The sequence below is a fragment of the Mobula hypostoma genome, chromosome 5 (genome assembly GCF_963921235.1).
Source record: "Mobula hypostoma chromosome 5, sMobHyp1.1, whole genome shotgun sequence".
Lineage (NCBI taxonomy): Eukaryota > Metazoa > Chordata > Chondrichthyes > Myliobatiformes > Myliobatidae > Mobula > Mobula hypostoma.
Genome location: NC_086101.1, coordinates 95744520 through 96032877, shown reverse-complemented (window position 1 = coordinate 96032877; position 288358 = coordinate 95744520). Strand labels below are relative to the sequence as shown.

Sequence of the window (288358 nt, the reverse complement as noted above, 5' to 3'; positions counted from 1 at the left end):
AAATCACATATATGCATTTTGATAATAAACTTACTTTGAGCTTTGAACTTTGAACCAGCATTCACCACTAATCTGAACTGATTCTATAAATTATAGACTCACTCTCAAAGACTCTTTATAACTCATGTTCTCAAATTATTCTTTTGTACATTGGTTGGTAATAAGTCTTTATAGGTATAGTTTTATTTCATAAATGTTCTATTGTACTTCTTTTTCCCCTGTAAATGCCTACAAGAAAATAAATCTCAAGGTAGTATAAGGTAACATATACAGTATATAAGTGGAAAATTAAATTTACTTTGAACTGTGGGCATCTTGATAGCACATTATAGACAATTAAGTAGTTTTAAAACCTATCCAGCTGTCAAGAAGCTAGCAGTCATCCTATATGCAGTAAGCTTGTACAGCCAGCAATGTGGCAATAGCTAATAATCAGCTTTTATAGCAATATTGATTGAAGGAATTTAGACAGAGCTTCTCTACTCTTCTGAATTAATTCCATGAGATCTTATATCTGGCTGGCTGAGAAAGCAGACAAACCCTCGAGTCGTTCCGCAGCTCACCAGCATCTCCAATTCCTCAGGAAGCTATAGAAATTTGGCATGTCCCTTTCGACCAGCACAAAATTTTCTCAAAGAACCCTGGAAAGCATCCTATATGAATGCATCAAGGCTTTCCATGGCAACTGCTCTGTCCAGGATTAGCAGTGTGGTTAGTGTGACGCTATTACAGCTTGGGGGCGTCGGAGTTTGGAGATCAGTTCCAATGTTAGCTGTAAGGAATCTGTATGTCCTCCCCTTGGAATATGTGGGTTTTCTCCGAGTGCTCCAGTCACCTACCACAGTCTAAAGATATACCAGATGGAAGATCAATTGGTCATTGTAACTTGTCCTGTGATTACTCTAGGGTTGGATCAGAGGTTGCAGAGTCTGTGTGGCTCAAAGGCCTGGGAATGCCTATTCTGTGCTGTCTCACTAATTAAGTAATAGGTAAGAAAGTGTGGAGAATATGGACACAGCTCAGCCCATCACAGAGACCAGCCGTCCCTCCAAGGACTACGCTTCTCACTGTCTCACCCACCCTGGGTATTCTCCCCTCTTCCCCTCGGACAGAAAGCATGTACCACCAGGCCCAAGCACAGCTTCCCTCCTGCTGGTATTTGTCTGTTGAATGGTCCCCTAATATGATAAGATGAGCTCCTGACCAATGTTCCTCAAATTTGTAATGAACAGTGAGTGCAAAAACCTTGTGCTCTGCAATTCTTTTGTCTAGTGACAACATATGCGCACTGAATTTTTAAGTGGAAGTAAACCTGAAGCTATTCAAAGGATAATAAGCCATTCTGCTTCAAATGAACTAGCAGTTCTTTTGCACTTCACGTACTTTGGTTCTTTGGAATTCGACGTAGTGAATCAATAATTTCTTCAATAAAACAGTATAAGTAAGCCAATTCTATCATCTGCAGACAAATCGTTGCGAACTCCACATTGTCAACACCATCCACATCAGAAAACGGAAAAAGAAATGTGGTTGTGTATGATTGTGAAATATACTTAACATGCCAACAAGGTAGAGGGTGACAACCTTTAGTGTGCAGTTTAAATCCCTCTGTGTGCTAGAAACAAAAGACGTGCACGTACTCACCTTCGGAGGAGCATCACTCTGGACCTCACATGTCTTATTTTGGCCTTGCACCATATTATCTAGTTTGACTGCTCTTTCTCTGTAACTGTAACACTTTATTCTGCATTGCTATCATTTTCCCTTGCAGTACTTCAGTGCACTGTTGTAACGAAATTTGTCACTGGATTTTATTTTTTCACTGAACTTGTGACAATAATAAACAATAATTTACCATTTTGGTTCTACCGTTGCCAGCCCAGTACTCACACAGTGACGCATGAATTTGGCGGGCTTCACCTGGTACACAATTACAATGAAGCAGGGGTTACAAGAGGAAAAACTCGTCTCTCAGAGGATGGTGCGAGTGTGGAATGAGATGCCAGTAGAAGCAATGAATACGGGTTCAATTGCAATGTTTAAGAGAAGTTTGGATAGGTACACAGATGAGAGGGGTTTGGAGGGATATTGTCTGAGTGAAAGTAGATGGGACTGGGCAGAAAATCAGGTCAGCATGAACTAAATGGGCTGAAGGGTCTGTTTCTGTGCTGTAGAATTCTGTGACTATGGCTCTAAGAGACTGCAGGTGTTGCAATCTGAAGCTACAGACAAACTGCTGGAAGAACTCAGTGGGTCAGACAGCAGCTGTGGTTGCAAAGGAATGGTCGACATTTTAGATCAAGTCCTGATGTAGGGCCTTGGCTGAAAATGTTGAACATCTTTTTGCTTCAACAGATGTGACGATAAAGCAGGGGTTGAAGTACAGCCCAGGAACCAGAACATAGAACAGTGCAGCGTAGTACAGGCCCTTGGGCCCACAATGTTGTACTGACTTTTATTCTACTCCAGGACCAATCTCACCCTTCTCTCCCACATAGCCCTCCAGTTTTCTTTACCAACTACCTTGGAAAGCACTTTTAATCTAACTCAACTGGGACTACTTCTGATTTTCAGACGTGTTATGTTTCAGTTTCAATGCTTATAAAAAACAGCCCATTTTGTCAATGTCTCATTCGTGCTTCAATCTTAAATCAGACCTTCAACAAGATGTCGTGTTATCCGACACTAAAAAGCAAAACAACCGAACAGAAAGATGAATGTAGCCTTTAAATATGGGTCACATGAACCCAATGCAAAGCACCTGAACAAACATCCAAATGGATGATGGTGTGAGGAGGAAGTTTATGTTTCCCTGCCCATTTCTGTTCTGCTGTCTGTACTCATAAGATTAATCTGACACTCACTGAGTATAGTTAGAGTTTATTTTATTTTCAAATTTGACACCTGCTTTTGAGACTGCCAGCGTGATTAGCTTCATTTTTCCTTGATTTCATGTTTACATAGACGTGTGGGTTGTCGGTTAATTGGTCACATGGGTGTAACTGGGCGGTACAGGCTCGTTGGGCCGGAAAGGCCTGGTACCCTGCTCTATCTCTAAATTCAGCTTAAATAAATGGGAAACATCAAATAGAGTTGGTGGAGGTTTTCCTCATTGTGTTCCTTTTTTCCCTCGTGACTTTGATTGGAAACTTTTCCAAATTCAGCAGTAGGGCTGCAGTGAAAAGATTGCTGGCAATCTGGATTGGGAAGCATGCCTTATGAGGATAGGCTGAGTGAACTTGGTCTTTTCTTCTTGGAGCAGCGGAGGATGAGAGGTGACCTGACAGAGGTGCACAAGATGATGTGAGGCGTTGATCGTGTGGTTAGCCAGAGGTTTTTTCCCAGGGCTGAGATGGCTAACATGAGGCTTTTAAGGTGCTTGGAAGTAGGTACGGAGGAGGATGTCAGGGGTAAGTTTTTCACACACGGAGTGATGGGTGTGTGGAATGCACTGCCGGCGATGGAGATGGAAGCGGATACAATAGGGTCTTTTATGAGACTCTTAGATAAGTACGTAGAGCTTAGAAAAATAGAGGACTATGCGGTAGGGAAATTCTAGGCAGCTTTTAGAGTAGGTTACATGGTCAGCATAACATTGTGGTCTGAAGGGCCTGTAATATGCCGCAGATTTTCTATGTTTTATGTTCTAATCCTCAGTAAAGACGTTCAATCTCTCTCTCGCTCTCTCTCTCGATTGACCTTGTCTCACTAGGATACTGAGGCAGCAGTTTGCTTGCTGAACCACTGCATTGTACGCACTGATGTGATGAAACGATCTGTATGGGTGGAATGTGAAAGGAAGTTTTCCACTGTACTAGTGAAAGTTGTGCAGACTTGGAGAGGGTGTAGCTCTTGCTTTCTTTTGTCTCGTGACATTCTGTGCACATCTGTACTCACATCATTCATGCAGCCGAATGCATCCAATCAAGCTGCATCACTGCATGGTATGGAAAATGCACTGCAGTGGACAAGAAGGGTCTACGATGGATAGTCAAAACTGCCCAGTGCATCACCAGACCAGCCTTACCCACCATCAAGGACATATATACATAAACATGGTGGAAAATGGCCAGCAACATCGTAAAGGATCCCATGCACCCTGCTCGTGGACTGGTGGCCCACTCCCATCAGGGAGGACGCTACGAAGCATCTACGTCTGGACCATCGTTCTCACAAGCAGTTATTAAACAGTAAGGCTGATCAATACCTCCACCCACTAACACACCCCTCCACACCCCCCAACCACCAGAATTTTATCATTTCCTGTCAGAGTCACCTTACGTACAAACACCCCTGTTCCTGGCATCTCTTTATGGACATATAATCTATCTGTGTACATATCATCTGTATATATATTTATTGTTTTTTTTATTATTATTGTGTTCTGTTGTGCTGCATTTGGATCCAGAATAACAATTATTTTGTTCTCCGTTACACTTGTGTACTGGAAATGACGTTAAGTAACCCTGCACCATGAATCTTGAAACTTGATTCCTGACTGCGGCTTGGCTGTGACTTACATGGACCAGACAGCAACAACCTCCCCCAATTACACAGCTGGAGCACAAGTTCCAAGGGGGTCAAAAATGGCAATGCACCTTCGCACTCTCTCAACGTATCTGGTATGGTAAAGTAGAACCAATAAATTATTGGATACACTATGTCATATTCAGAGTCCCCATAACTGTACCAGAATCAGAATCAGGTTAATTATCACTGATTTATATAACATGAACTTAGTGAGTAACACCCTGGAAAAGGTTTCACTGCTAACATAATGGGCTCTCTGTAGAAGCAGTGTTTGGCTTACGGCTAGGGATAACGGGTGCCTTGGAATGTGAGCCATCCAATGAAGGGAGTGTGTTTTCGTGCTGTGCGCCTGACAGCGGGGTGATCTGGGTCTTTTGTTTGGCGGGAGATGAAGAGAGAACACGCCGGATAGGAGAGGTCGTAGGAGTGGACCTGGAGTGGGGCCAGGACTTGACAAAGCCCTGGGAAATCAATGGAGGATTGGTAAAGGGGAAACCATGAGCTCCAACTTGTGCACGTTAGACTGTTTCATTAAAATGGGCCCTTTTCTTTTTTTTTGCTTTTTCTTTACTAACCCTTTGGTCAATTTAAGAATTATAAAGCTAAATCGTTTAATCATATGTGGTGTACTGTCTGTTATTTTGTGGTACTGATTTGTAACAGGGTAACAAATTACACAAACGGGGTTTCGGGTGAGCTTACACCTCAATCTCACCCATTTGGCGGGGCCAAAGATTGTCTTCCCTAGACTTATGCAGCCCACAGAACCTGAGAGTTACATGTATTTTGTGGTAGCAGTACAATAGAGAAATATAAATTTAATATAAATTACAAAAATAAGTAAATAGTACAAAAAAGAAATGTTATGGTAATGTTCAGAAATCTGATGGTAGAGGGGAAAAATCTACTTTTGAGTGCAGGTATTCAAAGTTCAAAGTCAATATATTATCAAACTATGTATATGTCATCATATACTACCCAGAGATTCGTTTTCTTGTGGGCATATTCACAGTAGATACAAAGAAACACAAGAGAATCAAGGAAAATCTATACACAAAGATGGATAACCAATGTTCAAAAAACAACATATTGTGCAAATACAAAAAGAAAAACAAATAGTAATAAATGATATTCAGAATGTGAGTTGTCGAGTCGTGAATTGAGGATCCTGTACTTCCTCCCCGATGGTAATATTGAGAAGAGTGTGTGTTCTAGATGATGAAAGTTCTTATTGATAAATGCTGGCGTCTTGAAGCACCATCTCTTGAAGAAGTCCTTGATATCACTGTTCATTCAGTAGCCATTTCCATAGTCACTGCTCTTTAGTATACAGTGGACAAAGTTACTGCAAGCTGATCAATGACAGAATAGGGAATTTGCTTCTTCATGCATTTATTTACTTTGGCTGAGAGAAAGAGGGGACTCTTTGTTCATGAATGGAGGGGCACTGGGTTCCCATGATTTCGGTTAATAATCCTGTGCACTTATTGAATCTGACTTCACAGGATAAATGAGGGGCCCTTGTTCATGTTATTGGCTGATTTCCAAAGCCAACTAACCCACACTCCAGAGCTGGTGGGTACACCAATGACTCCAACACAATCCCTGCTGCTGTGTTGCTGTAAATCACATTTATTGGCTGAACTCAGTGGATAAATTCTTACTGTTCTCACAAAAATATCCTGCATCAGTTTAACTGAGAATGCAGTTTGCACTTCTGAGCTTTGGGTTATAGATTTTCAACTCTACATTTAATGGCCACTTTATTCAGTACCACTTGTACCTAATAAAGTAGCCACTGAGTTTATGTTTGTCATCTTCTGTTGCTATGACCCATCCATTTCAAGATTCGACAGGTTGTGCATTGAGAAATGCTCTTCTGCACACCAGTGTTGTAACACATGCCTATTTGAATTACAGTCGCCTTCCTGTCATCTAGAACCAGTCTGGCCACTATCCTCTGAACTCTCTCATTAACAAGGCAATTTTTGCAATCTGTTCAAGGTTTTACATTTGGCTCCACTTTAGGTTCCTCTCTTCCTTTTGATTGGAAACGCCTTAAACAGGTGTCTAACCCGATAGTTAAATATACCTTGCGTATTTGGTTTCAATTCAGAAAATTTTTTGATCTTAATCAATTTGGGTTAGCGATTCCTATTTTAGGTAACATATTTTTTCCTCCCTCTTTTACGGATCGTGCTTTTCAAATTTGGAAGACTAAGGGTATTTCACGGTTTTTGGATTTATTTTTAGATGGTTCCCTTATGTCTTTTGAACAATTATCTAATAAATATAATTTATCAAGAATACATTTTTTTAGATATTTACAAGTTAGAAATTTTCTAAGTACTATACTTTCTTCCTTTCCAATGCTCCCTCCTACATACAGTTTAGATACTATAATCAACCTTAATCCATGTCAGAAAGGTGCATCGGCTATGATTTATAATATTATTATGAAACTTAGGAAAGCTCCATTTGATAAGATTAGGGTAGATTGGGAACAGGAATTGGGGTTTACCATTTCTGTGGATGACTGGGGGCAGATTTTACAATTAGTTAATACTTCCTCTATCTGTGCTAAACATTCCCTAATTCAATTTAAAGTTGTTTATAGAGCACATATGTCCAAAGATAAGTTAGCGCGCTTTTATTCTCATATTAATCCTTTTTGTGATAGATGTCCGGGGCAGATAGCCTCTTTAACTCATATGTTTTGGTCTTGCCCTACTTTGGAAACTTTTTGGAGAGACATTTTTAATATTATCTCGAAGGTACTGAATATAGATATCTCTCCTCACCCTATTACTGCTATCTTTGGACTACCTAAAATTTCCAGTAATCTCTCCCCTTCAGCCCGTAGAATGATTGCATTTCTTACTTTAATGGTGAAAAGATGTATCTTACAACATTGGAAAGAGCTTAATGCTCCAACTACCTTTTTTTGGTTTTCTCAGACGATATTATGCTTGAACTTGGAGAAAATTAGAAGCAATCTTTATGACTCCTCATTTAAATTTGAACAGACTTGGAGATCTTTTATTCAATATTTTCATTTAATGTAATATATACCCTTCTTGTTTTTTTCACTGTTTTTAATGGAGGTCGGGATTGAGGACGTGATTTTAAGTTCAACTCTGTTTGGTTTCAAGTTAGCCCATTGCTTTGCGTTGCTTTTAGTTAGTTGCACGGTGGTTTTTTTTTGGGGGGGGGTTCGTTTTCTCTATTGATATATATATAAAATTAGTATACTATTATGTTACCTTGGTATGTTATGTTTAAATTACATTGTTTGTAGTATTTTTTTTGTATTAATATCTTCTGTAATTTTATTATATTCTAACAATGTATTAGTGTCTATATGGCTTACCTTTTTGTATACTTACTTAATAAAAAGATTTAAAAACATAGAAACATAGAAACATAGAAAATAGGTGCAGGAGTAGGCCATTCGGCCCTTCGAGCCTGCACCGCCATTTATTATGATCATGGCTGATCATCCAACTCAGAACCCAGCCTTCCCTCCATACCCCCTGACCCCTGTAGCCACAAGGGCCATATCTAACTCCCTCTTAAACATAGCCAATGAACTGGCCTCAACAGTTTGCTGTGGCAGAGAATTCCACAGATTCACCACTCTCTGTGTGAAGAAGTTTTTCCTAATCTCGGTCCTAAAAGGCTTCTCCTCTATCCTCAAACTGTGACCCCTCGTTCTGGACCTCCCCAACATCGGGAACAATCTTCCCGCATCTAGCCTGTCCAATCCCTTTAGGATCTTATACGTTTCAATCAGATCCCCCCTCAATCTTCTAAATTCCAACGAGTACAAGCCCAGTTCATCCAGTCTTTCTTCATATGAAAGAAACAAGGCAATTTCACTCACATAACAACAGGAATTCTGCAGATGCTGGAAATTCAAGCAACATACATCAAAGTTGCTGGTGAACGCAGCAGGCCAGGCAGCATCTATAGGAAGAGGTGCAGTCGACATTTCAGGCCGAGACCCTTCGTCAGGACTAACTGAAGGAAGAGTGAGTAAGGGATTTGAAAGTGGGAGGGGGAGGGGGAGATCCAAAATGATAGGAGAAGACAGGAGGGGGAGGGATAGAGCCGAGAGCTGGACAGGTGATAGGCAAAAGGGGATACGAGAGGATCATGGGACAGGAGGTCCGGGAAGAAAGACAAGGAGGGGGGAGTGTGACCCAGAGGATGGGCAAGAGGTATATTCAGAGGGACAGAGGGAGAAAAAGGAGAGTGAGAGAAAGAATGTGCGCATAAAAATGAGTAACAGATGGGGTACGAGGGGGAGGTGGGGCCTTAGCGGAAGTTAGAGAAGTCGATGTTCATGCCATCAGGTTGGAGGCTACCCAGACGGAATATAAGGTGTTGTTCCTCCAACCTGAGGCACAGCGACAACTCGCGGATACCTCCTCTTATTTACCCCTCGATCGTGACCCCACTAAGGAGCACCAGGCCATTGTCTCCCACACCATCACCGACTTTATCCGCTCAGGGGATCTCCCATCCACTGCTACCAACCTTATAGTCCCCGCACCCCGTACTTCCCGTTTCTACCTCCTACCCAAGATCCACAAACCTGCCTGTCCTGGCCGACCTATTGTCTCAGCTTGCTCCTGCCCCACCGAACTCATTTCTGCATACCTCGACACTGTTTTATCACCCCTTGTTCAATCCCTTCCGACCTATGTTCGGGACACTTCTCATGCTCTTAAACTTTTCGATGATTTTAAGTTCCCTGGCCCCCACCGCTTTATTTTCACCATGGATGTCCAGTCCTTATATATTTCCATCCCCCATCAGGAAGGTCTCAAAGCTCTATGCTTCTTTTTGGATTCCAGACCTAATCAGTTCCCCTCTACCACCACTCTGCTCCGTCTAGCGGAATTAGTCCTTACTCTCAATAATTTCTCCTTTGGCTCCTCCCATTTCCTCCAAACTAAAGATGTAGCTATGGGCACCCGTATGGGTCCCAGCTAGGCCTGCCTTTTTGTTGGGTTTGTGGAACAATCTATGTTCCGTGCCTATTCTGGTATCTGTCCCCCACTTTTCCTTCGCTACATCGACGACTGCATTGGCGCTGCTTCCTGCACGCATGCAGAACTCGTTGACTTTATTAACATTGCCTCCAACTTTCACCCTGCCCTCAAGTTTACCTGGTCCATTTCCGACACCTCCCTCCCCTTTCTAGATCTTTCTGTCTCTGTCTCTGGAGACAGCTTATCCACTGATGTCTACTATAAGCCTACTGACTCTCACAGCTATCTGGACTATTCCTCTTCTCACCCTGTCTCTTGCAAAAACGCCATCCCCTTCTCGCAATTCCTCCGCCTCTGCCGCATCTGCTCTCAGGATGAGGCTTTTCATTCTAGGACGAGGGAGATGTCTTCTTTTTTTAAAGAAAGGGGCTTCCCTTCCTCCACTATCAACTCTGCTCTTAAACGTATCTCCCCCATTTCACGTACATCTGCTCTCACCCCATCCTCCCACCACCCCACTAGGAATAGGGCTCCCCTGGTCCTCACCTACCACCCCACCAGCCTCCGGGTCCAACATATTATTCTCCGTAACTTCCGCCACCTCCAACGGGATCCCACCACTAAGCACATCTTTCCCTCCTCCCCCTCTCTGCATTCCGCAGGGATCGCTCCCTACACAACTCCCTTGTCCATTCGTCCCCCCCAACCCTCCCCACTGATCTCCCTCCTGGCACTTATCCGTGTAAGCGGAACAAGTGCTACACATGCCCTTACACTTCCTCCCTTACCACCATTCAGGGCCCCAAACAGTCCTTCCAGGTGAGGCATCACTTCACCTGTGAGTCGACTGGGGTGATATACTGCGTCCGGTGCTCCCGATGTGGCCTTTTATATATTGGTGAGACCCGACGCAGACTAGGAGACCGCTTTGCTGAACATCTACGCTCTGTCCGCCAGAGAAAGCAGGATCTCCCAGTGGCCACACATTTTAATTCCACATCCCATTCCCATTCTGACATGTCTATCCACGGCCTCCTCTACTGTAAAGATGAAGCCACACTCAGGTTGGAGGAACAACACCTTATATTCCGTCTGGGTAGCCTCCAACCTGATGGCATGAACATCGACTTCTCTAACTTCCGCTAAGGCCCCACCTCCCCCTCGTACCCCATCTGTTACTCATTTTTATGCGCACATTCTTTCTCTCACTCTCCTTTTTCTCCCTCTGTCCCTCTGAATATACCTCTTGCCCATCCTCTGGGTCACACTCCCCCCTCCTTGTCTTTCTTCCCGGACCTCCTGTCCCATGATCCTCTCGTATCCCCTTTTGCCTATCACCTGTCCAGCTCTTGGCTCTATCCCTCCCCCTCCTGTCTTCTCCTATCATTTTGCATCTCCCCCTCCCCCTCCAACTTTCAAATCCCTTACTCACTCTTCCTTCAGTTAGTCCTGACGAAGGGTCTCGGCCTGAAACGTCGACTGCACCTCTTCCTATAGATGCTGCTTGGCCTGCTGCGTTCACCAGCAACTTTGATGTATGTTGTTCACTCACATAACTGCAGCTCACTAGATGTTTTTTGTTTGTTGCACCACCCTCAGTAAACTCTAGAGACGCCTGTGTATGGAAATCCCAGGAGATCAGCAGTTTCTGAGATACTCAACTATCCCATCTGGCACCAACAATCAGTCCACAGTCAAAGCCACTTAGGTTACATTTCTTCCACATTGTGATGTTTGGTCTTAACCAAAACTGAACCTCTTGACCATGTGTGCATGCCTTTATGAATTGAGTTGCTGCCACACGATTGGCTGATTATATATTTGCATTAACAAGCAGGTATACAGGTGTACCTAATAAAGTGGCCACTGAATGTAGATTTTCAACTCTAGATTGTTCATTTGTTTGCTTTCATGTGACTTCCCCTTCCTTTCCAGTCTTGATGAAGGGTCTTGGCCCGAAATGATGACTTTTTCCTCTCCGTAAATGCTGCCGGACTGGCTGAGCTCCTCCAGCATTTGAGTACATTGCTTTGTGTGAGATGTAACTTGGTGTTGTCCAATGGCCAAACGTACTGAAAAATGGTGCAGCCACTGTAAGGCCTCAGTGGGATGACAGGGAGGGCCTGGATTGGGTAAAGAAGCCCCACAAGTATTGCAGCAACATACTACCCTGGGAGTCCACATGAGTAACAACAGTCATATTGGTTTGAAGACATGCAAGAGAGCACAACTTAACACATTCAATATTAATGTATGAATGAAAAGGCATTGCACAGTTTATTCTTGTATAAAGAATAAATTTTATCCGAAAAATACCAGTGACTGAATGTGGACTGTTTCTTATGTTCTCACGGCCAGAATTCAGTCTTGCAGCCATAATAAACTTATGCTCATTTATAATACGACTGTTATGTCCTAACCCATAATTCTGCCATGGATGGTCGCAAGCCCGGCTGAGAAAAGAGGAGGTTTGGGCATAGGGCTAGCAACCCCATCCCGTAAAATCCCAGAGCTATGAAAGCAAGAACAGAAACTCAAAATACCTCTTCCCCAAGAGAGGAAGGATCTCTGCCACCAAGAAGATGGGTTATACCCAGACACAACTTGGAAGGGTGGCACAGGACAGATGACTCTGACGAGTTATTGTCAGTAGCCTACGCTCCAGAAGGGTTGATGGGTTTAAGTAAGTAATGTCCAAGCTTGTGCCAAGTCTCATCCACTCACTCAATGTTCATCAATGTTCTGCAGAAAGCACTCTGTCCAGATACGTTGATGGCTTGGTATGACAAGTACTCTGCATGTGATCACAAGAAGCTGCAGAATTGTAGACACAGCTCAACACGTCATGGGAACCAGCCTCTCTCCCATGGAATCTGTTTATTCTTGTCACTGCTTAAGTAAAGCAGCAAGCATAATCAAAGACCCCACCCAACCCTGACATTCTCTCTTTCCCCCACCCCCATCAAGCAAAAGATACAAAAGCCTGAAAGCACATCCCACCAGGCTCTAGACAGCTGTTATCATACACTTCAACAGATCTCTTGTGCGATAAAATGGTCTCTTGGCTGTACAAACAATCTCAAAATGAACTTGATTTTATCATTTAATTGCACTGCATCTTTTTAGTAGCTTCTACACTTTACTCTGCATTGTTTTGGTTTTACCTTGTTCTCCCACAAGGCACTGTATCATGATTTGATCTGTACAAAGAGTGTGCAAGACAAGTTTTTCACTGTATCGTGGTACATTTAAGCATAATAAATCAATACCAATATCGATATTTCTCTGCTCATTTACCTTCAGAGGCTCTCAGACAAGCAGTAACTTGGTCTTCATGTTCTTTCAACATCCTCTCTCCTCACTGGAAGAGCTGCCCCCTCACAAAGTCATGGCTCTGGCTTCAATCCTGAACTCAGACACTGTAGTATGGAAGTTCAAATCAAGTTGAGCTAATGTTCTGACTAGAGTTTTGTGGAGCTGCAGCATTACCTTGCAGATCTCCAACTCAATCCCTTGAGTACTGAAGGCCAACACACTATATACCTTCTTAGCCAGCATATCACCTAGTATGGCAATTTTGAGGGCTCTATGGATGTGGACCCCAAGATCTATCTATTACTCCATACTGATAAGAGTCCTGACATTAATGTTCAAGTTTGAAATTCCAAAAGTGTAATACTTCTCACATTTCCAGATTGAACTCTATCTGCCACTTTCCAACCTAACTTTGCATCCTATCAATGCCTCATAACCTTCGATATCCTTCTACCCTATCCACAACACCACCAGCCTTTGTAGAATCTGCAGACTTATGAACCTATACTTCCACTTACTCATGGCATTCATTTATAAAAATCACAAAGAGTAGTGGTCTGAGAACAGATCCCTGCGGAACACCACTGACCACCGATCTCCAGGCAGAATACACCCCATCTCCGAGAGTGCTGGAGGAACTCAGAAAGTCAGGCAGCATCTTAGGATGGAAATACACAATCAATGTTCCAAGGTGTCTCGGCTCAAAGCATTATCTGTTTATTCCCCTCCATAGGTGCTTCCTGATTTGCCAAGCTCCTCTAGCTCAAGATTTCCAGCATCTGCAGAATCCCTTGTGCAGCTGGGAGGGAAATGGGCAGCCAATGGTTTTGGTCAAGACCCTTCATCTGGACTGAAGTACAGAGGGAAAATAGCCAGTATAAAGAGGTGAAGGGAAGAAATGAAGTAAGAGCTGGCAAGCCTTTGTGTCCAGGCAAGGAGAGGAGATAGGCAGATGGAGATGAGAAGAGTGGTAAAAGCTGGGAGATGATAGGAGGCCATAAAAGGCTGAAGGTAATCGTATCAGTTAGGAGAGGAAGATGGAGTATGGAATCAAGTGAGGGAGGTGGGATGGAGGAGGGAGAACAGTCAGGAACTGTGGAAGAGAGGAACCAGTGGGAGGAGTGTGTAGGTGATAGGCTGATTTTTATCCCTCTCGAAGCTCAAAGTTCAAAGTAAAATGTTTGAAAGGTTTCAAAGCGATCTCCACATTCTTCCAAAGTCCAGCAGTTAGAGGCCCAGAACCATGCTCCTCATACAATAACACCTTCATTCCCAGGATCATTACTGTAAACTGAACCCACTCCAATGCTAGCACATGCTTTCTTAAAAAAGAGGCCCAAAACTGCTCACAATATTCCATTTTAGCTATTACCAATGCCTTATGAAGCATCACAATTGTATGCAATTTTTAAAGATAGGACACAATTAGAAAAAAAATCTGTTAGTGCAGCGTGATCAAAGTGGTTATAGTGTTGCTGAATTGCAGACTTTAGGGCTGTTCCACTTGGTTCAAGATCTTTCAAACAACAGTTAGCAGCTGGGTTTATGGGTCTGCGAGCTTCAAGGATCTGCTAACATGTACCCCAAGATTTTGTTAGCATTTTCCTTTGTGCTAACACTTATCATAGATTCGCTCAGCTTGTTTGTGCTTCCCAAGTACATTTGTAAGAAAATAATAACCTCACAATTCTGTCTGAGTTCCTTTTGCCACAAAATGGATCATACTTTGTGAAGTGCTTAGAGACACAGCCTAAAGCTGCAATAAGACATTAAATTAATACAGCTCTCTATTGTGTTTTTGACAACCCAAGTGAACTCAAGCACTAATCTTTAACTAGCAGTGTTACTCTTGCTGGTTACTGCGAGAAAGGAGTAAAGCTTGTAAAATGAGTGTGAACTAAAGATAGCATCATTACACAGATAAGCAAGGACAGCTGGTTGGCCAAATAAAATGAGGCATGTACAGACTGATAATGAACAAATGTAGAAGAGAAAATGGACATAGCTCAAAGATGGAAAGGAATCATGATCACGAGTGATTACAGGGCTGCAAACTAAAGACAAAGTCAAAGTAGAAGTAAATAATATCCTGAGATTCATTGTCTCACAGGTATTCATAATGAAACAAAGAAACATAACAAAATCAACGAAAGCTGCAAAGACTGACAAACAATCAATGTGTCAAAGAAGACAAACTGTGCAAATTCAAAAAAAATGATGAGAGATAGAAAAAGATAGGAGTGATAGAGAGATAGATAATGCTGAGAACATGAATTGTAGAGTCCTCAAAAGTTAATCCATAAGTGTGGAATCAGTTCAATGTTGAGGTGAATGAAGTTATCCATACAGGTTCAAGAGCTTGATGATTGAAGGGTAATAACTGTCCCTGAACCTGATGGTGTGGGACCTGAGGCTCCTGTGCTTCCTTACTGATGACTGCAGTGAGAGGAGAGCTTGGTCTTGATAGTGGAGAATTCCGCTCATTAACTGCATGAATGAACAAAATTATGAACCTGAGGATAAGGTTGCTTTATTGGAGGGAAACGAGAGATTGTTGTGTTCTATGTTTGACTGAGACATTACTTACTCCCAGCATGCCAAATATGGTGATCAGATCCGAAGGCTTCTTGATTCACAGGATGGACCAAACTGCTGATTCAGAAAAGGCAAAAGGTGGAGCTATGTGTTTCGTGATAAACTCTCAATGGTGCTCTGGTGTGGCAGTTTTGTCGAGCTCAAGTTCCCCAGACCTTGAACACATAATGATTAGATGCCATCCGTTCTATTTACCTAGGGAGTTCTCATCCATGATCCTCACCATAATTTACATGCCACCAGTGGCCGACCATAATCAAGCACTTGAGACACTGCGTGATGTCACCTCCATACAAGAAACAATCCACCCCATACATTTCAAATCATAGTCAGCAACTTTAGTCAGGTTTGTTTAAAGAAATCCCTACCCAATTTAGCAGAAGTGGTTGCAGAGGCAAAGGAATAGCTATCATAAGTCCCTACCATTGAGCACATCTACACGGACAGAAAAGAAGCATCCATCATCAGGAGCCCCACCACCAAAGCCATGCTCTCTTCTTGCTGCTGCCATCAGGAAGAAAGTATAAGAGCCTCTGGACTCACATCACCAAGTTCAGGAACAGTTATTATAACCTCAACCATCAAGCTGTTGAATCAATGAGGATAATGAACTCAACTTCACTTGCCCAATCACTGAAATGTTCCCACAACTTATGGACTCACTTTCAAGGAGTCTTCATCTCATGTTCTTGATATTTATTTGTTACTTATTTATTATTATTATTTCTTTCTTTTTATACTTGCAGTTTGTTGTCATTTGCACATTGGGTTGAATGCTGAATTTAGGGTGATCTTTCATGGATTCTATTATGGTAATTATTCTGTTATAGACTTATTGACTTTGCCCACAGGAAAATAAATCTCAGTATTTCTATGGTGACATATATGACAACAACAGCAAAATAGCCCCTTTCTCTCCGTTCCAACAACCCACCCAGTCACAGACTCAGATAATTCTGTCTTTGACCTATGGGCTTGTACCACAAGATTCACTAAGCTCCGGATTTCAGCCTTTTTCTTTTCCCTCTGAACTTTGCCAAACTCTGGGTTTTATGTGTGGTGATCTTCCCATTGAATTGGAGTCATAGAAGTACAGGAAATACAGTGATTATGTCAGAGATTATTATCACAAAACATTCTTTGGGAATTATGTGGATAGGAATACAAACTAGAACCAGTCTTTAAAAATAACTTGTCATATGTACACTTAGTTGCCACTTCATTAGGAATACCTGCTCGTTAATGCAGAAATCTAATCAGCCAATCATGTGGCAGCAACTCAATGCATAAAAGCATGCAGACATGGTCAAGAAGTTCAGTTGTTGTTCAGACTGGATACCAGAATGGGGAAGAAATGTGGTCTAATTTACTCTGACCGTGGAATGGTTGTTGGTGCCAGATGGGGTGGTTTGAATGTATCAGAAAATGCTGACCTCTTGGGCTTTTCATGGACAATAGTCTCTGAAGTTTACAGAGAATAGCGTGAGAAGTGATCAGCATTTCCATAGGTGAAAGTGCTTGTTAATGAGAGAGGTCAGTGGAGAATGTCCAGACTGGTTTAAGCTGACAAGAAGGTGACAGTAACTCAAATAACAATGTGTTACAACAACGATGTGCAGAAAAGCATCTCCAAATGCACAAAATGTTGAACCTTGAAGTGGATGAATTACAGCAATAGAAGACCTTGAAATTAGGTAACTCCTGTTCTTAATGAAGTGACCACTGAGCATACATATAAAGGCACTGCAAGCACTAACCAGTTTTGAAGTTAAAAGGACAGTTTTGTAAACAGACAGCACAGTGTACAGACACAGCCTGGTGACCAACATGAAGCTGGCTGCTCAAGCCATATTGTTTGCAAACTGGCTTTTGACTGTGTGATGTTCTCACTTGTATCAAGCAAACCAGAGACAACTGGAACACGAGGAATTCTGCAGATGCTGGAAATTCAAGCAACACACATCAAAGTTGCTGATGAACGCAGCAGGCCAGGCAGCATCTCTAGGAAGAGGTACAGTCGACGTTTCGGGCCGAGGCCCTTCGTCAGAACTAAATGAAGGAAAAGTTAGTAAGAGATTTGAAAGTTGGAGGGGGAGGGGGAGATCCAAAATGATAGGAGAAGACAGGAGGGGAGGGATGGAGCCAAGAGCTGGACAGGTGATTGGCATAAGGGATATGAGAGGATCGTGGGACAGGAGGCACAGGGAGAAGGAAAAGGGGGGGGGGATCCCCAGAGGATGGGCAAGGGGTATAGTCAGAGAGACAGAGGGAGAAAAAGGAGAGAGAGAGAAAATGTGAGTACCTGGGATCCTCAGAAGGTCCAAATTGAGAGGCTTGAACCCCTCCCACTTTCAAATCTCTTACTAGCTCTTCCTTCAGTTAGTCCTGACAAAGGGTCTCGGCCCGAAACATCAACTGTACCTCTTCCTAGAGATGCTGCCCGGCCTGCTGCGCTCACCAGCAACTTCGATGTGTGTTGCTTGAATTTCCAGCATCTGCAGAATTCCTCAAGTTTGTGTTTTTATATTCACTACTGCGAAGCCTCTTCCGGTGATGCCTACACTGAAGAAGTTTCAATCTTCTCTTTGACGGGAGTTCAGTGAAACCATCTCTCACTGCTCCCCATCTGCAATTTCTTCAGCACTTCAACTTTTCGACCACATTTTGACTCAGACTCGCTATCATAGCCATATATCCTTTCTTGGAACATGCCCCTGTCGTCAACTTACTCCAGTTGGCTTTAGGATTTGTTTTCGAGCCTCTCAATTTGGACCTTCTCAGGATTCCAGGGTCTCACATTTTTTTTCTCTCTCTCCTTTTTCTCCCTCTGTCCTTCTGACTATACCCCTTGCCCATCCTCTGGGTCCCCCCCTCCCCCTTTTCCTTCTCCCTAGGCCGCCTGTCCCATGATCCTCTCATATCCCTTTTGCCAATCAACTGTCCAGCTCTTGGCTCCATCCCTCCCCCTCCCCCTCCCACTTTCAAATCTCTTACTAGCTCTTCCTTCAGTTAGTCCCTGATGAAGGGCCTCGGCCCGAAACGTCAACTGAACCTCTCCCTAGTGATGCTGCCTGGCCTGCTGCGTTCACCAGCAACTTTGATGTGTGCTGCAGAGACAACTGGGGTGCGTTAATTGGTCTACATCAAACCAGGCATCAGACATCAACAGTGCAGTTACTTTGTATATTGTAATAGAGACCAAGGAAAGCTCCAGACCAGACTTATTTTGTCACATACCACATCAAACATGATCATGGCCATATTTGTTTTTGAATCAGTAATTGAGAGATTTGTATGCATAGAGAGTCTGCCCTACAACATCATCTGTGATCTCTGTCCTCCATCAAAAATACTTAGATCATCCACATGAGCTATTTTGTCCGAGCAAAGGTGTTTTTATAGTGCACTTTTAAAATGTTGTTTATATTGTAATACATGCTGATATTTATGGATTGATGCTTATTTTATTCCATTTTATACTTTAAACTCTGCTTATTTTTATATAATTCTTTATTCTTATAATTGCTGAAAATTGCTGTTTTTTGTTGCATGTCACACCAACACACCAGAGCAAATTCCTAGTACATGTAAACAGATATGGTAAATAAAGTTAATCCTTGAGCAGAGTGTCTTGACAGTTACATTATACTCCGTTGTAAATATTTAATTCAATGGATTCATTTGTCAAAATCAAAGTATTGTAGTAAACAATGCCATTGTAGTGACTGAAATTGTATTCAATCACCTGCTGTTAAAAGTACATAAACTCTGTATTTTTGTGTATGGAGGAATACTATTCAGTGTTCTAAAGAGAATGATTGAATGTCAGTCCTCACTGTAAAATGGTCAACAAACAGAATCAGATGGTCTATTTGTTTGCACTACCAATAAAATATATTTCATAGTGTATTTTAATTCATATCAAGACCTGTTCGTCCATCACACCTGCAGCGAATGGCATAAATTGGGTCATATTAAGCAGAGTCTCAGGTTTGCTTTTTCTTTAAAATCCTCCATGACTCAGCCAGTTTAGCCAATTTTAGCAAGGACAATTTTAAAAGCTTCTATGAGACATTTGGTCCATCTAATGAGGAATGAATCCTGTTGAGAGTTCAGAGCTTGCCGACATTGTTTTGCCGAGTTTGACTTGGCGTAGTAAAATGGGGTAACAATAGCCAGGTGCACAACCACCATCACCAGTACGTTGTTATTGAGCTACGGGTGGCACGGAAATGTTTACTGCAGTTACTTTACAGCACGAGTGATCACTGAAAGGAGTTTGTAAGTTCTCCCCGAGAGCAGGTGGCTTTTCTCTGGGTGCTCTGGTTTCCTTCCACATTCCAAAGATGTGCATTTTTTGAAAGTTAGAATTTAAAATAGAATTTATTTAGAGATTCAGTGTGGAATAGGCCCTTCCAGCCCTTCGAGCTACACTGCCCTACAACTCCCGACAATGAAAATCAATTAACCTGCCTGGAACGTCTTTGGAACGTGTGAGAAAACTGGAGAACTGGAGAAAACGCAGGCAGTCCACAGAGAGGAAGTACACAGACTCCTTACAGAGGACGCTGGGAATGAACTCCAAACTCTGACTCTCCCAGCTGTAACAACATTGCGCTGACCACTATGCTACCGTGTAGCAAGTTGTGGGCATACTATGTTGGCGGTGGAAGCGTGGAAACACTTGAAAGCTGCTCCCAGCACGATCCTCTCCGATTTGATTTGACACAATCGACAAATTTTTCCATATATTTCAATATACATTGATTATATACGGACCTTTTACAGACACATGCTGGAATTGAACCCTGATTTTACAGCTAGCTGCTGTAAAGCATTGCAGTAACCGCTGTGGTACCATGCCAAGATCCTTCATTTTGAGGATAAATTCTAACAGAGATTATAATTCTATGAAGTATTTTCAAACTATTAGAATAATTCCTACAAACTAGAAAAACAAGTTGGCCTGCTCAGAAAAATTGCTCTGTGCAGAGAACCTACCTGGCTGTCAGCCTAAAACATTGGTTGCTCATTTCCCTCCATAGATCCTGCTAGACCAGTTGAGTTCCTCCAGCATCTTGTATGTGTTTCTCATTTCCACCATCTGCAGAAGCTCTTGTGTCTTAGTTAACATGGACAGTTCAAGTGGATGGACCAGCTCTTTACTTCACCCTTCCTCATCTCCTGGTTTCACCTGTCGACTGCCACCTTGTACTTCTTCCTGCACTGTCCCCACCTTCTTAGTCAGACTCCTTCCCTCTTCCTGATCAGTCCCGATGAGGGGTCCCAGCTCAAAACGTTGACTGTTTACTCTTTTGCAAAGATGCTGCCTGGCCTGTTGAGTTCCTCCAACATTTTGTGTGTGTTACTTAACTGATACTCATTCCACTTGACCTGATCAATACTGTTATGAAACATCTGTTGATGACAGTAAGCATTGTTAGGAGTTACAGAGATAAAGACATAGAATCCTTTTTCAACCCAAGAAATGTCTATGCCCAGAGCTATCTTTCTGTGATGGACAGCTAGTTCATCTCATTGCTTTTTTTTAATTTGTAAGAATTCCTCTTACATTTTAAAAATCCAGTTTAGAATTACAATATCTGTTCAAATTTATTCCTCAAAGCAAAATGTGCTTCATTTAAAATAAACAGACTGTTTAATCTGCTTTGTCAGCTGGAGGTATCTTGCCTTGGCTGGGAGGGAGCACCTGTCACTCATTGTGATTATGAACAGCTAAATCCAAAGTAGTGAGGTAAGTTATAGGTTGATGCAGTAAAATCTCCGTAAAGTGAGGGTGCTAGTAGACATGACACATTCGTGCAGTGGTTAGCTCAATTGCTTTACAGTGCCAGCCATCAGCAATCAGGAGTCAATTTATGCTGCTGTCTGAGAGGATTCTGTACATTCTCCCTGTTACCCATGGGTTTCCTCCGGTTTCTTCCCATATTCCAAAGACATACGATTAGAGTCAGAGAGTTGTGGGTGTGTGATGTTGATGCTGGAGGCATGAGAACAATTTCGAGCTGCACCCAGCACAATCCTCGCTGATCTGATTTGCCGCAAATGATGCCTTTCATTGCGTGTTTTAATGTGTCAATATACATGTGACAAATAACACGAATCTAATCTTATCTTACTTTAGACACTTACAACCCATAAAACTTAAGGTCTAAATTTAAATTTGGGACCTTAGGATGGTTGTACTCAATTTCTTCACATATTATACAAAGGCTTGGAATACATTTCCTAAATCATGATAGGGAATTTAAATTTAACTGATTTAGTTGGAATATAGAATGCAATGCTATTTGCAGTAATAGACAAATATCAGAAATTTCATCATACTTATTTAGGAGTCTGAGAAGATTTGGTATGTCACCAAAGACTCCTGCAAATTTCTACAGATGTACCATGGAGAGCATTCTGACTGGTGGCATCACCGTCTGGTATGGAGGGGCCACTGCACAGGATCGGAAAAAGCTGCAGAGGCTTGTAAACTCAGCCAGCTCCATCACAGGCACTAGCCTCCCACCATCAAGAACATATTCAAAAGGTGGTGAAGCTTCAAAATGGTGGCATCCATCATTAAGTGCCCACACCACTCAGATATACCCTCTTCTCATTGCTACCATCAGAGAGCAGGTACAGGAGCCTGAAGACACACACACTCAATGTTTGAGGAGCAGATTCTTCCCCTCCACCATCAGACATCTACACTAACTTACTACTTTAGCTTTTCGCATTACTTATTTAATTATATATCCTGTATATAATAATTATGTATAATTAATATTTTGTGGCGACCCACTTTCCTGCGCACTCGAACCGGCTCACAAAACAGCGTGCGCCGGCAGAGAGGCCGGCCCCAAAAAGGGCACCAGGCCATCTTCACCAGCAGGGGGAAAACCCGCGCACAGGAAGGGTCTACAAATATGCATTCCCCACAGCAGTCCCACCCAGGGAGGGCGGGAATGGGAAGGCTTTAAAGGAGGCCGCAAAGTTTGAATAAATCTCTTTTATCGCAACTACAACTCACCGACTACGTGTCGTTATTCTAGCACTGTGTGTAGAACACCGCTACATTTGGTGACCCTGACAGCCCAAAAGATATTTGGACCAGAGATGACCAACGCCGCATCTGTTCATGCAGTTTTGTTAAAACTGCCAAGCTTCTGGACGCTGTGACCTTGCCTATGGTTCAAACAAGCAGAAACTCAATTCCACTTTCGGCAGATAACCTCGGATTTCACTCATTACTACTACGTGCTGAGCTCCCTCGACCAGGAGACAGCTGCACAAGTTAAGGAGTTTATACAGTCACCCCCGGAGGACAGCAAATACACAGCATTCAAAGCCCTGCTCATAAGGACTTTTGGACTCTCATTGCGTGAGCGAGCTGCCCGCTTACTGCACCTGGATGGTTTGGGAGACAGGCCGCCGTCAGCATTAATGAACAAAATGCTGGCCCTGGCTGAAGGACACAAACCCTGCCTCATGTTTGAGCAGGCGTTCTGAGAGCAACTGCCCGAGGACGTATGCCTGCTGCTGTCTGAAGCAGATTTCAGCGATCCCCGGAAGGTGGCGGCCCGGGTAGATGTGCTGTGGAATGCCAGGGAGGAGAGGGGAGGTTTTCACAGTGGACCGACTCAAACTGGCCCATGTAGACTTGGCGCAGCCGGTCCAGGCTCAGGCACCGCAGCGTAGAGGCAGACCTCCCAAGCAGAGGCCGGTCTAGACTGTGGACATTGGGGGGTGTATCGCCGGTTCTGGGGGGGGGGGGTTATGTGGTGACCCACTTTCCAGCGCACTCGAACCAGCTCACAAAACGGCATGCGTCGGCAGAGAGGCCAGCCCCAAAAAGGGCGCCAGGCCATCTTCACCAGCGGAGGGAAAAACCTGCGCATGGGAAGGGTCTGCGAATGTGCATTCCCCACAGCAGTCCCGCCTGGGGAGGGTGGGAACGGAAAGACTTTAAAGGAGGCCGCGAAGTTTGAATAAACCTCTTTTTTCGCAACTATAACTCACTGACTACATGTCGTTATTCTAGCGCTGTGTGTAGCACACCGCTACAATATATTATATTTTTCTTATTGTAATCTATAGTGTTTTTATGTATTGCAGTGTACTGCTGCTGCCACAAAACAACTTTCACGACATATGCCAAGTGACATTAAACCTGATTCTGACCCTCTTTCATTAACCTCGTGTGAAGAAATCCAGCTTTCTTTACCTCCAACACAAGAGATTATATAGAAGCTGAAAATCCAGAGCAACAAATTCAAAATGCTGGAAGAACACAGCAGGTCAGGCAGCATCCATGGAAATGAACAAACAATCAACGTTTTGGGCCAAGACACTTCATTGGGATTTACCCGGTTTTTTACTCATTCACACTGTTCAGTCTATAGAAATAGAGTCAGGGCACACTAGACCACAGACACAGGCCCTTCAGCCCCTCTAGTGCATGCCAAACTATAAATCTGCCTAGTGCCATCGACCTGCACCCAGAACATATCCCTCCATACCCCTCCCATCCATGTACTTATCCAAATTTCTCTTAAATTTTCAAATAGAGGAATGTACATGGTTTGAGATCAACACCCATACAGTCACCCTCTGAAATGAACCAGAAAGTTTTTCCATTCAAGGACAAGTGAGGCTGGGTAAAAAAAGAAATAGGCTTTGCACATGACATCCATGATCCTTTTCATAATAAAAATGCTGTTGTCACAAACCCCTTTCACCCTATTCTAATTTCACAATGATCTACACTGCAAAATTAAAGTGGTTAAATGCAAATTTAATGGTGACCAAGCGTAGCTAAAGAAGCCATTATGCATTAATAGCTTAATGTTGTTCACCCTGAGGCCAAAATGTAGCTGGAAGATGTTTTAAACCAAAAAGTAAAGGAAGTAATAATCCCTCCCTGCAGCAATTGTCCTTTATAAATGATTTACCATTTCATTCAATAATAGAGTCTCCCTGAGCTTTGCTACACTTTAGGTTTTTAATGTGCGTTTATTTCATCTGTATTATTTAAGGTCAGCATTGCATGCAGCACTAGGCAAACATCACTGCTTATCTATTTCTTTGCTTTCCAGATTTTACATTTAGTCTTGTAAGTCATAAAATCAGCCTTCTGCTGAAGACACTGCTTGTAACTATGCCTGGCCTGCTGAGTTTCTCCAGCATTTTATGGGTGTTGACTTCGTTAGTTAAGTTCCTCATTCCATAGGTGAAAGGTCAAGGGTTCTCACTGCAGTGAACTGTGCAGAAAATTATAGTTTGAAGCTGCTTCGGGAGAGCTGAGAGTGCTTGCCACGGCTGGTAGGTGTAATGTTAAATCAAGAGCCTGTATATATCTTGGGTAGGGGTGCAGGGAGGTTCCATTCATTCATTCAAACATTTATTTATCCAGCTATCTACTGTATCTGTCTATTTATTTAACTGTACAGCACAGATTAGGCCCTTCAAACCATTGCTATCAAGCAACTGTTGACAACCTCTTGATTTAACAATAACCTAATCAAGGGACAATTTACAATGTCCAATTAGCCCACCAGCTGGTGTGTCTTTGGACTGTGGGAGGAAACCAGAGCACCTGGAGAAAACCTGTGAACTCCACAGGGAGCACATACAGAGATTCCTTACATAGAAGGCTGGGATTGATCTCTGAGCTACGAATTCCCACACCCTGAGCTACAGCAGCATTGTGCCAACCGCTGCACTACCATGGCGGCCTTTAAAGTCCTCATAGTATCACAGAATACTTTAGCATAGAAATGGGCCCTTTGGCCCAACTAGTTCATGCCAAATTGATCGTCTGTCTAGTTCCAAGTACCTACATGCTGACCACAGCCCTCCAATCCCTTCAGTTCCATGTACCCGTCTGAATTTTTATTTGTTCAACTCTGAATGCCTGTAAGAAAATGAATCTAAAGTTAGTATTGGTGACATATACTTAACTTGATAATAAATTTAATTTGAATTTTGAAGTTTGAAATGAAATCACCAGTGATCCTTGCCACCCAGGCCATGCTCTTTTCTCACTGCTGCCATCAGGTAGACAGTAGAAGAACCTCAGAAATCGAACCACCAGGTTCAAGAACAGTTACTATCCCTCAACCATCAGGCTTTTGAACAAAAGAGGATAATTACACTCATTCTATTTATGGTGTTCCCACAACAGATGATCTCACTTCAAGGAGTCTTTATGTTGTTATTTAATGCTCTCATTAATTATTGCTATTTATTTATATTTACATTTGCACAGTTTATTGTTCATTTATCCTGTTTGCAGTTACTGTTCTATAGATTTGCCAAGTCTGCCCGCAGGAAAAAGAACCTCAAGGTTGTATGTGGTGACATGTATGTACTATGGCAATAAATTTTACTTTGAACTTTAAACTTTGAAATTACGTCTATGATTTCTGCTGGCAGCTTATTTCCCCTTCAGATTCACCTTAAATATTTCACATTTCATCCTAAACCTATAACCGCCACTTCTAGTCTGAGGGGGGATAGCCTGAATGCATTCACCCTTTCTATATCCCTCTGAAATTTGTACACTTCTGTACGAGAGAGGTGGGTGCCTGTAATACACTGCCTGGGACGGTGGCAGAGGCAGAAACATTAGGGCCTTTTAAGAGCCATTTAATTAAAATAAAGGCAGCCGTTAGTCTTGTGAGACCATGGATCTGCGCCTGGAAAGTCTTCACTCTCCAGGGCATAGGCCTGGGTAAGGTTGTATGGAAGACCAGCAGTTGCCCATGCTGCAAATCTCCCCTCTCCACGACACCAATGTTGTCCAAGGGAAGGGCATTAGGACCCATACAGCTTAGCACCAGTGTCATTGCAGAGAAATGTGTGATTAAGTGCCTTGCTCAAGAACACAACACGATCCCTCGGCTGAAGCTCGAACTCACGACCTTCAGGTCGCTAGTCCAATGCCATAACCACTTGGCCACGTGTCCACCATTTAGATAGGCACGTAAACTTGTGGAAGATGATAGGATATAGACATTGTGCAGGCAGAAACGATTAGTTTGCCATTTGATTGCTAATTTAACTGGTTCGGCACAACACTGTTGGCCAAAGGGTCCGTTCCTGTACTGTTTTATGCTCTAAGACCTATCACTCAATCAATATCACTACTATGAATTCGCTTATCATTCAGCATTCTTGGTTACAAATTAACTGTTTTAATTCCTATGTTAAATTTATTAAAGTCAAAGTTGAGTTTATTATCATATGAACAAGTACATGACTGAACAGGTGCAAGGGAAACTTTACTTATAACAACAACACAGGGACATAACATCAGAGACACCACATTCACAAAATGGAAGTCTATTACTGTTCCAAGTAATCAGACTATTGCTGTAAAGAGGTAGCAATTAGGGTTGTGCAAGTTGGTTCAAGAGCCAACTGACTGAAGGAAATGATATGTTCTTGAATCTGGTGGTGTGGGACTTCAGGCTTTTGAACTTCCTGGCCCAGATGTTGGGGATCTTTGAGGCAGTGCTTCGTGTATACATTTTCAATGGTGAGGGAAGAGGTGGTGTATTGAGCTGAGTCTATGACTCCCTGCAGCTTCTTACATTTCTGCGTATTCTAATTGTGATACCAGACTCAAGTTCAAAGTTCAAATTAAGCTTATTATCAAAGTATATATGTGTGTGTGTGTGTCTCCATATACAACTGTGAGATTCACTTTCTTGTGATCATTCACAGTAAGTACAAGAAACTCAACAGAATCAATGAAGACTGCACCCAACAGGATGGACAAGCAACCTATATGCAAAAGACAACAAACTGTGCTTATAGAAACAAAACCAAAAATAAATTAATAAATATTGAGAACATGAGATGAAGAGTACTTGACAGTGAGTCCAGAAGTTGTGGGAACAGTTCAGTGATGGGGTAAGTGAAGCTGAGTGAAGTTATCCCCTGATGGTTGAGGGGCAATAATTGTTCCTGAGCCTGGTGGTGTGGGTCCGGAGGCTCCAGTACCTTCGTCCTGATGGCAGCAGCCAGAACAGAGCACAACCTGATGGTTGAGGGGCAATAATTGTTCCTGAGCCTGGTGGTGTGGGTCCGGAGGCTCCAGTACCTTCGTCCTGATGGCAGCAGCCAGAACAGAGCACAACCTGAATGGTGACGGTCGCTGATGTTGGATGCTGCTTTTCTGCTGCAGTGCTCCATCTCAATAGTATGGATAGCTTTACCTGTGATGGATCGGGCTGTATCCAATACGTTTTGTAGGCATGATGTCACCCAGTCAGAATATTTTCAAGAGAACATCTGTAGAGGTTTGTTAGGATGTATGATGATTTGCTGAACATCCCTTAACCTTGTAAGAAAGTAAAGACACTGGTGCATCTTCCTTGTGATTGCATCTGTGTGCTGGTCTCAGGACAGGTATTTAAAACTGCTCTCTCTCTCTCCACTGTCAATCCACCAATGTAAACTAGTCCATGTTCATCCTCCTTCCCCTTCACAGTGTCAAAAATCAGCTCTTTAGTTCTACTGATATTCTTAACGTTAACTGAGTGCACTTTCAATATTCCATTCTGTTATGAAGGACTGAATATGGCCAAATGGTAGAGCCACTCCCTTGCTGGGCTCAATACATATGTTCAGCCTTCACCTTGGGATCTTCTGTGTACAATTCCCACTGTAACTGCTTAGGTTTCCTTTAGGTCCTCTAGTTTCCTTCCAAGGACATGTGGGTTAATATGCCAATTGGTGGCTTTAAGTAAACTCAAAAGTTGTGAGCGACAGAACCTGGAGGGGGTTGTTGATGATGATGATGATGATGAGAGAATTAAGAAAGGGATTAGAACATACAAAAATGACGTATTTAGCAAATTAGCCATTCAGCCCATTGAGTCAAAGGTGGATAGGTCCCTAGGGTCTGATGAGATATACTCCAGTAATTGAGAGAGGCATGTGAAGAGATCGCTGGGGCCTTGACCAACATCTTTCTGCCTTCTCTAGCCGCAGGTGAGGTCCTGGAGGACTGGTGAGTAATTAATGTTGTTCCATTGTTCAACAAGAGAACCCGGGATAATGCTGGAAACTACGGACTAGTGAGTATCACATCAGTGGTAGTGAAGTTACTGAGAGCATTGTTAGGGATAGGATTTATGAGCTTTTGGAAAACTATGGGCTACTTAGGGAGAACTCACATGGCTTTGTGTGGGGCAAATCAAGTCTTACTAACTTAATTGAATTTTTTGATGAGGTAATGAGAGTGAATGAGGAAATAGAGTTTTCATGTTGTTTACATGGTTTTTAGCAAAGCAGTTGACAAGGTCTCCCATGTGAGGCCCACTCACAATATTAAGATGCATGAGATCGATGGTGAGTTGGCTGTTGGATTCAGAACTGGCTTGCCCACAAGAAGACAGGGTAGTGGTTGAATGAACTGACTTTAGTTGGAGCTCTGTGACTACTGGTCTGCTTCAGGGATCTGTACTGAGACCCCTGCTCTCTGTGATGTATTTAAATAACCTGGATGAAAATGCGGATGGGTGGGTTAGCAAGTTTGTAGAGGATACGAAGATTGGTGATGTTGTGGATAGGGTAGATGATTGGCAAGGAATACAGAGAGATATAGATCATTTGCAAATATAGGTGGAGAAATGGCAAATGGAGTTTAACAGAGCCAAATGTGAAATACTGCACCTTGATAGAAAATAGAAAATAGGTGCAGGAGTAGGCCATTCGGCCCTTCGAGCCTGCACCGCCATTAATTATGATCATGGCTGATCATCCAACTCAGAACCCCGCCCCAGCCTTCCCTCCATACCCCCTGACCCCCGTAGCCACAAGGGCCATATCTAACTCCCTCTTAAATATAGCCAATAAACTGGCCTCAACTGTTTCCTGTGGCAGAGAATTCCACAGATTCACCACTCTCTGTGTGAAGAAGTTTTTCCTAATCTCGGTCCTAAAAGGCTTCCCCTCTATCCTCAAACTGTGGCCCCTCGTTCTGGACTTCCCCAACATCGGGAACAATCTTCCTGCATCTAGCCTGTCCAATCCCTTTAGGATCTTATACGTTTCAATCAGATCCCCCCTCAATCTTCTAAATTCCAACGAGTACAAGCCCAGTTCATCCAGTCTTTCTTCATATGAAAATCCTGCCATCCCAGGAATCAATCTGGTGAACCTTCTTTGTACTCCCTCTATGGCAAAGATGTCTTTCCTCAGATTAGGGGACCAAAACTGCACACAATACTCCAGGTGTGGTCTCACCAAGGCCTTGTACAACTGCAGTAGTACCTCCCTGCTCCTGTACTCGAATCCTCTCGCTATAAGTGCCAGCATACCATTCGCCTTTTTCACCGCCTGCTGTACCTGCATGCCCACTTTCAATGACTGGTGTATAATGACACCCAGGTCTCGTTGCACCTCCCCTTTTCCTAATCGGCCACCATTCAGATAATAATCTGTTTTCCTATTTTTGCCACCAAAGTGGATAACTTCACATTTATCCACATTAAATTGCATCTGCCATGAATTTGCCCACTCACCTAACCTATCCAAGTCACCCTGCATCCTCTTAGCATCCTCCTCACAGCTAACACTGCCACCCAGCTTCATGTCATCCGCAAACTTGGAGATGCTGCATTTAATTCCCTCATCCAAGTCATTAATATATATTGTAAACAACTGGGGTCCCAGCACTGAGCCTTGCGGTACCCCACTAGTCACCGCCTGCCATTCTGAAAAGGTCCCGTTTATTCCCACTCTTTGCTTCCTGTCTGCTAACCAATTCTCCACCCACACCAATACCTTACCCCCAATACCGTGTGCTTTAAGTTTGCACACTAATCTCCTGTGTGGGACCTTGTCAAAAGCCTTTTGAAAATCGAAATATACCACATCCACTGGTTCTCCCCTGTCCACTCTACTAGTTACATCCTCAAAAAATTCTATGAGATTCGTCAGACATGATTTTCCTTTCACAAATCCATGCTGACTTTGTCCGATCATTTCACCGCTTTCCAAATGTGCTGTTATCACATCCTTGATAACTGACTCCAGCAGTTTCCCCACCACCGACGTTAGGCTAACCGGTCTATAACTCCCCGGTTTCTCTCTCCCTCCTTTTTTAAAAAGTGGGGTTACATTAGCCACCCTCCAATCCTCAGGAACTAGTCCAGAACCTAACGAGTTTTGAAAAATTATCACTAATGCATCCACTATTTCTTGGGCTACTTCCTTAAGCACTCTCGGATGCAGACCATCTGGCCCTGGGGATTTATCTGCCTTCAATCCCTTCAATTTACCTAACACCACTTCCCTACTAACTTGTATTTCACTCAGTTCCTCCATCTCACTGGACCCTCTGTCCCTTACTATTTCTGGAAGATTATTTATGTCCTCCTTAGTGAAGACAGGACCAAAGTAATTATTCAATTGGTCTGCCATGTCCTTGCTCCCCATAATCAATTCACCTGTTTCTGTCTGCAGGGGACCTACATTTGTCTTTACCAGTCTTTTCCTTTTTACATATCTATAAAAGCTTTTACAGTCCGTTTTTATGTTACCTGCCAGTTTTCTCTCATAATCTTTTTTCCCCTTCCTAATTAAGCCCTTTGTCCTCCTCTACTGAACTCTGAATTTCTCCCAGTCCTCAGGTGAGCCACTTTCTCTGGCTAATTTGTATGCTTCTTCTTTGGAATTGATACTATCCCTAATTTCTCTTGTCAGCCACGGGTGCACTACCTTCCTTGATTTATTCTTTTGCCAAACTGGGATGAACAATTGTTGTAGTTCATCCATGCAACCTTTAAATAGGTCAGACATAAAGAAACAATACAGTAATAAGGACAAGAAAGTTCTTGTCCTTATTAGTGTACAGTGTTGATGAGCAGGGGGATCTTGGGGTTCAAGTTCATAGCACCCTGAAAGTTCATAGCAACCTATACAGGTTGAAAGGGTGGTTAAGGAGGCATATGGCATATGTGCCTTTATTAGTCAAGGCACTGATTCAAAAGTCAGGAAGTTATGTTGCAGCTTTATAAAACTCCAGTCAGGCTGCACTTGGAGTATTGCATACAGTTCTTGTTGCCCTGTTACAGGATGGATATTGAGGCTTTGGAGAGGGCACAGAAGAGGTTTGCCAGCATGCTGCCTGGAATTGAGGGAATGTGCCATAACCAGAGGTTGGACAACTTTGGTTGCTTGGTCCGGAGTGGCAGAGGCCAAGGGAAGATCTGACAGAGGTCAATAAAATTATGACAGGCATAGATGGTGTAGACGGACAGTACCTTTCTCCCAGGGTTGAAAGACCTTAAGCCAGAGGGCATGCATTTAAGGTGGAAGGGGTGAGGGAGGGTTAGTTCGAAGAAGATGTGAAGGGCAAATGTTTTACATAGAAAGCGGTGGGTGACTGGAACGCACTGCCTGGGGTGGTGGTAGAGGCAGATACATCAGGGACTTAAGAGATATTTACATAAGCACACGAACAGGAGGATAATGGGAGGATATGGGCATTGCTTAGGCATCGGGGATTAGTTTAGTTGGCAATTTGATTACTAATTTATTTGATTTGGTACAACATTGTTGGCCAAAGGGCCTGTTCCTGGGCTGTACTGCTCTATATTCTACGTTCTATGTTCTAAAACTGCTCATAATACCTTATAAAGCCTCAGCATTACATCCTTGTTTTTATATTTGTCCTATCAAAATGAATGCTAACATTACACTCAATACACGCAAAAAGCTGGAGGAACTTAGCAGGCCTGGCAGCATCTATGGAAAAAAGTACAGTCAATGTACTGGAGGAAAAAACTGAGGAGTAGATTTAAAAGCTGGAGGGAGGGGAAAGAGAAACATCAGGCGATAGGTGAAACCTGGAGGGGGAGAGATGAAGTAAAGAGCTGGGAAGTTGATTGATGAAAGAGACAGAAGACCATGGAAGAAAGAAAATGGGGGGAGGAGCACCAGAGGGAGGTGATGGATGGGCGAGGAGATAAGGTGAGAGAGGGAAAAGGGGATGGGGAATGGTGGACGAAGGGGAGTGGGGGACATTACTGGAAGGTTGAGAAATCAATGTTCATGCCATCAGGTTGGGGCTATCCAAACAGATAATAAGGTGCTTTTCCTCCAACCTAAGTGTGGCCTCATCATGATAGTGGAGGAGGCCACGGATAGACATATCAGAATGGGAATGGGAAGTGGAAGTAAAATGGTTGACCACTGGAGATTCTGTGGAGTGTAGATGCTTCGTGAAGCAGTCTCCCAATCTACGTTAGGTCTCACCATATACAGGAGGCCACGCCAGGAGCACCAAACACAGTAAATGACTCCAAAAGACTCACAGGTAAAGTGTCGTGTCACCTGGAAAGATTGTTTAGGGTGTTGAATGGTAGTGAGGGAGGAGGTGTAGGGAAAGGTACTTGCAAGGATAAGTGCCAGGAGGGAGATCAGTGGGGAGGGATGAATGGACAAGGGAGTCCGGTAGGGAGCCATCCCTACGGAAAGCAGAGAGCGGAGGGAAGGGAAAGATGTGCTTAGTGGTGAGATCCTGTTGGAGGTGGCAGAGGTTTCGGGGAATTATGCGCTGGACATGGAGGCTGGTGGGGTGGTAGGTGAGGACAAGAGCAGACAAGTGAAGTGGAAGAGATGCGGTTGAGGGCAGCTTTGGTGGTGGGGGTAAGGAAGCCCCTTTCTTTGAAAAAGGAGGACATCTCCTGGTTCTAGAATGAAAAGCCTCATCCTGAGGCCAGGTGCGGTGTAGACGGAGGAACTGAGAGAAGGGGTGGCGTTTTTACAAGTAATAGGGTGGGACATGTTATAGTCCAGGTAGCTGTGGGTTTGTAATAGACATCGGTGGATAAGCTGTCTCCAGAAATAGAGAAAGTGTGATCAAGGAAAGGAAGGGAGGTGACAGAAATGGACCAGGTGAATTTAAGGGCAGGGTGGAACATTGTATCTGTCCCTTTACTACCAACACAACCTACAAGTTAACCTTTCAGGAATCCTACACGGGGACTCACAACTCTCTTTTCACCTCCAAGTTCTGAATTCACCCTCCATTTTGAAAATAGTCTATGCCCTTATTTCTTCCACCAAAATGCATAACCGTGCATTTCCCTCCATTGTATTCCATCTGCCAGATCTTTGCTCATTCTCCTAATCTGTCGAAGTCTTCTGCAGCCCCCCTGATTCCTCAACACCAACAGCCCCCATTCCTACCTTTTGTATCATCCACAAGCATGGCCACTAAGTGCTAAATGCTATCATCTAGATTATTAACATATAGTGCGGAGAGTAGTAGACCCAATACTGATCCATGTGGAACATCACTAGTCATCAACAGTCAGTTATATAATATTAATGTAAGTGGCTGCTCACGATCATTCCGGACTCAGTGGGCCAAAGAATCTGTTCCTGCGTTGTATCTCTCTGTGACTTTGTGCCACAAAATCAATAAAAACTTTGCAAAAAATGCAAGCCCTTCTGTTATCTTACTCGCATCCATCTCTGCTACCACAGCAACAGATTGGAAATTGATAAATTCTTTATTAGTAAGACCGTCAAAGGTTACAGGGAGAAGGCAGAAAAATATTGTTGACAGGTATAATAAATCAACATTGATCAAATGCAGAGCAAACCCAATGAACCAGATCACCTAATTCCGTTCCTATGTCTTATGCCTTTATGGTCAATTGATCTGAGATTTCCATAATGAGCAAGTTCAGTTCACTCATCACTAGATCAGGAATCAGGCACTGAGCACTCAACTTGCTTCACAGGAGCAAGGTGACAAAGGGATGAAGGGATGGGTGCTTGAGCCTGGCAAAGTATCTGTCTCTCATTCTCTCAGTAAGGTATTGGGAGAAAGCAAGTAATTTGAATGAACAAGTATAATTTATCTGTAAAATAAACTTAAATTGCTAAAAAAAAGTGTTTGCCTCCCACCAAACAGGCAAGCAGCATCTCCAATAAGACCAAAATATATTGGAGCAAAATTTGGCAATTTGGCCCAATAAGTCTGTTCCACCATTCAATCATAGTTGATCTATGTATTTTCCCTCTCAACACCATTTCCCAGCCTTCACCTCATAACCTTCAACATTCTTATTAATCAAGAACCTACCAAACTTGGCTGTAAATATTCCCAAGCAGAGACTTTGGAGTTTTCTACCTTAAAGGTTGTGGCAAGATATTGTTATATATAGGCAATAGCTAGTCACATGATAATTCTTAAAATTGCAGCAACCAGTATTATAAATGTCACAGATGTTACAGTCTCATTGAATAAACAGCTCAAGGCTGAATTGCATAGAAGGCTAGGGCATTGTGATAAATCAGCTGGTTAATTTTAGAATTGCTGTTCTAGTACAGAGTATGGTCCTTTAACCCTACAGTTCCATATCTGCACTGGTAAAGCAATATGGAATGGAAAGATGCCCCTTTAGAACAGAGGTGTGGAGGAATTTTTTTTTAGCCATATGGTGGTGAAACTATGGAATCGATTGTCAGGGATGGCTGTGGTGGCCATGTCATTCAGTATATTTAAAGTAGAGGTTGAAATATTTTAATATATATTTAAATTTAATAGGTTCTTGATTAGTTAAGGTATCAATGGTTACATGGAGAAGATAATAGAACAGGGCTGAGAGGGAGAAGATAAAAGAACAGGTTGAGAGGGAAAATAAATCAGCCGTGATCGATTGGCAGAGCAGAATCAATAGACCTAATGGCCTAATTCTGCTCCGATGTCTTATGGTCTTATGGTCTCTTTCCCAATTGTTCTCTAAATTATTTTCCATTATGTCCATTTCAAAAATCATGACTGATTCTGTTCCAAGCAGATGGGAGTTTTGGATGTTCACCACTTCATTGTTATTCATTCATTTCATTTGTAGCATGTAAGATTGGTGTTGCAAACAGGATTACATATTTTATTTGTTTCATGGATTCCACACTTCACCACAAAATGTAGTGCATCATGTGTTGCCCTTGTCCACTCATCCTTCCTTACTGATCTTCCTTCTGACACTTTTCCCCTCATCACAATTCAGAGTCCCAAACAGTCCTTCCAATTGAGGTGACACTTCAGCTGCGAGTTGCTCAGAGTCATCTACTGTATCCTGTTCTCCCAGCGCAGCCTCCTGTACATGGGTAAGACCTGGCGTAGATTGGGGGACTACTTCGTCGAGCATAATGATGAGGCCAGACTCAGATTGGAAGAGCAACACCTCACATCTGTCAGGGTAGCCTCCAACCTGATGGTATGGACATCAATTTCTCTCACCTCCAGTAATTTCTCCCCCTCTCTTCTACACTCTTTTTCCTTTCCCAATTCTGATTACCTCCTCACTTGCCCATCACATCCCTCTGATTTCCCTCCTCTTACCTTTCTTCTATTCTTCACTGTCCTCTGCAATTAGATTCCTTCTTTTTCAGTTCTTAGCCTCTTCCACCTATCGCTTCCCAGCTTCTTACTATATCTCTCTCATCCATCCACCCACCTTCCTGCCTCACGTGGTCTCACCTATTACCTGCCAGCTTTTACTCCCTCCGCCTCCCTCAACCTTCTTATTCTTGCTTTCCAGTCTGAAGAAGGGTCTCGGCCCAGAACATGGATTGTTTATTCCACTCCATAGATGCCGCCTGACCTGCTGAGTTCCTCCATTATTCTATGGCTGTTGCTCAAGACTTCTAGCATCTAAAGAATCTTCTGTGTTTGAGTGTTGCTCTGTGGCACTGTTCCTGTTTTTTGTCGAGAAAACCATCAGTCCCTTGGCCCTGCTCAACCAGTGGGAGAATCTAATCTTAGGGAAGATAATTGCAGTTTGAAAGTGAAATAAGCAGGAAAAAAAACCTTATTCCAAGTTCTTCAGTGGCAGAGGCAGAACTCCCTCCACAAGAACATGTCACTTTTCTCAAGAAGCAGCCAGACATCTTCAGAGCGAAAAGGAACAGAAATGTATCTAGAAAGGGTAGGTGGTCACTGTAATGTCATAGTCTGCTTTCTGCATTCCCTTTCACTCCAATAATGTACTTATGTACAGTATCTACTGGGGTGGCATGGGCACAAGATACAAAAGCCTGAAAGCACATACCACCTGTCTCAAGGACAGCCTCTACCCTACTGTAATAAGAATATTAAATGGCTCTGTGGTACCATCGATGGTTTCTTAACCTCACAATCTACCTCATTGTAATCTTACACTTAACTTTCTCTGGAGCTGTTATATTTTATGCTGTATTCTGTTATGGTTTTACCTTGTCCCACCTCAGTGATCTGTGTATTGAATGATCTGCATGAACGGTATACAAGACAAGAATTTATTGTACCTCAGCACATGTGACAATAATAAACCAATTCCAACTCCAAATGAAAGCTTGTCACTTTATCTTGATATACATGACAATAATAAACCAATTCTAATTCCAGACTTATGAGGGGTGATTTATAAGTTCGTGGCCTAAGGAAGAAGGAGTCAATTTTAGAAAACCTACAACATTTATTTTTCAACATAGTCTCCTCCTACACGTACACACTGAGTCCAGCGGTCGTGGAGCATACGGATCTTGGACCTCCAGAAAGTGACCATGGCAGCGGTGATTGATAAGTTAGTGGCCTCTGGTAGAAGCAGATGAGTTATACAGCTCTTGTTACATGCAGATGCAGTTCAACTCTTTGCGTGATTATGCAGAAAGTTTGAAGTTAATAATGCATCTCCTTCTACCTTAGGCAACAAACTTATCAATCACCCCGATAAGTTATTATCTTCAAACTTTCTGCATAATCACTCAAAGAGTTGACCTGCATGTAACGGGAGCTGTATAACTCATCTCCTTCTACCCTAGGCCACGAACTTATCAATCACCCCTGCCGTGGACACTTTCTGGAAGTCTAGGATCCGTATGCTCCACGACCGCTGGACTAAGGTTGTAAATGTAGGAGGGGACTATGTTGAAAAATAAATGTGCTAGGTTTTCTAAAATTGACTCTTTCTACCTTAGGCTACGAACTTATCAATCACCCCTCGTATGACGGATATGAAGATCTTTACTATCTATTTTTTGGGGCACATTATCTTGCTTCTGTGCTGCAAATTCTGAGAACTTCTTAATACAAAAAGAACTTTGTTATTATTGTTGGAATGTTGTATGCTCAAGTACCAGTCAAAAATCTGAGTGTGATGACCTACGCAGATCTAGATGATTGCTATATTTTTGGAAGGGCTATCACTCAGATATTAAATTGTGATCACGTCTTCTGTCTCAAATGAACATAATGGACTTAGCCCTAACCGTAACTCTAATGTATGACAATATTTTGAAGAAGGGCAGTGGAGTTCCTTATTTCTCAACTATTCTACAAAAGTTGTGGATATGGCCCAGTCCATCACAGGGAAAGCCCTCCCCACCATTGAGCGTATCTACATGGAGAAAAGCAGCATCCACTATCAAGCACCCTGACTCTTCTCGCTGCTGCCGTCAGCAAAGAGGTATGGAAGCTTCCAGACCCACACCACCAGGTCCTGGAACAGTTATTACTCTTCAACCATCAGGCTCTTAAACCAGAGGGGATAATTTCACACAACTTCACTCACTCGATCACTGAACTACTCCCACAAGCTTTGGACTCACTTTCAAGGTCTCTTCATCTCATGTTCTCAATATTTATTGTTTTCTTTCTTTCTTTCTTTCTTTTTTATTTATTTATTTATTTATTTATTTTAAAATTATTATTTATTTTTTCTCTTTCCTTTTGTTTTTGCAGTTTTTTGTCTTTTGACAACTGGTTGTTTCTCCATTCTGTTGGGTGCATTGATTCTATTGTTTGTTTCTTGTATTTACTATTAATGCCCACAAGAAAATGAATTTCAGGGTTGTATATAGTGACATATATGAACTTTGATAATAAACTTACTTTGAACTATCCATCAACAACATTAGTAAACACATTGGATGCAAACTGAGTTCCGTGCTTAGAGTGGACATGGAGAGGATGTTTCCTACAATGGTGGAGTCTAGGACCAGAGGACACAGCCTCAGACTACAAAGACATCCCATAAGAACAGAGATGAGGAGAGTATCTTTAGCCAGATGTGATGAATCTGTAGAATTCATTGCCTCTGAAGGGTGTGAAGCCAAGTCACTGGGTATCTTTAAAGTGGAATGGTGGAGTAAACTTAATGGCTGAATGACCTAATTCTACTCCGAAATGTTATGGTCTTACGGTCTTCCTTAGGGTTATTTCAACCGATGAAATAGTCGGGATAAGCTCCCACTGCCTATCAAATCCTCCCAAGGATGTGTCTCAACAACACCTCTGAAAATCAAGTCCAGCTCCTGGCCTTCACATGTGGCTGAGCTACTAAACTCAGCAGAACTATTTCTACTGACAAGAAAAGGGAAAAAGGCGGGTTATTGGCTTCTTAAAACCAGTAGCTTTGAGCACACAGGGCTCAGCAGTTGTGATTGGCAGCTCATCCAGGAGAAGGAAAACTGATTTCAAACCTCTGCTACCTTGTGGCTACACCCACTCAGGGGGGAGGCTTCAGGAGTAAACCCCAGGGAAAAATCTGGAGCCCAACTCCCTAAAGCACTCCTACTTGAGTTCAACACTGACTGGAAACTTCTGTGTTGCTGCTGGTGTCAAACTGTATCGGTGTCTGTCGCTCCTTTGAATTCATCAGCTGTGTGGAGAGAGCGAGCCTGCTGCATCGGCAACAACTTGCTCTCCACATTTTACTGCTCTGGTTTGCTTATCAGGTAGAGAGCGACAATGTGATACCCATGGTCGACGCCCCATATAATATTCTTAAAGTACTGATTACTCTTCAAATAGTATTTTATTTGTCTGATAACTTGAAACTTTCTAAAAGGAAAGTCATTCTTCAAAAATACATCTTTATTGTCTTTATCTGTCCTTATCTTTCTTTCACATTTTCTGAGCATTTTATTCACAGCATGCAAAAGAAAGCTGTATATTTACCTTACTAGGTAATCTTACTGAACTGTTAGCTGCCTAACCTAGGCCCTCCCTTAGATTATGTGCATTTGTTCTGTAGAATTCCATATGACCAATCCAGATGTAAATCAATTAAGTGCAGATCAATTTTCAAAGGATTAGATTAATGCTTTTGGCACCATCTCTGGCCACAAAAACCATCTGCCCTATTAATATAATTGTAAAACAAAGTCTCAAATGTGCTGTAGAGCTCCATGGATGGCTGGGAACAATTTTCTCTTGATCTTTCTAATTATGGCTCATCTAATGTGATTAGAAGTAGCAAAAAGGTCAGAGATGTTGGAATTTGTCACAGAGACCCCTACTATGTTTGGTTTCTGTTGTACTTAATTCACAGCTTGAGATCTGCAAACTATTGGTGTCACTAGTGCAAAAAAGAATGCACAAGATGACTTAATTTGTGTGATTTGTAGCCACTTTATTTTCATGCATTGGAAGTCTTCTAAAAAATACGTCAGTCTTTTTCTGAGACAGTCATTGTGTTCACTTTCACGGATAATTAAATCCCATGTTCATAAAATCACAAGATCAGCACATATCAAAAGGCTCATTCATTCCCATTCTCTCCAAATACTAACCCTTCACACTCCCTTTTATGGCACAGGTTTGCCAGCTGCATTTGGTCCTACCGTTGTAGGTTTCACCAGCTGACCGCAGATTGCTATCCACCCGTTCAAGTGACAGCTTCCCCAGTTTTCCAATATATTTAAATTAAGTGAATGAAAAGATTAAAAGAAAAATTACCGGAAGTATAACTAACATGGTCAATTCCTATTTAATTCCCTTCTCTATCAAGTAGATTAAATTTTCATCTCTAAGACTCCAGGTCTCTCCTGAAGTAACCCTATTACTAGGTCTTTCTGAAGTTGATATCAAGGACTAGTCCCAATAAAACTTTGTGTAAATCTATACCAGTTATTCATACATTTGGAACTAACATGCTGCAATTGAACTTTTATCCATAATCATGTATAGGTAATCAATAAATATTGATGGCTCTGCATTCTCATAACATTCCCTTAGAGCATAAGAGGAGACCCTTTGGTCTATCTAGTCCATGTTGGCTCTCGAAGAAATCCCAGCTTCTTCCTTTTGTTTATATACTCTAACTTGGAGGTAGTAGATTTACCTCCTGGTAAATCTCTTTTCCTAAGCCTCCACATCATTCCTGAAATGAGCGACCAAAGATGCACACAGTACTCCAAGTGCAGCCTAATCAAATCTTTATATCGTTGCAAAGTGACTTCTTTATGTTTATACTCAAAACTCTAAACAGTGAAGGCAAGTATGCCGTGTAACTTTTTCAGAGTTTAGAGGTAGAGACATAACATTGTAACAGGACTTTCCTGTCCAACAAGCCACACCATCCAATAACACCCACATGAACGGTTAACCTGTATGCCGTTGAATATTGGAAAGAAACAGGATCACCTGGAGGAAATCCACGTGACCATGGAGATACTGGCACTGTAATAGTGGAACGTTATCACCCACAAACTCCTTTTCCATTGTCTATTTGCATGGCCTTTTCCAAAATACATTCCTAATTGAAAACATACATTCAGTGGCCACTTTATTAGGTACACCTGTGCATCTGCTTGTTAATGCAAATATCTAATCAACCAATTATGTGGTTGATAAAAACATGCAGACCTGGTCAAGATATTCAGTTCATCTGTTTGGATTCTACTGCTGCCTTACAGTCTATAAAAGGGAGTAAATCAAAAGCTTGTCCTGACATAGTTATTGAGATTCTCTTAGTGTTGTTTAGAGTAGGGAAGATGGGTTGTGCAGTTAGATTTTCATGGATACTTTGGCATGCTGGGGTGGAGGGAAAAGAAGTTGTGGATGGCATTGCAAAGTCTTCCTTACAGAGCAGGCAAATAGAAATTAGAGTTCCCCTGGGCAGAGGAGAATTGAGAAGTACAATTTTAAAAAGCTGTAGTGAAGAAGGGGTAGGAGGATTGGAAAAATGAATTAAGGGACAGGTATTATTTTTCTAGTCACCTACTAGTTAAAAAGGTTTCAGACTGTTACCTTTTAAGTTGTAGAGATATGGTGAAATTTACAAGACTGAGGTTGGGGCATTGTGGGCTAAACTATTATTTAAAGATAATAGGAAAGCATCCTACTGGATTATGTGACTCTGGTAGTCTAGAGACAATCCAGCATATTTTGCAGAGCTGTAATCGATACAAAATTGACAGAAACATGCTGTTCAAGAGGCTATCTGGCTTAAATTTATTTTGCTTTTCCATTCAATCTTTGTTTGGCCATCAAGAGAATCAACATCTGATTGAAGAGTATTATTCAGTTCATACGTGAGACTAGGTTGTTTTCGAGAATTTGAGTTCCTTGAAGTTCTATAATTAATTATACATCCTGTGGAGGGCTGTACTACATCTAGATGTGCCTAAATAGCTGGAAATAGAAGAAAAAGAAGATATTCAGTTGTTGTTCAGACCAAACATCAGAATGGGGGAAAAAAATGTTTGCTTCAGTATTCACTACGGAAAAGAAACTTGGCTGGTGTAGGGATGACTTACAGTGGTCTGAAAAGCTTGACTATATAGACATTAAAAAATAGGATGTGCTGCAGCTTTTGGAAAGTTGGATAAGTCACCGGGACAAGATGAGATATACCCAGGCTACAGTGGGAAGTGAGGGAGGAGATTGCTGAGCCTCTGGCAATGATCTTTGCATCATCAATGGGGATGGGAGAGGTTCTAAATGATTGGAGGGTTGCCGATGTTGTTCCCTTATTCAAGAAGGAGTAGAGATAGCCTAAGAAATTATAGACCAGTGTGTCTTACTTCAGTGGTTGGTAAGTTGATGGAAAAGATCCTGAGAGGCAGAATTTATGAACATTTGGAGAGGCATAATATGATTAGGAACAGTCAGCATAAGTTTTGCCAAAGGTGGTCGTGCCTTATGAGCCTAATTGAATTTTTTGAGGATGTGACTAAACACGGTGATGAAGGTAGAGCAGTAGTTGTAGTGCACAAGGATTTCAGCAAGGCATTTGATAACATACCTCATGCAAGGCTTATTGAGAAAGTAAGGAGGCATGGGATCTAAAGGGACATTGCTTTGTGGATCCAAAACTGGCTTGCCCACAGAAGATAGTGGTTGTAGACGGGTCATATTCTGCATGGTGGTCTGTGGCCAGTGGTGTGCTTCAGGATCTGTTCTAGGACCCTTACTCCGTGATTTTATAAATGACATAGATGAGGAAGTGGAGGGACGGGTTAGTAAATTTGCTGATGACACAAAGGTGGGGGGGGGGTAGTGGTTGTGGCTAGTGTGGAGGGCTGTCAGCGGGACATTGATAGGATGCAAAACTGGGCTGAGAAGTGGCAGATAGGATTCAACCCAGTTATGTCTGAGCTCGTCCATTTTGGTAGGTCAAATATGATGGCAGAATGTCGTATTAATGGTAAGACTCTTGGCAGTGTGGAGGATCAAAGAGTTCTTGGGGTACAGAGTCCATAGGACACTCAAAGCTGCTGCACTGGTTGACTGTGTGTTTAAGAAGGCATATGGTGCATTGGCCTTCATCAACAGTGGAATTGAGTTCAAGAGCTGAGAGGTTATGTTACAGCTATATAGGACCCTGGTCAGACCCCACTTGGAGTGCTGTGCTCAGTTCTGGTCAGCTCACTACAGGAAGGATGTGGAAACTATAGAAAGGGTGCAGAGGAGATTTACAAGGATGTTGCCTGGATTGGGGAGCGTGCCTAATGAGAATAGGTTGAATGAACTCAGCCTTTTCTCCTTGGAGCACCAGAGGATGAAATGTGACCTGACAGGTATACAAGATGATGAGAGGCATTGATCTTGTGGATAGTCAAAGGCTTTTTCCCAGGGCTAAAGTGGCTAACATGAGAGGGCACAGTTTTAAGGTGCTTGGAAGTAGGGACAGGAGAGATGTCAGAGGTAAGTTTTTTTTTTATGCAGAGAGTGGTGAGTGCATGAAAAGTGCTGCTGGTGGCGGTGGTGGTGGAGGTGGATACAATAGGGTCTTTTAAGAGACTCCTGGATAGGTACATGGAGCTTGGAAAAATAGAGGGCTATGGGTAACCCCAGGTAATTTCTAAAGTAAGTACATGTTCAGCACAGCTTTGTGGGCCGAAGGCTGCTGCAGATTTTCTACGTTTCTAAATGTGATCTAATTGACTGACTGGAATAGCTTTTGGTGCGAGACAGGCTGGTTTGAGTATCTCAGAAATTGTTGATTTCCTGGGATTTTCACACACAACAATCTCTAGAGTTTACAGAGAATGGTGTGAAAAACAAAAATCATGCAGTGATCGACAGTTCTGTGGGTGAAAATGCCTTAATGAGAGGTCAGAGGAGAATGGTCAGATTGGTTCAAGCTGACAGGAAGGTGACAGTAACTCAATTAACTACATGTTGCGACAGTGGTGTGCAGAAGAGCATCTCTGAAGGCACATGTCAAACCTTGAAGTGGATGGTCTCTTGCTACAGAAGATGAAGAACATGTACTCGGGTCATCTTATGTACCCAATAATACATAAAGCACTTAGAACACATAGAACTTTACAGCACAGCACAGTACAGATCCTTCAGCCCATAATGTTGTGCTGACCTTTTAACCTACCCTAACATCAATTTAACCTTTCCCTCCTACATAGCCTTCTATTTTTCTATCATCCATGTGCCTATCTAGAAGTTTCTTAAATGCTTTTAACATATTTGCCTCTACCATCACTCTTAGCAGGGCATTCCGTGCACTCACTGATCCCTGTGCAAAAAAAATTTGACCCTGATATTTCCTGCAATCTCAACAAAACTATGCCCTCGTGTAAGTCATTTCCACTCAAAGAAATGTCTCTTACTAGCCACTTGATCTATGGCTTGTACACATTGTCTTACAATGGGAAAAGAGGCCATTACAAAAGAAATCAAACCTATTCAGGCTCTTAAAGAAACCACATTAATCTTATTCCCCCCACAGCTTTTTCACTGCAACCTCTTCTGTCTCACATGCCGATTAACTCCAATCAAACTCTACTTCACAGTGACACAAGTGAAAATACAGGTATGTAGTTGTCAATTAATCTGCCATCCAGCATGTCTTAGGGATGTGGGAAGAAACTAGAATCTGAAGGACTGACTTGTATTCACAAGAAGAACATCCAGTCTCCATCAGAGTCCAGCACAAAACCCTGGTTACTGGAGGTATGAGACAGCAGTATTACTTGCTGTGATGGTGTGCTGTCCGGGAATACTTATGCCCAGAGTTATTTCCCATCATAACATCTAAAAAGAATGGGAACATGAGAAGGTCTTGAGGCTTTTTCACAATTCAATGAGATCATGATACTTTTGATGTTGATATCAAGCTCTGTTTAATGATGTCATAACCCCCATTTCCTGAAGTTTGAAAGTTGGCCTTCACTGTACCTCTCAGCATTCAGTAATTTCTTGTGTGGGGTATTGCAGAGTTTCAACCCTCTGCGAGAAGAATTTCCTCATTACCTTATGGTGAGGTGTCTGAGTCCTGAACTTCATTCTGCAACTCCCCCACAACTATCAGGAAAATAATTGATTCTGTCAAGTCTCTCTTGTATACACTTAAAGGTCATCTTTAATTCTCCTAAAGTCCAGAAAGTATGGGCATTTGAGTAAAGGAAGCTCATGCTAACAGAATTAAGAATTTACTGATAAAAATTTAAGATAGAGAAGAAAATGTCTTGTGCATCTTGCCCTGGAGGAACATTGTTTCATTTTGAATTGAATTGACTTTATTTCTTGCATCCTTCACATACATGAGGAGTAAAAATCTTTATGTTACATCTCCATCTAAATGTGCAATCATAGTAAATAGAACAGACAATATAACATAGCTCTTGACGTGAGTTGGCAACAGCACATGATGAACGTCGAGCTCTATAATGACCTACCGATGCTCACCACTAAAATTGAGGCGAGAAGACTGCAACTAGCATGGCACTGTCTACGCCACCCCGAGCTACCTACCAGCCTGGTCATCATATGGGAGCCCAAGCACGGGAGGATGAACCCTGGGCGCCCTCCCAAGACTACGGGCAACACGCTCCTAGAAGACAGCGGCACGGCTAATGTAGATGAACTGAACACACTGATGAGGGAGAGGGAGAAGTGGAGAGTCTATCATCATGCCCTACGCCTGCCCCCTAGACCTGAGTCGACGTAGTAGTAATGTAACATAGAAATACACTTAAATCAGCATGAGTTAATCACTCTGATGGCCTGGTGGAAGAAGCTGTCTCAGAGCCTGCTGGTCCTGGCTTTTATGCTGCTGTACTGTTTCCCAGAAGGGAGCAGCTGGAATAGATTGTGGTTGGGGTGACTTTGATCCTTCAGCCCCTTCTTACAACACCTGTTTTTGTAAATATCCTGAATCATGGGAAGATCACATCTACAGATGTGCTGGGCTGTCCACACCACTCTCTGCAGAGTCCTGCAATTAAGGGGGGTACAGTTCCCATACCAGGCAGTGATGCAGCCAATCAGGATGCTCTCAACTGTGCCCCTGTAGGAAGTTTGTGGAATTTGGGAGCCCACACCAAATTTCCTCAACCATCTGAGACGAAAGAGGAGCTGTTGTGCTTTTTTCACCACACAGCATTTGGCGGTATACATCTATATAGTTGAATGACAATAAACTTGAACTTGAACTTGAAAATTCACTCTCATCCAGATTCTGTGAGAAAAAGAAATAAATGCCTTAATGTAAAAGTTATGTGTTTTTTTTTTCAGTTCATGTTTCTTGATGCATGAACAGGTGACCCAGATTCCTGTAAAGGAAAATTGAAATATCAGCTTTTTTGAGGAACTTAACCCCTCTCCGCCAAAACGCAGGTGCAATCTGCATTAATGAGGCGAGGACATACACCAGAAAGGTTGAAGTCACCTCTATATGACTCATTTACATAAATGTTCCTCTAAAGCAACCCCATCATTTCTTGAATCTATCTGGCTAAGTTAATGTTGATTTTAATGTTATATGCAGAAATACATGTATGCACAGAAGCAATGGAAACTTTTAGCATGATGATACAAGCCTGAAAGCATGTATCACCATGCTAAAAGACAGCGTCTTTCCCTCTGTTGGAAGACAGTTAAGTGGTTCTCAAGTATGATAACATAGACTCTTCAACTCCACAATCTACCTCACTGTGACCTTGCACCTAACTGAATACTTGCACTGCACTTTCTCTTTACTGTAACTCTGTTATTTTACTTTGTACTACTTCAATACACTGTTGTAATGAATTGATCTGTATGGATGGTATGCAAGGCAAACTTTTCAACTACCGCAGTACATGTGACAATCAAAAAATAATTTACCAATTTGTATAGCATCTTTTATGTAACATTCACAAATAAAACATAAATTAAACAAATCATACAAAATTTATACAAGTGAGAACATAATTAAAACAAAAAAAAACAAGTCTGTTGTAATGCAAAGTGGTTAAACAGATGCAGTCACTAGGATTACGCTGATTGGTTGAAGAACCGAATAGTTGAAGGAAAGTATCCATTCTTGAAGCTGGTCCTGTAGGACTTCAGGCTTTTGTACTTTCCACCCAATGATAACTGCAAAAGGTGACATAGCCAGGATGGTGGAATCTTTGATGATGGATGTTGCCTTCTTAAGGCAGTATCTCCTGTAGATACTTCCAATGGGGGCAAGGAATGTTACAGTGATGTGTTGGACTAAAGTAATTACTTTCAGCAGCTTCATATGTTCTGTGCCTTTGAGTTATGCAGCAGACCATATAAAGCAGGAGGAGCCCATTCAGTTCATTAAGTCTATGCGGCTTCTTTGAATAAAAAAAACTAAACACTCAAAAAAAAATTCCATCCTGCCCTTTCATGTGACCCATTTCTGACACTTCTTTCCCCTTTCTCAATTTCTCTGTCTCCATCTCTGGCTAAAAACTATCTAATGACATCTTTTATAAACCCACCAATTCCCATGGTTATCTTGACAATACCTATTCCCACCATTTCCTATTACAATATTATTCCCTTTTCTCAGTTCCTTCACCTCTGCCAGATCTATTGCCAGGATAAGGCTTTCCTTTCCAGCACATCAGTCTCTCATTGCTACAGTCAGAAGTTTCCACCTGCTTCAAAAGGGCAACAATTATTTCAGCGCCGAAGAAGAGCAGTGTGAGCTGCCTTAAAGACTATTGTCCAGTAGCACTCACATCTATGGTGACAAAATGCTTTGAGAGGATAGTTATGGCTAGGATTAACTCTTGTCTCTACAAGGACCTGGACCCATTGTAATTTTCCTCTTGCCACAAGTCATCTACAGCATATGCAATCTCATTGGCTCTTCACACAGCCTTGGATCAGCTGAACAATACAAATATTTATGTCAGAATGCAACGTATTGTCCATAGCTCAGTATTTAACACACACATTCCTACATTTATGATCGAAAAGCTCCAGAACCTGGACCTCTGTACCTCCCTCTGCAACTGGATCATCAATTTCCTAACCAGAAGACCACAGTCTATGCGGATCAGAAATAACATCTCCACCTCGCTGATGCTCAACACCGGTGCACCACAGGGATGTGTGCTTAGCCCACTGCTCTGCCCTTTTTACACCCATGACTGTGTGGCTAAGTATGGCTCAATTGCCATCTAAATATTTGCTGATGATACAATCATTGTTGGCAGAATGTCAGATGGTGCTGAGAGGGTGTACAGGAGAGAGATAAATCAGCTAGTTGAGTGGTGTCGCAGCAACAACCTTGCACTCAATGTCAGTAAGTCCAAAGAACTGATTGTGGACTTCAGGAAGGGTAAGACAAGGGAACATATGCCATTCCTCATAGTAGGATCAGGAGTGGAGGGAGTGAGCAACTTTAAGTTCCTGTTTGTCAATATCTCTGAGGATCTAACCTGGAACCAATATATTGATGCAGTTACGAAGAAGGCAAAACGGAGTTTGAAGAGTTTTGGTATGTCACCAAAGGCACTCACAGGTTTCTGCAGTTGTACCATAGAGAGAATTCTAACAGGCTGCATCACTGTTGGGTATGGGGGGAGAGGGGAGCAGTGAGGGCTACACTGCAGGATGAGTTGTAACTTAGCTCCACCATGAGCACTGTCGTCCATGGTATCCAGGACATCTTCACGGAGTGATGACTCAAAAAGGTGGCTTCCATTGTTACGGTTCCACATCTCCCAGGTCATGCATTGTTCCTATTGCTACCATCAAGTAGGAGATACAGAAGCCTGAAGGCACACACTCAGTGATTCAGGAACAGTTTCTTCCCCTCTGCCATCCAATTTCTGAATGGACACTGAATCCATGAACACTACCTCTCCTTTTTTATTTCTATGTTTGCACTACTTGTTTAATCTAACTATTTTATATATATAGTTACTGCAATTCACAGATTTTTCTCTTATTATATATTGCATTGCACTACTGCTGCAAAGACAACAAATTTCGCAACATATGCGGGTAATATTAAATCCCATTCTGATTCTGATGCCCCCCTCCTTCAAAGAACCACATTTCCCTTCCTCCACCATTGATACTATCCTTACCTGCATCTCAACAAACATCTGCACTTACCCCTTCTTCACACCACCTTAACAGTAGTTCCTCTGGTCTTCACCCACTACTCCAAGAGCCTCTGCATGCAACACGTCATGCTCTGCAACTTTCACCATCCTCAATGGGACTTTACCACTAAACATGTTCACTTAACCCCCGCTCTCTGCTTTCCACAGGAATTGCCCCGTCCACGATTCTCTTTCCATTTGTCCCTCCCCATTAATCTCCCTCCAGGCACATATCTCTGCAAGCGACAGAAATGCTACAGCTGCCCATTCACCTCCTTCCTCACCTCCATTCATGGCCATAAACAGCCTTTCCTTGTGAGGCAACACTTCACCTGTGAATATTGGGGTCATCTATTGTATCCAAGTGTTCTGATGTAGCTTCCTCAGCATTGGTGAGACCTGACATAAATTGGGGTCCACATTGTCGAGCAGCTCCACTCCATCTGCCAAAAGCAGAATTTCCCAATGGCCAACCATTTTAATTCCTATCCCCATTCCCATTCCGACATGTCGGTCCATAGCCTTCTCTACTGCCCCGATGAGGCCACCCTGGGAGAAGCAAAGCTGCATATTCTGTCCATGTAGCCTCCAACTTGATGGCATAAACAACAATTTCTCCTTTCAGTAAATCTTTGTTCTTCCTTTTTTTCTTTTCTCCACCTTCTCTCTTCTTCTTACCTCTCTTACCTCTTCTTTTCACCTGCCTATCACCATTCCCTGGTGCCCCTCCTTCTTCCCTTTCTCCCATGGTCCACTCTCCACTCCAATCAGATTCCTTCTTCTCCAACTGCCTGGCTTCATCTATCACCTTCTAGTTTGCCCTCCTTCTCTTCCCCCCACCTTTTTATTCTGGCATCTTCCCCCTTCCTTTCCAGTCCTGATAAAGATCTTGGCTAGAAAAGTCAACCGTTTATTTATTTTCATAGATGTTGCCTAATCTGCTGCATGCCTCCAGCATTTTGTGCGTGTTTTGCCAAGTGGCCAGTGCTGAGCACAGCACCCACCCGGTTGACCATGCCTGCCATATGACCCTCCAAGTCCCTCCCCTCCATCTACCTATCAGATACCTCTTAAATGTTGCATTTATCCTTTGAGAGGAGTTCTGTATCTTCCTTGCAAAGTGCATTTGGAACTTTTTCTGTGTTCTACTTATATATGCCTTCTGTACAATTTCTTTGGGTGCAAGCACACCAATCCTGAGACACAGGCAAGGTCATTTGATTCCAAACAATTGATTTATTGATATTGTAGAATGTTTCTCTTGTGCTTTCCACTCACTCACCTCTCCCTTTACCCTCTCCCTGCCCCCTTCCCTCTTTCAGTCCATGATAGAGACACATATCAGAATCAGGTTTATCATCACTCAATATGTCATGATTTTTTTTGGGTGGGCAGCAGTACAGTACAATACATAAAAATTACTACAGTACTGTGCAGAAGTCTTAGACACCCTAGCTATACATATGTGCCAAGGACTTTTACTTTATTGTCGCCGAACAATTGATACTAGAACGTACAATCATCACAGCGATATTTGATTCTGCGCTTCACGCTCTCTGGATTACAAATTGATAGGAAATACTAAAAATTTAGATTATAAATCATAAATAGAAAAGGGAAAGGAAGGTAGTGCAAAAAAAACGAGAGGCAGGTCCAGATATTCGGAGGGTACAGCCCAGATCCGGGTCAGGATCCATTCAGCAGTCTTATCACAGTTGGAAAGAAGCTGTTCCCAAATCTGGCTGTATGAGTCTTCTCCCCGAGGGAAGAGGGATGAAAAGTGTGTTGGCTAGGTGGGTTGTGTCCTTGATTATCCTGGCAGCACTGCTCCGACAGCGTGCAGTGTAAAGTGAGTCCAAGGACGGAAGATTGATTTGTGTGATGTGCTGTGCTGTGTTCACAATCTTCTGCAGTTTCTTCTGGTCTTGGACAGGACAACTTCCATACCAGGTTGTGATGCACCCTAGAAGAATGCTTTCTACGGTGCATCTATAAAAATTAGTGAGGGTTTTAGGGGACAGGCCAAATTTCTTTAGTTTTCTCAGGAAGTAAAGGCGCTGGTGGGCCTTCTTGGCAGTGGACTCTGCTTGGTTGGACCAAGTCAGGTCATTTGTGATATTGATCCTGAGGAACTTAAAGCTTTTGATCTGTTCCACTTGCGCACCACCGATGTAAATTGGGTCGTGCAGTCTGCTACTCCTTCTGAAGTCAACAACCAATTCCTTCATCTTGTTGACGTTGAGGGATAGGTTATTGTCTTCGCACCATGCCACCAGGTTCTTAATTTCCTCTCTGTACTCAAACTCATCATTACCTGAGATACGGCCTACAGTTGTTGTGTCATCAGCAAACTTATACTTCATACTTTATTGTCACCAAACAATTGATACTAGAACGTACAATCATCACAGTGATATTTGATTCTGCGCTTCCCGCTCCCTGAATTACAAATCGATAGTAAATATTAAAAATTTAAATTATAAATCACAAATCGAAAATAGAAAAATGGGAAGTAAGGTAGTGCAAAAAAAACCAAGAGGCAGGTCCGGATATTTGGAGGGTACGGCCCAGATCCGGGTCAGGATCCGTTCAGCAGTCTTATCACAGTTGGAAAGAAGCTGTTCCCAAATCTGGCTGTCCGAGTCTTCTAGCTCCTGAGCCTTCTCCTGGAGGGAAGAGGGATGAAAAGTGTGTTGGCTGGGTGGGTCGAGTCCTTGATTACCCTGGCAGCACTTCTTCAATAGCGTGCGGTGTAAAGTGAGTCCAAGGATGGAAGACTGGTTTGTGTGACATGCTGCGCCGTGTTCACGATCGTCTGCAGCTTCTTCCGGTCTTGGACAGGACAATTTCCATAGTAGGTTGTGATGCACCCTAGAAGAATGCTTTCTACAGTGCATCTATAAAAATTATATTGAGTTATATATAATGGGTGACTTCAATCTACATACAGCAGTTATAATGGGTGACTTCAATCTACATACAGCAGTTATAATAGGTGACTTCTACATACAGCAGTTATAACGGGTGACTTCAATCTACATGTAGATTGGGTGAACCAAATTGGTAAAGGTGCTGAGGAAGAGGATTTCTTGGAATGCATGCGGGATGGTTTTTTGAACCAACATGTCGAGGAACCAACTAGAAAGCAGGCTATTCTGGACTGGGATTTGAGCAATTAGGAAGGGTTAATTAGCGATCTTGTCGTGAGAGGCCCCTTGGGTAAGAGTGACCATAATATGGTGGAATTCTTCATTAAGATGGAGAGTGACATAGTTAATTCAGAAACAAAGGTTCTGAACTTAAAGAGGGGTAACTTTGAAGGTATGAGACGTGAATTAGCTAAGATAGACTGGCAAATGACACTTAAAGGATTGACGGTGGATATGCAATGGCAAGCATTTAAAGGTTGCATGGATGAACTACAACAATTGTTCATCCCAGTTTGGCAAAAGAATAAATCAAGGAAGGTAGTGCACCCGTGGCTGACAAGAGAAATTAGGGATAGTATCTATTCCAAAGAAGAAGCATACAAATTGGCCAGAGAAAGTGGCTCACCTGAGGACTGGGAGAAATTCAGAGTTCAGCAGAGGAGGACAAAGGGCTTAATTAGGAAGGGGAAAAAAGATTATGAGAGAAAACTGGCAGGGAACATAAAAACGGACTGTAAAAGCTTTTATAGATATGTAAAAAGGAAAAGACTGGTAAAGACAAATGTAGGTCCCCTGCAGACAGAAACAGGTGAATTGATTATGGGGAGCAAGGACATGGCAGACCAATTGAATAATTACTTTGGTCCTGTCTTCACTAAGGAGGACATAAATAATCTTCCGGAAATAGTAGGGGACAGAGGGTCCAGTGAGATGGAGGAACTGAGTGAAATACAAGTTAGTAGGGAAGTGGTGTTAGGTAAATTGAAGGGATTGAAGGCAGATAAATCTCCAGGGCCAGATGGTCTGCATCCTAGAGTGCTTAAGGAAGTAGCCCAAGAAATAGTGGATGCATTAGTGATAATTTTTCAAAACTCTTTAGATTCTGGACTAGTTCCTGAGGATTGGAGGGTGGCTAATGTAACCCCACTTTTTAAAAAAGGAGGGAGAGAGAAATTGGGGAATTATAGACCGGTTAGCCTAACGTCGGTGGTGGGGAAACTGCTGGAGTCAGTTATCAAGGATGTGATAACAGCACATTTGGAAAGCGGTGAAATGATCGGACAAAGTCAGCATGGATTTGTGAAAGGAAAATCATGTCTGACGAATCTCACAGAATTTTTGAGGATGTAACTAGTAGAGTGGATAGGGGAGAACCAGTGGATGTGGTATATTTGGATTGTCAAAAGGCTTTTGACAAGGTCCCACACAGGAGATTAGTGTGCAAACTTAAAGCACACGGTATTGGGGGTAAGGTATTGTTGTGGGTGGAGAATTGGTTAGCAGACAGGAAGCAAAGAGTGGGAATAAACGGGACCTTTCCAGAATGGCAGGCGGTGACTAGTGGGGTACCGCAAGGCTCAGTGCTGGGACCCCAGTTGTTTACAATATATATTAATGACTTGGATGAGGGAATTGAATGCAGCATCTCCAAGTTTGCAGATGACACGAAGCTGGGTGGCAGTGTTAGCTGTGAGGAGGATGCTAAGAGGATGCAGGGTGACTTGGATATGTTGGGTGAGTCGGCAAATTCATTGCAGATGCAATTTAATGTGGGTAAATGTGAAGTTATCCACTTTGGTGGCAAAAATAGGAAAACAGATTATTATCTGAATGGTGGCCGATTAGGAAAAGGGGAGGTGCAATGAGACCTGGGTGTCATTATACACCAGTCATTGAAAGTGGGCATGCAGGTACAGCAGGCGGTGAAAAAGGCGAATGGTATGCTGGCATTTATAGTGAGAGGATTCGAGTACAGGAGCAGGGAGATACTACTGCAGTTCTACAAGGCCTTGGTGAGACCACACCTGGAGTATTGTGTGCAGTTTTGGTCACCTAATCTGAGGAAAGACATCCTTGCCATAGAGGGAGTACAAAGAAGGTTCACCAGATTGATTCCTGGGATGGCAGGACTTTCATATGAAGAAAGACTGGATGAACTGGGCTTGTACTCGTTGGAATTTAGAAGATTGAGGGGGGATCTGATTGAAACGTATAAAATCCTAAAGGGATTGGACAGGCTAGATGCAGGAAGATTGTTCCCGATGTTGGGGAAGTCCAGAACGAGGGGCCACAGTTTGAGGATAGAGGGGAAGCCTTTTAGGACCAAGATTAGGAGAAACTTCTTCACACAGAGAGTGGTGAATCTGTGGAATTCTCTGCCACAGGAAACAGTTGAGGCCAGTTCATTGGCTATATTTAAGAGGGAGTTAGATATGGCCCTTGTGGCTACGGGAGTCAGGGGGTATGGAGGGAAGGCTGAGGCAGGGTTCTGAGTTGGATGATCAGCCATGATCATAATAAATGGTCGTGCAGGCTTGAAGGGCCGAATGGCCTACTCCTGCACCTATTTTCTATGTTTCTATGTTTCTATATATAAAATATAATATAAAAATTATATATTGAGTTCGATGGAAACTTGGCTACACAATCATGTACAGTACTGTGGAAATTAATTTATCAGATTAGACTTCCTCCTATTTGAGACAGAAAGCCTGCTTTGTAAGTAAATGTATTATGTTTTCATCCAACTTTGTCATGCAGTGTACATTAGGGAAGGAAGAACTAACACACGTTAAGAGAGGGTTTCTAATGATGAACAAGCAGAGCAGTTAAATAATTGGATATCCCCGGGCCAAGTTCGATTTCCTCCCATTAATGAGGACTGATGCGCTGTTGGTCATGCTAACAATCAGAGAGTTCAGATGTCACTAAGTATCTGGTGTCTCACATCTGTTTTACTTTCAGGAAACTTTTTAATGAAACAATCAAAAGATTTTTTTGAAAATGGTGAGTTTCCAGTCATGAGGGGCTTTGCAAGAAAGAATAGTGTATAAATACTTGGGTCTTCACTATTTAAAAATATCCACAGGGGTCTTAGTTCTTTTGACTCGCACAGGAATTGTAATAGAGTTGAGTTGAGTAAGATGCAAAGCATGGCTATTATTGGAGTCTTCTACAAACTCTAAAGGGTTTTATTGGATCTCCATGGAAAAGATATTTAGACAAGTGGTTGGAATCTAGAACCAGAAGTAATTGCTATAATTTGGTCACAAATATATCCAGTAGAGAATACAGAAAATCTTCCTTCCCTAGTAAATGAGTGGAATGGTGAACTGATGAAGGGTCCCCGTCCGAAACGTCGACTGTACCTCTTCCTATAGATGCTGCCTGGCCTGCTGCGTTCACCAGGATTTTTTATGTGTGTTGCTAGAATGGTGAACTTGCTGTTGTGGATCATTCTGGTGTTGTGATATTATAAATACTATAATGATGGATTAACTAAAGTGAGAACCAGTCTTTGGGAAATAAAACCTGTGCACATTGGTTTAAGGGTCGGCAAAACATTGTGGGCTGAAGGGTCTGTACTGTGCTGTACTATTCTATGTTCTATGTTCTAATTTAACGGGACATTCTGATACTGTCTTATTGAAAATACTTAGGGAAAGACAATATATGCCTGTTCCTGCCATTAGCACATTGTTAAAATGTATCCCTGCCACTTGACAGCTCAGGACAGTTTTGTTACATATTCATTAACCGATCTTTCAATACTGTAACAAAAGGTATACTGTTTCAGCAGTTTGTGCTCACAGAGGCTAATTTAAACAGACACCAAAGGGGTTCTGTCATTTGGGATGTAGTGCCATTGTAAATATGTAATTCTGTAAATCTACCTGACTATATCCCAAATATTAATGTCAGGTGATTATAACAACTGCAACTGGAGTTAGACATTGTTATCTTTGCTTTGACGAAGTATAAAGCGTCATGTTATCATATAAAACAGTGGGATTATCTTGGATTCTCCTCTCCCCCGAAGGTTCACGCTGTGAATATAAACCCACTCCACGATCCCTCCCTTCCTGCACAGCTCATAACTATCCAGTTTTCTTACATCCATGTGTCTTTTTAAGAGACTTTAAAATTTTCTATTGCATTAACCTCTACCACCCAGGCAGTCATTTCCAGGCATCCACCACTGTCTGTGTAAAAAAAAAATTACCTCTGACATCTCCCTTAAACTTCCCTTGACTTACTTTTCAAATTTTTAATTAATTATTATTTTTTAACTTTGGAGATACAGCATGGAAATAGGCTCTTCGGACTTAATAAGTTCACACTTCCCAATTACACCTACGTAACCAATTAACCTACTGAATGGAGCACCCAGAAGAAACCGACATGGTCACGGAGAAATTATAAATTTATTACAGACAGCGGTGGGAATTGAACCCCTGTTGCTGGCACTGTCAAACAACGCACAAACTGCTTCCCTACCATGCTGCTTTCTTAAATGTGTGTCCTCTGATGCTGGGGAAAAGGTGCTGGCTGTCCACTCTCGCTATGCTACTCATTATCTTATACACCTCTGTCAAGTCACCTTTCATCCTCTTTTGCCCCAAAGAGCTCATTCAATTTTTCCTCATTAGACATGTTCTCTAATCCAGACAGTATTCTGGTAAATTTCCTCTGCACCCTCTCTAAAGCTTCCATATTCTTCATGTTTTTATGAGATCTTTCCTAAATTGAGCTGAGGAGATTAGTGAGATGAAGTGGGGCCATGTTTGCATGGAAACATAGAAAAAGAGAAAACCTACAGCACAATACAGGCTCTTTGGCTCACAATGCTGTACCCAACATGTCCTCACTTTAGAAATTACCTAGGGTTACCCACAGCCCTCTATTTTTCTAAACTCCGTGTACCTATCCAGAAGTCTCTTAAAAGACCTTGAACAATGGCATGGGCCAGTTGACCAAATGGCTTATTTCTAAGCATATTAATTAAAAATCTCCATCAGCACTATTGATCTACAAGTTTGGACTTAACAGAAGAGAGTCTGTAGATGCTGGAAATCATGAGCAACACAATCAAAAGGCTGGAGGAACTCAGGATATCAGGCAGTATAAAAGGAGGAAAACAAATAATTAACATTTTAGGCCGTGACCCTTCATCTGGACAACAGATCTGGATTGAAGTGGCTTCAGAAGATAACTAATTATCAAAGTCCAAAGGTTCAAAATACAATTTATTATCAAAGTATTTATACATTATACAACCTTGAGATTTGTCTCCTAACAGGCACCACGAAACAAAGAAATCCAAAATCAAACTCCATTTATATGAAGAAAGATTGTCTAACACCAATGAGCAGAAAGTAAAAAAACACATCATGTCTATCAGAAAATAAAAGAATAAAATAACCCATAAAAAAAGACTGTTGAACACCCAAAGTGCAATGAAAAAAAGACATCATGCAAACAGTAATTGCAAGCAAATACATTTGTAGTATTTCTGAACTGAAGTCAGCAAGAAAGTCCCATAGTTCTGCGAGAGCTGAATAAACACCATGGAGCACCAATCTTAATCACCTGTACCTTGCCTTGTGACCCACATCCTGACCTTTCTGACACCTTGACCTTTTTAATCTGGCCCAGCTCCATCTAAACATTGGGTTCTGCTGCTTTGAGCAACAACCTAAACTGTCCTGTACCTCGCCTCGGGCCTTGACATCCTGATATTTTCAATCTGGCCTGGTTCTTAACTCTCCGTCTGAATAACAGGTTCTGCCATTTGGATACGCTGGACTTCACCGCTTCGATTCGGCCTGGAAACCTCATCCGCACATCATACTGGGTCGTGTCTGGGGCCTGGACCCCACATCTTTGACTCGGCATATGCCCAATCTCTCGTGCTCTTCCATGCTCTCGGTGACGGGCCTGCCACCTTGCCTTGCCTCAGTTCTGCCATATCAAATTGCCTTCAAATCCAAAGGGAAGCTATAGACTATTACTGGCGATAATCATTTGCCAGAAGAAGTGTGGTTAACAAAGTATTTAGTTGCTATCCATGTTTCATTAGCCACAGGCTGGAAGTCACTGAGATTCACCAGTGCTATCTTAACCAAAGTAATGTACAATTATATATTTATAACCACAAAGGGGAAAATGTGTTTTTTCTGTAATGCCGTGAACATTTCTCACAATGCTACGATAAAATTATAGACCTAAATGTTTGAGAGTTCCCTTCATTGGAGTATCAGGACGTCATTGACCATTTCATTTGCCGATATTCAGATCGAGACTTTAGTTCAGAGCTCAGATACAAGTGACCAAATCATGCACAGTTTCAGCATCTTTGAAAATTAAGTCCAGATGGTCAGCACCCAGACGTTTCACCAAGAATGTAAAGGCATCCAGCACCGAGCTTGGCTGGTGGGTGAATGCAGCAAAACTGGCAATACTTCCATGGTGTAGAGGCTGATTAGGAATGCAACTCAGGGGTGACAGAGTTGGATTTTGGGGAGTGAAAGAGAAATGACAAGGTGGTGAAGAGAAATGACAAAGGAAATCAGTAGGTGATTGACCTCCTCCCCAGTTAGGCCTTGCTACAGCGGAACCACTTGTCTCTGCGTTGGATCCTGGGAAATTCTCTCAGGTTGCTCCAAAACATAGAAACATAGAAAATAGGGGCAGGAGTAGGCCATTCGGCCCTTCGAGCCTGCACCGCCATTCAGTATGATCATGGTTGATCATCCAACTCAGAACCCTGTACCTGCCTTCTCTCCATACCCCCTGATCTCTTTAGCCACAGGGGCCATATCTAACTCCCTCTTAAATATAGCCAATGAACTGGCCTCAACTGTTTCTGTGGCAGAGAATTCCACAGGTTCACCACTCTCTGTGTGAAGAAGTTTTTCCTCATCTTGGTCCTGAAAGGCTTCCCCTTTATCTTTAAGCTGTGACCCTTCGTTCTGGACTTCCCCAACACCGGGAACAATCTTCCTGCATCTAGCCTGTCCAATCCCTTTAGGATTTTATACGTTTCAATAAGATCCCCCCTCAATCTTCTAAATTCCAGTGAGTATAAGCTTAGTCAATACAGTCTTTCATCATATGAAAGTCCTGCCGTCCCAGGAGTCAATCTGGTGAACCTTCTTTGTACTCCCGCTATGGCAAGAATGTCCTTCCTCAGATTAGGGGACCAAAACTGCACACAATACTCCAGGTGTGGTCTCACCAAGGCCTTGTACAACTGCAGTAGTACCTCCCTGCTCCTATACTCGAATCCTCTCGCTATAAATGCCAGCATACCATTCGCCTTTTTCACCGCCTGCTGTACCTGCATGCCCACTTTCAATGACTGGTGTATAATGACACCCAGGTCTCATTGCACCTCCCCTTTTCCTAATCGGCCACCATTCAGATAATAATCTGTTTTCCTATTTTTGCCACCAAAGTGGATAACTTCACATTTATCCACATTAAATTGCATCTGCCATGAATTTGCCCACTGACCTAACCTATCCAAGTCACCCTGCATCCTCTTAGCATCCTCCTCACAGCTAACACTGCCACCCAACTTCGTGTCATCTGCAAACTTGGAGATGCTGCATTTAATTCCATCATCTAAGTCATTAATATATATTGTAAACAACTGGGGTCCCAGCACTGAGCCTTGCGGTACCCCACTAGTCACTGCCTGCCATTCTGAAAAGGTCCCGTTTATTCCCACTCTTTGCTTCCTGTCTGCCAACCAATTCTCTATCTACATCAATACCATACCCCCAATATCGTGTGCTTTAAGTTTTCACACTAATCTCCTGTGTGGGACCTTGCCAAAAGCCTTTTGAAAATCCAAATATATCACATCCACTGGTTCTCCCCTATCCACTCTATTAGTTACATCCTCAAAAAATTCTATGAGATTCTTCAGACATGATTTTCCTTTCACAAATCCATGCTGACTTTGTCCGATGATTTCACTGCTTTCCAAATGTGCTGTTATCACATCTTTGATAACTGACTCGAGCATTTTCCCCACCACCGATGTTAGGCCGGTCTATAATTCCCCGATTTCTCTCTCCCTCCTTTTTTAAATAGTGGTGTTACATTAGCCACCCTCCAATCCTCAGGAACTAGTCCAGATTCTAAGGAGTTTTGAAAAATTATCACTAATGCATCCACTATTTCTTGGGCTACTTCCTTAAGCACTCTGGGATGCAGACCAGTGAAAGGAAAGGCAGACCTCTGACACTGGGAAAGGAGCAGTGAGGACAAAATCACATCGACCCATGCTTAAATGGTGCCCACCAACACATAAAATGATGCAGGAACTCAGCAGGACAAGTAGTATCTATGGAAAGCAATAACAGTCAACATTTTGACCCAAGACCCTTCATCCAAACTGTTTTTTCTCCTCTATAGATGTTGCCTGACCTGCTGGGTTCCTCCAGCATTTTGTGTGTGTTACTCTGGATTTCCAGCATCTACAGAATCTCTTGTTTTTATGAATGATGCAGAAATCATGCTTAGGTACATGAGTGATGTCTAGGAGTGCCTGGTTAAATTTTCAAAGAGATTGGACCTGATGTGAAAATGGCCATTATTGACTTTCAGTCCAGAAAATATTGATATTCAATTAATTGATTTTTTTTCCTTCTATGCAATCATTTATTAAGTCAGTAAGTCAGTTTTATTCAAAGGAATTTAGCCTTGTTCCTTCTCAGCAACAAATACACAACCTCACAAAGAAACAATGAGAACAAAGATAAAGGCATAAAGCATCCTCAAACCTAATTTTACAAAATTATATGCATAGATGAGCCTGTAAATCCTGACACTGGCCACACTAAAACATCGATCTATATACCATAGGAGCTTGTAGACAATAATTCACCTTTAATCTCGAAAACATCCTGAGGAACTTTGGACAAACATAATCAAATGAAAAATAAAAGAAAACCTTCAGATGATACCTGAAAATCTGGCCAAAATCTTACTTCTTTCAGAAAATTGAACGTCGGAGAGAGTAAAAGAGAGGGTGGCATAGAGAAAGGGGAAGTGGCAGGGGGAAGGAGGGAAGTGAGAAGCTGTAGGAAAAGGAGAGGGAGATTAAATTGCAAAATGGATTTTAAAGAAAAAGTAAGTTACATTTGTTTTATTTTTTATTTGATCATTTTATTCAGGTTGAAGTAACAGTCATTCTGGTGAAGGAGAGGCAGGAAATTCCAGGCTTCAGACCCCAGAATGATGAAGGAAGGATGAGATCTTTTCTGTCTATGATGCTGTGTATCTTACACTCAGAGAGGAGCCAGGTGTGGGACAGGAACTGTCTAAACAGCTGGTATTCTCAGTGAAAGACTGCACTCTGGAACTATTGAAGAGATGAGTGAGCAGCCAATGGAAAGAGGCTGGTGGATCTTCGTATTTCGCCAGTTAGTGGAGCTTCCTGCCCACCACACTGGCCTATTAGTTTGTTATTGACAAAAATAATCCTGACAGTTGACAAGCACAGTTGAATAAAAACTCCATCTTTTGTTCTGGGGACTCAGAGTGATGGGAACCAGGACGATAGAGCTGAGGATGAGCCAGCAGGTTTACAAGTAGGTGATGGGTGTAACATGAATGTAAGGAAGGACAAGCCAATGACTGGGTACAAATGCAGACAAAGCAAAGAGTTAAATTGTACTGCAGAGCCAAAACCCAAAAGGACAAAGAATACAGGACTGAAGGTGCTGCATTTAAATGCAACTAGCATGTGGAATAAGGTGGACAAACTCATGGTGTAGTTAGAGATTGGTCGGCATCACTGAGTCGTGGCTGAAAGAAGGCCATTGTTGGCAGTTTAACAATAAAGGATATACTTTGTATCGAAAGGACAGGCAGGAAGGCATAGGCAGTGGTGTGGCTCTGTTGGTAAGAGATGAAATTACATCTTTAGAGAGAGGTGGCATATGGTCGGAGAATGCTGAACCTTTGTGGATGGGGTTAAGAAATTGCGAGGGTAAAAAAAATTATGAGAATCATATATAGGCCAAGGTGTGGGGTTGAGATTGCAAAGGGAGCTGGAAAAGGCATGTAATAGTGATCATAACACAATTGTAATGGGGGACTTAAATATGCAAGGGAATTGGGGAAATCAGGTTGGTGTCACACTGCAAGGGAGGGAATTTGTTGAATGCCTATGAGCTGGCTTTTTGGAGCAGCTTGTGCTTGAGCCTACTTGATTGGGTGTTGTGTAATAGTCCTGAACATATTAGGGAGCTTAATGTAAAGGAACCCTTAGGAGACAGTGATCATAGTATGATTGAATTCATACTGCAGTTTGAGAGAGAGAAGCGTAAGTCACATGTATCAGTATCACAATGGAATAAAGGGAATTACAGAGTCATGAGAGAGGTGCTTGCCCAGGAGGATTGGAAGAGGATACCGGCGGGAATAACTGCAGAGCAAAGATGACTGTTGTTTCTGAGAATAGTTCACAGCGACCCCTTTGCTTGCATCTTCGGAAACAGCTCTATTTAAATCTTTGATATCTTTTTTTTTCCTCTTCAGGGTTCTTTTGAAGACCCTGACCTGGAATTATACTCTTTGCGAGAATGGTACCCGCTTTCAGGGCCTCATGACCAGCCGCTTTTTGATAACCCAATGACATGGGCTGGAAGACTAGTGTGCCTTCAGGGTGCCAGACTTTCGTGGCTCTGGATTTGGGCTCATTCAAGGCCAGTGCCTCTATCTGAGGTGTCGTGGGAGAACACGGAACATTAGGAGCAGCGGGTTAGCTGCCATGGGCTGTGTGTCCAGAGACCTGTGTCCTGGGGCCGACTCTCTGGGGGCAGAGCTCAGAACAAGTGATACAACATACTTTTAACATCATAAATCTGCGAGTTGTTTGCTATGTCTCCCCTCTCACTGTGAAATGGGGACATCCCTTGTTCCCTTATTACTGGGGGAGAGAGAGAAAGAGCCTATGGTATGTCGAATTATCGGGTGAATGAGAAGTCTTTAAGGTACTGCAAGTCTGTGTCTTTAATGATGCTTTGCTGCACACTCGAGTACTCAGTAGAGGGCGCCGATGTTTTTCTGCCAGTGGTAGGGTCATTGCCTTGCTGCTGCTTGTGTGTGGGAGGGGGAGCTGGGGGAGGAGGCTTTGGGGTTCTAGTGTTTAACTGTCATCCATTCTTTGGGGCACCCCTCTGTTTTCATGGATGTTTGTTAAGAAAAAGAATTTCAGGATGTATATTGTATACATTTCTCTGACATTAAATGTACCTATCGAACCTGGTGAACAAGGCGCGGGTTAGTTAAGTCCCACAGAGAAAGAAGTTCTCAAATGGGAAGGGTAGGCAACTGTGGCTGACAAGGAAAGCTATGAACTGCATAAAAGCCAAGGAAAGGCTATATAAGGTATCAAAAGTGAGTGGGAAGTTGGATGATTTGGGAAGCTTTTAAAATCCAATAAAAGACAACTTAAAAAAAGCTATAAGAAGGGAAAAGATGAAATATGAGGGCAGACTAGCCAATAATATAAAGCAAGACACCAAAAGTTTAGTCAGTTCTATAAAGAGTAGAAGGGAGGTGAGAGTTGATATTGGAACACTGGAAAGTGTTGCTGGTGCGGTAATGATGGGGTGTAAAGAATTGGCAGATGAACTTAATGGATACTTTGTATCTGTCTTCATTGTGGAAGACACAAGCAGTGTGCCAGAGGTCCATGAGTGTCAGGGAGCAGGAGTGAGTGCCATTGCTATTACAAAGGAAAAAGTGCTAGGCAAACTCAAAGGTCGTAAGGTGGATACGTCACTTGGACCAGATAGACTAAATCCCAGAGTCCTGAGAGAGGTTGTTGAAGAGATAACGGATGCATCTTTCAAGAATCACTTGACTCTGGCATGGTCCCGGAGGACTGGAAGATTGCAAATGTCACTCCACTTTTTAAGAAGGGAGGAAGGCAAAAGAAAGGAAATCATAGGCCAGTTAACCTAACCTCTGTGGTTGGGAAAGTGTTGAAGTCTATTATTAATGATAAGGTTTCAAGGCACTTGGAAACTAATGATAAAATAAGTCAAAGTGGGCATGGTTTCTGTATAGGGAAATCTTGCCTGACAAATCTGTTAGTGTTTTTTGAGGAAGTAACAATCAGGGTGGACAAAGGAGAGGCAGTGGATGTCATTTACTTGGATTTTCAGAAGCAATTTTATAAGGTGCCACTCATTGAGGTCGCTTAACAAGATAAAATCCTGTGATGTTACAGGATAGATACTGGCATGGATGGAGTAATGGCTGACAGGCAGGAGGCAGTGAGTGGGACTAAAAGGGGCCTTTACTGGTTGGCTGCTGGAGACTAGCGGTGTTCCTCAGCACTCAGTATTGGGACCACTACCTTTCACATTTCACAGGTTGAGTCTGTGGTAAGGAAGGCAAATACAATATGGGCATCTATTTCAAGGGGAATAAAATATAGAAGCAAGGTGATAATACTGAGGCTTTATTAGACACTAATCAGGTCACACTTGGGGTATTGTCAACAGTTTTGATCCCCATATCTCAGAAAGGATGTGTTATCAATGGAGAGATTCCAGAGGAGGTTCACGACAATGATCCCGGGAATGAAGCGGTTAATATACTAGGAGGGTATGGCAGTTTGGGCCTGCACTCACTGGAATTTAGATCTCGTTGAAATCTACCGAAACCTACCAAGGGGTGGATGTGGAGAGGATGTTTCCTATGCTGGGGGTATCCAGAACTAGAGGGCACAGCCTCAAAATTGAGGGGCAACCCTTTAGAACAGCTGTAAGGAGGATTTTTTTTGCCAGAGAGTGGTAAATCTGTGGAATTGTCTGCCATAGACTATGGTGTAGGCTAAGTCTATGGGTATATTTAAAGCGGAAGTTGATAGTTTCTTGATTGGTCGGGGCACCAAAGGATATGGGGAGAAGACAGGTGTATGGGCTTGAGTGGGATCTGGGACCAGCCATGATGGAATGGCGGAACATACTCAATGGACTGAATGGCCTAATTCTGCTCCTATGTCTTATGGAATTATAGAGTCATAGAGCACAGAAACAGACTCCTCGGCATAACCTTCACTAAGATTTCCATCGAAGCTATTTACATTTGCCTACATTTGGCCTATATCCTTCTGAATCCTTTTTATCTCCATACATATCTAAGTGCATTTTAATATTCTTAACATACCTGTCTCAACCACCTCCTCTGACAGCTCTTTCCACACATGTACCACTCTCTGGTTTAAAAAAAACTTCAGGTTCATATTAAATCTTGTCGATCTCACTTTAAATCAATATTCTCTCATTCTTGATTCCTCAACCTTGGGAAAAAGGCTGTGCTCATTTACACTATCCATAAACAACTTGATATTATACATATCTATAAGGTCATCCCTCATTCTCTTACTGTCCACCAAAAAGATGTACCAACCTGCTCAACCTCTCTCCATAATTCAGTCCCTCAAGTCATGGCAAAATCATCACCTCAGCACTGAAGCGTTTCCATAACCCATACACTCACTTTCAAGGACTCTACAACTCATGTTCTCAGTATTATTTACTTACTTTTTTTTCATAATTTGCACGATTTGTCTTCTTTTGCACATTAGTTGTTTGCCAGGTTTTGTTTATGTATAGTTTTTGATAAATTCTATTGTATTTATTTATTTTCTTGTAAAACCTGCAGGAAAAATTATTCTTAAGGGAGTATGTGGTGACATATATAGTTCAATAATAAATTTACTTTGAACTTTGAACATGACTGAACAAAAATAATGAAAGCCTATCAATAATCTTTACACAAAACTTACGTTACTTTAGTCTGGGTTCAAAACCAGTCGTTATATTTTGATGAAGGGTCTCGGATCGAAATGTCGACTATTTCTTAATTTCCATAGATGCTGCCTGACCTGCTGATTTCTTCCAGCATTTTGTGTGTGTTGTATTTTGAAACTGTGTTTTATTTTGGTTTAAAATAATAGGAGGAAAGGCACAATTCCAGATGAAATTTACATGGGGTAAGGGGTGGGAAGTTCAAGGGGGATATTAGAGGAAGGTTTTTTACTCAGAGAGTGGTTGGTGCGTGGAATGCACTGCCTGAGTCAGTGGTGGAGGCAGATACATTAGTGAATTTTAAGAGACTACTAGACAGGTATATGGAGGAATTTAAGGTGGGGGCTTATATGGGAGGCAGGGTTTGAGGGTCGGCACCACATTGTGGGCCGAAGGGCCTGTACTGTGCTGTACTATTTCTATGTTCTATGATATTAACTGTAACTCTACAATGAAGCAGTACAGTGGATGAACTGAATTGTTTTTGTGAGCCAAAGGGATGGGAGGTAGTTGTATTTAAGTGCATAAATCTATGTAAGGCTGGATCGCATTGAAACTACAGGAATCTCTCATCAAACTGGCTTCTTGTTACAGAGATCAGAAAGCAGCTGCTTCAAATTTGCGTGGGAGGGGTTTGTGTCAATAACTGGTCCCAGTATTCAAAACTCACAGCAAATAGTGCAACAGGAACTCTCAAGTGCCAGAGTTCAGGCCCTCCCAGTTTTAGACCTCAGAGAAGCCTGCAGTCAGGTTCAAAGGCAGTTCTCTCCGTGCCTCACCCTCAGCTGACAGCACGAGAAGTCGGCAGCCGAAGGCAGGGAGATTTACTCTCTTTTCTTGTCACAGCGGAAGAATTAAAGCTTCTGGCCGGTTAAGAGGAGGTGAGTTTCTGTGTGGGATCTTTTGCTTCAGAACAAGTTTGTTTCATTTACTTTTTAAGACTCTTCTTGACTTTATGAAGTACTTTCCGTCTCAATAAATTTCTAGCAGTTGTGAGTAATATTTTTAGTCTAATGTGTGCATGCTGAAAAATGATATCAGCATTACCTGTTTAATTAATAACAGAGGAAAGAGAGTGTAATTTAAGTAAATTTCCCGAGGGTAATGGGTGTACTATACACAGCTGAGCTGCGTGGCTGTAGAGCGCTTTACTTTAAATTCGCAACAGTGTTGTTATCAAGGTATTTAATGTTCACTGGGACCTTCAGGGGTTTTCCCAGTCATAATGTATTTAATTCCTTGAACTCACAGCAATTTATGATTCTTTTTGAGATTTCTTCCTCTAGCGTGCTAGTTGCAAGCACTTCAGTTCAGTGCATGACCCCATGTGTTGCCAGCCGGCTGTTAATTGAGAAGTTTCTCACTCCAACAGTACATTCTGTTTTCCGACTGCACTGTCTTTCCTGTCTGGCCAGTGCTATGATGAACAGTTGTTTAAAAGCACAGCTGTGCAGGGAAACAAAACCATCTGTGCTTCAACCCCTAAAATAACACTCACTTGAGGAGGCCCTTCTTCCCATTGCATCTGAGCCAGTTCTTCTGTGGAGCAGTCCTGTTCATCACGTTTCAATCAGTACTTTCACCATACCACTGTGTTCTGGGCTGGGAAATTCTGTACCTTCCATAGCTAGATGCAAAAGGTTAACTTTGCTCCCTGTGCATGCCCTGTGGCAGTGCGTAGCAAACATTTAGGCCCTGACAGCTTTAGATGAAGTAAAGTTGGGGAAGACAGAAATTTATCTTGCGTTGAAGCTGAGAAACAGCTTTAGATTATAAAACCATAAGACATAGGAGCAGAATTAGGCCATTTGGCCCAACAAGTCTGCTCCACCATTTGATCTTTGCTGATTTATTATTCCCCAACCCCATTCTCCTGTCTCCTGCCTATAACCTTTGACACCCTTAGTAATCAAGAAACTATCAACTTCCACTTTAAGTATACTCAATGACTTGGCCTCCACAGCTGTTCATGGGAATGAATTCCACACCACCCTCTATCTAAAGAAATTCCTCCTCATCTCTGTTCTAAATGGACTTCCTTTTATTCTGAGGCTGTCCGCTTGTCCAAGACTCCCCCACTATACGAAATGTGCTTTCCATGTCCACTCTATGTGGCCCTTTCAATATTTAATAGGTTTCGATGAATCAGAATCAGGTTTATTATCACCGGCACACAATGTGAAATTTGTTAACTTAGCAGCAGTTCAATGCAATACATAATCTAACAGAGGGGAAAAAAGAAGTAATAATAATAAATATCAATAAAAAAGTAAATCAATTGCATATATTGAATAGATTAAAATGTGCAAAACAAAAATACTGTATATTTTTAAAAACAATGGTGAGGTAGTGTCCAAGGATTCAATGTCTATTTAGGAATTGGATGGCAAAGGGGAAGAAGCTGTTCCTGAATCGCTGAGTGTGTGCTTTCAGGCTTCTGTATCACCTACCTGATGGTAACAATGAGAAAAGGGCATGCCCTGGGTGTTGGAGGTCCTTAATAATGGGCATTGCCTTTCTGAGACACCGCTCCCTGAAGATGCCCTGGGTACATTGTAGGCTAGTGCCCAAGATGGAGCTGACTGGATTTACAACCTTCTGCAGCTTCTTTCAGTCCTGTGCAGTAGCCCCTCCATACCAGACAGTGATGCAGCCTGTCAGAATGCTCTCCACGGTACAACTATAGAAGTTTTTGAGTGTATTTGTTGACAAGCCAAATCTCTTCAAACTTCAAATAAAGTATAGCCGCTGTCTTGCTTTCTTTATAACTACACTGATATGTTGAGACCACGTTAAATCTCAGAGATCTTGACATCCAGGAACTTGAAACTGCTCACTTTCTCCATTTCTGGTCCTTCTATGAGGGTTGGTATGTGTTCCTTCGTCTTACCCTTCCTGAAGTCCACAATCAGCTCTTTCGTCTTACTGACATTGAGTGCCAGGTTGTTGCTGCGGCACTATTCCACTAGTTGGCATATCTCACTCCTGTACACCCTCTCATCACCACTGAGATTCTACCAACAATGGTTGTGTCTTCAGCAAATTAATAGATGTAGTGTGCAAATAGCTCTTAACCCATTCAATATCAAGCACCCATCATACTAAACCCTCACTCATTTAGTTTTATTCCTGCACATTCTCTTCAGCTTCACCCAAATTCTTTCCTTTCACCTATTCACTAGTGATAATTTACAGTGGACCATTACCCGAACAACACAGACAATAAGAAATCTGCAGATGCTGGAAATTCAAGCAACACACACAAAAAATGCTGGTGAATGCAGCAGGCCAGGCAGCATCTATAGGAAGAGGTACAATCGACGTTTTGGGCTGGGACCCTTCGTCAGGACTAACTGAAAGAAGAGATGGTAAGAGGCCCTCCCACTTTCAAATCTCTTACTATCTCTTCTTTCAGTTAGTCCTGTCAAAGTGTCCCGGCCCTAAACATCGACTGTACCTCTTCCTATAGATGCTGCCTGGCCTGCTGTGTTCACCAGCATTTATTGTATCTTACCCGAACAACACACATGTTTTATATTACTTTTATATTTGTGTGCTGTAGCACTTTTTATTTGCAGTTATTTTGTAAATAACACTTCTTTGCATTTCTGGTCAGATGCTAACTGCATTTCATTGGCTTTGTATCTGTACTCGGCACAATGACAATAAAGTTGAATCTAATCTAACGTTTGAGAGGAAATCAGAGCATCTGGGAAAAATCAAACGATTACTGAGAACTTTTCACAAACAGATTGAGGTCAAAATTGATCCAGGCTTGCTGGAGCTGTAAGCCAACTCTGCTAATCGCACTACCTTCCTGTCTCTGACATTGAGATATTTAGTTCACTACTACTACTACTACGTCAACTCAGGCCTAGGGGGCCGGTGTCGGGCAGTTTAGTTCAGGATCGGGTTTACTATCACTGAAATTTGTTGATTCATAAGGGCATCAAAGGTTACAGGTAGAAGGCAGAAGAGTGTGGTTGAGAGGGATAACAAATCAGCCATGACACCTTGACAGAGCAGACTTGATGAGCCGAAGGGCCTAATTCTGCTCCTGTGTTTTGTGGTCTTTTGGTTTTGCAGCAGCAGTATAGAGCAAGATAAATACAGTTACCATAAATTAAAACGAAAATAATAATGCAAAGGAGAAATAGTGAGATAATGTTCACAGACCATTCAGAAATCTGATGGTAGATGTCTAAAATGGTGAATGTGTGTTTTCATTCTCCTGCACCTCCTCCCTATAGGTAATAATGAGAAGAGGACATGTCCCAGATAATGAGGGTCCTGAGTGATGGATGCCTACTTTTTGAGGCAGCACATTCTGAAGATGTCTTTGGTGGGGAGTGTTGTGCCTGTGATTGAGCTTGCTGAGTCAACAATACTCTGCAGCCTCTTTCAATCCTGAGTCGTAGAGCCTCCATACCAGGCTGTGATACTTTGTACCGTACATATGTAGAATGTTGATTGAGTCCTTGGTGACGTACGGAATCTCTTCAAACTCTGGATGAAATGTAGCCACTGGCGTATCACGCCAGGTGTAGGATAGACCTTCTCTTGAAGCTCCTCACCCTTTCCACTGCTGACCCCTCAAAGAATGCAGTTTGCCTTCCTTTGCACATTGGTTGTTTGTCATTTGTCACTGTAGTTTTTCATTGATTATATTGAATTTCTATATTCTACTGTGAATTCCTACAAGGAAATTAATCTCAAGGTAGTATATGGTGACATATCAGTTTGTACTTTGATAATAAATTTACTTTGAACTTAGAAAATGATTTATGAGAATGTTCTTGGGTGACAAGAGTCTTGGTTATAGAGAGAGGTTGGACTGCCTAGGACATTATTCCTTGGGACATAGACTGAGGTGTGTTTTATAGAGGTGTTTTTTAAAAAAAATCATCAAAGGCTCAGCAAGGGTGAAGGCAGACTCTCTTTCCCAGTGAAAGGGAATCAAGCTATTGGGCATGGGTTAAGGGGAGGTGCAGAAGATTTAAATAGGTCCTGAGCAGCAACTACACAGGAAGGTGTGGATATGGAATGAGCTGCCAGAGAAAGTGGTTGAGACAGATACAGTAACAATATTTAATAGACACTTGGGCAGATACATGGATAGGAAAGATATATACATGGAAATAGACCAAACACAGGCACATGGGCCTAGTTTAGATGGGTGTCTTGGTTGGCATGGGCAAGGTGGGTCAAAGAGCCTCTTTCTTTGCTGTATTACTCTATGACTGAATTAAATATAAATGATAAATTAAACATCTATATTATTGATAAATATAAATGTATTACTGATAAATAGATTACTAATAACCCCATAAGCATCAAAATAGACACCATCTATAAACCCCTAAAAGCCAAAGAAACATGAGTCAATTGAATTCAAAGGTCAATGGAGGGAGTAGCCAATCAGGACCGAGGCATGCAAATGTAGGCTTGAACACCAACAACTGCACACTGATGTCATCACTGGTGATGAATCGTCTGCAAGCTAATTGCCAAGCTTGGTGATCACTACAACATCCAAACCCTCAACCCTAATTACCAATATTCACCACCATCCTCAACTCTGACTGTGGCTACATTATTCTGTGAACAAGTTTAGTTTCTGGAGTCTATGCTGCTATAGTCTCTTGTTGCTCCTGCAATAATTCACCCCAAAACATTCCTCTGTTTACTTTTGAATGAAACTGCCCTGAAATGATTGCAACACCTCAGCTGAGGCTGAGCTTTTGTATAAACTGTATATACACTCAGTGGCTGCTTTATTAAGTATACACATACTCAAGCTCTTTAATACAAATATCTAATCATGTGGCAGGAACTCAATGCAGACATGATCAAGAGGTTGTCATTGTTCAGACCAAACATCAGAATGGGGATGAAATGTATTCTAAGTGATTTTGACCTTGGATAATTGTTGGCGCCAGACAGGGTGGTTTGAGTATCTCAGAAACTGCTGATATCCTGGGATTTTCATGCACTCCAGAGTTTACAGAATATGGTCAAACACAAAACATCCTGCGAGTGGCAGTTCTGTAGGTGAAACACCTTGTTAATGAGAGAGGTCGAAGGAGAATGGCCGGACTGGTTAAAGCTGCCAGGAACTCCAGTAACCACATGTTACAAAAGTGGTGTGCAGAAGAGCATCTCTGAATGCACAACATGGTGAACCTTGAAGTGGATGGGGTGCATCAGCAGAAGACCAGAACGGGTTTCATTCCTGTACCTAATAAAGTGGCCACTAAGCATGTAAGGAATTGAATACACTGTCTTGTATATATTCCAAATAAGCAGTACCACACTTTTTCCACAATCCATTCTACCCAGACAGCTTTGAGCACATTTGTCTCAATATGGGAGGTAATTAGACAAAAAGTCCCGTTTATTGTAGAAAGTTGCTTGTGAATTTTTCTTGTATGGTGTAGGAATGTTATTGTTTTATGCCATGGTAGTTTATATTTGGTGTTCAGGAACTTGGATGTAAGTATAGATAAATCTTTGAGAGTGGCATTGTGTATTGACAGATGTTAGCAAAGTGTGTGGAAGTACAGCTTCATAAATTGAGGCACTGAGTACAAAAGGGGGAAACATATTGCCAAATCTTCGATTTTGAAAGGAAAACTTGGTTACGGCACATTTGGATTATTGCATAACTTGTTATTATTGGTTTATTATTGTCAATATACTACGATGCAGTGAAAAGCCTGTCTTGCATACTGCTCACACAGATCAAAATCATTAATTGGTGCATTGAACTAGAATAAGTTAAACTATAACAATGTAGAATCCATGGTGATTAGTAGAGCACTGAAGTGTGCGGTAGAACAAAGGGGTCTCGGAATACTGATCCGTAATTCCTTGCAAGTGGTGTCACAGGTAGGTGTGGTCATAAAGAGCACTTTTGGCACATGGGTCTTTATAAAGTATCGAGTTCAGGACTTGGGATGCTATATTGAAGTTGTATAAAATATTCCTGAGGTCTAATTTGGTATATTGTGTGCAGTTCTGGTCACCTACTTGCAGGAAAGATACAAGATTGAAAGAACAGAGGAAATTTACAAGGATATTGCCAGGAATTGAGGACCTGTGTTATAGGGAGAGGTTGAATAGGTTAGGACTTTATTTCCTGGTGGTTAAGTCAAATGAGGGGATATTTGATAGTTGTATAAAACAGAGGAAATAGATGAGGTAAATTCATTCAGGTTTTTCCACTGAGGTTGGGTGAGACTAGAACTTGACAACGTAGGTTAAGGGTGAAAGGTAAAATGTAAGAGGAACATGAGGGGGAAGTTCTTCACTCGGATGGAGGTAAGAGTGTGGAACGAGCTGCCAGTGGAAGTGGCAGATGGAGGTTCGATTTCAACATTTAAGAGACATTTGGATAGGTAGATGGATGAGAGGGGTATGGGAGTCTTTGGTCCAGGTGCAGATCGATGGCACTGGGCTGGACAATAGTTTGGCATGGACTAGATGGGCCAAAGGTCCTGGCCCTGTGCTGCAGTGGTCAATGACTTTAATAGTGTGTAAAAGCTGCTGAAAAGTCCCGTCCAGGTAAACAACAATGTGCAAAATTATAATGGGGTAGATTGTGAGGCCAAGAGTCCACCTTATCATACCAGAGTCTGATAACTGAGATAGAAGCTGTCCTTTGAGCTTGGTGGTACGTGCTTTCAGGCTTTTGTATCTTCTGCCCCATGTGAGTGGGGGGGGGGAAAGAGAGAATGTCTGGGGTGGGTGTGGTGTTTGATTATAGAAACATAGAAACATAGAAAATAGGTGCAGGAGTAGGCCATTCGGCCCTTCGAGCCTGCACCACCATTTATTATGATCATGGCTGATCATCCAACTCAGAACCCCGCCCCAGCCTTCCCTCCATACCCCCTGACCCCCGTAGCCACAAGGGACATATCTAACTCCCTCTTAAATATAGCCAATGAACTGGCCTCAACAGTTTCCTGTGGAAGAGAATTCCACAGATTCACCACTCTCTGTGTGAAGAAGTTTTTCCTAATCTTGGTCCTAAAAGGCTTCCCCTCTATCCTCAAACTGTGGCCCCTCGTTCTGGACTTCCCCAACATCGGGAACAATCTTCCTGCATCTAGCCTGTCCAATCCCTTTAGGATCTTGTACATTTCAATCAGATCCCCCCTCAATCTTCTAAATTCCAACGAGTACAAGCCCAGTTCATCCAGTCTTTCTTCATATGAAAGACCTGCCATCCCAGGAATCAATCTGGTGAACCTTCTTTGTACTCCCTCTATGGCAAAGATGTCTTTCCTCAGATTAGGGGACCAAAACTGCACACAATACTCCAGGTGTGGTCTCACCAAGGCCTTGTACAACTGCAGTAGTACCTCCCTGCTCCTGTACTCAAATCCTCTCGCTATAAATGCCAGCATACCATTCGCCTTTTTTACCGCCTGCTGTACCTGCATGCCCACTTTCAATGACTGGTGTATAATGACACCCAGGTCTCGTTGCACCTCCCCTTTTCCTAATCGGCCACCATTCAGATAATAATCTGTTTTCCTATTTTTGCCACCAAAGTGGATAACTTCACGTTTATCCACATTAAATTGCATCTGCCATGAATTTGCCCACACACCCAACCTATCCAAGTCACCCTGCATCCTCTTAGCATCCTCCTCACTGCTAACACTGCCACCCAGCTTCGTGTCATCCGCAAACTTGGAGATGCTGCATTTAATTCCCTCATCCAAGTCATTAATATATATTGTAAACAACTGGAGTCCCAGCACTGAGCCTTGCGGTACCCCACTAGTCACCGCCTGCCAGTCTGAAAAGGTCCCATTTATTCCCACTCTTTGCTTCCTGTCTGCTAACCAATTCTCCACCCACACCAATACCTTACCCCCAATACCGTGTGCTTTAAGTTTGCACACTAATCTCCTGTGTGGGACCTTGTCAAAAGCCTTTTGAAAATCCAAATATACCACATCCACTGGTTCTCCCCTATCCACTCTACTAGTTACATCCTCAAAAAATTCTATGAGATTCGTCAGACATGATTTTCCTTTCACAAATCCATGCTGACTTTGTCCGATCATTTCACCACTTTCCAAATGTGCTGTTATCACATCCTTGATAACTGACTCCAGCAGTTTCCCCACCACCGATGTTAGGCTAACCGGTCTATAATTCCCCGGTTTCTCTCTCCCTCCTTTTTTAAAAAGTGGGGTTACATTAGCCACCCTCCAATCCTCAGGAACTAGTCCAGAATCTAACAAGTTTTGAAAAATTATCACTAATGCATCCACTATTTCTTGGGCTACTTCCTTAAGCACTCTAGGATGCAGACCATCTGGCCCTGGGGATTTATCTGCCTTCAATCCCTTCAATTTACCTAACACCACTTCCCTACTAACATGTATTTCACTCAGTTCCTCCATCTCACGGGACCCTCTGTCCCTTACTATTTCTGGAAGATTATTTATGTCCTCCTTAGTGAAGACAGAACCAAAGTAATTATTCAATTGGTCTGCCATGTCCTTGCTCCCCATAATCAATTCACCTGTTTCTGTCTGCAGGGGACCTACATTTGTCTTTACCAGTCTTTTCCTTTTTACATATCTATAAAAGCTTTTACAGTCCGTTTTTATGTTACCTGCCAGTTTTCTCTCATAATCTTTTTTCCCCTTCCTAATTAAGCCCTTTGTCCTCCTCTGCTGAACACTGAATTTCTCCCAGTCCTCCGGTGAGCCACTTTCTCTGGCTAATTTGTATGCTTCTTCTTTGGAATTGATACTATCCCTAATTTCTCTTGTCAGCCACGGGTGCACTACCTTCCTTGATTTATTCTTTTGCCAAACTGGGATGAACAATTGTTGTAGTTCATCCATGCAACCTTTAAATGCTTGCCATTGCATATGCACCGTCAATCCTTTAAGTGTCATTTGCCAGTCTATCTTAGTTAATTCATGTCTCATACCTTCAAAGTTACCCCTCTTTAAGTTCAGAACCTTTGTTTCTGAATTAACTATGTCACTCTCCATCTTAATGAAGAATTCCACCATATTATGGTCACTCTTGCCCAAGGGGCCTCTCACGACAAGATCGCTAATTCACCCTTCCTCATTGCTCAAAACCCAGTCCAGAATAGCCTGCTTTCTAGTTGGTTCCTTGACATGTTGGTTCAAAAAACCATCCCGCATACATTCCAAGAAATCCTCTTCCTCAGCACCTTTACCAATTTGGTTCACCCAGTCTACATGTAGATTGAAGTCACCCATTATAACTGCTGTTCCTTTATTGCACACATTTCTAATTTCCTGTTTAATACCATCTCCGACCTCACTACTACTGTTAGGTGGCCTGTACACAACTCCCACCAGCGTCTTCTGCCCCTTAGTGTTACGCAGCTCTACCCATATCGATTCCACATCTTCCCGGCTTATGTCCTTCCTTTCTGTTGCGTTAATCTCTTCTTTAACCAGCAATGCCACCCCACCTCCCCTTCCTTCATGTCTATCCCTCCTGAATATTGAATATCCCTGAACGTTGAGTTCCCATCCCTGGTCACCCTGGAGCCATTTCTCTGTGATCCCAACTATATCATAATCATTAATAACAATCTGCACTTTCAATTCATCCACCTTATTACGAATGCTCCTTGCATTGACACATAAAGCCTTCAGGCGCTCTTTTACAACTCTCTTAGCCCTTATACAATTATGTTGAAAAGTGGCCCTTTTTAATGCTTGCCTTGGATTTGTCGGCCTGCCACTTTTACTTTTCTCCTTTGTACTTTTTGCCTCTACCCTCACTTTACACCCCTCTGTCTCTCTGCACTGGTTCCCATCCCTCTGTTGTGAACTAACCTTCTCACGCCTAGCCTCTTTAATTTGATTCCCACCCCCCAACCATTCTAGTTTAAAGTCACCTCAGTAGCCCCCGCTAATCTCCCTGCCAGGATATTGGTCCCCCTAGGATTCAAGTGTAACCCGTCCTTTTTGTACAGGTCACGCCTGCGCCAAAAGAGGTCCCAACGCCAAAAGAGGTCCCAATGCTGGCTGCTTTACTGGGGCAACAAAATATTCACAGTCCATTAAGGGGAGGATGCTTCTTGTGATGTGCTGAACTGTGTCCTTAACTCTGCACCTTTGTGTAATCAGCTGCCATGCCAAGCTGTTATGCATGCAGACAGAATATTTTCTATAGTTAATAATGTTCTGGTCATTGCATTTTTGGAAGGATGTGAATATCTTCAGAAGGGTGCAGAATAGATTTACCACAATAGTTCCAAGGACAATGAGGGGAGGATCTCAGTGAAACCCATTGAATATTGAAAGGCCAAATAGAGTGGATGTGGAGAGCATATTTCCTATAGTGGGGAGATGAGGACCACAGGGCACACCCTCAGAATATAAAGACATCCCTTTAGAACAGAGATGAGGAGGAATGTCTTTAGATAGTGGTTAATCTGTGGACTTTGTCTTGGCCTCCACAGCTGTCCATGGTAATGTCTATATTTTAAGAAAGGAGGAAGGCAGCAGAAAGGAAAATATAGACCAGTTAGCCTGACCTTAGTGGTTGGGAAGATGTTGGAATCAGTTGTTGAGGATGAGGTTATGGAGTGCTTGGTGACACCGGGCAAGATGGTCAGCATGATTTCCTCCAGGGAAACTCTTGCCAGATGAACCTGTTGGAATTCTTTGAAGAGATTACGAGTAGGATAGATAAAGGGGATGCAGTGGATGTTGTATATTTGAACTTTCAGAAGGCCTTTGACAAGGTGCCATGCGTGAGGCTGCTTACCAAGTTAAGAGCCTATGGTATTACAGGAAAGTTACTGGCATGATTAGAGCATTGGCTGATTGGTAGGAGGAGAATGTTGGAATTAAAAGATCCTTTTCTGGTTGGCCACCAGTGACTAGTGGTCCACAGCAGTCGGTGTTGGGACTGCTTCCTTTTAAGCTGTATATCAATGACTTAGAAGATGAAATGGATGGTTTTGTCAAGTTGGCAGATGATATTAACATGGGTGGAGGGGCAGTAAGTGTTGAGGAAACAGGCAGATTGCAGAAGGACTTGGACAGATTAGGAGAATGAGTAAGGAAGTAGCAAATGAAATACAAGATTGGAAAATGCATGGTCATGCACATTGGTAGTAGAAATAAATATGTAGACTATTTTCTAAAGGGAGAGAAAATGCTAAAATCTGGGATGCAAAGGGACTTGGAAGTCCTTGTGCAGAACACCCTAAAAATTAACTTGCAGGTTGAGTCGGTAGTGTGGAAGGCAAATGTCATGTTAGCATTCACTTCAAGAGGTCTGGAATACAAGAGCAGGAATGTAATGCTGAGGTTTATAAGGCACTGGTGAGGCCTCACCTTGAGTATTGTGAACAGTTTTGGGCTCCTCATCTAAGGAAAGATGTGCTGGCATTGGACAGTGTTCAGAGGAGGTTCACAAGGATGATTCTGGGAATGAAAGGGTTATCGTATGAGGAAAGTTTGATAGCTCTGGATCTGTACTCATTGGAATTTATAAGGAAGGGGGATCTCATTGAAACCTTTCAAATGTTGAAAGGCCTGTACAGAGTAGATGTGGAAAGGATGTTTCCCATGGTGGGAGAGTCTAGGGCAAAAGGGCACAACCTCAGGATAGAGTGACATCCTATAAAACGGATGCGGGGAAATTTCTTTAGTCAGAGGGTGGTGAATTTGTTGCCACAGGCAGCTGTGGAAGCCAGGTTGTTGGGTGTATCTAAGGCAGGGCTTGATAGGTTCTTGATTGGACACAGCATCAAAGGTTACGGGGTGAAGGCCGGTGAGTAGAGCCGCGGAGGGGAGAAAATGGATCAGCCATGATTGTATGACAGAGCAGACTTGATGGGCTAAATGGCCTAATTCTGCTCCTATGTTTTATGGCCTTGTGGTTACAGGAATATGGCAAGATAATGGAGTTAGGTGGGCTAACAAATCACCCATGACCCTGGGAATGGCAGAGCAGACTTGAGGGGCCGAATTACCTAATTCTGCTCCCATGTCTTATGGTCTTACAAAAATGTAAGGACGACCTATCACTAACTATATTTGCTTTCAACTATCACCTCCCAGCTTCGTATTTCACATCCCCTTCACCCCACCCACCCATCTTGCCCCTCACCTTGTCTCACCTGTGATCTGCAGCTTGCTCTCCTTCACCTCCCTCACCAGCTCATTTCAGCTTCTACCCCTTTCCTGCCCTGCCCTGATGAGGGGTCGCTGCCTGAAACTTCAACTGTTTATTCCGCTCTATAAATGCTGCTTGGCTTGTTGAGTTCCTCAGCATTTTGTGTTGGACAGGATGGTCTAGGGACACTGGAAGCTTGTTAAGATGGAGGTTTGTGAGTAACTGTTGAGTTCTGAGAAAGACAGGAATGCACCAGCTTCCTTTCAGCTCCCTCCTTAGGTGAAGTTGAAGAATAGGCCATAGATCTGAATACATTTTTAGACATGTTTACACAGTAATTAATCCATGGCATCTACCAAAGGAGCTATTGATTGAAGCAGTCACCAAGGCAGCTTTGAATATCAATGATTCAAGAAAAAGGGTATTCAGTAAATTTAAATCAAATACAGGATCAAATTTAACTACTTCAGGAGACTTCATTTAAAAAATGTCAATCTCAAATCTTGACCTCCCTTTGAGATTTGAAACTGGCATTTTATTCAAAAAAACCTCAAATTAATTCTGAAAGAATTTGATCCTTGTTGTTCCATTTTGTATTTATTGTTTCAATTGGTAGTTCCTAGTTCAATGGCTGCATCTTCTTCTTCTTAAGCTCATCAATCCTACAGGGGCATAGGTTGCTGAGAGCATCTCGCCAGAACTCTCTGTCCTAGGCCAATAGATTGATTGGCTTTGTGGCTTCTGCTTTCAAAACACAACTTAATAAGTCTTCCAGTTGACGATCCTTCCTCTCCCAGGAACCGGGTCTTTGGAGCTTCTGTAACCCTGGGTTTTTATGGGATGGAGTATCTAGCCCCATGCCCAACCCTCATTTCACAGCCAGGCTTGGAACCATCCACGGCGGAGTTTTAATGTTTGCATGAACAAGTAATACTTGGTCTGTAGCTAAAGAGATGTATAGTTGCTTGCTTTGCACACACAGCTCTCTGATCCCACACGGAGTATTCTGTACCAATTTGTCTTCCAAAAGGAGCATCACCCCAATGAGCCACATGAGTGGCTATGGCACTATGCATTTTTTTAAAGAAAAGCATTAACATTGCTGAATGCTTTAACCAAATGACATTAATAAAGTAAAAGACTTTGCTCCCTGTTTATTCTTTTGCTATGAATAAAGTTTATTTTTGGGGGAGAAAAGATTTTCAGTGCATTAAGTATACTGTTTTGGATACTGTTGGTTGGGATGACCTACCAGGGACAACTTGTAGTGGTCGTGTCTCTGGCAGCGAGACTGGACCCTCAGCTCAGAAAGGAAGGAGGGAAAAGAAGAGAGCAGTAGTAATAAGGGATTTGATAGTTAGGGGGACAGATAAGAGGTTCTGTGGGAGAGATCGAGAATCCCGGATGGTCTGTTGCCTCCCTGGTGCCAGGGTCCATGATATCTCGGATCGAGTTCTCAGTATTCTCAGGAGGGAGGGTGAGCAGTCAGATGTCGTGGTCCATGTAGGGACCAATGACATAGATAGGAAGGAGGAGGAGGTCCTGCAAAGAGAGTTTAGGGAGTTAGGTGCAAAGTTGAAGGACAGGCCTCCAGGGTTGCAATCTCAGGATTGCTACTCGTGCCACGTGCTTGTGAGGCTAGAAATAGGAAGATAATGCAGCTAAATATAGAAACATAGAAACATAGGTAATAGGTGCAGGAGTAGGCCATTCGGCCCTTCGAGCCTGCACCGCCATTTATTATGATCATGGCTGATCATCCAACTCAGAACCCAGCCTTCCCTTCATACCCCCTGACCCCTGTAGCCACAAGGGCCATATCTAACTCCCTCTTAAACATAGCCAATGAACTGGCCTCAACAGTTTGCTGTGGCAGAGAATTCCACAGATTCACCACTCTCTGTGTGAAGAAGTTTTTCCTCATCTCGGTCCTAAAAGGCTTCCCCTCTATCCTCAAACTGTGACCCCTCGTTCTGGACCTCCCCAACATCGGGAACATTCTTCCCGCATCTAGCCTGTCCAATCCCTTTAGGATCTTATACATTTCAATCAGATCCCCCCTCAATCTTCTAAATTCCAACGAGTACAAGCCCAGTTCATCCAGTCTTTCTTCATATGAAAGACCTGCCATCCCAGGAATCAATCTGGTGAACCTTCTTTGTACTCCCTCTATGGCAAAGATGTCTTTCCTCAGATTAGGGGACCAAAACTGCACACAATACTCCAGGTGTGGTCTCACCAAGGCCTTGTACAACTGCAGTAGTACCTCCCTGCTCCTGTACTCGAATCCTCTCGCTATAAATGCCAGCATACCATTCGCATTTTTCACCGCCTGCTGTACCTGCATGCCCACTTTCAATGACTGGTGTATAATGACACCCAGGTCTCGTTGCACCTCCCCTTTTCCTAATCGGTCACCATTCAGATAATAATCTGTTTTCCTATTTTTGCCACCAAAGTGGATAACTTCACATTTATCCACATTAAATTGCATCTGCCATGAGTTTGCCCACTCACCCAACCTATCCAAGTCACCCTGCATCCTCTTAGCATCCTCCTCACTGTTAACACTGCCGCCCAGCTTCGTGTCATCCGCAAACTTGGAGATGCTGCATTTAATTCCCTCATCCAAGTCATTAATATATATTGTGAACAACTGGGGTCCCAGCACTGAGCCTTGCGGTACCCCACTAGTCACCGCCTGCCATTCTGAAAAGGTCCCGTTTATTCCCACTCTTTGCTTCCTGTCTGCTAACCAATTCTCCACCCACACCAACACCTTACCCCCAATACTGTGTGCTTTAAGTTTGCACACTAATCTCCTGTGTGGGACCTTCTCAAAAGCCTTTTGAAAATCCAAATATACCACATCCACTGGTTCTCCCCTATCCACTCTACTAGTTACATCCTCAAAAAATTCTATGAGATTCGTCAGACATGATTTTCCTTTCACAAATCCATGCTGACTTTGTCCGATCATTTCACCGCTTTCCAAATGTGCTGTTATCACATCCTTGATAACTGACTCCAGCAGTTTCCCCACCACCGACGTTAGGCTAACCGGCCTATAATTCCCCGGTTTCTCTCTCCCTCCTTTTTTAAAAAGTGGGATTACATTAGCCACCCTCCAATCCTCAGGAACTAGTCCAGAATCTAACGAGTTTTGAAAAATTATCACTAATGCATCCACTATTTCTTGGGCTACTTCCTTAAGCACTCTGGGATGCAGACCATCTGGCCCTGGGGATTTATCTGCCTTCAATCCCTTCAATTTACCTAACACCACTTCCCTACTAACATGTATTTCACTCAGTTCCTCCATCTCACTGGACCCTCTGTCCCTTACTATTTCTGGAAGATTATTTATGTCCTCCCTAGTGAAGACAGAACCAAAGTAATTATTCAATTGGTCTGCCATGTCCTTGCTCCCCATAATCAATTCACCTGTTTCTGTCTGCAGGGGACCTACATTTGTCTTTATCAGTTTTTTCCTTTTTACATATCTATAAAAGCTTTTACAGTCCATTTTTATGTTCCCTGCCAGTTTTCTCTCATAATCTTTTTTCCCCTTCCTAATTAAGCCCTTTGTCCTCCTCTGCTGAACTCTGAATTTCTCCCAGTCCTCAGGTGAGCCACTTTCTCTGGCTAATTTGTATGCTACTTCTTTGGAATTGATACTATCCCTAATTTCTCTTGTCAGCCATGGGTGCACTACCTTCCTTGATTTATTCTTTTGCCAAGCTGGGATGAACAATTGTTGTAGTTCATCCATGCAACCTTTAAATGCTTGCCATTGCATATCCACCGTCAATCCTTTAAGTGTCATTTGCCAGTCTATCTTAGCTAATTCACGTCTCATACCTTCAAAGTTACCCCTCTTTAAGTTCAGAACCTTTGTTTCTGAATTAACTATGTCACTCTCCATCTTAATGAAGAATTCCACCATATTATGGTCACTCTTACCCAAGGGGCCTCTCACGACAAGATCGCTAATTAACCCTTCCTCATTGCTCAAAACCCAGTCCAGAATAGCCTGCTCTCTAGTTGGTTCCTCGATATGTTGGTTCAAAAAACCATCCCGCATACATTCCAAGAAATCCTCTTCCTCAGCACCTTTACCAATTTGGTTCACCCAGTCTACATGTAGATTGAAGTCACCCATTATAACTGCTGTTCCTTTATTGCACACATTTCTAATTTCCTGTTTAATACCATCTCCAACCTCACTACTACTGTTAGATGGCCTGTACACAACTCACGCCTAGCCTCTTTAATTTGATTCCCACCCCCCAACCATTCTAGTTTAAAGTCACCTCAGTAGCCCCCGCTAATCTCCCTGCCAGGATATTGGTCCCCCTAGGATTCAAGTGTAACCCGTCCTTTTTGTACAGGTCACGCCTGCACCAAAAGAGGTCCCAATGATCCAAAAACTTGAATCCCTGCCCCCTGCTCCAATCCCTCAGCCACGCATTTATCCTCCACCTCATCGCATTCCTACTCTCACTGTCGCGTGGCACAGGCAGTAATCTCGAGATTACTACCTTTGCGGTCCTTTTTCTCAACTCCCTTCCTAGCCCCCTATATTCTTCTTTCAGGACCTCATCCCTTTTCCTACCTATGTCATTGGTACCTATATGTACCACGACCTCTGGCTCCTCACCCTCCCACTTCAGGATATCTTGGACACGATCAGAAATATCCCGGACCCTGGCACCAGGGAGGCAAACTACCATCCGGGTCTCTGGACTGCGTCCACAGAATCGCCTATCTGACCCCCTTACTATCGAGTCCCCTATCACAACTGCCCTCCTCTTCCTTGCCCTACCCTTCTGAGCTACGGGGCCAGACTCTGTGCCGGAGGCACGGCCACTGTCGCTTCCCCAGGGTAAGCTGTCCCCCCCAACAGTACTCAAACAGGAGTACCTGTTGTTAAGGGGCACAGCCACTGGGGTACTCCCCATCACCTGATTTTTCCCCTTCCCCCTCCTAACCGTGACACACTTGTCTGCCTCCCATGGCCCCGGCGTGACCACCTGCCTTCCACTCCTCTCTATCACCTCCTCGCTCTCCCTGACCAGACGAAGGTCATCGAGCTGCAGCTCCAGTTCCGTAACGCGGTCTCTTAGGAGCTGCATCTCGATGCACTTGGTGCAGATGTAGACGTCCGGGAGGCTTGGAGACTCCAGGGCCTCCCACATCCGACACCGAGAACAGCAAACTGCCCTCACAGTCATAATGCCCCTCTCCTCAAATAGCAACAGAAAATGAATGTCAAACCTTCCTCGCCTCGCCCGCTTCCGCCTAAGCTCGTTGAGCCGAAGCCCTTAAGTCTTCACTCTGCTCCCGGCTCATAAATGTGGCTACAGAGATGGTGCAGGAGGGAGGGCTTCATGTTTCTGGACAATTGGGCTTTGTTCCAGGGAAGGTGGGACCTGTTCCGACAGGACAGTTTGCACTTGAACTGGAGGGGGACTAACATCCTTGCAGGTAGGTTTGCTAGTGCTTCCCCTGGGGGTTTAAACTAGATTTTCAGGGGGAGAGGAACCAGAGCTGATAGTGAGGTGGAGGAGGATAAAGGTCATGCAGGGACTGCATGTATAGACAGAAATCAAAGGCTTGTATGTGATAGAAATGTTCTCAGGTGCATCTATTTCAATGGAAGGAGTATTGTAGCTAAGGCAGATGAGTTTGGGGCGTGAATTGACACATGGGATTACGACATTATTGCTATTAGTGAGACTTGGCTGCAGGAGGGGTAGGACTGGCAGCTTAATGTTCCGGGGTTCTGTTGTTTCACACATGATACGGGGGAGGGATGAAAGGGGGAGGAGTGGCATTACTAGTCAGGGAAAATATCACAGCTGTGTGTAGACCGGACAGCCCAGAGGGCTTGTCTACAGAGGCCATATGGGTGGAGCTGAGGAATGGAAAGGGTGTGACCACACTAATAAGGTTGTATTATAAACTGCCCAATAGGCAGAGAGAATTGGAGGAGCAAATCTGTATGTGTGTGTGTGTATATATAGATATAGATATATATATATATATATAGATAGGCGGGGAGGAGGGAGAGAAAAGACCGATGTAAGAAACAGAAAGTTGTAATAGTAGGGGATTTTAACTTTCCACATATTGACTGGGACTCCCACACTGTGAAAGGGTTAGATGGCTTGGAGTTTGTCAAATGTGTTCAGGAAAGTTTTCTAAATCAATATATAGAGGTACCTACGAGAGAGGATGCAATACTTGATCTCCTATTAGGGAACCAGACAGGACAGGTGACAGAAGTATGTGTAGGCGAACATTTTGGGTCCAGTGACCATAATGTCATTAGTTTCAAGTTAATTATGGATAAGGATAGGTCTGGTCCTCGAGTTGAGATTCTAAATTGGAGAAGGACCAATTTTGTGAAAATGATAAAGGATCTAGGAAGAGTGGATTGGGAAAAGTTGTTTTCTGGCAAGGATGTGTTCAGTAAGTGGAAGGCCTTCAAAGGTGAAATTTTGAGAGTGCAGAGTTTGCATGTTCCTGCCAGGATGAAAGGCAAAGTTAACAGACATAGGGAACCTTGGTTTTCAAGGGATATTGGCAATCTGGTTAAGAAAAAGAAAGGTGTATAGCAGGTATAGGCAACAAAGAACAAATGAGGTACTTGAAGAGTATAGAAAATGCAAGAAAATACTAAAGAAGGAAATCAGGAAGGCTAAAAGAAGACATGAGGTTGGTTTGGCAGATAATCTGAAGGTAAACCCAAAGGGTTTCTACAAGTATATTAAGAGTAAAAGGAAAGTAAGGGACAAAGTTGGTCCCCTAGAAGATCAGAGTGGTCATTTATGTGTGGAGCCTCAGGAGATGGGGGAGATCTTAAATAGTTTTTTGCATTAGTATTTACTCAGGAAACTGGCATAGTGTATATGGAAGGAAGGGAAACAAGTCGTAGTACCATGGAACATATAGAGATTAAAGAGGAGGAGGTGCTTACTGCCTTACAGTGAATAAAGGTAGAGAAATCCCCCGGACCTGACATGATATTTCCTCGGACCTTAAGAGAGACTAGTGCAGAAATTGCAGGGGCCCTGGCAGAAATATTTAAAATGTCCTTGGGCACGGGTGCGGTGCCGGAGGATTGGAGGGTAGCTCATGTTGTTCCGTTGTTTAAAAAAGGCTCCAAAAGTCAACCAGGTAATTACAGGCCGCTGAGCCTGACATCAGTAGTTGGTAAATTATTAGAAGGTAGTCTGAGAGATTGGATATACAAGTAATTGGACAGCCAAGGGTTGATTAAGGATAATCTGCATGGCTTTGTGTGTAGTAGACCATGTTTAACGAATCTTGTAGAGTTTCTCAAGGAGGTTACCAAGAAAGTAGATGAAGGAAAGGCTGTGGATGTTGTCTACATGGACTTTAGTAAGGCCTTTGACAAGGTCCCACATGGGAGGTTATTTCAGAAGGTTCAGACACTAGGTATCCATGGAGAGGTTGTAAACTGGATTTGAAATTGGCTGTGTGGGAGAAGATAGAGTGGTAGTGGATGGTTGCTTATCAGACTGGAGGCCTGTGACTAGTGGTGTGCCTCAGGGATCTGTTCTGGGACCATTGTTTGTTGTCTATATCAATGATCTGGATGATAATGTGGTAAATTGGATCTGCAAGTTTGCTGATGACACTGATTGGAGGTGTTGTGGTCAGAGAGGAAGGCTTTCAAAGCTTGCAGAGGGATCTGGACCAACTGGGAAAAATGGGCCAGAAAATGGCAGATGAAATTTAATGCAGACAAGTGAGAGGTGTTGCATTTTGGAAGGACAAATCAAGGTAGGACATACACAGTAAATGGTAGGGCACTGAGGAGCGCGGAGGAACAAAGGGATCTGGGAGTTCAGATACATAATTCCCTGAAAGTGGCATCACAGGTAGACAGGGTTGTAAAGAAGGCTTTTGGCATCCCGGCATTCAAAAATCAAAGTATTGAGTATAGGAGTTGGGATGTTATCGTGAGGTTGTATAAGATATTGCTGAGGCCAAATTTGGAGTATTGTGTGCAGTTCTGGTTACCTAACTATAGGAAGGATATCAGTAAGATTGAAAGAGTGCAGAGAAGATTTACTAGGATGTTGCCGGGTCTTCAGGAGTTGAGTTACAGGGAAAGATTGAACAGGTTAGGACTTTATTCCTTGGAGTGTAGAAGAATGAGGGTGGATTTGATAGAGGTTTACAAAATTGAGGGGTATAGACAGTAAGTGCAAGTAGGCTCTTTCCACAGATTAGGAGAGGTAAATATGAGAGGATATGGCTTTGGGGTGAAAGGGGAAAGGTTTAGGGGAACATTAGGGAGCTGCCATCTGATGTGCTAAATGTGGGCTCACTCTTAAGTTTTAAGAATAAATTAGATACGTGGACGGGAGAGGTCTAGAGGGTTATGGACTGGGTGCAGGTCAATGGGACTAGCTGAATAAAGTTTCGGCACAGACTAGAAGGGTCGAATGGCCTGCTTTCTGTGATGTAGTGATCTATGGTTCCATCACCTGCAATCAAACGCTTGGAGTACTTTGACAAAATATAGGATGTTATTTTTCACATAAGAAGATTGTTCTGCCTCTTTTTTTGTTCACTCTTTGTTTCTGAATGCTGGGACTCTACGTAATCCAGTCATGTAGCAACCATGCTGTTGTACCTGAAAGACGTGCTCGTTCTGAATTCTTATATTCTGAAGCTGTGGCTCAGCTTTAGCCTATCGCCAAAGGACTTTTATTTCAGTACTTTGTTTGCTTTGGGTCAGAGACTGTGGAAATCCATATTTTAATGCTGATCCATCTTCGGGATTCCAATTCAATGTATTTTGACAATAAATTCACTGCTGATCTGCAAACATTACAAGGTGCTGAGATGATTAACATTGTTTGACAGTGAAATGTATTGTGGGTTCTCATTTGTAATTGAGGTTTACACAATCTCACTATTACTGGTAGGTGACCAATAGGTAATAATACTGATTGATTTCTTGCATTCAAGAACAAACATAATGCCTTTACAGTGGTGCAGGGAAGTTGGTGAACCCTGTAGAATTTTCTCCATTTCTGCATAAATATGACCTAAATTGTAATCAGATCTTCATGCAAGTCCTAAAACTAGATAAAGGGAATCCAATTAAATGAATAACACAGGAAAAACATTGTTTTATTCATTGGAAAAAAATGATCCAATATTACATGTACTTGTTAGAAAAAGTATGTTAACCTCTAGGGTAATGCCTTTTACAAAAGCTATTTGGAGTCAGGTGTTCCAGTCAATGAGATTAGATTGGAGGTGTGGGTTGTAGAGGTGCCCTGCTCTATGAAAAAGACACACAAAGTCAGGTTACTGACAGACCCTGCTCTTCTGAAGAAATATCTGTTTATGTGCACCATGCCTTGGTCAAAACAAATTTCAGAGGACCTTAGAAGAAGAAATACAGAGATGCATGAAGCTGAAAAAAGCTAAAAAAGCATTTTTAAAGACCTCAGTGTTCATCAGTCCACAGTAAGAGAAATTATCTACAAATGGAGGAAATGCATACTATTGCTACTCTCCCTTAGAATGGGCATCCTGCAAAGATCACACCAAGAGCACAATGTGCAATGCAGAAGGAGGTGAAAAAGATTCCAAGGGTAATGGCAAAAGACCTGCAGAAATTTCTAGAACTTGCTAAGGTCTCTTTTCATGTGTCCATTATAAGAAAAACAGTGAACAAGAATGGTGTACATGGAAGGACACCACAGAGAAAACCACAGCTCTCCCAAAAAAACATTGCTGCATGTCTCAAGTTTGCCTGGATGTTCAACAATGCTTCACGGACAATGTTCTGTGGACAGATGAGATAAAAGTTGAAATTTCTGGCAGAAATGCCCACCGCTGTGCACGGAGGGAGAAAAAGAGCACTAGACACCAACACCAAAACCTCATTCCAACTGTGAAGCATAGTGGAAGGAGCATCATGGTTTGGGGCTGCTTTGCTGTCTTGGGGCCTGGACAGCTTGCAGCTGTTGAGGGAACAGTGAATTCAAAATTGTATTAAGACATTTTACAGGAGAATATCAGGATAGCAGTTCATCATCTGAAGCTTAATAGTAGTTAGATAATGCAACAAGACAATGATCCGAAAGACAAGAGAAAATCAACAACAGGATGGTTTAAAAAGAAGGAAACTTGTATTTTTGGAATGGGCAAGTCAAAGTCCTGAACTTAATCCTATAGAAATATTGTGGAAGGACCTGAAACAAGCAGTTCAGGCAAGGTCATCTCAGAGTTGAAGCAGTTTTGTAAGGAGGAACGGCCTAACATTCCTCCAAACCAATGTCCAGGAGTGATCAACAGTCACCAGAAACGTTTGGTTGAAGTTATTGCTGAACAGGGGGGGGGGGGGGTGGTCACACCAGTCACTGAAAACAAAGGTTCATGTTCACATGCTTTTTCTAACAATTGCATGTAAAATTGGATCATTATCCTCAATAAATAAACTATAATGTTTTTGTTATTTATTGGGTTCTCTTTATCTAGTTTTAGGACTTCTGTGAAGACTTAATCACATTTTGGGTTATATTTATGCATAAAGAGAAGTCTTCAGGGTTCACTTACTGTAGGACCACTATGTGACACAATCTCTTAATTAAGCGAGTGATATCATAACATTCTCAAGGTAGTTCTTCTCTTTGCAGCTGACAAACATGTACCTCCACTACCAAAATAAACTCGAGTACACTGGTAACTCACTTAACACTCAGGATGTATTGAGAATCAGGTTTAATAACACAGGCATATGTTGTGAAATGTTGTTTCACAGCAGCAGTACAGTGCAACACTTTTAAATTACTGTAAGAAATATAGAGAGAACAGTTCAGCATAAGAACAAGCCTGTCGGGCTACAATGTTGTGCCAAATCAAATAAATGAAATCAAATGGCTGAGTAAACTAATCTCTTACACCTACACAATGCCCATCTCTTAATGTATTTATCTAAATGCCTCTTAAAATGACCTAATGGACCAGCCTCTGTCAGCAGCCCAGGCAGAGCTTTCCAGCCAATTGCCGCTCTGCGTGTAATAAATCTTAAAAAAACAAAAACAAACTTGCCCCTTCCATCTCATTTTGAAATTACCCCTCTCGTCTTAAATGCATACCCCGTGGTACAGGTATTAGAAATTATGCGTGTGTATATATAAATAAAATAAGTTGTGCCAAAATATAGTGAGGTGTGGGACAAGGGTGAAGAATGTTAATTAAATTAGTTCTTATGTGGAGAATGTAACTGAAGACTGGTTATCCTGGCTGTGAGTCACAGACACAAACATGGAAAAAATGTGTAGATGCTGGAAATCCAAAGCAACACACACAAAAAATGCTGGAGGATCTCAGCAGGTCAGGCAGCATCTACGGTAAAGCGTACAGTCAACGTTTCATACCAAGACCCTTCTTCAGGACTGGTCCTTAATAAAGCATCTATTAAGGATGAGCATTGAACGTCACTTGTTGAATTGTAAGCATATGGACAGACCTAGTACAATGTAAAATGACAAAAGAGAACTGGCAAGCAAGGCAGACCCCCAGCACAAATAGAAACTGAAGTGTGAGATGACAAACACGAGATTCTATGGATGCTGGAAACCCAGAGTAACACATATAAGATGTTGGAGGAACTCTGCAGGTCAGGCAGCATCAATGGAGAAAAATGAAGAATAAACATTTCGGGCCAAGATCCTTCATCCTGAGTCCACCTATACTGTAATGATGCAGTCACTCTCAGTTTGGAGAAGCAATGACTCATTCTGTCTGGGTAGCCTCCAACCTATTGCCATGAATATCAATTTCTCTGACTACATGTAATTTCTTCTCACTCCCTTTTTTTATTCCCCACTCTGGCTCCCTTCTTGCCCTTTCTCTTCACACTTGCCTTTCGTTTCCATCTGATGCCCCTCCTGCATCCCTTTCTCCCATGATCTTCTCTCCAATCAGATTCCTCCTTCAGCACTTTGACTTTTCCACCTATCACTTTCCAGCTTCTTACTACTTCCTCCCACCCACTTACTTTTCCCTTTACCTGGTTTGACCTATCACCTTCAGCTTGTACTTCTCCCCTTTCCCCCACCTTCTTTATTTGGCTTCTGTCCCTTCCTTTCTGATCCTGATGAAGGGTCTTGACCCAAAGTGTTGATGGTTTTTTTCACCCTGGATAGAAGCTGCCTTGGACCTGTTGAGTTCCTCCATCAACACACATAAGTTGCTGGTGAACGCAGCTGGCCAGGCAGCATCTCTAGGAAGAGGTACAGTCGACGTTTCGGGCCGAGACCCTTCGTCAGACCTGAATGGGGAAAATAAATCAGCCATGATGGAATGGCAAAGTAGATTCTTGCTCATTGGGCTAATTCTGCTCATATGTCTTATTGTCTAATATAATATTTCACATTTCAAAAACTTTGATTAAGAAAATTCTTTCTGAATTGTTTTTGGATTTATTAGGGACAATATTAATAACATATTAATAACAATTGCGTTTTTGTCAGAAATGAAATAGCTGTTCTGATGTGAGAGTTTGGGTAGCTTCCAACCTGATTTCTCGAACTTCGGGTAAAGCCCTTCCCTTCAATATTCCCCATCCCCTTTCCCTCTCACCTTATCTGCTTGCCTGCCTATCACCTCCCTCAGGTGCTCTTCCCCGCCTTCTACCAAGGCCTCTGTCCTTTCCTATTGGATCCCCCCTTCTCCTGCCCTGTATCTCTTTCACCAATCACTCCCAGCTTGTTGCTTTGCTTCACTCCACTCCCTCCCCTCATCCCACCTTTTAAATTTACTCCTCATCTTTTGTTCCTCCAGCCCTTCTGAAGGGCCTTTGCCTGAAACATCAGTGGTACTCTTTTCCATAGATGCTGTCTAGCTTGCTGAGTTCCTCCAGCATTTTATGTGTTGCTATAAAAGTTGGACTGCACTTCCTCTCACCATAGAGATTGCCTTACCTGTTGATCATCTCAATTTTCTGTTTTTCTATCAGATTTCCAGCATCTGTAGTATTTTCCTTTAAATTTTTTTATGCCCCTGTCGTCGGTCTTTTATGTCTATCTTTCATGAGTTTAAAGACTCCACTGGATTGAACCTCAGTTTCAATTTCTTCTATTTGGGAGAAGAATACAGGCTGAGGGCCATATGAGCACCCTTGCAACCATCAGGTCCTGAACTTTTATGAACAGCTTCTCACTATAACTTGGAACTGATTCCAAACCTGCAGGCTCACTTTCAAAGAGTCTACAACTTGTATTCTCAGTATATTTAAAAATATTATCACATTGTTTCAGTATTTGTTTATATATAGTTTTTCATAAATTCAATTGTCTTTTTTCTATAAATGCCTGTAAAAATCTCAGGGTAGTGTATATTAACTGGTAATAAACATTACTTGACTTTGAAACGTTGAGATCATTAAAGAATTAGTACATGTCCATGATAGCTAGTTATTTTCATCATTCTTATTTCTTTCAGATTACTAGTAACTGTGTTCTGTATCTCAATTCCAGCAGTCTTTTCATGCCTTCTGTCATTATTCATATATTATTTATCTCCTGTCCAAAACAAACAAAATCATTTGCAATGAACAAGCACCCATCACTCTGTGGGCATTGTCTCTGCCTGCTCTATGGGCACTACACCATTTACGTTCTCTGCCTAATCACAGACATTCCCTTTGTCTGCATATTACCAGAAGACATTGTGCCATTTGGTGCATCAAGTCTGCTCTGCCATTGCATCTTTGCTGATCCCTCGCAACCCCATTCTCTTGCCTTCTCCCACAGTCTTTGACACCTTTACTAATCAACAAATTTCACAACATTCCTCTTGCTTTTCTCTGCCATCTAAAACATCTACATCTACAAGCTATTTGTAACTTTGCCTCATTCCAATGAAAGGTTACTAGTTTGGCACATTAACCCTGTTTCCCACTCCTCAGATGCTGTGTGATCAGAAAATTTCCAGAATATTCTATTGGCCTCGCATCTGCATTTCTAAGCCTCAGCTCCTTAAGAGTTAATAGAATCCAAATTGCATCATATTTCGTGCAACAGCTTCACAGAAATTGAAAGGACAGACAAAACTGAGTGGGTATCTTATCCTTGTAACCCCTCATTGCTGGAAATATGCCAGACTCTATCCACTTGAACTCACCTTGTATACTTTCCCTGTTTCAAATTGGTATCTAACTTTCTCTTTTAAAACTTTTTTTCCTCTCAGTAATTCCCTTTGGCAAAAGGTTCTCTGCTCCTACCTCTCTGTGGGGTGACAGGAATTTCTCCAAAGCTTTTGATGACAACTTAAAATTAATGATCTCCCATCTGTTGTTCTCCCCAACTAAAGGAAATAATTATTCATAGTTGACATGAGAACATAAGAAATAGTAAAGAGTAATCCATAGGCCTCTAGAGCTGCTCCTCCATTCAGTAAGACATCATTAAGTCCCCTTTTATAATTTTAATCACCTCTATTATATCTACTCTTGACTGCTTCGATTTTTCCATTCAATCGTTTTAAACATGAAAGATCCACAACTAAATCAACTTTACATGCTGGGTAATTCTTTCAGTCTTGACAAAAGATGCATTATCCATGAATAAATTCTCATTTAAAACTTCCATGTCAAACTCTATCAAAGAGATGTGCAGATCTTTAACTGCAAGGAAATATTTGTAACAATGTCAAAGGTGTTTCAGTATTTTAGGGTTTATTGCTGATTGAGTATCTTTTCTTCAACTTGGTTCATACAGGAATTTGTGGTCTACAATGCCATTTAGTCCTTGTTAAAAATGGCCAGTGGTGGACAGTAGACTGATCCCACTGCCTGGTTCGTGATACATGGTACTGCAGGTTATGGACCTTTAAGTACTCACTGAGTTATTTTAGTGGAGGGTTTCTGCTTCCACTGCCTTTTTAGGCAGAGTTCCAGACTCAATTTTTGAAAAACTTTTCTTTCTCCAACTGGCAGGATAGGAAAGCCAATATCTGTCCTTTTTGAGGGCAAATCTTGAGCCCTAAGCCCTACTTGCAGCTCACATTGGTTTTGCACTTGAAATGTACTTGTTTGATTCCTAGTTGGTTCAAAGTAAATTTATTATCAGAGTACATATATGTCACTATATACCACCCTGAAATTCATTTTTTTGCAGGCATACTTAACAAATCCATTATAGATCAATAACCATAATAGAATTAACGAAAGACCATACCAACTTCGGCATTCTACCAGGGTGCAAAAGACAAACTGTGCAAATAGAAAAAGAAAAGTAACAAATAAACAATAAATGTCAAACACGAGATAAAAGGTTCTTGAAAGTGAGTCCATTGATTGTGAGAACTTTTCAATGGTGGTGCAAGTGAAGTTGAGTGAAACTGTTCCCTTTGTTTCAAGAGTCTGATGTTTGAGGGGTAATAACTGTTCCTGAACCTGGTGGTGTAAGTACCGAGGCTCCTGTACCACCTTCCCAATGACAGATGCAAGTACAGTTGCATGCAAAAGTTTGGGCACCCCTGGTCAAAATTTCTGTTACTTGTGAATAGTTAAGTGAGTAAAAGATGAACTGATATCCAAAAGTCATAAATTTAAAGATGACATATTCTTTTCAACATTTTAAGCAAGATTAGTGTATTATTTTTGTTTTGTATAATTTTAGAGTGGGGGGGGGAGGAAAGGAGCACCATCCAAATGTTTGGGCACCCCAAGAGATTTGAGTTCTCAGATAACTTTTACTAAGGTCTCAGACCTTAATTAGCTTGTTAGGTCTATGGCTTGTTCACAATCATTGTTAGGAAAGGCCAGGTGATGCAAATTTCAAAGCTTTATAAATACCCTGACTCCTCAAACCGTGTCCCAACAATCAGCAGCCATGGGCTGCCTAGCCTCTGAAAATCAAAATAAATGATGCCCACAAAGCAGGAGAAGGCTATAAGAAGATAGTAAAGCATTTTCAGGTAGCCGTTTCCTCAGTTCGTAATGTAATTAAGAAATGGCAGTTAACAGAAACGGTGGAGGCCAAGTTGAGGTCTGGAAGACCAAGAAAATTTTCTGAGAGAACTGCTCGTAGGATTGCTAGAAAGGCAAATCAAAACCCCGTTTCACTTCAAAAGACCTTCAGGAAGATTTAGCAGACTCTGGAGTGGTGGTGCACTGTTCTACTGTGCAGTGACACCTGCATAAATATGACCCTCATGGAAGAGTCATCAGAAGAAAACCTTTCCTGCGTCCTCACCCCAAAATTCCGCATCAGAAATTTGCAAAGGAACATCTAAACAAGCCTGATGCATTTTGGAAACAAGTCCAGTGGACTGATGAAGTTAAAATAGAACTTTTTGGCTGCAATGAGAAGGTTTGGAGAAAAAAGCGTGCAGAATTTCATGAAAAGAACACCTCTCCAACTGTTAAGCATGGGGGTGGATCGATCATGCTTTGGGCTTGTGTTGCGGCCAGTGGCATGGGGAACATTTCACTGGTAGAAGGAAGAATGAATTCAATTAAATACCAGCAAATTCTGAAAGAAAACATCACATCGTCTGTTTAAAAAAAAAACAAAAACTGAAGAAGAAAAGATGGCTTCTACAACAGGATAATGATCCTAAACACCTCAAAATCCACAATGGACTACCTCAAAAGGCGCAAGCTGAAGGTTTTGCCTTCCCAGTCCCCTGACCTAAACATCATCGAAAATCTGTTGATAGACCTCTAAAGAACAGTGCATGCAAGACGGCCCAATAATCTCACAGAACTAAAAGCCTTTTGCAAGGAAGAATGGACGAAAATCCCCCAAAGAAGAATTGAAAGCCTCTTAGCTGGCTACAGAAAGCATTTACAAGCTGTGATACTTGCCAAAGTGGGTATTACTAAGTACTGCCATGCAGGGCGCCCAAATTTTTGCTTTGGGCCCTTTTCCTTTTTTGTTATTTTGAAACTGTAAAAGATGGAAATTAAAAAGTAATCTTGCTTAAAATATTAAAGAAATGTGTCATCTTTAACTTTATGCCTTTTGGAAATCAGGTCATCTTTTACTCAGCTATTCATAGTAACAGAGATGACCAAACTTTTGCATACCACTGTATGACCTGGGTGGTGGGGGTCTTTGTTGATGGATGCTGCTTTCATGTGACAATGCTTTGTGTAGATATGCTCAAATCAAGGGAGAGCTTTACCTGTGACAGACTGCACAGTATCCACTAACACTGTAGGGTTTTCCATTAAAAGGAAATAAGTAAACAGGTCAACAAGTAAAGTCCTGCACTCTCAGCAATGCCAATTAATTTTGGATGAGTGTGTTTGAGTACCTTAAACTATGTGTGTCGTAGCTGATAATAAAATGACTGGGTCCTGAACACTCTTACAATTCAAACGTATTTTTATTTTCCTTGTGCACAAGGAGAACAGCATGGCACATGTCATCGACACTGTTCTGAATCCAGGACAGAAAACTGCTATTTTTATACAGAATTGGTTTATCAGTTCTAGGTATTGAACCATTGGTAAATTGTGTATGCCTGAATTCCTTACTTCTCAGATGAATCACCATTCACAAGAGAGATATTAAATGTCAGTAGAAACTACAAGCTCACACCTTGAGGTTAGTAAAGCAATTGTACCTTAGTTGTTGGGTGGCTTTCACATCCTTCCATTACTCCTACCTCTGTTATCTCCAGCATCAACTACTGTGTAAAGGGAAGCTATGTTCTTCTAAGTTGATTACACACTGCTGCATTCATTCTCCTCTATCTGTCAGCAAAAAGTAAGATTGTCTCTGGCAGTCTCAAATCAAAAGTCTCCCTTGTCTGGGTTTGACTACACACCGCCACAGTCATCTTTGCCTAGATGTTGCCTTTAACCCTTGCCTTATCATAACTTCTACAAATGGACCACTGTCTATTACATTGGCTTTGAAGAACAATTGTTTTTTGGTTCCTATTGCTAATGTGAGCTGAATTTCTTGTCCGGTGAGGTGCTTTTCTTACTCCTTTCTCCTCGGCATGGCATTGATACATGGCTGATATTAGAATGAACCACATGACAAAAACTGCCCTTCATGTGTGCGGGGGTGTTTGTGGGAAATTGGAGGTAGGAATGGAAGGAATCTTGTCTTGTGCTCTGTGCATGAGTCCCAATTTGAGACATGAATTGGGGAATCTCTCATCATTCAGTCACAGTGCTTGGGTGTTGGTCAGATTATGAGTGAGTTAGTTTGATGCATTTAGATTAACATTTAGAACATAGAATAGTACACCACAGAATGGGCCCTTTGGCCCACCATGTTGTGGCGACCTTTTAACCTACTCCACAATTTAACTCTTTCCTCTTTACTTGGCCAACAACCCCCCCTGTTTTCCCTTTGAGTGTGCCTACGCCAGAATCCTTAAATGTCCCAATTCCTCACTACTTCTCTCTATTTTTTTTTAAATTTTATTTTTATTTGGATAAGGAATTCACAAGTAGCATGTACTTTTTTCACACATATAACCTTTTCCATTTTTTTATATGTATAAAACTACAATTATTTATACATTCTTAAGTACACATTGAGATGATATAAAAGGAAAATAAACATTTAAATAGATAATTATGTACTGTGGTAAATCTAACCTATTAGGCTAAGTAATGAAATTAGTTGTTAAGAAAAATGGTAATAATAGTTTCCATACAACCCTTCTGGACCATTTCCACTGGTCCAAAATGTTGCATACAAGCCTATATACCAACCATTGTAGGTGTATATATCCCAATTTGTTTGTGCTTGTTCCTGCCCGCAGACATAATTATCCAATCCCTATGTACTTATTTACTTAATTTTTTCATTTTTTTTTTATCCCTTTCCCAAATCTTTCCCTTTAGTTGTGTTAATTCTCTATTTTCCAAAAAAAAACATTTAGACTAGGGGTGCTTACGTTAGCAATATTACTGTGTTGATGAGAAGAGCAATATAAATCATTAGGAGAGTCATCTAAAGTCTGCTCGCATTGGGGTTATATATTCAATCCATTTATTCCAGATTTGATTAAATGTTTCTTTTTGAGTTCTCAGGGAGTAAGTCAACTTTTCCATTTTAAATATTTCCAAGATAATTTCGTACCAATCTTCTAATGTAGGTGGTATTGGATTTAGCCATTTTCTAGTGATTGATTTCTTACTTGCCGCTAAGAGGGCCTGCAGCAACTTTATATCTTCCTTCTGTTCAAGGAACAATACATGCCCCAAATAGAGCGTCTCAAAGTTCAGAGGTATCTGGGACCTAAGAACCTTAACTAATATTCTATGAATACCTTCCCAAAATAGACTTAATTTAGGGCAATCCCAGAAAATATGAAAATGATTTTACTTCTCTCTATTTTTAATGCATTTCTATGGTAACCTATATATTTCTATATATTATACATTTCTATTGTAACCTACACTGCTGATGAGAGCACAGACCCGGTGGGCAGGTCATGTCATCCGCATACCGGACGAGCGCATACCCAAGCAGCTCCTTTTTGGGGAACCCTCTGCTGGAAGATGCTCGCATGGAGGGCAGAAGGGACATTATAAAGACACACTAAAGGCCTCCCTGAAGTCATTTGACATAGACACGACTTCTTGGGAAATGCTGGCACAAAACCGCCCTACCTGGCGTGGCCTCATCCACAAGGGCTGTCAAACTTACGAAGCAAGGCACGTTGCTGAAGCACAACATAAGTGCGAGCTGCGCAAGTCCAGAGCCACCAGTGCAACAACTGCAGTGCCAACACACGTCTGCCCAACATGTGCCAGGACATTCTATGCCTGGATTGAGACCGCATCCAGTCTCAAAGTGACTAATGATGTCGAGGTCTTCAGACGAACCACAAAAATATATTTTTATAAATTGTATATTACATTATACTGCTGCCTTAAAATAACAGATTTCGTGACATGTCAGTAATAAACACGAGATTTTGCAGATTCTGGAAATCCAGGGAAACACACAAAATACTGGAGGAACTCAGTAGATCAGGCAGTGCCTATGGAAATGAATAAACAGTTGACGTTTTGTCACCCGCCCCAGCAGAGTGAGTGTGTGTGACCTCTGCTGCTCTGGGCAAAAGACATCGGCTGTTCACTCTATCTTTTACAGTCTTGCAATCATCTCTATCAAAGTCAACGCTCATCCTCCTCCACTCTTAAGAAAGCCCTAGCTTACTCAACCTGTTCTTAGAAGACCCATTCTCTAATCTAGGCAGCATACTGATAAATCTCACCTGCACCCTCAGCTTTCATATCCTTTTATTTCAGGTGACCAGGATTGAACACAATATCCCAAGTGTGGTCTAACTTGAGTTTTACAGAGCTGCAATATTGCCTCATGGTGAGGTAATGTTGAGGGAGCACAGTCCAACTTCCCTCAGAATGCATTGAAGGCAATTAACTAATTGCCATGGGGCAGGTTTGAAGGGCTGAGTGGCCTTTTTGTTGCGTTCTTATTATTGTTTGATATTTTTCTGTTAAGTAAAATCACTAATTAGCATGGTCAGTTCCCTTCCGAACAAAGACAAACTTTATTAAGACCAAATTTCAAAGTATGTATACATCATACAACCTTGAGATTCATCTCCATACAGACAGCCACAAAACAAAGAAACCTGAAAGAGCTCGTACCTTTTAAAAAAGAAAGGCTATCAAACACAGGATGTGCAAAGAGAAAATCCCCGCCATTCTCTGACCCTATGTCACCTCTTTCTAAAGATGTAATTCCATCTCTTACCAACAGAGCCGTACCACTGCCTTTGCCTTCCTGCCTGTCCTTTCGATACAAAGCATGTCTGTTGATGTAAAGCTCCCAATTATAGCCGCCTTTCAGCCATAACTCAGTGATGCTCACAGCTTCATACCAACCAATCTCTAATTGCACCACATGTTCATCCTCCTTATTCAGAATGCTATGCGCATTTGAATACAGCACCTCACCCTTGTGAATTTCGCCTGTTTTACAATTTAACTCTTTGCTCTTCCTTCCTTAAATTCATGTTGCACCCATCAACTACTTCTAAACCTGCAGACTCATCCTCTGCACTATCATACTAGTTCCCATCCCCCTTCCATTTTAGTTTAAACTACTCCCAACAGCTCTAGTGCACCTGCCTGCAAGGATATTGCTATCACATCTCCCAAATCACCATTGATTTGTCATAAATTGACAATTTTTCTTCTCATCTCGTTAATATCCCCATTCTGATATGTCTATCCATGGCCGCCTCTACTGTAAAGATGAAGCCACAGGTTGGAGGAGCAACACCTTATATTCCGTCTGGGTAGCCTCCAACCTGATGGCATGAACATTGACTTCTCTAACTTCCACTAATGCCCCACCTCCCCTTCATACCCCATCTGGATTTCTCTCCCCCCCCCACCTTGTCTTTCTCCCCTTGGCCTCCTGTCCCATGATCCTCTCATATCCCTTTTGCCAATCACCCGTCCAGCTCTTGGCTCCATCCCTCCCCCTCCTGTCTTCTCCCATAATTTTGGATCTCCCCCTCCCCCTCTCACTTTCAAATCTCTTACTATCTCTTCTTTCAGTTAGTCCTGACGAAGGGTCTTGGCCCGAAACGTCGACAGTACCTCTTCCTATAGATGCTGCCTGACCTGTTGCATTCACCAGCAACTTTTATGTGTGTTGCTTGAGCATCCACATCAGTCTTTTTATTAATTTAACATTATTTTCTTACAATTATGTTAGAAAATAACCCATTTAATTGTTTCTCTCTTATCACTCAAAATCTATCTCTGAATACACCAGTTTGGGTCATACTCCAATATACATTCAATTGGTTGAAATACTTAGTAATGGTGGTCGGTGGGGTAGGTCAGAGTAAGAGTTCGGCACGGACTAGGAGGGCTGAGATGGCCTGTTTCCGTGCTGTAATTGTTATACGGTTAAAATAACAAATTATGCAAACAATAAAAGTAAGCAAATGGCAGTGAGTCCATAGACAGGAACCCCATTGTAGCTGCAGCAGGCCACAGCCTCACTCAGTTAAGCACAGAGCCAAGTAAACATTTTGGAGCAGCGAGCAGAACTGGCCCAACCCTCCCCTCTTGTCCCACCACCCTTCCTTTTCAATCCATCTGGCCCTGCAATTAAACCGTCCAAACATCAGGTCATTTGAGAGACTTTGAACTTTTTACTGTGCTCATGGACTGTTCTTTATCAAGTTATGTTATTGTTGCACTGTTGTAACTATATGTTATAATTATGTGGTTCTGTCAGTTTTTTTCAGTCTTGGTTTGTCCTGTGTTTTGTGATATCACACCGGAGGAAATATTGTGTCATTTCTTAATGCATGCATTACTAAATGACAATAAAAGAGGACTGCGTGTCTTCATAATCTAATCTAATCTAATCCTTGTACTAGGTCCCTGGCCCTGTCACACCGATACTCCCTGGGCCTGGGCCCCGCCACCACCTTTCAGCTCGTACCCAACCATACCAAATCGCCCTGGCTCTTCGATCAATCATACCTCATTATGGTTTAGTGGACGGGCCTCAAATCTGCCACTCCACCACTCCTAGTTTGCTCCAGTACACTCACAACGCCTTTGCCTCAACTTCGCCTCACGGCCGCCAACTTCAACTCTCACTTCGGCCTCACTTTTTCCTGCCTCTCCATTGTTTGCAGTGATCGTTTACCATAAATATTTTTAAATGGAAGTGTTATTAACAAGGTATTTATTTGTATTCATTGTTTTGGTTGCTGCCAGTAAGTAGCTACTGGACTTCACCAGTGCTGCCTTAAATGAGAAACCAGATACTCAGTTTGGTGAGGCTAGTTGAGGAATAGCACATAGAACAGTACAGCCCAGTCCAGGCCCTTCAGCCCTGTTGTACTAACCCTTTAGACTACTCTAAGATCAATCTAAGAATGTATGATGTACCAAAAGATTTCCCTTGCTTTTATGCAAATTATGCTATCATTAGCACAATCCTGAATGGTCAGGTGAGATTTCTTGTCACACAGACAATTTGCTTTGGACAGTGTAGCCCTTTAGTAGTAGTGAACTGGAGGGTTAGAATTCAGCACTAAGAAAGACTGCCTGAAATACGTGTTTTAGTCTCTAGAATGGGCATTGATGTAATTCAAGTACATAGAGAGAAATTGTCAATTTTTCTCCCTCCCCCCCCCCAACTCACTTGTTCAATCCAAATTCAATCCAAATTAATGACATGAAATTTTCTTCCATTTTGTATTTCAGACTTTGAGGCGTTCATCCATCTACTTTTTATTTGGTCAGCTGACTGAAAGCCATAGCTGCGTTCATTTGCTCCATGGTGACCTGCTAGAGTTGGACAATGTCAACCCCTCTCCCAGGTATTGCTGCTTCAAAATAGTTTGGGACCTGGTTTAATCATGGAGTTATTGAGACACCTCGTCCAGGGCCAACTGCACCGAGCTAGTCCCATACCATGGGCCAACACACTTGGCCCATGACCCTCTAAACTACTCCTATGCATTTACATATCTAAATGGCTTTTAAATGTTGCTAATGTGCTAGCCTCAACCATTGTATCTGGTAGTTCTTTCTAAATGGGTGACATCTTTGGCATGAAGAAGCTGTGCCTGATATCCTGTTTAAATCTTTGATCTTAAACCTCTGGTTTATAGCACCCTGCCCCGGGGGGGGGGGGGGGGGTGAAAAGGGTGAGTGATGAACAACACAAACACAGTGCTGGAGGAACTCAGCAAGTCAGGTAACATCTATGGAGGAATTAATAGTACTTTATTCATTTCTCTTTCTGGTTACCCACACCCTTCTCACCAGAGCATCAACTCCCTCTAGTTCCCCTCCTCCTTCCTTTTATTCTATTGTCCTCTCCTATTAGATTCTATCTTCTACAGCCCTTTGCCTCCTGCATGAATCATCTCCCAGCTTCATTCCCCCTCCCCAACCATGTTCATACCTCCTCACCCCTCTCGCCTATCACCTACCAGCTTGTACTCCTTCCTCTCCCTCCACCATCGTATTCTGGCCTCTGCCCCTTTCCATTCCAATCATGATGAAAAGTCTTGGCTGAAATGACAACTATTTATTCACCTCCATAGATGCTGCCCGAGTTCTCCAGCATTTCATATGTGTTGCTCAAGATTTCCAGCATCGACAGAATCCCTTGTGATTAGGATGTGTCATGAGAGCTTTAAGACATTAAGGTGAGATGGAAGACATTTAAAGGAGATCTGAAGGTTACGTTTTTCTACTGAGAGGGTAGTGGTTGCCTGAAATTTGCTGTCAGAGCAGGTCATGGTGAAGGCAGATGCAATAACAACACTTAAAAGGCATTTGGATGAATACTTAGACAAGAAAGGAGTGGAGGGATGCAAGCCTAATAAGGGAAAATGGGATTAGCATAAATAGCTGTTATGGTCAACACAATAATGTGAGCTGAAAGGATGTTTTTTTTCTCTTAAGCGATTCTATGATTCCATCATTGAATTTGTTCGATTTTATTTTCGTTTTGGCTGGTGTGGTTCAAATCTGTTTGTGACATTTTCCCTCCAAACTATCCAACATCTGTACTTCCCAAATTCTGGTCTCTTGGCCATCCTGAAGCCTTTGGCCAGGCTTCCTCCTACCAGGGCCTTAAGTTTGTCCCCTTCTTCTCCCTTTCATCCTGTTCTACGGTGTACCTTTTAAGTACCATATATCCAAGCCAGTCTTTCGTCATCTGTATGCTTGAGGTGTCTGATAATAAGGGAAACATTGATTTATGGCATGGTTAGAAAGAAGTTGAAGAAATCTTTACATTGTTCTGACCCAGAGTGTGGTGCGTTTCAGGGTGCTGACATCTGAAGTAGAATTCTTGTATGATCATGTTAACTACAAGTAAAACACTAGGAAATTGAATGCATTGGAATTGATAGGATAAACTGGCTGTAATTTTCTGATTCTATATGGCCTGGTGTCTATTTCTATTGGATAGGAGTTCTGTGTAGCTGGAATGCCCAAGCATAATGATGGCTTGATACAGAGACATAGAGCACTGCAATGCAAAAATCAATCATCTGGCCCATCTAGTCCATGCTGCCTTGTCCCATCTACTTGCACCCATATAATTATCCAAACTCCCTTTAACTGTTACAATTGATCTAGTATCTGTAACTTCTGATGGCAACTCTTTTCACACTTGCACTGTCCTCTGTGTGAAGATCTCCCTCAGATTCCCCTTAAATATTTTGTCTTTCACCCTTAACCTTACACCTCCAGTTCCAGTTTCAACCGACTTGAGGGGAAAAAAATTTGTAAGCTTTCATCCTATCTATAGCCCTTAGCATTTTGTATATCTCTGTAAGATTTCCCCTCATTCTTTTGTGCTCCAGGAAATAAAGTCTTAAACTATTCAACATTTTCTCATAACTCGTGTCCTCGAGTCCTGGCCACATCCTTGTAAACTACTTTACACTCTTTCAATCTGGTACCTTTCCTGTTGGGGGCTGATGAGAACCAAACGTATTCCAAACTTGGCCTTGTCAAAGTCTTATACAACTTCAGCATAATATCCCAACTCTTTATGAAGGCCAATATGCCAAAAGCTTTCTTTATGACCCTATCCACCTACAATGCAATTTTCAAGGAATTATCGATCTGTATTCCTAGGTCCCTTTTTGTTCTACTGCACATCTCAGTGTTCTACCAAGTTTTTAATTGTAATTATAATATATGTAGAACTGTTTCTTAGCAATCAAACTTTGTTCCTGCAAAAAAACAAGGTTGCAAAGTATCGGCAGGTCCGGTAGTATCTATAGGGAAAGAACTGGAGTTTTTATTTCAGATGAAAGTGAAAGATTCTCCATTGTTCAAGTTTTGTCAGCATGTAGCATGGTCCTTGTTCATTTTCTTTCAAACAAAGTCACTGAGACTGAGCCATATAATTGTTGGAGCCTTTGATGACTAAAAATGGGAACAGCGCAATGGCGCTTTAATTTAAAATCTCAATCTGCTGGGAATGCTCATCATAGAAGCTCTTGTAATGTGCCACGAAGCATGCCTTCAGCATTAATTAGTCATCTGCCTCTTGTCTTGCTTCTCACTGTATTGAATTCAGATGGGATAAGAGTGCAGCTGTATATTTCGTGGTATATTGTGAGCAGTAGTTTGTGTGTCATTAAGATTAATATACACATAATGTGTATATTGAGAAGGTCATGTGCACTACAGCAGCAGACTTGATGCTGGTACTTTTCTACTTTTGACCTGAAATTCTTTCCAGCAATTAATTGTTAAACTTTTTTTTTAATTTTGTATCATGTGTATTCTGTCAAAAACACTAGGACCCATCCAACCATGTTTAAACAGTGCTGAACATTATTATCTGTGATTTGAAGGTAATGCAGAGAAAATATTGTCTAGCTATTTAGTTTCAGAAGAAATGTCAAAACTTGTTGACTCATGCACACAAATATTTGAGCAATCATGCCAGACTGTAGAGTAGAAGGCACATGAAAAATGGGTGATTTCTCAAGTCTACCTTGGTTTATCTTTGTTTATTATTTAATACTTTGCCCTTTTTCACAAGACTCCAAAAACCTTCACCAATGACCAAATATACTGCATTAATATTTCAAACAGAAGGTGTTGCAGTTAATGAGGAAGCAAATGTGTTAAAATATTTGTAAAAAGTGTTAACAAATCTATTTTAACTGCTAAAGAATTTGCATATTGCAAAGCATAATTTCTATACCATAACACTGGAATGGTGAGGGAGGGGAGGTGTAGAGGAAGTACTATGTCAACAACACTCTTACAGTCTATAGTAGTACAAACCAACGTACCATGTGCTACAGGATTAACCTCAGTTCAAATTAGACTAAGCAAGAAAGTCACATTAAAATAAATGTATTATCAAAGTATGTAACGTCACCACATACTACCTTGAGATTCACTTGCAGGCATTTACAGGGAAATAAAGAAATACGATGGAATTTATGAAAAAATTATCAATAAAAATTAAACAGCCAATGTGCAAAAAAGACAAATTTTACAAATAAAAAAATACATAAATAATGCTGAGAAAACGAGCTGTAGAGTTACTGAAAGTGGGTCTGTAGTTTGAGCAATTAGTTTAGAGATGATGTGAGTGAAGTTATTCATACTGGTTCCTGAACCTAGTGGTGTGGGGGTCTAAGGCTTCTATATCTCCTGCCTGATGGTAGCAGCAAATAGACAGCATGGCCTGGACAGTGGAGACCTGCATGATAGATGCTGCTTTCTTGTAATAGTACTCCTTGTAGATGTGCTCAGTATTGGAGAGGGCTTTGCCTGTGATGGGCTAGGTCCACAACTTCTCCATCCCTGGATATTGCCGTGATGCAACCAGTTTGTGTACTCTCCACCCAAATACTGGGATTATGCCAGTAAAAATCTCATTGAAAGCAGATGTTGGGAAGTTCTGAAGCATGTACTTTAGGAAAATATTTTTCAGTCTGATAGTGACAGAGAAATCAGTGGAATTATTCAAAGTTTCTTTTTGAAAGGAAAATATAAATAGTTTTCCTGGGATATACTAAAGGGCCCTCTTGAGAAGGATGCAAAACTTTTGTTTCATTATTTTAGGTTTGCTAATAGGGTAGAACATTTAACTATGTTCTGAAATATTCTGATGTCCATTTAGATTTATTAGCATGGTCAAAATAAAGGTCAAGGTCAGCATTTTGAGTACAAAGTCAATTTATCAGTCTCATTCCCTCTCCCAATGGACGTAATTGTGTTTTGCAAACAACCACATAAATAGTGATTCTAATCTTGCTCTCTATTTCTGCCAAAGGCTGCTTCAAGTATCTGAAACGACAGTTCATGACTTTGCTGGGAAGTCTGATTGAACAGCAGCCCACAATTCCAAATGCAGTATATTCCTCTTTCTTCCTCCCCGTGCTTCCTTTTTAACAAGATTCTTCCCATTTCTCTCTCCTTTGAGCATCATTCCCTACTACGTAACTCTTTTCTGTAGAAAAACTATTCATTTATGCTTGGGGCCTTGCCATCCAGGAAGGTATGTTGATTATCACACTGAATTTCAATCTGACTAAAACTCAGCTTGCAGGTGATGCAAGTGCCTCATCCTCTCTTCATGGCCTAATTTATACCCCTCACTAGGTTTGATACGGTCTCACACTTTCTACTGTCAGCACATTTTGGCCATGAAGTATCTTTATTTGAAGAACTTGCATTGTCCATCCCTCTGCTTCCTTTCCAAAATTGTCTGTTTGATTCCTCCACTCAATGCCTGCCTTCCGTCCTATCATAAACATGGATCTCACATCCATTCTTCAACATCTGCATCTGAAGTCTTTAGCCCTTGATCTTCTCATTCAAGACCTTGCCTCTAACCCCTAACAACAAATAAACTCTCCCACAAATAATTGGGCAGCACAGCAATATAACGGTTTGCAGAACCCTGTTCTACGTCAGCTGCAAGGAGTTGTACATTCTCTCCATGACCACATGGATTTCCTCTGGGTGCTCGGGTTTTCTCCATATTCCAAAGTTATATGTGAAGGTTAGTGAGTTGTAGGCATGCTATATTAGTTCTGGAAGCATGGCAAAACTAGTAGGCAACTCAGCAAAATCCTCATTGATTTGATTCAAATGACACTATATGCTTTGAGATACGTATGACAAATAAATCTAATCTTTCATCTTTTTTGTTGTTACTTGGCTTCAGTGACTGCAAAGCTACTTGCACTCCCAAGAACTTTACACTTCTTTTCCCTTTTCTCCTCATTTCTGCAACAGGTTCATGTTTCTCTCATGAGATCCCTTATTTTCTCTTTATTTCCTTGACCCACCAACACCTTGCTTGCTCTTCCATCTTGAGGTCATCCGCCACTAAATATTCCATAGTCTATTAAAATCTTGAGCTGAGCTTCTGAACACAGATCTACATGCAGGTTTTATAGTCCCTCTTATAACCCCCAAGTACTTTTATGGTCAATGAAATACTTTAGAAGTGGGATTATTGTTGTAATGAAGGAAATTTGATAGTTTGCTTTGATATATCTTGGTTATTATCATGTAGATGGGAGTCACAAATTTTTATTGTTGTAGATTGTTCGAAGTAAGTTTATTTATGTTGTCATACAATACCTTGAGATTCATTTTCTTGCAGGTAATTACAGGAAAAAGACAATAGTATCTATGAAAAAACACAAAGATGAAAACAACCAATGTGAAAAGGGAGAAAAACTGCAAATAGAAAGATAATGCTGAGAACACTCAATGTAAAAGAGTCCTTGAAGATGGGTCTGTAGGTCATTGAATGAGTTCAGAGTTGGGTGTAGTCATCCATGCTAGTTCAGGAGCCTGATAGTTGTAGGGTAATAACTGTTCCTGAACCTGCTGGTGTGGGACCCAAGGCCTGCCTGATGGTGGTAGTGATAAGAGAGCGTGGTTTGTATGGTGGGAGGCCTTTAATTAAAGCTGCTTTCTTGTGGCAGCACTCATGGTAAGTGTACTCAGTGGCGGTGGGGGGGCGGGGGGTGCTCTGCCTGTGATGGACTGGGCTGCATCCACCACTTTCTATAGTTGCTTCTTGGAGGATTAAGATTACTCAGAGAGGTTAGGATATCCAAGTCGCTCTTTAAAATAGTGCCCTAGAATCTCACCACCCACCGGCCAAACAAAGGCAGGGCATTTGTTTAACATTTGAAAATTTGTTTCTTACACTTACTTTGTGGTCATGGTGTAGATTAGATATCAGTCCCTAGAGAAAGTGTTGATAAAATGCTGCTCTGTGCCTAATTATTTAAGAGTTCATTTGATATCACTAAATGTATGCAACATGTTGACACCTCAGCACATAATAACTAGACTGTGTGATTAATGCTTCCTTGATGGTACATGGCTTTAGGTGACTTTCCCAGATGCATTACACCTTTGTATGTTAATTGCTGTGCCCAAGACCACAAAATATCGCGGGCCCTTGTGAACACAGTCCTGTCTATTACAAAAACCAGCAACAGCTCCATGGAGTCTGCCATCACTTTCTGCTGCCTCAGGAAAGCAGCCAATGTGATTAAAGATCCCACCCATCCTGGTCATTCTCTCTGCTCCTGCTTCCATCAGGCAGAAGATGCAACAGCTTGAGATAACCTGCCAGCAAACTCAAGGATAGTTTCTACACTTTTGTTATTGGACTCTTGGGCAGACTGTTGATAAATATTAACTCCTGATTCATGTTATGGCCTCTACATATTCTTTGTTTACCAGTGCTGCACTTTCTTTGTTACAGTAACAGTGTCCTGCATTCTGTATTACTGTCCCTTTGCACCACCTTCATGCACTCATGCAATGATCAGTCTGCAGGGCAAGGAGCAAAGTCTTTTCACTGTAATTAAGCAGTAATAAGCCAATTGCAAATTAGGTGCTGTTTTATATAACATTTAATAGGGTCAGAGTGGGAAGCACACGTCCACAGATGGTCGCTGATATGGTAGGCAACTTGGTACTTAATCAGAATCAGGTTTGATATTACTGAATTATAAGAGCATAAGACATAGGAGCAGAACTGGACCACTTGGTCTATGGTCAATCACGGCTGATCCTCTTTCCCTCCCCCCCCCCCACCCCGATCCCCAGCCCCATTTCACGGCCTTCTCCCTGAAACCTTTGATGCCGTGTCCAAACATAAACCTATCAACCTCTGCCTTAAGCACATCCAATGACCTGGCCTCCACAGCTGCCTGTGGTAACAGATTCCACAAATTCACTACCCACTGGCTAAAGAAATTTCTCCGCACTGTGTCATGAAATTTGTTCTTTTCTGCCAGCAGTACATTGCAATACATAATAAAAAACTGTAAATTACAATAGGGTGATTGACAGGAAATAGTGAAGTAGTGGAGTTATTGGGTGGAGGTGCAGATCAGTCTTGCTGCTTGGGGAAAAGTAACTGTATTTGCATCCAGTGGTCCTGGCATGGATGCTACATAACCTCCTCCCTGCTGGGTGTGGGACAAATAGTCCAGGAGCAGGGTGGGTGGGGTGTTCATTATGAAGTGAGCATTAGTTCACTTCACAAATGGGCCTCTTTGGCTGCTTGGGATACACAAACCAAGTGTAGGAATAGCTTTGTTTTTAACATTGAGGAAGTGTCTAGAAAATTGTAGTAATAATAATTATGGTTCAGTTCCATGTGGAAGTAATCCACTATTGTTAAGGAGACTTAAACAGAGTTTAACAGGGGGATCTGTCGAGATGTTACTGGCCCTTTTCCAACACCTTTTTGTATATATATCCTTATTAGCAGGTAAGTTGGCACCCATGAGATATAGGAGCAGAATTAGGCCATTTGGCCTGTCAGTCTGCACTGCCATTTTATCATGGCTGATCCATTTTTCCTCTCGGCCCTAATCTCCTGCCTTCTCCCCATATCCCTTCATGCCCTGGCCAATCAAGAATCTATCAACCTCTGCCTTAAATATACATAAAGACTTGGCCTCCACAGATACTGGTGGCAATGAGTTCCACAGATTCACCACTGGCAAAAGAGTATTGGTGATGCTTTCAGCTCATGAAAGAATACTACTTGAAAGAAGAACATAGACCACTACTGCACACTATAGGCCCTTCAGTGTGCTGTTCTTTTAACCTACTCTAAGATCAATAGCCCTTTTTTTTTCTATAATATTTGTTTCTATCTAAATGTCTATTAAAAGCCCCTAATGTGCCTGCTTCTAGCACCATCCTTAGCAGGTACTCGCTACTCTGTATTTTTTTTAAAAAAACAGCTTGCCTCTGATATCTCGCTGTATTTTCCTCAAGTCACCTTAAAATTATGCCCCCTGGTTTTAGCCATTTCATCTCTGGGGGCGGGGGGGGGGAGTCTCTGGCTATCCACTCGATTTATGCCTCTTGTTATCTTGTACATCTCCATCAAGTCACCTCTTAACTTTCTCTCCAGAAGTCTTAGTTTAAAGTAATTGAAAGATTGACACTGGAGCTTCAATATTATTGGGAGTTGGCTGTGAGTTTTACAAAGTAGCAAGCATATCCTTTGTTAAAAGGCCCATCATAAAATCCATTTTGCTTTCCAAATCTGACTGTGATTGGAGTGAAGTTTGAATGCATAGATGCAGCAGTATCTGTTCAGAAATGAATTCTTCGTTAAGTAGCATAAATTCCATTTTGAGTCTGAGGCATGTTTAAAATCCACACTTTTTAAGGATGTATAGAGAAATCATGAAACATTTTACATTCATAGAGCATAGAAAATTACATCACAGTAATCTTCAGCCCATGATGTGCCACCGTCTTAGCCTTCTCTAAGATCAATCTAACCCTTCCCTCCCACATAGCCCTCCATTTTTCTTTCAAGCACTTGCCTATCTAAGTTTGTTAAATTCCTGTGAAAATATCTGGGCAGCATGCAGCACACTGCGGTTAGAGTAAGGCCTTCGCAGCGCCTGCGACCTGATTTCAATGTACGTTCTCCCCGGGACCGTGTGGGTTTCCTGCATGCTCCAGTATCCCCTCACTTTCCAAAGATGTGTGGTTAGTAGAGTCATTGGTCACATGGGTGTACTTGGGCAGTGTGGACTCATTGAGCTGGAAGGGTCTGTTACCATTCTGAATCTCTAGATAAAAATAATTTAACAATCTACCTTTACCATTACCCCTGGTGTATCATGAACTCAGCATTCTCTGCGTTTATAAAAGAACACATTTCGTTCCTTCCATTATTTCCAGTGGAACAGCTGTTCCTTCGGTACAGAATCTGTCAGTCTTTGTGCGTTCAAACTTCAGTCCCCTAACAGCCCTGTGTAAAAATAAATGGACTCTCCAGACCCTGTTCAGTATTTATTTACCAGTGTCCGTCAGGGTCCTGTGATCACAAGAAAACATTTCAGGCACATATTTCCACCATTTGTTGGCGAGGCCACTGCAACCAACCACACCACCATCTTACATGAACTTGAGCTTTGTACAATTTGAAAGTCATGGAGAGGGAAGGGAGACTATAGAAAGATGGAGCACCATTATTATTTCCTCTCTATGCACATAGGCTGTCTTCCTATGTTACTGAATGGTGATATTAAAACATAAATACAAGAGAATCTGCAGATGTTGGAAATCCAGAGTAACACAAAATGCTGGAGATACTCAGGTCAGGACACATCAATGGAAAAGAATAAACAGTTGACATTTTGGACTGGAAAGGAAGGGGGATGATAGGATTGAACCGTTAGAAGGAGGGCAAGCTAGAAGGTGCTAGGTGAAGCCAGGTGGATGGGAAAGGTAAAGAGCTGGAGAAGGAGGAACCTGATGGTAGAGGAGAGTGAACCACGGGCCTGATTGCATGAATATCAGTTTCTCCATCTGCTATTTTTTTCCTCCCTCTTCCCCCTTCTATTCGTTCACTGGACTCTTGCCTCTTCTTACCTGCCAAGCACCTCCCTCAGCTCTCCTTCTCTTTCTCCTATGCTCTTCTCTCTTCCCCTATTAGATTCCTCCCCCAGCAGCGCTTTACCTTTTCCACTCACCTGGCTTCAACTATCACCTTCTAGCCTGTCCTCCTTCCCTTCCCCCTACCTTATTCTGGCATCTTCCCCAGTCCCTTCCAGTGTTGAAGAAGGGTCTCGGCCTGAAACATGACTACTTATTCATTTCCATAGATACTCCCTAATCTGTTGAGTTCCCCCAGTGTTCTGTGTGTGTCATACATGGCAGTTTGAGTCAACAATGTTGATAAAGGACTTATTCTAAATCTAACTGTGCTTACTTTGATTTCATTCTCCTTTACACTTGGGTATTGAAGAACGTCAATAAACAATCTCGAATCTTTAATACAAAGTGGATGATGTTGTCAGTTGCATTTAGAGCCATTTATGTAACTTGGGATTTCTCCAAGTTGGTTGATTAACTGTTAACTGAAATGCAAGCAGCTGAAAGAAGGTGGTAGTTTAACATCGAAGCATATACTTTGTATCAAAAAGACAGGAAGGAAGGTATAAGCAATGACTCTATACGTAAGAGATGGAATTCTAACTTTCGAAAGAGGTGACATAGAAAACCTACAGCACAATACAGGCCCTTTGGGCCACAAAGCTGTGCCAAACATCTCCCAATCTTAGAACTACCTAGGCTTTACCCATAGCCCTCTGTTCTTCTAAGCTCCATGCAGCCATCCAGGAGTCTCTTAAAAGACCCTATCATTTCCGCCTCCTCCACCACCACCCATTCCACGCGCTCACCACTCTGTGTGTGTGGGGGGTGGGGGGACACTTACCCCTAACATCTCCTCTGTACCTACTTCCAAGCACCTTAAAACTATGCCCTTTCATGCTAGCCATTTCAGCCCTGGGAAAAAACCTCTGACTATCCACACGATCAACGCCTCTCATTATCTTGAACACCTCCATCAGGTCACCTCTCATCCTCCGTCACTCCAAGGAGAAAAGGCCGAGTTCACTCAACCTATTCTCATAAGGCATGCTCCCCAATCCAGGCAGCATCCTTGTAGATCTCCTCTGCACCCCTTCTATGGTTTCCACATCCTTCCTGTAGTGAGGCAACCAGAACTGAGCACAGTACTCCAAGTGGGGTCTGACCAGGGTCCTATACAGCTGCAACATTACCTTTCGGCTCTTAAACTCAATCCCACGGTTGATGAAGGCCAATGCACCTTCTTAACCACAGTCAACCTATGTAGCAGCTTTGAATGTCCTATGGACTCAGACCCCAAGATCCCTCTGATCCTCCACACTGCCAAGACTCTTACCATTAAGTGATATACAGTTAGAGAATGTTGAATCTTTGTAGGTGGAGTTAAGAAACTGCAAGAGTGGGGGGAAAAAAAACATTATGGGAATTGTATAGGCCTCCAAATAGTAGCCAAGGTGTGGGTTTGAGATTGCAAGGGGAGCTGGAAAGGACATGTAATAAGGGCAATGTCACAATTGTAATGGTGGTCTGCAGTATGTAAGGGGGTTGGGGAAAATCAGGTTGGCGTCAAATCATGAGGAAATTTGTTGAATGCCTGTGAGATGGCTTCTTAGAGCAACTTGTGCTCGAGCCTACTTGGGGGAAACGCTATCTTAGTTTGGGTGTTGTGTAATAACCTAGATCTTATTGGGGAGCTTAACGTAAAGGAACCATTAGGAGGCAGTATTCATATGATTGAATTCATACTGCAATTTGAGAGGGAGAAGCATAAGTCAATGCATCAGTATCACAATGGAATAAAGGGAATTACACAGGCATTTGAGAGGAGCTTGCCTGGGCAGATTGGAGGGGGATACTGGCGCGGGAAATGGTGGAACAGAGGTGGCTGAAGTTTCTGCAAATGGTTCACAAGGCACAGGATAGATATGGCCCACAGAAGAAGTAGTTCATGAATGGCAGGGCTAGGCAACCATGACTAACAAGGGAGGTTAAGAACAGTATAAAAGCAAAGGAAGAGCATATAAGGTAGCAAAAGTGAGTTGGAAGTTTGAAGTAAGAAGATTTTAAAATCCAACAAAAGGCAACTTAAAAAAATCCATAAGAAGAGTAAAGATGAAATGAGTGCAAACTACCCAACAATATAAAGCAGAATACTAAAAGTTTTTTCAGTTATATAAAGAATAAAAGGGAGTTGAGAGTTTATATTGCATCACTGGAAAGTGTTGCTGGTGAGATACTAATGGGGACAAAGAAATGGCAGATGAACTTAAGTACTTTGCTTCAGTCTTTACTGTGGAAGAGGTCTGAGTGTCAGGGTGTAGGAGTGAGTGCCATTGTTTTTACAAAGGAAAAAGTGCTAAGGAAACTCAAAGGTCTTAAGGTGGATAATTCACCTGGACCAGAGGGACTACATCCCAGAGTCCTGAGAGAGGTTGCTGAAGAGATAATGGATGCATTAGTCATGATTTTTCAAGAATCACTTGATTCTGGCATGGTCCCAGAGGACTGATAGATTGCAAATGTCACTCCACTCCTTTAAGAAGGGAGGAAGGCAAAAGGAAGGAAATTATTGGCCAGTTAGCCTGAACTCAGTGGTTGGGAAAGTGCTGGAGTCTATTGTTAAGCTTGAGGTTTCAGGTTTCTTGGAAGACTAATGATCAAATATCACTGCGATGATTGTACGCTCCAGTATCAATTGTTTGGCGACAATAAAGTAAAGTCAAAGTCGGCATGGTTTCTGTAAAAGGGAATCTTGCCTGACAAATATGTTAAAATTCTTTGAGAAAGTAACAAATGGGGTGGGCAAAGGAGTGGCAGTGGATGTCATTTACTTGAATTTTATCTTGTTAAGCGGCTTCATGTGAGGCTCCTTTTCGAATGTCTTCTGAAAATCTATAGTGTTACAGGAAAGATACTGGCATGGATAGAGGAAAGGCTGGCAGGCAAGAGGCATCGAGTGAGAATAAAGGGGGCCTTTTCTGGTTGGCAGCCAGTGACTAGTGGTGTACCTCAGGGACCAGTATTGGGACTGCTGCTTTTCACATCGTTTGTCAACAATTTAGATTGTGGAACTGATGGCTTTGTGGCAATGTTTGTGGATGATACAGAGGTAGGTGGGGGGTAGGTAGTGCTGAGGAAGCAATGGCATTGCAGTAGCTGAATTGGAAGCGTGGGCAAAAATGTGGTAGATGGAATACAGGGTTGGGAAATGTATGATGCATTTTGGTAAAAGGAACAACAGTGCAGACTATTATCTAAGTGGGGAGAAGGTTCAAACATCAGAGGTGCAAAGGGACTTAGGAGTGCTCATGCAAAACTCTCAGGAGGTTACTTCACAACTTGAGTCTGTGGTAAAGAAGGAAAATGCAATGTTGGCATTTATTTCAAGGGAATAGAATATAAAAACAAGGAGATAATGCTGAAGCTTTATAAGAGATTAGTCAGGCCACACTTGGAGTATTGTCAACAGTTTTAGGCCCCTTATCTCAGAAGTGGTGTATTGTCATTGGAGAAAGTCTACAGGAAGTTCACCCCTCCCCCCAGTTTCACCTATCACCTTGTTTCTTCCTCCCCTCCCCCCACCTTTCAAATCTACTCCTTAGTTTTTTTTTCTCCAGTCCTGCTGAAGGATTTCGACCCAAAATGTCGACTGGACTTTCTTCTCTCCTCTTTCCCCGCCCCCACCCCCCACCCTTAGATGCTGCCTGACCTGCTGAGTTCCTCCAGCATTCTGTAAGCCCTATTTACATGGTTGCATTCAAGGTAACTAGCTCTGTGCACATGGTCCGTCTGCTGTTCTGTCAATGGCCTTGAACAGGTATTTGATATCTATGAAACGAGCTAGGTTTATGCATTGTATATAGGACAATAATCATACCTGCAAGGCCACACAGGTACTGTAACCTGGTGCAAAAACCAATCTATATGAAACTCAACAAGTTGGCCAGCATCTCGGGTTGTTTGGGGCATTTATTTTGTGTTTGCACAGTTTGTTGTCCTTCTGTTGTTGTATTTCTTTGTTCTACAGTTAATGCCTGAAAGAAAATGAATTTCAGGGTAGTATATGGTGCCATATATATAGTTTGATAATACATTTCAGAATCTGGTTTAAAAATGCGGGCGTATGTCAGTACAATGCAATACGCAATATAGAAAAATTAAGTAATTTCAGTATGTATGTTAAATTAAGAATAGTAGTGGAAAAACAAATTTTATGAAAGTGAGGTGTTCATGGGTTCAATGTCTATTTAGAAATCTGATGTTAGAGGGGAAGAAGCTGTTTCTGAATCACCTGACTGTGCCTTCAGGCTTCTGTACCTCCTTCCTGATGGTAACAATGAGAAGAGTGTATGTCCTGGGTGATGGCCGTCCTTAATAATAGACACCGCTTTTCTGAGGCACCACTCTTGAAGATGTCTTGGATACTATGAAGGCTAGTACCCATGATGGAGCTAATTTTACTTTCTGCAGCTTCCTTCGATCCTGTGCAGTAGCCCATGGTACATGCGGTGATGCAGCCTGTCAGAATGCTCTCCATGGTACATCTGTAGAAGTTTTTGAGTGTTTTAAGTGACAAACCAAATCTCCTCAAACTCCTAGGGAAATATAGCTGCTGTCTTGTCTTCTTTATAGCTGCACCAGTATGTTGAGACTAAGTTAGATCCTCACAGACATTGAGATCCAGCAACTTGAAATTACTCATTCTCTCCACTTCTGATCTCTCTGAGGATTGGTTTGTGTTCCTTCATATTGTCCTTCATGAAGTTCACAATCAGCTCTTTCATCTTATTGACATTGAGTGCAAGGTTTTTACTGTGACACCACTCAACTAGCTGGTATATCTCACTCCAGTACACTCTCTCTTCAGCTGAGGTTCTACCAATAATGGTTGCATCATCAGCAAATTTATAGATGGCACAGTCATAGGTAGAGAGAGCAGAGCAGTGGGCTAAGCACACATCCCTGAGTTAACTGTGAACTTTGAGATCCTCCTAGTTGCATGCAAGAATGTTAAATTGATTTAATTGTGGATGGGGTTGGAAAGTCATAATACATTTACTTGGCTTGACAAAATCCACCTTGCCATTCAGAATTAACACTTTGGGTTAGTGAGATTTTGAGATGGTGAAAGTATGATCATTTCTGATGGGTCAATAATCTGGCACATTAAATCCATTTCAACCTTCACAGATAGATTTGACCAGCTGAATATATCCAGCTGCTTGTTTTTTTTTTCCCACTGCAGGCATAGAAGATTATTTATTTCATTTAGAGATATGGGGTGGAACAGGTCCTTCTGGTCCACTGAGTCACGGTCAGCAACAGTGCCCCCCCCACCCCAATTTAACCCCAAACCTAATCACAGGACAATTTTACAATGACCAACTAACCTACCAACCACTATGAATTGGGCCATGGGAGGAAACCCACCCCCACACACCCACAAATAGGAAGAACATGCAAGCTTTCTTAGAGAGGACGCTGGAAATGAACTCCGAGCTCTGTTCCCCTATGCTGCAATCGTGTTGTGCTAACCGCTATGCCACTGTTGTTTTTGCTGTTCCATCTTGACTACTTTCAATGTACTTTTAATACCAGTTGTAAGCTTGGCATGTTTTTTTTAAAAAAGGGGAAAATCCCTTAAAGTTTAAAGAATCAAGAAACATCTTATTGCAAAGTTCCTGACAGCAAAACTCAAACCACAATGATGCAGATCTGTGGGAATAAGGGAATAACTGGCATCGCTGCAGTTCAAAGTTGGTTATTGACTGCCGGGTATGGGAAAATTTGAATGTAGGTAGAACTATTTTTGGTTTAAAGGGAAATCATTTCTTTTGACAGGGAAGTCTGTGGATGGTAGTGGTGCAACAGAACTGGGGGCAACTGAGCATTTCTTTTAAAGTGGGAAGCTGAATGACCTGGAAGGCACCGACAGAAGTATGGAAACAAGCTCACCATTTTCAAAAGATTGTAGCAGAGTGGGATTGATGCAGCTTCTCTGTTAAAAGGACCAGCATAGGAAGAATGGCTCAATTGGCCCCTTTGCTTTTTTAAAATTCTTTGAAGTAATCTAGCATCGCAGGTAAAAATAAAGCCAATGTACACACAATGGGTACTTTATTGGCTACATCTGCTTTTTAATGCAAATATCTAATCAGGCAATCATGTGGTGACAACTCCATGCATAAAAGCATGCAGACACTGGCAAGAGGTTCAGTTGTTGTTCAGACCAAATATCAGAAAGGGGAAGAAATGTGATCTAAGTGACTTTCACTGTGGATTGATTGTTGATGCCAGACAGGATGGTGTGAGTATTTCAGAAACTGCTGATCTCCTGGGATTTTCATGGAACAGTCTCTAGCATTTGCAGAGAATGGTGTGAGAAACAAAAAAAACCAGTCAGCAGCAGTTCTGTGGGTGAAAATGCCTTGTTAATGAAAGATATCGAAGGAGAATAATTCAAGCTGACAGGAAGGCGACAGTAACTCAAATAACCATGCATAACAATGGTGTGCAGAAGAGCCTCTCTGAGTGCACAACATGTCAAACCTTGGAAGTGGATGGTTACAGCAGCAGAAGATCATGAACATGCACTCAGTGGTGACTTTATTAGGTACAGGAGGTACACAATAAAGTGACCACTGAGTGTGTGGTTCTGGAGATAAAAATTCCATCAAGTTTATTTAAAAACTATGTTCTGACAGCACCTTCCTAACCTGAGCTGTCAACCACAAAGGAAGGCAAGATAGACAAACAAAAAAAAATTGGTTCTTCTCCGAACAGACTCTGACATGGGACTATATCCCACTCTTTTTACTGTTGTTATTTCTAAATCTTATTGATTCCAATTTTGCAAAACTCACAACAGGACTACAGCTGTTTCAAGTTCGACTCTAATAGTCATTCAACCATACATGAATACAGCCAAATGAAACAATATTCCTCTGGGCTCAAGGTGCAGAACACAGTACCACAGTCATACACAGTACGAGGCACATATTGCACAAAGAAGATGGCAGAAAATGTATAGTCACAGAAAAACATGATATAGCCCAAGTCTCACGTCCATGAATGTTGTAGCCAAGAATAAGCCGGCAGCAGTTTGCAGACAAAGGCAATTCAGCTAGTCTTTGTTTTGTTTTGTAACTCTCGAAACTAATCAAAAGAAAAGCACAGGATCTGGGACTACTCATGGAGTTAGTCTCTTTTCTTTAGTGAGGTGCTCACATGTGACATGGTGGTGTAATTATGTACACCATTCGTGTACTTCATGCATATAAACCACAATGAATTATGTAAACAGCAAAGAATGTTCAATCAAACAATATATTTACAATATTGCTCAAAGATTACTGAATTAAATACGCTACAGTGTTCCACTGATCGAACAATGGAGGCCAGTGGCGACTCCTACATAGACGTCGCAGCACAACCCTCCGGGCAGCAACTCTGATACCTCTTTCCTGAGCGGCTGTAAATAGGTGACTCCTCAGTTTGAAGCCTTGTCCACACTACAACTGAGGCCACACAGTTCCTCTACCATCGGTCCCATCGTTTAAACCAGCAATTCGGACTTGTAGCATTCCATATTACTAACGTCCAACCAAAATCTAGTGCAAGTCTGGATGGGCGAACTTTGATAGCCTTGCCTTCAATACTCAGTCCAAATGCAAGAAAAGAATATCAGCAATTTTACTCCATTCCTGCACCTTCCATCAGAGCACAACTAAAAATAAACTGTAACAATGTTGGAACTTGACATGAATAAGTAGAAAACAAAAGATAATTAAGTCCTTTGATTTTTACTTGCAAATTGAGTTGCTTTGTTTTATCAATATTAAGCATTTCTAACCGCAAGCAGGAAAACAAATTTCTCCTATTTTAAATTAATATCTGTAGACTCTCATTTGCGATATTCTTTATTAGTATGCTTTAAACTAATAATCAGAGATTAATGCTGTAAAATCTGTTCCAATAACAACAGAATTTTATACTTTATGAACCCAGTGGCCACTTTATTAGGTACATGTTTGTTAATGCAAATATCTCATCAGCCAATCATGTGGCAGTAACACAATGCATAAAAACATGTAGACATGGTCAAGAGGTTCAGTTGTTGTTCAAATCAACCAACAGAATGGGGAAGAAATGTGATTTTAACTGTAGAATGATTGTTAGTGCCAAACTGGGTGGTTTGGGGATCTCAGAAACTGCTAATCTTCTGGGACTTTAGCATATAACTGTCTCTAGGATTTACAGGAAAAGGTGCAAAAAAATGGGGGAGAAAAACACATTCAGTCAGTAGCACTTCTGTGGGGGAAAATGCCTTATTAATGAGAGAGATCAAAGAAAGGCCAGACTGTTCAACTAACAGTAAGGTGACAGTAACTCGAATAAGCACATGTTACAACAATGGTGTGCAGAAGAACATCCAGGAATGCACAACACATTGAACCTCGAAGTAGATCTGCGACACCAGCAGAAGACCATGAACATACACGCAGTGACCACTTTATTAAGTACAGAAGGTACCCAATAAAGTACCCTCTGAGTTATATTCACTGAATGTGAATGCCACCAACGTGCTGAAAATCTGTTTATTTTGGTGATGGTGAGCCACCACAGTAGTCAGCACGATCTTTTACAACACCAGCTGTAAGATTAGGGTTTGATTGCTACCACTGTCTAAAAGGAGATTTTACATTCTCCTGTGACATAGTGGGTTTCTTCCAGGTGCTTCACTTTCCTTTCACATTCCAAAGATGTACACTTAAGGTTTCTGAGTTGTGGACGTGCTATGTTGCCACTGGAAGGATAATAACACTTGTGGCCTACTCAGCTTAAACCTCTGATTTGACAAAATTGACACACTCCACTGCATGTTTCGATGCACATGTGACAAATAAAGCTAATCTTTCCATCTATTTTTCTTCCTTTATACTCTTCACTTATGATTCAACCAAGTAGTTTCATTGGTTAGTCCTGACGAAGGGTCTCGGCCTGAAACGTCGACTGCGCTTCTTCCTATAGATGCTGCTTAGCCTGCTGCGTTCACCAGCAACTTTGATGTATGTTGCTCTAGTTTCATTGGTCATTTTTTTAATGGGAGTTGTTGGTTAAGAGTTAATCACTGTTCCATAGATCTGGTGCCATATTTAGGTCAGACTGGGTAATGATGATAGATTGTGTTCCAGATGAGGTGCTGTTTATGATCTTCTCCTGGTATTTGGCACTCATACTGAGGGCCAGATGCAAAGATAAGTTTCATTTGTGCTGTCTGAGTCATAAAGCCAAAATTCCTTCAGTGTTAATCTTCTATTAAGTTCAAGTTGTTTGGCTGTGAACTAGAATGATGAAGTATCTTCAAGGCAGGAGACAAATCCCAATTTCTCTCAGGAGGGTAGAATAGTGTACTATGAGCATCACCTGAAGTGGCGGCCATTTTTGATGCTACGACTCAGGACATAATCAGTGAAGAAGGAAAGTAGTGTTGGGAACTTGTTCTCCAGAACTAATTCTTCTAGTTTAGTTGTAGAAATTTCACATTGGAGTAAACTGCCAACATCTGTCCTGCAAGCTGTGGGATAAATCCAAGATACCTAATTTCCAACAGACTATTATTAATCAGTGGCACAAGCAGAAGAGATTCTGCAGATGCTGGATACCCAGAGTAACACACAAACAATGCTGGAGGAACTCAGCAGGTCCGGCAGCATCTATGGGGAAGAATAAAGTAGATTGTTGATTGTTTTTTCCTCTTCATACATGCTGCCAGACGTGTTGAGTTCCTCCAGCATTTTGAGCCTTTTAATCAGAGACACTTCCTATCATTTGTCTTTGATAACTTAATGAAGTAGCACTTGCATATGAACACGTTGTTCACCGAAGCTCAGTGTGGACTCAGTGTAGGATGGGGATGTTAAGGTGAATACACAACAATCCTTACTGAGGAGGAAAGTTCAAGCAGCTTCTAGTTGTCAGCATCTCGAGGTTGTATCCTGGACCCAGCACATGTAGTAGTTTCACTTAATAGACCATAAGACATAGGAGCAGAATTAGGCCATTTGGCCCATCAAGTCTGCTCCACCATTCAATCATGGCTGATCCTTTTCCCCTCCTCAGCCCCACTCCCCGGCCTTCTCCCCGTAACCTTTGATACCATGACCAATCAAGAACCTATCAATTTCCACCTTAAGTACACTCAACAACTTAACCTCTACAGCTGCCTATGGAAACAAATTCACCACTTGGCTAAAGAAATTTCACTGCATATCTGTTTTAAATCGATGTTCTCTATCCTGAGGCTGTGCATTTTTGTCCTAGATTTACACACCATGGGAAACATCATTTCCACATCTAGTATGTCTAAGCCTTTCAACACTCGAAAGGTTTCAATGAGATCCCACCTCATCCTTCTGAATTCTAGTGAGTACAGGCTCAGAACCATCAAATATTTGTCACAGAATCATCCTTGTGAACCTCCTCTGAACCCTCTCCAATGCCAGCACATCTTTTCTTGGATAAGGAGCCCAAAACAGTTCACAATACTCAAAGTAAGATCTTGGCAGTGCCTTATAACACCTCAGCATCACATCCCTGCTCTTATATTCTAGACCTCTTGAATTTAATACTAATACTGCATTTGCCTTCCTCACCACTGACTTCACCTCCAAGTTAACTTTTAGGTGGTTTGCACAAGGACTGCCAAGCCCCTTTGCATCTCAGATTTTTGGATTTTCGCCGTTTAGAAAATAGTCTGCGTATTTATTTCTTTTATCAAAGTGCATGACCATGCATTTTCCAGCATTGTATTTGATTTGTCACTTTCTTGCCCAATCTGGCTAAAGAAATCTCTCCTCATCTCGGTTTTAAATGGATGCCCCTATATCCTGAGGCTGTGCACTCTTGTCCTAGATTCCCCCACCGTGTCCTTCTGCAGTCCTCCTGTTAGCTCACTACCTTCCTCTCCACCAGTCTTTCAACACTCGAAAGGTTTCAATGAGATCCCACCTCATCCTTCTGAATTCTAGTGAGTACAGGCTCAGAACCATCAAATATTTGTCACATGATAACCCTTTCATGATAACCCTTTCATTTTATCTGCAAACTTGGCATAAAGCCTTCTATTCCATCATCTAAGTGATTGATACATAGCATAAAAATAAGCGGTCTCAACAGCGACTGCTGAGGAACCCCACTAGTCACTGGCAGCCAATGAGAAAAGGATCCTTTTGTTCCCACTCGCTGCCTCCTACCAATTAGCCTATGCTCCAACCATGCCAATAACTTTCCTGTAATACCATGGGCTCTTAACATGGTAAGCAGCCTCGTGTGGCACCTTGTCAAAGGCCTTCTGAATATACAAATATGCAACATCCACTGCATCCCCTTTATCTATCTGACTTGTAATATCCAAGTTTGTTTGTCAAGATTTTCCCTTAAGGAAATCATGCTGACTTTGTCCTAACTTGTCCTGTGTCACCAAGTACTCCATAACCTTATCCTGAACAATTGACTCCAACATCTTCCCACCCACCAAGGTCAAGCTAACTGGTCTATAATTTCTTAAAGAATGGAGTAACATTTGCAATTTTCCGGTCCTCTGGCACCATGCCAGAGTCCAATGTTTCTTGAAAGATCATTGCTAATACTCCTACAATCTTTGCCACTACCTCTTTCAGAACCCTAGGCTGCAGTTCATCTGGTCTGGGTGACTTATGTACCTTTAGGTCTTTCAGCTTTTTAAGCACCTTCTTCCTGGTAATAGTTACTACATTCACTTCACTTCTCTTTCACCCTTCAACACCTGGCACACTGCTGGTGTCTTTCACAGTGAAGAGTGATGCAAAATACTCATTTAGTTCATCTACCTTCTCCTTGTCCCTATTATTTCTCCAGCCTCATTTTCTAGTGGTCCCATATCCACTCTCACCTCTCTTTTATTCTTTTACATACTTGAAATAGCGTTTTCTATCCACCTTGAGATTGTTTACTAGCTTGCTTTCATATTTCATCTTTTCCCTCCTAATATTTCTTTTAGTTGCTTTCTGTAGTTTTTAAAAGCTTCCCAATCCTGTCTTCACACTAATTTTTGCTTTGTTGTATACCCTCTCTTTTGTTTTTACATTAGCTTTGCCTTCCCTTGTCAGCCACATTGTACTATTTGGCCATTTGTGTATTTCTTGGTTTTTGGACTACATCTATCTTGCACCTTTCTCATTATTCCCAGAAACTCAAGCCAATGCTGCTCTGCTGTCCTCCCTGCCAGCATCTCCTTTCAATTTACTTTGGCCAGCTCATCTCTCATACCACTGTAATTTCCTTTACTCCACTGAAATACTGTTATGTCAGACTTTACTTTCTCCCTATCAAATTTTAAGTTGAAATCAATCATATGGTGATCAGTGGTTCCTAAGGGTTCCTTTACCTTAAGCTCCCTAATCTCCTCAGGTTCATTACATAACAACCTATCCAGTATACTTGATCCCCTAGCAGGCTCAAAGAAAAATTGCTCTTAAAAAGCCATTACGCAGGCATTCATTAAATTCACTCTCCTGAGATCCATTATGAAGGAGATATGCCAGCATTTGTTTGTTTTTGTTTTAGAAGTTTAAGGAAGCTTAGCAGGTCTTTGAAGACTGAAAAATTTCTACAGATGTACAGTAGAAAGCATTCTGACTGGTTGCATCATAGCTTGGCATGAAAACTCCAATGCACAGGAAGGCAAGAATTATATAGAGAGTAGTGGGTATGTTTTTTTATTTCATTGTGTTTATTTGTCATGTTTTAATGTACTATTCTGCTACTTAATGTCATGGCATTTATACACTGTGCATGTTTGCTTGTTACAAAAAAAAATGCCTTCAACTTGAGAGATGCACCTGTACTATTAAGCTTGAGATCTCATCACAGCCTTGGTCCAAACCTGGGCAAAAGTGTAGGTTTTGAAAAGCCTCATGGTGGTTCCTAAATCCAAGCAGGAGCCTAAGGTGGTCCTTTCTGTACTGCCATATCCACTGTGTGGTGGAAGTTAAATAGATCTCAGTAAATTGTTGCTACCTCTGTCACCGGATGTTTTATTTATTGCAGCCTGGAATTCTTTGGCGAATTGTCAACATTATGGGTGTAACTCTCAGTGGAATTCTGAATTTCTTAAACAGGAAACTGCTATTTCCTACCCTTGATTGTAAAGGTGAGGAAATGAGAGTATCAGAACACAAAGTATTTTCTTTCATTCTGCACTGTTTTGAATATCCTACTTACAGAAAATGTTCTTTACAGTACAATAGTAAGAAGAAACATGGGAGATTAATGTACCAAAGGCTGCATTTTCTGCCTCCAGGACAGGGTCATAGAGCTAACATCATCTGTGATTATGAACTGGTCTGGTATGGAAACACCATACCCAGGAACAGACAAATTTATAGAAAGTGTTGGATACAGCCCAGTCCTACACAGGAAAAACCTTCTAACCATTGAGCACATCTACAAAGATGGCTGGCAAAAGAAAGCAGCATCGACCATCAAGGACCCCAGCCACCCTGGCTATACTGTCTTCTCGCTGCTGTCTTTAAGGAGGTCCGGGAGTCTTGGGTCCCACACCACCAGATTCAGGAAGTTGTTATCCTACAACATCAGGCTTGTACACTAGCCCCAAGGAGAGCCATGGTAGCATAACGCTAATACAGCTCAGGACAAGTTGGAGTTCAGTTTTCTAATGTCTGTGAGGAGCTTGTCCATTCTCCCCATGAAATATGTGAGTTTCCTCCCACAGTCCAAAGATGTACCAGTTAGTAGGTTATTTGTTCAATTTAAATTGACCTGTGATTACTCAAGGGTTAAATAGGTGGGCAGTGTGGCCTCATTAGGCTGAAGGGGGCTGCTCTGTGTTGTATTTCTAAGTAAATAAAAAAAACACTGAACTGATTCCACAAGCTGTGGAGTCACTCTCCAGGACTCTACAACTTTCGTTCTCAGTATTTATTTATTTATTTATTTATTTGCACTTTGCATGTTTGTCAGCCTTTGTAGTTTTTCACTGATCCTATTGTGTTGCTCTGTTTTACTGTGTATGCCTTCAAGAAATTGAATCTTGAGGTAGTATATGCTGACATCCATACAGTATATGTACTTTGATAATAAATTTACTTCTAAATTTGCTTTGAACTTTGTAGATGCTATTTGTGGATTTAGAAGTACTTTCTGTAGACAGGATGGTGGATTTTGACATGGATGCATTGTTTGAAATGGTTATGATGGGGCCCTATTGACTTGAGGTGTGATGCTGGTGACACTAGCGGTGAAAGATGTTAATTTAAGGGTGCCCGAATGGAAAGTTGAGCAGTATAGGAGAAAGTCGCATGTAAACACTAATAACCACCATTTGTAAAATAAAGTGCAATGGATGGATGTGCACAGAGTCTGAGAATGAAAACAAAGGGGGAATCATTTAAAATAGGAAAGGAGATGGGATGCACGACCAAAGATTGCAGACGGGGAGTTTTAAGCGGAAAAGCATTTACATTACTGAGTGTTCTGGGTACGTAATTATATTTGTTACTAGAGGTTGTATTGCAATTTTTTTTGCATTCAGTGTGCTAAAAGCTATGAAGATAATGCTAATGTAGCAAATAGAGGTGTTAGTGTGGCTTTTAATGAAGCTTTTTTGACATTATTATGAAAATGTGTAAATATGTGAATAAATTTATAACTATAATACCACTGCAATTTCATGGTAATACTTCTGTATATGAATAGCTAATTGGTCATGTGAATGTGTATGTAGATTTAAAAATGTAATTTTATTTTATTTGATACAGTGTGGAGTAGGCCTCTTCCAGCTCTTCAAGCCACACTGCCCAGCAACCCCCAGTTTAACTCTCACCCAATCATAGGACAATTTACAATGACTAATAACCTACTAACAGGTGCATTTTTTTTTTGGACAGTGGGAGTAAACCGGAGCACTCAGGTGGGTGCCACTATAGTGTAGCGGTTAGCACAATGCTATTACGGCTCAGCGTTCCAGAGTTTGGAGTTCAATTCCAGTGCCATTCTGTAAGGAGACTCTGAATGTCCTTCGAGTGCTCCAGTTTCATTCCACAGTCCCAAGACGTACTGGGTAGATTAATTGGTCGATGGAAATTGTCCTGTGATTAGGTTAGATTTAATCAGGGTTGTGGGGTTGCTGGGGAGATGTGGCTGTAAGGACCAGAAGGTCCTACTCTATACTATATTACTAAATAAACTCCTTACAGATGACGTCAGAATTGAACTCTGAACTCCAATGCCCTGACCCGTAATACCGTTGCACTAACTGTTACACTACTGTGGCATAGTTGATGGTTTACATGCTTTGTTTCTTAAAGAGATGACCTTGACATTTTGTTGTAATAGGCACTATTAAGAGTATAGCTGCTTCAAAGTGTATTCTTTTGTCTAGTCTGTGTGATAAGACAAATATAGGTCCCCTACAGACAGAAACAGGTGAATTGATTATGGGGAACAAGGACATGGCAGACCAACTGGATAACTACTTTGGTTCTGTCTTCACTAAGGAGGACATAAATAATCTTCCGGAAATAGTAGGGGACCGAGGGTCTAGTGAGATGGAGGAACTGAGGGAAATGCATGTTAGTAGGGAAGTGGTGTTAGGTAAATTGAAGGGATTAAAGGCAGATAAATCCCCAAGGCCAGATGGTCTGCATCCCAGAATGCTTAAGGTAGTAGCCCAAGAAATAGTGGATGCATTAGTGATAATTTTTCAAAACTCTTTAGATTCTGGACTAGTTCCTGAGGATTGGAGGGTGGCTAATGTAACCCCGCTTTTTAAAAAAGGAGGGAGAGAGAAACCGGCGAATTATAGAGCAGTTAGCCTAACATGGGTGATGGGGAAGATGCTAGAGTTAGTTATCAAAGATGTGATAACAGCACATTTGGAAAGCGGTGAAATCATCGGACAAAGTCAGCATGGATTTGTGAAAGGAAAATCATGTCTGACGAATCTCAGAATTTTTTGAGGATATAACTAGTAGAGTGGATAGGGGAGAACCAGTGGATGTGGTATATCTGGATTTTCAAAAGGCTTTTGACAAGGTCCCACACAGGAGATTAGTGTGCAAACTTAAAGCACACGGTATTGGGGGTAAGGTATTGATGTGGATAGAGAATTGGTTGGCAGACAGGAAGCAAAGAGTGGGAATAAACGGGACTTTTTGAGAATGGCGGGCAGTGACTAGTGGGGTATCGCAAGGCTCAGTGCTGGGACCCCAGTTGTTTACAATATATATTAATGACTTAGATGAGGGAATTAAATGCAGCATCTCCAAGTTTGCAGATGACACGAAGCTGGGCGGCAGTGTTAGCTGTGAGGAGGATGCTAAGATGCAGGGTGACTTGGATAGGTTAGGTGAGTGGGCAAATTCATGGCAGATGCAATTTAATGTGGATAAATGTGAGGTTATCCACTTTGGTGGCAAAAACAGGAAAACAGATTATTATCTGAATGGGGGTGATTGGGAAAAGGGGAAGTGTAACGTGACCTGGGTGTCATTATACACCAGTCATTGAAAGTGGGCATGCAGGTACAGCAGGCGGTGAAAAAGGCGAATGGTATGCTGGCATTCATAACAAGAGGATTCGAGTACAGGAGCAGGGAGGTACTACTGCAGTTGTACAAGGCCTTGGTGAGACCACACCTGGAGTATTGTGTGCAGTTTTGGTCCCCTAATCTGAGGAAAGACATTCTTGCCATAGAGGGAGTACAAAGAAGGTTCACCAGATTGATTCCTGGGATGGTAGGACTTTCATATGACGAAAGACTGGATCGACTAGACTTATACTCGTTGGAATTTAGAAGATTGAAGGGGGATCTTATTGAAATGTATAAAATCCTAAAGGGATTGGACAGGTTAGATGCAGGAAGATTGTTCCCGATGTTGGGGAAGTCCAGAATGAGGGGTCACAGTTTGAGGATAAAGGGGAAGCCTTTTAGGACCAAGGTGAGGAAAAACTTCTTCACACAGAGAGTGGTGAATCTGTGGAATTCTCTGCCACAGGAGACAGTTGAGTCCAGTTCATTGGCTATATTTAAGAGGGAGTTAGATATGGCCCTTGTGGCTAAAGGGATCGGGGTATGGAGGGAAGGCAGGTACAGGGTTCTGAGTTGGATGATCAGCCATGGTCAGACTGAATGGCGGTGCAGGCTCGAAGGGCCGAATGGCCTACTCCTGCACCTATTACCTATGTTTCGATAGTATGTTTGTAATTAAATTGACACTTAAAAGTATTTGCTATAGTCTTGAAATTCAGAAGGGTGAAATGCAAGTGCTTTTTAAAAGAATAACTTTGTATATGTACATTAAAACATACCTTGAAATGTATGATCTGTGTTAATGACCAACATAGTCCGAAGCTGGGGGCAACACGCATGTATCACTGTGCCTCTGCCACCAACATTGCATTGCAACATTGTATAGGATGGTGTGGTAGCATAACAGTGCCAGTGACCTGGGTTTGTGGGCAGAACTGAAAAAGCGTGTGCGAGCAAGGAAGCCTACAAACCTGACTCAGTTACGCCAGTTCTGTCTGGAGGAATGGAACAAAATTCCAGCAACTTGGTGTGAGAACCTTTTGGAAGGCTACCCAAAACGTTTGACTCAAGTTAAACAATTTAAAGGCAATGCTACCAAATAGCAACAAAGTGTATGTAAACTTCTGCCCACTGGGAAAGTGATGACAGAAATAAAAGCTGAAATAAATCATTCTCTCTACTATTATTCTGACATTTCACATTCTTAAAATAAAGTATTGATCCTAACTGACCTAAGACAGGGAATGTTTTCTAGAATTAAATGTCAGGAATTGTGAAAAACTGAGTTTAAATGTATTTGGCTAAGGTGTATGTAAACTTCCGACTTCAACTGTATATATATGTGTATATATATATACATATATATATGTATATATATATGTATGTGTATGTATATGTATATATATGTATATCTATGTGTATGTATATATATATTCTCTTCCTTCATTGAGAATGCTTTTGTGGCTTTATTCTGTCATAATTTCTGTAACCTTTTCCATCTCTAAGCCAACAAAAAATACTGGAGATCTCCAAGTCCAGCTGTATCTCTGGAGACAGGAACACAGTTAATGTTTCGAGTCCAGTGCTGAGAGCAAAAGGGAGGATAGATGATGGTGACATTACGTAAGAGACATTAGAAATGTTCAGGTGATCCGTTGATTATAGGTATGGCTGGGATATGATGTGGAAAATATGAAGTCAATGGGTAGGAAGATGAGGGGAAGCTGACCCTTGTCTCCAGCTCATTAGGAGAGGAGAGCACAGAAGGAGAAATGATTCAGGATTATTCATGGACAGCTGTGGATGGGAGTTAATGGGGAAAAAGTTCCACTTTTCCCAGCACTCTAGTTTATCCTGGATTTCTTTTACTGTGTACAGTGGCAATAATCAACTGTTCCAAGTTTCCCATAATCTTTGCCCAGCTGAATTGTCATATACAAGGGAGTCCCAGAGGACTCGAGCAGAAATGTTTGAGTATTGAATGCTTGGAATGCAATGGGAGAAAGTAACATTTTATGTTTGAAGGTTGCTGGAATTGTGCAGCCACAAATGGTGGGGCATTAACATTTGGAGAGTGAAAGAGGTCCAAATTTGGAAAGTGAAAGAGAACCAGGCGGGAGGAGAGAGAGCAACGTGCCATGCATGCGCAGCCCTCCGGTGAAAAATGGTATTGTATCCATTAAATAGGGGCCGTGGACAATTCTGATTTAATGGAGACAGATGTGAAAGCACAGAGGAACATCTGGAGAAATTTCTAAAACGCTCGTTTGCTGCTGTCGTTGCTGCACGGTTGGGAATATTCCAGAGGGAAGGCCTCAAAATCCCCGGCTTTGCCCGCTGTTGGCGACTGAGAGCAAGGTCGAATCGTTCGGAGAGAGATGACGCTCAGTACTCGGTGTCGGAAAACTGAATCGGAGGCTCGACGTTTTCGGATGACTCTGAGATGGATTGTGGTTGGGCATGGCAGGGAGAGTTTTTCTTCCTTCTCCCGTCTGCGTGAGATGTAGGACATTTGAGAGACTTTGAACTTTTTACTGCGCTCATGGACTTCATCAACTGATGGTATTGTTGCACTGTTGTAACTATATGTTATAATTATGTGGTTTTGTCAGTTTTTTCAGTCTTGGTCTGTCCTGTGTTTTGTGATATCACACCGGAGGAAATATTGTATCATTTCTTAATGCATGCATTACTAAATGACAATAAAAGAGGACTGCGTATCTTCATAATCTAAATTGCAGAGACATGATGGTTATAGAGATGGGGGAGCAGAATGTAAGGGCATGGGGGGATCTGGAAAGTAGGCACAAGATATTGACAGCCTTAGGGCCAGCATTGTCAGCAGGAACTGGTGAACAGAAGGTTTAAATTTGGACAACAGAAAAATAGTCCCAAGACCTACAGGAGAAACCTTTTGTTTTAAAATGAAGGAAAATTCATTATTATGTCCTTATCCATTTGTCAAGTATTAGAACCTAATCAAATCTGCGCACAGGTTGATTTGATTGGCATTTAAGTTGCTACTTGGTGCACTAAACAGTAATATCGTATTGAGATGTTATGTGTGCATTACAGTTTGGTCATAAGATTAATTTGGTACAATAAGAAATTAAAAATTGTAACAGCCAGAATAAACACTGTAGCATCTCATCTTTTCTCTAACAGTCAATTAGTGAAATTTGATATTACATGTATTCTTGGCAAAAATACACACTGTGCACTTACAATCTGAATAACTATTGAATCTACAGCATCTGTTTTAGATTGAAAATACAAGATCTGGGCCAAGGTTTGTGTATCTTTTAATATAAAAATTTGGTTGTTGTGCTGAGTCTCTATTGAGTCAAAATGAATGTGTTGTGGTTTTATGAAAACTGATTTTAATGTTATCTTGTAGATCTCTTAAAAAAATTACCTTTACATAATTTCTTGTGACTTTGATGTTTCAATATCAAAACATTTACTCATGCCAGTGTCACCGAGATAATGTAGAGAAACAATTTGCATTGTATGTTAAAGCAACACCCATAAAAGTTGCTGGTGAACGCAGCAGGCCAGGCAGCATCTCTAGGAAGAGGTGCAGTTGACATTTCAGGCCGAGACCCTTCGTCAGGACTAACTGGTCTCGGCCTGAAACGTCGACTGCACCTCTTCCTAGAGATGCTGCCTGGCCTGCTGCGTTCACCAGCAACTTTGATGTGTGTTGCTTGAATTTCCAGCATCTGCAGAATTCCTGTTGTTTGCATTGTATGTTTTCTATTTTCAACAGTTGGTGTGAAAACTAAATGCTCCTTTTCCCCCCGTGTTATGGAATGTACAAAACGTAGCTCAAACATTTCTATAATGCATACTCAATGGCCACTTTACTTGGTATCACCTGTACCTGAAAAAGTGGACACTGAGTGTATGTTGGTGGTTTCCTGCTGCCGTAGCAGAAGGTTTGACATGTGCATTCTGAGATGATTTTCTGCATACCACTATAGTAACACCTGGTTGCTTGAGTTACTGTCACCTTCCTGTCAGCTTGAACCAGTAGTCTGCCCATTCTCCTCTGACTGTCTTGTTAACCAGATGCTTTTGCCACAGAACTCCCACTTGCTGGATGTTATTTGTTTCTCACACCATCCTCTGTAAACTCTGGAGTGCATGAAAATCCCAGAAGATCAGCAGTTTGAGATACTCAAACCACCCTGTCTGGCACCAACAATTATTCCATAGTCTAAGTCACTTAAATCACATTTCTTCCACATTCTGCTGTTTGGTCTGAGCAACAAATGAACCTTTTGACCATGTCTGCATGCTTTTATGCATTGAGTTGTTGCCATATGAACGGCTGATTATATATTTGCATTAATGAGCAGGTGCACATGTGTACTTAATAAAGTGGCCACTGAGTGTATATTTTAAATATTTGGCAATATTTGTCCCCTGTGACTTGAAAAAAATGTGAGATCGAAAGAGCCAATGTCAAACTAGCTTGTGTCCGCTATCCTGCTCAATGAGTGAAACCGATAGAAGAGCATTTTAAATAGTGCTATGGAAAGAAATTTTGAAGTAAGTTTATCATCAAAGTATGTATATGTCACCACATACAACCTTGAGATTCATTATCTTGTGGGCATACATAGTAGAACAAAGAAATATAATAGAATCAATTAAAAGCTACATACAAAGACTGACCATCAATGTGCAAAAGGATACAAACAGTGCAAATACAAAAAAAACAGTAAATAACACTGAGATCGCGAGTCGTAGGGTCCTTGAAAGTGAATCCGTGGGGTGGATTCAATTCAGTGTTAAGGTAAGTTCAGTTATCAACGCTGATTCAGGAGTTTGATTGTTGAGGGGTAATAACTTTTCCTCAATCCAGTGGTTTGGGGACCTGAGGCTCCTGAACCTCCCTGATGGCAGCAGAACGTAGAGGGCCTGGCCTGCATGGTGGGGTCTGTTGATGATATAGATGTTGCCTTCTTGTGTCAGAGCTTCTTGTAGATGTGCTCAATGGAGGGGTGGGCTTTTCTTATGATGGACAGGGGCATATCCACTAATTTTTGTAGGCTTTTCCATTCTTGGGCATTGGTGTTTCCATGCCAGGCCATGATGAAAACAGACAGGGTATTCTTCACTGTGCATCCATAGAAGTTTATAGGCTAACCCCTTCCGTACCGGATGCAGCGATTCAGATCAACTGGTTAACTATACACAATCAGGATAGACCTATAGAGTCTCTCAAAAGCAGAGGTGGAGGAGTATGCCTCATGATCAACTCTTCTTGGTGTACGAATATATCAGTGCTGTCCCAATTCTGCTCACCAGACCTGGAATACCTAGCAGTTAAAGTGCTGTCCTTTTCACCTACCACGAGAGTTCTCTGGAGTCATTTTCGGAGCAGTATACATTCCAGCTCAGGCCAATGTCAATCAGGCTTTAGATGATCTGAGCAATGGGATCACCATGCACGAAACAGTGCACCCTAACGCCTTCACCATCGTTTTGGGAGATTTTAACCAGGCTAGTCTTGGGAAAAAAATCACTAAGCAATTACCATCAACAGATCACTTGCAATACCAGAAGAAACAACACACTGGACCATTGTTACACCACCATCAAGAATGCCTACTGTGCTATTGCATGCCCTCACTTTGGGAAGTCTGATCACCTGGTTGTACTTCTACTCCCTGAGTATAGGCAGAGACTGAAGTTTGCAGCACCAGTAGTGAGGACCAAGAAGGCATGGACAAGGGAAGCACAGGAGCACCTACAGCACTGCTTTGAATCGTTGGACTGGACTGTATTCAGGGATTCATCTTTGAATCTGGATGAGTATGCTGTAGTTGTTACCAACTTCATTAAAACCTGTGTAGATGAGTATGTGCTTACAAAGATTTACTGTACATTCCCAAATCAAAAGCTACAGATCAGCCAGGAGGTACATTGTCTGCTGAAGGCTAGATCTGTGGCATTCAAGTCTGGCAACGCAGGCCTGTATGGGAAAACCAGATATGATTTGTGGAGGATTATTTCAAGGGTGAAGAGACAATTTCAAATGAGGTTGGAGATGACATTGGGTGCACGGCAGCTCTGGCAGGGTTTGCAAGACATTACTTCATACAAAGCGAAACCCAATAGCATGAATAGCAGTGATGCTTCACTACCAGATGAACTCAATGCCTTCTATGCCTGCTTTGAAAGGGAGAACATAACAGCTGTGAAGATCCCTGCTGCACCTGATGCCCCTGTGATCTCTGTCTCAGAGGCTGCTGTTACTCTGTCTTTAAAGAGAGTGATCCCTCGCAAGGCGGAAGGTCCAGATGGAATACCTGGTAAGGCTCTGAAAACCTGTGCCAACCAACTAGCGGGAGTATTCAAGGACATTTTCAACCTCTTACTGCTATGGAAGGAAGTTCCCACTTGCTTCAAAAAGGCAATCATTATTCTTAGGCACTGGTATAATGTGAGCTGCCTTAATGACTATTGCCTGGTAAGCACTCACATCGACAGTGATGAAATGCTTTGAGAGGTTGGTCATGACTGGACTGAACTCCTGCCTCAGCAAAGAACTGGACCCATTGCAATTTGTCTATTTCCACAATAGGTCAATGGCAGGCACAATCTCAATGGCTCCCCACATGGCTTTAGACCACCTGGACAACATAAATGCCTATGTCAAAATGCTGTACATCGACTATAGCTCAGCATTTAATACCATCATTCCCACAAACCTGACTGAGAAGTGGCATAACAAGGGCCTCTGTACCTCCCTCTGCAATTGGATCCTCATCCTCCTAACCAGAAGACTACAATCTGTGTGGATTGCTGATAACATATCCTCCTCGCTGACGATCAACACTGGTACAACTCAGGGGTGTGTGCTTAGCCCACCGCTCTCTATATACACATGCCTGTGTGGCTAGGCATAGCTCAAATACCATCTATAAATTTGCTGATGATGCAACCATTGTTGGTAGAATCTCAGGTGGTGACGATAGGGTGTACAGGAGTGAGATATGCCAACTGGTGGAGTGGTGCCGCAGCAAAAACCTGGCATTCAACGTCTTTAAGACGAAAGAGCTGATTGTGGACTTCCGGAAGGGTAAGACGAAGGAACACATACCAAAAGGGATTGAAGTGGAGAGCAGTTTCAAATTCCTGGGTCAAGATCTCTGCGGATCTAACCTGGTCCCAAGATATCATTGTAGTTATGAAGAAGGCAAGACAGCGGTTATACTTCATTAGGAGTTTGAATAGATCTAGCATTCAACAAATACACTCAAAAACTTCTATAGATGTACCGTGGAGAGCATTCTGACAGGCTGCATCACACTCTGGTATAGGGGGTGGGGGGGGGGTGTGGGCTACTGCACAGGACTGAAAGAAGCTGCAGAGGATTGTAAATCTGGTCAGCTGCATCTTGGGTACTAGTCTACAAAGTACCCAGGACATCTTCAAAGAGCAGTGTCTCAGAAAGGCAGCATCCATTAAGGACCTCCAGCATCCAGGGCGTGCCCTTTTCTCACTGTTACCATCAGAAAGGAGGTACAGAAGCCTGAAGGCACACACTCAGTGATTTAGAAACAGCTTCTTCTCCTCTGCCATCCGATTCCTAAATAGACATTGTACCCTTGGACACTACCTCACTTTTTCACTTTTTTAATATACAGTATTTCTGTTTTTTGCATCTTAATTCAATATATGTATACTGTAATTGATTTATTTTTTTCTCTTCTATATTATGTATTGCATTGAACTGCTGCTGAGAAGTTAACAAATTTCACATCACATCCCAGTGATGATAAACCTGATTCTGATCCTGAATATACTTAGGAAGCACAACAATTAAGAAAGCTTTAACTTCTATCATCTGAGAACTATTGCAATAATGATAGTCTGAGTAGCCCTCCTCAAGGAGGAGAAATAGAGGTAGGCTAGTTGATCCCTAACTTCTTATGAGCAAAACTTGAGTGAGCTAGCGTTTTTATCATGGCTGATCATTTATCATGGAACATCTTCCCTCCATTGACCCTTTATCTTTTGAATCACCTTTACCCAGTAAGCTATCCTTCTTGAAGATACTCATTAATTGGGCCTTTCACAGGGTAGAAAATTCCAAAGGTTCACACTGTTTGGGGAGAGACTTTTCTGCTTTACAGTCCTTGAGACCGCAACAACAGTCCATCCAGGGTAACATCATCCCTGCACTGACCTAACAAAGTTTGCAAGAATGACTTCACTCCTTATTATTAAACTTGAGGATATTGAAGTGGTTTACAGTATTTAATCCTTTAAAATAACCAAACCATTACCATTGCACCCTCCCCCGTCACACCACCATTCCAGGAGTGAATCTGATGGACCATTGTTACACACCCTCTTATGTTTTGAGAGTATCAAATTCCTGGTCCAGTGATGTTGACACCATGGCCAATAAAGCTCACCAGCACCTCAACCTCCTCAAAAGTTAAAGAAAGTTGGCATGTCCTCTTTGATCCTCTCCAGTTTTTATTTCATAACGGCTTAGTATGGCAACTGCTGTGCACATGACCACAAGAAATTGCACAAGACACTTGGGCCCACAGTATTGTGTCAACCTTTTAACCTGCTCCAAGATCAATCTAACCTTTCCCTCCCACGTAGCCCTCCATTTTTCTTTCACCCATACACCCATGTGTCTTAAACGTCTGTAATGTATCTTCATGTACCACCACCCTGGCAGTGTGCTCTATGCATTTATTTGCCATCCTCTGTGTAGAAGAAACCTACCTCCAGCAACAGCCTACACTTTCATCTAATCACCATAAAATTATGTTTCATATTTAGGGATAAAAGCACTGGCTGTCCAGTCTATCTATGCCTCAAATTATCTTATGCACCTCTATCATGTTACCTCTCATCCTCCTTTGCTCCAAAGAGGAAATAAAAGCACTAGCTCACTCAAGTTTTGCTTATAAGCTGTGATCTCTAATCCAGGCAGTATTCTGGTAAATCTCCTCTGCACCCTCTCAAAAGCTTCTTATAATCAAAGATCCCACCAACCCTAGACATTCTTTCTTCTCCCTTCTATTGGGTAAAAAATACATAAGTCCATAAAATTATAGAAGCAGAATAGGTTATTTGGCCCATTGAGTCTGCTCCACCATTTCATCATGCCTGCTTTATTATCCCTCTCAGTCCTATTCTCCTGCCTTCTCTCTGGAACCTTTGATCCGCTGTCTAAACTGACTAAACAAAAACCTATGAACACACCTTTAAGTATACTCATTGACGTGGCCTCCACAGCCATCCATGGCAATGAATTGCACAGATTTACCACTCTATGGTGAAAGAAATTCCTCTTCATCTGTGTTCCAACTAGATGACCTTCTATTATGAGGCTGTGCTCTCTGGTCCTAAATTCACCCATGATAGGAAACATCCTCTCCACAGCCACTCCCTCTTCCTCTCCCAGTGTAGAGTGCCCTCCTGCTTCAAATTATCCACCATGGTCCCTGTACCAAAAAAGACCAAGGTAACATGCCTGAACAACTGGTGTCCTGTCACACTCACCTCATTAATAAGCAAATGCTTTGAGAGGCTGGTCAAGGACTACATTGGCAGCTTGCTACCACCCAAACTGGACCCCCTACAATTCACCTACTGACACAACCGATCAACAGATGACACAATAGCCACTGCTCTGCATACCATCTTTACACATCTGGAGAAAAAGGATGCTTACGTCAAAATGCTGTTCTTGGACTACAGTTCAGCATTCAACACCATAGTTCCATCCAGCCTCGACAAGAAGCTCAGAGACCTTGGCCTTGACTCTGCCATGTGCAGCTGGATTCTGGACTTCCTGTCATATTGCCGGCAGGTGGTAAGAGTGGGATCCCTCATCCCACCCCTCTGACTCTCAATACTGGAGCCCTTCAGGGCTGTGTACCAAGTCCCCTCTTTTACTCCCTGTATACCCATGACTGTGTCACCACCCACAGCTCTAACCTGTTAATTAAATTTGCCGACGACACTACATTGATTGGCCTTGTCTCAAACAATAACAAGGTGGCCTACAGGGAAGAAATCATCTCTCTGACGCAGTGGTGTCAAGAAAACAACCTCTCCCTCAATGTTGAAAAAACAGAAGTTGGTTGTGGATTACAGGAGGAATGGAGACGGGCTGACCTCTATTGATGTCATTGGATCTGGGGTTGAGAGGGTGAACATATTTAAGTTCCTCAGCATCCACATCAGCGAGGATCTCACGTGGTCTGTACACACCAGCTGTGTGGTGAAAAAGGCACAACAGCATCTCTTTCACCTCAGATGGTTGAGGAAGTTTAGTATGGGTCCCCAAATCCAAGGTGATTTCTACAGGGGCACAACTGAGAGCATCCTGACTGGCTGCATCACTGCCTGGTATGGGAACTGTACTTCCCTCAGTCGCAGGTATGGACAGCCCAGCTCATCTATAGTTGTGAACTTCCCATGATTCAGGACATTTACAAGGACAGGTGTGTAAAAAGGGCCTGTAGGATCATTGGGGACTCGAGCCACCCCAACCACAGTCTATTCCAGCTGCTACCATCTGGGAAATGGTACCACAGCATAAAAGCCAGGACCAACGGGCTCCGGGACAGCTTCTTCCACCAGGCCATCAGAATGATTAAGTCATGCTGATTTGAGTGTATTTCTATGCTACATTGACTGTTCTATTTATTATAAATTACTATGATTGCACATTGCACATTTAGATGGAGATGTAATGTAAAGATTTTAACTTCTCATATGTGAAGGATGTAAGAAATAAAGTCAATCCCAATTTAAATTCAATTCTGTCTAGGCCTTTCAATATTCAATAGGTATCAATGAGATCTCCCCTCATTCTTCTAAACTCCAACAAGTACAGGCCCAGAGCCATCAAATAGTTCCCATATATTAACTGTTTCAAACTCACTCATTCTTGTGAACATCCTTTGGACCCTCTTCCAACACATCTTTGATAAGGGGCCCTAAACTATTTACACTATTCCAAGTGTGGTTTGACCAATGCCTTATTAAGCCTTAGCATTACATCCTTGCTTTTATATTCTGTTCCTCTTGAAATGAATGCCAGCATTTAATTTGCCTTCCTTACTACCAAATCAACCTGCAAGTTTATCTGTAGGGAATCCTGCACAAGGGATCCCAAGACCTTTGCCATCTCTTGAGTTCTGAATTTTCTCTGTTTAGAAAGTAATCTATGCCTTTTATTCCTTCTAGCAAAGTGCATGACCATACCACTTCCTTACACCATATTCCATCTGCCACTTTGTTGCCTTTTCTCCCAATTTGTTTAAGTCCTTCTGCAGACTCCCTATTTCCTCAATACCACCTGCCCCTCCACCCGTCTTTGTGTTGTCTGCAAACTTGGCCACAAAGCCATCAATTCTGTCATCCAAATTATTGATATATAAAATGAAAAGTCACAGTCACAATACTGACCCCGTGGAGCACCACTAGTCACCAGAAGCCAACCTGAAAAGGGCCACCTTTATCCCCAGTCTTTGCTGCCTAATCATCAGCCAATCTTCTATCCATTGTAGCATCTTTCCTGTAATACCATGGGCTCTTAACTTGCTTAGCAGCCTCGTGTGGCACCTTGTCAAACGCCTTCTGAAGATCCAAGTAAACAACATACACTGACTCTCCTTTGTCTATCCTGCATATTATTTCCTCAAAAAATTCCACCAGATTAGTTGGGCAAGATTCCCCCTTAAGGAAACCATGTTGATTTTGGCCTATTTTATCACGCACCTCCAAGTATACTGAAACCTCATCCTTAATAATGGACTCCAACATCTTCCCAGCTACTGAAGACAGTCTTAACTGGTCTGTAATTTCCTTTCTTCTGCCTCCCTCCCTTCTTAAGGAGTGGAGTGACATTTGCAATTTTCCAGTCGTCCAGAACAAAACCCTGAAAGCATGTACCACCTGGCCCAAGGAAAAATTCTATCCCATTGTTATCAGACTAGTAAATGGTTACCGGATATGATCAGATAGGACCTGATTGTCTACCTTGTTATGTCTTTGTGCCTTATTGTTCATCTGCACTGCACTTTCTCTGTAACCATGACACTTTATACTGTACTGTTATTGTTTTACGTTGTGCTATCTCAGTGAATTGTTGTAATGAATTTATCTGTAACAACTGTAAGCTTTTCACTGAGGTTTTCTCTGCAGGTGAGATAAAATAAGCCAGTTTAACAAACATATCATTTCCTATTTTTGGACGGCAGGTCTATATATACTACTCCAGGCAAGGTTTTACCCAAATACTATACAACAGCAATAGGAATGATATGCTTTAATCACTTCACGGGTTGGCTGGCTGTGGTGTAGTGGCATCTGCTCCGGACTTTGAGGAGGGTTCAAATCTGGCTGGTTGCTTGCACACTTTCCATCTGTGCTGGTTTGAGCGTTGAGCTAGCAACTCGGCCTCATAAAAAGTAGATAAATGCTAAAGAAACAGCAAGGTTGCTGCCCGATGGATCACGAGGTGTGGAGAGGAGCAACAACGTCACAGGTCAGATAGTACCTAGAAGGTAGAAAGAGAAAGAGTTAATGCTTCAAGTTGACACTCCTTTGATCAATATAATTTAGTGAGATAATCTGCTCAGATCCTCTATATTACCTGCTCACTAAATTGTGGTAATTGTTACACAAGGAAACATGGATATCTCTATTTACCAAATTGAGTCAGCTCTATTTGCAAGAATTGCACCTTTCAAGTTTTCCTACCAAAGTAGATGACCTTGCACTTATCTGCATTACACTTCACCTCTCTTGTCCTTGCCCAATCAAGTAACGTGTCATTTCCGTTTTGTGTTATCATTAGACTTGGATATAAAACACCCTGGTATCCTTTCATAGGATGAAGGGGCATCTCATTGAAACCCATAAAACATTGAGAGGTCTGGACAGAGTGAACATGGGCAGATGTTTCCGATATTGCGAGAGTGTTAGCCCAGAGGACAAAGCTTCAGAGTATAAAGATGTCCAATTCGAACAGCAATGAGGAGAACTCTTTAGCCAGAGGTTGGTGAAACTGTGGAATTCATCACCACAGACGACTGTGGAGGCCACAAGTCATAGGATATGCTTAAAGTTGAGGATGTTCCTGATTAGTAAGGACATCAAAGATTATGGAGAGAAGACAGGAGAATGGGGTTCAGAGAGATGATGAATCAGCCATGATCAAATAGCAGAGCAGATTCGGTGTGAAGGACCTAATTTTGCTCCTAGGTCTTGTGGTCTTATAGCCGCTTCTTTGAATGTTACTGGCCTTTTTGAGCAGATAGCTCCATATACTCACTGCCTTCTGAGTGAAGAAACATTGCCTCATTTCATTGCTGCTAGATTCCCCAACAAGGGGAACACCGTCCATGCATCTAATCTGTCCAATGTTTTGTATATTTCCAAGCATCATCCACAATTCTGCAAATTGCTTCCTTGGTTATGAGTTTCTGGGCACAAAATTCTACTGTGGTCAACTCATGCCCTGAGAGCTTCAAGTGGGAATCTAGTCTTGCTGGGATTCTGTTGTGTTCCCTTGTATGGTATTTCCCTCTTCTGGGGGAAATCTGTGGTTCATTCTAATAGTAGCTGGCTTTAAAATATCAGGTTCTTTGAAGAGAAGAAGTGAACCTCTCCAGTAATAATACTTTATATGCTCTGCTGTATTTTTGTTGATATACGGGGATAGGTGTATAAAACCTGTATACAAGCAAAGCTTTGTGATCTTTACAATAATGGATGCTATATCATGCATAATATTGCTTTGGAAATTAATAAATATCTTAACGAACTTAATTAAAAATACCCTAAGGAAGCTAAAGAACAAACTAGTATTGAATCAGAAAGAACAGGTTACTTGCACCAATAAGTATGCTTTTTCCTTCATTTTTGTTCAATACATGTCAATGAATATTCGGGGTCTTTCCCTTCCATTCCTCCCCCTCGCAACGTGATCACAGTCTTCGAAGCAGATCAAGTGCTGTTAAAGTGATTCAAGCTACAGAGAGTGATAGGGAGCTTCAGCCAAAGATACTTTATATTAAGAATACAGTCAGGCGCCACGTCATTGGAGGTAGGATTTTGCATTTTTTGGAATGTGATTTTTCCAGAACGTGAAGCCATGTCACCTGCATGAACAAATGTGAGTTGAATAAAAATTGTTTTTTTCACAAATTCTGTGAGAGGATTACATTTATGGGTAGTGATATATGAACTACCTCGACTATACCTCTTCCCACCCTGCCACATACAAAAATGCTATTCCCTATTACCAGTTTCTCCGTCTCTGCTGCATCTGCTCCCAGGATGAGGCTTTACATTCCAGGACATCTCAAATGTCCTCTTTCTTTAAGAATCATGGTTTCCCTTCTGCCATCATCAATGATGCCCTCACCTGCATCTCCTCCATTTCCCACACTTCGGCCCTCACCCCATCCTCCCACCACCACAACAGGGACAGAGTTCCCCTTGTCCTCACCTACCACCCCACCAGCCTACGGATCCAGCAGATTATCCTCCGCAACTTACGCCATCTTCAACAGGACCCCGCCACAAAGCACATCTTTCCCTCTCTTTCCGCAGAGATCGGTCCCTCCGCGACTCCCTGATCCACACATCCCTCCCCACGGATCTCCAACCGGCACTTACCCCTGTAAGTGCAAGTGCTACATCTGTCCGTACACCTCCTCTCTTGCCACTATTCAGGGCCCCAAATAGTCCTTCCAGGTGAGGCAACACTTCACGTGAGTCTGTTGGGGTCATCTATTGCATCCGGTGCTCCCGGTGCGGCCTCCTCTACATTGGTGAAACCTGACGCAGATTGGGGGACCGCTTCGTCGAGCACCTCTGCTCCATCTGCCACAACAGATAGGATCTCCTGGTTGCCACCCACTTCAACTCTGCTTCATATTCCCATTTGGATATATCCATACATGTCCTCCTCTACTGCCATGATGAGGCTAAACTCAGGTTGGAGGAGCAACACCGTCATATACCGTCTAAGTAGTCTCCAGCCCCTTGGTATGAACATTGAAATTTCCAACTTCCGGTAATTCCCTCCCCCTCCCTTCCCCTATCCCTATTTCACTCTGTCTCTCCCCCAGCTGCCTATCACCTCCCTCATGGTTCCGCTTCCTTCACCTATTGTGTTTTCCTCTATTCCTCCTTCACCTTTCCTACCTATCCCCTCCCTGCTTCCCCTCCCCCACCCCTTTATCTTTCCCCTTACTGGTTTTTCACCTGGAACCTACTAGCCGCCTTCCCACTCTCACCCTACCTTCTTTATAGGGCCTCTGCCCCTTCACTCTTCAGTCCTCACGAAGGGTTCCGGCCTGAAACGTTGACTGATTGTTTACACAGTTGCTGCCTGACCTGCTGAGTTCCTCCAGCGTGTTGTAAGTGTTGATATATGAATCCTGTAAGGGCGAATTCCGAACAGCCATAACATAGGGGCGGCTTTACATTGGAACTTCAACATCCAGCATAATTAGCAGTAAGACTTGAGTGTGGTCTACAAGTCTCAGTACTGTCACAGTGGCTTTGAAATCTCCATGAACAAGGAAAACAATTTCAATGGCAATAATATGCATGCCGAGAAAGACAGACTGCAAAAAAAGATATAAACACAAGCAATCCTGTGGATGCTGGAGATCCAGAATAGCACACAGAAAATGCTGGAGGAACACAGCAGGTCAGGCAGTATCTCTGGAAATAAATAGTCGACGTTCCAGGCCTTGGGTTGGAATGTCTCGGTCTGAAATATTGACTCTTTATTCCTTTCTGATGCACTGAGTTCCTCCAACATTTTGAGTCTGTCAACAGAATGCTTTGCATCAAGCTGGGGAACGGATCCACCCAACAAGGTTTAAAGTAATTTACTGTAATAACCTGAAATTTCAGTTTGGATGTTGGAACATATGCAAAAGATTGTATGCAAAATAGACTTGGATGAACAATTTTTTTAGTACTCACTTAAGTCTTTGTTTCAGTCTTCTGACTACAACACTTCCTGATTAGTGTTTAACATATAACTGAACAGAGAGCTTGATTGTGTGTGGAGGACAATTGTCCAGCTTGTTGTACTCAATAACTAACTAAAGGAATGAAATCTACTGCATTCAGTGTAATTGAACATGGAGCATAGAACAGTACAGCAGAGGATCAGGGCCTTTCTCTTCTGCTACACAATGTCCATATCCTTCCATTTACCTCACATTCATGTTCCTACCCAAAAGTCTCTTAAAAGTCCCTCATGCATCTGCCTCTTCCACCACAGAGGCAGTGCCAAAAAAATCTCCCTCACATCTCCTTTGAAATTCTCTCCCTTACCTTAAATGCTTAAATGATTAATGTCAACATTTATCATTGTATGTTCATGGCTGTTTGTCAATGAAAACTGTATCATTTAGAAATCGAGCATAGAAGCAGAAATAGGCTATTTGGCCCTTCTAGTCTATTCAACCCTTCATTCTTGCTTACTTTCTGTGTCCTTTGATGCCTTTTGTCTCCAGAGATATAGATATATTTGATTTTCAGCAATCAAATTCAACAATGAAAGTGTGCAGAGAAAATTTACAGAATTTTGCTGGGATTTAATGACCTAACTTATAGGTTAACTATGTGTCACGTATCCCGTGACGGGGATTAAGAAACCAGCAGAAATAGAAACCACTTTGGAGTCCAGTATTGCTATAAACTACTAATACTTAGTAGTAACTATACAATACAGTAATATCAATGTAAATAAATCACACAGGTTAGCAATATATATATAAAAGTAAGTGTGGAATATATATGTATGAAAACCAAGCTTCTTTAAGTCTAGGGGTAAAAAGGTACAGTCTTACGATGTTGAGTAAAGTTCAGTTCAGTTCGTGGTATTTAGTTGAGTAGTGATGGGGGGGAGAGAGAGAGAGGGAGAGTGAGTTGAGTCTTCAGGTGAGCTAATGCCGTCGATCTTCTCGTCGTCGTCCGAAATCCTTTACAAATCACCGACTGTGACTTTAACCAGAGGGACCAGTTGTCCTGTGGTGGAGCTATCACCCCGGCAAGGGTGGACACATAGACAACTTCCCACCAGTCAACCCCTTCTTCACCACTGGAATAGCAATTTGGATCGATCCACCTGATCGATCCTCCAAAACTCACTTTCTCTGCGGGTACAACAATGCTCATTCAGTGTCCAGATCATGTGTCTGAGGTCTGTATCATCTGACCTCCTATTTATCTCACCAGGCTGAACATTACCTGTCATTCAAAGAGTCCCTCCTTCCTTTGTCTGTAGAGGAATGCGAGCAGGCAACAAGTCCTTGGAAGTAACATCAATAATGTCCTGTTGGTCACCATAGTTTTTATCTCCAAAGTAAAACTCCAAAGTTAACTCCCATGTCAGTCCAACCGTCAACCTTGGTCTCTCTCTCCCTTCCAAACAAACCATCAATGATAAATGTCTCTCTCTGTCTCTCTTCAAACAGTTAATAGGGGCACTCCTGGATCCCCTCACATATGTTAGATCCGTTTTTCCCTAGAGCACTGGCGAATGAGGAGAAATCTTGCTGAGGTATACAAACTTATGAAGGGAAAAATAGGTTTGGATGTGTGCAGATCTTTTCCTTCTCAGGTTCAGTGAGACTAGAACTAAAGTATGCAGGTTTTGATGGAAGATTAAATATTTAAGTGGAATCTGAGGGGAAACATCTTCACTCAGAGTGGTATGAGTATGAAATAAGCTGCCACCAGAAGTGGTAGATGTGGGTTTAATTTTAACATTTAAGAGCAGGGTGATAGGCACCTGGATGAGAGAGGTATGGAAGGCTATGGTCTGGGAACAGATGGATGAGACTATGCAGACATCCAGGAATGCATGGTGTAGATTAGCCATAGGTTCTGTTCTGTGCTGTCGTAGTCTATGACTCTAACAAAATAGCCTCTGTGTTGTGACTTTCATAGCCTTCTGAGCTACTCATAAATGCAGAGTTAATACTTGCACAAATGTTAACTGACCTATTGAACATCCCAAATCTTTTGAATTTATTTCACATTTTGTTGGTGATTCACCTCTTTTATCCTTAATGGGGTTGAGGATTATTTTCCTTTACTTGGCTTCCAACAGAAAACATATTAATGGTGCTGCGATGTGAAGGGTATCAGCCCCTCAAAGCAAATGAATTGAGCATCAACTTCTCCTTCCAGTGATTTTCTTTCCTTTTTTTCTTTTCCACTCCTCCTTCCCCCTTTTTTCCATTCCCCACTCTGCCCCTTATCCTCACCAGCCTATCACCTCCTCCTGGTTCGCCTCCTCCTTCTCTTTTCTCCTATGGTCTACTCTCCTCTCCTATCAGATTCCTTCTTCTCCAGCCCTTTTCCTTTCCGCACCCACCAGGTTTCACCTATTGCCTTCTAGCTTGTCCTTCGTCTCCCCCCCCCCCACCCCAAATTTTATTCTGGCATCTTTCCCCTTTTTAGTCCAGATGAAGGGTCTTGGCTCGAAACGTCGACTGTTTTTTCATTTCCTTAGATCAGGGGTGGCCAACCTTTTACATTCCATGAGTCAATTTTTTCACGCACAAGTTCTATATTAACATTTTTACAAGAATGGGGGTACAAGAGTTGTATGGCACACCTGAACTCGTGCGTGAAAAAATTGATGCATGGAATGTAAAAGGTTGGCCACCCCTGCCACAGATGCTGACTGACTTGCTGAGTTCCTCCAGCATTTTGTGTTGCAGTTATATCTTGTTTTACACAGTGCTCTTTCTTCACTCTGTTCTATAATTTATGCAGTATTCAGTGTGCTGACTGAATCTATGTACTTGTGATACTGTAGTAACTTGTTTCATTGTACGTCACCTTGTGTATAGGACTTCGACTTAACAAAGTGTGTGTGTGTGTGTGTGTCTCTCTCTTTCTCTCAATTGTTTTGCCTATTAACCTAATCCCGACCCACTATAATAACCACAGGAGATGGTGAAAATCTAGAGTATCACATACAAAATGCTAGAGGAACTCAGCAGGTCAGGCAGCATTGATCTATGGAAAAGAATAAACTGTCGACATTTTGGGCTGAGACCTTTCATTAGAGTCGGAAAGAAAACTACACCCATCCACTATCTGTTTGCTACCACCAAAATACACTAAAAGCAAGCAAAAGGGAGGGATAAACCATTTGGCTCAATCTAGCTCCAGTCTTTCACAGAGAATTAATCTGCTTGATGGTGGACTTTACTCCACTTGAACAATTTTCAAGGCCAATTTCTACAAAACTGCTCCCAAAATGCAAATATAATTGTGCACAACATAAGAATACCTATCCAATTTTGACTTCCTTTATTCAGATGTGGCAGTTTTCACTTCACAAGTGATGTCCCTTGGCTCACACCATGTCTTCTATGGAGTATTTGACTAATTATGTCGATACTCTTTTGCCCAGTCCCAACCCCGATTCAATATTAGATTATTTGAAAATGTTACACTGGGAGTCTGAGACCTATTTTTCACAATTTGATACTTTTGTAATTTTGTTTCTTTAATTAGATCATTTTCTTCCCAGTATTAACCAAGAGAAGAATATTCAAAAACAAGAGATTCTGCAGATGCTGGAAATCCTAGGCAACACATAAAAAAATGCTGGAGGAACTCAGCAGGTCAGGCAGCATCTATGGAAATTAATAAACAATCAATATTTCAGGCTGAGATCCTTCATCAAGAATGAAGATCTTTGAGACTGCTCCACCATTACATCATGACTAATTTATAATCCTTTTCAACTCTTTTCCTGCCTTCTCCCTGGAGCCTTTGATGCCCTGACTAAATAAGACTCTATCAGCCTCCGCTTAACTACCCCCAATTACTTGGCCTTCACAGATTCACCACCCTCTGGCTAAATAAATTCCTCCTCATCTCTGATTTAAAGGGATTTCCTTTATTCAGAGGCGATGCCCTCTAGTCCTACACTCCCCCACTACAGGAAACATCCTCTCCACATCAAATCTACCTAGACCTTTCAATATTCAATAGGTTTCAAAGCGATCTTAACCCCACCTTTTTACTCTGATGCCTAAACTTTTTTTCTCCAGTCCTAATACTTTTCCATAGATGTTGCCTGGCCTGCCGAGTTCCTCCAGCATTTTGTGTGCGTTGCGTGCATTTCCAGCATCTGTAGATTTTGTCTTGCTTGTCAATGAGATATGCCCTCATTCCTCTAAACTCCAGTGAGTACAGGTCTAGAGCCATCAAACGCGCCTCAAACATTAACCCTTGTATTCATGGGATCATGCCTCAGGACTTGCACTTTCTTTAAACTGCACTTTGTTTTGAGTGGGAAGCTTTCTGCCCATCTCCCCTCTATCTTTCAGTCCAGATGAAGGGTTTCAACCTGACATGCTGACTGTCCGTTTCTTTCCATAGATGCTGCCTGACCCTTTCATTTCCTTCAGCATTTTGTGTGCTGCTCAAACTTTGTGGTAATCAGGCCAGACCAACAGTTTGCAAATCAGGACATTTGCAACCTGTTGGTCTGTCCTATAAACTGTACCCTCAGACAGACACATTATCTTTTTAAATGGTCTTATTGCTTCATATCTACACTGTTAGTTTTTGTCAGAGCAGATTCACTGCAACTCCACTTTGGCAGAGCAATGAGCTTTGGACACGTAATTTTAAAGCAGCACAGCCCTGCTGTGAATTGCATTTTGTCAACTTTTGATTTAACAACCCTGGCAAAGACTCTATTTCTGGATTTGAAAAATCTGCCATAGTCCTGGAACTGGGACTGGTGCCAGAGCAAGCATTTTTATCAAGTGTGTGGACAAGGAGATAAGGGAGACTGTTCCCACACCTAGTGTTCATTTGAATAGGATTGGCTGGACAAGCAGAAAACACAATGGAGGGGAAATGTCCCATAGAAATAGATTATATGGATTTTAGAGAAGTATCACTCAGCTTTTTGAGATTTCTTATCACCAAAGCACCCAGGCTATTTCTTTTGGAAAGTCCAATCCTTTATATCCAAACACCCAGTTTATTTCCAAATAACTCTGTAAAATTCAAAGCCCTTTTTTTTAGATGTCGTCTTTTTCTTCTTGAGCCTCATCATGGCTAGAGAGCAGCTTGTTAGGGTGCTCTCTAATGAGCACCTTCAGAATGACCTGAGTATTGATGCCTCCTCACAAAGTAGAGGCATTGGTGAGCTTTCCTGATTCTGTAGAATGTGTTTTGGGACAGTGGGAGGTTGTGTGAGATGTGCACTCCCAGGTGTTTGAAACTGCGCGTGCTGTCCACTGCCGTGTTGCTGACTTAGAGGGGCATGAGTTTTCCTAAAATCGATGTGCCTGTCTGTCCATGTACATTGACCTTAAATATCACTAATCTGTCTGCCTCAACCACTACCCCTAGCAGTGTGTTCCATGCACTGCGTAAAAAAAAAATTCCAGTCTGTTTTTAAAAAGATAACACACATCTCTGATGTTTTCCACCACACCCCCCCACCCTCCCCCCCCCCCGCCCATACTGTCTTCCAATCACCTTAAAATTATGGCCTGCAATATTAGCCGTTTCTACCCTGGGAAAATGTTTCTGGCTATACGAGTGCCAAAATCTAGGGCAGAGTTGATTGGACTGCGGTGATAATGAAGTGATTTAGTGTTAATGGGTTTTTTTTTGAAGCTCTGCACAGCTGGAGTAGGTGAAAGGGCTGGTCCCTGTGCTGTATCGCTCCAATACTGCATCGTTTCACTAACTTTCTGAATGGGTAGTTATCAGAATCCAGTTCATTATCACTGACGTACTGAATGTTGTGATATTTATTATTTTGTGGCAGCAGTGCAATGCAACACACATAAAATATTGTAAGTTATGATAAAAATAAGTAAGCAAAAATGGACCAAAAATAAGGGAATGATGAGGTAGTGTTCATGGTTCATTGAGAAATCTGGTGGCAGAGGGGAAGAAGCTCTTCCCTTTACTTTTTAAAAAAAAGTGTGGGTCTTCGGGTTCCTGTACCTCCTCCTTGATGGTAGTAATGAGAAGGGGATATGATCCAGGTGGCTTTTGTAAACATAGGAAGTTTTTCAATCTGCATGGTTATTGACATACTACTTGTGAACCTGACCATTATTTTGAATATGTTGAGGATATCTCCTTTTAACCTGCAGTGTTTTAGGCTCCCGCAACACTATTGCAGAGTATAACATAAATACGCTTGCCGTATCAAGGCAAACCCTTAATGAAATCCCCTTTCTAAAATGAACTGATTATAAGCCGCATATAATCAAAATACAAAATGCATATTCTGGAACTCTGAAAGAGAAACAAAATTCTGGAATTATTCAACAGGAAATCTGCAGATGCTGGAAATTCAAGCAGCACACATCAAAGTTGCTGGTGAACGCAGCAGGCCAGGCAGCATCTCTAGGAAAAGGTACAGTCGACGTTTCAGGCCGAGACCTTTCGTCAGGACTAACTGAAGGAAAAGTTAGTAAGAGATTTAAAAGTGAGAGGGGGAGGGGGAGATCTAAAATGATAGGAGAAGACAGGAGGGGGAAGGATGGAGCCAAGAGCTGGACAGGTGATTGGCAAAGGGGATATGAGAGGATCATGGGACAGGAAGCCCAGGGAGAAAGACGGCGGGGGGGGAAGAAACCCAGAGGATGGGCAAGGGGTATAGTCAGAGGGACAGAGGGAGAAAAAGGAGAGTGAAAGAAAGAATGTGTGTATAAAAATAAATAACGGATGGGGTACGAGGGGGAGGTGGGGCATTAGTGGAAGTTCGAGAAGTCAATGTTCATGCCATCAGGTTGGAGGCTACCCAGATGGAATATTAGGTGTTGTTCCTCCAACCTGAGTGGAAAAAATGCCATCCCTTTCTCGCAATTCCTCCGTCTCCGCCACATCTGCTCTCAGGATGAGGCTTTTAGTTCCAGGACGAGGGAGATGTCTTCCTTTTTTAAGAAAGGGGCTTCCCTTCCTCCACCATCAACTCTGTTCTCAAACGCATCTCCCCTATTTCACGCACATCTGCTCTCACTCCATCCTCCCGCCACTCCACTAGGAATAGGGGTCCCCTGGTCCTCACATACCTCCCCACCAGCCTCCGGGTCCAACATATTATTCTCCGTAACTTCCACCACCTCCAACAGGATCCCACCACTAAGCACATCTTCCCCCCCACACCCCGCTTTCCGCAGGGATTGCTCCCTACGCAACTCCTTTGTCCATTCGTCCCCCCCATCCCTCCCCACTGATCTCCCTCCTGCAACTTATCCTTGTAAGCAGAACAAGTGCTACACATGCCCTTACACTTCCTCCCTTACCACCATTCAGGGCCCCAGACAGTCCTTCTAGGTGAGGCGACACTTCACCTGTGAGTCGGCTGGGGTGATATACTGCGTCGGTGCTCCTGATGTGGCCTTCTATATATTGGCGAGATCTGATGCAGACTGGGAGACCACTTTGCTGAACACCTATGCTCTGTCTGCCAGAGAAAGCAGGATCTCCCAGTGGCCACACATTTTAACTCCACATCCCATTCCCATTCTGACATGTCTATCCACGGCCTCCTCTACTGTAAAGATGAAGCCACACTCAGGTTAGAGGAACAACACCTTACATTCCGTCTGGGTAGCCTCCAACCTGATGGCATGAACAGTGACTTCTCTAACCTCCCCCTTGTACCCCACCTCCCCCTCGTACCCCATCCGTTATTTATTTTTATACACACATTCTTTCTCTCACTCTCCTTTTTCTCCTTCTGTCCCTCTGACTATACCCCTTGCCCATCCTCTGGGTTTCTCTCCTCCCCCCCCACCTTGTCTTTCTCCCCTTGGCCTCCTGTCCCATGATCCTCTCATATCCCTTTTGCCAATCACCCGTCCAGCTCTTGGCGCCATCCCTCCCCCTCCTGTCTTCTCCTATCATTTTGGATCTCCCCCTCCCCCTCCAACTTTCAAATCTCTTACTAACTTTTCCCTCAGTTAGTCCTGATGAAGGGTCTCGGCCTGAAACGTCAACTGAACCTTTTCCTAGAGATGCTGCCTGGCCTGCTGCGTTCACCAGTAACTTTGATGTGTGTTTCTGGAATTATTCAGCAGTTTTGACAATATCTCAAGAGAGAAAGGAACAGAAGTCTGGAAAGGTCATCAAGTTGAAATATTAATGCTGTATTTCTCTCTGCAGATGCTGATTGACCTACTAAGTATTTCTCGCACTCTCAGTTCTTACTTCATGCTCCACAGAATATTGTGAAGTTAATCAAGTGATAAAGTTTGGGATAATAACAAGCAGGAAGGATGGGAAAGCTTTTGAGAGGGTACACAGGAGATTTATTAGGATGTTTCCTGGACTAGAGAGCATGGCTTACGAAGATAGGCTGAGCAAGCTGGAGATTTTCTCTTTTGGAGTGAAGAGGATGAGAAGTGACTTGATAGAGGTGTACAAGATGAAAAAAGATAGACAGTGTGGATAGCCATGGTGGTAATGGCTAATACATGGGACATAATTTTAAGGTGTTTGGAGGAAAATATAGGGGAGATATTAAAGTTAAGTACTCTACACAGAGAGTGGTGGGTGCGTGGAACTCATCACCTTCTACCCTAGGCCATGAAGTTATCAATCACCCCTGATGAGTTGTTAACTGATGAGTTATTAACTTCAAACTTTCTGCATAATCACTCAGAGTTGAACTGCGTGTGCATGTAACGAGAGCTGTATAACCCATCTCCTTCTACCTCAGGCCACGAACTTATCAATCACCCCTGCTGTGGACACTTTCTGGAGATCCAAGATCCATATGCCCCAATACCACTGGGCTAAGTGTGTAAATGTAGGAGGGGATTATGTTGGAAAAATAAATGTGCTAGGTCTTCTAAAATTGACTCCTTGTACCTTAGACCACGAACTTATCAATCACCCCTCGTATATGGGTGACATAAGCATACTTCGATAATAAATTTATTTTGAACTTTGGACTTTACTGAAGTATTTTCTTTTTCAGTTATTCATTCATAGAGCTTTTATCACCCATTCCTAATCAACATCAAAATAAGCAGATATTCCCATGGGACCGAAGATGCAGTCTGCATCAGGAACTTGATAGCAAATACCCAGAACGGAACCAGATTCATTGTAGGCTCTGACCTTGTTAGTGAGTCTAAATCAGTGACTCACCTAAGGATCTTCAGACTGTTCCTTGCTTTGAAAGCAGCCATGTTATGGTTTATATCACCTACTTATCTCGATGCAGAGATGATAAAGACAAAACACTGTGTTCAACAGTAGCACTAGTGTGGAAGTGGAACTCTAAGATTTTATTCTGTGTGTTATTGATTGTTTCTAACTACTGAGGTCTCCCAGGGCCACATAGATGAAGCATGTTGGAGATAAAAAGAAAAGTTAAGATCTGGAAATCAGAAATAAAAACAGAAAATACTAGAAACACACAAAATGCCAGTTGGTATCTGTGGGAAGAGAAATTTTGTGTTCTGGATTGAAGGTCTTTCAAAAGGACTTTAACCACAAAATGCACTTAATTTACTGAGTAGCACACACACAATTCCAGAGGAGCTCAACATATCAGGCAGCATCTGTTGAAATGAATAAACTGTTGGCATTTTGGGCTGAAACCCTTATCAAGGCCCTGGTGAAAGTCCTGAAGAAAGGTCTTAGCCCAAAACATTGACTGTTTATTCATTTCCATAGATGCTGCCTGTCCAACATTTTGAATGTTTTGCTCTGGATTTCCTGCATTTGCAGAATCTCTTGTGTTCTGCACTTGCTGTGTTTGTTTCAAATGAGTGTTTTGGAAAAAATGTTTTAAGCTGTGACATCATCCCTGCCCCATCTGTGAGGTGTGTTTGCATTTAGATGTTCTGGGAGCAATGACTGTATGGGCTTGATGTTTTAATCAACTGTGTATTTGCCGGAAGGTATTCCAATGATTTTGGCAGTAACTTGCATTATATGGGCCAAACCTCCATCAATCCATTGGGACGAACAAGAGAACAAAAATGTTAACTTTAAAGGCCAGAATTTAAAAAAAAGAGTGGGAAGCATTGAGCGATTAGCTGAAAATTGATACCACAGCTGCACAATTTTGATCCAATGTAGGAATCAGGACTAACTTTTATATCACACAAAGGGTTTTCAAATTGTATTACTGTGTTTGGGTTGCCTGTACTCCAGGAATTTTGGGTAATATCCTGGTCACAATATGTGTGCAACTGTTCATTTTTGTTCATTCAAATGTTTTCATTTGTTATAGAAGTGTAAACTTTTTTGTAGGTCATTGACATGAAAAATTAACAATGTGCAATGTGGGGTGTCTGCCTTTGGTATATCTGGTGAAATAAACACTATGGAATATTTATTTAGGGATACAGCACAGAACAGGCCCTTGTGGCCCTTTAGGCTGTGGTCCCCAGCAATCCACCAATTGAACCTCAGCCGAATCAAAGGAAATTGCAACAGAGACGATAGAAAGGGCAGGCAGGAGATGAGGCATAATCACAACCAGTGGGATGATTTACAGGGCTATAGAGACGTGGTGGAGTTAAACCAGAAAGCAACAAATACTGGACTGAAAGTGTTATATTTGAATGCACACAGCAGAAGAAATAAAATTGACAATTTTGAAATTCAGGGACAGATTGGTAAGTATGACTTTGTGGCCGTCTCTGAAACTTGGCTAAAGGGTGGCTGCCATTGGGAACTGAACATCCAAGGATATACAGTGTTTCAGAAAGATAGCTTAGTAGGCAGAGGGAGTGGTGTGGCCCTGTGTATAAGAAATTATATTAAATCATTAAAAAGGGATGGCATAGGATCAGAAGGTGTAGAGTCTCTATGGGTTGAGTTAAGAAATGACAAGGTGAAAGGACCCTAATGGCAGTTGTTATCAGGCGCCCAAACAGCAGCTGGAATGTGGATTACAAATTACAGCAGGAGATAGAAAAGGCATGTCAGAAGGGCAATGTCATGATAATCGTTGGGGATTTTAACATGAAAATGGATTGGGAAAACCAGGCCAGTACTGGACCTCAAGAAAATTTGTAGAATGTCTAAGGGGTGGCTTTTAAAAACAGCTTGTTGTTGAGCCCACCAGGGGATCAGCTGTGCTGGATTGGGTGTTGTGAAATGAACCGGGAGGTTATAAGAGAGCTTAAGGTTAAGGAACCCTTAAGGAACAGTGATCACAATATGATCGAGTTCACTTTGAAATTTGAGAAGGAGAAACTAAATTTCAATGTGTCGGTATTTCAGTGGAATAAAGGAAATTACAATGGCATGAGAGGGGAACTGGTCAAAGTTGACTGGAAAGGGACCCCAGCAGGAAGGACAGCAGAGCAGCAATGGCTGGAGTTTTTGAGGAAAATGAGGGAAGTGTAAGACAGATATATTCCAAATAAGAAATTTTTGAATGGAAGAGGACACTACCATGGCTGACGAGTGAAGTCAGAGCCAAAGTAAAAGCAAAGGAGAGGCCATACAAGGAAGCCAAAGCTAGTGGAAAGATAGAGGATTGGGAAGTTTTTAAAAATTTGCAGAAGGAAACTAAGAAGGTCATTAGGAAGGAAAAGGTGAATTATGAAACAAAGCTGGTGACTAATATCAAAGAAGATACTAAAAGCTTTTTTAAGTATATAAAGGGTAAAAGAGAGTTGAGGGTAGATCTAGGACCAATAGAAAATGACACTGGAGATACTGCAATGAGAGACACAGATGACAGAGGAAATGAAAGTGTATTTTATATCATTCTTCTCAGTGGAAAACATCTGCAGTATACTAGATATTCAAGAGAGTCAGGGAAGTGAAGTATGTGCAGCGAAAATTAAATCTGAGAAGGTGCTCAGGAAGTTTAATAGTCTGAGGGTGGATAAATGGACCACTGCTACACCACCATCTAGAATGCCTACCGTGCTATTCCACGCCCTCACTTCGGGAAGTCTGATCACCTGGCTGTACTTCTACTCCCCAAGTATAGGCAGAGACTGAAGACTGCAGCATTAGTAGTGAGGACCAAGAAGGTATGGACAAGGGAAGCACAGGAGCGCCTACAGGTCTGCTTTGAATTGGTGGACTGAACTGGATTCAGAGATTCATCTTTGAACCTGGATAAGTATGCTGCAGTTGTTACCGACTTCATTAAAACCTGGGTAGGTGAGTGTGTGCTTACAAAGACTTGCTGTACATTTCCAAACCAAAAGCCGTGGATGAATCAGGAGACCTGTCGTTTACTGAAGGCTAGATCTGTGGCATTCAAGTCCGGTGACCCAGGCCTGTACCAGAAAACCAGGTATGATTTGCAGAGGACTACCTCAAAGGCGAAGAGACAATTTTGAATGAAGTTGGAGGTGACATCAGATGCGCAACAACTCTGGCAGGGTTTGCAAGACATTACTTCCTGCAAGGTGAAACCCAATAGCATGGATGGCAACAATGCTTCAGTACCAGATGAACTCAATGCCTTCTATGCCCACTTTGAAAGGGAGAATATAACTCCAGCTGTGAAGATCCCTGCTGCACCTGATGCCCCTGTGATCTGTCTCAGAGGCCAATGTTAGGCTGTCTTTAAAGAGGATGAACCCTCACATGGCGGAAGGTCCCAATGGAGTACCTGGTAAGGCTCTAAAAACCTGTGCCAACCAACTAGCGGGAGTATTCTAGGACACTTTCAACCTCTCACTTCTACAGGATGAAGTTCCCACTTGCTTCAAAAAGGCAACAATTATACCAGTGCCTAGGAAGAATAATATGAGTGCCTTAATGACTATCACCATCGACAGTGATGGAATGCTTTGAGAGGTTGGTCATGACTAGACTGAATTCCTGCCTCAGCAAGGACCTGGACCCATTGCAACTTGCCTATCGCCACAATAGGTCAATGGCAGATGGAATCTCAATGGTTCTCCACATGGCTTTAGACCACCTGGACAACACAAACACCTATGTCAGGATGCTGTTCATCGACTATAGCTCAGTATTTAATACCATCATTCCCACAATCCTGATTGAGAAGTTGCAGAACCTGGGCATCTGTACCTCCCTCTTCAATTGGATCCTCGACTTCCTCGCTGGTGACCTCAGGGGTGTGTGCTTAGCCCACTGCTCTACTCTCTGTATATCCATGAATATGTGGCTAGGCATAGTTCAAATACCATCTATAAATTTGCTGATGATACAACCATTATTGGTAGAATCTTGGGTGGTGACAAGAGGGTGTACAGGAGTGAGATATGCCAACCAGTGGAGTGGTGTCACAGCAACAACCTGGCACTCGACATCAGTAAGACGAAAGAGCTGATTGTGAACTTCCAGAAGGGTAAGGCGAAGGAGCACATACCAAGAGGGATCAGAAGTGGAGAGCAATTTCAAATTCCTGGGCGTCGAGATCTCTGAGGATCTAACCTGGTCCCAACATATCGATGTAGTTATAAAGGAGGCAAGACAGTAACTATACTTCATTAGGAGTTTGAAGAGATTTGGCATGTCAACAAATACACTCAAAAACTTCTATAGATGTACCGTGGAGAGCATTCTGACAGGCTGCATCACTGTCTGGTATGGAGGGATTACTGCACAGGACTGAATGAACCTTTAGAAGGTTGTAAATCTAGTCATCTCCATCTTGGGTACTAGCCTACAAAGTACCCAGGGCATCTTCAGGGAGTGGTGTCTCCGAAAGGCAGCATCCATTATTAAGTACCTCCAGCACTCTGGGCATGCCCTTCATTCGCTGTTGCCATTGGTTAGGATTACCAGCATCATTGAAGATCGACCCAGTATTTCACGTTTCCCAGCTCAAGCCGGTTACTACCCCTCCCCTGGCCCCAGTCACCCTACCTCCCCCTCCTCCCCGCCTGGTAGATGGTTCCCTTGTTTATACTGTATGGCGCCTCCTGGCATCTCACTGGGTATGTGGTAAGGTCCAGTACCTTGTGGACTGGGAAGGGTATGGCCCAGAAGAACGTAGTTGATCCCAGTGAAGGACATCTTGGACAAGTCGCTGATCTGGGACTTCCGGCGGACACAGGTCTGTGGCGCCTCAGGGGCTGTGCCTGGGCGGGGGGTGGGGGCAGGGGGTGCCTGTCACAACCACGGATTTGGCAGCACAGTAGATACGGCAATTGTGCTTGTGAATTTGCACGTGTCAGATAATTATTATTTAATCGTGATAGTATTTAACTCCATATTTGTCATCGTAGTGCTTGTCGAGACTTGGGCAGAGTACAGCAACACTTCACTGGCTGTTTGCTTTCAGCCTTCCCTGAGAAATTGGACTGTTGAGTCAAATGAATTTGAAGACTAGCGGTATTCGTTTAATTCTCAGTTGTTCTTTTCAGCTGAAGCATATGCGTTTGAGAGTTTCATTTGAGAGTTTTAGTTAATGGCCCTGTTTGGCCTAGCCTTTATTGTTTTCTTTACCTTTAACACTGTTCACATTAAAGTCTGTGATCTATCGACCTGCTTCAGTGTCTCTCATTCCGCGCTTGGGCCATATCCGAACCTGGTAACAGTTGCAAATGAAATGCAATGTTGGAAAGTGTATGGTCATGCACTTTGGTGGAAGAAATAAATGGGCAGACTATTATTTAGATGGGGAGAGAATTCAAAATGCAGCGCTGCAAAGGGACTTAGGTGTCCTTGTGCAGGATACCCAAAAGGTTAACCGCCAGGTTGAGTCAGTGGTGAAGAAGGCAAATGTAATGTTGGCATTTTTTCTAGAGGTATAGAATATAAGAGCAGGGATGAGATGTTGAGGCTCCATAAGGCACTCATGAGATCACACTTGGAGTATTGTATGCAGTTTTGTGCTCCTTACTTTAGAAAGGATGTACTAAGATTGGAGAGGGGTCAAAGAAGATTCAAGAGAATGATTCCAGGAATGAAAGGGTTACTGTTTGAGGAACGTCTGGCAGCTCTTGAGCTGTATTCCCTGGAGTTCAGGAGAATGTGGGGGGGATCTCATAGAAACATTATGAATGTTAAAAGACTTCCCGATGTGGAGAAAGTACTTTAGTTAGAGGATGGTAAATCTGTGGCATTTGTTGCCATGAGTGGTTGTGGAGGCCTAGTCATTGGGTAATTTAAGGCAGAGGTAGATCAGTTCTTGATTAGTCAGGGCATGAAAGGGTTTGGGGAGAAGGCAGGTGAGTGGGGATGACTGGAAGAAATGGATCAGTTCATGATTGAGTCTGCTTCACCATTCAATGGGCTGAATGGCTTACTTTTGCTCCGCTATCTTATGGTCTTATGAAATTTACTATGATCACTTCACCTACTAACTAGGACCTGATCCGACTCTAAGGAAATAGAGCACCCAGAGGAAACCCTTGCATCCTACAGGGAGGATCTATGGCCTTCTTATGGATGATCTCGGAATTGAACTCTGAACTCCACAGTGAGATGTAATAGCGTTGCGCTAATCACTATGCTACCATGGTGGTCCCTATTGATTAGAATCTGCCAGTCATTCATTTCAGAAATGAAATTTTTAGGCTTCAAAGTGTATTGTTGTACTTGGATATAGATTCTACAGGAAATAAAATTAAAAATACACTAATTGAAAGCAGGAAATGATGGAAATACTCTGCATGTCAGTCAGCATCTGTGGAAGGAGAAATAGAATGAATGCTTTTGGGTCAAAATCATTCATTAGATCTGGGAAAAAGACAAATTACTATCAGTCTGCATGGAGACTGGGAAATTGATCAATATGACAAAGGCAACATTGCTGATAGAGTAAGCTCAGGGTTGTCATGGTAATAAACTCGAAGTTATCTAGTTACTGAGTTAACAGGAGGTAGAGATAGAGAGAGCACAAAGATTGTAAAGCCAGTGAATTAAGGTAATTTCCAGTATGTTGGGCTGTTTCACTGTAGAAAGTGAAAAATGAGCTATTATTTCTGATTAGCAGTATGTAACCCTTAGGTTCTGCGAGCACACGTTTATCTAGAGGAAGACAGCCTCTGGTCCAGCCAAACTGAGAAATCTTGTTTGTGTGGATGCTGCGTGATGTGTTGCCAGGTTACAAATCCATACCGCAAAATATCAGACAGTACACCATATGCAATTAAACAGTTGAGATTTACAGGCAGATTAAGAATTATAGGATTAGTAAAGAAAAAGAAAAAGGGTCCATTTTAATGAAACAGTCTAATGTGCACATTGGAGCTCACGGTTGTCTGTCCATTCGTTCCCCATTGTCCTCCAGGCGTTATCGTCTCATGAACCCTCACTCCAAGAGCATTCCGTCCTGCGGTCTACCAGTTCTTTCCCCTCACGTCTTCTCTCTTCATCTCTCGCCGACAAAAGACCACAAATCCCTTCTCTCAGACACACAAGGAAGAAACAACACACCTCTCACTGGATGGCACACATGCCAAAGCCCCTGTTATCTCTAGTCATAACCCAAACACTGCTGCAACAGAGAAACCATTACAATAGCAGTGAACCATTACAGAGAAACTATTACATAGAACATAGTACAGGCCCTTCGGCCCACAATGTTGTGCCGACCCTCAAACCCTGCCTCCCATATAACCCCCCACCTTAAATTCCTCCATATACCTGTCTAGTAGTCTCTTAAATATCACTAGTGTCCTGCCTCCACCACTGACTCAGGCAGTGCATTCCACACACCAACCACTCTCTGAGCAAAAAACTTTCCTCTAATATCCCCCTTGAACTTCCCACCCCTTACCTTAAAGCCATGTCCTCTTGTATTGAGCAGTGGTGTCCTGGGGAAGAGGCGCTGGCTATCCACTCTGTCTATTCCTCTTAATATCTTGTATACCTCTATCATGTCTCCTCACATCCTCCTTCTCTCCAAAGAGTAAAGCCCTAGCTCCCTGAATCTCTGATCATAATGCATACTCTCTAAACCAGGCAGCATCCTGGTAAATCTCCTCTGTACCCTTTCCAATGCTTCCACATCCTTCCTATATTGAGGCGACCAGAACTGGACACAGTACTCCAAGTGTGGCCTAACTAGAGTTTTATAGAGTTGCATCATTACCTTGCGACTCTTAAACTCTATCCCTCGACTTATGAAAGTTAGCACCCCATTAACTTTCTGAACTACCCTATCTACCTGTGAGGTAACTTTCAGGGATCTGTGGACATGTACCCCCAGATTCCTCTGCTCCTCCTTACTACCAAGTATCCTGCCATTTACTTTGTACTCTGCCTTGGAGTTTGTCCTTCCAAAGTGTACCACCTCACACTTCTCCGGGTTGAACTCCATCTGCCACTTCTCAGCCCGCTTCTGCATCCTATCAGCGTCTCTCTGCAATCTTTGACAATCCTCCACAGTATCCACAACACCACCAACCTTTGTGTCATCTGCAAACTTGCTAACCCACCCTTCTACCCCTACATCCAGGTCGTTAATAAAAATCACAAAAAGTAGAGGTCCCAGAACCGATCCTTGTGGGACACCACTCGTCACAATCCTCCAATCTGAATGTACGCCCTCCACCACGACCGTCTTCCTTCTGTAGGCAAGACAATTCTGAATCCACCTGGTCAAACTTTCTTGGATCCCATGCCTTCTGAATTTCTGAATAATCCTACCAGGTGGAACCTTGTCAAATGCCTTACTTAAATCCATATAGCTCACCTCCACTGCACTACCCTCATCTATATGCCTGGTCACCTCCTCAAAGAACTCTATCAGGCTTGTTAGACATGATCTGCCCTTCACAAAGCCATGCTGACTGTCCCTGATCAGACCATGATTCTCTAAATGCCCAGAGATCCTATCTCTAAGAATCTTTTCCAACAGCTTTCCCACCACAGACGTAAGGCTCACTGGTCTATAATTACCTGGACTATCGCTACCACCTTTTTTGAACAAGGGGACAACATTCGCCTGCCTCCAGTCCTCCGGTATCATTCCCGTGGACAACGAGGACATAAAGATCCTAGCCAGAGGCTCAGCAATCTCCTCTCTCACCTCGTGGAGCAGCCTGGGGAATATTCCGTCAGGCCCCAGGGACTTATCTGTCTTAATGTGTTTTAACAACTCCAACCCTTCCTCTTCCTTAATATCAACATGCTCCAGAACATTAACCTCACTCGTATTGTCCTTATCGTCATCAAATTCCCTGTCATTGGTGAATGCTGAAGAGAAGTATTCATTGAGGACCTCGCTCACTTCCACAGCCTCCAGGCACATCTTCCCACCTTTATCTCTAATTGGTCCTACCTTCACTCCTGTCATCCTTTTGTTCTTCACATAATTGAAGGATGCCTTGGGGTTTTCCTTTACCCTACTCGCCAAGGCCTTCTCATGCCCCCTTCTTGCTCTTCTCAGCCCCTTCTTAAGCTCCTTTCTTGCTACCCTATATTCCTCAATAAACCCATCTGATCCTTGTTTCCTAAACCTCATGTATGCTGCCTTCTTCCACCTGACTAGATTTCCCACATTACTTGTCACCCATGGTTCCTTCACCCTACCATTCTTTATCTTCCTCACCAGGACAAATTTATCCCTAACATCCTGCAAGAGATCCTAAACATCAACCACATGTCCATAGTACATTTCCCTGCAAAAACATCATCTCAATTCACACCTGCAAGTTCTAGCCTTATAGCCTCATAATTTGCCCTTCCTCAATTAAAAATTTTCCTGTCCTCTCTGATTCTATCCTTTTCCATGATAGTGTTAAAGGCCAGGGAGCAGTAGTGACTGTCCCCCAGATGCTCATCCACTGAGAGATCTGTGTCCTGACCCAGTTTGTTACCTAATACTGGATCTAGTATGGCATTCCCCCTAGTCAGCCTGTCAACATACTGTGACAGGAATCCGTCCTGGACACACTTAACAAACTCTGTCCCTTCTAAACCATTGGAACTAATCAGGTGCCAATCAATATTAGGGAAGTTAAAGTCACCCATGATAACAACCCTGTTATTTTGGCACCTTTCCAAAATCTGCCTCCCAATCTGCTCCTCGGTATCTCTGCTGCTACCAGGGGGCCTATGGAATACTCCCTTACATTAGTAGTGAAACCTTGCAGAGTGTTACAAGTAGAATTAGCAAAAGGGAATACTCTAGGTCATTCAGTAAAATAGTTATTTATTTTATTCAGAGATACAGTGGGGCATTTCTGGGCCAATGAGCTGCACCACCCAGCATCAGTTTAACCCTAACCTAACTGATACCTCTTTGGACTGTGGGAGAAAACCAGAGCACCCAAAGGAAACCTATATCGTCACGGGAAGAACATACAAGCTCTTTACAGGCAGTGCTGGAATTGAACTCCAAACTCTGATGCCCTAAGCTGTAAAAGCCTCATGCTAACTGCCTCACTACTCTGGCTGTTTGTTTTCTTACTAGCGTTCAAAGTTTCCTGTGACTAAGCAAACTAGGAAGGTGAACAGGGATCCCATTGTCCAGCTCAGACATTGCACTTTACACTATTACTTTATTTCGAGATGTAATAGGGTAACAGGCCTTTGCAGCCTAAGAAGCCCACACCACCCAATAAACCTAGCAACTGTTCTGGTTTTGGAATGTGGGAGGAAGCTGGAACACCAACACAGTCACAGGCAGAATGACCGTACTCCTTACTTGGAGGACTTGAAGGACTTGAACCCCTGTCTCTGTCGGTGTAATAGCTTTGCTCTATTTGCTATGCTACTGTGCTGCCCCAGATAGTTATGGTGGATCTGGAAATTCCTAAATTCCATCATAGATTTGTCTGTCTCTGACAAGAATAAAAACTCAGAATAAGACCAAGGAGGGAATTGTAATTTGATGAGCCTCACTACTCACTAGGCCTGTATCAGTTCTTACAAAGAATGCATAGAGCCACAGAAATGGTCAATAATCAACCATTTTTTTGTGAAAAATTTATTCCCACTACTCCATTAATAGAATTTATATAATTGATAATGGATGATGGGGTGGAAGTGTCTCTACCAAAGGCGGTAGAGTGCTCCTTCCCTTCACTAGCCTGTAGTTCACCATTGGTCAAGGTGTATCACCTACTTAGTCCCTGATCAGGGTCACGTGAAGCCATGGGAGTAGGCGATGGATGGTCGTATGAGCAGCTGGTGCACATCACAAGTCCTGGTTATGCAACCATTGATGTCAGGCTGGCAATCTCTGAAAATTATTGATAATGGTAGGGGTCACCTGTCTTGTAACGACACTGCCCAGAAGAAAGCAATGGCAAACCACTTCTGTGGAAAAATTTACCAAGAACAATCATGGTGATGAAACCATGATTGCCTATATCATACAATGATGAATATCAGGCATTAGGTAACACTTAGAAAGACACATGGATGATTGAAAAATGGAGGGCTATGTAGGAGGGAAGGGTTAGATTGATCTTTGAGTCAGTTAAAATATCAGCACAACTTCATTGATGGAAGGGCCTTGCTGTGATGTAATGTTCTAGGCTCTATGTTATAATATACTCTGGCAGACCAGGATGTTAGCCCAGACATGAAAGCTGAGATCTAGATCCAGACTCTGGCCCAGAATGTCGATGTCTGCTCTAGAGGACCAGACCCATGTAATCCCTGGTGCCAGGCCTAGATTTGGGAAGAGCAGAAAGATGACGATATCCTGTCTTCCACCATACTATTTGCGAGTCACAGAATGCTGCTTATGTGATCATGTCACCAGGTGCTACCGTTGGGACAGCAGTTAGTGCAGTCGCTGTACAGCAGCAAGAATCATTGATCTGTGTTTTGATTCTGCGCTTTCTGAAAGGAGATTGTACATACTCCCTGCAACCACGTGTCAGGAATTGGAGAGGAGGCTTGAAGCAAAAACAGAACAACAGAGATGATTTAGCAGTAAGCAATATTTTACTAATAAACTACAATATAACGAGCCATGAGGGGCCACAAAACAAGAGAGAACAAATAGTTAACACGACAAGGCAACAAGGTAACTGAAGGCTAGGAGCAACTGGTTGAAGGCTGGCTGACTCGATGCGTGCTGGGTTTAAATAGGCTGCAGGTGATGAGTTGGAAATGAGTGGCACGTGATCCGTGTTAGCTGCAAGGAGACTGGGAGGTGCCTGTCTGTGCAGGTCTGACACCATGTGGCTTTCCTCTGTTTCCTTCAGTTTCCTTCCACATTCCAAAGATGTTTAGAGTTAGTGAATTGTGGGCATGCTCTGTTGATGCCAGAAGCATGGTGAACCTTGTGGGCTTCCCACAGCACAGTCCTTGGAATGTATTGGTTGTTGACACAAAACAATACAATTCACTGTACATTTCAATGTACATGTGACAAATAAAGCTATTCTCTAATCCCTTAACTCTATAACAGTACTAATTTTCTAAGCCTTCACACAGTTCTGCTTAAATAATTATCAGATCATTGAGTGTAAGAAATAGGTCATCTAAGAAATAGCCTGGAAACAGTTGTGGACTGCCCCCAGCAAAAACCTCAGCCTGTGTTGGTCATTGATGCAAAATTACACATTTCACTGCATGTTTCAATGTACATATGGGTAATAGAGCTAACCAAACCTAATCTAATCTAATCTAATCAATTCAAGGGTTAGAACCAGCTTGGAGAATCCTAGATCTTTCTCTCTGTTGGTTTTGTGGAAAAATTGGAAACTTGGCACAATGTCAAATGGGGCAGCTAATTTTCATTTTGGATGCCAATTCTGGTGTACTATTTGTAGCTATAGGAAATATAGGCTAAGTAATGGCAAAACTACTGGGTGTCTAAGGTTACACATTAACCAGACGGTGAGACTGTTAATTAAAACGATTGGGTTTCCACAACAAACCAATAGTAGCACTACCAGCTTTTATCCCATATTCACTTAATTACCTGAATTTAAATCTCCAATGTAATATGGTGTGATTTAAACTTAACACATATCTCCGGATTACTATCCCAGCAACAAAAATAAACAAAGCACTCTAATGAACAAAATGCATTGTCATTATATTTTAATCATGATTTTATCCTGGAATAACTTCTAACATAGCTTTGCTTTCCTTTCTGGTTATGAAGTAGATGGAGTCTATACTCTGGATCATGTAATACATAGTTAGCAATACATAGTGCTCAAGTATGTTATTTCAAATCACACTCCTGAAAACAATGCACAAAATTCCTCCATCACTTTTTCTCCAGTCCTGCTGAAGGTTCTCAGCTTGAAGTATCAACTGTACTCTTTTCCATAGATGCTGCCTGGCCTGCTGAGTTCTTCCAGCGTTGTGTGTGTGTTGCACAAAACTCTTGGCTGATGGTTCAAGTTCATATTCAAGTATAATTATCTTTGAACCATACATGAATATAGCCAAATGAAGAAATGTTCCTCCAGGACCAAGGTGCAAAAATATTACCCACAGCACACAGCACACTGCACATAACATATAACCATAACACATATGGTTACGATTTCAGAAAACCATACAGTCACAAAAAATCTCCATTGAAATATTGAATGTGTGCAGCAGATGAGTGTCTAAAATAATAAGGTGCTGTTTTGACATGAGAAGCAGAAGGTTCGGAGGGGATCTGAGGGGGGGGGATTTTTTATAGTGGCTAAAGTTTAGAATAACTTCATCATAAACCGTCCCAAGCCTGGCTGCAAAAGGAGGAGGGTTGGACATGGGACTATCAACCCCATCCCAAAAAACTCTGTGCTACAGAAATGCCCAAAGAATGCACAGCTAGAATACTTCTCTCGGGGTGGAAATTGCTAAGACGGGGGCGTAATAATTTGATTAGAATAAAGTATAGGAGGGATATCAGAGGTATGTTTTTCACATAGAGAGCGGTAAGTGCAGGGAACACACTACCAGAAATGGTGGAAAAGGTAGACACATTAGGGATATTTAAGTGGCTCTTAGGCATATGGATGAAAGAAAAATGGAGGGCTATGTGGGAGGGAAGAGTTAGAATGATCTTAGAGTAGGTTCGAAGATTGGCACAACATTGTGACCAAAGGGCCTGTGCTGTGCTGTAATGTTCTATGTTTCATGTTCCATAACTCATGAAGAAATTGTATGAATATTGATTTGTGTTTCTTAACAACTATTTAAGGCTTTTGTGGTTCGATATGAGAGCAAAGCCAATAATCTTTGGCAGTAATGGAGAGCAAGTAAACATTTCTTCAAAGCATAACTTATACATTATAGAAGCAAATAAACCCTTTTTGCTGCTTGTTACATTGCCTAAGAAGGAATAAACACATGACACATATTAACATAGAACAAGACATATGAACATACCATTACAGTGCAGTACAATGTTGTGCCAAACTTTTAACCTACTCCAAGACCAATCTAACCTTTCCCTGCTAGAAAGCCTCCATTTTTCTTTCATCTATGTACCAATCTAGAGTTATTTAAATGTACCTAATGTATCTGTCTCTACCATCACCCCTGGCAGGCCGTTCCACATACCCATTACTCTTTTAAAAAAAAATAGCCTACCATCGACAAATTCCCTATACTTTCCTCCAAACAACTTAAAATTGTGACCCCTCATAATAGCACTTTCCACCCTAAATTACATCAGTTTTGTAGCTGTGGAGTATGACAATACTGCATTTGGTTTTGTTACAATCCTCTCCTGGTTATATCAGGAACATGTTTTTCTAGTCATGCTGTTATGACTGTAGATGAGTGTGATAATTTATCCAGTAAATAGATATTTGGTAATTCAATGGAAAGACAAATTGGTTATGATCTACCATAAACACAGGGTAACACGTACAAAATGCTGGAGGACCTCAGCTGGTCAGGCTGCATCTGTGGAACTGAAAGCAGTCAATGTTTCGGGCTGACACTACCATCACCTGTTAGAGAGGATTAGAAATTTAAGGACACGTTGAGATGCCTTCAGTTCTTCATAAACTTTTAGATGCTAGAGGGAGGATATCTTTATTATGTGAGCAAAACAACCTTGAATGTTTTAGCTATAACATTCCATAAACTTCCATCTGTCAGAACATAGCTCACTTGCTATCTTCTCTTTTGTGGCTTGGTGCCAGTTGCCTGAGTACAATAGCGTAATTATTTATCCTGAGCTACAGGATATCGAGCAAGATATTGTTCCTCATTGAATATGTCATAAAAACTGAGACACCTTCTTGGCTCAGTAGCTGCCTACGAGGAGTTCAAGTGAATTATATTGTGAATCTTCAGTGCCAGATTGCTTCCATTTGTTCAGCTCCTCCCAACTCAGGGGAGTTTCTTGTATTACTTCAGTCAGAATTATCATGGGGTCCACCTTGTTTTGAAGTTCTGCTGCTCTGGATGACTAATGTATATGCCTGTGTTTGTGTCAGTGTGGGTTTTCCATCCCTCCCATTCTCTAGTGGTTAAAAATTCTCCTTTCTGACCTGTCCTCCCTTCTGTAAAACATAAAAATGCAAGTTGCATTTTAGTGGGAGGAATACACTCAATGGTTACTTTATTAGGTACTGTGCCTAATGAAGTGGCCAATGAGTATTTGTTTGTGGTCTTCTGATGTTGCAGTCCATTCCACTTCAGGGTTTGATGTGCTGTGCTTTCAGAGATGCTATTCTGCACACCACTGTTGTAACTTCTGGTTATTGGTTGGACCGATGGAGGGGAGCTGTGTGGCTTCAGTTGTAAAGTGTGGTTATTTGAGTTACTGTCAGCTTGAATCAGTCTGCCTGTTATCCTCTGACCTCTCTCGTCAAAAAGGCATTTTCACCCACAGGACTGCCACTCACTGGATGTATTTTGTTTTTCCCACCATTCTCTGTAAACTCTAGGGACAGTTGTGCATGAAAATCCCAGGAGATCAGCAGTTTCTGAGGTACTCAAACTAGCCCATCTGGCACCAATGATCACTCTAAGGTCAAAGAAGAATTTCAGAATTGTATACTTCGATAACAAAAGAACCTTTAGAATTTTTTTCAACCTTTTTTTATAATTATTTCCTATTATCTGATTTTCACCTGAACTGCGTGTTATACTTACAACACACACAAAATGCTGGCGGAATGCAGCAGGCTAGGTGGCATCTATAGGAAGAAGTACAGTTGACATTTCGGGTCAAGACCCTTCGTCAGGACTAACAGAAAAAAGGGATGGTAAGAGATTTGAGAGGGGGAGGGGAAGACCTGAAATGATAGGAGAAGACAGGAGGGGGAGGGATGAAGCCAAGAGCTGGGAAGTTGATTGGCAAAAGGGATAGAAGGCTGGAGAAGGGGGAGTATCATGGGATGGAAGACCTTGGAAGAAAGAAAAAGGGGGAGGAGAGTACCAGAGGAAGATGGGGAACAGGCAAAGAGTTATTGTGAGAGGGACAGAGAGAGAAAAATAAATAAATAATAAATTAGGGATGGGGTAAGAAGGGGAGGAGGGGCATTAATGTAAGTTAGAGGAATCAATGTTCATGCCATCAGGTTGGAGGCTACCCAGACGGAATATAAGATGTTGTTCCTCCAGCCTGAGTGTGGCTTCATCTCGACAGCAGAGGAGGCCATGGATTGACATATCAGAATGGGGATGGCTCGTGGAAGTAAAATGTGTGGCCACTGGGAGATCCTGCTTCCTCTGGCAGACAGAGCGTAGGTGTTCAGTGAAGCGGTCTCCCAATCTGCGTCGGGTCTCACCAATATATAGAAGGCCACATCGGGAGCACCGGACGCAGTATATCACACCAGCAGACTCACAGGTGAAGTGTCGCCTCACCTGGAAGGACTGTCTGGGGCCCTGAATGGTGGTGAGGGAGGAAGTGTAAGGACATGTGTAGCACTTGTTCCGTTTACAAGGATAAGTGCCAGGAGGGAGATCTAGTGGAAGGGATGGGGGGGATAAATGAACAATATACTTGTTCTGTTTTCAGGTTTTCTCCTGAACTCTGTGTTATACTTGTTCCCCGATATCAGATTTTCACCGGTATTTGAAAAATCGTAATATCTTTATTGACTTGTCCTCCTCTTTGGTAGAAGATTCACTTCACCTTGCGAAAGGAAAGTTTTGGCAGTCACACCCTAAGAATTATTTCAGGGTTTCATGCTCTTTTTTTAATAGATTTGTTATTTCCATGAAGTTATGCATCCAGTCTAGTCAGAGGGAACAGCTTGGAAATATCTTGTGCTAGAACCTGATTTCCAAATGTTAATGATAAGAGTTGCAAGAAGACTAGCCGCAAGTCTGAAAAATCTTTGCGAGTCTGCTGGGTAAATTTAAGGGGCAATACCTACAAGTGCACAAGCCTGTTGGAGGCTCAGACGGCCTGTTCTGGGGCTAGAGGATAGTGTATGTGTATGGCTGTAGGGAGGAATGGGGTTTGCTTTGCCGTTGTTGCTTTTTCACTTGGTATGTTCTGTTTTGTTGTGTTCTGCTGACCATTGTGGGTATGCTGTGTTGGCACTTGAATGTGTGGTGACACTTGCGGGCTGCCCCCAGCACTTCCTTGGGTGTGTAGATTATGAACATAACTAACACATTTCACTGTATGTTTCCATGTACTTGTGATAAATCTGAGCCTACCTTTTATTTTTCCATAAGCTTCTATTTCCAGTTTAATCTATTAAATACTAGTCTGGAAAAAATCTTCAAACACCAGCTCAAAAACTAAAATTTAGTAACATATGATGGAAAATTCAGTGATTTTTTTGGAAATTTGTTTTATCAAGTTAAAAATAATAATTTTAGGAAAATTAAAGATTCTGTTCTCAACTAAAGATAACATAATCCATGACTGTTGGAATATTGTTTAAATATAACATCCTAAAGTTTGCTGAAAATAATGTCCACCATTTAGACATTTAATGTGAAAGTGAAGCTCAAATGTTCACTGATCTGCAAATCAACATTTATCGCCAATTATTTGCTTCTAGTCTACTGTTCACAATTAAGCTCTTTGTGATTGTTCATGATGTTCATTAACAGATCATAAGCTACTGTGGGGATTTATTGCTGTTAAACTATATACCTGTTCAGCTGTTATCAGGTTATTACATAGTTCCCTAGTACTGGGTCTGGCACTGGTCTTGCTGAAGTTTCAAAGGCAGAGGGAGCATTTCATTGAAACATATGAAATATTAAGGCCTAGAGAGGGTGTTTTGTACAATGAGTGAGTCTAGGATCAGAGGGCTCAGCATCAGAATAGTAGGATGTCATTTTAGAACTGAGATGGCAAAAAATTTCTTTAGCCAGAAGGTGGTGTGTGGAATTCTTTGTCACCGATGGCTGTGGAGACTAAGTCATTGGATATATTTAAAGTGGAATTTAATAGGTTCTGGATAAGTAAGGGTGTCAAAGGATATGGAAAGAAGGCAGGAGAAATGGGTGGAGAGGGATAATAAATCAGCCATGGTGGAATGGCAAAGAATTCTGCTCCTTTGTCTTTATACTTTATTGTCGCCAAACAATTGATACTAGAGTGTACAATCATCACAGCGATATTTGATTCTGCGCTTCACGCTCCCTGGAGTACAAATCGATAGCAAATAGTAAAAATCTAAATTATAAATCATAAATAGAAAATAGAAAAGGGAATATAAGATATTGCAAAAAGCCCAAGAGGCAGGTCCGGATATTTGGAGGGTACGGCCCAAATCCAGGTCAGGATGCATTCAGCCATCTTATCACAGTTGGAAAGAAGCTGTTCCCAAATCTGGCCGAACAAGTCTTCAAGTTCCTGAGCCTTCTCCCAGAGGGAAGAGGGACGAAAAGTGTGTTGGCTGGGTGGGTCATGTCCTTGATTATCCTGGCAGTACTGCTCCGACAGCATGCAGTGTAAAGTGAGTCCAAGGACGGAAGATTGGTTTGTGTGATGTGTTGGGCTGTGTTCACGATCTTCTGCAGCTTCTTCCGGTCTTGGACAGGACAACTTCCATAAAGTGAATGGTTTAAAATGTGGATGCTGACTCCTTCAGTCTATCTGTCTACTATATATTTACTTACTTATATATTTATTTACCAGGCAGAGTAGACTCTTCGTGCCCTTCAAGCCACACCACCCCAGAAACCCCCAGTTTGACCCTAGCTTAATCACAGGACAATTTACAATGACCTACTCACCGACCACTCGGTATGTCTTTGGACTGTGGGAGGAAACCAGAGCACCCGGAGACAAGCTGTGCATTCCATGGGGAGAGCTTGCAGACTCATTACAGATGATGTCAGAAATGAACTTCAAACTCCGACAACACAAGGTGTAATAGTGTCATGCTAACTGCTATATTATCGTGGCACCTAAAGCACCGCATTTTAAGTGACTTTCTTTTACCCCCTTATGGACTGTACCCCAAGGTTCTGAAAGAGGTGGCTGAAGAGATTGTGGAGGCATTAGTAAGGATCTTCCCAGAATCACTAGATTCTGAAATGGTTCCAGAGGACCGGAAAATTGCAAATGTCATTCTACTCTTTAAGGACAGAGGTAGGCAGAAGAAAACTAGCTGGAGAATGATGGAGTACATAATTAAGGATGAGGTTTCGGATACTTGGAGGCACATGATAAAGTAGGCCAAAGTCAGCATAATTTCTGTCAGGGGAAATCTTACTTGACAAATCTGAGGAATTCTTTGAGGAAAAGATGGGCAGGATAGACAAAGGAGAGTCAGTTGATGTTGTTTACTTGGATTTTCAGACTGTTTTTGACAAGGTGTCACTCGTGAGACTGCTCGACAAGGTAAGAGCCCATAATATTACAGGAAAGTTACTGGCAGGCATAGATTGGCTGATTGGTAGGAGGCTAAGAGTGGGAATAAAGGGAGCCTATTCTGGTTGACTGCCGGTGACCAGTAATGTTCTTCAGGAGTCGATATTGGGACTGTTTCTTTTCACGTTATGTGTCAACAGTCTGGGTGATGGAATTCATAGCCTTGTGGCCAAGTTTGCTGACAATACAAAGATAGGTGGAGGAGCACATGCTGAGGAGGTAGAGAGTCTTCAGAAAGATTCAGACAGATTGGAAGAAAGGGCAAAGTGACAGATGAAATAATGTGTAGGGAAGTGTACGGTCATGCACTTTGGTAGAAGGAATAAATGCATCAACTGTTTTCTAAATGGTGAGAAAATTCAAAAATCAGAGGTGTAAGGGGATTTTGGAATGCTTATGCAGGAGTCCCTGAAGGTTAATTTGCAGAGTGAGTCGGTGGTAAGGAAGGTAAATGCAATGTTGGCATTCATTTCGAGAGGACTGTAATATAAAAGCCAGGGTGTGTTGCTAAGACCTTATAAGGTATTAGCTAGACCACTCTTGGGGTACTGTGAGCAGTTTTAGACCCCTTATCTAAGGAAAGATGGGCAGGTATTAGAGAGGGTCCAGTGGAGGTTCATGAGAATGATTCACGGATGAAAGGGTTAATGTATGAAGAGTGTTTGATGGCTCACTAGAGTTTATAAGAATGAGGGGTATCTCATTGAAAGCTATTGAATATTGAAAGGCCTAGACAGATTCAAAGATTCAAAGGATTCAAAGAGCCAAAGTGCAGTTATTATTAAAGTATGTATGCAGCATACAACCCCAATATTCATCTTCCCACAGACAGCCATGAAATAAAGAAAATCTATAGAACCCGTTCAAAGAAAACATCAAAACCCCAATGCACAAAAAAAGAGCAAGTCGCAAAAATGGGAAAAAATGAGCGAAAAACGCAAACTATGAAGCACCAACCCCAAAAGTTGGCAGAAGAGTCCAGGCATATTCAATTTAGCTCAGTTCAGTGCAATCTAGCAGGGTGTTGTTTGTTAACACAGGCCACAGATCCAAACCACACCAATCAAAATCGCACAAAATAACAACAAAAGGAGCGACCAGAAACACATGATAGCATGAACTATAGAGTCAATCCACAAAATGTGTTGATTAAACCTTGTCCAAGACCCTGGATTCTGGCACTTGCTTCCAGGGAGAGAGGGTAAAAGAGACTGGACACACGCAGACACTTCCTCCATCAGCATCAAGTGAGAGGGAAAGAGAGACCGTTCATACTTAGGCACCTTGCTCCAGGAGCAGCGAGTGAGAGAGAGAGACAGTTCAAAAACAGGAAGATAACGGTGAACTCCTTCCTCCGGGAGCAGTGAGAGAGGGAGAGACAGTGCAAAAACAGGAAGATAGCGGTGAACATCTGCCAGCTTTCCACGCTCATCCCTGATGAATGGAAGTGGAGGACATGTTTCCTATAGTGGGGGATTCTAGGACTAGGGGGCACAGCCTCAGAATAGAAAGATGTCCGTTTACAGCATAGGTGAGGAGCCTGTGGAGGACAGGTCACTGGATGTAGTTAAAACAGAAGTTAATAGGTTGTGGAATGGTCAGGCTATCAAAGGTTACGGGCAGGAGGCAGGAGGATGGTGTTGAGAGGGATAATAATTCAGCCACGATGGAATAGCAGAACAAACTAGATGGGCCAAATAGCCTGATTCTGCTCCTATGCCTTATGATCTTATGGTCTTAAAAGTGAACATTATTAAGTATAGAATCTGACTCCTTCAGTCTATAAATTGTTTTACGTAACTTTCTTTTCCCCCTTTATTGTTGGCATTCACTGTGTTCCCAATTTACATAAAAGTGAGTGTTTCATTTGGGTGCTACGTTCTCTTGAGTATATTTGAATAGGTTACTGGTGGACAGAAAAAGGCTTACAATATGCAAAGTAATGCATACAAAATGCTTGAGGATTGCCGCAGGTCAGGCAGCAGCTTTGGAAAGGAATAGAGTCGACATTTTGTGCAGACACCTTCATCAGGACTGGTTGATTACACATTGCATATTGTAAATATTTAATGCTGAGGACAAAGGCACGGAACCAACTAATAATTTCTCACTGCATTGTCAGACATGTTGCTTGCTCTTCATTTATCTTTCTGTGCCAGACTTGTATTAAATTCACTGTCCTTTCCTTTCCAGCTGTTCAGTCTTTTTATTTGACCAAGTAGTTTGAATGTAGAGTCATGCCATTTGAAAACTGGGTCTTCAGCCCACCGCGTTTGTACTGACCAGCAGTACTAATGCACGACTGCATTGTTTGATCCACTTTGAAGCAAATCATCAAGTTCACTGATGCCTCATCAACTACAATGACAAGATGGCGTACAGCTGGTAGAATGGTGCGAACACACCAACGTGAGTCTTAATGTGGACAAAACCAAAGAGATGATTGTGGACTTTAGGAAGGTGCAGGCTGACCACTCCACACTATACATACACAGCTCATCTGTGGAGAGAGTTAGGAGCACAAAGTTTTTGGCAGCACATAGAGCACATGATTTCACCTGCTCCCTCATCATCACCTCTTTGGTCAAGAAGGCACAGCAGCATTTCCATTTCTCGAGAATGAACTGTTAGGATGAGAAACAGCTTCTTCACCCAGACGGTAACACTACTGAGTTCCCTGCAACCTCTGAGGCTATCACTTATGAAGCAGCAGGTAGCATTATACAGTTTACTCTTTAACTTGTATCATATATGTACCTTATTATTTGTTCATTTATGTGTGGTAATATTACTTTGGTTGTTATGTGTGTGCATTATGTGTATTGTGTTGTGCACTTTGGTCCGGAGGAACGTTGTTTCGTTTGATGGTATGGTTGAATGACAATAAACTGAACTCAAACTTGTACGTGATTCATTTACGCGGGGGGAAAACTTACACTAAATGGTGACACTTCATCTATGAATCTACTCTATCTGGTGCTCCTCTGCATTGGAGAGACCAGATATAGATTGGGGGACCACTCTGGCAAGTACTTTTGCTCCATTTGCAAAATCAGGATTTCCCAGTGGCCATCTATTTTAATTCTAGTCTTCATTCCTGTTCCGACATGTCGGTCCATGGCCTCTTCTACAGCCATGATAAGGCCACACTCAGGTTGGAGGAGCAACACCTCATCTCCATTTGGCTAGCTTCCATCCTGATGACATGAACATTGATTTCTCTAACCTGGTAATTTCTCCCCTTCTCACTTTTCTCTTCTTCCATTCTGGCTCCCCTCTTACCTCTTCTTCTCCATACCTGCCTGTCACCTATGGCATTGCCCCTCCTCCTTCCCTTTCTCCCATGGTCCACTCTCCACTCCTGTTAGGTTTCATCACATTCAGTCCTTTGCCTTTTCCACCTCTCACCTCCCAGCTTTGGATTTCATCCTCCTTTCCTCTCACCTGGTTTCTCCTGTCATCTGTTAGCTTGTACGTCTTCCCCTCCCCGCCCCCCCCACCTTCTTGTTCTGGGTTCTTCTCCCTTACTTTCCAGTCCTGATGAAGAGTCTTTGCTCAAAACATCAACTGCTTATTCATTCCTATAGGTGCTGCCTGACCTGCTGAGCTGCTTCAGCATTTTGTGTGTAACATTCTGGATTTCCAGCATCTGCAGAATCTCTTGTGTTTACGATTTGCACTAATTCCATTTTATGTTGGTGAGGTCATAAACCTTGGTCTACTCTGTCATTACCAGTTCATGTTGTTTGCAGGTTTTTTTTGGGAGAGCATGACCTTGAACATCAAATAGAGCACACAGTGAGAAGTCCTGGTCCAGCAAAGTTCCAGTCATTAAGTTCTCTAATGCGGTACAGTAGTGTAAGGATACCTGTAATGCTTGACAGCACCAGAAATCCAGGTTTATTTCCCACCAAACTCTATAAGGAGTTTGTATGTTCTCACCATAAATGTGTGAATTTCCTCCAGGTGCTCAGGTTTCCTCCCGTATTCCAAAGACGTATGGTTAGGGTTTGTGGGTTGTGGCCATGCTATTTTGGCACCTGAATAAATGGCGACTCTTGTGAGCTGTCTGCAGCACATCCTTGAGCTATGTTGGTCATTAACACAGATGATGTATTTCACTATATGTTTTGATGTTTCGATGTACATGGGATTTTAAAAAAAGCTTATCACTTTTTTAAAAAAATGTATTTGAATGCAGTTTCAGATTTTGGATAAATTTGTAATTCAAACATTTCCCTCTGATAGCACAAAACAAAGTAATTGAAACAGAGTGACTCAAACACAAATCCATATTAAATGAAGTAAAGTTAACACCCTGTATTCCCTAAATCTAATTTCTGGCCTTTATATTCAGTGATAAAGATAGATGGAAGTTTGTTACTGATCAAGGACTGGCCCCTTTCATCCTTCCTCACATCTGGCTTGGTTTCCTTTTTCTCTTCCCAAATATTGGATGGGTGAGGTCATTTGTGCATCTGCACTTTGGAGATTTTAATCTTCCCATCTGTTTTCTATGCAAATAACTAAAATGTTTTGGATTGGCAGTTAAATTCATTTGTCCTCGTTATCCAGAAAACATTCTCATTGCATTTAGCATGTTGAAACATATCAGAACTTCTTGTGTATACTTTGAACTTTAAACTTCGAAATATCTGAAAATGGTATGTATTTTTGCTATTGTACTTTCATAGAAACATAGACCTTAGGAGCAAGAGCAATCCATTCAGCTATTTTGAACCTTCTCCACCATTTAATATGTTCATGACTGATAATCCATATTCAATATCGTCATTCTGATTCCTGTCATTGATACCTTTGACTCTAAGAACTATGCTCAGTGGCCACTTTTTTAGGTAAGAGACTGGAAACTGGTGTGGTCTTCTGCTGCTACAGCCCATCCACTAAACGTTTTGACATGTTGTGCATTCAGAGATGTCTCCTTTCTGTCAGCCTTGAACTAGTCTGGCCATTCTCCTCTGATCTCTGATAGGAAATGGGGGAGGAGAGTTGGGGGGGGTGGATATTACCAGAAGTTCGAGAAATTGATGTTCATTCCATCGGGTTGAAGGCTATCCAGACAGAATATAAGGTTCATTCCTCCAACCTGCGTGTGGTCTCATCTCAGTAATGTTTTCGCTCACAGAACTGCCACTCACTGGATTTTTTTGTTTCTTTTGTTGTTAGAACCATTCTCTGTAAAATCTAGAGAATGTTGTGTATTAAAGTCCCAGGAGATCAGTTTCTAAGATACTCAAACCACCGCATCTGGCACCAACAATCCGTGCACAGTCAAAGTCATTTAGGTCAAATTTCTTCTCATTTTAATGTTTTGTCTGAATAACAACTGAACCTTTTGACCATGTCTGCATACTTTTATGCATTGAGCTGGTGGCACATGACTGGCTGTTTAGATATTTGCATTAACAAGCAGGTGTATCATAATCAGAATCGGGTTTAATAGCACGAGCATATGTTGTGAAATTTGTTGTTTTGCTGCAGCAGTACATTGCAATGATAATAATGAAAAATAATAAGAAATATAATAAGAAAAATAATGAGGTAGTGTTCATGGGTTCATTGTCAATTCAGATAGTGGAGGGGAAGAAGCTGTTCCTAAGATGTTGAATATGTGTCTGCAGGCTTCTATTCCTCCACCTTGATTTCAGCAATAAGAAGAGGCCATTTCCTGCATGATGGGGGCTCTTAATGACGGATGCCTCCTCCTTTACAAATAAAGTGGGCACTGAGTGTAGGTCAAGATGCAGAATATATTTAAGAAGGAGATAAGTAGATTTCTGGATATGAAAGGCACGAACACTTTTGGGATTCTGAGGTTCATGTTTTGCATGTTATTTGTTTATTTTTTATTGATTGCATCGTTTTTTTTCTTTCACAGTTTGGATGTTCGATGGTCTTTGTTGTGTGGAATTTTTTTTGTGGCTTCTAGTGTGTTTACAAATAAATTCTTCTTGGTCTTCCAGCGGGTATAGGTATTGATTATAACTAACGTTTCGATGACAAGCTCTACCATCTTCGTTCTGAAGGTGGTGGAGTTTGTCATTGAAACATTGGTTATAATCAACAGCTGTACCCGGCTGGAAGTCCAGGAAGAATTTATTTGTTATATACACCAGGAAAGCAATAGATCTTTTTTCTATTGTGTTTCTTTGTTTTATGGCTGCTACAACAAGACAAATCTTAAAGTTGTTTATGGTATACATACTTTGATAATAAAAGTACTTTGAAGTGGTAAGTTAGAGAGCTTGGGAACAACCCTTCACTTTGGTTGAAGAGCTCATTCTTCTGTGTTTCTAAATTGCCTTCCAGTTGCTGAAGATTGCAGTGTAAAACAGCCACATTCACACAAAATATAATATAGACCATGCAAATCCTCTCCAATGATGAGTAATTTTCTCTGAGGCTTAGCGACATGACCAATTATAATGACCTGACACAGCTCAGAGCCTGCCTATAAATGACACATCCCAATTTCTGACAATTTATCATGGGCATCTTTAGAGTAATGTACATTTTTTCTAAGTGTACTTGTTATCCACAGACAAATATTGAGGTAAATCAATGAAACTTGATAGGAACATCTGGTATGGAGGGGCCACTGCACAGGATCGGAAAAAGCGACAGAAGTTTGTAAACTCAGTCAGCTCAGTCATGGGCACTAGCCTCCCCAGCATCAAGAACACCTTCAAAATGTGATGCCTCAAAAAGTTGGCATCCATCTTTCAGGATATCCATCACCTAGGATATGCCGCCTTCTTATTGCTACCACCAACGAGGAGGTACAGAGCCTGAAGACACACACTTAACATTTCAGGAACAACTTATTCCCCTCTGCCATCCAATTTCTGAGTGGACAATGAACCAACCCATGAACACTGTCTCACTTTTTCCCCCCTTTTTTTTTACACTACTTATTTAATTAAATTATATATATATATATATATACACATATAGTAATTTATAGTTTTTATTATTATGTATTACAATGCATTGTTGCCGCAAAACAACATATTTCATGACATATACCAGTGATATTAAATCTGATTCTGAAATTGACAATTGTAACAACCTGCAATTCCTCAGAACATGTCTATATATGACTCATCCTATTTTCCGACAGTTTTTCATGGTCATACTCGGAGTAATGTACTTTGTGTCGAAGTGTCAAAGAGAATTGACAGGAAATGCCACAAGGATATATAATGATAAGGGTCAATATTTTTTTTAAGTTAAACTATTATACGTCCTTTATGGTTGATTAACTGCTGCTGATTAACGCATATTTCCTTTCCTTACTAAAGTTATTACTTACAGTTTCCCACCTGTTCAATCTCTTAACTTTCCTCCTGTCACTAACTATTTTCCAAATTTCAAATAGTTTGCAAGTTTGGAACACAGAATAGACCGGGCCCTTTGGCCCACAGTGTTGTTAAGACCGATTATAAACACACTTCACGGTTAATCTAACCCTTCCTTCCTACACAGTCCATAACCAATCATTTTCCTTACATCCATTTGCTTACCCAAGAGTCTTTTAAATGTCCCTATTGCATCAAACCCTACCATGAACCCCGATTGTATGTTCCAGGCATCCACCTCTCTTTGTGAGGGGAAAAAAAAACACCTGACACCTTCCTTAAACTTTATTTCACATAACCTTAAATGGATGTCCTCTGGTATTGGCCATCTTCACCCTGGGGGGGGGGTGAATCCTTTGTCTGTGTGTAGACCCACTTTTATCATTCAACTCTACTGTTCTGCTGCCTGAATTCCACGATCACATACCTTCTCGTAAATCTTTCCACATCCTTTGAATTTCCCTTTCCCTTTTGATCTCAAGAGCAACTAGATCACTGATATTTTTCAAAAGGATTTTGGCTTCCTCACCTCCCAAAGTAGAACTTTAGCCTATATCCTTCTGGCCGAAAAATTGATGCTAGCTTCACTGGGTCAAGTGCAACAGACACAAAATGCTGGAGGAACACAGCAAGCCAAGCAGCATCTATGGTGGGGTAAAAAGGAGATCCTTTTCTAAATGTGGGGCAAATTCAGAAATCAGAGGTGCGGAGGGATTTGGGAGTTCTCATGCAGGATCCCCAGCATGCAGGTTGAGTTGGTGGTAAGGAAGGCAAGTTCAATGTTAGCATTCATTTTGAGTGGATTAGAATATAAAAACAAGGATGTAATGCTGAGGCTTTATAAAACATCGGTCAGACAGCACTTGGAGTATTGTGAGTAGCTTTGGGTCCCTTAACTAAGAAAGGATATGCTGGCATTGGGAAGGATCCAGAGGAAGTTCTTGAGAGTGATTCTGAGAATGAAGGGTTAAATGTATGAGGAGCATTTGATGGCTCTGAATCTACTTGCTGGACCTTAGAAGAATGAGAAGGGATCTGATTGAACCCTATCGAATATTGAAAGGCTTAGTGGATATAGAGAGGATGTTTCCTATAGTGTTGGAGTCTGGGATTCCAGGGCACAGATTCAGAATAGAGGGGCATCCATCTAGAACAGAGATTAGGAAAAATTTCTTAAGCCAGAGCATAGTGAATTTGTGGAATTTATTGCCACGGATGAGTTTGGAGGCCAATTCAGTGGATATATTTGAAGTGAAGTTTGATAGTTTCTTGATTAGTGAAGCCATTAAAAGTTCAGTAAGAAGGCAGGAGAATGGGGTTGAGAGAGATAATAAATCAGCCATGACGGAATGTGAAGCAGATCCAATGGGCCACATGTCCTAATTCTGCTTCTATGTCTAATGGTATTATGGTCATCTCAGCTTGAAATGTGGACTATTTATTCACCTCCATAGATATTACCTGACCTGTTGAGTTCCTTCAGAACGTAGCTTGTGTAGCTCAAGATTTCTAGTGCCTGCAAAATTTTTTCTGCTTTTGAATTGGTTCTAATGTCTTTCTTTGTTCAAATTCCCTTTTTTGATGAGCCTATTGAATCTTGGAAATCATCTCTCAAGTTGTAAGAGGAGCTAGCAAGATTTTGTACTGTCCATCTGTATTGACAACGATATCAATATTGATAATTCTTTTATGCTGTTTTATTGCAGAGATCTCTCCTCCAGGAAACACACGTGTGAATAGCAGTAATGAAATGGATTCTGCTGTCATTGGAGGTAAGGAATGCACTCACCTTTAAAGCTTAGTGCCCAAGAAGTTTGTCAAAATCAAAGTCAAAGTAAGTTTATTGTCCAAGTCTGTATATACTGTGTCACCCTACACTGCCTTAAGATTCATTTTCTTTCAGTCATTTACAGGAAAATAGGGACATACAATAGACTTTATGAAAACTAAACTTAAGACAGACTGACAAACAACCAAAAATATTGCAATTGTGTAGATAAAATGAAATAAAAATAAATAATGCTGAAATAAACATAAAATGAAATAAACATGGGTTGTCGATTCCTTGAAAGTGAGTTCATAGGTTGTGAAATCACTTCAGAGTTGAAATGAGTGTAGTTATCTATGCTGGTTCAGGAGCTTGTTGACTGTAAGGTGATTGTACAGTAATAACTGTTCCTGAACCTGGTAGTATGGGATCTAAGGGTCCTGTACCCTCTGGTATTAGCTGGAGCAGAGCATGACCTGGATGGTGGGGGTCCTCAACGATGGAACTGTTTTCTTGTCATGGTTTCTCCTTGTAAGTGTGATCAGTGGTGGGGAGGACTTTGCCTGTGATGGACTGGGATGTGTCAAACACTTCCTGTAAATTTTTTTGTTCGTGGGCATAGGTGTTTCCATACCAGGCCATGTTGCAAACCAGTTTAGTTATAACAAAATATTCCATTGATCTAGGTGGTACTATGGTATTCTGCAATTGACTCCAAGCTACATTGATTGTATTCTGGGACTGAATAGTATATTACAAGAAAAATCTTAGAATAGCTTTGAGCAGGGATTGGGTGAGGTAAAGAGATTTGAGTGGAGTCATCCCAGATTATTTGGAAGCACAAGTCTGATTTCTGTTGGCCCAGATATATGAATTCCATTCCACGTGGGAGTCTGAACTACATAGAGACACCGAGTAATAGAAAATAGAAACAAGCTCTTTGGCCCAACTTCCCTGAGTCGACCAAGTTGTCTTCCTGAGCTAGCCCCATTTGCTGCTAAATCTTTCTCAAAGATATACCTGCCCAACTGTTCTTTAAAAGTTGTTAAAGTATCTCTCTTCTGGCATTCATTAATACAGGTACCAGTCTTTGTATTTAAAAAAGAAGGTTGAGTCATAAAGTCAGAGAACATCACAGCTCAGAAACAGGCCCTTCAGCCCTTCTAGTCCATGCCACCTTATTATTCTGTCTGGTCCCATCAGCCTGCATCTGGACTATAGACCTTGATACCTCTCCCATCCAAATACCTATCCAGAGTTCTCTGAAATTTTGAGAATAAACTTGTATCCACCACTCTGCTGACAGCTCATTCCACCCTCGCACCACCCTCTGAGTGAAGAAATTCCCCCGTGTGTTCCCCCTAAATATTTTACCTTTCACCCTTAACCCATGACCTCTAGTTCTAGTCTTACTCAGCCTCAGTGGAAGGAGCCTGCTTGCATTGCTCCTCATCATTTTGTATTCCTCTATCTCATCTCCCCTCAGTTTCCTATGTTCTAGAGGAGAAAAGCCTGACTTATTCAATCTTTCCCTATAAGTCAGGTTCTCAAGTCCAGGCAACATCCTTGTAAATTTTCTGTGTGTTCTTTCAATCTTACTGATATCTTTCCTGTAGGTAGGGGACCATAAATGCACAATTGCCCCCATGTTCCTCTTAAATCATTTCCCTCTCACCTTAAATCTATGTTCTCTAGTTTTTAACAACCCAAAGCATGGTGGGGAGAGTCATGACTCTCAATTCTTGTCTAGCTTCTGCTTGAGCATCCGACGTTATGATGGCCATGGTTTAACTCTCAAAAATATATTTCAGTTCATTCCTGAAGTTAGGAGTGATTTTTGTACTGGACACCTTTGAGCTAGTAGAGAGCCTTAGTCCATTGTGATCCAAAGCTTTGAAAAGGAAAATGAGTAAATAACTCCAGATGCAGATGGACTAAAACAAAAGAGATCAATTATGAGATATCTTTAGATATATCATAATTTTTAAATATATTGTTCCTTCTCCAGAAATGAAAGGTTAATGTATGAAGCACGTTTGATGCTCTGAGCTTGTAATTGCTGGAGTTTAGAAGAATGAAGCAGGGTCTCACTGAGACCTATTGGATATTGAAAGGCCGAGAGTGGATATTTGTGAGGATGTTTCCTGTAGTGGGTGAGTCTGGGATTAGAGGGCACAGCTTCAAAATAGAGGGACACCCATTTTGAACAGTGATGAGGAGCAATTTATTTAGCCGGGGGTGTTGTGGTGGGGAGTGGGTGAATCTGTGGAATTCATTGCTATAGTGATTGTGAAGGCCAAGTAATTGAGTATTCTCACAGCAAAGGTTCGTAGGTTCTTGATTAGTAAGGCGTCAAATGTTACGGAGAGAAGGCAGGAGAATGTGGATGAGAGGGATAATAAATCAGCCATGATAGGATGATGGAGCAGACTCCATGGCCTAAATAGCCTAATTCTGTACCAGTGTCTTATGGTCTTATATAAGCAGTAAAATTATTCTCACATTGAACAATTTAGTCTTTATTTTGAGATTGACAAAGGAAAGTGATGAAAGGTGTGAAAAGAATACCACTTACTGAAAGACTGAAGTAAATTAAAGTTTAATGTCAGAAGCATATATAGGATGTAAATGCCATTAAAATTAGATTTATGTGGCATTGCAAACATAAGTTACTATAAACTTAAATTAACATAAATTATGCATAAATTACACAACACAATAAATATAACTTTACAAGCTGAGAGAATGAAAGAAGAATCTACACTCAGTGGCCACTTTATTAGGCACACCTGAACACCTTGCTAATGTAAATATCTAATTAACCAATCATGTGGCAGCAACTCAATTCATTGAAGTTTGTAAACATGATCAAGGGCTTCAGTTGTCATTCAGACCAAACATCACAATGGGGAAGAAATGTGATGCAAGTGAGCTTGACTGTGGAATGATTGGCTAGACAGAGTGTGAGCATTTCAGAAACTTCTAACCTCCTGGGATTTTCGTGCACAACAGTCTCTAGGGTTTCAGAGAATGGTGAGAAAAACAAAACAAAAAAAAAAATCCAGTGAGTGTCAGTTCTGTGGGCAAAAGGGCCTTGTTAATGCCAGAGAGGAGAATAGAATGGCCAGACTAGTTTAAGCCGACAGGAAGGCAACAGTAACTCAGATAACCATGCATTACGACAGTGGTGTGCAGAAGAGCGTCTCTGAATGCAGAACTCATCGAATGTTGAAGTGGATGGACTATGGCAGTGGATGAGTACAAACATACAATCACTGGCCTCTTTATTAGGTGCAGGAGGTATCTAACAAAGTGGCCAAAGAGTTTATGTGGCAGTGTTAGTACATGGCAGCGGGAAAGAATCGGTTGTTGAATTTTGAACCGTGTGGCTTTAGGTTCTTGTACTTCCTGGTGATGGCAGCAGCAGGTGGTAAGCATGGTCCAGATGGTGGGTGTCCCTGATGATGAATGTTGCCTTCTTGTAGATGTCCTCAGTGGTAAGGAGACTTGATCCCATGACGGAAGTGGCTGCATCCACCAGTCTCTTTAGACCCTTGCGTGTTGCAGGACAGGAATTTTGGGCTTATAAATAGTCAGGTAGTGCAGAATATATCCTTCAGCCCACTATGTAGGTTCCAATCATCAAGTACATATCTGTAGTCACCCCATTCGTCAACAAGTGGTACGTGGCTCTCTGTGCCTTGGTCATGCATGCCCTTGACTAATTGTCACGAGAATACCTGCCTTTTCCTTCTCCAGTAATAATGTATTCCAGCTTCTAACCTTCCTCTCTGTGGAAAAATGTTCTTCCTCAGATCCACTCTAAATCTTTTATTCCTCCTCTAAACCTATGTTTTTTTTTATTTTGGAGAGCTCTGCTATGGAGATAAATTTCTCCTTGTATATATTCCCCATAATTTTATGTACATACTATCAGGACCCTGTTCATCCCCCTTCGCTCTAAAGATAGCAAACCCAGGATTCAGGGTTCAAGATGGGTTTATTGTCATTCGTCAGTGCATATGTGTAAAGAAGAACCAAGTGATTGTTGCTCCTGATCCAATGCAGCAGATTAAAAAAAACACAATAGCCATAAAGAGCACAATAATAACACAGTAAATATAAATACATAAGATTAGCCATGATTTTACTGAATAAGATGACATATTCAGCCTCTCCACAATGTTCACATGTTCCAGTTGAGTTAAAGTTAAGCAGCCGGCAGCATGTTACCAGTGAGTTCCGATGAAGTGATTTTGGCTCTGTAAATCATAAACCAAAGTAGGAATTGAGAACCAAATTGCAGTCTTTTTCTAACGACCAGTTGGATCCTTTGTGCATGACTCAACAGGTGAAAACCTCTGGCTTTTATTTTTTTCTACAGGAGGTAAAGAGACTGTGGTTCAAAGATTGGATGCAATGTGGTGTGGCAGATTGATGATTAATCCTACAGAGTATTGACACATTCCGCCTGAACTTCACAGGGGCAGAATCAGAACCAGAAATAGGTTTATTATCTCTGACATACAGCGCTGTGTAAAAGTCTTAGGTACCCTAACTACATATCTGTGCCAAAGAGTTTTGCACAGTATTGTATATTGTGGAATGTGTTGTTTTGCAGCAGTAGTACAGTGTAATACATAAAAAGTACTATAAATTACAATAAGATATACAATAAACAGACACGATGGATAGAATAGATTAAAAAATGCACAAAGATAGCAAAATGGTGTTTATGGCTTCATGGAACATGCAAAAATGTGATGGTGGAGGGGAAGAAGCTGTTCTGAAAATGTTGTGTGTGTGTCTTCAGGCAGGTGTTCTCCCTCAGTGATGGTAACACTGAGAGGATGGCATGTCCCGGATGGTGGGGCTTTTCCATGATGCTTTTTTGCAGATGTCCTCAGTGGTGGGGAGCGAGGTGACCATGATGGAGCTGGCTGAGTTTACAACTTAGAGCTTACAGAAGGGAAATTATGTTAAATCTGTAATGAAGCATATCTAGAGTATATTTGTGTACTCTTCTAAGGCAGTCACTCTGCATCGGGGTATTTTATTTCCACTTTAGTTTTGTGTGGTCTGAGGTGGCAAGTTCAATGTTGGACCTGCAAACTCTTCCACAGGACATGCTTAGCAGAGTGGATGGGTGGATCATTTGTAAGTTTGTGTCCACCATTCACCACTCCTGCTAGACCTTGAGGTGCTCCTCGCACCTGGTTCCCAATACCATCCCAAGGATTTATCCTGCACAAGGAGAGATAATGCTCATGTGCCAGATATTCTCAGGATTGGTGAGAATGTTGTATTTTTTCATGAAAACCTTGTATCATTTCCTCTGCCACTTCCCATGGAAGAGCCCAAAATCAATTGACTAATTTTGGAATTTATTTTTCTTTCTAGAAAGGGCGAAAGCTGAGGAGAGATATGATACGGGTTTATAGGATTATGAGAGGCATAGATAGAGTATCTTGTTCCCAAGGTTGAAATGTCTAAAACCAAAGGTCATGCATTTAAGATAAGAGGGGTAAGTTCAAAGGAGTTGTGTGGGGCATGTTGATTTTTAGACAGTGGGGAGTGCCTGGAATGCGCGCTAGAGGTGGTGGTGGAGGCAAATGTGAAGGGGCATTCAACGGGCTCCTGGATAGGAACAGGAATGTGCAGGAACTGGAAAGATGTGGACATTCTGTACTGGAGGGATTAGTTTCATAATGAGTTTGCTTACTAATTTCATTAGTTTGGCACACCATCCCATTAGTTTGTCAGAGAGTGTTCTTGTGCTGTACTGCTCTGTGTTCTATAGTTTAACAGGTAAGTGACATAGCTTGCTGACTGAGTAATTAAGGCAGCCTTACAGGAGATTGTAGACTGTGAGACGATGGGTGGATAGTTTGTTTATTTATCCTTTCAGTACACTTGAAGTGTTTTGCAGAGATAACATTTTTGGTAGTTTTCCAATATAGTTATTGATTTATTTATTTATTGAGATATAGCATGAAATTGACCCATTCAATGCTTTGATCTGAGCTGCCCAGCAACTCACAACTTAATCTGAGCCTAATCACGGAATGGCCGGCTGGTGACACAGTGACATCAGCGCTGAACTCCGGAGCGAAGGATCCCGAGTTTGAATCCAGTCGGGCCACTCTCAGACATGCTTTTCATCCGTGCCGGGTTGAGTGTCGAGCTCGCAGCTCAGCATCATTTAAAAATACTGCGCTGTGAGAAGGACGTGGGGGACCACTCACAGAATCTTTCCTCCAAGACAACCACTTGATAAAGTGGTCGCCGAGGCTTTGGCAGAGTATGGCACACAAAAAAAAATCACAGAATGATCTACAATGACCAATTAACCTACTGGCCAGTACGTCTTTGGACTGTGGGAGAAAACCAGACAACTTGGAGAAAACCCACACATTTCAGGACATACAAGCTCCTTACAGATGACATCAAAATTAAACTCCAAAGTCCAACATCCCAAGCTGTAATAGTGTCACGTTAACTGCTACGCTACCGAGGATGTCCATATTAGGTATCTGCTGTAAGTAGTTCATGCTTCTGAAGTGTATAATGCAAGTTTCAAATACATTTATTATCAAAGTATTTATAAATTATACAACCTTGAAATTTGCTTGCTCCAAGTAACCACAAAGCAAGAAATCCAAAAGAACCCAGCTAAATAAAAAAAATAATAAAAATAAAGGGCCAACATTCGATGTGTGAGAGAAAGGAAAAATATATTACTCATGCCAACAATTGAAGCGAACAACAGCATTCTGAACCAAAACTGAGTCCTAAGATCTGAACCCTGGAGCTGCCCGGAGCAGGCCCAAAGCCTTGTTTATCAGTTCATCATATTAGCAGGCACGGAGCGCAATAGCTGGGGCAGTCCTCATAGCCTCAGCGCCAAGGAGATGACCATCGCAGAGAATGAGCGAGATCGACTCTCATCCCAACTGACACCCTGTCTACTCAGTCTGTTTGGACCAGCTTTTAAATTAACTAAGTGATAGAACAGCAAAAGGCTCTGCACCCTGGCAAGAGGAGTGAAAATCATAGAGAGTGAGCGATATCAGTTCTTACCTCCAATCTGGGTCGGCGTTCAAATTGTCTAAACAGCGCCTTGTACCTCACACTAGGACCAAGGCACTGCTGCTGGGGAGTGACTCTCTCCAGGCCCTCATTTCTTCACCTGCTCTCAAGCTCTTCAAATCAGTTCGGTGCCCAGAGCAACCTAGCCTCGCACCCAGGCCAGCTGAGTGAGCATTGGAAGTTCTTTACCTGAGCCCTGGCTTCACTTGCCACTGAGAGCAATCCAACCTCACATCCGGGCCAGTTCCAGCATCAAAATTGAATCTTCTCTGCCTGGTCCCTGGCTTCATTTGCTGCCCAGAGTGATCCAACCTCGCTCCCAGGCCAGCTGTATGAGCATCGGAATGCCATCAGCATCGATTCATCCCCTGAACTCGCCTTTCCATTACTCGCTCTGTCACTGCTTGCAGTAATAATTTAAGACAATTTACCTTGGAAAAATCATTTTTAGTGATGTTTTTAATTGGATTTCTTAACTTTTTGACTACCAGAAAGCTGTTGCATATGTTTGGTAGTGCCATCTTAACTATAAGTGCAGGAGGGGCTTCTGCTGCCCAGTAGACTAAGTTTTGTCTACTGGGGCAGACTTGTGGTCTTCAAATATCTTTTCCCTCAGCAGTTTTGCAGATCATTTTATGAAAGGCTATTGAGGTAATGAAGAGAGAACAAGAAACAAATGTTGAGGATCCTTTCCTGAATATTTACAGGATCCCTCTTCTATTGGGAAAAGAGAACAGAATAACTAATAATGGATTTTAAAACATTGAAGGGCTTTGAAAGAATGGATACAAAGAAAATGTTGCCACATGTCAGGAAAAGCATGCGATATCAGATAATCACCAAGAAACCAAATCGGGAATTGAGAAGAAACCTCATCATTCAAAGAGAATACGAAACCTGCTATCACTGGGAATGGCTGAAGCAAACAAAACTGCAGGATTGAATGTGATTCTGGATTGACACTTGAGGGAGAAGGCAATGGAGCACAGAATGGTACAGCACAGGAACAGGCCCAAGATGTTGTGTCAAACAAATTAAGCTGGTAATTAAATGCTTACTAAACTAATCTCTTCTGTCCACAAAGTGTCCATTTCTCTTCAGTCTGTGCACATCCATGTACCTTTTGAACAGCTTCTTAAATAACACTTATCATATTTGCCAGCACCATCACCTCTGGAAGCACATTCCAGACAGACACCACTCTCTGCATGAAAAAACAAAAACTGTCCAGCACATCTGTTTTGAACTTGCACTCCCTCATCTGAAATGCATGTCCTATAGTATTAAAGACACACGTGAAAGTTGCTGGTGAACACAGCAGGCCAGGCAGCATCTCTAGGAAGAGTTACAGTCTATGTTTCGGGCTGAGACCCTTCGTCAGGACTAACTGAAGGAAGAGCTAGTAAGAGATTTGGAAGTGGGAGGGGGAGGGGAAGATCCAAAATGATAGGAGAAGACAGGAGGGGGAGGGATGGAGCCAAGAGCTGGACAGGTGATTGGCAAAAGGGATATGAGAGGATCATGGGACAGGAGGCCCAGGGAGAAAGAAAAGGAGGAGGGGGGAGAAAACCCAGAGGATGGCCAAGGGGTATAGTGAGAGGGACAGAGGGAGAAAAGGGAGAGAGAGAGAGAAAGAATGTGTGTATATAAATAAATAACAGATGGGGTACGAGGGGAAGGTGGGGCCTTAGCGGAAGTTTGAGAAGTCAATGTTCATGCCATCAGATTGAAGGATACACACAACTGAAGAGACGGAGGAAGAGGCGGTTGGCTCACAAATAGAGAAAGCTTGGAGACAGTGTGAAAGGGAGGACAGGCAGGTGATAGAGAAGGGATGCACTCAGACTGATGGTTTGAGATGTGTCTATTTTAATGCAAGGAGTATTTGGAACAAAGCGGATGACCTTAGAGAGTGGGTCAGTACTTGGAGCTATGATGTGGTGGCCATTACGGAGACTTGGATGGTGCAGGGGCAGGAATGGTTACTTCAAGTGCCAGGCTTTAGATGTCTCAGAAAGGACAGGAAGGGAGGCAAAAGAGGTAGGGGCATGGCACTGTTGATTAGAGATAGTGTCACGGCTGCAGAAAAGGAGGAAGACATGGAGGGATTGTCTACGGAGTCTCTGTAGATGGAAATTAGGAACAGGAAGGGGTCAATAACTCTATTGGGTATTTTTTATAGACCACCCAATAGTAACAGGGACATTGAGGAGCAGATGGAGTGACAGATTCTGGAAAGGTGTAATAATAACAGGGTTGTTGTAGGAGATTTTAGTTTCCCAAATATTGATTGGCATCTCCCTAGAGCGAGGGGTTTAGGTGGGGTGGAGTATGTTATGTGTGTTCAGGGAGGTTTCTTGACACAATATGCAGATAAGCCTACAAGAGGAGAGGCTGTATTTGATCTGGTATTGAGAAATGAACTTGGTCAGGTGTCAGATCTCTCAGTAGGTGAGCATTTTGGAGACAGTGATCACAATTCTATCTCCTTTACCATAGCATTGGAGAGGGATAGGAACAGACAAGTTAGGAAAGCATTTAATAGGAGTTTTAGATTATTGTCATTGTGCTGAGTACAGATACAAAGCCAATGAAAATCAGTTAGCATCTGACCAGAAATGCAAAGAGTAGTGTTATTTACAAAATAACTGTGAATAAAAAAAGTGCTACAGCACACAATATAAAAGTACTGAGACAGTACAATACGGATTCAATACTGCTTAGCGCTGTGATGTGAGGTTCAGCAGTGTCACAGCCTCAGGGAAGAAGCTCTTCCTGTGCCTGCTGGTGTGGGAGTGGAGGCTCCTGTAGTGCCTACCGGATGGGAGGAGAGTAAAAGATCCATGGTTAGGGTGAGATTCATCCTTTATGGTAGATGTTCTCAATGGTGGGCAATTGGGTGCCGATGATCCGCTGGGCAGTTTTCACCACACGCTGGAGTGCTTTGCGGTCCGATACGGGACAATTGCCATACCACACTGAGATGCATTTGGTAAGTATGCTCTCAATGGTACAGCAGTAAAAGTCCGTCAGTATCCTGGCTGTTGTGCCTTTTTGATCAGGATGGAGGCGTACAGGGATCAGTTGAGATTCTCAGAAATGTGGACACCAAGGAATTTGAAGCTTGATACACACTCCACTACAGTTCTGTTGATGTAGATGGGGATGTGAGTGTGACTCCTGGCATACCTGAAGTCCACAATGATCTCCTTGGTCTTCTGAGTGTTAAGGGCCACGTTGTTGGCACACCATGCAGCTAGGTGCTGGATCTCGTCCCTGTAGGCCGTCTCGTCATCCCCTCTGATCAGACCAACCACCGTGGTGTCATCTGCGAACTTGATTATGGAGTTAGAACCATGTACAGGAATGCAGTCATTGGTGAAAAGGGAGTATAGAAGAGGGCTCAGCACACAGCCTTGAGGCATGCCGGTGTTCAGGATGAGAGTGGAGGAGGAGAGATTGTCTAACTTAAGTTAGGGGAAATATGAGGCAGAAACTTGAAAGCATAAATTGGGAACAGATGTCCTCAAGGAAATGTACAGAAGAAATGTGGCAAACGTTCAGGGGATACTTGCGTGGAGTTTTGCATAGGTACGTTCCAATGAGACAGGGAAAGGATGGTTGGGCACAACAACTGTGGTGTACAAAGGCTGTTATAAATCTAGTCAGGAAGGAAAGAGCTTACGAAAGGTTCAAAAAACTAGGTAATGATAGAGATCTAGAAGATTATAAGGCTAGCTGGAAGGAGCTTAAAAATGAAATTAAGAGAGCCAGGAGGGGCCATGAGAAGGAAGGAGACATGGGATCCAAGGGGACATTGCTTTGTGGATCCAGAACTGGCTCGCCCACAGAATGATTAAGGAAAACCCCAAGGCATTTTGCAAGTATGTGAAGAGCAAGAGGATAAGACATAAGAGAATAGGACCAATCAAGTATGACAGTGGAAAAGTGTGTATGGAACTGGAGGAGATAGCGGAGGTGCTTAATGAGTACTTTGCTTCAGTGTTCACTACGGAAAAGGATCTTAGCAATTATAGGGATGACTTACAGCAGACTGGAAAGCTTGAGCATGTAGATGTTAAGAAAGAGGATGTGCTAGAGAATTTGGAAAGCATCAAGTTGGATAAGCCACCAGGGCCGAATGAGAAGTACCCCAGGCTACTGTGTGAGGCGAGGAAGGAGATTGCTGAGCCTCTGGCAATGATCTTTGCATCATCAGTGGGGAAGGGAGAGGTTCCGGAGCATTGACGGGTTGCAGATGTTGTTCCATTAATCAAGAAAGGGAGTAGAGATAGCCCAGGAAATTATAGACCAGTGAGTCTTATTTCAGTGGTTGGTAAGTTGATGGAGAAGATCCTGAGAGGCAGAACTTATGAACATTTGGAGAGGCATAATATGATTAGGAATAGTCACCTTGGCTTTGTGAAAGGCAGGTTGCGCCTTACGAGCCTGATTGAATTTTTTGAGGATGTGACAAAACACATTGATGAAGGTAGAGCAGTAGATGTAGTGTATATGGATTTCTGAAAGACATGTGATAAGGTACCCCATGCAAGGTTTATTGAGAAAGTAAGGAGGCATGGGATCCAAGGGGACATTGCTTTGTGGATCCAGAACTGGCTTGCCCACAGAAGGCAAAGAGTGGTTGCAGACGGATCATATTCTGCATGGAGGTTGGTGACCAGTGGTGAGCCTCAGGGATCTGTTCTGGGACCCCTACTCTTTGTGATTTTTATAAATGACCTGGATGAGGAAGTGGAGGGATGGGTTAGTAAATTTGATGATGACACAAAGGTTGGAGGTGTTATGGATAGTGTGGAGGGTTGTCAGAGTTTACAATGGGACATTGGTAGGATGCAAAACTGGGCTGAGAGGTGGCAGATGGAGTTCAACCCAGATTAGTGTGAGGTGGTTCATTTTGGTAGGTCAAATATGATGGCAGAATATAGCATTAATGTTAAGACTCTTGGCAGTGTAGAGGATCAGAGGAATCTTGGGTTCCGAGTCCATTGGACACTCAGAGCAGCTGCGCAGGTTGACTCTGTGGCTTTCATCAATTGTGGGATTCAGATTAAGAGCCGAGGGGTAATGTTGCACCTATATAGGACCCTGGTCAGACCCCACTTGGAGTACTATGCTCAGTTCTGGTTGCCTCACTGTAGGAAGGATGTGAGAACCATAGGAAGTGTGCAGGAGAGGTTTACAAGGATGTTGCCTGGCTTGGGGACCATGTCTTATGAGAATAGGTTGAGTGAACTCGGCCTTTTTTCCTTGGAGCGACGGAGGATGAGAGGTGACCTGACAGAGGTGTATAAGATGATGAGAAGCATTGATCGTGTGGATAGTCAGAGGCTTTTTCCCAGGGCTGAAATGGCTAGCATGAGAGGGCAGAGTTTTAAGGTGATTGGAAGTAGGTTCAGAGGAGATGTCAGGGGTAAGTTTTTTTTTACACAGAGAGTGGTGAGTGCGTGGAATGGGCTGTCGGCGACGGTGGTGGAGGCGGATACGATAGGGTCTTTTAAGAGACTCCTGGACAGATACATGGAGCTCAGAAAAATAGAGGACTATAGGTAACCCTAGGCAATTTCTCAGGTAAGGGCATGTTTGGCACAGTTTTGTGGGCCGAAGGCCCTGTATTGTGCTGTAGGTTTTCTGTATTTCTAAACACAGGAGGAGGCTCAAATGGAATATAAATGTTTCTGACATGGACTAGATGAGTTGAGACGTTTGTTAATTCCTTATTTCCTAAGTTTGTAAATTCATTCCTCATTTCTTATTTAACTCTAGAGAGAATGGGGGTGTTTCTATAGAGCCAGTGTTGTGCCCTGAGTGTCACATGTGGGATTTCCAGGAGACTCCAACCTCAGCAATGGGCATTGCAGCTCGATCACCATCAGCTTGTTAGGGGAAATGAAGCAGTGATAGACAGGAGTTACAGGAAGGTAGTCACCCCAGGGGTATAGGAGAGAGATAAATGGGTGACTATTGGGAGGGGGAAGAGAGAACGTCGGATAATGGAGAGCACCCCCGTGGCCATCCCCCTCAACAGTAAGTACTGTTGGGCGTGATGAACTACTTGGGGGAAGCAACAGCTGCTGTGCCTCTGGCACTGAGTTTGGCCCTGTAGCTCAGAAGGAAGGGAATTGAAGAGGATGGCAGCAATAATAGGGGACTCTGTAGTCAGGGGAACAGGCAATTTTGTGGATGCGATAATGAAACATAGATCGTAGTTAGCCTCCTAGGTGTCAGGGTCTGCAATGTTTCTGAATTTGTCCATAATATCCTGAAAAACGAATACAGAGGGTTAGGAAGGAAGCTGAGAAGCAGGTCCTCAAGTGTAGTAATCTCGGGAATGCTGCCCATGACACATGACAGTGAGGACAAGAATAGAATGAGGTGACAGACAAATGTATGGTTGAAGAGTTGGAGCAGGAGGTAGGGGTTCAGATTTCTGAATCATTGGAATCCCTTGTGGGGCAGATGTGACCGTGACGAAAGGGTCGGGTTGCCCTTGAATCCCATGTTCTTGTAAGCAGGTTTACTGGAGCTGTAGGGAGTGGTTTAAACTAATATGGCAGACAGATGGGAACCAGTATGATAGAGCTGAGGATGAGCAAGCAGGTTAACAAGTAGATGATGAATGTAAGGAAGGACAAGCCAATGATTAGATTCAAATACGGACAGAGCAAAGAGTTAAATTGTACCACAGAAGCAAAGTTCAAAAGGGTGAAGAATGCAGGACTGAAGGTGTTGTATTTAAATGCGTGGAGCATTGTGAATAAGGTAGGCAAACTCATGGCGCAATTACAGACGTTGTGGGCATCACTGAATCATGGCTGAAAGAAGGCCATAGTTGGGAGCTTAACATCAAAGGATATACTTTGTATCAAAAGGACAGGCAGGAAGGCATAGGTGGTGGTGTGGCCCTGTTGGTAAGGGGTTTAGAAAGAGTTGACAAAGGGTCAGAAAATGTTATATCTTTGTGGGTGGAATTAAGAAACTACAAGGATAAAAAAAACATGATGGGAATCATATATAAGCCTCCAAATTGTAGCCAAGATGTAGGGTTGAGATTGCAAAGGGTGCTGGAAAAAGCATGTAATAAGGATATTGACATAATTGTAATAGGGGACTTCAATATGCAAGGGGATTTGGAAAATCAGGTTGGTGTCAGATTGCAAGAGAGGGAATTTGTTGAATGCCTAGGAGATGGCTTTTTAGAGCAGCTTGTGCTGTGCCTACAAGGAGAAAGGCTATCTTAGATTGGTATTGTGTAGTAACCTCGATCTTATGCTAGGGAGCTTAATGTAAATGAACTCTTAGGAGACAGTGATCACAATATGATTGAATTCATACTGCAATTTGAGAGGGAAAAGCATATAAGTGACATATATCAGTATTGCAATGGAGTAAAGGGAATTACAGAGGCATGAGAGAGGAGCTTGTCCAGGTGGATTGGAGGAGAATACCAGCAGGGATAATGGCAGAGCAGATATGGCTGAAGTTTCTGGAAATAGTTCACTAGGCGCAGGATAGATCTGTCCCACAGATTAAGTTATTCTCAAATAGCAAGGTTAGGCAACCTTGGCTGACAAGGGAAGTTAAAGAATGCATAAAAGCCAAGGAAAGGGCATACAAGGTAGCAAAAGTGAGTGGGAACATGGCTGATTGGGAAGCTTTTAAAATCCAACAAAAAGCAACTAAAAAAGTTTAAACAAGTGAAAAGATGAAATATGAGGGCAAACTAGCCAATAATATAAAGCAGAATACCAAAAGATTTTTTCAGTTATTGAAAGAGTAAAATGGAGGTGAGAGTTGATATTGGACCACTGGAAATGATGTTGGTCAGGTAGTAATGGGGGACAAAGAAATGGCAGATGAACATAATGGGTACTTATCAGTCTTCACTGTGAAAGACACTAGCTGTCTGCCAGGGTCCGTGAGTGTCAGGGAGCAGGAGTGAGTGCCATTGCTATTACAAAGTAAACTGAAAGGTCTTAAGGTGGATAAGTCACCTGGACCATATGGACTACATCCCAGAGTCCTGAGAGAGGTTGCTGCAGAGATAATGGATGCATTGGGCATGACCTTTCAAGAATTACTCGATTCTGGCATGGCCTTGGAGGACTGGAAGATCGCAAATTTCACTCCACTTCTTAAGAAGGGAGGAAAGCAAAAGAAAGGAGATTATAGGCCAGTTAGCCTAACCTCAGTGGTTGGGAAAATGTTGGAGTCTATTATTAAGGGTGAGGTTTTGGGGTACTTGGATAAAATAAGTCAAAGTCAGCATGGTTTCTGTCAAGGGCAGTCTTACCAGACAAATCTGTTAGAGTCCTTCGAGGAAGTAACAAGCAGGGTGGACAAAGGAGAGGCAGTGGATGTCATTTACTTGGGATTTTCAGAAAGATGCCACATATGATGCTGCTTAACAAGATAAAATGCCATGGCATTACAGGAAAGATACTGGCATGGATAGAGGAATGGCTGACAGGCAGGAGGCAGTGAGTAGGAATAAAGGGGGTTTTTCTGGTTGGCTGTCAGTGACTAGTGGTGTTCCTTAGGTGGTCAGTATTAGGACCGCTACTTTTCACATTGTTTGTCAATGGTTTGGATAATGGCTTTGTGGTAAAGTTTGCAGATGATACGAAGATAGGTGGAGTGATAGGTGGTGCTGAGGAAGCAATGTGATTGCAGCAGGATTTGGACAAATTGGAAGAATGGGCAAAAAAGTAGCAGATGGAATACAGTGTTGGGTAATATATGATAATGCAGTTTGGTAAAAGGAACAATAGTGCAGACTATTATCTAAATGGGAGAAGGTTCAAACACAAGAGGCGTAGAGGGGCTTAGGAGTCCTCGTGCAAGACTCCCAGAAGGTTAAATTACAGGTCGAGTCTGTGCCATTTATTTCAATTGGAATAGAATATAAAAGCGAAGAGGTAATGCTGAGCTTTTATAATACACTAGTCAGGCCACACTTGGAGCATTGACAACAGTTTTGAGCCCCTTATCCCTGAAAGGCTGTGTTGACATTGGAAAGAGTTCCGAAGAGGTTCAGGAGGATGATTCTGGGAATGAAATGGATTAACATAAGAGGAATGTTTGGTAGCTTTTGGCCTGTACTCACTGGAATTTAGAAGAATGCGGGTAATCTTACTGAAACCTACCAAATATTGAAAGGACTAGATAGGGTGGATGTGGAGAGAATATTTCCTATGGTGGGGATATCCAGAACTACAGGACACAGCCTCAAAATTGAGGGGTGACCTTTGTTACGTACCTCGTAACTGGGTTGCCAAACCAGCAGAAATGGACCACTTAGTTGAAGTCTGGATTACTGGAACTAAGAAAGTTTTATTAAAGAAATAAGTAACACAGTACTCTAAACGTAAGGATATAAATGCAACGGGTTAGCAATGATAAAACACACATGTACGCAGAACTAGGATAATAGGATCAATCAAGCTCTATCGCAGTCTAGGGGTAAAATGATCAGTCTCAAGTGACACAGAGTTCAATTCAGTTTAGTTCAGTTCACAGAAATCGCTGTTGTGCCATTGGGGGGAGAGAGAGAGCGAATGATGATATTCAAATCGGATTCAACAGACCTTTGATATTCCTCGCAGTTAGCTTTCGGGCGAGCCCTTTGTAATGTCCTCTGAGGTCACCAACTGTGACCCCTCAGTTCCGGATACGATCGTTCTTCTGCAGTGAACCCGGCACCCAGGCAAGGGCGGACACACACACCAGGTTCCCGCCGATTGTACCTTTCCACCCTGTGCGTCTATGGTTGGTCCCGCGACCAGAACCTCCAAAACTCCCACCAACTTGTGGGGGGCACACCGCTTTTCCAGGGTCTCGTTATCTCGTGGTGTCGTGGTGTGGCGCTTGCCTTAGCGAACCTGTTCCTTTTATCCTCCTGCTGGGGTATCGCCTGTTCATCAAACTTCAAACAGTTCAGGTTCAAAACAACCGGTCTGTCAATACTCGGAACTGTGTCTCCTTTCGTTAATCTCTCTCATCTCCCATTAACATTTCTGAATGTTCCCCCATTGTCTTTCTTATCAGCCTCAATCTTCTGATAACTTGGTATTTTGTCACACCTTTTAGAAGAGGTAAGCAGGAATCTTTTTTGCCAGAGAGTGGTGAATCTGTGGAATGCTCTGCCACAGACTATGGTGGAGGCCAAGTCCATGGGCATATTTGAGGTGGAAATTGATAGTTTCCTAATCGGTCGGGGCATCAAAGGATGTGGTAAGAAGGCAGGTGTATGGGGTTGAGTGGGATCTGGGATCAGCCATGATGGAATGGCGGAACAGACTTGATGGGCTGAATGACCTAATTCTGCTCCTATGTCTTATGGTCTTACTGAATTTTTTGTCCTATGGAAGTCTTATTGTTTAGCTTTAGATAGCTTAATGGTTTTGTATATCAATGCGTGCATTTTTGGAATTGATTCTAACTCAATAGCCATTCCCTTGGACTGGAATCCCAGATTGCATAAATGTTCCAATCTCTGAGGTAGTCCATCAAATTGGCAAAACAGCAATTATCTCCTTACAGTGCTTACTAAGGAAGCATCAAAGAATAAAGGAACCAATGACATTGGAACTCACTTAACAATGATAATTCAATGTATTTGTAATGTATTTAATGTTCTCTCCAGGGTCTGATCGGAAGGACTTATGAGATAGTACAGTGCTCTGCCCTTTTAGCCAATGAGATATAATTGCAATTCTTCTGTTATCATTGCCAGTTTAAAATAAATGGGTCATCGTTTCAAGTCTGCTGATGATACTAAATTAGGAGGTGTTTTGAGAATGTAGGAAGAAGAAAAGGTGCTTCAGTGATGTTGACAAGCCGAGTGTGTGAGTGCAAACAAGGAAAGTGGAATAAAATCTGAGAAAAAAAATTGAAGCCACCTAACATAACAGAAAAGCAGGTTATGTGGTAAATGTTGTGAGATTGGATAGTATTGATGGTTAAGGGAATCTAGATGTATTTGTATACTCTGTGTAACTGAAGGCCACATACAAGTGAACCCAGCAATCAGCAAAACTGTTTATATACTAAACCTGAGAATAAGAGGATTTGATTACAGTACCAAGAAAGACTTACTGTAATTTTGCAGGGCTTTGGTGAGAGAACACCTGGAGTATTATCTACAATTCTGATGATCTCACTGAAAGAAGGATATAGTTGATGTTGCCAAAACTGAGCCACACGGAAGGTGTAACTGGGACAATGATTTATTTATTTTATCTAGAGATACAGTGTAGAGTAGGCCCTTCATCGACCTGCATTGCCCAGAAAGCTCTCATTTAACCCTGCCTAATCACGGGATAATTTACGATGACCAATTAGCTAGCCTACCAACCCGTATGTCTTAAGACTGTGGAAGGAAACTGGAGGATCCAGAGAAACCCTCGCATTCCATAGGGAAGACTTGCAGAGACTCCTTACAAAGAACACCAGGATTGAACTTTGAATTCCGACACCCCCCGGCCACAATAGTGTCACACAGAAAACCTCCAGAAGAGAGAATGTCCAGGAGAACCTCATGAGAATCCCACTCTCATGATAAAATGCTTTATACTTCATAAACACAAAGATTAAACAATTAACTACATTTTCATTGTTATAATCACTGACTGAACTTTAATATTTTTTAATACAGTCAGGTTAATTTACAGAATTATATCTTTACAATGACACTACATCCCAGTTAGCAAAACATTCCGTACTGGTGTCTGTTCCAAAAGCCTCGAAGTACAAACGTCATACAACCAAAATACATCCATTTTGTTACAGTGTTGAAGAGTGGCGTTATGAAAATGCAACTAGCCAGAAAGTTGAGTGACAAAACAATTTTCTTTCCTGACCTCTGCATTAAGTGCAGGGATAAACCTTCATCAGCATGCAGATAGCAGGAACATTTGTCCTCCACTATGTTCATTAGGTACAATAGGACTGAATCAGAATGTCACACACACAGTGATTGGATTCACCAACCACAAAGTATAAATTAATAGTTAAATTGTGTTCAGATTTTATTTCCTGAAGACGGGTTCTCATTTTACTTCATCTATAATTACAGTATGCTTTCATAACCCTAGATTGATCCCTAAAACCTGCCATCGAGGGAGAGCAGTGAAAATTTGCTCAGTTTGCTCTAGGATTGGTGGGTTTTCTGAATGGAAAGGAGTTTAAATAGACTAGAATTATATTTCTCTGTAGTTAGAAGAATGAAAGGAGATCCCATCTAAACTTATAAAAGTCTAACAGACTACACTAATTTGATGCAAGTAGGCTGTTAGCACTGACTGGGGAGTCTAAAGACCAAGAAATACAGTTACAGCATTTGGAAAAAGGTAAACCTACCTATTCCTCCATGAAGGATTGTTCTAGAGGTTGAGTTATGAGTTCCTTTGAAATTCTGCGGAGTCTAGAAATCCAAGTAACACACACAGAATGCCAGAGGAACTCTGCAGGTCAGCCAGCATCTATGGGGAGGAATAACAGTGAACATCTGAGGTTCGGGCAAGAGGGCGCCAGTGACCAATGGTAACATCCTACAGACAGTTCACAAAACTACTAGATTCTCTTCTTCATTTAAATATACTTCTTCTCCTCAACTGTGATCGAGTGCAGCATGTAATTTCCATTTTAAGAATTTATTTTTGAGCCAGCTAAATGATCTGGCTTCGTTGCGATCTCCTGGGGTATTCGGTGAGGTTGAGAGTGGCCGCCCCTGCACGTTCCATCAATCTCTAATGGCAGAATGCAAACCAGAGTTCGTCTCCATTGCTCAGCACCGAGAAAAATGAAAATCAAGGAGAAGTAAAGCGGGAAACGAATAGGTGTTCAGTGCCATCTGCCTGTGTTTGTCAGATCTCCCTCTCGCTGTTGCCGGTGGAAAGTGCAGGAGTCTTGTGTCCCACACTGCAAGAATTGATGGCCTCTGCAGCTTGTGGCTGTGAAATAATTTTCGCGGGACTCTTCAGTTTGATGTTTAATGTTCAGTGTGTTATTTACTCACTTTTCGCTTTTTTCACAATTTGTTCTTTTTCATGCGCTGGGTCACTGGTGACCTTTGTTGTATGGAACTTTTCTTTAAATGGGTTCTTTGGTGTTTCTTTCTTTCATGGCAGCCCGTGGTAAGGCAAATATCGGGGTCGTCTACTGTATGCATACTTTGATAATAAATCTACTTTGAAACATTTCAGGTCTGCAGAGTTCCTCCAACATTTTGTGTGTGATAACCTAATTTGATGCCTGATTTAATTTCCAGAGCATAAACTAACCTAACGTGATTGCTTTATCTTTGACTCCATGAAAAAAAAACATGTTAAACATGTAGTATTGATGTTTTTAATATGAATTTTTTGATCTTTCGACTCCTGTGGAAGAACTTAGGCCATAAAATTAGGAGCAGCCCATTGAGTCAGCTTCAGACACAGATTTCTAGATCTTGTTTTAATTAAAAATAGGAGGCTCAGAAGTAACCTTATAAAAGTTTATAAAATTGATGGGCAGAGGTAGTCAGAATCATACCCAGGGCAGGGTTGTTTCAATCTAGAGGGCACAGGTTTAAGGTGAGAGGTGTGAAATTTAAAGGAGATCTGTATAATTTAAAATTTTTCATGCAGAGGGAAATGAATATCAAGTCCAAGTTGCCAAGTGGAGGCAAATACAATGACAACACCTAAAAAGAATGTGGCTGAGTACTTGGGTAAGAGAGACACAGAAGCATATGGGCAAATGATATTAGCATAGATAGGCTTCATGTTTAGCATGGATGAGGTGGGCTTGAAGGGACTGTTTTTGTGATGTTTGTTTCTAAAAAGCAATTACTCTTCCATCAGTTCCAAAAGTGATTATATTAGTCTTCACCAAATGAAAATTCTTGATCTCCAGACAGGAATTATTTATGAAATCAGAATGCTTTAGTAACAAGTTTTCCTTTACTTTGTGCATTCCATTTTGTATACTTCATTCTTGTATATATAAGACCACAAGACATAGGAGATTCAGCCCTTAGAGTCTGCTCTGCCATTTCATGATAGCTGGTCTGGTATCTCTCTCTCAATCCCTAAAGAGATGTCCTAGTAAAATAGAGATGAGGAGGAATTTCTTTAACCAGAGGGTGATGAATCTATAAAATTCATTGCCATAGATAGCTATGAAGGCCAAGTCATTCGGTGTATTTAAGGCAGAGGTTGATAGGTTCATGATTAGTTATGACATCAAGGGTTACGGGGAGAAAGCAGGAGAATGGGGTTGGGAGGAATAGTAAGTCAGCCATGGTGGAATAGCACAGCGTGTTTGATAGGCCAAATGGTGTAATTCTGCTCCTATATCTGTTGGTCTTATGATCTTAACTTAAATTCCTGACAATGCCTCATGAGCAGAACGTAAATTTGTTACAAATGGAACTCTAATATTCTCACAGTCCTCTATCTGTTCAGGGAACTTTGTTGCCCAAATGAAAGCATTTGTCCATTTTCCAGTGTTTATCCAAATCTTGCTTCAGGCTTCCTTTCATCATTCATCTTCCATCTCATCCTTTGGTTGGTCATGTGCCTGTATCGTGACTTCTGAGTGAATCTAGTGTAAAAATACAAGAGGTACAGTTATGACATGGTTAATCAATGAGAGGCCTGAATTAATGATTGGAGATTTATTTTTTAAAATACTTAGTGAAGGTAAGTTTGAGAAACTCAAGTCGTGTAGAGTTGCTTAGCCCAGTTTTATCAACATTGAAGGAAAAGCCATCAGATTTGTGTGTGTGTGTGTGTGTGTGTGTGTGTGTGCGCAATGTCAGTAAGACCGAGGAGATGATTGTGCATTTTAGGAAGGGAAGGCGAGGGAACACGCTCCAGTCCTCATCGAGGGGTCAGCAGTGGAAAGAGTTAGCAGTTTCAATTTCCTGGGTGTCAATATCTCTGAAGATTCATCAGGATATTGTTGCAATTAAGAAGGAAGCATATCATTGGCTACACTTCATTAGGATTTTGAGGAGATTTGGTATGTCACGATATTTGTGGTGCCACGATAGGGTAGCAGTTAGCACAATGCTATTATAGTCCAGGGCATCAGAGTTTGAAGTTCAATTCTCGAAACATTTGTAAGAAGTGTGTACGTCCTTCCTGTGAGCGTGTGGGTTTCCTTCAGGTACTCCGGATTCCTCCCATGGTAGAAGACGTACTGGTAAGTCGTTTAATTAGTCATCTCACGTTGTCCTGTGATATGGCTCGGGTTGAAGGTGGGTTGTTTGGCAGTGCGCCTCATTGGGCTGGAAGGGCCTGTTCTGCACCGTATCTTTAAATGTAATAAATAAATTACCCTAAAGACTCTAGCAAGTTTCTGTGGAGGTACCATGGGGCACATTCTAACTTCTTGCATTGCCTTCTGGTATGGAGGGGCTACTGCACAGGATTGGAGAAAGCTGCAGAGTGCTGTAAACTCCACCAGCTCCATCATGGGCACTAGCCTCCCACCAATTATCAGCCAATTTGGGCCTCTTATCTAAGAAAGGATGTGCTGGCTTTGGAGAGGGTCCAGAGGATCTTCACATAAATGATCCTGGGAATGTATGAGGAGCATTTGATATCTCAGGGTCTGTGCTTGCTAGAAATCAGAAGAATGGGGGGGGGGTCTAAGTTAAGCTTATCTAATGTTGAAAGACCTAGACAGAGTGGATATGGAGAGGATATTTCCTACATGGGGGAGTCTAGGACCAAAAGGCACAGCCTCAGAATAGAAGGATGTCTCTTTAGAACAGAGATGAGGAGGAATTTGTTTACCTATTTGGTAGTGGATCTGTGGAAATCATTGCCACGGACAGCTGTGAAGGACAAGTCAGTATGTATATTTAAGGCAGGGGTTGATAGGTAGGTTCTTGATTATTCGTTGCTGTCGTGACTATCCCTTGAGGTCGAGGATGATAGTCTTTGTTCTGTTGATCTACTTATGGGCTCTCAAGTGGCTTATGAGTCCAATCTTGGCTTTGAAAGTTCTTCCGCATTCAGGACAGGTAGCTCCAGATGGCAGATCGGGCTTTGGTTGTTGCTGCCCCTTTCCATTTTCTTCTCTTTTCTTCTAATTCTGCACATCTGTTGGCTTCGAAAGTTGCTGTTCCTTCTCGGATGATGGCTTGCCAGAGTTTCCTGCCCTTAGCATTGGTTTCCCAATTGTTGATGTCGATGTTGCATTTCTTCATGTTGGCTTTTAAGACGTCTTTGAGTCTCTTCTGTTGTCTGCCTCTTTTACATTTGTCACCTTTAAGCTAGGAGTAGAAGATTTGTTTTGGCAGACGTTCGTCTTTCATCCGAACAACATGACTGCTCCATCTTAGTTGGTTCTTGATGACGTAGGCTTCAATGCTTGTTGTTTTCGCTTCATTTCGCACACTGACCTTGGTTCTTCTATCTTCCCAGATGATATTTAAGATGTTTCGAAGACAGCATTGGTGGAAAGTTTCAGGTGCTTTCAGGTGTTGTCAGTATGTTGTCCAGGTTTCTGATGCATTTATTAAGGGGCAGAGAAAAGGCAGGAGAATGTGGTTGAGAGGGATAACAAATCGACCATGATGGAACAGCGATCAGACTCAGTGGGCCGAATGCTCTGATTCCATTCCTATGTCTTAGTGTCTTATCAACATTAATTTCCTTCATGACATTGGTCTCATGAGCAGAATTTAAAGCTGTTGCAAGTGAGTCTCTGTTTTCACAGAGCCTTATCTATTCAGGGAACATTGATGCCATATGAAAGCATTTGTCCATTTTCCAGTGTTTTTCCAAATCTTGCTACAAGGCTCCTTTCATCATTTATCTTCCGTCTCATCCTTTGGTTGGTCACGTGCCTGTATCGTGCCTTCTGATTGAATCTAGTGTAAAAATACAAGAGGTACAGTTATGACATGGTTAATCAATCAGAGGCCTGAACTGATGATTTGGAAATCATTCAAAACACTTAGTAAAGTTAAGTTTGAGAAACTTAAGTTAGGTAAATTTTATGTTTTAAGTTTATGTAGAGTTGCTTAGCCCAGTTTTACAAATGATGAAGGAACAGCCATCAGATTTCTGAATCAACAATGAATCCATGAACCCTTCCTCAGTATTTTTCCCTCTTTTTGCACTTGCCTATACATGTACTGCTCCTGAAAAACAACGAATTTCAATGCCAGTAATACTATACCTGTTTCTGATTTCCACTGCTTTACTCTCCATATACCCATGTTATGTACAGCAGAAACACCATCTATAAATCTTCCGATGACACCACTGTTGTTGGCACCATCTCAGATGGTGACAGGAGTGGTTGAGTGATATCTCAACAAAACCTTGCAATCAACATCAGTAAAACTAAGGAACCCATTGTGGACTTCAGGAAGGAGAAGTAGAGGGATCACATGCCAGTCCTCCTCGAGGGGTCAGCAGGGGAAAGGGTGAGCAGTTTCAAGTTCTTGGGTGTCAACATCTCTGAAAATTTCTCCTGAGCCCAATAAATTGAAGCAATTAATTGAGTGGCTACTTCATTGGGATTTTGAGGAGATTTGGTATGTCAGGTATTTGGGACACCTCGGTAGTACAGCGATTAGCACAACCCTGTTTCAACTTGGAGAGTTGCAGTCTGAAGCTCAATTCTGGCATCCTCTGTAAGACATTTGTACGTCCTTTTTGTGAATGTGTGGGTTTCTTTGGGGTGCTCCAGATTCCTCTTACTGTACAAAGTAATTAGGTTTATTAATCTACTTGCGAGTAGATTGATTGGTCATTGCACATTGTCCTGTCATTAGGCTAGGGTTACATTTGTGGGTTGCTAGACAAGTGCATGTTGCTGGACCAGAAGGACCTGCTCCACACAGAATCTCTAAATAAATGACTCAGAAAATTCTAAAATTCTAGAATTTCTACAGGTGAACCATGGACAGCATTCTAACTGTTTGTACTGCTTTTGGCATGGAGAGGCTACTACACAGGATTGGAAAAATCTGAATAGTGTCGTAAACAGTGCCAGCTCCATCCTAGACCCTAAACAACCCAAATATCAAAGACATCTTCAAAAAGTAATACCTCAGAAGGTCTGAATTCACCATTTAGGACACCCATCACCCAGGGCATACTCTTTCTTTAATACTCCCTTTAGAAAAGAGGCACAGAAATCTGAAGACACATACTTCAATATTTTAGGAACAGTTTCTGCCCTTTGCTATCAGACTGGACAATGAACCATCCCACAGACAGTACCTCACTATTTCTGCACTACTTACTTAATTTAATATTTTACGTGTATTTCTTGTTATAATTTATAGTATGTTTAATATACTGTAATGTACCGCTGCCTCAAAACAACAAGTTTCACAACATATGTCAGTGATATTAAACATGATTCTGAAACTGATGAGATTGAGAGAAGTTTTGAATGTGATGTATGAGTTTTAGGGAAGTCAGGCAAAATAGAACTGTTTTATTGGCTGCTGGTACAAGGACTAAAGGCATGCAGGATTTAATGTTTTGGACAAAAACGAGACTTCAGAATTGTATTACTATGATGGTGAGTGTTAATGATTTGGAACGCACACGAGGCTTTGCAAGGCTTTGGTCAGCCTGCACATGGAGAATTATGAGCCAATTTGGGCTCCTTATCTAAGAAAGGATGCACTGGCTTAATAAAGGTTCCAGAGGATGTTCACATGAATGATCCTGGGAAAGAAAGGGTTAATGTCTGAGGAGCATTTGATGGCCCTGGGCCTTGACTTGCTAGAATTGTGAAGAATGGGAGGACATCTCATCGAAACCTGTCTAATATTGAAAGGCCTGAATAGAGTGGACATGGAGAGGATATTTCCAATAGTGGAGAATCTAGGACCAGAATGCACGAACTCAGAATAAAAGGACACCCCTTTTGAACAGAGCTGAGAAGGAGTTGTTTTAACTACTCAGCAGTGAATCTGTGGAATTCCTTGTCACAGACCACTGTAGAGGCCATGTCATTGTGTACATTTAAAGTGGATGCTGATATGTTCTTGATTAATAAATCAAAGGTTACGAGGATAAAACATGGGGATGGGGTTGAATGGTATAATAGATCACCTGTGATGGGATGGTGGACTGACTCAATGGGAAAATGGCCTAATTCTGCTCTCATGTTTTATGTCTTATGGTCTTATATTCGCAGGGTGATGAAGTGCAGGCTGTCGCTGATTTGAAAAGGAAATTGGATGATCTACAGGGGCTGTGGGTTCAGGAGCCTGTGTGTGGGGCACAGGATTGATTGTATTGCTCTACAAATAGACAGCATAGACTTGATGGCTCCCTGCAGTGCACTTATGAGCTTGGGGTATGGGAATATGCATTTCATGATATAATCTCTGGTCTTCAAGGATTCTTTGAAACTACCTGCAGCGTTAACAACTTCATATTTTACACCCAATACTGTCAAAGATCAACAGTGGAGCTCTTGAAGGGGGGTGAAGCAATGGAATGTCCCTCTGGGTCTGAGTAAAAGTCTTGCAATGATCTACTCATGTTCTGCAAAACCACCTCCTGGCTCCACTGTGGAAACATCATGTAAGCAAAAACAATTCTGTCAGACCATAAACTTGTAATTCCATCCCCACGTCCCGTGTGTGGCTTGGCTTAGTTTCAGCAGTTTACAGAGTTTTTGGAGGAAGTTAATTGAAGTGTTGCTTTGGAAAGTAATCACTCTCAGACTTGTTATTCCCAGTGTATTTGTGCCTTTCCACAAATTCTAAGGAAACTGTAATAAGGCCAAATTTAATACCTTTGCTGGAATTTAGTTCCTTTAGTGTAGTGTTTATGCCATTATGTTTTTCAACACCAACCGTGCCTCCTATTTCAACCTCCTCAAAATCATAATCCTTTCATGTTCATCTGACGGCGTTAATATTTGCAATATAACACAGAACAATTAGGAATGGGCCCCTTGGCTCACAGTTTCTGTGCCGATCGAACACAATGCCAATCTAGAATTGCCTTTCCCTGAGTGGGCTCAACCACAAGCTGCTCTGAAAAGCCATCTGATAGCCATTCTACAAATTCCTGCTCTATGTGTATCCTTGGCTGTTAAACTTCCAACTATTATCTTCTTGCAGCCACAACTAAGTAATGCCCACAACATTTTAACTTGCCAATCTAACTACACTACAAGATCATCTATCTTATGCTCTATACTGTGTGCATTCAATTTAACACCTTCAGTTCTACATTCGTCACCCTTTTTGATTTTGCTCCCCGTGTTACAGTTCAAATCCTCCCACTGACTGCAATTTTGCCCTATCACCTGCCTGTCCTTCCTCACAGTCTCACTACACACTGCATCAACTTTTATATCAAGTGCCACATTTTCTCAGCCCTATCACTCTAGTTCCTATTCCCCTGCCAGATTAGTTTAAGCCTTCCCCAACAGTTCTAGAAAACCTGCCTGCAAGGATATCGGTACCCCTCAAGTTCAGGTGTAACTCATCCTTTTTGCACAGGTGTGACATGGGCAGCAACCCAGAGATTACTACCCAGGTGGTCCTGATTTTCAGCTTTCTAACTAACTCCCTGTAGTTGCTCTCAGGACTTCCACCCTTTTTCGACCTGTGTCAATAATACAGATATGAACCACAACTTCCAGCTACTCACACTCCTCCTTTAGAATACTGTGCACCTGATCCAAGTCATCCATGAATTTAGCACCTTGGAGGCAAGGTGTGCCTGGGTACCTTTCTCAGATCTGTCTGCTGTTCTAACTATGGAATCCCTTATCACTGCTGTACTCCTCTTTTCCCCCCCTTCGCTTCTAAGTCATATAGCTAGATTCAGTGCCAGAGACCTGTTCAGTGCCAGGGTTTCCCTCTGCTAGGTTGTTTCCCCAAAGCAGTATCCAAAGTGGTTTTATTATTGAGGGGAACAGCCACAGAAGTGTTCAGCATTGGTTGCCTATTCCTCTTCCCTCTCCTGACAGTCACCCAGGTACCTGCCTCCTTCAACTTAGGGGTGACCATCTCCCTGTAGCTCCCAACTACCACCTCCTTATTCTCCCCTATGATCCAAAGATCATCCAGCTGCAGCTCCAGTATGAGCCAAAGATCATCCAGCTGCAGCTCCAGTTCCTTAACATGGTCTCAAAGGAGCTGCAGCTTTATGTGCTTCATGCAAATGTAGTTATCAGATAAACTGGAGGTCTCTCAGATTTCCCACCAAAAAAACTTAATTTAAAAATTCAAAGAAACTTACTTAGAACCTTAGCCTGTGCTTGCCCAAGCCTGTTGAGCCAAAGCTTCCCACTCTAACACAGGCCCACTCCAACAATGGCCACTCCACTTACATCTTCCTTTTTATTGGCTTGTCTGGACTTGTCCTTTACAAATGGCTCCCACCTTACAACAGTGTCTCTCTATTCCACAATGTCTCAAAATAAAGATTGATACGTTCTTAATTATTAAAGGAGTAAAGAGCTATGGATAGAAGGTTGGAGAATAGAATTGGAATTAAAACAACCATGTCTGAATGATGGAGCAGATTTGATGTGCCAAGCTCTACTCCTATAGTCTATGGTTTGTGGACAGGATGGACCATGTTGGACAATGAAGATATAACTGTAGTTGACTAGGAAGGTATTTCCATTTGACATCATAGGTTCAGTGAGGTAATGGTTGCCTAATTTTAATGGAAAAATTTAAGCTACATAATGCGCCACTAAGGTTCTGTTGAATGTAGGTTTTTCCTGTTGCTTAGTGAATTTTATTTGTACTTTCCACAGTACTTTTAACAACATTGATGGTAGTTTAGCTGTAATGTTTTTATAACATTTACCCCTGAGGATGAGTAACTTAAAAGTGATACTTTTTCTTTCCGCACTTCTCTATCATTAACTTAAAACTCATGTTTTTCAATTACAATTAGGATATTAATTGGTCACTAATGAAGAACATCTGCCAGCATTGAGCCCTCCAAGTCAAGAGGAGAGATAATTAAAATACAAACTGTAGGTTATGTTTTAATGGTTAAGAACATACAGCCAGAACAGTCACACGCCTGGGAGTGCAAAAGGCTACAGAAAGTGATGGATGCAGCCCAGTTCAACACAACAAAGCCCTCCCCAGTATTACATGGAATGCTGGCATCCATCCATCATCAAAGGACCCCACCATCTAGGCTATGCCCTCTTCTCACTGAGCAGGAGGTACAGATGCCTTGGGTCCCACACCACCAGGTTCAGAAGGAGTTAATACCTTACAACGATCAGCTCCTAGACTGGCGTGGATAATTTCATTCACCATGACTCTGAATTGATTCAAAGACGTGCATACTCACTTTCAAGGACTCTTTATAACTTACGTGCTCAGTATATGCTAACGGATACACACTTTGCTAGTAAATTTACTTTGAACTTTGAATGTAGTTTTACACTATTTAGTCAGCTATTTTGACAAGCATGTAGGACCTCTTTCACATCTTAGTCATCTATGATGCTGTATGATCTGGATTACTGAAAGGCTAGAGCAATCTTGCCTTTCCGTTGACATTAAGAAGGTCCTGGTTTGATTTTTGAGATGCTGGGGACAGGTTCTGAAGTCCAGTCCTCCCAATAATCCACGGTCTGTCACTCAGATATTTCTGCTGTATGAGTGCTAAATGATTCTTGGTGAAAGCTTCTCACTGGCAAGCTGCCAAGTCACTACTGCCCACGCATCCCCCACAGTAAAATAAACCTTCTGTCTGTTTGTGCAATGGTGGGCTTCCTCATCCCACCATTTCCTGCTAGCTGCTGCTTAGTCCATAACACAGTGAAGCCATCACTTTCTGTAGCCTTTTGCACTCCCAGGCGTGTGACTGTTCTGGCTGTATGTTCTTAACCATTAAAACATAACCTACAGTTTGTATTTTAATTATCTCTCCTCTTGACTTGGAGGGCTCAATGCTGGCAGATGTTCTTCATTAGTGACCAATTAATATCCTAATTGTAATTGAAAAACATGAGTTTTAAGTTAATGATAGAGAAGTGCGGAAAGAAAAAGTATCACAGTGAAGCTGCTTATTGTCATAACCTGGGACAGTGGTATAACTCCAGTCGGTGTGACCTACTTAAACACAAAGGGTTGGATATTGGATGATCCTAGTTAAAAACATCAATGGGGAGAGTGCAGCATGCTATTGATCACAAAGCTAAAAGCACAGGCGATACAAGACTTGAGAGCACATACACTCAGGCTCAAGGGTAGCTCCTATACCGGTGTTATCAGCATCTTGAATGAACCCCTCGTACACTAAAAGTGAACTCTTGAATTCTGAAGCTACCTTGCAGTGACCCTTTCACTTTGTGTACCTGCCCTGTACTTTCTCTGTAACTGTAACACTATACACTGCATTCTGTCTTTCTTTTCCTACCTTGCTGTAATTATGCACGTAATGATATGTCTGGATGACATGCAAACAAACATTTTTCCATTGCATTTCAGTACATATCAGCCGGCTGGTGGCGTAGTGGCATCAGCACCGGACTTCGGAGCAAAGGCTCCCGAGTTCAAACCCAGCCGGCTCCCTTGGCACCATTTCCATCCGTGCTGGGTTGAGCATTGAGCTAGCAACTCGGCCTCGTGAAAAGGAAATTGCCTGCTACAGAAACATCAAGTTGATGGTCTATGCTCTCTCGTGAGTTTAAAGGCAATTTGTCTCTTTGGAAAGCTGCAAAAATAACAGTGTTGTTATCATGGGTGACTTTAACTTCCCTAATATTGATTGGCACCTGATTAGTTCCAAGGGTTTAGTTGGGGCAGAGTTTGTTAAGTGTGTCCAGGATGGATTCCTGTCACAGTATGTGGACAGGCCGACTAGGGGGAATGCCGTACTAGATCTAGTACTAGGTAATGAACCGGGTCAGGTCACAGATCTCTCAGTGGGTGAGCATCTGGGGGACAGTGACCACCGCTCCCTGGCCTTTAGCATTATCATGGAAAAGGACAGAATCAGAGAGGACAGGAAAATTTTTAATTGAGGAAGGGCAAGTTATGAGGCTATAAGGCTAGAACTTGCGGGTGTGAATTGGGATGATGTTTTTGCAGGGAAATGTACTATGGACATGTGGTCGATGTTTAGAGATCTCTTGCAGGATGTTAGGGATAAATTTGTTCTGGTGAGGAAGATAAAGAATAGTAGGGTGAAGGAACCATGGGTGACAAGTGAGGTGGAAAATCTAGTTAGGTGGAAGAAGGCAGCATACATGAGGTTTAGGAAGCAAGGATCAGATGGGTCTATTGAAGAATATAGGGAAGCAAGAAAGGAGCTTAAAAAGGGGCTAAGAAGAGCAAGAAGGGGGCATGAGAAGGCCTTGGCGAGTAGGGTAAAGGAAAACCCCAAGGCATTCTTCAATTATGTGAAGAACAAAAGGATGACAGGAGTGAAGGTAGGACTGATTAGAGATAAAGGTGGGAAGATGTGCCTGGAGGCTGTGGAAGTGAGCGAGGTCCTCAATGAATACTTCTTTTCGGTATTCACCAATGAGAGGGAACTTGATGACGGTGAGGACAATACGAGTGAGGTTGGTGTTTTGGAGCATGTTGATATTAAGGGAGAGGAGGTGTTGGAGTTGTTAAAATACATTAGGACAGATAAGTCCCCGGGGCCTGACAGAATATTCCCCAGGCTGCTCCACAAGGCGAGGGAAGAAATTGCTGAGCCTCTGGCTAGGAACTTCATGCCCTTGTTGTCCACGGGAATGGTACCGGAGGATTGAAGGGAGGCAAATGTTGTCCCCTTGTTCAAAAAAGGTAGTAGGGATAGTCTGGGTAATTATAGACCAGTGAGCCTTACGTCTGTGGTGAGAAAGCTGTTGGAAAAGATTCTTAGAGATAGGATCTCTGGGCATTTAGAGAATCATGGTCTGATCAGGGACAGTCAACATGGCTTTGTGAAGGGTAGATCGTGTTTAACAAGCCTGATAGAGTTCTTTGAGGAGGTGACCAGGCATATAGATGAGGGTAGTGCAGTGGAGGTGAGCTATATGGATTTTAGTAAGGCGTTTGACAAGGTTCCACATGGTAGGCTTATTCAGAAAGTCAGAAGGCATGGGATCCAAGGAAGTTTGGCCAGGTGGATTCAGAATTGTCTTGCCTGCAGAAGGCAGAGGGTCATGGTGGAGGGCGTACATTCAGCTTGGAGGATTGTGACGAGTGGTGTCCCACAAGGATCGGTTCTGGGACCTCTACTTTTCATGATTTTTATTAACGACCTGGATGTGGGTGGGTTGGCAAGTTTGCAGACGACGCAAAGGTTGGTGGTGTTGTAGACAGTGTAGAGGATTATCGAAGATTGCAGAGAGACATTGATAGGATGCAGAAGTGGGCTGAGAAGTGGCAAATGGAGTTCAACCTGGAGAAGTGTGAGGTGGTACACTTTGGAAGGACAAACTCCAAGGCAGAGTACAAAGTAAATGGCAGGATACTTGGTAGTGTGGAGGAGCAGAGGGATCTGGGGGTACATGTCCACAGATCCCTGAAAGTTGCCTCACAGGTGGATAGGGTAGTTAAGAAAGCTTCTGGGGTGTTAGCTTTCATAAGTCGAGGGATATAGTTTAAGAGTCACGATGTAACGATGCAGCTCTATAAAACTCTGGTTAGGCCACACTTGGAGTACTGTGTCCAGTTCTGGTCGCCTCAGTATAGGAAGGATGTGGAAGCATTGGAAAGGATACAGAGTAGATTTACCAGGATGCTGCCTGGTTTAGAGAGTATGCATTATGATCAGAGATTAAGGGAGCTAGGGCTTTACTCTTTGGAGAGGAGGAGGATGAGAGGAGACATGATAGAGGTGTACAAGATAATAAGAGGAGTAGATAGAGTGGATAGCCAGAGCCTCTTCCACAGGGCACCATTGCTCAATTCAAGAGGACATGGCTTTAAGGTAACGGTGGGAAATTCAAGGTGGATAGTAGAGGAAGGTTTTTTACTCAGAGAGTGGTTGGTGTGTGGAATGCACTGCCTGAGTCAGTGGTGGAGGCAGATACACTAGTGAAGTTTAAGAGACTACTGGACAGGTATATAGAGGAACTTAAGTTGGGGGCTTATATGGGAGGCAGGGTTTGAGGGTCGGCACAACATTGTGGGCTGAAGGGCCTGTACTGTGCTGTACTGTTCTATGTTCTATGTTTTTTTCAGTACATAGAGTCATGGAACACTACAGCACAGAAACAGACCCTTCAGCCCATCTTGTCGATGCCAATCTATTAATCTGCTAGTCCTATCAATGCGTACTTGGACCATTGCGCACCATACCCCTCCCCATCCAGGTACCTGTCCTATCTTCTCTTAAATGCTGCAATGGAATCTACATCCACACTTTCACCACCCTCCGAGTGAAGTTCTCCTTAAATATTTTACCTTTCACCCTTGATCTGTGACCTCCAGCTGCAGTGTCACCTAACCTCAGTGGGGGGAAAAAAGAACTTGCTTGGATTAACCCTTTCCACACTCAGTGCCTACTTTATGAGGTACCTCAGGTAACTAATAAAATAGCCACCGAGTGTTTGTGCTCATCGACTGCTGTAGCCCATCCTCTTCGAAGATGCTCTTCTGGCCACCGCTGTTGTAACACGTGGTTACTTGAGTTACTGTTGCTTTCCTGTTAGCTTGAATGGGCAGCACATTCTCCTATGACCTCTGTCATTAACGAGCCATTTTTGCCCACAGAACTCACTCACTGGATTTTATTTTTCTTTTTTGCACCATTCTCTGTGGCACTGTTGATCAGAGATAGTGTCATGGCTGCAGAGAAGGAGGAAGTCATGGAGGGATTGTCGACGGAGTCTCTGTGGGTGGAAGTTAAGAACAGGAAGTTAAGAACTCTACTAGGTGTTTTGTATAGACCACCCAATAGTAACAAAGACATCGAGGAACAGATAGGAAGACAAATTCTGGAAAGGTGTAATAATAACTGGATTGTCGTGGTGGGAGATTTTAATTTCCCAAATATCGATTAGCATGTCTCTAGAGCGAGGGGTTTAGATGGGGTGGAGTTTGTTAGGTGTGTTCAAGAAGGTTTCTTGACACAATATGTAGATAAGCTGACAAGAGGAGAGGCTATACTTGATCTAGTATTGAGAAATGAACCTGGTCAGGTGTCAGGACTCTCAGTGGGAGAGCATGTTGGAGATAGTGATCACAATTTTATCTCCTTTACCATAGCATTGGAGAGGGATAGGAACAGACAAGTTAGGGAAGTGTTTAATTGGAGTAAGGGGAAATAGGAGGCTATCATGCAGGAACTTGGAAGCATAAATTGGGAACAGATGTTCCCAGGGAAATGTACAGGAGAAATGTGGCAAATGTTCAGGGGATATTTGCATGGTGTTCTGCATAGGTTTGTTCCAATGAGTCGGGAAAGGATGGTAAGGTACAGGAACCGTGGTGTACAAAGGCAGTTGTAAATCCAGTCAAGAAGAAAAGAGCTTACAAAAGGTTCAAAAATCTCGGTAATGATAGACATCTAGAAGATTATAAGGCAAGCAGGAAGGAGCTTAAGAATGAAATTAGAAGAGCCAGAAGGGGCCATGAGAAGGCCTTGGCGGACAGGGTTAAGGAAAACCCCAAGGCATTCTGCAAGTATGTGAAGAGCAAGAGGATAAGACATGAAAGAATAGGATCAATCAAGTGTGATAGTGGAAAATTGTGTATGGAACCAGAGGTGATAGCAGAGGTACTTAATGAATACTTTGCTTCATTATTCACTACGGAAAAGGATCTTGGCGATTGTAGAGATGGTTTACAGCGGACTAAAAAGCTTGAGCATGTAGATATTAAGAAAGAGGATATGCTGGAGCTTTTGGAAAGCATCAAATTCGATAAGTCACCAGGACCGGACGAGATGTACCCCGGCCTACTGTGGAAGGCAAGGGAGGAGATTGCTGAGCCTCTGGTGACGATCTTTGCATTATCAATGGGGACAGGAGAGGTTCCAGAGGATTGGAGGGTTGCAGATGTTGTTCTATTATTCAAGAAAGGGAGTAGAGATAGCCCAGGAAATTATAAACCAGTAAGTCTTACTTCAGAGGTTGGTAAGTTGATGAAGGCAGGATTTATGAACATTTGGAGAGGCATAATATGATTAGGAATAGTCAGCATGGCTTTGTGAAAGGCAGGTGGTGCCTTACAAGCCTGATTGAAGTTTTTGAGGATGTGACTAAACACTTTGAAGGTAGAGCAGTAGATGTAGTGTATATGGATTTCAGCAAGGCATTTGACAAGGTACCCCATGCAAGACTTATTGAGAAAGTAAGGAGGCATGGGATCGAAGGGGACATTGCTTTGTGGCTCCAGAACTGGCTTGCCCACAGAAGGCAAAGAGTGGTTGCAGATGGATCATATTCTGCATGGAGGTTGGTCACCAGTGGTGTGCCTAAGGCAGTGGTCCCCAACCACCGGCCCACAAAGCATGTGCTACCGGGTCGCAAGGAAACGATATGAGTCAACTGCACATTTCCCCATTCCCTGTCACGCACTGTTGAACTTGAACGCACACGAGGACATCAGTCAGTCATTAACCTACAACTACTCGATGAGTAAAAAACAAACGTCACTTGAGAGTTTCTTTGGAAGAGATGGTAGGGGACATAAAAGTCTTAACAATGATGATAACGCAGAGACAACTGAGGTGAGACTGCAAAAAAAAGAAAGCTTCCTTCAACAGAAAATACGACGAGTCATACATAAAATATAGCTTTATTGCGACCGGTGACTCCCACGCTCCAAGCCCCCTGTGTGTGATATGTGGAGACAAGCTGTCTATTGAGACAATGAAGCACTCAAATCTGCTTCGGCACCTTGATTGCAGGCACCCTGCACTAAAGACAAACCTGTTGAGTTTTTTGAGCGGAAAAAACGTGAGAAAGCGGGACAGAAGCAAGTGCTGAGAGCCACTACCTCCACAAATGCTACTGCTCTGAGAGCGTCGTACTTAGTGGCTAGCTGTATTGCTAAGGCTAAGAAGCCTTTCACTGTTGGTGAAGAATTGATTCTGCCTGCTGCCAAGGACATGTGCCATGAACTGTTGGGAGAAGCTGCAGCTAACAAGATGGCACAGGTTTCTCTTTCAGCTACCACAGTTTCAAGGAGAATTGATGACATAGCGGAGGACATCGAAGCACAGCTGTTGGAACGGCTTAACAAGTCCGGTTTCACTTCCCGAGTCAAAGAGGTTGCTCCTGAATGCCAGTCTACACACTGTGTCACACACAGGGAAATGCTGGCTAGCCGAAAAATGTCACCTGATCTTAACAGCGTATTGAGTGACGTTGTTGAAGTTATCAATCACAGCAAAGCAAAAGCCCTTAACTCACGTCTGTTTGAGCAGCTTTGCGAGGAATTGGATGCAGAGCACAAACGCCACTGGAGTCAGGTGGCTATCAAGGGAGAGAGCCCTGGCCAGGGTTTTGAGTTAAGAGTTTTGAGTACAGAGAGTTCTTTCAGGAAAAAAGTCACCACTGGCAGCACACTTCAGTGTTGAGGAGTGGATAGCAAAACTCGCTTATCTGTGTGACATCTTCAACCTGCTCAATGAACTCAATTTGTCACTTCAGGGGAGAATGACAACTGTCTTCAAGTTGGCAGATAAAGTGTCTGCTTTCACAGCCAAACTGGAACTGAGAGGATGGGGAGTGGACAGGGGCATATTTGACATGTTCCCAACATTAGCTGGGAATTTGGGAGAGACTGAGGCTCACAGCTGGTGTGCGAACACTTATCTTCACTGTCAACAGAACTCGAGCGTGACTTCCCAACCGCAAATGACGCAAGACGTGCAAAGGAATGGGTCCGTGACCCATTTGTGAATGTCCCCGGTGAATCATCCATGTCAGCACGGGAAGAAGATCAACTCCTCGAGCTTGCAAATGACGGTGGGCTGAAAAGTATGTTTGACATAACATCTCTGCTGGCTTTCTGGATCAAAGTCAAGGCTGAATATCCTGACGTAGCCACGAAAGCACTGAAAACGTTGCTTCCATTTCCAACACCTTATCTCTGCGAAGCGGAGTTTTCTGCAATGAATGCTATGAAAACTAAATTGCGGAATAGACTGACATAAGGAACCCCCCCTTATGATCTATAATTGACATCACTATATTCATGCGAGGAAAGTATGCGCTGTGCTTAATATTAAATTCGTTAGATAAACCCTTTTAGAAATAAAATTGAGTGTATTAACTACTGATTTATCACCTATATTCCGGTCGTGATTAACCCCCACCCCCCAAATCTGGGTCGGCCGGTCCACAAGAATATTGTCAATATTAAACCAGTCCGCGGTGCAAAAAAGACTGGGGACCCCTAGCCTAAGGGATCTGTTCTGGGACCACCTCTCTTAGTGATTTTTATAAATGAGGAAGAGAAGGGATGGGTTAGTAAAGTTGCTGATGACGCAAAGGTCCGAGGCTTTGTGGATAGTGTGGAGGGCTGTAGGAGGTGACAGTGGGACATTGATAGGATGCAAAACTGGGCTGAGAAGTGGCAGATGGAGTTCAACCCAGGTAAGTGTGAGGTGGTTCATTTTGGTAGGTCAAATATGATGGCAGAGTATAGTATTAATGGTAAGACTCTTGGCAGTGTGGAGGATCAGAGGGATCTTGGGGTCCGAGTCCATAGGACACTCAAAGCTGCTACGCAGGTTGATACTGTGGTTAAGAAAACATACGGTGCATTGTTCTTCATCAATCGTGGGATTGAGTTTAAGAGCCGAGAGGTAACATTGCAGCTATGTAGGACCCTGGTCAGACCCCACTTGGAGTACTGTGCTCAGTTCTGGTTGCCACATCACAGGAAGGATGCGGCAACCATAGAAAGGGTGCAGAGGAGATTTACAAGGATGTTGCCAGGATTGGGGAGCATGCCTTATGAGAACAGGTTGAGTGAACTTGGCCTTTTTTCATTGGAGCAACAGAGGATGAGAGGTGACCTGATAGAGGTGCACAAGATGATGAGAGGCATTGATCATGTGGTTAGTCAGAGGCTTTTTCCCAGGGTTGAAATGGCTAACATGAGAGGGCATAGTTTTAAGGTGCCTGGAAGTAGAGGATATGTCATGGGTAAACTTTTTATGCAGAGTGGCGAGTGCATAGAATGGGCTGCTGACAACGGTGGTGGAGGCAGATACGATAGGGTCATTTAAGAGACTCCTGGACATATACATGGAGCTCAGAAAAGTAGAGGGCTATGGATAACCCTAGGTAATTTCTAAGGTAGGGACATGTTCAGCACGGCTTTGTCAGTCGAAGGGCCTGCATTGTGCTGTAGGTTTTCTGTGTTTCTATGTAACTTTAGAGACTGTTGTGAGTGAAAATCCCAGGAGATCAGCAGTTTCTGAGATACTCAAAACACCACATCTGGCACCAACAATCATTCCATGGTCAAAGTCACTTAGTCACATTTCATCTCCATTCTGTTCTTTGGTCTGAACAATAACTGTCCTCTTGAGCATGTCTACACACATTGAGTTGCTGACACATTGTTTGATTAGATAATTTCATTAAAAAGCAGGTGTACCTAATAAGTGGACATCAGGTGTACCTGAGTGGATATCCCTCAAAAGGAACATCTGCTGGCATTGTCCTTCATTGTAATGTTGGCAATTCAAGTAGGATGCCATGTTTGCCTGTTTATCCTCTCCATAGACACTGCCTAACTTACTGAGTTTCTGCAACACCTTTTCCTGTGTCACCCAAGTTAAACTTCACCTACTGTATATCCCTCCATTCTCTGCCTATTCCGGTGTCTATCTAAAATCCTCTTAAACAACACTATTCTACCTGCATCTGCCACTATGCCAGGCAGCAAGTTTCAGACCTCTGCATGTCCATTAGTAATTGATGTTTCTTCCCTGGTGGAAAAGATGCTGTCCACTATATCCGTGCCTCTCATAATCTTATAAACTTCAATCACTTCTCCCTCAACCTCTGATGCTCCAAAAGAAACAGCCCAAGATTGGTGAACTGTTCCTTTTGCCTCGTATCTTCTAATCCAGAAAGCAATGTGATAATCCACCTCTGCACTCGTTCCAAATACTGCACCTCCTTCCTGTAATGGAGCACATAATACTTTAAGTGTGGCTAGGTAACATTTTATTTAAACTTTTATTGCCTACAGGCTGTATAAATTAATGTTGATACTGTTTAATCAGAGCATATGTCAGATTATACAGGTACATTAGACAGTATCAACATAAGTTTATACAATATACATTTATAGTGTGTAAATTTATGCTACTACTGTTTAATGTACCTGTATAATCTGGTAATTTAGTTAGGAATAATTCAAAGTATTCCTAGTGTCTATGTTCCAGTATTTAATAGCTTGTTCTCTCTACCCACAGGTGTCATAGCTGCCGTGATCTTTGTGGTTATTTGCCTCTTTGTGGTAATGATCCGTTACCTGTACAGGCACAAGGGCACATATCACACCAATGAGGCTAAGGGCACCGAATTTGCCGAGAATGCAGATGTTGCTTTGAAGAATGATCCCAACTTCCAAGACTCTGTGGATGAAAGTAAGAAGGAATACTTCATCTGATGCCAAGATCTCCAGATGGTGAAAGCCACAGCCAGGACTTGCTTTCTGTGTTAAATTGTAAAGACCACTCTAGTGAGGGGTGGGGAGGGAGTTTTAAGAAGAGGACTTGTTTAATCATTGTTAACGTTTTCTCTCATAAGAAATCATAACATAAGCTCTTAATTTACAAGATAATATTATGGTCTTGAAGAATGGACTTTAATAGGTGACACAACTATAGTTTCCTATATTAGCTTTCCAAAGATGAGAACAATGAAAGTGCCATATCTATTGCAAATGCACAGACATTTAACTGTTGTCACCTTCTACACTTAATAACCTGCTTCATGAACCCATAGTGGAGCCTATAATATCTACAATCAAAACTATTATCAGTCATTGTTTTAGACCAGGACATCAGTTCTGTTAAAATGTTTAACATTTTTAAGTGTCAGTGCCTCTCTGTGTTCTCCAGTTTGATTGGAATGATCCTGATTTTATAGCCTTCATCCCTCAAACTATTAATTAAAAAATTAGCTGGCTTAGTTCTACAGTTGCACTGTAGGTCACCTTTCTGAGCAATAGATTTCATCTTTGCCTTGTTTGCTGATATAGGAAAAAAGTATTCAGTGAAGTTTCAAAGTAAGTTTATCATCAAAGTATGTATATGTCAGCAAATACTATCCTGAGATGTATTTTCTTGTAGGCATTCACAGTAGAACAAAGGACAATAGAATCAATGCAGAACTACAAACTGTTCAAATGTGAAAAGAAACAAGTAATAAATAAACAAACAAACAAACATGAGTTACAGAGCCCTTTAAAGTGAGTCCAAAGTTGGTGTTCAATAATCACTTCAGTGTTGTGCTGAGTGAAGTTATCCATGCTGATTCAGGAGCCTGATGGTTGAAGGCTAATAACTGTTCCTGAACTTGGCGGTGTGGGTCTTGAGGCTCCTGTACCTGCCTCCTGACGGCAGCAGCAAGAAGAGAGCACAGTCTGGATGGTGGGGTTCCTCGTGTTAGATGCTGTTTTCCTGTGGCAGTGCTCCTTGTAGATGTGCTCAATGGGGGAGGGCTTTTCCTTCAATGAAATGGGATGTATCCACCACTTTTTGAAAGCTTACCTATTCTTGGGCATTGGTGTTTCTATGCCAGACCGTGATGGAACCAGTCACTACATTTCATCCACTTTCCCAATGGAAGATTAAACTTAGCTCCTCCTAACTGAGGATCAGCACTTCATTTTCACCAGTTTGTCTGTGACTGAAGGCAGAAGTTCAAAAGCCAGTTTATGCACTCCCATAGAACATCCATTTATTTGGACACAGTGAAGCTGCCCCAAGGAGTGCATTCTATGCAGAAGGTAGGTGAGGAGAAGAATTATGCAATCCCCTTGCTGAATGTGGTAACTGGTTACAATGAGAGAAAGAATATACAGTGGCATGCAAAAGTTTGGGCACCCCTGGTCAAAAACTGTGAATAGTTAAGTGAGTAGAAGATGAATTGATTGCCAAAAGTCATGAAGTTAAAGATGAAACATTCTTTTCAACATTTTAAGCAAGATTAGTGTATCATTTTTGTTTTGTACAATTTTAGAGTGGGAAAAAGGAAAGGAGCACCATGCAGAAGTTTGAGCACCCCAAGAGATTTGAGCTCTCAGATAACTTTTACTAAAGTCTCAGACCTTAATTAGCTTGTTAGGGCTATGGCTTGTTCACAGTCATCGTTAGGAAAAGCCAGGTGAAGCAAATTTCAAAGCTTTATAAATACCCTGACTCCTCAAAGCCTGTCCCAACAATCAGCAGCCATGGGCTCCTCTAAGCAGCTGCCAAGCACTCTGAAAATTAAAATAAATGATGCCCACAAAGCAGGAGACGGCTATAAGGCAAAACATTTTCAAGTAGCCGTTTCCTCAGTTCGTAATGTAATTAAGAACTGGCGCTTAACAGGAATGGTGGAGGTCAAGTTGAGGTCTGGAAGACCAAGAAAACCATCCAAGAGAACTGCTCGTAGGATTGCTAGAAAGGCAAACCAAAATCCCCGTTTGACTGCAAGTGACCTTAAGGAAGATTTAGCAGACTCTGGAGTGGTGGTGCACTGTTCTACTGTGCAGCACCACCTGCACAAATACGACTTTCATGGAAGAGTCATCAGAAGAAAACCTTTCCTGTGTCCTCACCACAAAATTCAGCGTCAGAAGTTTGCAAAGGAACATCTAAACAAGCCTGATGCATTTTGGAAACAAGTCCTGTGGACTAATGAAGTTAAGATAGGACTTTTTGGCCGCAACGTGTAAAGGTATGTTTGGAGAAAAAAGGGTGCAGAATTTCATGAAAAGAACACCTCTTCAGCTGTTAGGCACAGGGGTGGATCAATCATGCTTTGGGCTTGTGTTGCAGCCAGTGGCACGGGGGACATTTCACTGGTAGAGGGAAGAATTAATTCAATTAAATTCCAGCAAATTCTGGAAGCAAACATTACACCGTCTGTAAAAAAGCCGAAGATGAAAAGAGGATGGCTTCTACAACAGGATAATGACCCTAAACACACCTCAAAATCCACAATGGACTACCTCAAGAGGCACAAGCTGAAGGTTTTGCCATGGCCCTCACAGTCCCCCGACCTAAACATCATCAAAAATCTGTGGATAGAACTCAAAAGAACAGTGCATGCAAGAATCTCAGAGAACTAGAAGCCTTTGGCAAGGAAGAATGGGCAAAATCCCCCAAAGAAGAATTGAAAGAGTCTTAGCTGGCTACAGAAAGTGTTTACAAGCTGTGATACTTGCCAAAGGGGGTGTTTCTAAGTACTGACCATGCAGGGTGCCCAAACTTTTGCTTTGGGCCCTTTTCCTTTTTTGTTATTTTGAAACTGTAAAAGATGGAAATAAAAAAAGGTTTCTTGCTTAAAATATTAAAGAAATGTGTCATCTTTAACCTTATGCCTTTTGGAAATCAGGTCATCTTTTACTCGCTTAGCTATTCACAGTAACAGAAATTTTGACCAGAGGTGCCCAAACTTTTGCATGCCTCTGTATTAGGTCAAATATTAACTTTATTTGCTATGATTGTGTGGCAATGATTCACATTAAGATCTGCTATTTCTATAAACAATTTGTCTTTGTTTTCTGTTGGTGCTTATGGTTATTTTAGATCCCATGAGATATACACTGAATTTCTTAGACCTCCTGCTATATAGTATATCTTATACAAGTGCTGTTACATTAAGAACTGACTTAAGTAGATCATTTGTTTCTTATATTAATGTTACTCTAAGCTTTATTGTGCATTATATAAAATATGAAGGATATTTTATAATAGGATAAGAAATTTTCTCATTGCGCGTGTGTGCAATTATTTTTTTCTATTCTGATTGGATGTAGTTTTGGGAGTTTTGTCACATGATAATTAATTCTACCCAGTCAAAGCCAACCATCCTCCCATCTTCTTCAGGACACTAATCCTTCACCACTATAGTCCGCAATCTATTTCCAAACATCCCTGTTTACATCTTCCCATGCCATGTAACAATGTGGCACAGAGAGAAGAGCTCTTAATCTGCTTAAAGCTCTTCTCTGTCTGATATTTGTTCCCCAGAAAAGCAACAGGAATGGGAGTACATTTGAGAACTACTCCACTTAATGCCCATTATCTCCATGCACCACTCAAGCCACCAGCAACTACTCACCAACATTAAACCTGTGAGTGTAGGCTTCAAAATATTTTATTTACTGTCATAGAGCACTACAGCACAACAATAGACCCATTGGCCCATCTAATCCATGCCAAACTATTATTCTGCCTAGCCCTTTGACCTGCACCCAACCATAGCCTTCCATATCCCTCCCAAATTTCTCTTAAGTGTTGAAATGGAACCCGCATCCACCACTCCCACTGGCATCTCGCTCCACTCTCACCAACCTCTGAGTGAAGAAAATCCCCCTCATATTCCCTTTTAAACATTTCACCTTTCACCCTTAACCCATGACACCTAGTTGTAGGCTCACCCAACCTCAGAGGAAAAAGCCTGTTTATATTTACCATATCTATACACCTCATAATGTTGTTCACCTCTATCAAGTCTCTCCTCATTCTTCTATGCTCTAAGGAATAAAGTTGTAACCTATTCAAGCTTTCCCTATAACTCAGGTTATCAAGTCCTGGCAACATGCTTGTAAATTTTCTCTGTATTCTTTCAATTTTATTGATATCTTTTCTGTAAGTAGTTGATCAGAACTGTACACAATACTCTAAACCGTTCAGCATCTCCTTCCTAGAGGAAGTGAAGTTGTCTTGTTGACCTTCTTCCCTCAAGTTACTGTATAGAGAGGAGAAAGGCAACCTGTTCAGAAAACCATTCGGTGGGTTGCTGTTGTAAGCTTGTACAGGGAAGGATAGGTATGTGCATATTTAAATATTCATGTGCTTTTAAAGATGCACAGGCTTTCTCCTGAACCAATACAAATGAACAGCCTTTGAGTCCACGCTGACAATCAAGGATGCACTCACATTAATCCAACTTTTTTATTCTCCCTTTATTTCCATTGATTTCCCTTCTGCCACTGGGGCTGAATTACAGTGGCCAATTAATCCACAAACATGTGCATCATTGAGATATGGGATCAAGTAGGGGCAACCAGATGAGAAGTCACAGAAAAAGTGGCAAACTCTGCACAGGCAGCAACCAAGTTCAGGATTAATCCCAAAACTCTACTAACTGTGCCAGTGTGCCGTGTGAAACAAGTAGTGATATTATAACATGTTAGAAGTAATGGTGAAGGAACCTACATTAATGAAGGTTGTTATATTTAATATGTATTTCCCACTGAAATCTATTGATATAGACAATAAAGTATGTTTCCTACATCCATCTGAATATGATCTGATCATTTGAACCTGGTCTAGTCCTTGTGCCTATTAAATATTATTTAGAAATGGAGAGAAATTGCATTTTTATAAATAAGATTTTGTCATATCTCAGGGATTCACTTTTCAAGTGTGGTCACTATCATAGTGCAAAAAATAATCTTCCAAGTGACATATAATAGGATCCCATAAGAAACAATATAATGGTGACCAAATAACCCATCTCTGCATCCTTGGTTTGGGATTAAATACTAACATTTACTTAAGCAGATTTGTCTAATTACTCAAGTTGAGTACGATGTTTTCTTCTGAAGATATCTATTGGTGAGTCCTCAGGTGGCTGTAGAGGCCGATCTGGGATCCGCGTATTCTGGTGTGTGGGGTAAGAGTAAATGGCGGCGCTGGTTAGTGGTTGGGTCTTTCAGTTGTCCAGTCTCTCCATTCACAGCTGCCACTTCTTCTCTGCAGCACAGCAGAAGTCATTCTCACATTGCACAGCTCCCTCTTTGACAGATCTATTCAGTGCAACGTCTTTCCAGTCTTTAGACGTAAATAAAAACTTCATCAAATAGGTTATTGGGGAGGGTGATGTGGAGACACAATAATTAGTTTTTTTTATATTCTCCCTTTCATTATGTAATCATTTTGTCTAGATTGGTGTTGTGTATGATTGGAAGTCTGGCATCCACCATAAAATTATGTCCTGGTTCACAAAATGTTGGGCATTTTAGTAATTACATAAAACAAAATGAAGTTAATCCTCAACACAAAATACTCTGCAGATGCTGGGGCCAAAGCAACACTTACAAGACACTGGAGGAACTCAGCAGGTCGGGCAGCATCCATGGAAACGAACAGTCAACGTTTCAGTCCTGACGAAGGGTTCTGGCCCAAAACGTTGACTGATCGTTTCCACGGATGCTGCCCGACCTGCTGAGTTCCTCCAGCATGCTGTGAGCAATGTTAATCCTCAGCATGTCAGACAGCAAATCTGACGCCTACTCTCAGTCAATATAATAATAACATAAAAACAAACTGATGGAGCAATTCAGTGGGTCAACCAGTATCTGTGAAGGAAATGTACAGCTGGTATTTCAGGTTGAGGGGTGAAAGAATGGATGGAACATAACCTGTGGAAAGAAGTGAGAAGGAGGAGTGAAGAAAGCATTAGCAAATATTTATCCAGGTTTGGAGGAGTGATTTACAGATGGAGGAGGGAGAAAAGGAAACAGGGCCAGAGATAGGCCAGATGCTGCCTGTTCCTCCAGCAGTTTACTTTTGTTTTGGATTCCAGCATCTGCAATCTCTTGTGTCACCTGTCAATACTTATATATACCTAGATATACATTTTGAGGAAGGCTCATAAACCTGAAATACTATGTTTTCCTCTCCACTGATGCTATCTCACATGGTAGACATTTCCCAACATTATTTATAGCTTTCTGGCACCTTTATTTTTTATGAATTTGCAATAATACTTGCTAATTTAACAGAGGTGGCACTCTCAGTGAACTAACAGTTTCCTCAAACACTTCCTTACTGCATTGCAGGGGGATAGGTATATTTTTCCCTCAAGATCAGAAGATCCAATTATAAAATGAAATGTCAGACAGCTTTAGTCAACTTGAGTTATGTGTCAAACTCTTCTCAATTGCATTTGTCATGGCCCAAGTAATTTGTGAATTGTATCCCTATTGTTTTTATGAAGGAAATCGATCTAAAGGGGCCATATATTTTCAGTTAGGCAGGTGACCCAGTGCTAGTGTTTTGGTCAAAGTCACGGAATCATTGTTTGCTAGGGTAAACAATGGTGGAATTAATTACAATAATATGCTAGTGTTTGAAAACTAGCTAATGGTTTCCAGGCCTGTACAGTGCATTACTCAATCCCTCAATAAACTCTGCCAGGAGTTGCATAATGGCTTAATGACTATAACTGCAATAAGCTCCCCGTTGTTTCAGCAAGTAGGTGCAACTGTATCTTGCAAGATTGGAATTCATTGCCATTCAATATTTTTGTTGCAGGTGAACAACCAGACGCTTGAGAATCATACCTTGGAATACTACGTTGTTCGTGTTTGTTCCTGGAGGCTAGACTTTACATCATTGCCTATCAAACTGATCATAGTTGGAGACTTGACAAGCATTCATCTTGTGGCTGGGGGACAATTGTTACATCACAGAAGAAAGTATTCAAACCCGTGAACTTTTTGCAAGAGTAGCCCAATCGCTCCCATTCCCCAATTCCTTCCTAAAGTTCCGTAAATACTTCTTCCTCTCATACCAACTCAGATTTTTTTGAAAGCCAATACTGCAAAATGATTCTATTAATGTTCCAGTATCAATGGAAGGAAGTTTAACCAATTTGGCAAAAGACCAAAGGAGATATCAGGAGTACTTTTAACATGCTTAATAGTTAAGATCAGAAATGCATTGCCTTAAAGTACTTGAAATATTAGTCATGTTCCTCTCTCCTGAATTATTGAATATTTTCTGATTTTGGATTTTGATTCAGTAGTTTGTTTCTGGAACGCAAGATGAATTTGAATAGAAATACTTAACTCACCTGGAACACTTTTTTTTCTAAAGGCAGTTATCTCTAATCAATACCCATTGTGTAACCTGCACTAACATTTCCCAAACATTTTTCTTGTGATCCGTTAGAAGAAAAGTTATAACTATTTTAATTTAAATCAGTTTTCTGACTCTTATTTTCAAAAAGTCACACAATGCTAGCTTTAACCCTTCTCTTTAAATAATGATACAATTAAACACTAACTTCACATGCAAGTAGTTCTTTTTAAAATACAGTAATGAAGCAGTTTTAAATTTCAACTTAAGATTGAGTCCATTTATTTCCTTCTTCCTTTCATTTAATCAGAATATTTTTCATATACATCCTAAAAAGGGTCTCAGCTTGAAATATTAACAGTTTATTAATTTCCAGAGGTGCTGCCTGGCCTGCTGAACTCCTCCAGAATTGTGTGTGTGTGTTGCTGTGCAGAATCTCTTGTGCTTAAGAATTTTCATGAGGATCAGAATCAGATTCAGTTTATTATCACCGACATGACATGAAATTTGTGGTTTTGCGGCAGCAGTACAGTGCAAGTCATATAAAAAATATTACAAGCTGTGCAAGATAAGAGGCATAGATCAAGTTGATAGCAATAAACCTTGTCCCGGGATGGAAATGGATAATGCCAAGGGGCATAATTTTAAGGTGATTGGAGGAGAGTATAGAGGGGATGCCCAGTTCTTTGCACAGAGAGTGGTGAGTGCACGGAACACCTGCCAGGGATTGTGGTAGGGGCAGATACATTAGCAGCATTTAAGAAACTCTTAGGCTACGTCCACACTATGCCGGATAATTTTGAAAACGCCGGTTTCGAGTAAAAACGACAGGCGTCCACACTAAGCATTTTTCAAAATATCTCTGTCCACATTAGACGGATTTTTGGGTGAATCTCCTCCTGCTGGGCATGCGCAGGACACACAGAAAACAAGCGAAGAGGAAACGGTATACTTGGTGCGTGCTTGTCCAGTTACAGAGTAGAAAAACTTAAAAGGAAATGCTATTGGCTCTCGCACAGGAGGACTTAAAACTAAAAGAAAAAACAAATACTGGAGCATATGGAGGCAACCAACAGGGAATTCACAGACAGTATGACCTGGCTGACGACGAACTTTGAAAAACTGGCTAACTCTGTTGCATTAATAAAGCACCTTGTTAATTGTATAAAACATGTCTGCGTCAGTGTTATCTTGTACTTCCACACTATGTTATATTAGGCTGTTACACATTTATTGTCAGAGAAGTACTTGCATAAATAGGTAAATCACCTTGGTTCTTGGTTCTTGATCCTCCAAAACATTCCGCATGGAATTTAAACTGGAGGTGGCGGAGGGTGTTTTCTGTCCTTACCTTCATACAAGCAAGGACAGAAACAGGACAAAGTGAGTATATTTATTTATTCAGTAAGCTATGGGTCAAAGTATTTGGTGACGACATTTCTAACTCTTCTGGCTTCAGTCTCGTTGCCGTCTGTTCTGAAATTGTTAGGTTCTGTGAAACGCAGAATCAAATATCGTTGTGATGATTGTATGCTCTAAACAATAAAGTAGTAATAATAATAAGGATAAGAATAATAAGAAGAAAACAATGAAATGCCGTGCTGCCGCCATTTGTTCCAGCATGTCCTGACAGCGGTCATAAAAAGCTCAGGTTACCCTGTACACACTGCAATGGATATTAGGCGTTTTCAGAATTATTCACTCTGGAGACCATTTCTGAAAATCTCCATTCAGTGTGGACAGAAGGTCAAAACAAAGAGAAAAAGCTTCGTTTTCAAAATTATCCGGTGTAGCGCGGATGTAGCCTTAGTTAGGCAAATGGATGACAGTAAAAAGGAGGGCTATTCTGTAGGGAATAGATAGTTTGATTTCAGAGTAGGCTGATAGGTCAGCACAGCATTATGAGCCAAACTCCTGTAGTGTGCCTGTTGTTCTGTGTTACAGTAAATAAATAAATAAACGGCGCAAAGCAGGTGCTTATGAACCATTCAGACATCTGATGGCAGAGTGGAAGAAACTGTTCCTAAAGTGTTAAGTGTGTGTCTTCAGACACCTGTAACTTCTCCCCAATTGTAGTAATGATAGGAGAGCATGTCCCAGATGGTGAGGATCTTTAATGGTTGATTATCTTCTTGAGGCACCACTCTTTGAAGATGACCTTGGTGGTGGGGAGGCTAGTACCCATGGTCACCCACCCATTTCTGGTCCTTGTGTCAGCTGTACATTCACCTGGCGTCGCATGAGTGCAGAATGGAACAGGGAGCTATAGAGTCCAGAACACCAACAGTTTCTCCTTTAGTGGGCTTCCAGGCCTTGGATCCTGAGCCCTGATTCTGAACAGATCAACACCTACATGCTTAATTCTGGCTGTAGGAGCAGTGGTACACTTTCTGCTGATGTCTGTGAGGAATTTGTACATTCTTTCTGTGAGCATGTGTTTCTTCCGAATGCTCTGGTGTCCTCGCACATCCCAGGTTTGTAGGTTAATTGGTCATTTGGATATACTGGGTGGTGCACGCTCCTTGGGCTGGAATGGGCCTGTTACCGCACTGTATCCTTAAAGGAAAAAATAATATTCCATTCCAAAATAAACTTGCATTTTTTTCATGCAACACTACAAATGGGGATAAATTTCCTTGGCAAACAACATTAGCTTTCACTTTGCATACACCATATTTAGATTTGACTTTGTAGCACAATAGTGTAGCAGATACCTTAGTGTTTTACAATACCAGCTGTAAGATTCCTGATACCGTCCATAAAATCATGCTATGACTGTGTGTGTTACCCTCAGGTGCCCAGTTTCCTCCAACATCTTAAAGACATATGGTTAGGGTGCGTAAGTTGTTAACATGCTATGTTGGTGTGGAAATTGTAGTGATATTTGTGGTTATTGATTCAAACAACACGTTTTTCTGTATATTTCAACGTTTTGAAGTATATGTGACAAATTCCTGCCACTGTCTGTAACGAGTTTGAAGTTTCTCCTCAAGACCACATGGGGTTCCTCCAGGTACTCCGGTTTCCACCTACAGCCTAAAGGCATTCATGTTGGAAGGTTAATTGGTCATTGTAAATTTTCCCGTGATTAGGCAACAGTTAAAATCAGGGGTTGCTGGGAAGTGAGGCTCAAAGTGCGGGAAGGGCTTACTTCATGCTCTCCCTCAATAAGAAAATAAATAAAGCTAACCTTTAATCTTTACCAGCATCATAATATGGGATTCGGACATCCAAATGCAGTTCAGGGACAATAATAAGAGGCAAAACTTTTTATAATTATTATATTTCACCTAGCAGAACTCTATATTCACTTAGTGATACAGCGACAAACAGGCCCTTCCAGCCCAGCAAGCTGTATCGCCTGGCAACCCACCTTATCATAGGGCAATTTGCAATGACTTATTAATCTACTATCCTGTAAGCCTTTGGACTATGGGAGGAAACTGGAGCACATGGAAGAAATTCTCTTGTTCATAAGAAGAATACAGACTCCTTACCTATCGCATTAAAATTGAACTCTGAACTCTGAGGAACAAAGCAGGCTATCACTTACTAAGGATAAGGAAGCTGTTTGGTTTTCCCAGTGGTAAACCTCGAGTTTAGTGACATCACTTGTCTGGAATTAAATCTGGCAATAAGCATTCAACCAGACTGTCTACATTAGCTGTAAACATTCTTGGGTGTGCAAATAAAGGATAGGGTGCTTCCCCAACATCATCTGTTCAGGGGAAGCACTCTACAATTCATACAGTTGTAAAATCTTCCAAGCATAAAGGACAGAGTTTGGTTCATTGTGCCTTCTAACATCTGGAAGACTCTCTCCAGCTATTGAAATAAAGCAATAAACTACAGATGTTTGAAATCTGACAGAAGAACAAAATGCTGGAAACACTCAGTAGGCAAGGCAGCAACTGTGGAGAAAGAAAAAAGGAAAGAGTCCAGGAGACTGAAACAAAGATTTCCTTAACTGACATACTCTGCATTTCACACTTCCAACTTCTCTGTTTCTTTTCTCTAATTGGTGGACCAGGAAGGCACTGCTATAGTCCACGTCTCTGCACTTCATAGACATTCCTTTTGTTTTCTCTATTTTGCTCCCCTATCAACGTGTTGGGAGATTGGTGATATGGAATACTGCAAGTCTGGTTCATTGGCTCATTGGCGAGGCCGATGGGAGGGGTGCTGTGGTTCAGCTGTGGTGAGGACTAGGCCTAGGCCAAGGCCAAGGCCATGGGTCTTGCGGTCACCTGTGGCAATTGCACAGGGGAAGAGACAGTGAGGTTGTGCTGCCCTCCAGTGTTTGCTCAGTGGAAGAACAAGCTGGACCAGGACAACTTAGTCATGCTACACAGGGACTTGGGCTATATATTTTTTTTCTTTTTGTGATTGTATGTTTTTTTTTCTGAAATCATAGCCATATGTGCAGTGTGCTATTCTTAATGTGTTTTACACCCTGACCCTTGAGGAACACTGCTTTGTTAGGTTAAGGTGCAGTTGACTGATAATTGAAATTAAACGTACACTTGTTTTCAAACTTCAAAGTAAGATTCTTATTCAAGTACTATGTGTTATCATATACTTCCCTGAAATTCATTTTCTTGCAGGCATTCACTGTAGAATAACAAAATACAATAGAAGCAATGAAAAAACTACACACAAACAGTTGGTTGTCAGTCATATCCAGCAATGACAGGAGACTTGTGCAGCAGATGTTTAAAGTGGAAAAGCCATTGCACTGGGACAGTGCACACACAAGCAAAGACTGACAAACAACCTTTGTGTAAAAGAGAACGAAGTGTGCAAATACAATAAAAACGAATAATAATATAAATAAATAATATTGAAAACATGTATTGTAGAGTCCTTGAAAGTTGTTGTGGTAGTTACCAGTGCTATTTGTGCTATGTGCTATGTCACTTAGATAGTCACTCCCACATAGGAGGAGTTTACATACTGTACAAACAAAGTTATCATTGAAGTTTAGTTGAATATCCTGCAAGGTTGGCATGCTGGTGTGCTCTGCACTCTCCCTCAATGTCAAACACAACATCATGTCAGAAGTAGCGGATTATCGATGAATTGGTGCTTCAGACCAAGTGAGATCTCCAATAAGAAAGAATTTACAGTAAGACTGTTAATGTTCGTATATAACTATGAAAAATATCCAGAGTCTTATCAATCTAAACTCCCTGTGCTAGTTACTAATTGTATGTACCAGGAGGGTGAGTTGAGAACTGGCCAGGTTTGCTAGGCAATGCTTTTGATCTAAACCAAAAATTTGATGCATAGTAACAATCTGTGAGTCACTAGCCTGGGAAAGTGCACAGAGACACAGACACACCAGAGAAGTCAGAGAAATCAGTCAAATTCTCAGAGACAGAAAAGAAGTCTTTTGTACTTCATCAATTGTGGGATTGATTTTAAGAGCTGAGAAGTAATGTTGCAGGACCCAACTTGGAGTACTGTGTTTAGTTCTGGTTGACTCACTACAGGAAGGATGTGGAAACCATAGAAAGGGTGCAGAGGAGATTTACAAGGATGTTGCCAGGATTGGGGAGCATGTCTTATGAGAATAGGTTGAGGGAACTCGGCCTTTTCTCCTTGGAGCGACAAAGAGGTGACCTGATAGAGGTGTACAAGATGGTGAGAGGCATTGATTGTGTAGATAGTCAGAGGCTTTTTCCCAGGGTTGAAATAGCTAACACAAGAGGGCACAGTTTTAAGGTGCTTGGAAGTAGGTACAGAGGAGATGTCAAGGGTAAGTTTATTTTACACAGAGAGCGGTGAGTGCGTGGACTGGGCTGCCGGTAATGGTGGTGGAGGCGGATACGATAGGGTCTTTTAAGAGACTCCTGAACAGGTACATGGAGCTTAGAAAAATAGAAGGCTATGGGTAACTGTAGGCAACTACTAAGTTAAGCACATGTTCAGCACAGCTTTCTGGGCTGAAGGGCCTGTATTGTGCTGTAGGTTTTCTATGTTTCTACTCCAAATAAAATAATAGACAAACAAACAGGAAAAATAAAGCAAGTACCTGTAGTATCGACATTTATACACCTTATAAGGCCCCTGAAACATTTGGTCTCTCTAAATCAGGGGACTTTGAGAGATGGGTCAGATGCTTTGAGAGGTTTAGAACATCAAGTAAGCACTGCATGAGTGACAAAGCAGATGACATCATGGGTAGATTAGAACTGACAGATGATCACAAAATGTAGTACAAAACTGTGCAGGACAACTTCAAACAGTATCTCACAAGAATGCGAAATGTGATATATGAGGGCGCAAAGTTCAGCTCCAGAAAACAGGAGCCAGATGAAAGTGTCATACAACAATGCATATGGAAATCTGAGATGAGCTCATGTGGGATGGGATTCTTGCCCGGCTACTAGACACCAAATTCTCAGGGAGACTTCAGTTGCAGGCAAATCTCACACTGGAGAAAGCTACTACTATGGTCAGGCAGAGTGAGAAGGTTCATCAGCAACAGGCAGAACTCAGGCAAGAGAACGATGATGAGGTAATGCTAGAAGTTATACTAAAAGGGTACAAACAAGGCGTATTGAGAAAGACTGCAGAAAGACGTGACAGTCGAACTCAGCTCAAACAAAGCTGATAAATGAAACAAAGAACATGTAAAATATTCAGCTGCAGGAGATGTGGCAAGTCCCCATTCCACATCAAAGTGCTCTGTCCAGCAAAAGAAGTGATATGCCATCAACACAATAGAGTTGGCCATTATAAAAGCCAGTGTCACTCAAAAACAGTTCAGGAGTTTAAAGAAGACCATGATTCAGATGAAAAGAGGGCTTTCCCTGGGGTTCTAGATTCAAATAGTCAAGGCCAGCCTACTGCAGTTCAGTTGCAAAATGAAACAGTGATGTTCAAAATGGACGCTGGGGTAGATGTCACAGCCTTTCCCGAATGTCTGTTCACAAGACTGGTGAAGAAAGCAAGCATTACGCTAAAACCAACGAAGAAAGTGCTCATAGGGCTAGGGAAACATAAGCTCAGTGTGAAAGGAATGTTTACTGCTTCCAGAGAAAAAATGGGAAACAGTTAAAAGAGGATGTCTACGTTGTTCAGAATCTCTTCTTATCACCACCGTGATGACATGGCATTAAGAAGCTGAAACCGTAAGGTTTCGCTAAACAATGTTCAGTGGCAGGAGATGTACCCAGAGTTGTAAACAGGCCCAGGGTACTGAAAGAAGTGTACCTTTTCCAACTGAGGCCAGGAGTGACACCCTACTAGCTGACCACAGCGAGGTGCATACCATTCCCATTGATGTACAAAGTCAAAGCTGAACCTGAGATAATGGAGACACTTGACATCATAACAAGAGTGAATGGAACGACTAACTGCTGTGCGGGCATTGTTCCTGTTCCCAATATGATGTGAGACCTAAAGGATGCCAAGTGCTGGAGTTTAGGAGGGGAAAGATGAAATATGAAAGCAAGCTAGCAAACAATATCTGAGTGAATAGTAAAAGCATTTTCAAGTGAGAGTAAGAGTTCGGCACGGACTAGAAGGGCCTAGATGGCCTGTTTCTGTGCTGTAATTGCTATATGGTTATAAGTATGTAAAAAAGTAAAAGGGACATAAGAGTAGATATGAGACTGCTAGAAAATGAGGCCAGAGAAATAATAATGGGGGGACAAGGAGAGTGCAGATGAGCCAAATGAGTAATAAATCAGTTAGCCTGACCTCAGTGGTTGGAAAGATTTTGGAGTCAATTGTTAAGGATGAGGTTATAGAGTATTTGGTGACACAGGACAAAATAGGACAAAGTCAGCATGGTTTCCATAAGGGAGTAAGAGGATCGTTTTCTGGTTGGCTGCCAGTGACTAGTGGTGATCCACAGATGTCAGTGTTGGGACTACTTCTTTTTATGTTGTGTATCAGTGATTTAGATGATGGAATGGATGGCTTTGTTGCCATATTTGCAGATGATACGAAGATTGGTGGAGGGGCAAGTAGAGTTGTGGAAACAGATAGGCTGCAGAAAGACCTAGATAGATTAGGAGAATGGGCGAGAAAGTGGCAAATGAAATACAGTGTTGGAAAATGCACGGTCATGCACTTTGGTAGTAGAAATAAATGTGCAGGCTATTTTCTAAATGGGGAGAAAATCCAAAAATCTGAGATGCAAAGGGTCTTGGGAGTCCTCGTGCAGAACACCCTAAAGGTTAACTTGCAGGTAGTGTCAGTGGTGAGGAAGGCAAATGCAATGTTAGCATTCAGTTCAAGATGTCTAGAATACGAGAGCAAGGATCTGATGCTGAGGCTTTATAAGGCCCTGGTGAGGCCTCACCTTGAGTACTGTGAATAGTTTTAGGCCCTTCATCTTAGAAAAGATGTGCTGGCATTGGAGAGGGTTCAGAGGAGGTTCACAAGAATGATTCTGGAAATGAAAGACTTATCATGCGAGGAACGTTTGTACTCACTAGAATTTAGAAGGATGAGGAGGGATCACATTGAAATCTTTCTAATGTTGAAAGATCTAGACAGAGTAGATGTGAAAAGGATGTTTCCCATGGTGGGGGGGGTGGGGTCTAGGACAAGAGAGTACAGCCTCAGAATGGGGGGAGCGTCCATTTAAAACAGAGATAAGGAGACATTTTTTTAGCCAGAGAGTGGGGAATTTGTGGAATTTACTACTACAGGCAGCTGTGGAGGTTAGATCATTTAGTTTACTTAAGGCAGAGTTTGATAGGATCTTGATTGGAAATGGCCTCAAAGGTTATGAGGAGAAGGCCAGAGAGTGGGGCTGAGGAGGGCAGAAAAGAATCAGCCATGGTGGGCTGAATGGCCTAATTCTGCTCCTATGTCTTATGGTCTATCCAAGACTAGAATCAAGTCACAGTATGAGATCAAGAGGAGTTTAGGTAACCAAACTAGATTTTAGACAAGAATCCAAATTTGTGCTGATGATTGCACCTAAACCTCAGTTTAGATGCTCTTTAAATATTAAAATTCAGGGGCCAAAATATGGCCACAAATGAGCATATTGGTAAGGGTCCATGCCAGCTATTCATATACTGGAGAGTAGGAGCATCTTACCTCTGGAAGCTGGCACAGGTGCTTCCATAACAGGACCCCCTCCACATGGCAACTCCTGTTGGCCCTGACTGCTCAGAGGAACGTTGATGGTAGTCACGGATGACAGCCAGGCCCAAGATGTCCCTTTCAGGAACCCAGCACCATTCCTCAGGTCCAAATCCTTCTCAGTCAACGAGCAACTGCCGAATACCCTAAACAGTTCATTAATCCAGAGTTATTTTTACGGTGAAAACCTTTCCCCATCATCAAATCTGAGTGGCAGCAGGGCTAAGGGTCTGGTACTCACAGGATACAACTTGGAAATGTGGAAAGCGGGATTGATCCTAAGGATCTTGGGATGTTATAAGGTGTAAGCTACTGCTTTACTTTCTTGAGCACCTTGAAGGGTCCAATGAACTTGGGCATCAGTTTCCTAGGCTCCACCTGGAGAGGTAAATCCTGAGTAGACAGCCAGATATTTTGCCCAGGCTGCAAAGATGGTCCCTGTCTTCTCTTGTGGTTAGCCTTCAGTAGCTAACAAAATCTCCTTCACTCTAGTCTGTTCCTCCTTGCAGTGCCTGACGGGACTTTCGGCTGCAGGATCTCCAACCTCACCCTCCTGCTGAGTAAAGAGTGGCGAGAATACCCAAACTGGCATTCAGACAGGGATATCCTATGCACAGAATGCTCTAGTGACCTCTACCCACATCAAATGGTTCCACGTTCGTCTGGTTTTTCTGAGAACAGACATCTCAGGGCTTGCTCTATATACTGGTCACACGTTCCGTCTGACCATTGAAACCCGGAAGAAAGGCTCATTGTAGCCCCGGTCAGTGTACAGAACACCCTCCAAAAACATGACATGAATTGTGCACCACAATCTGACACAATATCCACTGGAAATCCATGGATCCTAAAGACCTGATGAAAGACAATTTCAGCTGTCTCCACCACTGATGGTAGTTTGTCCGGTGCTACAAATTTGCAGGCTCTTGAGAAGTGAACTACAATCACCATGGTGACAGTCTCCCCTTGAAAGGTTGAAGACCCGTGATGAAGTCTATGGAGATGCGTGCCGCTGGTCTGTCCAGAACAAGTAGAGGGTGCAGGAGTCCTTGAGGTTGGGTGTGGGGTTTCTTGTTCAGGTGTACACCTTGCATGCCTGCACATACTGTTGGAACACTTTAGCTATTCCAGGCCACCAGTATCTCTTTTTAATGAACTTGAGGGTTCTGCCGACACCTAGCTGAGTGGTCCTTCCAGATGTGTGTCCCTATTGAAGTACCTTGGGACAAAGATCATCCAGAGGCCTGTTCTTGAGAATCTCCTAGTTAGTACTATCAACAGAACCTCCACTGAGTTGACGTTCCTGATGAACTTTCTATAGAAGTTGGCAAATCGCAAGAATCGTTGGACTTGTTTCACTCTGGATGTTTATGGCCTATCTCTGATTGACTGTTTCTTAGTAGGGTCCATCTTGAGATTGCCATTAAAGATGATAAAATCCTAAAATAATCAATGCATGTCTGCAGGCTTCCATCCTTCCTCTGTATGAAGAAGACGTCCGCGCCGGATGGTGAGATGAAGTGCCAAATGAATCCCATTGTGAGAGCAAATATAATTGAACCCGTGGAGGACAAGTACCAGGCAGTAGAGCCATTGCACAGTTGTTGGGTTAGTGTGGTGGAAGAGTCGAGGCCTTTCCCTTGTAAACTTTGTAGATGGAGGGGATTTTGGTTGGCTTGGATGTTGCAACTACCCCAAACCTCCTTCTGAGGCTCCTTAGGTAGCATGGGTAATTGGGCAGACTTCACAGTATCGTCCATAGGTTCATTAGAGTCCTTTGTTGAAACAGTGTCCAAATTGGAATCTTTATCCAACTCCAGAGACTTGATCAAATCAGAGTCCAAATCTTCATCCCTATCCTCAGACGATGGAAATGAGGCACTACAAATAGTTTTTGTCTTCTGCCGACTATGCTCCAAGGATCTACATTTAGGAGCCTTTTGCTTGGATGGTACCTAATGTCTAGTTCCCTTAGGCCTGGTTACTAGGGTTCCAGAATTCTTGAGCACCTCCTGGGCATAGTCCTTGGCTTGCTCCTGAACTAGAGGCGCAGTCGACGTTTCAGGCCGAGACCCTTCGTCAGGACTAACTGAAGGAAGAGTGAGTAAGGGATTTGAAAGCTGGAGGGGGAGGGAGAGATGCAAAATGATAGGAGAAGACAGGAGGGGGAGGGATAGAGCCGAGAGCTGGACAGGTGATAGGCAAAAGGGGATACGAGAGGATCATGGGACAGGAGGTCCGGGAAGAAAGACAGGGGGGGGTGACCCAGAGGATGGGCAAGAGGTATATTCAGAGGGACAGAGGGAGAAAAAGGAGAGTGAGAGAAAGAATGTGTGCATAAAAATGAGTAACAGATGGGGTATGAGGGGGAGGTGGGGCCTAGCGGAAGTTAGAGAAGTCAATGTTCATGCCATCAGGTTGGAGGCTACCCAGACGGAATATAAGGTGTTGTTCCTCCAACCTGAGTGTGGCTTCATCTTTACAGTAGAGGAGGCCGTGGATAGACATGTCAGAATGGGAATGGGATGTGGAATTAAAATGTGTGGCCACTGGGAGATCCTGCTTTCTCTGGCGGACAGAGCGTAGATGTTCAGCAAAGCGGTCTCCCAGTCTGTGTCGGGTCTCACCAATATATAAAAGGCCACATCGGGAGCACCGGACGCAGTACATCACCCCAGTCGACTCACAGGTGAAGTGATGCCTCACCTGGAAGGACTGTTTGGGGCCCTGAATGGTGGTAAGGGAGGAAGTGTAAGGGCATGTGTAGCACTTGTTCCACTTACACGGATAAGTGCCAGGAGGGAGATCAGTGGGGAGGGATGGGGGGGACGAATGGACAAGGGAGTTGTGTAGGGAGCGATCCCTGCGGAATGCAGAGAGATGGGGGGAGGGAAAGATGTGCTCAGTGGTGGGATCCCGTTGGAGGTGGCGGAAGTTACGGAGAATAATATGTTGGACCCGGAGGCTGGTGGGGTGATAGGTGAGGACCAGGGGAACCCTATTCCTAGTGGGGTGGTGGGAGGATGGAGTGAGAGCAGATGTACGTGAAATGGGGGAGATGCGTTTAAGAGCAGAGTTGATAGTGGAGGAAGGGAAGCCCCTTTCTTTAAAAAATGAAGACATCTCCTTTGTCCTAGAATGAAAAGCCTCATCCTGAGAGCAGATGCGGCGGAGACGGAGGAATTGCGAGAAGGGGATGGCGTTTTTGCAAGAGACAGGGTGAGAAGAGGAATAGTCCAGATAGCTGTGAGTCAGTAGGCTTATAGTAGACATCAGTGGATAAGCTGTCTCCAGAGACAGAGACAGAAAGATCTAGAAAGGGGAGGGAGGTGTCGGAAATGGACCAGGTAAACTTGAGGGCAGGGTGAAAGTTGGAGGCAAATTTAATAAAGTCAACGAGTTCTGCATGCGTGCAGGAAGCAGCGCCAATGCAGTCGTCGATGTAGCAAAGGAAAAGTGGGGGACAGATACCAGAATAGGCACGGAACATGGATTGTTCCACAAACCCAACAAAAAGGCAGGCATAGCTAGGACCCATACGGGTGCCCATAGCTACACCTTTAGTTTGGAGGAAATGGGAGGAGCAAAAGGAGAAATTACTAAGAGTAAGGACTAATTCCGCTAGACGGAGCAGAGTGGTGGTAGAGGGGAACTGATTAGGTCTGGAATCCAAAAAGAAGCGTAGACCTTTCAGGAAGGTCTCAAAGCTCTACGCTTCTTTTTGGATTCCAGACCTAATCAGTTCCCCTCTACCACCACTCTGCTCCGTCTAGCGGAATTAGTCCTTACTCTTAATAATTTCTCCTTTTGCTCCTCCCATTTCCTTCAAACTGAAGGTGTAGCTATGGGCACCCGTATGGGTCCTAGCTATGCCTGCCTTTTTGTTGGGTTTGTGGAACAATCCATGTTCCGTGCCTATTCTGGTATCTGTCCCCCACTTTTCCTTCGCTACATCGACGACTGCATTGGCGCTGCTTCCTGCACGCATGCAGAACTCGTTGACTTTATTAACTTTGCCTCCAACTTTCACCCTGCCCTCAAGTTTACCTGGTCCATTTCCGACACCTCCCTCCCCTTTCTAGATCTTTCTGTCTCTATCTCTGGAGACAGCTTATCCACTGATGTCTACTATAAGCCTACTGACTCTCACAGCTATCTGGACTATTCCTCTTCTCACCCTGTCTCTTGCAAAAACGCCATCCCCTTCTCGCAATTCCTCCGTCTCCGCCGCATCTGCTCTCAGGATGAGGCTTTTCATTCTAGGACGAGGGAGATGTCTTCATTTTTTAAAGAAAGGGGCTTCCCTTCCTCCACTATCAACTCTGCTCTTCAACGCATCTCCCCCATTTCACGTACATCTGCTCTCACTCCATCCTTCCACCACCCCACTAGGAATAGGGCTCCCCTGGTCCTCACCTACCACCCCACCAGCCTCCGGGTCCAACAAATTATTCTCCGTAACTTCCGCCACCTCCAACGGGATCCCACCACTAAGCACATCTTTCCCTCCCCCCGTCTCTCTGCATTCCGCAGGGATCACTCCCTACACAACACCCTTGTCCATTCGCCCCCCCATCCCTCCCCACTGATCTCCCTCCTGGCACTTATCCGTGTAAGCGGAACCAGTGCTACACATGCCCTTACACTTCCTCCCTTACCACCATTCAGGGCCCCAAACAGTCCTTCCAGGTGAGGCATCACTTCACCTGTGAGTCGACTGGGGTGATATACTGCGTCCGGTGCTCCCAATGTGGCCTTTTATATATTGGTGAGACCCGACGCAGACTGGGAGACCGCTTTGCTGAACATCTACGCTCTGTCCGCCAGAGAAAGCAGGATCTCCCAGTGGCCACACATTTTAATTCCACATCCCATTCCCATTCTGACATGTCTATCCACGGCCTCCTCTACTGTAAAGATGAAGCCACACTCAGGTTGGAGGAACAACACCTTATATTCCGTCTGGGTAGCCTCCAACCTGATGGCATGAACATTGACTTCTCTAACTTCCGCTAGGCCCCACCTCCCCCTCATACCCCATCTGTTACTCATTTTTATGCACACATTCTTTCTCTCACTCTCCTTTTTCTCCCTCTGTCCCTCTGAATATACCTCTTGCCCATCCTCTGGGTCACCCCCCCCCGTCTTTCTTCCCGGACCTCCTGTCCCATGATCCTCTCGTATCCCCTTTTGCCTATCACCTGTCCAGCTCTCGGCTCTATCCCTCCCCCTCCTGTCTTCTCCTATCATTTTGCATCTCCCCCTCCCCCTCCAGCTTTCAAATCCCTTACTCACTCTTCCTTCAGTTAGTCCTGACGAAGGGTCTCGGCCTGAAACGTCGACTGCGCCTCTTCCTATAGATGCTGCTTGGCCTGCTGCATTCACCAGCAACTTTGATGTGTGTTGCTTGAATTTCCAGCATCTGCAGAATTCCTGTTGTTTCCTGAACTAGAGACCAGTTCTCTCCTGTTCCAGCGCACCCCCGACTAGACAGGGTTGGGACTTGCACAGTCTTATTGACTGGAGCCAAGTTGTCTGCCTTTGGAGGTAGGACTGAGTGTCCTTAAGACTCCAGGTTACCTCAAGCAAAAGTCTGCCTTCTCATCGTCCAGTGTTCACAGGAGAGTCCGGAGGTTGGAAAGCCAAACCGGAAACATTCCCTCTTGAAACGATTGGACCATGCAATGATCCTCCCTTCCTTCCAGTTCAAGAAAGGGTTAGAGCCAAAGGTGCCCAAGAATCAGGGGTACGTGAGGAGAATCTGTGATATGAAAACAGATGCCCTCTGCATATTCCTCATGTCCTCAGTTGCATCCAGGGCATTTGCGGTTATGTGCTGGCCCAACCCCTGCAGAGGTGTAGTGAGTTGACGGGATGTCCCCTGGTCCAAGAGAACACTAGCTGCCCCAGAGTCCACAACGGCATTTACTTCTCGCCAGTTCTTTCCACAGGAGACCTCCGCCTTCAGCATGACACCAGAATCTGTAGGGTTGGGAGTAATGACTGCTACTGTCACAGTCGTCCAACACTGGATGACCTTAGTAGTTCTCCTGATGGCTGCAGCTTTGCACCTGCTTTCCCAGCAATCTTGTCTCCAATGCTGGGACCTCTCATAGACAGAGAGGCTTGTGCAGCTGTTTTGCATTGGTTCGACAGGATCTTGTACAGGAGATGGAAGTGGAACTGTGACGCCATGAGGCTGCGCTTGGGCTATCCCTCTTTGGCCTCTTGAGGTAGTCCCGCTTTCGCTCTGCCAGGTGATTATTGAAGCCGATGGACTGATCAGTCAGAGTCTCTAAGTCCTCTGGCAGCTCTCCCAAGGCAAGGGCATCCTTTAATTGGCCTCAGAATCTGTGGCGCTACAGAGTGGCCAAGGTCTCCCTCTCCAGCCACACTCCTCGGCCAAAGTCCTAAATGCAACAGTGCAGTATGCTGTTGACCAAACTACCTTGATGCACCTTCATCAGATGGTTGGAGGCTCTGTTAGCTGCGGCTGGATGATGGAACACCCTCTTCATGGTGTTCATGAATTCTTCCAAATCAGAGCAGCTCTCTAACCTGCTCCCAATAGGCCAGGGCTCTCCCAGTGAAAACAGAGATCATGAATGCCACATTTCCATGGTCCACAGGAAACTGGGACGGCTGGAGTTCAGACACCAACAACATTGTGTGAGGAAGCCACGGCAAGAACCCAGCTCACCACCAAATCTCTCCAGGTCGGAAGATGGACTGACTCAGCAGTGCGACCAGCAGCCTCACCTGAGCGACTTTGTCTTCCTCCCTGCAATAGTTGGCACACGGTGACCTGGACGTCATGTATCTCCAGGCTCTGTCTTGAAATGTTCTCACTGCAGATGGTGAGAGGCTCCAATATCCCAATGGGTCCATGTAGCTCAATTGTACTGTCAGGACAGTCTAGGTGAGGATGATAAGGACCCAATTCCTGGAGTATCCAAGACTAGAATCGAAACACAGTACGAGTCTGAAACAAGGACAGGGTTGTAAACTAGACGGGAGACGAGACACCAAAGTTGAGCTCGGTTCAGATACTCTTTAAATATTAAAATCCTAGTACCAAAACATGTCCATCAATGAGCAGGGTGGGCCTAAGTCTTTAAAGTAGCTATCCATATTCTGGAGAATCAGAGCATTTAAAGCCCAGAAGCTGGAGCGATTGGGTGTGTATCATTACACCTAAGCCAGGTGGCACAGTGAGGATCCGTGTTGATCTAACAAAATAGAAAAAGGCAGCAAGATGGGAGAAGTTTATGCTGCCCTCTGTTGAGCACACATTGCGTATGCAGGGTGGAACAAAGCTCTTCACCAAACTAAATACAAACTCAGGGTTCTGGTAGATCCGTTTAGCTCCTGAGTCACAGGTGCTCACAACTTTTTTCGCACCATATGAACGTTATGCATTCAAGAGACTCCCTTTTGGCATCTCATTAGCCCGAACTCTTTCAGATAATGATCAACCACATTTCGGAAGGAGTAGTCTGCCACATGGACAATATGTTTGGAGGCTCAAGTGAGGAACATGACAAAAGAATGAAAGTTGTCTTGGAGAAACTGAAACAGGCTGGAATCACCCTGAACAAAAAGTTGGAGGTGAAGTTCCTAGGTCACCAACTGTCCTCAAAGGGAATGCATCCAGATTCAGACAAATTGGTAGGAGCTCAGAACATGAAAGAGCTTACAAATGTATCAGAGATCCTCAGTTGCATTGGCGTGGTATACCAGATGGGAAAGTTCATTCCAGATTTGGCAGAGAAAACAAAACCTCCTCTTTCAGAGAAATGTTTGGACTGGGAATGCACCACAGGAGAAGTAATTCTCATCACTTAAAGCAGAGCTCATCTCTCTGCCAACATTGATGTTCTTTGATCCGAACAAAGCAACCAAGGTCTCAGCAAATGCCTTTCCTTTGGCCTAGGAGAAGTAATCATGCAACACTGCAGTGGTGTCTGGAAACCAGTGGCATATACATCAAGAGCACTGACTTGCGAATGTTTTAGGCTGCTACTAAGAAGCAGTAAATTCCTACTTGAAACAGATGACAAGCCACTAACAAGCCTCCTCAGCTTGGAATACTTGGATGACTTACCTCCATGTGTGCAAAGACTCCGAACATGACTTGTGTAATACTGTTATGACATTGAACATGACCCCAGCAAATCTCTTACAACACCAGACGTTCCGTGGATGATTCCATACAAAACTGAGTGGACAGAAGCTGACTCCGCCTTCGTGAAAGATACCAACATCTACTTAGCTCAGGTACATGAAAGATCTCCTACATCACAGAGTAAACTAGATGAAATTCACGCTGAGTTAAAAAAGGACAAAATCTGCAGCAAGGTAATGCAATATTATGAGCATGGGTGGCCAGCTGTTCCATGACCTTACTGGCTTGAAAGAGACACGCTCACCATTCATGATGATTTGCTGCTGAAGTGCTCCAGACTCATCACTCCTGCTTCTGTACACACCAAAATCATCAGTCAAATCCTACAAGGACATCAAGACATTGAAAAATGTCGGCTAAGAGCAAGGCAATCCGTGTGGTGGCCTGGTCTGAGCACACCACTGGGAGCAACTTGAAGCATACAAAAAACTGCACAAAAATCATGTTGAACCTCTTTATCCCACAGAATTCCCAGACATTCCATGGCAAATTGTAGGCCAGGCATTTTCGAGCTGAAAGGAGACAAATTTCTTCTCACTGTGGATTACTACTTATGGAACATTGAGGTGTCCAAGTTGTCCTCTACATACTCAGCAACTGTTATATAGCACCTGAAAGCTGTATTTACTCACCATGGCATAGCAGAGGTACTTGCGTCAGACAATGGTCCACAATTCAATCTCCCAGTGGCCACACATTTCAATTCCACTTCCCATTTCTATTCTGACATGTCAATCCATGCCCTCCTCTACTGCCGCAATGAGACCACACTCAGGGTGGGGAGGAACAGCACTTTATATTCCATCTGGGTAGCCTCCAATCTGATGGCATGAATATCTGTTTCTCGAGCTGCTGATAATTTCACCCTTCCTTTCACCATTCCCCATTCCTGTTTCCCTCCCTCGCCCTATCATTTTTCCAACTCATCACCTCCCTCTGATGATCCTCTTCCTTCCCTTTCTTCCATGATCGTCTGTCCTATCCTCTCAGATTCCCTCCCCCTCCAACGCTATCTTTTTCACCAAACACTTCCCAGCTCTTTACTTCACCCCTTCCCCCCTCTCAGTTTCAATTATCACCTGCCACCTTGTGCTTCTTCCTCCCCTCACCCCTACATTCTTGCTATGACTTCTCATCTTTGTTTCCAGGCCTGAAGAAGGGTCTTGGCCTGAAATGCTGACAGTTTATTCATGTCCATAGATGCTGACTGAGCTGCTGAATTCCTCCAGCATTTTGCGTGTTTTGCCTTGGATTTCCATCTGTAAATTTTCTCCTGTTTGAGCTTCTGAGGAGAAACAAACAGAGCTAAACTCTCAGTCAGTGACTTCATCTGAACATACGTTTTGTTTGGTAAGAGCAACAGGTTATATGACCCAAGTGAGTAGTTGCAGATACACGTAAGCGATCTGCATTCTGAAAGAATACGGGAAACAGTTTAATGAGATAAATGACCTACAACAATTGAGCCAATGTGGAATGAAAGTTAGCATAATTATATTTACAATAAAAATAAGTACAGCAAATTCAGACTGTCATGGAAACTTAAGCCGATGTCTTGAGATTGGAAGACCATAAGATGTAAAAGGAGAATTAGGCCATTCCACCTTGGCTGATTTATTATCCCTCTCAATCCCATTCTCCTGCCTTCTTTCTGTAACCTTTGATGCTCTGATTAATCAAGAATCTATCAAACTCTGCTTTCAATATACTTGATGGTTTGGCCTCCACAACCATCCGTGACAATGAATTCCACAGATTCACCACCCTCTGGCTAAAGAAGTTCCTCCCGCTCTCTGTTCTGAATGATGTCCCTCTATTCCCTTTGATCCTAGACTTACCACTATAGGAAGCATCCTCCCCACATCCATTCTATCTTGGCCTTTCAATATTCTATTGGTCTCAATGAGATCCCCCCTCGTTTTTCTAAACTTTAGTGTGCGCAGGCCTAGAGCCATCTAATACTCTGTATATGTTAACCTTTCTTTTCTAGAATCATGTTCCAGAACCTCATCTGGACCCTTTCATTTTTATTGGATGAAAAGGGTAAAACTGCAAAAGAGAAACTACAGTGTAGTGCTAACTACTGTTCGAGAAAATGTACATTCCTTTGGTTGTGATAAGAGATAAGACAGTTTTGTTTTCACTTGTAAATGATACCACTTTATGGGATTTCCCTGAATACTGTGATCATATCGGATCAGAATCAGAATCAGGTTTAATATCACTGGTATATGTCATGAAATTTATTGTTTTTTCGCAGCAGTACATTGCAATACACAATAACAATAAAAAATACAATAAGAAATATATAAAAGATTAAATTAAATACATAGAGCAAAAAGAGAGCAATAAAAAAGATATATAATGAGGTAATGCACATGGGTTCATTATCCATTCAGAAATCAGACAGCAGAGGGGAAGAAGCTGTTTCTGAAACTTTGAGTGTATGTCCTCAGGCTCCTGTACCTCCTCTTTGATGGTAGCAATGGGAAGAGGGCATGTCCTGGGTGATGGAGCCCTTAATGACGGATGCTGCCTTTTTGAGTCATCATCTTTTCAAGGTATCACGGTGCTAGCAGAGGTTGGGGGCATGACACTTTCACTTCTAAATTAGGAGATGCTGGGATTGTATTGTACTCTGGAAACTGGAGTATCTAAGAAGCCAGTCCTGTGTAGTAATCAGATAGCACTGCATTGTTGGAAGCAGACCCATCTTTGGTATTAAAAAGCCCTAACTCTATTGTAAAGAGGAACACATAAGATAACCTGGTTAATATTTATTTTAATCAAGCTTAAAAATTTCAATTACAAAAGTATTTTGAAGTTTAAATTTCAATGCTTAATGTAAAGTTTGGAACAGATGAGGAGGAATTTCATTACCCAGAGGTTGTTGAATCTGTGGAATTCATAGATGACTGTTGGTGCCAAGTCATTAAGTGTATTTAAAGCGGAGGTTGATAGGTTCATGATTAGTAAAGACTTCAAAGATTACAGGGAGAAGGCAGTAGAATGGGGTTGAGAAGGATAATACATCAGCCATGATGGAATGGCAGGGCAGATTTGATGGGCCAAATAGCCTTATTCTGCTCGTATATCTATGGACTAAATTTTTTTAAATCAAAGTATGTATATGTTATCATATACTTCTCTGGAATTCATTTTCTTGGTGGCAATCACACTAGAATCACTGTTATCACCATTATTGGTCGGGGTCAACCATGGAGGCTGTCTACATGACAGGATGATACGGAGAGCAAGCTGTTGTCCATGCAACTAATGGATCTATAGGAATGGCAGAGACCGATACAGTTTGGCACCAGCAGCATCACAGGAGTAGCTACTTAACAGAGGTTTGAGTTAGAGGCGCCGGCTCCAGCTCCAGATCCTTACTTGTGGCTTATTCTCAAAGCTCTTCCCATGAATGGGTAGAGCCACAAGACAGCTCAGAGCTTTCCTTTCCCTAGATGTGCTGCCAATCAAACTAACAAGCCGCATCTGCCTGGATCATCATTACTGGATCTAAAACTCAATAACATTTGAGAGGATTCAAAATGGTTAATCTGGAAGAACTATTTCTGCTGGTGGAAAGGTTGGTAGGCAAATTAAGGGTACAAATTTTAAAGTATTTGGTCAGCATGCCAACGGAACAGTGATTGGAGCACATTTTAAATAGCAAGATACTATCTGGAAAACATTGTCCAAAAGGGTGGGGCAAGTAGATCAATTAAACATTCAAAAGCATATATGTTTAAAATGGAAGTGGGGGGTGGGGAGGAAGGAGCAGTTGGTTCTCCGGTATATGACTGGCCCAAAACTCCCTCCTTTGGCATGTAACCCACACAAAATTCAAGTAGCATCTATGGAAATGAATAAACATTCGAAACCCTTCATCAGGATGGGAAAGGAAGAGGGAAGATACCAGAATAAAAAGATGGGAGGAGGGGAAGGAGGACAGGCTAGAAGGTGATAGGGCAAGCTAGTTAGTTGGGAAAAGTATGGTGCAGGGAAAGAGAGAATCTGGTAAGTGAGGGGAGTGGACCGTGGGAGAAAGGGAAGAAGGAGATGCACCTGGGGGAAGTGAGAGGCAGGTGAGAAGAAGAGGTAAGTGGCCAGTGAGGAATGGAAGAAGAGGGAAGAGGGCGAGAAAATTAGCCAAAGGAGAAATCGATGTTCATGCCATCTGGTTGGTGTGTTCGAGTGTGATTCCGTAATCCTCTGACATATAAAATATTCTTTATAAAGAAAATGCTTATGAGTAATATATAATTTGATTTTGTAAGACAACTGAGTGGGAGTTATATAGTGTGGATAAATCTGATAAATACTAACTGCAGGAAAATATGACTGATTGATCTGTGCCACAGAACAAACAATATAACTATGATGTCCACAGTCCGCAAATCCTTCAGAGAGGATTTAATAGAAACATTAAATTAATGGGTCTGCTTTCCTTCTGAATAATATCACAACAAAGCCTGAGTTTATGAGTTTTTTATTGCATTGAATATAATACAGCTTGATTGTTTTTCATGAGACCAAACTTATATTTCAGGAACTTTATGCTGTGGTTTCTAGATATTGATTTGTATGAAGAGTAAAAGGACACTTTAATATTGGGCTAACATATACAAAATGCTGGAAGAACTCAGCAGGTCAGGCAGCATCTATGGAAAGTAATAAAGAGTTGATGTTTTGGGTCAAGACCTGGCAAATGTTACCAAATGATCTGAGCTACAGTATAAACAGCTGGAGGAGCTGATGAAGGGTCTCTGCCTGAAATGTCAACTTTCCTCCTACCTCTCAGGTACCCTCATATATAAATCCTGTCACCTTAAATGCATGCCATAAGACCATAAGACCATAAGACAAAGGAGCAGAAGTAGGCCATTCGGCCCATCGAGTCTGCTCTGCCATTTTTTCATGAGCTGATCCATTTTCTCCTATTTAGCCCCACTCCCCTGCCTTCTCACCATAACCTTTGATGCCCTGGCTACTCAGATACCTATCAATCTCTGCCTTAAATACACCCAATGACTTGGCCTCCACTGCTGCCTGTGGCAACAAATTCCATAGACTCACCACCCTCTGACTAAAAAAATTTCTTCGCATTTCTGTTCTGAAAGGGCGCCCTTCAATCCTTAAGTCATGCCCTCTCGTACTAGACTCCCCCATCATGGGAAACAACTTTGCCGCATCCACTCTGTCCATGCCTTTTAACATTTGAAATGTTTCTATGAGGTCTCCCCTCGTTCTTCTAAACTCCAAGGAATACAGTCCAAGAGCGGACAAACGTTCCTCATATGTTAACCCTCTCATTCCCAGAATCATTCTAGTGAATCTTCTCTGTACCCTCTCCAACGTCAGCACATCCTTTCTTAAATAAGGAGACCAAAACTGCCCACAGTACTCCAAGTGAGGTCTCACCAGCGCCTTATACAGCCTCAACATCACATCCCTGCTCCTATACTCTATTCCTCTAGAAATGAATGCCAACATTGCATTCGCCTTCTTCACTACCGACTCAACCTGGAGGTTAACTTTAAGGGTATCCTGTACGAGGACTCCCAAGTCCCGTTGCACCTCAGAACTTTGAATTCTTTCCCCATTTAAATAATAGTCTGCCCGTTTATTTTTTCTGCCAAAGTGCATAACCATACACTTTCCAACATTGTACTTCATTTGCCACTTCTCTGCCCATTCTTCCAATCTATCCAAGTCTCTCTGCAGACTCTCCGTTTCCTCAGCACTACCGGCCCCTCCACCTATCTTCGTATCGTCAGCAAACTTAGCCACAAAGCCATCTATTCCATAATCTAAATCGTTGATGTACAATGTAAAAAGAAGCAGCCCCAACACTGATCCCTGTGGAACACCACTGGTAACCTGCAGCCAACCAGAATAGGACCCCTTTATTCCCACTCTGTTTCCTGCCAATCAGCCAACGCTCTATCCACGTATGTAACTTTCCTGTAATTCCATGGGCTCTTATCTTGTTAAGTAGCCTCATGTGTGGCACCTTGTCAAATGCCTTCTGAAAATCCAAATATACAACATCCACTGCATCTCCCTTGTCTAGCCTACTGGTAATTTCCTCAAAAAATTGTAATAGGTTTGTCAGGAAGGATTTTCCTTTAAGGAATCCATGCTGAGTTCTGCCTATCTTGTCGTATGCCTCCAGGTACTCTGTAACCTCATCCTTGACAATCGACTCCAACAACTTCCCAACCACCGATGTCAAGCTAACAGGTCTACAATTTCCTTTTTGCTTCCTTGCCCCCTTCTTAAATAGCGGAGTGACATTTGCAATCTTCCAGTCCTCCGGAACCATGCCAGAATCTATCGACTTTTGAAAGATCATTGCTAATGCCTCCGCAATCTCCACAGCTACTTCCTTCAGAACACGCGGGTGCATTCCATCTGTTCCAGGAGATTTATCTACCTTTAGCTTATTCAGCTTCCTGAGTACTTTCTCTGTCGTAATTGTGACTGCGCACACTTCTCTCCCCTGCCACCCTTGAGTGTCCGGTATATTGCTGTCTTCCTCAGTGAAGACTGATGCAAAATACTTGTTCAGTTCCTCTGCCATCTCCTCATCTCCCATTACAATTTTTCCAGCATCATTTTTTATCGGTCCTATATCTACTCTCACCTGTCTTTTACTCTTTATATTGTGACGAGAATGCACATAAAATTAAGATGTTTGCTGGCCTGGGTTAGCATCAGTGACATCAGCAAGTGGTCTGCCACCTGCCCTCAGGGGAAGGAGAGATAAGGAACAATGGAGCAGCGTCTGGAGATGTATAATGAAGGGACGGGGGAGAGAGAGCTGTCTGGGGCGGCTCCCCCCTTTGAACCTTGAACTGTTTGAAGTGATGGACAGGCGATACCCCAGCAGGGGGATAAAAAGGGACCGGTTCGCTAAGGCAGACACACACGCCACCCAAGGTAACGAGACCCTGGAAGCGGTACGCTTCTCACGAGTCGGTGGGAAGTACCAGACAACGGCCAGGGTGGAAAGGTACGATCAGCGGGAACCCGGTGTGTGTCCGCCCTTGCCTGGGTGCCGGGTTCACTGCAGAGGATCGACCGCATCTGGAGGAGGGGTCACAGTCGGTGACCTCAGGTGACATCACCAAGGACCCGCCCAAAAAGTTGCTTGTGAGCCATCTTGCCGGTCTGTGAGTGAAGCAGTGTCTGAATGATCAGTTGTTCCTGTTCTCTCTCTCTCTCTTCCCCCACGTTGTCCATCGCCATGGCAACAATTACTGCGAACTGAACTACTAAACTGGACTGAACTTTGAGTCACTTTGAAATTTGGTCATTTACCCCTAGACAACGATAGAGCTTGATTGATGCTGTTATCTTAATTCTGTGCACATGTGTGTTTATCATCGCTGAACTGTTGCATTTATTATCCTTTCGATTACAGTGTTGCTTGTTTCTTTAATAAAACTTTCTTAGTTCTAGTACTCCAGACTCCAACTGAGTGATCCATTTCTGCTGGTTTGGCAACCCAGTTACGGGGTACGTAACATAAGTGGGGGCTCGTCCAGGATTTTGAATGCTAAATTTGGGACGGAGTAAATTGATTGGGTTAAAATTCCCGAAAGAAAGAAAAGACAAACAGCAGAAATGGAGGCTGAGGAATTTATAAAGGCGCCGACCTTGGAGGCATTAGAGGATGCCAGGAAATCGGAATTGATAGCTGTGGCCAAACGGTTGAATCTTGCTAAGGTGAAGTCGACAATGAGGAGAGAGGAGATACACAGAGCTATTGTAGAGCACTATGTATCTAAAGGTGTGTTTCCCCAAGGTGAGCTGGGGGTGGTGTCTATTGAAAAACCTGCTGGAGACGCAGTACAGGTACAGCTTGAAAAACTGAGACTCGAGCACGAGTTCCGGGTACGACAGTTAGAACATGAAGAGAAGCAGTTAGAAAGGCAGGAGAAAGAGAGGCAATGGGAGCGAGAAGAGAGAGGGAAACAGAGGGAAAGGGAATTTGAGCTGGAGAAGTTAAAGATAAGGGCCGAGCAGGGGCTCGTGCCGAACCAAGTTGGAGGGTTCCGGGCGACCCAGGAGGTTAGGCTGGTTCCCCCATTTGACGATACCGGCGTGGATCGATACTTCCTCCACTTCGAAAAAGTGGCTATAAGTCAGGACTGGCCGAGGGATAAGTGGGTTGTTTTACTTCAGAGTGTACTGAAAGGGAAGGCCCAAGAAGCTTACTCCGCTTTGTCCGCGGAAGATGCCCAGAGGTATGAGGTGGTGAAAGAGGCCATCCTCAGGATTTATGAGTTGGTCCCGGAGGCATACCGGCAGAGGTTCCGGAATGCGAGGAAGCAGTGGGACCGCACGTATTTGGAGTTTGCCCGTGAGATGCAGACATATTGTGAGCGTTGGTGCGCCTCGAAGGGGGTAGAGGGGGATTATGACAGACTGCTACAACTGATCCTGATTGAGCAGTTTAAAGGTTGTGTCCCTGAGGGTATGAGACCCTACCTCGATGAGAAAGAGGCAGCCACGTTAGCCGCAACTGCTAAGTTAGCGGATGAGTATGCGTTGACGCATAAAATGAAGTTTGCCCCGAGTAAAGGCTACCAGAAGGGTAGTCAGGACGGCGGGGAGAGTCCGCCGGAAAAGTCAGAAAGTAAGCCGGGGACTAGTGAAAAGGATAAGGTAGACCGGGAGCAGTCTGGTAGGAAGTCTCCTGGGGTCGTCTGTTATAATTGTGGGAAAGTCGGACACTTTGCGTCCAGGTGCTTTGCCCCAAAGAAGGAGATGGGAAAAGGAAAAACGGCAATGTTGAATGGCTGTATCGAGCTGTTAAGCGAACCGCTAGGGGAAGGACAGGTCTGAAAAAGTCCAGGAAGGGCGCGAGAGGTTTATCTCGGCCGGATTGGTGTCAGTGAAGGAGGGGTTAAAACCAGTTCCAGTGCGGATCTGGAGAGACACGGGAGCGTGTCAGTCACTAATACTGAAGAGTGTATTAGAGTTTAGCTCAGAGACCCAGACTGGGGAGGTAGAGGTCAAAGGTGTTGGGGAAGGGACAGAGTCAGTCCCTTTGCACCAGATACACTTACAGAGCAACCTGGTCTCTGGACTAGTCACGATCGGGGTGAGGTCCGAATTACCGATGAAAGACGTGGAAGTCTTGCTCGGTAATGACATCGCCGGAGGAATCGTGTTCCCAGTCGTAAGATTGACAGGTCAGCCTGCCAGCATTGAGGCCCCGCCCATGGACTCACAGGTTCATCATGGGGCTGCGGTGGTAAATTTAGCTGAAACGTTTCTGCCAGTCTTGTACGAGACGGGGTGTAGTGAGACAAGAGGTAGTGAGGGAGCTGGGACGGACGTAGCAGTAGCCAGGAAAGAATTTGTGCAGACGCAGGAGCGAGACGAGGGGCTGATGGTTTTGGCAGAGACCGCTCTCTCTGACACAGCCTTGACAAGGGAACTAGTAGGCTATTGTGCGGAGGAGGAAGTGCTAAAAGGGAAATCAATTACAGTATCCGCAGATGAGGAGTGGGGGGTGGTGCAAAAGAGCTATGGGGATGAGGTTTTTAACATGGCCCACGAGGTACCCCCCCCCCCCGGTGGACATTTTGCGGTGCTGGAGGAAACAGTTGGTGGAATCATGAAAGAGATTTACCGGCTGCCCAGGGGGAAAAATGTTATTGATCATGACCGACGCGAACTGAGATGGTCACCGGCTTTTGATATGCTAACAAACCCAGTCGATGTTAGCGTGGAAATCAATGAAGTTAGGGGCCCCCTGATAAGAGGGAAAAACCATTTTGAAAAGATTAGGATGGGATCGGTCAGATGGGAGAAGGCTATTGTTTTGGCCAGGTCTACTGATAAGGTCTCTCCCTTAATCCCCGAACAAAGCGAATCTTTAGAAGAAGTAATTAAACGACTCGCACCCATGTGTTTGATTGTCCCGAGGAAATGCAAAGAACTGGGACGTTGGGTGATGTCTGTTACAATAGGGCGGCCTAGTAAACAACACTCATATTTAATGAGTAATTCAGTGACTAAAGGGCTGAGGAACACAGAGGTGTGTATTGGCAATTTAATATGGTTGTCTGAAGCCAGTTTGATAGTGAACCTTGAAAAAAATGAATTCGGCCACACGAAGGTCGCTTACCTAGGAATTGTGGTGACACAGGGGCAGCTGGCAGTGATGCAAGCTACAGTGCAGGCTATCGCTGACCTCCCAACCCCGACAGACAAGAGGGCCCTCAGAAGGCTCTTGGAGATGGTGGGGTACTGCAGGAAGTTTTGCAATAACTCTGCGGTCAATACCCGTCCCCCTCCTACTAAGCCCTTGCGAGAGAAAACTGAGTCGAAATGGGACGACCCTTGTTATTGTGGTGCGGGACAAAACCAAATGAGAGGTTACATTGGTCGCAATTCATCAGTATTTTTGGCCACTATGAAGTTTGCTGAGTTGGAGCCTGGTCTAAGGGATTATTAATAACACGTGTAAAAGGAACAGAAAATGTGATGACTGTCTGTCAAGGTGTTGACAGCTTCAAACTCGCTGTGTTAGCCAAATAGCTGTTAAAGATGTATATTTGTGTATGTATCAAATAATGTATTCATGTTTGTAATTTTTACCTCCCGGTAAAAATCCTTAAAGGGGGGAAGTGTGACGAGAATGCACATAAAATTAAGATGTTTGCTGGCCTGGGTTAGCATCAGTGACATCAGCAAGTGGTCTGCCACCTGCCCTCAGGGGAAGGAGAGATAAGGAACAATGGAGCAGCGTCTGGAGATGTATAATGAAGGGACGGGGGAGAGAGAGCTGTCTGGGGCGGCTCCCCCCTTTGAACCTTGAACTGTTTGAAGTGATGGACAGGCGATACTCCAGCAGGGGGATAAAAAGGGACCGGTTCGCTAAGGCAGACACACACGCCACCCGAGGTAACGAGACCCTGGAAGCGGTACGCTTCTCACGAGTCGGTGGGAAGTACCAGACAACGGCCAGGGTGGAAAGGTACGATCAGCGGGAACCCGGTGTGTGTCCGCCCTTGCCTGGGTGCCAGGTTCACTGCAGAGGATCGACCGCATCTGGAGGAGGGGTCACAGTCGGTGACCTCAGGTGACATCACCAAGGACCCGCCCAAAAAGTTGCTTGTGAACCATCTCGGCGGTCTGTGAGTGAAGCCGTGTCTGAGTGATCAGTTGTTCCTGTTCTCTCTCTCTCTCTTCCCCCACGTTGTCCATCGCCATGGCAACGATTACTGCGAACTGAACTACTAAACTGGACTGAACTTTGAGTCACTTTGAAATTTGGTCATTTACCCCTAGACAACGATAGAGCTTGATTGATGCTGTTATCTTAATTCTGTGCACATGTGTGTTTATCATCGCTGAACTGTTGCATTTATTATCCTTTCAATTACTGTGTTGCTTGTTTTTTTAATAAAACTTTCTTAGTTCTAGTACTCCAGACTCCAACTGAGTGATCCATTTCTGCTGGTTTGGCAACCCAGTTACAGGGTACATAACAATATACTTGAAAAAGCTTTTAGTATCCTCTTCGATATTATTTGCTAGCTTCCTTTCATAGTTAATCTTTTCTCTCTTAATGACCTTCTTGGTTTCCTTTTGTGAGGTTTTAAAAACTTCCCAATCCTCTCTCTTCCCACTAATTTTTGCTTCCTTGTATGCCCTCTCTTTTGCTTTAACTTTGGCTTTGACTTCTCTTGTCAACCACGGTTGCATTCTTTTTCCACTCGAAAATTTGTCCTCAGGTATGAGACATTTCAACCTTGGCAAAATGATATAGTCTGTCTACTCTATAAATGCCTCTTTTTATTTAATAAACCTCTATCAGATCTCCCCTCAGCCTCTGCCGCTCCAGAGAATATAACCCAAATTTCATCAACCTCTTGTTATAGCAGGTGCTCTCTGGTCCAGGCAGAATCCTGATAAACCTCTCCTGCACCCTCCCCAAAGCTTTGACATCTTTCCTCTAATGGGGCCAACCAGAACTGTATGCAATACTCTAGTCTTACCAGTCCTCTACACTATCCACACCACCACCAATCTTTGTATCATCTGTAAACTTACTAACCTATTTACATTTTCGTTCAGTTCATTTATACACATCACAAGTTAGCACGGGTTCCAGTACAGAAACACACCACTAATTACAGACCTGCAGTTTAAATGAGTCCATTCAAACATTACCCTCTGTCTTCTATGGGCTAGCCAGTTCTGACTCCAAATAGACAATTCACCATGGATCCAGTGCATCTTAATGTGCTGGGTGAGCCTTCCAGGAGTGACTTTGTCAAACACCTTACTAAAATCAATGTAGATAACATCCACAGCTCTACCTTCATCAATCACCCTCATCACTTTATCAAAAACTCAGTCAAGTTAGTAAGACACGACACACCCACACTAAGCCATGCTCTTCTTAATGACGCCTTTGTTTTCCAAATGCTCAGAAATCCTATTGCTTGGAGTTCTCTCCGGTAAGTTGCCTACCATGGACATGAGACTCACCAGAGTATAGTTTTCAGGATTATCCCTCATTCCTTTTTGAATAATAGAATAACATTAGCTGCTCTCCAGTTTTCTGCCCTCTCCTATGGCTAGAGAGGACACAAAGATATTGGTCAAAGCCCCAGCAATCTTCTCTTTTGCCTCTTTCAATAACCTGGGCTATATTCTATCTGGCCATAGAGTCTTATTCACCTTAATACTCTTTAAGAGACTGAATCTACCTCCTTCTTTATCTCAAAATGCCCTAACATATCAATATGCTAGGCACTGACCCTACACTACCCCACATCCTTGGTAAATACTGATGTAAAGTACTGATATCACCCAAATCCTCTGCATCCAAGCAAGTGTTTCCCCTTTTATCCTTAAATACTCCTACCCTGTTCTTAGTTATCCTCTTGCTCCTGATGCATGTACAGAATGCCTTGGGATTCTCTTTGATTGTACTAGCCAAGTACTTTTCGCGCCCCCTCCGGCTTTCTCTATTCCTTTCTTGAGTTCTGTCCTGGCTTCTTTATAATCCTCAAGAGTTCTCAAGATTCTAGCTCACTAAGCTTTACATACTCTTTCCTCTTGACTAAATTTATCACTAGGTTTCCTTGCCTAGTTAGTCAAACCTCTGTAAAACTATTCACAATCTCAGTTTTTATTGTGAATTATTAATGAGAAACAATAATCTCTGAAATAATGTAGAAAATATGGTACAGAGTAAGATCCCACAAGGTAAAATGGTAATAATAGATTAATCTGTTTATGGGAAATATAAATAAAGTTGTTTGAAATGCTCACATGAGCATATGGAATAAGCTGCCAGAAGAAGTGACTGAGACAGTTACAATAACAACTTTCAAAAGACACAGGTACATGGCTACAAAAGGTTTGAAGGGAAATGGACCAAATGCAGGCAAATGGGACTAGTTTAGATGAGAATCTTGGTCAGTATGGTTGATCTGGTCCAAAATGCCTGTTTCCATGCTGTAACGCTGTTTGACTTCAAACCCAGTTTAATTTTTGGTTCTGTCTGTCAGGTGTTTCTATGTTCCCCCCCATCACCACGTGGGATTCTTCCAGGAGCTCTGGTCTGCTCCCACACTGCAAAGACATACAGGTTAGGAGACTAATAGGTGACATCGCTGTAACTGGGCAGCACTGGCTCGTTGGCCAGAAGGGTATGCTATCACGCTGTATATACATTTATGGCTATGACACTCAGTGGGACTGGCAACATCAATGGAAAAAGAAACAGAAAATGTTTCGAGTCTAAGACCCTTCATCAGAAATGGGAAGGAGTAAATGCATGCTATTTTTAGTAGCAGAGAATGTAAGTGAGTGATGGGTAGAACAAAGGGAATATCTAGGATACAGCAAGACCATATAGGAAAATGCAGCAGTCTGAAGAAGACTATGGCTCCTGTGGAACTTGCATAGCAACCATACTCCTAGCAACACATTTCATTTCACACTACCACAGATATTCCCTTTGTTCTATCCATTCCATATCCATTTGGAAATAACATCTCCTCCTTGCTGACAATCAATGCTGGAGCACCTCAAGGATGCCTGTTAGCCCACTGCTGTACTCTCCCTGCACCCACAATTGTGTGGATAGGCATAGCTCAAATACCATCAGTAATTTCGTTAATGACTAAACTATTGTCGTTCAAAGTTTCGAATGGTGACGAGGAGGTGTACGGGAGAGAGGTAGATCAACTGGCTGAGTGGTGTCACAACAGCAACCTTGCACTCAACATGAGTACGACCAAGAAATTGATTGTGTACTTCAGGAAGGGGAAGTCAAGGGAAAACACACCAGTTCCTATCGAGGGATCAGAAGTGGAAAGGATGAGGAGTTTCAAGTTCTTGGGTGTCAATATCTCTAAGAATCTATCCCAATATATTGATGCAATTACAAAAAAGGTATGATAGTGGTGATATTTCATTTGGAGTTTGAAGAAATTTGGTATGTTACCAAAGACACTGGAAAGTTTCTACAGATGGACAATGGGGAGCATTCTAACTGACTGTATCACTGTCTGCTATGGAAGGGCCACTGCACAGAATCAGTAAAAGCTGCTGAATATTAGCTCCATCATGGGCACTAACCTTCCCAGGATCAGAAGGCAAAGCCTCAAGAATATAGCACCCATCAATAAGGATCCCTATCGCCTAGGATATTCCCTCTTCTCTTGCTACCATCAAGGAGAAGGTACAGGAGCCTGAAGACATACAGTCAACATTTCAGGAGAAGCTTCTTCCCCTCTGCCATCAGATTTATGATGGACAAGGAACCCATGAACTCTACTGCATTAGTTTTCCCTCTCCTTTTGCAGCACGTCTTTAACACAATTTTGTTTTTATATGTATTTCTAGATGTAATTTATAGTTTCTCTATCATGTATTGAAATGTACTGCTGCCACAGTGAAACACATTTCACAAAGTATGCCAATGATATTAAAGCTGATTCTGATTCCCCCAGTCTCTCAATTGGAAATTAATACTACAAGTGGCATAGATAAACAACTAGTTTCTTCATTTTCCTCAGGTCAAAGCCAGTGGAAGCAGGTACTCTGGAGATGTTTATGGAGCTTTCAGTCAGACACATGAATATGCAAAGAAGGAACATGGATCATTTGTGGGCAAAAGAGACTAAGTGCCATTAGTTTAATTAATTTTGAGCTACTGATGTTTTGGGCGTGACAGAGGAGCAGATCAGAATGGAGAGGATGCTGTCTTTTCGAAAAGGAAGGACATAGAGAGAATATTACAATCAGGTTTATTATCAATGTCATATATCACATGCAATATATGACAGTACAGTGCAAAGGCAAAATTACTATGATACAAAATAAACAATAGTGCAAAAAAAGGAATAAGGAGGTAGTGCTTAGAGTATAACTTCAGAGATCATCTAACAAGATCACTTGGGTAGAATTTAGAAATCAGAAGGCGGTGGCCATCTTGTTAGGGCTATAGTCAGTAGACCACAATAGGAGCCGATTTATCGAGAAATTTCATGCTATTGTGAGAAAAGTAAGATAATGCTACAAGGAAACTTAAATTTTTCTGGTACTGACTGGGCCACCCAAAGTGCAAATGGCCGGGATGGGTAGAATTTGTGTGCGGTTTCCTCACAGAGTATATAGAGGAACCAATGCAGGAAGGAACAATCCTGGACCTCCTCTTGGGGTCAAGGCAGGCCAAGAAACTGAACTGGTGTTGAGGAACACTTTGGGTCCTGTGACCACAATGCCATTGGTATTAAAATAGTTATGGAAAAAAGCAGAAGAGGTCCAGAGGTTGAAGCCCTGAACTGGAGCAGGGCCAACGCTGAGGGTCATTAGGCTGAATGTAGCTGGAATCAACTCGGCAACTCTATTTAAGGCAAGGAATCAGTTGGCAAGTTGGAGGTTTCTAAAAGGGTTGTACCAGGAGTCCAGATGCGGCATGGTTCTGTTAGTTTGATGAGCACACATACCTTCGCTGATGATAGATGGTATGGCAAAGTCTACAGATGGGCTGTACAGATGGGATCACTTCAACTCTGCTTCACATTCCCATTCGGACACTTCAACTCTGCTTCACCTTCCCATTCAGACTCGACTATACCTCTTCTCGCCCTGCCACATGCAGATATGCCATTCCCTATTCCCAGTTCCTCCGTCTCCGCCGCATCTGCTCCCAGGATGAGGCTTTCCGTTCCAGGACATCTCAGATATCCTCTTTCTTTAAGGATCGTGGTTTCCTTTCTGTCATCATCAACAATGCCCTCACCCACATCTCCTCCATTTCCCACACTTCGGCCCTCACCCCATCCTCCAGCCACCACAACAGGGACAGAGTTCCCCTTGTCCTCACCTACCACCCCACCAGCATCCGGATCCAGCATATTATCCTCCGCAACTTCCGCCACCTTCAACAGGACCCCACCACTAAGCACATCTTTCCCTCTCCTCCCCCCTCTGCTTTCCACGAGGATTGGTCCCTCCGCGACTCCCTGGTCCACACGTCCCTCCCCACAGATCTCCCACCTGGCACTTATACCTGTAAGTGCAAGTGCTACACCTGTCCCTACACCTCCTCTCTTGCCACCATTCAGGGCCCCAAACAGTCCTTCCAGGTGAGGCAACACTTCACTTGTGAGTCTGTTGGGGTCATCTATTGCATCCGGTGCTCCCGGTGCGGCCTCCTCTACATCGGTGAGACTCAACGCAGATTAGGGGACTGCTTTGTCAAGCACCTCCGTTCCGTCCGCCACAACAGACAGGATCTCCCGGTAGCCACCCACTTCAACTCTGGTTCATTCTTTCCATTTGGATATGTCCATACATGGCCTCCTCTACTGCCATGATGAGGCTAAACTCAGGTTGGAGGAGCAACACCTCATATACTGTCTAGGTAGTCTCCAGCCCCTTGGTATGAACATTGAATTCTCCAACTTCCGGTAATTCCCTCCCCCTCCCTTCCCCTATCCCTATGTCACTCTGCCCCCTTCCCCAGCTGCCTATCACCTCCCTCATGGTTCCGCCTCCTTCTGCTATCCATTGTGCTTTCCCTTATTCCTTCTTCACCTTTCCTGCCTATCACCTCCCTGCCTCCCCTCCCCCACCCCTTTATCTTTCCCCTTACTGGTTTTTCACCTTTCAGCCTTCTCCTTCCCACCCTCCTCCCCACCTTCTTTATAGGACCCCTGCCCCCTCCCTCTTCAGTCCTGAAGAAGGTCCAGCCGAAACGTTGACTGATCGTTTCCACGGATGCTGCCCGACCTGCTGAGTTCCTCCAGCGTGTTGTGAGTGTTGCTTTGACCCCAGCATCTGCAGAGTATTTTGTGTTTATGGATGGGCTGAATGGCCCAGTTCTGCTGCAGTGCCTTATGATCTTGTAGTCTCGGCATCGAGAGGAGAGTTCATTGCATTTAGACAGCTGAGTACCAATGCATCCCTCAGCAAATACAAAATGTTGAAGACTAGGCTGAGGGGGAAAATCAGGAGGGTAAGAAAGAGTACAAAATAGATTTGGCACGCTGGGTTAAAGATAACCCCAAGAGGTTCTTCACTTATATTGAAAGTAAAAGAGTGACTAAGGAGAGTGCAGGTTGTCGTAAAAGCCTTCAGAGCTGCCAATGTGTGGCATGCAGGAGATGGGTAAAATTTTTAATGTCTAATTCTTCTCTGAGTTTACAAAGGAGTGTATCGTGGATGACAAAGAAATGAGGATAATAAGCATCGAGATCTTGATAAGATGCATGTTACATGGATGAACAAAGCGTGCGGCCTCAAGGCTGAGACCCCTGGAGACAGGCTGCAAGCCCATGATTGACTCCATTTTTCGTCAATTAAAGCACCGAGGAAGACTGAAATCATTGAGGTGAGTGTGGAAGGTGAGCTGGTGTTAACTGCCATCTACCAGCATCTCGCTTACCTGTGTTTGAATGGTCTCTTTCTCCCTCGATGCTGTCAGAGGATGGTGCCGGAATTCTGGGTCTTGGGCAAAGCTTAATCGATGCTGATTGTGGATTGGACTATGTAGTTCACATTCTGATGTTTTTCTGGTTTCTGGTCGCTCATGTTTTTGTTGCTATTTTAGACAGTTTTAATCGGGGTGGCCTGCAGGTAACAAATGACACAGCACGAGATTGAACTGAACTGAATATGCCTGGACTCTTTTGATTTTGTGTTTCATATTCTGTGTTTTTCACTTTTTTTTGCTGCCGTTGTGCAGTTTGTTTTTTTTTTGCACATGGAGGAAGGGGTTGATATATTTCTTTAAACAGATTCCATGATTTTCTTTGTTTTGTTGTTGTCTGTGGGGAAGACAAATCTCAGAGTTGCATACTGCATACATACTTTGATCTTTGTTCCAGGTTCTTTCCCCTTCCAAATCCAAATCTGGAAGATTGTCTGTAAACAAATCAAAGGATGAGATCTGTTAGAGGCAACAGTCAGGTTTCAGACAATTTAATGTGGGTGATGAATAAATCACAAAACCATCTGTAGATTGTGGTGTCTTGGAAACAGATGTTCAGGGCTATAATTTGCTCCGATATTTCTCAATTAAGAATAACTAAATAGCTCAAATTTTTTTTAGAATTAAACAAACAAATTTGTCACTGTCTTTGCTTCTGAAATTCCTTGACATGGAAGTCACAACATCACACTGCAAAATTATACAAGAGATTTGTCAACAAATTCCTTGGGCCTCCCATTTAATCCTCTCCCGTAATTACCTTCAAAAACCACGGAAAATCTGATTCAGCATATGACTCTGACGACTTCCCTTGCTTCCTATTGCATCTTTGTTGGGAAATTGCGATGTTCAATAAAGATGAGTAACAACAACCATCACTGAAACACTGCTTTACAAATATCCTAAGGCAGCTCACAAAAGCATAATCTACGGCAGTTTCAACTTCCTTCAGTGCCTCCTCAATAATATTCATCTCACTGATAATGAAATAAGAAGAATGAATTATTGACTTCAAGCACAACTCACATTTATGTAATCCTTGTCACACCAAGCAAGAAAAGGTCTTTTAGCCAATCATTTCCAGGCCAGAACGCACCAGAACAATACTCTTTCCTGGCTTATTCATAGAATCTTCCTTGAAAAATTGAACAACATTCACTATTGAAGGGATTAAAGGCAGATAAATCCCCAGGGCCAGATGGTCTGCATCCCAGAGTGCTTAAGGAAGTAGCCCAAGAAATAGTGGATGCATTAGTGATAATTTTTCAAAACTCGTTAGATTCTGGACTAGTTCCTGAGGATTGGAGGGTGGCTAATGTAACCCCACTTTTTAAAAAAGGAGGGAGAGAGAAACCAGGGAATTATAGACCAGTTAGCCTAACGTCGGTGGTGGGGAAACTGCTGGAGTCAGTTATCAAAGATGTGATAACAGCACATTTTGAAAGCGGTGAAATCATCGGACAAAGTCAGCATGGATTTGTGAAAGGAAAATCATGTCTGACGAATCTCATAGAATTTTTTGAGGATGTAACTAGTAGAATGGATAGGGGAGAACCAGTGGATGTGGTATATTTGGATTTTCAAAAGGCTTTTGAGAAGGTCCCACACAGGAGATTAGTGTGCAAACTTAAAGCACACAGTATTGGGGGTAAGGTATTGATGTGGATAGAGAATTGGTTAGCAGACAGGAAGCAAAGAGCGGGAATAAACGGGATCTTTTCAGAATGGCAGGCAGTGACTAGTGGGGTACCGCAAGGCTCAGTGTGGGGACCCCAGTTGTTTACAATATATATTAATGACTTGGATGTGGGAATTAAATGCAGCATCTCCAAGTTTGCGGATGACACGAAGCTGGGCGGCAGTGTTAGCTGTGAGGAGGATGCTAAGAGGATGCAGGGTGACTTGGATAGGTTGGGTGAGTGGGCAAATTCATGGCAGATGCAATTTAATGTGGATAAATGTGAAGTTATTCACTTTGGTGGCAAAAATAGGAAAACAGATTATTATCGGAATGGTGGCCGATTAGGAAAAGGGGAGGTGCAACGAGACCTGGGTGTCATTATACACCAGTCATTGAAAGTGGGCATGCAGGTACAGCAGGCGGTGAAAAAGGCGAATGGTATGCTGGCATTTATAACGAGAGGATTCCAGTACAGGAGCAGGGAGGTACTACTGCAGTTGTACAAGGCCTTGGTGAGACCACACCTGGAGTATTGTGTGCAGGTTTGGTCCCCTAATCTGAGGAAAGACATCCTTGCCATAGAGGGAGTACAAAGAAGGTTCACCAGATTGATTCCTGGGATGGCAGGACTTTCATATGAAGAAAGACTGGATGAACTAGGCTTGTACTCGTTGGAATTTAGAAGATTGAGGGGGGATCTGATTCAAACGTATAAAATCCTAAAGGGATTGGACAGGCTAGATGCAGGAAGATTGTTCCCGATGTTGGGAAAGTCCAGAACGAGGGGTCACAGTTTGAGGATAAAGGGGAAGCCTTTTAGGACTGAGATTAGGAAAAACATCTTCACACAGAGAGTGGTGAATCTGTGGAATTCTCTGCCACAGGAAACAGTTGAGGCCAGTTCATTGGCTATATTTAAGAGGGAGTTAGATATGGCCCTTGTGGCTACAGGGATCAGGGGATATGGAGGGAAGGCTGGTGCAGGGTTCTGAGTTGGATGATCAGCCGTGATCATAATAAATGGTGGGTGCAGGCTCGAAGGGCCGAATGGCCTACTCCTGAACCTATTTTCTATGTTTCTATGTTTCTATCCTCCAGCTCTCTGGCACTTCACTCCTGGTTAAAAAATGTTATAAATTCCTCTGACAGGGCCTCTGCAATTTCCACACTAGCTCCTCACAAGGTCTAAGGGGGATACATTTTCAGGCCTAGGGACTTCATCATCATCATCTTCATTGTGTGTAGTATCGTATGATGTAGGAGATCATGGTCTATGACCATAATTGTTCTTTCAAATTTTTCTACAGAAGTGATTTGCTTCTTCTGGGCAGTGTCTTTACAGGAAGGGTGACCCCCAGCTATTATCACTACTCTTCAGAGATGGATGTTTGGTTGATTGTCGAGCTTTGCTATATGTTTGCAGAAGTTTCAGCTCCAATTGGGAAGCCATCATCAGTGCACATTTAAGCGTGTTGTATCCTCAAAATGCCGGCTTATATACCCCTCCGGAGTCTGAATGGATATTGATTCGATATCGTGATCTGGCTGGCTGGTCCAAACACTGAACGGTTTAGCAGTAGAAGGCACGGCCCACTCTTGCTAGTATCAGCTCATGACGATGAAGCTAAACACCATTTCAATTGGAAGACTCAAGCAAGAACAAGAAAAGAACAAAAATTTCTTAAAGAGCAGTTCTCTACAGAAGGATCCAACAACAAACATATTGACATAGATTCAGTATATGAAACCTCACGGAGAAAGGAGAAACAATGACATCAGCAATCAATGAATCGTGAGGAGCCTCAGGATCTGGACACTTCCAACAGGCCTCCCTCGAAGCTAGCCAACCAGCACCTTCTACTGCTAAACCGTTCACGGTGTTTTGAAGCAGCCAACCAGATCACAATACCTAATCAATATCCATTTGGACCCCAGAGTATTTAAGCCAGCATTCTGAGGAGACAACACCCTCAACTGCGCACTCATGATGGCTTCTCGATTGGAGCCAAAACGTTTGCAAACACTTTGCCAAGCTTAGCAGTCAACCAAGATTCCAAATAGCCAGCCCAAGCTACTAATATTCTGCAATATTTCAAATTCTTCAGAGATTTTCCGCCTGGCGTCAGTGGTTGTATAACCAGAACTTGTATATATCAGCTGTTCATATGACCATCTACCACTCGCTCCCATGGCATATCGTGAGCCTGGTTGGGGGGCTAAGCAGGTGCTACACCTTGCCGAAGGGTGACCTGCAGGCTAGTGGAGGGAAGGAGCACCTTACACCTCCTTTTGTAGAGATGTATCTCCATCCCACCACCCGTCCCCCTGGGAATTATCCACATAAACTTGCTCAATACACAAGTACCTCCTCTTCTGTTATCCAGATATGGCCCATCAAGTCACTACTGTTTTGCCTCAGTTCTATAGACTCTGTGTCCATCTCCCAAGTAAATATGTATGCAACAAATCCATTTAAGGTCTTCTCTGTCTCTTTCAGTTCCATACATTGATCTTCAAGTGGTCCAATTTTGTCCCTCGAAATAATTTTGTTCTTAATATATCTGCAGTAGCCTTTAGGATTCTCCTTCATTTTGTCTGTCAAAGCAACTTTATAGCTTCTTTCAGCTCTCTGGATTTCCCTCTTCAGTGCTCTGTTGCACTTTTGAGTCACATTCCCACCTTCATTCTGTCACCATGAACATGATGGGCAAAAGTGCTTGTGTCTGTGACTCAGGATGTAGTCAACTTTGGAACTGCTCTAATATTTCACAAACAGTATCACTGAGTTACTACTTTAAGAAACAGTGTCTGACATAGTGATGTCAGTGTAAAGCCTGATTTATACTTCTGCATCAACTCGATGCCGTAAGTACTGCGTCACCACAAACCCTACGCAGAGCCTACGCGGATCCCTACGCTGTAGCCTGATGTGCACCTCTCCCAAAATGTAACTATGTGTCGCGGCAACACAGAACGCAACAGCTGTGATTGGTCCGCTTGGTAGCATCACATTTCATCCTACGCTGCAATAGCTTCCCATCGGGCAACTGAAGGGCAGGGAAGGAACTCTGGCTGCAATGCTTTCCATAAAGCTTTACAGACCTCCGAAATTATGGCGGTCACATTTTGCTTTTACGAAAAAAGACGCTCGCTTCTTGTTAACCCTGAGAAAGACTACCATGACCATGAAGCCTTGCACGGGCAGGTGTGTGCACATGCGTGACATGTGCGAATTGCAGAGTGACGCAGACACACCAACGCTCAAGTATAAATGCTCACAACGTGCGTAGGTCACTTGCATAGGTTACTGCGTATAGTTGACGCAGAAGTATAAATCAGGCTTTAGGCAACTGCTTTTGTTTCTTTCCCCCACAATGGAAGTAAAGTGCTGCAGCTATTGTTATGCACATAAAATGACTCTCGCACGTTTTATTCGCAAAATCCTACTTTGATGATCCCAACACTCTCGGACAATTCCAGTGTTACTCAATGACATGTCGACCAACTCAAAACAGCTGCTGGAGTTTTGAGAGCAGCGTGCTATCACATGGTTTGCACAGGATGGGCTGCAAGAAATTACCACGGGCAATAACATGTTTTACAGCATCATAGCATCGCTAAGTAGTTCTACTGCAGCCAGAGTAGTGAATGTAATAAAAGACCCACTTGCACATGATAACTATGTCACTCTGAAAACTCACCTATTACAGACTTTTGGACTGTCGGAGTCTGAGCTCACTAAGCAGTGTTTTCCTTGATGTCGTCCACCTGGTCTGAATGATCTCAGGCCTTCAGAACTAATGGACCACACGGCAATCAATATCCTTGTTTTATTTTTAAAGAACCCTTTATGCAACAAGTATCTGATCAAGTTCCCCTACAGCTCTCATTAATACAGCTGTGAAGCTTGCTGAAATGGCAGATAATCTACATTCAACCAGGCAGAGGTGCATCATTCTTCCTCCTTTCCCTGTCTCAATAAGTCCTGTCAGCAGAGCCTCCAGCAGATTCACATCCTTGGCTCTTAATCAGACAATGTCAGGTCCACGTTTTTACCACACATGCTTTGGCATGAACACCAAGAGATACTGACTGCCATGCAGCTTTGACAGTACCAGAACATTGGGATCTTCAAGATCTGTGGGCACCATGGGTTTCGGCTGCCAGGATCGTCTTTGTGCATTACGGATACCTTTTCAGGGCGATGCTCCCTGTGTGACATGGGCGCATAAGTGAGTGTGCTGCCAGCATTACCCATTGATTACAAGGCAGAAAGCAACAAACCCATGCTGGAGGCTGCTAATGGCAGCAGTGTACGGACTTAGGAACAAGACGCGTGCCACTCTGCTTCAGTGGATGATGCTAACACAGACTATTGATGCCTCAGATTATACCATGGGTGCTATGCACGAACAGTTGGTCACAGACGTATAGCAGCTGCTTGCTTTCTTCAGCCGGCAGTTTCAGCCTTCTCTCCAAAGAGGACTGCCCATCATTTCTGTTTTCTGCTGGAGGGTCAGCATTCTTTGACCACAAGCCCCTCATGCATGTGATGGCCAAAGCATCAGAGCCTTGGTCTGCATGGTAGCAATGCTACTTGGCCGACATTTCGGAATTCACGACTTCACATACAGCACATAAAAGAGGAAAAATAATGCTGTGGCCGATTGCCCGCCATTGCTGCCATACACACCGGGCCTGACTATGCAGGAACGGCATCCCCGCTAACCAAGCTACCGACCCAGAGGTCCAAGCTTACGGAGCAGTATTCACTGCCTGTGGTTGTCTGACATCAAGTTCTCCCGTGCAATGGTTCAACTGGTTGCCCTCGCCTCACAGTGCCTGCAAACTGGAGACGTACTGTTTTTAACCTCATTCACGGGCTCATGCTTCCAGGCTTCATAGAAAATGGTTGCTTCAAAGTTTGTGTGGCACAGCCTCAGGAAGGGTGTGAGAGACTGGAGCGTAGCCTGTGTTGTATGTCAACAGGCGAAAATTAACCATCGTGTTTGGCCACCATCGGCTCCTTTCGGGGTCCCTGACAAGCAGTTTGTCCATGTCTACGTGGAGCTGCTTCATTCTTTGCCTCCCTCCACCTTAGTTTCATGCAACACTTTATCATGGTAGATCCTATCACCAGGTGACCAGAGATTGTCCTTTTCATATCAATGACGGCTACGGACTTGTCTCGGCTATTTAACACCTGGGTCACTTAGATCAGCACCCCATCTGATATTTTTTTCCAGCCACAGTCACCAATTCATGTCATACCTCTAGATCATAATGTCCCAGAACTTTGGCTATAAATTGCATCACACCACTGTATTTCACCAGCAGTCCAATGGCCTGTGTGAGCAGTTTCACTATTCCTTACCAGCAGTGCTGAGCATCTCCCTGATAGACGAGAGTTGGCACAATTGTATCCTGTGGGTCCTGCTGGAGCTCAGAATGGCTCCATAAGACACACAGTCATCTGCAGCTGAGTTGGTGTATGGGCAGGAGCTATGGGTGCCGGGTGATTTTATTCATGTCGTCATGACCACCTGGTTGACCTCAGCCGTATTCCACCTTCCTCAGTAAACTCAATTCTTTCACACTTATTCCTGCCTTCCACCATACTCTTTGGTTCCAGTTGACCCACATTCTACCTCATTCGCTTTTGTCCACCATGATGCATATGGCTTCTTCAGTATTTTGGCATGGGGCAAAAAGACTTTTATCGTAGATGGAAAGAGTAAACCTGAATATCTTTTTGTAGATCACCTTAACCTGGCTCGCCAAGTCCTGGATGATTCTTCTACCATATCCCCTGTATCTGTATCATGACCTGAACACGTGTGTCACAATTTACACTATTATTTGCGTGATTTGTTCTCTTTTGTACATTGGAAGTTTGTTGGTCTTTGTTATATGTGGCTTTTCTTGGATTCTAATGTATTTCTTTATTTTCCTCTGTTGGTGCCCACAAAAAAATGAAGGTTGTGAATAACACACATATTTCAATAATAAATTTAGATTGAACTTCAAAGTTCAGAGCTCAAAGTAAATTTATTATCAAACTACATATATGTCACCATATACATGTCTGAGATTTATTTTCTTACGGGCATTCACAGTAAATGCCATAGAATCAATGAAAGACCACAGTCAACAGGACGGACAAACAACCAATGTGCACAAGACAATAAACTGCAAAAATAAATAGATAGATAAATAAATAAGCAATAAATATTAAGAACATAAGATAAAGAGTCCTTGAGGTGAGCCCACAGGTTGTGGGAACAGTTAGTTCAGTGATGGGATGAGTGAAGTTGTCCCCCTGGTTCAAGAGCCGGATGGCTGAGGGGCATAACTATTGCTGAACCTGGCGGTGTGTACCCTGAGGCTCCTGAACTTTTTCCTGCAGTGAGAAGAGAGCATGTCCTGCGTGGTAGGGATTCTTGATGTGGATGCTACTGCCCTGTGACAGCTGTCTGTGTAGATGTGCTCAGTGGTGGGGAGAACTTTGAATGAACCAAGGGGCGTTGAACAATCTGACAGTTTAATGGTAATGGTGATCCTTACTAATATCACCCTTTTACTTCCATGGTAAACAGTAATCTAGTTGTCTCAACAAAGCCTAATTTAATTGCAGTTAGATTCCTTTACTCCTGTATTCCAGTACCTTTCTGACAAAGGTTAACTTCTCCCTGTAGCTGTGTGTTAAAATTCTGTGACTCATGCGCAAGTGCACTTGAATAAACATTTCTCAGTCTCACTCTATTAAAATAAAATTTTACTTCTCCAAGGATCATCACCTTGCCCTGGTGAGTGTTGCTACTGAGTGTTTGATATCCAGAGAGTGATGCCTTCCAGAGTTTAACCTTTTGGTGCTTAGCTCCTGGTAGAGTCACCAATGGAAATAAAGTCAAGGGGAGGTTCCAGGCAAAGAGCGATCCAACCAAGACCTCAGTGGTGGAGCTGGGCGAAGATGGTGACACATCAGAATGTCAATGAAGGAAGGGGAGGAAGGCTGCAACAGCGAACGGTCTCTTACACTTGATGCCACTGGACCCTGACCCCGATGTATCGAGGACAACGTGACTGCTGCCCGTGCATCAGCCTCTCCACATTAAACTGAGTCACGCACAGGCATTCTCCATTAAGGGAATTATGTGGATGCTGAATTGGCCTCTACAACCATCTGAAGACCCACCTTCCTTCATGGTTGCCTGCACGAGTCTTTGAAAAGTCACCGGCCCATTGCAGACCCCAAACAGCATGCGAAGATATTCATATAGACCAAACCGGGTCAAAAAAAATAGCCTTATGCCTATCACGCTCCTCTGCCACCACTTGCTGGTAACCACTCGCAAGGTCTATTGTTGAGAAAAATTGTGCTCTCCGTGGGGCATCAAAACCCTCACCAATACGCGGGAGAAGGGAACACATCCTTTTTGGTCTTAAGATTCATTCTCCAATAATTTAGATTAGATTATGAGAACACTCAGTCCTCTTTTATTGTCATTTAGAAATGCATACATGCATTAAGAAATGATACAATTGTACAGGGTCTCTTCTTTGTATGCTAAATTTAAAATAGCTTCTTTGTTATGTTAATCTTTTAAATTGCTGCGTATGTGGATTAAAATGGCTTCTATGTTATGTTAAATGCTGAGAAAGTCTCTCGTTAGACATTTGCTTGGGTTAATACAGACAGCAGGGTGCTATTAGCCAATGGGTGTTCATGTTATTATTTCTTGGGGTGATAATGCTGTCTCATATGACTGGGAATGGGGTTTTTGGCGAGGAATCGGAGGAGAGACGGAGAGGACGACGGACGTGTGGGAAGCTTCCGGTCAATCACTCCAGGCGGTCCCGAGCCGTGAGTCGACGGGGTCCGGGTGGTCCCGAGCCCCGAGCCGAAGGGGTCTGGGCGGTCCCGAGCCGTGAGTCGACAGGGTCCAGGTGGTCGTCAGGAATTTTTGAGCTCTGACTTGTGCACGAAGAACTTGAACTTTGATAAGTCTGGCGCTTTTTTCCATTACTTCTTTTTCTGTATTGAACTTATATTAATTTCATAGACTTAGTATTATCTATAAAGTGTACTTGGTAAAACGTACTGTGTGTGGTGGCTGATGATTGATTCGGGTGGCATTGGTACAGCAACTGACCCAGCGGGAAGCGTCCAGGCCGGTGCAGCGCGGGATTTCCCCTAGACGTATACGAGCCAATACAGCGGAGCTTTACACAATGTCTCTCCAGAGTGATATCACAGAAAACAGGACAAACCAAAGACTAACACTGACAGAACCACATAATTATAACATATAGTTACAGCAGTGCAAAGCAATACCATAATTTGATGAAGAACAAACCATGGGCACGGTAAATAAAGTCTCAAAAGTCCCCAAGTCGATCGACTCCCAAGTCCCCGATAGCGGCAGCAAAAGGGAGAAACTCCCTGCCATAAGCCTCCAGGCACCGTCAACTTGCCGATGCCTTGGAAGCAGCTGACCACAGCCAACACTGAATCCGTCCGTCCGAAAACTTCGAGCTTCCGACCAGCCTCTCCGATACAGCCTCCTGAGCGCCATCCTCTGCTGAGCGCCTTCAACCTCGCCCTGACCGCTGAAACACGCAAAGCCGAGGATTTTGGGGCCTTCTGCTCCGGAGATTACAGTTACCACACAGTAGCAGTGGCAGCGAAGGGGGCATTTCAGAAGTTTTCCAGATGTTCCTCCGCAGTCTCACGTCTGCCTCCATCAAATCAGAATTGTGCACGGTCCCCTACTTGACAGATAACAGACATCACCACCGAAGTGGCCGCATGTGCTGCCATCGTGTCGCCATCTTCTCCTCCTCATTATTCTACATTAATCTACACGGAGTCTTATGCTACCACCAACCTTCCGTACCAACACTACAGGTGAGGCATACGCATTATTGCTCTCCTGAATCACACCCTTCTTCAACAACTTGGGAGACAGGGTTTGAGGGTCGGCACATCAATGTGGGCCAAAGGGCCTGTAATGTGCTGTACTATTCTATGTTCTATAACTTTGAGATGTGCTCTTTCACTTCATTGTACTGATTAGGAGAATCACAATGGTATGGCTGTGTAACGGGCTCGTCATCCATTAACTGAATTTCATGTTTGACCTTATGAGTTTACCTAAGGTCTTTATCTTCTCCTGCAAAGATATCCAGGTACTTAGCCAGTAAAGCTCCTAGCTGAGCTTGTTGTTCTTCACTATCCCAATGTCTAGCTTGTCCAGAATTGACTTTAACTTGGGGTAACTATTCTCCTCCTTTACACCAGCTGCCACTTGTTCAATGCCAGCTGTGATCTGCTGAAATCTTACAGCACATTGCTGATCACTGTACCTTTGACTATACCCAGCCGAATCCTAGCTGAGAGCCATACATCCTCTCAAGAGAGGCTTAAAACCAGTATTGGTGCTGTACAACTACGGGAGTCAACGACCATAGGAATAACTACAAGACCTCCCAGTAGAGGGGTCTTAAGTGGCTCAGGTAACATCCTATGGTCAGTCCCAGCATCTCCAGTGGCCCTCCTAGCCACAATGGTGACTACAGATTCAGCAGGTATGTGCTCAGTATCTTTTCCCAATACTCAAGACTACGGCTTTCTTCTCAGTAGTGCACATCTGCACTTTCTGGAAAACATCACTCCAACCAGAATCCAATTTTCCTTCTAGAGTCATCTCAAATTCAGCATAGACAGGTTGTCTACATTGGCTTATGATATTCATGCCTACAATGCATGGGACGGCTTTCTCAGTTCTAACAGGATCTCCACTAACAGGAAGCCACAACTGGATATCTTCATGCCCATCGCTTGAACCTCTAGATCCGGATACCCAAGGTAAGGAATATCAATACCGTTAGCGGCTGTTAACCTAAGCCAGCAGTGGACAAGATATCTTCATCCTCTCCATTCAGGTGTTCTCAAAAGAACTGTTCAGTCGCATACTCACTTGACTATCTGCGTCCAACAGACAGCAACACCTGATATCTCAACAACAGGACATGCTCCCACAGCAAGTTGCAGCAACTGGTCAGAGAATGGCTGTGCGTTATCTGAGTCTATGAGGTTCCCCAGAACTGCCCGACTCACAACCTGTGGGTTGGAGGATGTGGTTCTACTTCACTTGCATTTTGTTTCTGTAGGCAATTCTTAGTCACATGATCCCCAACCTGACACTTAAAGCATATTGGTTGACCATCTTTTGTGAATCTAGGCTGTAACTTAAATCTACTACTAGTAGCATGTGCAACACCTCTCTGTGAAGGAAGATCTTTCACTGCTTGAGTCAACTAATGGCTTTGCCCTACTCTGTGACGATTTTAAGGACATCGTCTAGAGTGACAGGCTTAGATTTCTGAGCTTTAAGAGTTGAGCATAGTGTCTAGCTACTGCTGCACTTTGACTTTACAATCTTTGCATTTCCTGAGGACTCTTCTAAAAACCAAGATGAGCCTCCTCTCACTCTTCTATCATTGAGGACTCTGCATTTTTCTGCATGAATCTGAGAGGATCCCTTACAAGGGAAGCAGCCAGAAGCCTTGGTACATATTGGTACCAATGACATAGGAAGGTCCTGAAAAGAGATTTTAGAGCTAGGTAGAAAGCTGAGAAGCAGGACCTCCCGGTAGTAATTTCTGGATTGCTGCCTGTGCCACATGCCAGTGAGGGTAAAAACAGATAAATGTGTGGCTGAGAAACTGGTGCAGTGGGCAGGGTTTCAGGTTCTTGGATATTGGGATCTCTTCTAGGGAAGGTATGACCTGTTCAAAAGTGACAGGTTGCACCTGAACCCAAGGGGGACCAATATTCTTGCGGGCAGATTTGGTGGAGCTGTTGGTGAGGGTTTAAACTAATTTGGCAGGGGGATGGGAACCAGATCGAAGGGACTCAGGATAGGACAGATGGTAAAAAAGTAAAGATAGCGTGCAGTCAGACTGCCAGGAAGGGCAGGCAGGTGATGGGACTTAGTTGCAGCCAACAGGGTGAGTATCAAAACATTAGGAATGCAGAATCAGAAAGGATAGCAAATACATTACTCAAGGTGTTGTATCTAAATGTGCGTAGTATAAGAAATAAGGTGGATGATCTTGTTGCACTATTACAGGTTGCCAGATATGATGTTGCACCATCACTGAATCGTGGCTGAAGGATAGTTGTAGTTGGGAGCTGAATGTCCAAGGTTACACATTATATTGGAGGGATAGGAAGTTAGGCAGAGGGGATGGTGTGGCTCTACTGGTAAAGAATGGCATCAAATCAGTAGAAAGATGTGACATAAGATCAGAAGATGTTGAATCCTTGTGGATTGAGTTAAGAAACTGCAAGGGTAAAAGGACCCCGATGGCAGTTATATAAAGACCTCCCAACAGTCGCTGGGAGGTGGACCACAAATTCCCACAGGAAATAGAAAAGGCGTATCAAAAGGGCAATGTTATGGTAGTGATGGGAGATTTTAACATGCAGGTCGATTGGGAAGATCAGGTTGGTAATGGATTTCAAGAGAGTGAGTTTGTTGAATGCCTAAGAGATGACTTTTTAGAGCAGTTTGTCATTGAGCCGACTAGGGGATCAGCTATACTGGATTCAATGTTATGTAATGAACCGGAAGCGATTAGGGAACTTAAGGCAAAAGAACCCTTAGGAACCAGTGATCACAATATGTGTGTGTTCAATATGAACTTTGACAGGGAGAAAGTAAAGTCTGATGTAGCAGTATTTCAGTGGAGTAAGGGAAATTACAATGGTATGAGAGAGGAGTTGGTCAAAGTAAATTAGAGGGAGATGCTGGCAGGGATGTCAGCAGAGCAACTATGGCATGTGTTTCTGGGAAAAATGAGGAAGGTGCAGAACATATGTATTCCAAAAATGAAGAAATACTCAAATGGTAAAATTATACAACCATGGCTGACAAGGGAAGTCAAAGCCATTGTAAAAGCAAAAGAAAGGGCATACAACAAAACAAAAATTAGTGGGAAGACAGAGGATTGGGAAGTTTTTAAAAACCTACAGAGAGCAACTAAAAAAATCATTAGAAGGGGAAAAATGAAATATGAAAGTAGCCTAGCAAATAATATCAAAGTGGATAGTAAAAGTATGTTAAAAATAAAAGGGAAATGAGAGTGGATATAGGACCTCTAGAAAATGAGGCAGGAGAAATAACAACAGGAGACAAGGAGATGGCTGATGAACTAACCTTTAACATCTGCTGGACGATGCTGAGGATGTTCTACGAGTCTGTGGTGGCCAGTGCTTTCATGTTTGCTGTTGTGTGCTGGGGCAGCAGGCTGAGGGTAGCAGACACCAACAGAATCAACAAACTCATTCGTAAGGCCAGTGATGTTGTGGGGATGGAACTGGACTCTCTCACGGTGGTGTCTGAAAAGAGGATGCTGTCCAAGTTACATGCCATCTTGGACAATGTGTCCCATCCACTACATAATGTACTGGTTGGGCACAGGAGTACATTCAGCCAGAGACTCATTCCACCGAGATGCAACACAGAGCGTCATAGGAAGTCATTCCTGCCTGTGGCCATCAAACTTTACAACTCCTCCCTTGGAGGGTCAGACATCCTGAGCCAATGGGCTGGTCCTGGACTTATTTCCTGGCATAATTTACATATTACTATTTAACTATTTATGGTTTTATTACTATTTATTAATTATGGAGCAACTGTAACGAAAATCCAACTTCCCCCGGGATCAATAAAGTATGACTGTGATATTGTAGTGTGTGAAGGAAGAGAAGTGGGTGCAAGGTGCACTATTACAAGGTGCTCAAAAAGCTACAAGACCTAAAGGTAGACAGGTCACCTGGATCAAATGAACTGCACTTTAGGGTTCTGAAAGAGGTAGTGTTCGAGATTGTGGTGGCATTAGAAATGATCTTTCAAAAATCATGGGACTCTGGCATGGTGCCAGAGGACTGGAAAATTGAAAATGTCACTCCACTCTTTAAGAAAGGAGGAAGGCAGCAGAAGGACATTACAGACCAGTTGGCCTGACCTCAAGAGGTTGGGAAGATGTTATTGAGTCAATTGTTAAAGATGAAGTGATGGAGTACTTGGTGACACATGACAAAATAGTACAAAGTCAGCACGATTTCCTTCAGGGGACATCCTGCCTGATGAACCTGTGAGAATTGTCTGAGGAGATTACAAGTAGGATAGATAAAGGAGACACAGTGGATGTTATATTTTTGGACTTTCTGAAGACCTTTGGCAAGGTGCCACACATGAGGCTGTTTATCTAGTTAAGAGCTCATGGTATTACAGGAAAGTTACTAACATGGTTAGAGCATTGGCTGATTGGTCAGATGCAGCAAGTGAGAATAAAAGGATCCTTGTCTGGTTGGCTGCCAGTGACTAGTGGTGTTCCGCAGGGGTCGGTGTTGGGACCACTTCTTTTTATGCTGTATATAAATGATATAGATGATGAAATAGATGGTTTTGTTGCCAAGTTTGCAGGTGATATGAAGATTGATGGAAGGGTAGGTAGTGTTGAGGAAACAGATAGGCTGCAGGATTTAGACAGATTAGGAGAATGAGGAAGGAAGTGGCAAATGAAGTACAATGTTGGAAAGTACTTGGTCATGCACTTTGGTAGTAGAAATAAATGTGCAGACTATTTTCTAAACAGGGAGAAAATCCAAAAATCTGAGATGCAAAAGTTAACTTGCAGGTCGAGTCGGCGCCGGGGAAGGCAAATGCTATGTGAGCATCAGTTTCAATGGGTCTAGAATACAAGAGCAAGGAGGTAATGCTGAGGCTTTATAAGGAACTGGTGAGGCCTCACTTTCAGTATTGTGAACAATTTTGGGCCCCTCACCTTATAAAAGATCTGCTGGCGTTGGAGAGGGTCCAGAGGAGGTTCACAATGATGATTCCAGGAATGAAAGGGTTATCATACCAGGAACGTTTGATGGCTCTGGGTCTGTACTCATTGGAATTTAGAAAGATGAGGGGGAATCTCATTGAAACCTCTCAAATGTTGAAAGGCCTAGACAGAGTAGATGCGGAAAGGATGTTTCCATGGTGGGAGAGTCTAGGACAAGAGGGCACAGCCACAGGATAGAGGGGCACTCTTTCAAAACAGAGATGCAGAGAAATTTCTTTAGTCAAAGGGTGGTGAATTAGTGGAATTTGGTGTTGTGTGCAGCTGTGGAGGCCAGGTCATTGGGTGTACTTAAGAGATTGATAGGTTCTTGATCAGACATGGCAACAATGGTTATGGGGACAAGGCCGGGAACTGGGGTTGAAGAGGAGATAGAAAAAAGGATCAGCCATGATTGAATGGCGGAGCAGACTCCATAGATAGATGGCCTAAATCTGGTCTAACTCTGATCCCCTCTATAAATTGAGCGTTGAGCACCACCTTCTTATTTGCCACAGCATCAAGGGAACACTTCAGTAGCTAAGGCAAAAACCCTCTAAACTGGCTTGGAATTACCGCACTGCTGGTACCAAATTTTGCAGCCTGGAGAAAAATACACATGTAGGACAACAAATACTTTCTTTCAGGTTTTTAATTCCTATATCTGTTTTATATGTTTTAATGCAGAAAGAGGGAATCAAAATAAAATCAACATTTTTTTTAAAATCACAGTTCCCATTGTTACAGCCTCTGCTTAATTTCAGTCCACACACTAATGTATCGACTAGTTCCGTATTCAGTATGAAAATAAATAAAACAAAGAATACAAAACCAATACGATGGTGGCAATTCTTTAAAAAAACCAATACAAATAACAGTAGAATCCCACCTACCCTGTACCTTATACACAACATCAAAAATATGAATAAATATATCTCATCTTAACTAACTTTGGCACACACGAGTTTAACTTCCAAACACGTTTAGACTAGACCCCAAAACGAGTTTTCCTCGCTCACACAATGACAACAGAGATGAACAAAGTCACATTACGCCGTTACATTCACATTTAGTCATGAAACAATAAAGTAAGATAAAAATAAACTTTTATAGTACATTGCCTTGTAGTTAAATCACTAGAAAGACTAACCTAGTAGGCCGTTAAGGAACTTCACACAAACACGCTATTCCAGTGCTGAAACCTTACTCGGGAAAATCTAAAGCACCCAAATTTAAACATGTCGGATTACAGGTATACAATATACAAATTTACAAGGGTATTTTTCACCTTTCCTCACCAAACATGGGAAAAGCAGCTGCCAGCACTCAACGATAGTTGCAGAACAGAAATCCACTCTGCACGTGCATAATGACATCACCGTTTCCCATTTTGGCGTTACCGGGGTGAATGCGTAAGTGCACTTTAACAATAGAGGTGACATCCAACAGTTGTCTGTTTACATTCTCCCCTGCATACAGGTACATGTACTTGATTACCCACTCACTTGTAAAGGTACTTTTAACCTCTTTAACTGCTTCTAGTTACATATAAAAACAAGGATGTAATACTGAGCTTTTATAAGGCAGTCATGTGGTCTCACTTGCAATACTGTGAGCAATTTTAGGCCCCTTATCTAAAAAAAGGATGTTCTGACATTGGAGGGGGTTCAAACAGAGTTTCAAGAAAATTATCCTGGGATTGAAAGCATACAAGGAGTGCTTGATTCCTCTGGACTGGTATTCCACTGGACTTTAGAAGAATTAAAGGGAATCTCATTGAAACCTTTTGAATGTTGACAAGCCTTTATAAGTGGATGTGGAGAGGATGTTTGCTGTGGAGGGGGAGTCTAGGACAAGAGGGCACAATGTCAGAATACAGGGACGTGCATTTAGAACAGAGATGAGGAGGAATTTCTTTAGCCAGAGGGTAGTGAATCTGTGGAATTTGTTGCCACAGGTAGTTGTGGAGGCCATGTCATTGACCGTATTTAAAGAAGAGGTTGATAGGTGTTTGATAAGTCAGAGCATGAAATGTTACTGGGGTGGGGGGAAGGCAGGAGAATGGGGTTAAGAGAGAAGTGGATCAACCATGATCTATGGCAGAGTTGGCTCGATGGGCCGAATGGCCTAATTCTGCTCCAATGTATGATGGTTTTATAATAAAACTATAAATTACAATAAGCATATTAAAAATCAATTGGAGGGAAAATAGTGAGGTGGTGTTGATGGGTTCATTGACCATTCAGAAATCTGATGGCAGAAGGGAAGAAGCTGTTCCTCAAACATTGAGTAGGCATCTTCAGGCTCCTGAAGTTTCCCCTTGATGGCAGCAATGAGTAAAGGGCATGTCCTGGGTAATGGGGGTCCTTAATGATGGATGCTGCCTTTTTGAGGCATTGCCTTTTGAATGTGTCGTGGATGCTGAGGAGGTTACTGCTCATGATGGAGCTGGCAGAGTTTACAGCTTTTTGCAGCTTTATCTGATCTTGTGCCTTGGTCCCTCCATACACTGTGGTGATGCAACCAGTTAGAAAGCTCTGCACGGCACATCTGTAGATATTTGCAAGTGTCTTTGGTGACATATCATTTCTCCAAAAAAATTCCTGATGAAATATAGCCACTGTCAAACCTTCTTAGTTATAATAGCATTAATAGTTTGGGCCTAGGATAGACCCTCAGAGAGGCTGACACCCAGGAACTTGAAACTGCTCACACTTTCTACTTCCCATCCCTCGATTAGAACTGGTATGTGTTCCCTTAACCTACCCTTCCTGAAGTTCCCAATCAATTCCTGGGTCTTACTGACACATAGTGCAAGGTTGCAACTGAGTGGCTTCTGGACTCTATTCCACCAGCTGATCTATCTCACTTCCAGTAAGATGGCTACCTCTGGTAAGATGGTGGTGCGTTCAATAGCAGTGGCTTCTACAGTGTCAGCCAAAGTTGTTACTGTCTTTTTTAAATGTATATTTTATGATTGCAGGAGCCTGCTGGACATGAAGAATTTAAAGTACTACAGGTCCAATCCATAAACAAGCTACCCGTTAGCGAAGACACTGAAGGAGCAGGACGTGTTGTGGATCTTCCTGCTGCAGACATATGAGAGTTGCCAGAGGAGTCAGTCTGCGGTGTAACAAAGTGCGGTGTAACAGGAGACAGTGTGTGAAGGCAGTGTGCAGTGTAACAGAGGAGTCAGTGCGTGAAGGCAGTGTGCGGTGTAACAGAGGAGTCAGTGTGTGAAAGCAGTGTGCGGTGTAACAGAGGAGTCAGTGTGTGACGGCAGTGTGCAGTGTAACAGAGGAGTCAGTGTGTGAAGGCAGTCTGCGGTGTAACAGAGGAGTCAGTGTGTGACGGCGGTGCGCGGTGTAACAGAGGAGTCAGTGTGAGACGGCAGTGTGCGGTGTAACAGAGGAGTCAGTGTGTGACGGCAGTGTGCGGTGTAACAGAGGAGTCAGTGTGTGACGGCAGTGTGCAGTGTAACAGAGGAGTCAGTGTGTGACGGCAGTGTGCAGTGTAACAGAGGAGTCGGTGTGTGACGGCAGTGTGCAGTGTAACAGAGGAGACAGTGTGTGAAGGCAGTGTGCGGTGTAACAGAGGAGTCAGTGTGTGAAGGCAGTGTGCGGTGTAACAGAGGAGTCAGTGTGTGACGACAGTGTGCGGTGTAACAGAGGAGTCAGTGTGTGACGGCAGTGTGCGGTGTAACAGAGGAGTCAGTGTGTGACGGCAGTGTGCAGTGTAACAGAGGAGTCAGTGTGTGACGGCAGTGTGCGGTGTAACAGAGGAGTCAGTGTGTGACGACAGTGTGCGGTGTAACAGAGGAGTCAGTGTGTGACGGCAGTGTGCAGTGTAACAGAGGAGTTAGTGTCTGACGGCAGTGTGCGGTGTAACAGAGGAGTCAGTGTTCATTGTAACACAGGAGTCAGTGTGTGACGGCGGTGTGCGGTGTAACAGAGGAGTCAGTGTGCGGTGTAACAGAGGAGTCAGTGTGTGACGGCAGTGTGCAGTGTAACAGAGGAGTTAGTGTCTGACGGCAGTGTGCGGTGTAACAGAGGAGTCAGTGTTCATTGTAACACAGGAGTCAGTGTGTGACGGCGGTGTGCGGTGTAACAGAGGAGTCAGTGTATGACGGCGGTGTGCGGTGTAACAGAGGAGTCAGTGTGTGACGGCAGTGTGCGGTGTAACAGAGGAGTCAGTGTGTGACGGCGGTGTGCGGTGTAACAGAGGAGTCAGCGTGTGACGGCGGTGCGCGGTGTAACAGAGGAGACAGTGTGTGAAGGCAGTGTGCGGTGTAACAGAGGAGTCAGTGTGAGACGGCGGTGTGCGGTGTAACAGAGGAGTCAGTGTGTGAAAGCAGTGTGCGGTGTAACAGAGGAGTCAGGGTGTGAAGGCAGTGTGCGATGTAACAGGAGACAGTGTGTGACGGCAGTGTGCAGTGTAACAGAGGAGTCAGTGTGTGACGACAGTGTGCGGTGTAACAGAGGAATCAGTGTGAGACGGCGGTGTGCGGTGTAACAGAGGAGTCAGTGTGTGAAAGCGGTGTGCGGTGTAACAGAGGAGTCAGTGTGTGAAGGCAGTGTGCGGTGTAACAGAGGAGTCAGTGTGTGACGGCAGTGTGCGGTGTAACAGAGGAGTCAGTGTGTGAAGGCAGTGTGCAGTGTAACAGAGGAGTCAGTGTGTGACGGCAGTGTGCGGTGTAACAGAGGAGTCAGTGTGTGACGGCAGTGTGCGGTGTAACAGAGGAGTCAGTGTGTGAAGGCAGTGGGCGGTGTAACAGAGGAGTCAGTGTGTGAAGGCAGTGTGCAGTGTAACAGAGGAGTCAGTGTGTGATGGCGGTGTGCGGTGTAACAGAGGAGTCAGTGTGTGAAGGCAGTGTGTGGTGTAACAGAGGAGTCAGCGTGTGACGGCGGTGCGCGGTGTAACAGAGGAGACAGTGTGTGAAGGCAGTGTGCGGTGTAACAGAGGAGTCAGTGTGTGACGGCAGTGTGCGGTGTAACAGAGGAGTCAGTGTGTGACGGCAGTGTGCGGAGTAACAGAGGAGTCAGTGTGTGACGGCGGTGTGCGGTGTAACAGAGGAGTCAGTGTGTGACGGCAGTGTGCGGAGTAACAGAGGAGTCAGTGTGTGACGGCGGTGTGCGGTGTAACAGAGGAGTCAGTGTGTGACGGCAGTGTGCTGTGTAACAGAGGAGTCAGTGTGTGACGGCAGTGTGCGGTGTAACAGAGGAGTCAGTGTGTGACGGCAGTGTGCGGTGTAACAGAGGAGTCAGGGTGTGAAGGCAGTGTGCGATGTAACAGGAGACAGTGTGTGACGGCAGTGTGCAGTGTAACAGAGGAGTCAGTGTGTGACGACAGTGTGCGGTGTAACAGAGGAGTCAGTGTGAGACGGCGGTGTGCGGTGTAACAGAGGAGTCAGTGTGTGAAAGCAGTGTGCGGTGTAACAGAGGAGTCAGTGTGTGAAGGCAGTGTGCGGTGTAACAGAGGAGTCAGTGTGTGACGGCAGTGTGCGGTGTAACAGAGGAGTCAGTGTGTGAAGGCAGTGTGCAGTGTAACAGAGGAGTCAGTGTGTGACGGCAGTGTGCGGTGTAACAGAGGAGTCAGTGTGTGACGGCAGTGTGCGGTGTAACAGAGGAGTCAGTGTGTGAAGGCAGTGGGCAGTGTAACAGAGGAGTCAGTGTGTGAAGGCAGTGTGCAGTGTAACAGAGGAGTCAGTGTGTGATGGCGGTGTGCGGTGTAACAGAGGAGTCAGTGTGTGAAGGCAGTGTGTGGTGTAACAGAGGAGTCAGCGTGTGACGGCGGTGCGCGGTGTAACAGAGGAGTCAGTGTGTGAAGGCAGTGTGCAGTGTAACAGAGGAGTCAGTGTGTGATGGCGGTGTGCGGTGTAACAGAGGAGTCAGTGTGTGAAGGCAGTGTGTGGTGTAACAGAGGAGTCAGCGTGTGACGGCGGTGCGCGGTGTAACAGAGGAGACAGTGTGTGAAGGCAGTGTGCGGTGTAACAGAGGAGTCAGTGTGTGACGGCAGTGTGCGGTGTAACAGAGGAGTCAGTGTGTGACGGCAGTGTGCGGAGTAACAGAGGAGTCAGTGTGTGACGGCGGTGTGCGGTGTAACAGAGGAGTCAGTGTGTGACGGCAGTGTGCGGTGTAACAGAGGAGTCAGTGTGTGACGGCGGTGTGCGGTGTAACAGAGGAGTCAGTGTGTGACGGCAGTGTGCGGTGTAACAGAGGAGTCAGTGTGTGACGGCAGTGTGCGGTGTAACAGAGGAGTCAGTGTGTGACGGCAGTGTGCGGTGTAACAGAGGAGTCAGTGTGTGACGGCAGTGTGCGGTGTAACAGAGGAGTCAGTGTGTGACGGCAGTGTGCGGTGTAACAGAGGAGTCAGTGTGTGACGGCAGTGTGCGGTGTAACAGAGGAGTCAGTGTGTGAAGGCAGTGTGCGGTGTAACAGAGGAGTCAGTGTGTGACGGCAGTGTGCGGTGTAACAGAGGAGTCAGTGTGTGACGGCAGTGTGCAGTGTAACAGAGGAGTCAGTGTGTGACGGCAGTGTGCGGTGTAACAGAGGAGTCAGTGTGTGACGGCAGTGTGCGGTGTAACAGAGGAGTCAGTGTGTGACGGCGGTGTGCGGTGTAACAGAGGAGTCAGCGTGTGACGGCGGTGCGCGGTGTAACAGAGGAGACAGTGTGTGAAGGCAGTGTGCGGTGTAACAGAGGAGTCAGTGTGAGACGGCGGTGTTCGGTGTAACAGAGGAGTCAGTGTGTGAAAGCAGTGTGCGGTGTAACAGAGGAGTCAGTGTGTGACAGGCAGTGTGCGGGTGTAACAGAGGAGTCAGTGTGTGACGGCAGTGTGCGGTGTAACAGAGGAGTCAGTGTGTGACGGCAGTGTGCGGTGTAACAGAGGAGTCAGTCAGTGTGTGTAACGGCAGTGTGCGGTGTAACAGAGGAGTCAGTGTGTGACGGCGGTGTGCGGTGTAACAGAGGAGTCAGTGTGTGACGGCAGTGTGCGGTGTAACAGAGGAGTCAGTGTGTGAAGGCAGTGTGCAGTGTAACAGAGGAGTCAGTGTGTGACGGCGGTGTGCGGTGTAACAGAGGAGTCAGTGTGTGACGGCAGTGTGCAGTGTAACAGAGGGTCAGTGACGGCAGTGTGCGGTGAGAGGGTCAGTGTGTGTGCGGTGTAACAGAGGAGTCAGTGTGTGACGGCGGTGTGCGGTGTAACAGAGGAGTCAGTGTGTGAAGGCAGTGTGCGGTGTAACAGAGGAGTCAGTGTGTGAGTCAGGTGTGGCAGTGTAACAGAGGAGTCAGGTGTGAGGCAGTGTGCGGTGTAACAGAGGAGTCAGTGTGTGACGGCAGTGTGCAGTGTAACAGAGGAGTCAGTGTGTGACGGCAGTGTGCGGTGTAACAGAGGAGTCAGTGTGTGACGGCGGTGTGCGGTGTAACAGAGGAGTCAGTGTGTGAAGGCAGTGTGCGGTGTAACAGAGGAGTCAGTGTGTGAAGGCAGTGTGCGGTGTAACAGAGGAGTCAGTGTGTGACGGCAGTGTGCGGTGTAACAGAGGAGTCAGTGTGTGAAGGCAGTGTGCGGTGTAACAGAGGAGTCAGTGTGTGACGGCAGTGTGCGGTGTAACAGAGGAGTCAGTGTGTGACGG

The 288358-nt window shown here is 42.8% G+C and overlaps 1 protein-coding gene across 2 annotated transcripts; it reads left to right on the top strand.

Annotated features, from left to right (window-relative positions):
* Nucleotides 1-66548: 66548 nt before the first annotated feature.
* Nucleotides 66549-234657, top strand: gypc (glycophorin C (Gerbich blood group)). 2 transcript variants are annotated; one of them, XM_063048672.1, is made up of 5 exons: nucleotides 66549-66707; nucleotides 102221-102336; nucleotides 182738-182803; nucleotides 222258-222431; nucleotides 229326-234657. In XM_063048672.1, exons 2-5 carry the CDS (start codon nucleotides 102318-102320, stop codon nucleotides 229343-229345), a joined length of 279 nt encoding a protein of 92 aa, XP_062904742.1. In that variant the 5' UTR covers nucleotides 66549-66707; nucleotides 102221-102317; the 3' UTR covers nucleotides 229346-234657. The 2 variants fall into 2 exon arrangements, with proteins under 2 accessions (XP_062904742.1, XP_062904741.1); XM_063048671.1 differs by lacking the exon at nucleotides 229326-234657 and having other exon boundaries at nucleotides 222258-227292.
* The last annotated feature ends 53701 nt before the right edge of the window (nucleotides 234658-288358 follow it).

Coding starts and splice junctions, on each gene's coding strand:
- gypc (XM_063048671.1), top strand. Junction 182,804..222,257: donor GGATTCTGCTGTCATTGGAG/GTAAGGAATGCA, acceptor CTCTACCCACAG/GTGTCATAGCTGCCGTGATC.